The following is a 282,001-nucleotide window of genomic DNA, read 5'->3' as shown; positions in this document are numbered from 1 at the left end:
CTGTGATTCTGCTCTGGGGGCACTTGGTTCTCCTTGGAGTGACACTGGCTTCAGGCCAGGGGAGGGAGGGAGACGAGTTCTCTGGGACCTTTGACTTGAAGAGGGCAAATGGAGATGTGGAAAGCGTCTTGCCTGGAGCCAGAGCAGCCTGGGAAAAGCCCGACTCTGCACTGGGCAGTTGGGTGATCTTGGGCCCATTGCAGAACAGAGAGCACTGTCACTGTGGAGCCCCCATGGGGCCAGGCTCTGCGCCAAGGCTTGCCATGCATGATCCCAGTTAATCTCCCCGTCAGTCCCACTGAGAGTCAAGGAAACCAAGGCTCAGAGAGGCGAGGACATGCTGAAGATCACACTGCTATAGGGGAAGGGAGAGGGTGGGGATTTGAACCCGAGTCTTTCTGAGTTAGAGCCTGATCCACTGACCGGGAAACCTGTCTTGGCCCCAGCTGTGCGTGCTAGGGCAGGGCCAGACCTTGTCCTCCCCTGTACCTGGCACTACACCACCCGTCCCGCATCCTGGGGCCCATGTGAGGACAGCGTGATTGCAATATGACAGCTGTAGCTTGATGATGGCGGGTGTGGTTCTGAGGTTCGCTGAGTCCCTCACCCCAGGAAGGACAGTTCTTGGCCCCAGCATTGAGTGGTTGTGCATTCCAGGGTGGCCGTCAGCTCAAGGAGACCTGAACCCCTCCTCGTCTGCCCCAGTGTGGCTTCTGGAGAACCCAGGCATCACCCGGGACCAGCCATCAGCAGAGCGGACCCAGGAGTTGGCCGCTCAGGCCAGCCGGTTCGTGGCCAAGGTGAGGGGAAGCCCAGCTTTGCCCCGGGGAGACACAACTCACCTGGAGAAAGCAGAGCCTCTGCCTGCTTGAGTAAGAAGCTCTCCACAAGGCTCCCTTGTTCCTCCCCTGCTGGAGGTAACTTGGCCATCTCGAAAACGTGAGCCTCTGCCCTGGTTTAGAGACCATTCGGTCTAGAGCCTCCTTCTTGTCACTCAGCGCTGGGTTTCACTCCCTCTGTTGGCACCGTGTCTCATCAGACTCTCTCCAGCTGTGCTTGAAAGTATCTCCTGGGTCCCCCGCCAGGGGAGACTCTCAGCCCTTCCAGGATTCTGGAAGGATAACAGAACCTCCACTCTACCTGTTCCTCTTCAGGATAAATCAGCCCACTTTCTTAATTAATTCATTACAGACATCCATTCTCAGTCCCTTCTCAAAGGGCCTTTATATTTTCACCAAACAGTCCAAGTAACTATGAGTTGTTTGCAGGTCTATTTATAACTATACACTTGGCCTTCTGCCAAAAGGGCTTTAGAGCAGCTGAGAAAAAAACTTGCATTATAACCACCTTCTGAAGATGGAAGGAAGGAAACCAGGGGCAAAGGGGAAGTAAGGGTAGAAAACACCAGAGTGAACTTAGCGTAAAGTGAATAAACAAAATGTCCTGTTGGACCCTGAATGCTTTGAGCTTCCCAGCTGTCAATGCAAAAAGGGAAATGCAACAGTTACATATATTACCATGTCCATAAAAAAATTCCTTCAGAGAAATACCATTATTATTTATTTTTTTGGTAACAGTTTTACTGAGATAGAATTCACATATCACACAATTTTCTGTGTTAAAGTTAATGCTTCAGTGGGTTTTACTCTATTCACAGTCATGCAGCCATCCCCACAGTCGGCCTTAGAACATTTTCATCACCCAATAAGAGACTCCATGTCCATGAAGGGGTCGTTCCCCATTCCCCCTGTCCCGGCCCCCAGCGGCTGCTCACCTACTTTGTCTCCATGGGTTTGCCTCTTCTGGACATTTCATATAAATAGAGTCCTAGAATAGTCGTCCTTTTGTATCCAGCTTCTTTGGCTGATCCGAATGTCTTTACACATGTATCGTAGTAACATGAACAGGTACTTTATCCCGTGTAATCGTCACCATTCTGAGTCCCGTCGCTGGAGGGATGCGGCTTCTTGTCCTGTGTGTTCTAAAGCAAAGCCAAGGTCATCACACTGAACAGGAGCTGGGCCACCAGCTGACCCCTGATGATCTAGAGCTGTCTTGTTTGAATAGGAGCCACAGGTCATGTGGCTCCTGAGTACTTGATAGGTGGCCGGTCCAAACTGAGATGTTCTGTCAGTGGAAAACATACGCTGGATCTCAGAGACGTAATGTGACAAAAGAATATAAAATATCTCATTGGTAATTTTTTCATTGATTACATGTCAAAATAATAGTTTAGGGTCATAAAATGTATTATTAAAATTAATTCACTGGTTACTTCTTTACATTTTAAATATGGCTATTAGAAAATTTTATTTTATAGAAAATTTTAAATTGTATAAGTAGCTTGCATTACATTTCTATTTTATATATATGTTATGTAATATCATTGTATTATATAAATTTCTATATTATATTTTGGCACTAACCTAGAGCTTTCCTAGAAATCCCAGAAATTCCCAAATCACCTTTGCCCTTTTTTGCCTAGTTAACAATTTTTTTGTAAAGGTAATAGACGTACATGGTAAAGACCCTCACATAGTACAAAGGGCGTATTCAGTAAAAACCCTGTTTTCCCGTACTTGCCCTTCTGTTTTGTGCAAAAAAGTTCCACACACACACACACATGTGTTTATAGAAATGGTCACATTTGTATGCTATGCTGTACCCTGACTTTTTTAATATCCCGAAGTTGAATATTTCTGGGTAGGCAATGAATTCACTTTGTTCAAAGTTCAAAAGATGCGTATAGTAGAAACGCTTCCCCCCATCCCTGTCCCCCACCCTGCCCCTGCCACCCAGTTCTCTGCCCAGAAGCAGTGAATGTTTTAGTTTCTTGCATCCTTCTAGAGGTCGTTTATAATATACAGGCACATGTATTTATATTTTTCCTATTTTATTCTCTGGATATTTTATAAAGATGGTAGCGGATTATAAAGACTGGCCTGTCCCTTGATTTGACACCAAAAAGTAGGTCTCACTTTATACAGGAGCAGGTACACATAGCCCTTCCTCTTCTTGATGGCTGCATACTATTCCACGGACAGGCTTTTATATCGTTTCCCATTGCCCCCCAGTTATGCTGCAGTGAACATTCCTGGCTCATAGGCCTTCATGCACACGAGTGAGTGTGCTTTGCGATCGATAAATTCTGGGAGGCTCCACTTGGATTTTTTTCAAACGCTGCCAGGGCTGCGGCCCATGGTAGAGTCAGTGTCTGGCCTCCGCCTTTCCGTGCTTGGCAGAAAACCCACATCCTGAGGCGGGGCCCAGTTCCTGGTGCCAAAGCATGAATGCGACATCCCGCAGGGCCCATCTTCCAGGGTCTGGACTAATGGACCGTGTTTCCTTTCGTCCCAATGCCCAGGTGGAGGCCTTTGCAGGACTGATGCAAGCGGGACGGCTGACAGCCCAGGACCAACTCAAGGTACCGGCCACTGTGGGAGATGCCCTTGGAGCTGTCTCCCCCAGACGCGTCCCCGAAGCCTTGCCTGCCACAGGACAGGCCAGAGAATCGCAGACACACACTGCTTAGCTTGCCAGGACCACGATCAGGATAGCGCGGGATTACCGCTCCTTAGGCGACGATGACGGTGGGCCAGGCACCGTGGCGAGCCTCGGATGCCCATGGTTTCATTTCCTCGTAGAAAACCAGTAAGGCAGTTACAGTCATCCCCCCCTTTAACTGGAATGGAATGGGGCAGCCCAGACCCCAAGTCCAGCGTGGTCATCACTGGCCGGCACTGCTTCCCACTGACTATGCTGCTTCTCAGCCACCAGAAAAAGACTTTCTCTTTTCTTTACTTTTCTTTATTATAAAAGTAATTGCCCAATATTTGAAAACCAAGGGGAAAAGGGGAGGAGAGCCTTAATCTAACCATTATTGGCTTATTTCCTTTTGGACTTTGGTATTTCTAGATAAACTATAGTCATGTATAAAATCTAGATTTCTGCTGCATCAGCCAGGATCCTGGGAAGGAGCAGGTGGGGCTCTGGAAGCTGGGAGTGAGGGGGTCGAGGCAGGGGCGGTTAGCAGGGCTGTGGGCAGCATCCAGGAAGCCCAGGACTGACTGTTCCCAGCAGGTGGGGAGCTAGGTGTCAATGGAGGCACAGAGGAGGTGGGGAGAAGAGCCCAGGAGGGGTGGAGAGGGGCAAATGCAGCACACTTGGTTTGTAAAAACAATACTGTATTTCACTGTGTCATTACTATGTTCCTAATGACTGTGTTAGCATGTAGACATCATCCGTTTTTCCAACTGCAAAATGTGTGCTTTGTGTTATAGTATCTCATTGAGAGGGTGAGCAAGGACCTTGAACATCAAAAACCATTCCTTTTCTTCCCCTCTATCTTCATTCCCCCATATCCGGGGAGGTCAAGAGCTGTTGGAAGATCAAGCTTGCCCGGGAACTAGACTCTAGGTTGCCCTTGAATTCAGTCTGCCCTCTGTATAGAATGAGTAGGATGGGGATGATAATAAGTCAGGGATGATGATCCAACCTCCCACAGTCTTAGCCGTCTGCTAGCTCTCACCACATTTGCTACGGAGGCCTAGCGTCATTGCTAGGCCCATGAGCTCTGGAGCTAGAGGACCTGGGTTCAAATTCCGACTACAGCTTGCTTGCTCGCTCACTGTGTGACCTTCACCAACTTAAATAACCTCTCTGAGCCTCAGTTCCTCCTCTTTAAATGAAGATGATAAACTACCTCTCTCATTAGGATTATGTTGGTGAATATTAAATTAATTGAATTAATTAAATTCATTATTTAAATATTAAATTAATTGAATTAATTAACTGAATAATGAATAACACAAAGCACTTTAGCGTAGAGCCTCAGTGCTCAGTAGATGTTAGCTACTGTTATCCGTAGTATGGTGGTGATAAGATCATCGGTCATGCTAGTCTATAAGGATTTGGGAACAGAGGGACTCATGTGTCCAGATCCACAGTTTGGAAAAGAAGCATGAGGATCCGTGGTCTCTCAAGGACTAGGTCCTTATGGGGACAGAGTGATGGTGTAGTTGACACCAGGAGCACCATGGAACATCAGAGAACTTGCAGCTCTACCCACGAGAGACTGGTGCTCTCTGGAGCTGGTGCCAAGGCTCTAAGCTGTGCCTCTGCCGTGCTAGTCTGATGGCAGAGGCTAGACTGGGGCGGTAGGTTTTAGAGTCCGAACCCCAGCCTTCCAGCGACTTGGGGGCCCAGAGGATGGGTCTCCTGCCCCCCACACGCCCAACCGCCATGTATCTCAGCCACTGTATCTGCAGGGGCAGAGCCCCGGGGGGCTGGGTGCTCAGTCCTCTTGGCCTCGTCTGGTTGCAGGTCTTCCAGCGCCTAAAGGCTGTCCATACAGCCCTGGAGGAGGAGTACCTGAAGGCCTGCAGGGAGCAGCAACCGGCCCAGCAGCTTGCCGGCTCCCAGGGGACACCTGGAAAATTCGATCCTGGCAGGTATGTGCTGGGGAGGGAGGCCCCTGGTTCCCTTGGTCACCAGCAGGGGCACACTTCGTCCTCATACTCCAACCACTACAGGAACAGGGAGAAATCCTACCCTGATTAGCAACATATCCAGGTGGGGGAACGCCTGAAGGCTGAGATCGGTGTCCTTTTGGATTCACTGCAATGAGAAGTGACCTTGGAGATGAGACCCGAAAGCACTCATCAGAGTGGGGAACCGAGGCCAGAGGGGGGATTGACTCAAGGTCCCACAGCCTGCTGGTGGCAGAGGCCTCCTGGTTCCCAGTGGAGTCCCTTTTCCCCTTGTTTTGTCGAGTTCTCCACGTAATCCAAATTAGGACGTTGAATGCACCCTCCGTGGGCATTCTCTGGGGTTTGTGCTCGGAAGCTCGGCCTCCCAGCCCTGCCCGATGCGGCTGCTCTAACAGGCTCTGGGTGCTGGTGTCTCCCCGTTGCAGGGAGCTAGAGGAGAAGATATTCCAGCTGGGAATTCGCCTGGAAGAGCTGAAGGACCACATGGACCAGAACCAGCAGGAGCCTGAGCGAGTCGGGTCAGACTGCACTCCGGACAGCCTCCCAGCCTCGCCCTCCCCGCACCAGCCGGCGTGCCTGCCTTCTCCTTCAGGACAAGCCTCCACCCCCGCCATCCAGACCCTCTGCCCTCAGGTACCTCTCTGCCCAGCCACACTGGACCATCCCTTCCTTCTCTTCTCCATTAGTTGGCTTCTTCCCTACATACTTGGGAAGTAGGTGCCAAGTGCCAGTAGCGCTGGCCCATGGTGGAAATTCAGTGGGAAGCAGACAGAAACGGGTGGCCTCTACCCTCATGGTGTTTTCTGTCTAGCTGGACTAATTCTATTTTGCTCAGGGCTCCGAAGGAGAATTATGGGACTCTAGGAGAGTAGGTAACAGGGTAACATGACTGAAGTTAAAGGGCAGGAGAAATTTTCCTTGAGGAAGAAATGTTTTAATGGGATCTGAGGGTGAGTGGGACTTGCTTCATGCAGAAGAAGAGAAGCCATGCGGCAGGGGAAACAGTCTGTGCAAAGGCCCTGTGGTTAGAGTATGGACCGTGAGGGGGCAGTTGTCTGAGTGCTGGCTGGAGAGGAGGCAGGGGCCCCATGATGTTGGGGCTTGTGAGTCCTGGCAAGGGTTTGGCCTTAAACTCTGCAGCGTTTTTCAGCAGGGCGTGTTCAAAAAGGTCTGCAAGTAGATGGGGTGGGGCAGGGCAGATGGAGAGGTGTGGGTGGACCTGAGAGAGGTGTAGGAGGCCCGTCTGCCTGGATGTGCCCTGGGGGTGAGAAGAAAGGGGGAAGGGATGGCCTCCAGCATCCCAGGGGACTATTCAGTCCAGGGGACTAGTCACAGATCAGGAGACACTAGACAAGGGCCCTACGCAGAAGGGACTTTGTAGAAGGCTCTCTCCGGCCCACATCACAAGCCCCTGGGAGACGATCACTGTTTACGTGGCATATAGCTGAGCAGAGTGAGGGTGCAGCGGTCACACCAGGGACAGCAGGGGAGTCTCTAGACCTTGCTGCCCATGCTGTGTTGGGGACAGAGGAGGAGAAGGGGCCAGCATGGCAGGTGAGGTAGGGGCTGCCGGAGGGCTGGGCGCTGGTGAGATACCCCTGACGGCGGAGCCCTTGGAGGCCTCGGGATGTGGGGGAGGCTCTCGCACTGGGGAAACCTCCCCTGGGTGCTGCCTCATGCACCAGTGGGTGAAAACCCAAGTGCCTCATCTTGAGCGGCTCCCATGCTTCCTCAGGGAAGGTGTTTGGGGGGCTGGGTGTCCATATTTAATGGAGCAAGTGAGGAGAGATGCTTCTGGAAGGAAATCTGGGTTCAAATCTCAGCTCTGGCCCTCGCTTCTGTTGTAAGTTTGGGCAAATCATTTGAGCTTCAGTTTCCTGTCTGTAAGATGGGCTGTAATAGCCATCCCTGCTGGGCTTATCGGGAGGTGCTGTCTGAACCGTGCCTGGCGGGGAGTAGATGCTCAGTTAACGGCAGTCCGTGCTAAAGATCGCACCTTCCACTCCCTACGCTCTGCCCACGCATGAACGCGTGATAGGGTTCGTGAGTCTCACCTATTACTCTTCAGCACCCAGCATGAGCCTGGTATAAGGTAGGTCCCTAAAAAGTGATGTTTGGTTGTCTGCTGAATCTCTGTCCTTCTGCCTTTCTGGCCCCAGCCTGATGCCGCCAGCAGCGTGGGCCCCTGTGCATCGCTCGTGAACGTGGAGCTTAGCGCTGCCAGCAATGAGGGGGAGGACAGGCCCCTGGGCCTCCCAGCCCCACTCAGGCACAAGGACCTGCAGGTGGAGCAGGATCTCCATGGCCTCCTGGAGCGGTGAGTACCAGGAGGAAGGCCAGGGCATCCGGCCCAGTGACAGGACCTCGGCTGGCCTTCCTGGGCAGAAGTCATGCTCCTCTGCGTTCTGCAGGTACCTCAGCGTGAAGTCCCTCCCGGAAGCCGTGAAGATGGAAGAGGAGGAGGAAGACGGGCAAGGCCATGTAGTGGAAGTGGACGGGCCAGCTCCAGCTCCAGGAAACTCCGAGGCCACCAGGATCCCCATAAGGCAGCTCCCAGCACTGGCCAAAAGAAGTCACAGGGCCCCCCTCAAGTATGTCCATGAGGCCCCCCGATTTGTCCCCAGACCAACTCTGAAACCACAGGGGTGGTAATGGTCCTAGTGAGCGAGATGGCTCTTTGCCACTTAGCAATGGCTTTCGTGACCTGTTGCTCACGTCCCTCCAAGCCGTGGGACAAATACAGCACCGAGAGCACTTGCAGTGATTTGGGTGGGGTGGACATGGTCTTTGGTAGGACAGAGGCAGTGCTAGGTACTATTATTCTCCTTTTGAGTCTCAGACCTTCCAAGTACATCGAGGAGAAGGTTTCAGTGCCATTACGTCTTCAGTGCCTCTCTTGATCTTCCTTTAAGAACAAAGAGAGAAAGAAAGAGACAGAACACGTGAGCAGGCTTGGGCCCAGAGCCCAGATGACAGGATCTGTCGAGAACAGAATAATACTGTTTTCATGTGTCTTCTGTTTATGTCTAAAGTTAGTGTCTATTTGTCAGACAAAATACTGATCTTCTGTTTCTAATGATGACATAAGGCTTTGAGGAGATTAAAGTTTCTGGAAGGGGCTGAGGTAGGAGGGAGAGGACCCAAGTTCCCGAAGCCTGAGAAATGATACTGTAGCTCATTTGTTTCCACACTGTTGTCGCTGTGTTGTGTTGGGCGGGTTTTGTTGGCCACCCACATTTGACATATGAGGAAAGTAAAGTTCAGAGAGGGACGGTGCCTTGCCCAAGGTCACACAGCTAGAAGATGACAACACCAGGGTGGGCCGCCAGGGGCGTCTGGCTCCCAGGACAGGGCTGGGCAGCCCCCGCCAGGGCTCAGAGTCGGTGTGTCTGTCCTCCTCCCCGCCAGGGAGACTGTGGAGCAGACGGGGTCTGTAAAGCCAGCGGGCGTCCATGCCTCCGCGGCCAGAGATGGGTACCTCCAGGGCCTGCACAAAGCCAAGGCAGCCCCTCCAGGCCCGAGCAGGCCACCCCACCCTCGAGGCACCAGGACTGCGGGATCGCACCAGAGCAGTCTGACCAGCTTAGAGGGAAGTGGCATCTCTGAGCACCTTCCCCAGAAGTCTCTGCACCAAGTTGGGGGGCCCCACCTAGAGGTAAGCATCCACATGGGGTGTGGAGCTCCTGGAGATTTCTGCCCCTGGGCCTTTGCTCATACCCTTCCAGAATTCCTGCTGTTCCCAGTCCCTGCCAGTTCCAGTTCTGCCAAACATTCAGGGCTTATGCCCAGTGCTACCTCTTTGCTGTGGGTCCCCCTACCCCTGTCCCCCGCCAGGGGTTCTTGCTTGTCCTCTGAGAGCTTGGCCCATGTCTGTATTTCTCTGAGCCTGCTGAGCACAGACTGGAGGGGCAGTCCTTGACTGCATGGCGTGTTGGTGACTAGGGCGGCAATTTTTAAACTGTCGCAGGAGTCACAGGTCACCTTGGAAATGTCACTTATGCTATGGATCCTCCCATAGAACAATGCATATAGATGCACGTGGACACACACACGCACACGCACGCACGCGCGCGCGCGCGCGCGCGCGCCCCCCCCTGTAGTCCTAATGACACTGTCGTAAGAAATCTGCACCAGACCGTGAACTTGTTGAGGGCAGGCACCTGTGTCGCCTGTTTGTCTTCTTCGTGCCTTTCATGAGGAGGAGGGGTGCACGTCAGATGAATTTGATTCTCCCGATTCATTGGCCCGGGGCATTTCTGCGTCTGACAGGACCATGGCATTCCAGGCCCAAGCGGGAAGACGTGTGGAAGTATGAATCCCATCCCCACGAGGAGACGGCTTTCTCCTTCCTCTCCTTCCCCTCTTCCTCAGCTCAGGACATCTGCCACAGGATCTCTCCCGAGGGTCTCAGGGAAGCAGGACTTGCTCAGGCTCTGGGCATGGAGTCCCTGCTGTTGGCCTGGTGCTGGTCCCGAGCGCCTGAGGACCCTCACACCCGGGCCTGGCTGCTGGGAGCCGGGCCAGCCTCCCAGCCTGGGAGCCTCTGGAATGTGAGGCCCAGGCCAGGCCTGGAGAAGGGCTTCCCAGCCTGCCTCAGACACATTCCTCAGCCTTAAAGGGACACCGCCTCTTTCAGGAGCCCTGGATGGCGTCCCCGGAGACAGACAGTGGCTTTGTGGGCTCAGAAACCAGCAGAGTGTCGCCCCTCACCCAAACCCCAGAGCACCGGCTCTCCCACATCAGGTACTCCAGGACCCCCTGCCCCATCAGGGTCGCTCCCATGGAGGGGTAGCCTGGGAATCAGAGTGCCGTGAGCCCAGAGCAGGGGTCGATGGTCTGGGCATTCTCAGAGCCCTCACCTCATCCCCCAACCAGGGTTCCTTGCCTCCATCTTATCGATAGAGGGGCACCAAGGTTCAGAGAGGGAAAGTGACTAGCCCAGCATCACTCAGCCAGTCATCGACAGCCTGGGGAATAAGTATCTGTTGAGCAAATGAATGAGTGAATGGGGAACGAGATGGACAGGAGGGTGGTGCAAGGTGAGCAGAAGACAAGGATAAAGGGCAATCAGGGGGACTAACTGGGAAGAGACAGGGACAGAACCCCAAGGCAAGGTCTGAGGAGGGGATTTGGGTGAAGGGTGGACTGATGAGCCACCATGTAGAGTGACAGCCTCCAAAGCTGGTGCAGCCCCCCCGCCCCCCCCCCCCCAGGAGGCCTGCCTGGCAACTCAGGGCTGCGTGGGAAGAGAGGATTGGAAATTCTGTTTCTCTGTATATTTTCTTAAAAATGAACTTGAGCTTTATAATCTTGCACCTGTGGGTAGGCATGTGTACAGCTCAGCAGTTTATACGGAAATGCATGTATAATGGGGGTGCATCCTCAGAAACACTGCATGCAGGGGTGCCCAGTCCCAAAGGTCAGGAGCTCATTGGCTTAGCCTGTGGAAGGGTTCGGAGGCCAGGGTCTGTCTTACGATCTCAACACGTCTCTCCCTCCACGCTCCCCCAGCACTACAGGAACACTGGCCCAGCCATTCACTTCATCTGAGGCCCAGGATGCAGCCTCCCACCCCCAGACCAGGGGTCCTCCAGTCCCCAGAAGAGCCTCGGAGCCCAGCACACCCAGGAGCCGAGCCCAGAGGCGACCCTCGGGCAGGGCCAGTCCCTTGCAGCAAAGGGCACTGAGCCTCCGCGAGGAGCGGGCGCTGGTGGCCGAGATGGGTGAGTGGATGCATCTGGGTTGGCCAGAACCTGGGAGTGGCCGGACGGCGTGGACTGAAAAATCAAACCAACAAAAAAACTTGCGTTACCCTTTAAGATACAAAATATCCTACAGGTTCATGGCGGGAATATTTGAAACTCTAGGGAAAAGAGAAAAAAATATGCTGAAACCATCGCTGCCACATTTGGGTGTTGAACCCGTGGGCTGTCCTCTCTGCCAATGTGTGTGTGTTTATTTAGATACACTTAAAATGGAAATGGGATCAGAATATCTGTGTGTTTAATAACAGAATATCTGTTTGTTCACTAAACACTGTGTCATGAACATTCCGTGTCTTTAAATCCTGTGATTTCAGTTTTAAACCTTTAAAAAGATGCATGTTAGCTTTTTAGTGAAATAAAACAAACATACAGGAAAGAGCATAAATTGAATTTTCACAAAATGAACACAGACCAAACAAACAGCATGATCAGAACCCCAGCTCCTCCCAGTCACCCCTCATCCCTACAAAGGCTCTTTACAAGGCTCATATTGAAAACTTTTAAAATTAAACTTTAATTAAAAGTTGACCAATTATGGATTCACATGTAGTTGTAAGAAATAATCCAAGGAGATCCCATGTGCCCTTCACCCGGTTTCCCCCAGTGGTAACATCTTGCAAAACCATGGTGCAGATTTTGACCAGGACCCCTCATGTTGCCCCTTTATGGACATATCACGTCCACGCCCTCCTTAACTCCTGGTGACCTCCCCTCTGTCCTCTATATCTATAATTTTGTCATTCTAAGAATGTTCTACAAATGGAATGATCGATACGTTTTTGGGTTTGGCTTTTTCACTTAGCCTTTCTCTGGAGATTCATCTAGATGGTTCCCTGTATCAATAGTCTGTTCCTTTCTGTATTGTTGATTAGTGTTCCACGGGCTCCTTGTTTTTAATTCAGGGGCCAGGTGAGTGGTATTTAACCTCTGGTCGCTCATGCCTTTGAGAGCCTAAAGTTTTGAACACTTTCCCCAGAAGCATGCCGCAGGCAAAGGTGTGGCTGTAATTTTAGGGGGGCGTGGGGGCTCTGGAGTCAGACCCAGAACAACACGGTGATGCACGGCAGAGCTTGGGGGGGGTCCACATGAAGGAGCAATGAGCTCTTTACAGAGCAATATTCCTGAAGACCCACATCTGGTACTGAAATGGTGGATAGCACAGGAAACATAGGTAGAAACAGCTCTGCAGACCCAGCTTTGCACTCCAAGCTCCCAGGAAAAACCACATCTTTGGGTTCTGAGGTCAGTGGGCCAGTGACCTCATTGGAAAATTCAGTTATGACCTCAGCCAGCACTCTCACTTTGCTCATATCCTTCTACCCTCAGAAATTCGTGCTTCGAGGGTCCTCTCTGGGCAAACTCACCTTGGTGTCTTTCTGCCTCCTTAGCGGTCCCTGGCCCAGAGTTCGAGGGGCGAAAGCGGCTTTCCGAACAGCTCCCCCCCAGAGCGACAATCAGCCCCCCGCCCACCCTGACCCCCGCAGCCGCCACTCTGCCCCATGGAGCAGCAGAGAGCACCGGTACCTTCCTCCTCACCAGGACAGGGCGAGAGTAAGTCGGACCAGCACAGAGATGGGCGAGTGATGCCCGGGAGAGGCTGGGGCTTGCTCAGCAGTCACGGCCGGTGGTGGCCATGCGGGGGCCCTCGGACCCAGGTGTCCTGCCTCCCAACTCAGGGCCACTCCGTGGGACCTCACTGATGTGGACTTTGAGGACACTTCCCCGGCCAGTGGGAAATGACCTAGGGGTTCACCTTTCTGGTGCTGAGACCTGGCTCCCTGCCCCCACCCCCCTATTATTTCTCTTCCAAGGCTGGTGTACACTTCCCAGGGATGGATTTTCAGCAGTTGGTGCTGTCATTGTATGAACTGAGAAGGGACTGGTCTTCGATTCTCTTCTTTTTAACAAGCGCAACTGTTCTACTAAGAACGTTGCTCCTTGCTTGGTTGAACAGAAGTGGGAAAATAGGGTGGCCAGCCCTCTTACCTCTCCTTTGAGTTGCTTTTGGCCAATAATCAATCCCATGCCTTTGTTGGATTGGGGGTATCTGTCCCAGGTGTATGGGGAAGGCTGCTCTGCGGGACCCCATCCGAGGCCTCCGGGCCTGTGCCGTCATGGGCTGTTATGTTCCCTATTTGCAAGGGCGGGTGAAGGGCTGGCGTTTCCCTTCTGGGCCAGAGTTTAATGAGGGTACTGCTGCTGTCTCCTGTGACACCAGCGGAGGGATTCGAGCTTAGGGGTCAGCGATACGCTAGCTCCTGAGAATATGGTAGTGGACAAGACAGTCGTTGGCCTAGGAAGGCTCACCATCTTGTAGGATGCGCACAGAAACACACGGTAATGCTCCGCAGTCTGAATGCAGTGGCAGCAAGAGCCTCCAAAGACTGTGGGAACACAGACAAGGGACATCAGGCCCAGTCAGAGGCTTCAGGGAGGGCTTCCCGGAGGAAGGGGTATCTCAGCTGAGGCCAGAAGGAAGAGAGACAGAAGAGCTCCTGGCAGGGAAAACAGCATGTGCAAAGGCCTATGGGTGAGAGAGTGCCCGTCACCTTTGCAGAGCCAAACGTTCATTTTAGCTGGGTCCCCGAGCGTGGGTGCAGTGGTAAGTGCTGAGCAGTGGAGAAGGAGCCCGGGAGACCTGGGGGGGCCTCAGAGGGCTGTGAACACCATGGTGAGAGATTTGGATGGTAGCTCAGCTCAGAGAAATGAGTTCACTGAATATTCACGAATGTATACAGATGCAGCTGAGGCCTATGAGGGGGATTCTAAATGGGAGTGGCGAGGTCAGGTTCACGTTTTAGAAGGAGTTCTCTGGCCACTAGCTGGGTGAGAAAGGCAAGGCGGGCAGACTGCCAAGAAAGCCACACCCCCCCGCCCCGCCCAGGACAGACACCGTTGGGCCAGTCGGCGGGAATGGGGTGCGTTTGAAGAGACATTTAGGCATTGGGCCCCTAGGAATTGGGAGTTGGTTAACTTCTGGGGGCGTTCAGGGAGGGAGAAGGGTCTCGAATGAGTCAGACTTCTGGCTGGCCAACCAGTTGGATGCTGATACAGAGATGGGGAACTCAGCAGGGGAAACAGTTTACATCTTTACAAAGATGAACTTGAAATGCCACTTGGCTCTTGGTCACGAAAGAATTAAGTCAGCAAGACTGAGATCCTGACAGAAACACCCAGAGGGGACCAGTGACACCCCGGCGAGTGTTCTGAGTCCCGGGCCCTCAGTCCAGCACCTTCTGCTCCCAGAGGTGCCCTCCAGTCCTGCACGCAGGCGTGAACTGGTGGCGTGAGCTCTCGCTCTCCTGCAGACGCCCTGCTGTTTGCCTTGGAAACCCCAACAAATGTCTCCTTGGGGATTGCTAAGAGACCCGGCTGCCCTGGACATACACTGCCCAGGGCCTAGCTAGAGAGCTCTCGGCTCCCCAGACACAGGCTGAGAGCTGCATCACCCTCCAGTCCAGGGCCACCAAGCAAGAAGGAACGCTGAGGGGAGCCCCGCCGCAGAAGCTGGCCCAAGGAGGAGATGGAGCATCTGGGCTCGGCAGCCCAGGCCATGCCGAGCCCAGACGCTGACACTCTGTGTGTAGGGGGTTTTTGTGCAGGGTGTTGGGGGACAATTGTCTGCCGTGACGCCAGCATCCGAATGCCGGGCTCTCAGATGAGACTCTGAGATTCGGGTGCTGGGTGGAGAGAGATGCAAACAGTACTTACCCCATGGAATCTAGCAGCTCATTGAGATACTTGCCAATAGGAGGCTGGGCCAAGTTTGGGGGTCCCCCGGGCATGACAGCAGCCTTGCGGAAAGCGCCCTGCACTTGCAGCCTGCTCACATCCAAGCGTCTTCCGTCACCCGTGGACAGAGAGGCTTAGACAATGTGGGAAATGTTCAGGGGACGCTAGGAGGGACGGGCTGAGTAAGGGTGAGAAGGAACCAGGCCTAGACTGTTAGTTAGCATTTCTATAGACAGAGGTAAAAGAAGGGAGGACAGGGGGAGCCTGGGTGGCTCAGTCGGTTAAGCATCTGCCTTTGGCTAGGGTCCTGATCCCAGGGTCCTGGGATCAAGCCCCGCTATGGGCTCCTTGCTTCTCCCTTGACCTGCCACTGTCCCTGCTTGTGCTCTCTCTCTCTCGCTCTGTCAAATAAATAAATAAATAAATAAATATTTAAAAACAAACAAAAAAAGAATGGAGGGCAGCCCAGGCAGGTCAAAATGCAGATTTTAAAGTGGACCTTCAGCAATACCTTCTTGATTCTGCATCCTCCCCTCGATCTTGACAATGTGCCACTGGTTTTTCAGAGGCCCTGTATGGGGTGGGGGGGGTTGGGTGAACCTCGAAGGACGTACTGCTTTGCCCACTGAATGCACAGGGACGTGAACTCAGAGAGGAGTCAAGATAGGTAGCAAGGAAAATGGAGGCACAAGGAAGTTCCAGAATCAGTTGACGGCAGAGCTGGACTCGGGGCCCACTGGAAAGGGACAAGCCCCGGGCATCAGGGCGGCCCTCTGGGGGTGGCTGCCGCCCAGTGCATTGTATATCCTGTCTTTGTTTCTGTCCCACCCCCCACCCCAGCCAGGCCATCCGAGAGCTGCAAGAGGAGGTGTCTCGGCTCCGTCTACAGCTGGAAGACAGCCTGCACCAGCCAGCCCAGGGCAGCCCGACGCGCCCGGTGACCACCCTCAACCGCCCCCCCCCGGGCCCGGGCACGGCCAGCGGATGCCTCCACTTCCTGGGGCTCCCACTATGGCAGGTGGGCGACCCCAAAACGCTCGCCCTTGTGCCCTGGTGCCAGTTGCAGAAGGGAGACTGGGCTGCCTCTGGGGCTCTCCACACATGGGAACTCACATCCCTCTCCTGCTGACAGTTTCTTCCTACGTAAGATTTGATGCATAAAATATCTAATGCGTAACCTGAACTCAGCACCCAAGTGAAGAGCTAAACATTCCCACGATGTCCACCTGCTCGCTCCTTAGCTCGTCATTTGTGATGACTTCTAAAATCAGCGAGTGTTTTTTCCTAAGCGTTTCTGTGGGAGCGTCCAAGTTTAGGTTTTTATGGACATTGTCTCATTAATCCTTCCCGTAACCCTCTGAGGTAGTTGCTGTTATTATCCCCACTTGACAGATGAGGAAACTGAGGCTCACAGAGGCTCAGAGCCACTTTCTGTGACTCTGACTCAGAGTCTTTGATTTTGACTTCCATGCTTTCCTCCAGGTTGGCTTGCTTGCTGATCATCTTGAAAGTCTGCATAAAACCTCATCCACTGACATCATCCCTCTCTGTCTCCTTTTTGCTAGTAAATCCACAGAGAGATTGTCTGGTGAGCCTGGAGGTGGGGAGCGAGCGGAGCCCGCAGGAAGGCGGCGCGCCAGGTCTTCCTCAGTGCCTCGGGCGGTGCCCCAACTGTCCCTGAGTAAGTGACAACGGCCTGGACTGGTTCCTCGAGGCTACAGTCTGGGCCTGTTAGCCCATTGCTCAGGGACCGTAGCTATAGCCCTAGAACCTGGAGAAGGTTCTGTGTGTCTTTAGGCCATCATATTCTCTGAAGTACCGTGCACTTCCAGTGATAGCCACTGTGTGTCATGCGTGCGAGGGTTTCTAGAAGGGCCTTGTATGGGCCTCATCTCCATCTTCACTGCAAAGTGGGGCATATCACCCACGTTCTGCAGATGAGGACACCAGAGCCCGGAAGTGCAGGGAAATTGACTGAAGGAGAAGGGGTGGGGTTCAGCCCACCTCACTCCTTCCTGGCTGGGTGACCTTGACCAGGTGGTTTACCTGCTCTGTGCAGTTAAAGGGACAGCTGACTGTGCAGTGGTAAATAATAGTGTTCCCGGGATTGTCCTGGGATTGCCTTGAGGGTACATGCATGGCATCCACGGCCGGTCCAGCCAAGCGCTTAGCGCAAGGTCAGGGGTCCACATGTGTCGGCTGACGCTACTAAGGGACAGACGTAGGATTAAAACCTGAGCTCTGCCCCAGAGCCTGAACTTAGGATCGGCTAACTCCCTGAGCTCTGCGACACCTCCCCTGTCCCCCTTTGATGCCCCTCTTTTCCCCACCCAGGTTCTGAATCTGAGCCACCCTCCCCCCAGTGGTTCTCTGAGAAGAGCCGGACCACCGAGGACAGTGCACAGTCAGCTCGGGACGGAATGAGGGGAGTCGGCGGCCCCAGGCGGCCAGACAGGGTCACCTTCTGGGGCCAGTACACAGGTGGGCTGTGGGGTGTGGCCTGGCCCCCAGGGAGGACTCCTGTCCCGGAAGCCTTCCCCATTTCCCCAAAGGCAATTGAAATATTAGCATTTTCTGTGAATTCTGTGACACGGGGAGCAGCAAGGAGTGCTGCCTCTGTGAGTGCATTCATTCATCCAGCGAACAATCTCTGATGCCTCCCGGCACCGGGGCCCACGCTTGCTTCTGGGGGAGCCGCACCAGCTGGTCCGTCACAAAGAGGGTTATGAAGCACCTGCTGTGAGCGGGGTGGACACCCAATCACTTCCCCCTGGCCTCCCTTCAGGTCTGATTCCCCAGGGCATCAGCCCCTGTGTCTCATGAACTAGGCACCCAGCACATAGTAAGACTTCAGATGACACATAGTAGGATTTCAGAGTGCTTGACATGAAAACAAATATGGACATGGCTCCAACTTTCATGAATCTGACTGCAGAGCAGACAGTAACAAATAAGCAGTTACAGGAGGTGTGTAAATTACAGACGGGGCTCTCACCCATACCAGCCTGGGAGGGAGGGCGCTTCACCTCAGATCCGTAGGGCTGAGTGCAGGAGACAAGGCAGGAAGTGAGAGGTGTGTGTCCAGCCCCATGGAGCAGACAGAGCTGAGGGGTTAGAAGCGGGAACAGGGGGCTGGTCTGGGGGCCCCGAGGTCACACGCACAGAACAGGAAGTGGGAAGCCTACAAGGCAGGGGGAGAAACAGAGAAGCGATCAGGCCACATCCTGAAGGTCTTACTTGAGACTCAGGGAGGGACGAAGCAGCAGATGACAGGTCTGGGTAAAGAGCCAAGCATCTGTCCAACTTTCTAACAACCTGGAGCACTTTCCATCTGCCGGGCGCTGGGCAGAGCACCTCATGGACACGGCCTCGCTCCGCCCTTCCAACACACATATGAGACCCTTACTGTGACGGTCCGCATTTCACAGCTGCTCGGAACACAGGGATGAGACACAGCTGACCCCGTACCCATTCCAGGGCCCCCCCAGTGAGTGGGGGTCTGGGGGATAGCAGCACTGCTTGTCTTTGCTTATCCTGTTCTCCTGGCCTGCTTCCCGGCCGGCCAGGGCTTGGCTTTGTTGAATGCTTCTGTATGTCAGGGAGGGGAGAGCGAGCCTCCCCGATCCTCCCCAGTTCTCCAAACATGCAAAGAGCTGACTGTCTGGTTTCTTCCCCAGGCCAGGAGTACCGTGTTCTGACCCCCAAGACGGCCCCAAGAGGCAGCGGCTCAGTCTCCTGTCCGCACTGCCGACCTGCTGGGACCCAGGACTCGGGTGAGGGACGGTGCCTGGAGAAGTGGTCAGTGCGCAGAGGCTGCGGCTTCTCCCTTTAGGAAAGGGCGCAGGGGGCGCCTGGGTGGCTCAGTCGTTAAGCGTCTGCCTTCGGCTCAGGTCATGATCCCAGGGTCCTGGGATCGAGCCCCACATTGGGCTCCCTGCTCCGCGGGAAGCCTGCTTCTCCCTCTCCCACTCCCCCTGCTTGTGTTCCCTCTCTCGCTGTGTCTCCCTCTGTCAAATAAATAAATAAAAATCTTCAAAAAAAAAAAAAAGGAAAGGGCGCAGGATGTGGGCCAGCCCTGAGCTCAGTGGAGGGTCAAGGCACAGACAGGGGAGCGGGATTTAGGGGGGCTCCTCAGCCCTCCCAATGTGTCCTGCCTTCACACCTGCGTCTCCAGGTGCTGCTACCTGATGCCAGCCTCCTTGACCATGATATGGAGAAACCATGGATATGACTTAAGTCGTGATAAGGAGGTGGGGGGTGGCCAGGCCGTGATGATTATGTCCTGTCTCCCCTCCATCCTCCTTCCACTCTGCACCCTTCCCCCAGACCCAACAGGGAAGAGTGATGGGGAGAGCAGTGGCCAGAGAATATGGGCGCTGGATTCTAGTCCCAGTCCCGCCACTGACTTGCTGCGTGACCTTTGGCAAGTTCCTTAACTTCTCTGAGCCTCCAGCTTCACATCCTTAATGAAAGGATTAGAGATGGTCCTAAGGCCCTTCCAAGCAATGATGATGATGATGGAGCTGTCCCTTCTTAACCCCCCACTGTACACAGGGCCTCAAGCTAAGGGATTTACAAACAGTAATCCTCACCACCCTATGAAATAGGTTTTGTCCATTTTAGTATCATGTCTATTTTACAGGTGAGGAAACTGAGGCTCAGAGAATTTAAGTAACTTGCTCAAGGGCACACAGCTTATTAGTGGTAGAGCCAGGAGGTGAACCCAGGTGGTTGTGACTCCAGAACTCTGGCTCTTCACCATCATGTTGCTTTGCCTTTGCCCCAGTCCCAGCAGGCCTCCCTCTTCATTCGTTCGTTCATTCATGCATTCATTCATTCATTCATTCACTCACTCACTCATTGAGCACCTTCCCATACTGGGCCGTGGGCTAAGCAGACAATGACAAAACAGTGGTCTGAGCTGGGCTAGGAGAGCACAGGTGGGGCTGGGAGCCGGTAACTCAGCCCGGCGGGTGGGAGGCCTCCAGCTGAGTTGAGGCTTGCAGGAGAAGCGGGCCAACCCTGGAATTCCACCCAGGTGAGGTGTTGAAGGTATGCGAGGGAAGAGAACAAGGTGGCCCACCCTCCTCCTGCTCCCTTAGGCCTCCACTGACCCCCTGGTGCCTGAGCGGCCGCTGTGGGCCCCTCCCACCTGGACAATGGGCCTTGCTCAGTGTGGAGGAAGGACTGTAGGTTCAGGGGCCACATTCGGGACAGCCCGGGCTTGGGCTCAGACAGAGCACTGCCAATTTCCTACTCGGCGGACATTCTGGCAAATCATTCAAGCTCTTGGAGCCTCAGTTCTCCAGTCTGTAAAACGGGGGAATGATGTAGTAGCTAGCCCAGTGGCTTGTTGGATTTGATAAAAAGAATGCATGAAGGCCCTCAGCAGAAGGCCTGGTTCATTATATGCTGATCCTCGCTGTCAGGGTCCCCAGCAGAGGCAGCTTGTCACCTCCACAGTGGCCCCTGAGGGCAGCTCAGTGCTGACGGAGGTCTGCTTGGGGGCTCCAGGCCCAGTGATCCAGACGTAATCCTCTCCTGACATCTATTCCTCCTCTTCTAGGTGGTACTGTCACCAGGGACCCACCGGGACCGTCCCCCACTGATCCCCTGAGATGCGCCCTGTGCGGTCGAGTTGGGCCCCCCCCAGCGATGGATGGCCCAGACTCAGCCACCTCGGGTAGGGACAGACACTCTCTTCTCCCAGACAGACGCCCAGCTCTCCTTTATGGGGGCTCGGGGCCCCGGGGGCTGTTCCGCTGTGGTGGCGGCTCTCCCAGGCTGGGATGCAGCGAGCTGGGCAGAGGATTTGTTTCCCAAAGCCAGGCACCCCCAGCGTGGCCAGCCCAGCATCCAGGGGTCACAGGGCAGGGGCCAGGGGGACCTCCCCGTACTGGGCTAGATTTTCCCAAGTGATCAGACTGTCATCTCTGGTGTCCCTCCCTCCCAGGGCCAGACAAGGCTGCCAGCAGGAGAAACGCACGCACGTCCCCCAGCCCCACGCAGCGGAGCAAGCGTATGGGGTCACCGGCCCGGCCGCCCCCTGGACTGTGGTATCTGGCGGCGGCGCCCCCGGCACCAGCCCCTGCTGCCCTCACCTATATCTCCTCGGTTCCCATCATGCCTCATCCGTCAGCCACTGTGTAAGAACCTTCCTTTCCCTCCTTCCCTGCCTGTCTGGCTCGCTTCAGAATTCCCAGTCAGACCCGTGTCGGGCCGCTGAGAACCCGGGCACCTCGTACTCCTCTGTTTCCCCCCACGTGCATGATGTGCAGAATGGGCTGAACACTCGCGTAGTCACTCAACAAACCCCGAATCCTTCCTGCCTACCAGGGAGAGGCCTGGCTCTGGGGGGCCCAGCCATGAAGGAGCTCGCAGAGGGCCCTGTGCTCTAGGAGCTCACAGGGAGAGTGCATGGGAAGCTGCCCGGTTCCTTGTGGGTCTTCCTGGCAAGCAAGTAATTGCACGCTCACTGTATTATAATAGGCTTTATTTTTTAGAACAGTTTTAGATGTACAGAGAAATGGAGCAGATAGTATAGAGAGTTCCATATACCCCCTACACATGCGTGCACACACACACAGTTTCCCTCATTCTTACCATCTTACATTAATATGGCACATTTGACAGTGAGCCAATATTAATACATTATTATTAACTAAAGCCCACAGTTTATTCGGGTTTCTTCAGTTTTTACCGGAACTTCTTCTGTTCCGGGGTCCTGTCTAGGAGGTCACATAGATGCCGCTCTGTTGTCATGGGTCCTTAGGCCCCTCTTGGCTGTGACGGACTCCCAGACTTTCCTAGTGTCTGAGGGCCTTGAGCTTAGAGGAGAACTGGTCAGGTCTATGGCAGGAGGAGCACTTCCTTTTTCCGGGGATTTGGATAGAACACCTGCAAGAGAGAAAAGACTTGAGCCGTTGAGGCAGAAGTGGTTCAGGGTGTGGCCTCCGAGCTGCACTGGAATCCCGTCTGCCCTTCCTGCTGCCGCAGCCTCAGGAAAGCTACTGCCTCTCTGAGCCCCAGTTTCCCCATCTGGTAAATGGGGTAATAGTCTTGAGCAGGGCCGGTTCTGCACGGATTAAATGAGGCGCGTGGCCAGACGCACGGGAGATGCGTGAGGAATGCATAGGGCAGTGCCGGCACATGATCGGGCGGCCTTGTCCTCACAGCCCACAGGTCTATGGGGCAGTGCTGTCCTCAGGAAGAAGATAAATGAGTAAAGGTGGCTTCAACAGGACAGGATGGTGCAGGGGGAAAAAAACCCTGGACGCTGAAATTAGATCTGTCGTCTTGTCCCGACTATCACCAGCTAGTTCAATGCCTCAGTTTCCCTCAGTGGAAAATGAGTGTCGGGAGTTTTCTGGGTCAGAAGCCTGCGTCTGCGGCAGCAAGAGGCCAGAGTCGCTGTGGGGCTGGCGCTCGGTGGGATCAGAGGCCCCAGGTGCCATCCAGTCCCCGTGCCCCGTAAGGACTCTGGCCTGCAGTGTGGGGTCTTGCTGCCTTCAGCTGACTCTGGGAACATTCTGCTCCATCAGCTACGAGAGGCCGTACTGCGTGCTCAGGCCCCAGCAGAGGGGCTGGGGACACCTGCCTATGCTCACACTCACTGGGCAGGAGAGGTTTTGCCTGGAATTTGGTGGCCCCGGGATAAAGCTCTGAGTGCCCACGGTAGGCATGGGTCTCTCTGCTTCTGAGCCTGTTCCATATCCTTCCAGGCTCAGATCTGTGGACTGACCTAACCAGGTTGCTGTCCCCGGGCCTGGCCAGGCCATAGGGAAGGGGGTAAGCCCTGAGCTGTAATGCCCGGCAGACCTGGCTGGTGGGAGCCATATAACCTTGGGCAGGGGGCTCACTTTGTTCCCAGTCTATGCCTCATTTTTTTACTCTGCGAAATGGGTTGTGGTAAGGATTAAATAAACTAATGCATGGAAAGCCCACAATACCTAGAAGCTGGTCAGGAACCATAGTACTTGCAATGCTACTAGAGTTTGGGTTGATGATACCCTCAACTTTCTCCAGCAGCCATCAGCAGGACTGAGCATGCTCAATGGCAGGCCAGGGCGCCCTTGAGAAAGCTTATGGGCCTGTGCTGCCACCTGCTGGCCATCTGCCTTATAGCCCTGCCCCAAAGGCTTTGTAGCTAGAGAGGTTTTCTGGTTTGATTTGGTTTTGGTGGAGAGGGGGGATGTTCGTAGCTTCTGCCTTAGGGGGAATTCTGAATCACTTTGCGGCCAAGCTGGTCATCCAATTATTAGAAGGCAGGGGTGTGTGGCAACGCATAGTTAGACCAGATAGTCCCCGAAGGAGGGAATTGGATTCAAGAAGCCTATTCATTGGGTTCAGATGGTGTGTATTGGCATCTACTGGGTGCTAATTAATTAGCTCTGGGAGTGAACGCGGTGCCGCCCCTTGCAGATCTCTGACTCTGAGCTGACAGTTACAGATGCACTTCGAGTGGCCAGGCAGCGTACAGAGCTTTTTCCCTGAATGTTCCAATTGGATCTATCCTGGGAGTTGGCTAAGTGTGGCTCTTTTAGGTGGGGGGACAGTCCTTGAAGGGTGAAGTCCCTTGGCCAGGGTCGTTCGGCCGGCCCCACGGAATGGCTAGGATTTGGGGGCAGGCCTCCTGCATCACTTAGCCTCTCTGAGCTTCGCTTGCTCACCCCTAAAATAGGCGTTTACGGTACCCACCGAATAAGCTAAGTGCTGACGGAGAAAACACTTATCTCGGAGCCCGGCGCCCAGGACCCAGGATGTGGTGGCGGCTCTGGGCTAGGCACTGCGTTTAACTGTGTGAGGAGCTGCCGGACTGTTTCCCAAAGTGCTTGCACCATTGCACCTTCCCACCAGCGGTGTAGGAGCCTTCTGATTCTCCAGCTCCTCACCAACATCTGTCTTTGGACTTCAGTCATCCAGTGGTGGCCAAGTGCATGGCGCAGCATCCCACGTGGCTTTGATCTGCGGTTCCCTGATGGCCGATGACGTTGAGCCTCTTTTCATGTGCTTGTGGTCCATTTGTGGATCTTCTTTGGAGAGCCGTGTGTTCTGATCCTAGCAAAGCCTCCTTCCCTCCCCCTCCCCTCCCCCCCCCCCCCCCCCGCCCACTGTTCACTAATGTGGCTCAGAAGAAAGGGAGGATCAGGAATAAGATCAGAGTTAGAGTTTGCCAAGCAAGACGCCAATGACAGGCTCCGGCTGAGTCCTCCTAACGTTATCCCAGCTTCATTTAGGCCAAACCCTTTATCTCCCTCTCTTCTCCACTCACTTTCTTCCAGGACACAGGGGCCGCACCCTCTTCCTATCCCTTGCCGCTTGGTGACGCTGTAGTCACTCCTTGGAGAAATCCGTGCTTCAGCTCATGGCTCGTTTGCCATGCTCCCCAGCACTTTAAATGACCCCCCACATTCCTGTAGGGCCAGGCCAGGAAGGACACCTTCCCACCTGCCGCCCCGGATGAGTGAAACCAGACCCTCCCAGTCTTACAGAATCCTAATTACTATCCCGTGTCTCCACTGGGCCACACTTGGCCAATGGACCCTTTATTGCCTCTCCGGTGAAGGGGGTTTGCTATAGAGCCTGGGGTGGTCCTGGTCTCCCTGCGATCTGGCTCTCAGGTTAGAAGCTGCAAGAAGACAGCGGGTCAGCAATGTAACCCCAGGACCAGGGACAGGGGCTGGCACATTGTACAGGACAGAAAAATATTTACTGAGTGCACGGGGAGATTGAACTAACCATTTCTGAACACCTGCTCTGGGTCAGGCACTCCTGTTTCTCATCCTTCACCCTTCCACCGCATCCCTCGAAGTAGCTGTTTATTAGTCCCATTTTAGAGGTTGGGACACTAAGCCCCCAAGAGTAGGGGCCAGGGGCCCAGCTGGGGCTTAGAACGGGGTGCATTCCAGACCTGGTGCTCTGCTCAGGGCTCTCTGCGGTCCATGAACGCAGCTCCCTCTCTCCTCAGGTATTACGTGCCTCCAGGACCTACCTCCACTTCCTCGGCCCACCCGGCCCCCGCCGAGTGGCCCCCCACGGCCCCCACCCGACCAGCCAGGGGACACCGGCACTCCATCCAGCTGGACCTGGAGGACCTGGAGGAGCTCAACAAGGCCCTGACCCAAGCCGTGCAGGCTGCCGAGAGCATCCGCTCTACCACCAAGCACATGAGCCGCTCCCTGTCTGCCGACCTGCGCCAGGCCCGAGGCCTGCGGGGCTCCTGCCTCTTCTGACTTCACTGGAGACTCAGAGCCAGCTGGTGGGGGCAGGTGGGCAGGCAGCCTGCTGCTGTCCCCCGGGCCAGGAGTCGGCTGGAGCCACTCCTGAAGGCCCCATAGGCCCCTCCTGAGAGGTCTCCTTCTAGCACAGGGCCCACCTGCTCAGCGTCTTCAAAGCGCAAGGGCTGTTGGCCTGGTCATCAAGAGAAGGAACTTCCCAGGGGCCCAGCCTCTCAGGAAGTGCTGGGACCGAGGCCACCTTCTGCCCAGATGCAATCTCTGGGGGCCTCCTGGTCCTGCACTGTCCACCTCTGGCTAATAATATGTATTTCCTATACAGATAGACAGATTTTTGTTTTTTAAACAGAGTTTTCCTGGTTTTAGAGCCAACCTACAAGGCCAAATAAGAAGGGCTAGGGCCAGGGTCTCTGGTGCAAACGTGTCTCCTCACCTGGGACCCACCCCTCCGGAGGCGGCATCTCTGGGAAGGACACGGCTGGGCACTTTCCTCCTAGTCAATGGTGGTCAGTAGGGCACTTTGGGGCCACTGGAATGTCAAGATGTCGGGCCCCCAGGATGACGTGCGCCCAGCTTCTCCATGGTTGGAGAGGCCTTTCCCATGGGCCTGCTGGGAAGGGAGATGCCCCGGGGAGGGCCCAGGCAGCTGTCCACCATGGTCCCTCTCTGTACCTCATCCCGGCGCCCCCAGCTCTGTCCCTGGGATCCCTGTGGAATTTGGCTAGTGGCCAGCTACCTGCCAGGCCCTGCTCTGCAGCCGGGGGGGCCAGCCCATCTCCTGTTCCCCACCTCGTAGCAGCAAGTACCTCAGCTTTTCTGGAATGTGTATGCGTCCGTGATATTTGTATATTTGGTGTGTTTAAAAATCTATTTTCGTTATGAGGGCAAATGAAGAAGAATGAATATTGATCTTTTTAAAAAAGAAGAAAAGAAAAAAAAAAAGAAAACATTCCCAAAAGCTGCCCACATCTGTGGTGTGTGTCATGGACTTACGGTTTCTTAACTCAAGTTCGTGGGGGTGGAAAATTCAATGAGGAGCCGAACCCTGCCCACGGGGAACTTGCCCGTTTCCAGACTCTGCCTGCCTTCCTGTGGTGGCTTCTGTTTCTCCAACCTTCCCCCAGGCCTGTCTCAGGACCCTAGACCTTGTGACAAGCCCCTCCTTACCGAGGTCAGAGTCGTTAGGAGACACAGCAGATTTGTGTGTGCCAAAGCACGAGCCTGGACTCTTTCCAGGGCTCGGTTTAGTAGCGAACAGCCACGCCAGCCACCCTTTTCTGAGCACCCACTAGACGCCGATCCTTGAGCTCAGTATGCGGGACGGTGGGCTCCACAGGGCGCACACCAGCCCTCCAGGCCCCCTCCACGTGCCCCCTTCGTGGACGAGAGACGGAGGTTCCAGACGGCCATCTGCACCGCCTCACGACGTCTGACTCCCAAGTCTGTTTTCTTTGTTACTGTGCTTTCCTTCCCGAGCTTTCCCCCCCGCCGCCCTCTGGCCTGCCCTGGGCTTTTTCTCCAGCCCCCTCCCCGCGCCTCACGCTCGCTGCTCCCTGCCCACCAGGCCCCGTGGCGATTTCATTTTCCCGCGGGTCCTTCTCTGCGGAGTTGGAAATGGCAGTTCGCTGAGAAGCGGAGATTTCTTGTAGGCTCTGAGCGTCCGGGTCCACCCCCCCTGGGTGCCAGGATGAGGGCGGGAAGGGGGAGCCAAGGGCGCGGCGGTGGGGGCCCAGCGCCGTGTCCCCAGCCTCAGCGCCCTGGGCGCCGTGTGGCTCCCGCTGTGAGCCGAGGATGCTGCAGTCTGGGCTCCCTGCCGCCCGGCTCCTGGGGGGGTGGTGGCGCGGGAGCCGCGGGAGCCGCGCCAGGGGCCAGGGTTACGGCCCTGTCACTCTGGACGGCTAGGCCGCTCACGCACCGAATTGCCTGGACAACGTGGCCCCGACTCTTCTGGCACCTGAGTGGTGCCGCTTCCCTCCCGAGCCGGTGACTCTCGGAGCCGGCGGGCGTGTAAGGAAGCCGGCCTTCCCTGCTGGACTCCCGGGTTCGGGGGCTCGGTTGTCTTCGTGCCTCTACGTGGGCCTGCCTCCGACATGGCCCCATCTCCGGGGCCCCAAGCATATTTGCAAGGTGGCTGGTGTCTAGGGGCCAACCTCACCCCTCGGTTTATCCTTGTGGGCGTCAGATGGGCACCCCGAGGACACTCTGGAGACACACAGCCCCTCCGCCTCTCCCCGGCCTGCCCCTGCCCAGGCTCCCCCCGCTTGCCAGGATGCTCACAGCTGCCTCTGCCAGACTCTTTCTGCCCCCGGGCCGGCCCCCTCCCACCTCGCCTTCCCAGAGAGCCACGGTGATGTCTGAGGTGAGGGCCCTCATGCTTGGCACCACACGCCGGAGTCCTGCCCCCTCCCCCCGCCCCATTCACCGGAAGTCCTCCCAGGGCTCTTTGCCTCAGTGTTTCTCAAACACATCCTCTCAGATCCTTGGCTTGCAGCTGGAACAGCAGGTGTTATCAGCTCCAAATCTTTCTAGACTGGTTCAGATGCCCCTTCCAGGAAGCCTTCCCAGACTTGCACTGCAGAAGGAACCTCCCCCGTGCTGGGCTCCCACAGCACTGTGTGCCTACCATCATCCCAGCTGGGCTGGGTCTGACAGCGGGGGCTCTTCCCACCAGGGGCAGGGGCTTGGCCAGTGATCAGCCAGGGCTCCGCTCAGGGCAAGCTTCAACATGCACGAATGGGCGAGCGACGGAAGGAGCAAACGACCACCTGACTGCTGTTTCAAATGCAGAAGCTTTATTGATGGACCTGAGACAAAAACCTGATGTCCAAAGGGTGGGCGCAGGGCTGACGATGGGCCCCAAAGTCCCCAAGGTCCTAACCCAGTGCTGTGTCTCCCTCCTTCTCCTTCGGCCTTCCTTCCTTGTGCTCCTTCTCCAGTGGCCCACACAGATCCTAGAGGATGGGAGAGGAGAGCACGGTGATGGGAGGCGCTCTTGTGGGGGGCAGGGGGGGTGAGCTGCGGACTGTGGCGCCAGCTCAGGGACCTTGGGCCAGGCGTTTTCCCTCTCTGACCTCACTTCTCCACCTCCAGATGGGGGCTCGAGCCTTTACCAACAACTGGCGTTTACTGAGGACTTGCCAAGCCCCTAGGTCGATCTGATTCCTCACAGCCATTGTGCGGATGATGTAACTGAGGTTCGGGGCGGCCATGTGGCCTGTCCGCCATCCCCCAGCTACTAGATGGGGGGCCATCGGTGCTGTGTGCCCAGTCCTTGCCCGCGGCTCCCGGGACCGGGGCCGGGAGGGGGTTTAGGCTACTGGTAGTCACGGGACATGACCTCGAGTGGCCAACAGAGACCTTTTTATTTTAATAATAATAAAGTAATAAAAATAAAGCATTTCATGTATATCCAAAAAAGTGTAGCCCGCTCATCAGCCCTGTGATTTTAGATATTATTGCATAGGACACAGCCCTGAACAGGGGTTGAATGGAAAGCACTGGGGAGGTTATTATATAGGTAATTCCCAGGTATACAAAAATCGGGGTGGTGGTCCTGGACTTGGGGCAGTTTGGGTGATGCTAAAAAGCACAATAGCGACTCCTCATCCACGGGTGTCAGACGTCTGGGCGGTGGCCAGCAGGTGTCCACGGTAATTACTCTCGTGTGTTTCTCTGTCAAGTTCCCGCTGCCACCCTTTTTCCCCGCTGTTCCTCCTCCCTTCCAGTCCTCCCTGTTTCACAGGAACTTCTCCCTCTGGGGCCTCATCACCTGGGCCTCTAGGGAGCTCAGCTGTCCCTGCAGTGAGGCAGGTGCTTAAAAGTAGGACGTCCTGCCTCGCTGTGCAGCCATGGCCGGCAGCTCTCCCTCTCTGGGCCTCTGGGGCTGCCCCGGGCAGGATGGCCCTGACAGTGGCCACTGCCTAGTCCTCCCTGCCTTCACCTTTTTTGCATCGGTGTAACTGATCTCCGACTTCTGCATGCCTATGCACCCGATGGCTTCATGGAAAACTCTCATTTGCTCCTCGGTCACTTCCGGCTTGTCAGCTGCAGGACGGAGCAAGGGGGCTGGGTGAGCAGGCCCGGGGGCCTAGCTGGGACGCCGGGGAGGGCAGGGGCTCTGGGGGCCCAGCCGCAGGGGCAGGTGGTCTGCTGGGTGAGGCCTGGGTGGGCTGGATGTTGGAGGGGTGCTTACCGTAGAAGGACAGACCCTTGTTCTGCTTGTCTTTCAGGTAGAAGCCAAACATGAAGATCTTGGGATCCTTGGTGAGCAGGAGATCGGCAAATACCTCTTTGCCGGACTCTGGAGAAGACAACCTCTGGGTGAGACCACACAGCACAGTGGTCCCGATCTCAGGCGAGGAGATCGTGCGCCCATGGCCCCACAGCGGTCAGTGAAGGCCAGGAGGTCACCTGGGCCACACGACCCTCGCTCCTACTGTGTGCCAGGCCCTGCGCTGAGATGTGGAATCGGGGGAGCCTCACGTGGACTGTGGCTGTCAGGGCCTTTGTCCCCATTTTCCAGATGAGGAAAGTGAGGCCCAGACAGGAGCCTTAGGGCTGCCCAGGGCTATTGGTGTAATCCCACCATGCTCCTACCATGTGCCCTCTCCAGGGTGATGGTGGGGACAGCAGGGGACTCGTTGCCTACCTGACACAGACAGCCACCCTCAGATCCCAAAGGAGAAAGAGCAGTTGAGAGAGGCAGGACCGCTGCCAGCCATGGGCTTGATTCTAGTGCTAATTACAGGCTGTGTGACTTCAGGGAAACTACTTGACATCTCTGTTTCTCTGTTTCCTCAGCCGATCACCGTCATGTCCTCCTAAGGTTGTTTATGAGTCTTAAGTGAGTTAATTCTAGTGCTTCAAACAGTGCCTGGCACATAGAGCTCAAATCTGTGGGCAGTTATTACTCAGTACTGCAGTGTGCAGGCCCTGGGACCTCGGACACGTAGGAAGAGGGTCTGTCCTGGGTTCTCTGTGTCTTTGCCCCAGCACTGCCCCTTTCGGCTGGCCTACCCACATGTCCCCATGACACACCCCAGTCCTCCTGCCTGAGGGCTGGTCCTCACCCTCTTTGGATACGGTCCCATTCTTCCGCTGGACCTTCAGATAGCTGGAGTTATAGATGCACCGGTTCCCACTAAAGCCAGACAGAAGAGGGGAGAAAAAGAGGATGATCATCGAGAAGAAGTGGACAATCATTGGTCACTATCATCGAGGGGTAAGAGTTGGCGGCGACTAGTCTGCCCTTCCCATTCCATGGATGAAAAGGCTGAAGCCAGGAGGAAGGAGGGACTTGCTCAAGGTTTTCTAGAAGCTAGGAGCAGAAGCCTGGGGCTGGGGCTGAGCTAGCATGTGAGGGTCTTACATGCTTAGGTACTCTGCGAGCAGTATTGTGTCATCTGTATGGTTGAGAGCAAAGTAAAAGAAGGCCGAATGGATCGTTCTAGATGACTGGTTGAACTCCGGGTTGCGGAAGGCCGAGGCGATATAAAACCACTTGCCAGAGATCTGGGGAGAAGCCAAGAGCTGATGATAGAGGCCGGGAGCCGAATCCTCCTGCTAGCCAGCCAGGTAGATGCTCCCCTCCTTTTTGCACACAGGGAGACTGGGGCCCCAGGCGAGGAAGGGACATGCAGGAGCTCACTCTGAGGATCAGGCACCTCCCCCAGCCATTGGGTGGCCCCTTCTTGTCCAGGACAGAATGTCCCCTCTGAGGGACCTTGCGATGAGGCTTCTGAGTTTGGAAGTAGAAAAAAATGCCTCCAGAGGCTGGTCAGAATGTCACCCCAGGACCCAGGAGAGAAAAGGGCAGAATCAGGCAGAATCAGGCAAGGGGGCTGACCGCAAGCCAGCGGGAGAAAGGGAAGCCCAGGGAAGGAGGCCACTGTCCGTGGTGCTCAGGGGCCCAGGGACGCACCTGCTCCAGGGTGGCGTTGGTGATGGGCGTTGCTGTGAGGTTGGCACAGACTGGGCTCTGGGCGTCCAGCAGAGGAAGGAGGCTCAGGGCAGCGAGGGCCCAGGACAGCGCCATGCCTAGATGGAGGGCACGTGGAGTCAGGCCGAACTGTGACTGGAGGGTAGAGTGACCTTTATAAGGAGTTGTGGGAGGATCCCTGGAGCCCCCTTGTGACACAATCCGGCCAGCGCTTGCGAAATGCCAGCACAAATCCTTCCCTCCTTCCCCCAAAGCCGGCTGTAGCTAAAGCCTCCAAGCCTGGGTCTAATTCAGAACCCTGAGCTGAAGGGTTACTAGGGCCCCAAGGTCTCGCTGTCCAAAGCCAAGGTGGGTGTGCGCTGGAGCAGTGTTATTAAACATGTGTAGATTTCAACAGAGGGGCCTCTAAGCAAGCTCTGAGGGTTTTTTTTGTTTTGGAGGGTTTTTTTGTTTTGTTTTATTTTAAAGATTATTTATTTATTTGAGATAGAGCAAGAGAGAGCGAGAGCGGGTGGGAGGGGCAGAGGGAGAGGGAGAAGCAGGCTCTCCACTGAGCAGGGAGCCCCATGTGGGGCTCGATCCCAGGACGCTGAGATCATGACCTGAGCCCAAGGCAGACACTTAACTGACTGAACCACCCAGGCGCCCCTGTTTTGTTTTGTTTTATTTTAAAAGCTTTCATGTTTTTTTACACAATTCCTGTCCCACTGAGCACCCAGACTTGGGTGAGAGCCAACCATAAATCAAATGCTGAGGGCAATTTAGACGGTTCCCAGGCTAGGTGTAGTGGGGGTCGGGGATGGAGTGGAGGAGGGCTCTGGGGTCAGGGGGGGATTGGAAAACGTGGATTCTAGTCCAACTGAGTGTGGTAACAACCGTGGGAGAACAGAAGTCCACTGGGGGAGGGGGTGCCAACCCAGCCTCGGAGGCAGGGATGCTTCCAAACGGAAGAGGCGTCATCTATTTCCAGTAAATGCAGTATTACCTGAACTAGCTCCCAATGTCTAAAACAAGAAATTACACACGTGTGGTCTCCAGCCCCTGCCAGGGGAACAGGAAGGTGGTCTCTCCTCTCACCAGGAGGTGCCCAGCCCTGGACAGCACCCAGCACCGCAGATGAGGCTTCCACAGCCCGCCAGCATTTCTGCCAGACCGGGGCAGATCTTTAGCCCTATGAAGAAATACTTCCAAAAAGTCTTCTTATGTTATACTTACAGTTTTATATCTTTATTCATTTCATAGATTTTGAGTCATTTTTCACGTTTCCGTGTAGTTATGGTTGTAATTTTAATATGCGCATACCCCATCGTGCTCTTCTTAGATTCCAGCATACTTAATGATGTCTTCTCTTTATACCCATAGCATTTTATTTTATTTTTCCAGCTTTCTAGAGATACAATTGCCTATAGCATTTCATATTGTGATGTTTCCTTGGAATGCTAAGTTTCAGAAAGTGAACAAATCGCTTTCTAAAATTACCCTACCATTCAAGAGAAAGAAAAATATGTCATGGACAAGACTACAGTATTATTCAAAATAGTCAAAAACTAGAAACAGTTCAAATGGCCAGCATCAGGAAAAGGGAAAAACACATCGTAATGTTTTCATAAAGGGAATATTACTTAGCAATAAAAATGAACCAACTACTGGTATATGAGACAACATGAATGAATCTCCAAAACGTTCTGCTGAGCAAAAGAAGCCAGGCTAATCAAGCGCGTACTGTATGGTTCCATTTATAGAAAGTTCTAGAACGGCCAAAATGAATCTGGAATGGCAGAAATCAGACCGGTGGTTGCCTAGGGCAAGCAGGGCAGTCTGACTGCCAGAGGTTGTAAGAGCACTTTCTGAAGTCCATGGCAGTCCTCCACATTTCTGCTGCAGGGGTGGTTATGCGCATAATGTACATTTGTGAAAACTCATTGAACCGCAAACCTAAAATGTGTGCATTTTATTGTATGCCAATTATACCTCAATTAAGTCGATTTAAAAAAAGAAAAAACTCTCTCCCCAAACAAAGAAGACAAAACACGTGACAAATCAAAAAACACGAACGCTGTTTAATGTGGTGCCAATTTGGCGAGGTACAGATGAGTCTCCTTCTCCACATCCTTGTCAGACATGGAATTCCCTTTCTCTTTCTTTTTTTTGCCAGCTCACTTAGTGTTTTGGATTGGCATTGCTCTAATTTGAGTCTTGAGAAAAGAAGCGGAGCTCGTCAGCAGGGAAGAGTGGAGGGGAGAGAGTGCATGGCGCATGAAGGACCTGGGGTCCCTGGGGCTGGGAGTGGGATGGCGTGGGAGTGACGGGGGACTGACACTGGAGAGGTTGGCGGGAACTGAGCCTGCAGGGCATGGAAGCCGGGGTGGGGAGTTTGTAGTGGACCCTGCAGGTATTAAGGGAAATGGAAAGATTTTAAGTGGGGTGGGAGATGAATAGATTTGCTCTTTACAAAGATCCCTCTGTCTGCAGTGGGGAAGATGGGGGGGCAGTCAGGGTAGGGGACCGGCTTGGGAGAGGGGTCGGAGGCTGTCGCAGTGGTCCCGGTGCGAGACAATGGGACTGCGGACAGACTGGAGACATTGCTTAAAGCAAGGAGAAGCTGATGGTTACATGGATCTAACACCGCCATTACCCTGGGCCATCGGGGCTTCTGCCCAGAGCCCAGAGCTTTAGAGGATCTCACATATCACACACACACACACACACAGCTTATTAAGTAACAGAGAAGCACCTCTGTCACTTGGGATCTGGGGTCTGGTACTGGCACAAGAGTGACCCGTAGCCCTAACCCTCCTTCTTCACAACCAATGCTGGTCAGGTCCCAGGCAAACAATCCTTCCCTCTTCTACCCTGTCCTTGAATCGCATTTGGTGGCCCCATGTTTGGTGAGTAGCGTAGAGAGAAATGAATGCTTTCTCTTACAGCAAGTAAATGGAGCCCCTCTCCTCAGATGGAGTGAGGGGTCCTCACTGTCGCTCAGGTGCCCCTGGAGGTCTCCCTCTCCTCCCAGGAGGCTCTCCCAGTAGTTCCTTTAAGTGCACCCAGCACCCGCCCTGACACAGTACCATTTTCTCTGTCTTCTTACATTTCAAGGATGCTTTAGTACCTCTGTGGATCGAGCGTCTGCGCAGCCCTCCCTACCCGGCCCCTCCATCTGGTCCAGGCCCAATGTCAAGAGAAGTTCGACAGGAAATAGAATGAAAAGCAATCAGGGTCATGCAGGATGGTGAAGTAGCATCCTGGCTCGACCACTTGCTAGCTGTGTGACCCTGGGCAAGTTACTTAGCTTCTCTGTGCCTCGATTTCCCCATCTATAAAATGGGGATACGGAGAGTAGCTACTTTATCAGGTTATTAAGCAGATTAAATCAGTTCACATTTGTAACGTGCTCGTTAAAGGAGGCACACTTGTTTCTAAGAGTCCACCAGCCATAAGAACCATCACCGTCGGTTTAATGTCAAGCTGGGATAGGGAGAAAAAACAGACAGACTCCTGCGTTACATAAATATTTCCGGGATGGCAGGTTACATCCCACATCTAAAGACATCAAAATGCAAAAATATGTCGATAAGAGGTTCAAGAAAATAATATACTTTCCCCATTGGATGGATAAGGAAACAAATAGCTCAGAGCAGTCAGGTGAAAGGCGAGATTTAGATCATCAGGGGACTGCACCCATTGGAAAGGATCCGTCTTCTGAGAAAGCCACTTTATATGTGTTTCTCCATCGAGGCCAGGGCTGAGCTCTGTCTGACGACTGATTTGTGGTCTTCTGCATGAACAGCCACAAAGAATACGTCGGCAGAGCCAATGATCCTAATCAGGAACTTTGTGTCTGGGCTGAGGAAACACTCAAAAAGATTTGCTCATGTTCAAATCCTGTTTTGTGATCTTGGCCAACTTATGTAACCCCTTTGGACTCGGCTTCCCTCATCTGAAGAGCTGGCGTAGTAACACGTGTCTCAAGAGGGTTGTGCATGAGATGAAAACGTATCACACTCAGTAGGGCTCCTGCTCACAATAAGTGTGCAAGACACCGTAGCTATTATTTTGAAAGGTGCTGTGCTGAGTATTGGATTGAACCATATGAAACTGCATTTTTATAGAACAGTTGAATATCATTCAGTGTCAGATGATTCGCCCCGCTATTACAGAACAAGAGCTCGGTCTATGGTAGCCAGCAGGGACGGGCTTAGCTCCCCCGTTTTGCAGAGGGAGAAACTGAGGCCCAGAGAGAAGGAATGAGCCACCCAAGACCACGTCCCCGTCAGGAAGCTGGGACTGGAATCCACCTGCTGGCCTCTCCCCTTCTTGCTTGCCCCTCTGTCCTTTTCCCAGCACAGGGCGGCTGGTCATTGGTGGAATGTGACTGTCCGTGGTGGTGGCTTGATTCATTGTGGACAGAGCAAACACAGGATTGGCCCCACTGGGAAGTCCACTCTGGCTGGTTCCTGACAGTTGTGCAATGGGGGACTGGGAAGCACAGCCACTGCCAGCCCCCGAAGAGCTGCCTCCTGGCTCCCTGACAACCTGCTACCTGCCCCTGCTGGGAAGAAGTTGGCCCAGCGTCAGAGGCCTCACGGGCCAGCTCCCAGAGGCCCTCCTGGAATGCCGACTGAGAGTTGTGAGGGTCACGGTTTTCACATAACCATCCTTCTCTTCCCCTCTGGAACCTTCCTCCCGACTCTCTCACCCCCTCCCGGGTCCTCAGAGCCCCGCAGAGGCTCCTGACGCCTCCGCAGCTCCGACCGTGGCGCAGACCTCTCTGCTGCCCTCCAGCCCAGCTGGCTGCCTCCTGGACAGCTCCACGGGGCCCCGCTGCAGCTCGAACCCAGGCCGGCCAAGCGAGCCCAGCCCCACTCTCCTGTGCAACCTGCGGCTTGTCTAAGCCCAGCCCAGGACCCTGGGGCTCCCCACATCCTACCCCGAAGCATCATTTTGAACAGCGAGTATACTGTTCCCCAAATAGGCAGTGCTCCCTTTACTTCCCAGCCTTGGCAGGTGCTACCCCCTCCCCTCCCGGTGTCCTTCCTCACTGGGCAAACCGTCATTCAGCCTCTATCACTGATAGCCTCAGCTTGGGATGCTTAATTTCACGTGTCAAGTTAACTGGGCCATGGGGTACCCAGATATTTGGTCAAACATGCTGGGCGTGGCCGTGCATGTGTTTTTAGATGAGACTAACATTTGAATGGATAACCTGGGTAAAACAGATTGCCTCCTGCCTGCCAAGTGTGGGGTGGGCCTCATCCCATCTGTCCAAGGCCTGACTAGCATTGAAAGTCTGAGTAAGAGAGAATTCCTCCCGCCTGACTGGTGGAGATGGGCATCAGTCTTTTCCTGCCTTTAGGCATGAACTGAAACCTTGGTTCTTCCTGGCTCCCCAGCCTGCCAGGCTTTACACTGGAATGATACCATCCGCTCTCCTGGGTCTTGAATGGGCCAACTCCCTCTGCAAATCTTGGGACTTGCCGGCAATCACAATCATGTTAGCCAATTCCTTATAATAAATCTCTTTACACACACACACACACACACACACACACATCCTATTGGTTCCGTTTCTCTGGAGACCCTGGTTAATACAAGGTGTCACCCCCTGACTATCCTCCGCTGAGATTGCATCAGCCACGCTCTCCTTTTGCTCCCCGCACCCCCAGCCCACCCAGTCTGGCCTCCTGCTGCCGGCTTTCCTAACCCTTAGCCACACAAGGTCCAACTCCTCCAGGGGCCTCCACCGGACTCAGAGCCCCTCAGACACCCTTGTCAGTCCTGTCTCTGGAACTCCAGTGCCCACATAAGGCTTGGTGCAGGGAAGGGGCTGCTGAGGCATGCTCGTCAAGGCAACGTTCCAGTGAGCCTTGTTGAACAAGCTGAGTGCCTCCAACATGCCGTACTCCCTGACTACAGCAGAGGACAGATCCATCCCCTGCCGTCACAGAGCTTCCTGCGGGGACAGAGACGTCCGAGTGACTGGACCTTCCCCTCTGGAAGCGGGATCCAACAGCGGGGCAAACTCTCTGGGGGTGACAGTATAGGGTGGACCTCAGGAAATAATTCAGTTGAAGCAGGCCATTCTGTCTCAGTTTCATTTCTGATTCATTTTCAAAGAAATAAAAAGAACATTCTTATCTCATTTCCAAGGTTCCCCCCCCCCCAGTTTTGGAAACTGTTTTCCAGATTTAGGAAATAGCAGAGGGTCCCAATTCTTGGGACTTGAGCATGCACTAGAATCTCCAGGGAGGCTTAATAAAACGTCGATTGCTGGGCCCCAACCTGGGAGTCTGTGATTCGGTAGGTTTGGGTTGGGGCTGAAAATGTGCATTTGTACCCACCTCCCAGGGGCTGCTGGCTCTGCTAATCCCAGGGGGCCATAGTGAGCCCCACCTGTCAGCAGTCTTGGGTTTGAATCGAGGCTTCGCCCTGGCCTCGGCAGGTGAGCGCGGGCATTTCCCTGGGCTTTAGTTACCGTCTACGTAAAATGACAGGGTGTATCTGGGCTGTGGGAATCGCCAAGCCCTTCCAGACCATGAATTCTGGGCTCTGCGGACATGACTCTCCGAGTCCACCTGGTGCTCGCTGCCTGGGGCAGGTGCCAGGGTGCGGAGGGGAGGGGGGACCCGGCTGCATGTGCACTGGTGACCTGGAAAACCTGGAAACTTATAGCAAAGTTTTAAAACTAAAGAAAATTCCGGCTATGAATTCAACCGCTTATGATTTGTTCTTTCTCCTAGGGGAGAAGAGCAGAAAAGCTCTGGTTTATGCAAGGTCCCAGGGTGGGAGGACCAAGCTCAGAAAGGAAGAACTCCAAACCAAGGGCCAGGAGATACACATGCCAGGTCCAGCAGGTATAAATATGTCCTAACATGTCCCAGATATCGCATGGGGGCATACCTATGCTAAAATATTGCTATTATGTATCTGAAATTCACATTTATCTGGGTGGTCCTGTATACGTATTTGCTAAATCTGGCTAACGATCTCTCAGATTCTCCCTCCCTCCCAGGCAGGTGCTGTCCTGGCCTCTCTCAAGAATCTCATAGATAAGAAATGCTCACTTTGAAGCACTGGCCACAAGCTCCTCCAGATGGAAACAAGCCAAATGCCCATCAGTGGATGAATGGATAATCAAAACGTGGTACATCCATATAGTAGAACATTATCGAGTCATAAAACGGAATGAAGTACTGTATGGGTACATACCACAAGGATGAAGCTTGAAATCATGCTACCCGAAGAAGGTCATATATTGTGAGCTTTCTTGTGGCGGGGGGAGAGGGGGGGGGCAGTGCTGGGAACAGACGTTGAATTGACTGAACTTTCCCATCTGCAAAACAGGAATCTGTTGATCTGAAATAGGATTCTTTTTGATGTGAAATATCCACAGCAGGCAAAGTTGGAAAGCAGGTTAGTGCTTTTCCAGGGGCTTGGGCAGAGGGGAATGGGGAGTGACTGCTTCACAGGTATGGAGTTTCCCTTTGGGGCGTTGAGAATGCTCTGGAACTAGATGGTTGCACAGGTTGTACATGGTGAATATACTAAATGTCATGAATGGTAAGTCTTCTATGTTACTACGCTAAAAAAAAAAAGGGAATTGCTCATGTTAACCTCAATATACCTCCTCCCTGTGTGTCATGGGTTGTATTGTGTCCCCCCAAAAACATATGTCGAAGTCCTAAGCTTATTACCTGTGCATGTGGCCTTATATGGAAATAGGGTCTTTGCAGGTGTAATCAAGTCAAGATGGGCTTATTAGGGTGGGCCCTCATCCGATAGGACTGGTGTCCTTATAAAAAGATGGGAACACGGAGCCGCACGGGAGAAAGAAGGTCATGTGACTCCAGAGGCAGAGCGACTGCGTTGCTCCAGCTAGGAGCTGAGTAACGCCTGGGGCCACCAGAAGCTGACCGAGGTAAGGACTGTCTCCTAGAAGCACCAGAGGGATCATGGCGTGGCCACCACTTGGAGTTCAGACTTCCAGCTTCCAGAACTGGGAGAGAATGCATTTCTGCTGTTTTAAGCCTCCAGGTTTGTGGTACTGTTACCAGCAACCCTAAGAAACAGATACGCCATGGGACCTGGACCCCCTCACCTTTAGCACTCACTCCCCTCCCCCTGCTCTGGTGCCGTAGCTCCCCCTACCCACCTCCTTCGGGGGAAGCAGCATCCTCTGAGCATCTTTTCTCCCCAGCCCAGCCAGAAACCTCCCTCCGGGCTTTTTAAAAACACATGGCCAGGTGCCTGGGTGGCTCAGATGGTTAAGCGTCTGCCTTCGGCTCAGGTCATGATCCCAGGGTCCTGGGATTGAGTCCCGCATCGGGCTCCCTGCTCAGCGGAGAGTCTGCCTCTCTCTCTCTCTCTCTTATGTATAAATAAATAAAATCTTAAAACAAACAAACAAAAAAAATAAAAACACACGGCCACAGATGCATCATTCCATTGCCTCAGTTTTAAATATTTATTTAAAATCCAGAAGGGAAAAGGAGAAACAGAACCCACTGGGGTTTTAACACACTGACATGTGGACAGACATAAACGAGGACAGCAGAAAATTCCAAGAACGAGACAGAGGCCAGGTGGAGACTGGCCGGGGGGCGGGGCGGGGGGAGCGAGGGCTGAGATGAGGCCCGAGCTGCTACAACACACTTCCGCGGAGAGCGTCTTTGCTGGGGCGGGAGGGCGAGGCATACAGGAAGTGTCTGGTGGGGAAGGTGGGCCGGACTGAGGTATTAAATAATAAAAATCAAATCCAATTCCCAAAGAGACACAACTTTAGGTAAAAAAAAAAAAAAAACAAGACACAGATAGACGTTCACATAAAATTTCCCCTTCTAGAAAAATAATTCCATACTTAAAATAACCTCAAAATCCAACCTGGGCGCTGACTGGTTCTCTGATAGAGGACAACTCAGATGACACTGAATCTCCCCATCACACTGAACCCCGAGATCCCCATAATTATTCTTTCTCCTCAGCCCACATTTACACTTGGAGCTAATGACGCCAGGTTTCTAGAAAATTTAATGACGATGGAAAAGCAAGAGTGATGGCCACATCTTGGAAGGGACAAGCTCCTGGAAGGGAGGATCTTAGGGAATGGAATGGGGCCTCATAAGATGGCTCCAAATTGATATTCCACCTCCAAGGCCAGCACTGACCCAACACCGCTCTTACAACTGGTTTCTTCAAGGTCAAGTCTTCTCCCATGACTCTCCAGCCTAGATCCCACCTTCCAAGATAAGCCTAATTTCCCTCCAGGGCCATGAGAGGCCAAGGCCAAAATCCTTCATGCTTAGGCCTCCTCCTGCCTTAAGAGGACAAATATTTCAAAGTCCATAAATTAAAAGGTAAATCTTTCTGCTTCTGTTTCTGGCAGGTTTTTTTTTTTTCCTTCCTTTTTTTTTTTTTTTGGCTTTGCATTTTTTTTTCCTTTTTCCTTCCCCTCCCCCCACTTAGTCAATTACCTGATGAGCACAAGGGTGATACTAGGAACATTTTTAGATTCCCCCAACTTTGTCATTTGGAGGAGAGAGCAAAATGTGGATGATACCCCACATCAAAATGGTTCTTCAAAGTCTGTGGCAAAAATGGTAGCACCTTCAGAATCTTAAATAGGCTTTTTTTTTTTTTCCCTTAAAAAAATCACATACACTACGAGACAGTTGCGAGCACCAGCGATTTCACAGTGGGAGGTAGCTAGCACGGGCACCCCAGCCCCGAGGGTCGCGCCACCCCCTCCCGGCCTCCACCGCTTCCCACCCTCTGGCTGGTTCTTCTCCCACCTCTTTCCCGGGTGAAGAAATAGTAATGCACCTTCTTTGTGTTTGTTTAAATAAAATATATATACTTCTTTCCTTTTCTCCTTTTTCATGTCTCCTCTCTAATATTGCACATCAAAGCTCCCTGGCAGGGACCAGCTGGAGAGATGCCCCCTCCCCTCAAGCTGGCTGGAACATGGGGCTCTTTGGGCAGGAAGCTGGGGAGGACAGGGGTTGGCCGCGGGGCTGGGAGACAGGCCGCGGGGCTCAGGCAGCTTGCAGGCCCAGCTCGCTCTGGCTGGCTCTTTGGTTGGTCTTTGGGGCTGGGATCAGTTGGTCCCAAGGATACCCAGTTCCCTGCCCCCCCCCCCCCCCCCCCCGGCCACTTCTACCAGGCAGACAACAGCTGGGGCCTACCCAAGGATCCTTGGGCAGGTGAGCTGCCTCTCCTGGGCCCACCTGCCCCTAGGTCCCCTCCTTTTCCCTCCCCCTCGAGGCCTAGAGGAGCCAGGAGGTCAGAGGTCAGAGGAAGCACGCAGGTCCAACTTCGAGGCGGTACTGCTTCCCTGATGAGGCAGGAGGGAGGTTGTCCACGCTGATGATGGGCAGCTGCTGGGGGTCCTGGGTCCGGAAGGTGAAAAGCGTCTGATGCCAGCGCCCATCCTGGACCTGAGAGAAGGAAAGGGGTACACATGAAACCATCACAAACCTCATCATCAACGTGTGCATGTCCCCATCATCTTTCTCACCGTTTGTAAGGGATACATGGCATTTCACTGAAGCAAAGACCTGTATTGGTCCACTTCGATTGCTGCTACTATGTCTATTCTGGTAAGGAATGCTGTAACCAATGTCACCGTAGCTAAACTTCTGTGCACGCTCTTCTCCGCTTCTTGTTTCCCTAGAACAAATTCTAGAAGCAGCTGGATGGAAGGATACATACATTTCTGAGGCTGAGCGTATACGCTGGATATACGGGCATACCTCGTTTTATTGCACCACATTTCCTGACCTCCCCAGATGTTGTGTTTCTGATAAACTGACAGTCGGTGGCAGCCCTGCATCGAGCAAATCTGTCAGCGTCATTGTTCCAACAGCATTTGCTCACTTTGCGTCTCTGCGTCACATCTTGATAATTCTCACAACATTTCAAACTTTTTCAGCATTTTTACATTTGTTTTGGCGGCCTATGATCTGTGATTATGTGGCATATTTTTAAATTAAGATATGGACTTTTTTTTTAGGCATGATGCTATTACACCCTTAATAGACTACAGTATAATGTAAATATAACTCCTACATGCACTGGGAAACCAAAAAAATTAATTAGGCTTACTTTATTACAATATTCACGTTATTGCAGTGGTCCGGAACCAAACCCACAATATCTCTGAGGTATCCCTATATTTATACAGCTGCTGTCCTGAAAGCCTCTACCAATTTTTTCCCAAATAGCTTTGCGCAAGAGTGTTGGTTTCCCCATATCCTCACTAACATTGTGTATTACTAGTTTTGTTTAATCTTGCGAAGCTAGTTTTTTGGACAACTTTCTGACTCCCTCTCCACCAACAACCCACCCAATCTTAGGTATTTAAAAATAACCAAAAATGTTAACAGAAGAAATTAGCCTGGCCAGGATGGGGGCAGAGAGAATAGAAATACATTCTTTAACAAGTAGTCTCACAAGTAAGTAGAGTATCTATCAGCCTGTGGAATTTTTATGGCTGGATTTTCTCTCAGAAGTTTCCCAGAGAGAATAGTGAATAAAAAGGGTTTTATGAAACTGTTATAATAAAATTATTACACAAAGATAATAATGGTATGTATTTACTAATATTATACTAATACCACATACGATACTAATATACTAATGTAATATACTAGTATGTATTACACGAACTCTTATATACTATTTTATAATAAAAACACATCTTTTCAACTTGTCCATGCATGAGAGGCCTGTGAGGGGCCCCAAGGGTTACCTTGCAGCCATCCATTGATACTTCTGGCCGGAACTGACCCCCTGCTTCAAAGATCTGCCCATTCCAGGCCCGGAAGCGCACAGCCCGCTTGGCCGGGGTCTGGCCAGTGCCCTCCTGCCACACGGTCATGTTAAGGCAGTGAATGGTGATATGCTGTGTCACCTCAGAGCTTAGCAAGTGCAGAAAATTCATCTGGACCCGGCTGACAGCAAACTCGACCTGTGGCAGAGACGCAGCAGTGAGGTAGGGTCAGGCCGGCTGCCCAAGGCTCTCAGAAACCCTCCCCTCACTCTGGAGGGCACAGGGAGAAGCTCTTTCCTGGCAAGCATTTCCCAGCTTTGCTCCCAGACGTGTGCCCACTGGAGACACAGGGAAGTTGAGGTCTGTGTGAACCGGTCCACAGCCAAGGAGTAACAAGGAAGGGAAAGCACCAAGGCCAGCCTGAGTGCAGAGACGGATCTACGAGGGTCCTAAGTCACCTGATCCACCCCCCACTGCATGGGCACGCGGGAGTGGGGGTTTTCTCTGGAGCTGAGTTGGGAACCCAAAGCCCAGAGAGAAAGAGGAACTAGTGCAAGATCAAGAGGCTCTTCGAGTGCAGGAGAAATGAGAAGTGACCTCCCCAACCCTCAGAAAAGTTCCAAGACGCCAGAAACAGCAGTGACCTCAAACAAGGATGGGATTTATGGCTTCAGTGGGTGCCCTGAAAGCCCAGACGGTTGGTTTTTCTTTGTGTAATGCAAGCGCCTGATTGACGCTTTGATTGCCTAGGCATCCACTTCAAAAAGCTTGCGATCTCGAATAAATGAAAAGCCCGTCAGTGGCCTCCGCGCTGAGCCTCCTTTGTTTTAGACTTCAAGATTGCCAAAGCTGGCCATTTGGACCACCTGTTTTTTTTTTTTTTCCTCTTCCTGTGCTTTAAATCCCCGCTGTCATGTTTTAAATTCACCAATTAAGAGTGAGCCTGGGAAGCCCTAAGCCCCCCACCCTGGACCCCAACAAAAGCAGAATCCCAGGCTCGTGCACACTCATTCTCTCCCCCAGCAAGCTGGCTGGGTGGCCCCGGTGTGCTGTGTAATTTCCAGGTCCTGTAAGTAACAAACCTTTATTTTTTCAAAGTTTCTTGATCGTGAAGGACATCTTGCAATCATGGTAAGACCCACAAGGGCTGGTCCAGCCACCATGTTGGTAATTTATAGGCTGAGACCGGTACAAAATGGTGGCCATTGTTCGTGATGGGGATGGCCACCCATGCACGTGCCCACTCAGGCCTCCCCCCTCTGCCAGCTGGGTGTGGCTCAGAGTCAGAGTCAGAGGGGGAAAGGCCTGGCTGGAGGGTCACTGGTGAGGTTACTATGTTTCCTGCTGAATCCCAGTGCCTGATACAGTGTCTGGCACATGGTAGGGACCCAGCAAGACTTGCTGACCAGCTGGCCCACACAGAGATTCTCAAAACCTGGGTCTGACCCAGTCAGCCTAAGGCACCTCCTGGAGCCTCCCCAGGAGGGCTGATGGGATGGGATGGGTCTCTGGGTCCCTGCCTCCCCTACAGGCAGGTGGCTCCTCTCCCTGGAGCCTGAATCCTCCCATATGGAGGACTTGCCGCCCCTGCAGACCCGCAATCCACCATGGGGTACCCTGGGTGGGGGAGCGGTGGCACCCCACTGCCGCCACCCACCCTGGCTTGCTGCTGAGCTGCCCTGAGCTACCTCAAGCGCTCAGCCCAGAGACAGGCACTTGAAAGCAGACATCAAACATTAGCTAAACCCTGCATACATACCTTGGGCACCATGACTTAGCTTGTACTGATGGTCCCTGGTTCTCCAAGCCCGGCCAGCTTGGCCAACTACGCTGGTTTTTTTATAAAGATTTTATTTATTTATTTGACAGAGAGAGACACAGTGAGAAAGGGAACACAAGCAGGGGGAGTGGGAGAGGGAGAAGCAGGCTTCCCGCCGAGCAGGGAGCCCGATGCTTGATCCCAGGACCCTGAGATCATGACCTGAGCTGAAAGCAGACGCTTAACGACTGAGCCACCCAGGCGCCCCAACTATGCTGTTTTAGATATTGGCCGAAAGTTCTATTTGAAATAAAAACCATTAACATCATACATCTCGAAAGGGTGTAGAAACCACGGATTTAGAACAATTCATCCCCCGATTCGTAGATGAGAAAACCGAGGGTCACAAAGAAGCCTCGCAGCAGGACAGTCAAGGCTCAGACCAAAATTTGGGTGGGCGGTGGCCCAGGGCCTGGTGGGTGTAGAGGGGGCCAGTCGGCGGTGGATGGGGAGCAGACAGGTACCTTGGAGGCCGTGATGGGCTTGAGACACGTTTGTCCACCATGGGTGAAGTTGCAGGAAACTTCGATGGTGTCGGACGAGCAGCCAAGGTTTGGATCCACCCAGTAGGTACCTGCAGGCGGTGTGGAGGGGGGATGGTACAGGTATGTGAGGGGGAGGGAGCCCAGGGCCCGGTTCTGCAGGTGAACCCCAAACCTTGGGACCCACTGAGCCCCAGCTGGGCCTGAAGTCGGGAAAGGATTCCAGGAGCCACTGAGATGGAAGGACAGGCTGTGGGCAGAGTTCACAGCAGGCAGAGCCCCTGGGGGGGCCATGCGGCTGAGCTCTGGCCCACACTGCTACTGTGAAGGGGCCATTTTACAGAGGGGGCAGCTGAGGCCTGAGAGAGGCTGAATCACTAGCCCAAGGCATTTAGGGCTCATCTAGTTAAATGGGTTCTCCCCCAAGGCTAGTGATCCTCCTAGGGGCTTGCCTGGGGGAGGAGGGTAAATCAGGCCTCCACCCCACCCACTGGACACCTGTGCTGGCATCTGGTTTCCCCACTGGGCTTCCAAGGGATCCAAAGGCCCCACAGCCGAAAGAGTGGGACAACCAGCCACTGGTCCACCTTCTTGTCAGTGGAGGGAAGAGGTGTGGACAGAAAGGGGTGAAATCCTGGCTCTCAGGGCATCCATGACAGCCCCCTCCCCCAGCCCCCTGTCCCCTCCTGGCCCTTGGGGGCTTGTCCTGCCGAAGCTCTTGTCTCCTTGCACTGAAATGGTTGTCCCCAGGTTGTAGATCTGCAGGCTCTGAAAGGTAAAACCACTCACCTACACCCCAGGAGGCACGAGGTTGGCCATATGGTGTGGCTCAGTGACTGCTGAGCGGATAAGGGACTGCCTCATGTGCCTGCCTCCCCAAGGACAGAAACTTGGCCCCAGTGAGCCAAGACTTGAATGGTCCCTCTCCTCAGCCCCTCCTGGAACTCCCATGCACCGCCTGCTCCACCCCGGGGGCAAGAAGCCCTCTCTTCAGACCCCACAAGCCCTCATACCATCCACCATCTTCTGCTCACAATCCATGAGGTCCCGGCAGACCCGGGCGGGGTTCTCTTTGGTGCCCAGGGGCGTCTTAATGCTCTGGATGAGGTTGCTGAGGTAGTGTAAGGTTTTAAAGATCTCCCCTCCCTGGTCCAGCACCAGCCGGTCTGGATGGTTGTAACCCTGTCATGAAGAGAGAGGGGGTCTTGGCCTGGCCCAAGTTCCTAGGGGCATGATGGGGCTCCTTTCACTGGACAGATAAGGAAACTGGGGGCCAGGAACCGGGTGGGGGCTGCGAGGGTACAGGACACTCCGCAGTGGCCCCAAATCCCTCCAGAAGGGGTCAGTGGAGGTCTTTCCACTGACCACCCCCAGGCTGGAAGGAAGACAATGGGCTCTTCCAGGCTGCCCTTTCCCTGGACTGTGAATCCTGAGAGCCGACTTAGTATCAACTTTGCCCAGGCCCCAGCGCAGGAAACCAATGAGCTATGGAACTCTCGGGGCAGGCCACGTGGAGGGCACTGACTATATGCGAGCCGTCCCTTCTGTCTCCCCCGGGAAGGGATCCCATGTGGGCAGTGGTCTCGGGGTACCTCTGCTTTCAGTGCTCCATTTGTGTCCATCCATGTCTGGAAAGCTGCTCCCAGGTCATCTTGCTGCTGTGCAAAGAGAAGACAGGGTGTGTATCCTACCCCTCAACCCCAGGATCACCCAGACTCACCAAGAGAGAGAGAGCCCCAGGGTCTGAGGAGGAGCTCCCCAACCGCCTTCCTGGGCCAAGTCACCTGCCTTCTGTGTAACTCTCTGTCCTTCCCCCACTTACAAAGAGAGTCAGAGCTGACCTATCCACTCCCTTTCTCCAGGCACTTCCACAGTTCTTCATGACCCACAGTATTAAGTCCGAACTCCTCCATGTGGTGACAAGACCTGGCCTGAGTGCTGTGGCCTCTGGCCCAGCCTCTCTTCTGTTGCCCACATATGCTCGATGCACCAGACACACTATTGTACTGCTAAGTTGCTAAGCAGCATGCTCTGTCTGGCCACAGGGCCTTTGCACATGCTGTTCCCATAGCCTGGAACATTCTTCTTTCCCTCCAATGCTCCATCTGCCTATCTACTACTCCGGTGGTTCTCAATCAGGGGCAATGTTGCCCTGTAGGGGACATCTGGTTATATCTAGAGACTTGGCTGTCACAACTGGAGGACGGGGTGCTCCTGACATCTAGTGGGCAGAGGCCAGGGATGCTGCTAAACATCCTACAATCACTCGCAGCAAGGAACCACCTGGTCCCCAAGTGTCCATAAGTGCTGCAGTTGAGAAACCCTGCCCTATACTCATCCTACAGATGTCAGCTACCATGGGAACTCTCTCCTGGTGCTCTCGCCCCCAAGCTGGGTGCAGCCCCTTTCTCTGTGTAACTATCTCATACTTGCGCCTCCACCCCTAGCACAGGGCTTGCCAGAGGCGGTCTTGCTGTGAAAACAGTGACAGGGACACTCTGACATTGAGTAAAGCCCAAGAGGTCCAGAGCCCAGACACCAGAGGTATTTCTCAAGTTCAAATCTCAGCCTTGCTACTTGCTAACTGCAGGATCTGGGCAGGTTGCTTACCGTCTCTCCGCATCAGTATCCTCAGAATGGGCATGAGAGTAACACTCTCAGAACCTTGAGAGGAGTAAGTGAGCTAATCCAGGAGGAGCACGCCTAACAGTGTCCACCTATCACAAACACTCAGTATGTCCGCTACCATGCAAAAAATTCAAAATCCTCGAATTTTCCTTTTTTTGAGAGGAAAAGGGTTTTTTCTGGGTCTCTTCACTTTGCCCTAGCTGTCTGGCTTCCTTAGTGATGAGAAGGGCTAGGGAAGGTGTGGAGGGGAGGCCAGGGCCGACAGTTCGTTTTCGTGGACAATGCCTGGGGGCCGGATAGTGAGAAGCTGAGAGATTAGGAGAGCAGAGAATCCGAGTGGCTTGTGGCCTAAGGGCTCCTGCTCAGTTCCCCTCAGCCACTGCGGGGGGTGGGGGGGGAACGCTGTCAGGGCCCGACTGTAACCCTCAACCAGTGCAGTGGTAACACAGGGAGGGACCCCTGGGTGGGGGGGGGGGGGGGCTTGGGAGGGGCCATACTTTCAGGGACGTACCCACCAGGGAGGAAAACAGCCTCCCTCCTCCAGTCTGACCCTCTTTGGACTCAGAATCTGAGGACACCCTCTAGGATACTGTGATTTATAATAGCGATTTGGTCTCTGACCCTCTTCCTGGCACCGAGCTCCTAAAACCCCATAAAAGTATTGTCATGTTAATGAGGTGACTCTTGGAAAGTCCCTAGGTAACCAAAGGATAGGTGCCGGATTGCCCAGGGAAGCAACCTTGTGATAGGTGGCTTGGAAACTTCAGTCCCGACCCCTCACCTCCGGGAGGAAGGGAGCAGGGATGGAGGTTGAATCAATTACCAGTGGCCAGTGATTTCATCCATCATGCTTATGTAATGAAGCCTCCATGAAAACCCAAAAGGGTGGTATTCAGAGAGCTTCCCAGCTGGTGATCGCGTGGAGGTTTGGGGAGAGTGGCCACCTGGAGAGGGCCTGGGAGCTGTGAGCCCCTGCCTCATGCTTTGCCCTGTGCCTGTCTTCCATCGGGCTGTTCCTGAGTTATTATTATTATTTTTTTATAATAAACCAGTAAGCTAGTAAGTGATGTATCTCTCTGATCTAAGAGGCACTCTAGCACATTCACTGATGCCAGTGAGGGGCATGGGAACCTCAGTCGGTCAGAAGCACAGGTGACAAGCTGGCATCTGGGGTGGGCAGGATGGGGAAGGAGTCCTGTAGGATCGTGAATGCTTTGTCCTGGTGCACAGTGTCAGAACTGAGTCGAACTGTAGGACACCCAGCTGGTGTCCCACAAGTGTTCCTCGGTATGGGGAACACCCACCCCCCCCAAGCTTGAATTGACACCAGAACCTATTTAGACCTTCGGCAATCAGCCATTCTGTACCGAGGGTGCTGACAGGACCAGGAGCTCAGCCACTGGATCGGCTTCCTGGGTTCACAGTCAGGGGTGCATCCTGCCTAAAACCGGGAATCCCCACCCTCTTTCTGCTGCTGTAGAGTCCAGGGTCCGGGATGGAAGGACAAAAGCTCACGGGCATCCCTGGGCCTAGCTTAGGGTTCTAGCTATTGTGACCCAGAAAAGAGGTCAGCTGCCAACCGCCCCCCCACCCTCCCAGGCCTTACCCCAAATAGGCAAAAGAGAACATTCTCCAACTTACAAAGTGGATAGGGCTCCCTGGCGGACCCTGCAAAAGAAGAGACTCAGTCACTCTTTGAGAGGGACTGGGTGCGGGAGTCCCAGGGGCTGTCAGGAGCCTGGAGGGGCCATCCAGGCACGAGAGGATGTGTAAAACTGGTCTCTGCTCTTCTAGAGGCCTGGTCCAGCCAGGGCTGCTCTACGCTCTCCTAGAAGTCTGGGGAAGCTTGTGAGGTCAGGGCCAAGACAAGCACCTGCCAGCAAAGCCCTGGGTCTCATTCAAAGCTCCACCTCCTGCCCTGGAGTTCCAGGAGCCCTGAGCGCAAGTACCTACCGGTGGGCCAGGCCGCCCTCTGGGACCAGGAGGACCCTGGAGGAAGAGAAGAACAGTGAGGCCTTGGTCAAAGGCCTTCCATCTTCCCCACCCCAGGCCTCCTCGAGCTGATCCGAGACCCTGAGACAGTGGTGCCTCCAGCACAGAGGGGTACCGATGGATGACTGAGGTCCAGAGGGAAAGAACACGCCTGAGGACTTCGGTGGTCACGGGCAGGGGAACCCAGAGGGCCCACCCTGCCCCACTCCCCCAGCCCACCAGCCCCCGTACCGCAGCCCACTCACCCTCGGACCTTGCAATCCCTGGAGGAGGACAGAAGCAGAGAGAGACAGTCAGGGAATCAGGCTGAGCCTTGCCCTCCATCCCTCCGCCACCCCTCTCCCAGCCCTCCCCTCCCCTCCCCTCCCCCTCCCCCAACCACTGCAGCACCGCCTCAGCAGCCCATCAACTCACCCAGTCCCCTCGGCTGCCTTTGTCACCCTTTGGACCCTGCAATAAATCATGGCCCCATAACAGAGGACTCAGAGAGGAAGTTCTAGTTCCCAGATGGGGAAACTGAGGCTCAGGCTGGCCCTGGGTCACAGAGACAAGTTTGCCCCCATAGTCTTTCTGGCCAGCCCCCTACACATACCGGGCGTCCTGAAGGTCCCAGGATTCCGAGGGGCCCAATGATGCCTTCCTTTCCCTAAAGGAGAGAGAAAGGTTTGTGTGTCCTCATCCCAGGGCCTGGGAAACAGAGTCACGGAGACAGGAGAGGAGATGGCAGCCTGAGTGTCCCATGGTGATGGAAAGGAGACTTCCTCAAGCAGGGGCCAGGCCATGCACATTCTGGGTCCCGAGTGCCTTTGGGGGCCTATGGGAGGAGAAAGGGGGAGGGTGGCAGCCCAGCTAGCAGGACCAGCAGAAGCAAGGGGATGCCAACGGGGATGGAGGCCTTGGGCAGAGGGGGCTCAAGCCTGAAAGAGCAGGAGGAGCAGGGCAGGCATGCACCCAGCTGACGGCTGGCCAGCCTTGGGCCTGGGCGACTGTCCCCGCTAGGACAGACCAGGAGAGGACTCACCATCAAGCCAGGGGGCCCCCGAGGGCCCTGGATGCCTTTCAAGCCAATGTCTCCAGGGGGGCCCTGTGGGAGGCAGAGGAAGGGCTGTCTGTGTCTGGGTGGCCACTGGGTCGGGCCTCCAGCAGCTCCATGACCCCTGGGGGCTGGCCACACTTTGTCCTCCCTGTCAAGAGAGGCCTTACCTGAGAGGTTCCGGGAAGAGTAACAAATGTCCACAATTATTAAGCAGGTACCAGCGTGCTGGCTCTGTGCTATATGGTATAAGCTCTGCTCTTACTTCCTTGTTACAACCCTCTATAGTTATCCTACCCATTTTATAGCTGACAAAACTGAGGCTTGGAGATACAAAGTAATTTGCCTAATGCTCAGAGCAGGTAAACTGAGGAGCCGGGCTTAAAACCCAGGTCTGCTGGATTGTGGGTTCTGGGGACCGAGGATGTTCCTGCTTGATTCTGGCGGCTTTCCAGCCCCCACTGTAAGTGCTCAAGAAATCTTTGTTGAGTGAATACATGGATAAACGACCAAGGAGGTGGATGGATGGAACCCCAACAGGAACAGTGAGGAGTGGGAATTTGTACCTTGGGTCCGAAGAGGCCAGCCATTCCGGGGAAGCCCATCTCGCCAGAGTCACCCTGCGGGGAGAGCAGAATGAGATGGGGTGAGTGGGGCCAGGACAAGGACGCCCAGCCAATCACCCAGGATCCCTGGGCCTGCCTCCTCCCATGGATATTAGCGACTCCATCTCTAGGCAATCAGATGAGGGTGGACAGCTCACATACTAGACACCAGTCAGCCTGGGCTCAGAGAGGGCAGGGGCCTCTGCCCTCTGTCACATGAGACAGTGGAGGCCAGCTCAGGGATTCCATGAGGAAGGCTCTAGAACACTTAGGACCTCCTGTCCCAGGTCTTCAAGGAAGAGAAGGAAAGGACCTGCAGGCTCTTTCCCCCATCACAAAGGCTCTATCAAGGACTGTGTCCCTCAGAATAAGCCCATTAGCTGTGGGACTCTACGTACCAGGGGCTTTGCATGGACCACCACGCATGCGAGTTCCTACTTCCGCCCGGGGAGGCACAACACACCCCGTTCACAGATGAGAATACTGAGTCTCACAGAGAGCAGGAACTTGCTCATATCCACACAGATGCCATTGCGGGGAGTGACTGGGTGTGAACAATTCTGGAGGCCTGGATTCTATGGCAGGGGCATGCTTAACTTTTAACAAAACTGCCCAGCCCGTTTCCAATGCGGTTGTACCATCTTACATTCCTGTGAGCAGAGGAAGAGAGTTCCAGTTGCTCCACATCCTTGCCAACACTTGGTCTGTTCACTCTTTTAAAATCTTTACCATCCTGGGGCTCCTGGGTGGCTCAGTCAGTGACTCATCTGCCTTCGGCTCAGGTCATGATCTCGGGGTCCTGGGATCGAGCCCTGCATCGGGCTCCCTGCTCAGCCGGGAGTCTGTTTGTCTCCCTCTCCCTCTGCCCCTCTCCCTACTTGTGCTCTTTCTCTCTCTCTCAGATAAATAAAATCTCCAAAAACAATGAAATGTTTACCATTCTAACAGGTGTGCAGTAGCATCTCATTACGGTTTTAATGAGCATTTGCCTCATGACTAGTGATATTGAGCTTCTTTTATGTGCTTAGTTGTCATCTGAACAATCTTTTCAGAAGTGTCTGTTCAAGTCTTTTGCCTAATTTCTTTCTCTTTTTTTTTTTTTTGCCTAATTTCTTTATTGGGCTGCTTCTTTTCTCATTATTGGGTTTTGAGAGTTCTTTACATATTCCAGATACAAATCCTTTACTAGATCTATAATTTGCACCTTCTCCTAGTATGTAGCTTGTCTTGTCATCCTCTTAACAGCGTCTGTCCTTTGAGGAGCAAAAGCTTTAAATTTTGATAAAGCCCAATTTATCAATTTTTTTAACGGATCATGCTTTTGGTGTCATATCTAAGAAACGTTTGTATAACCCAAGGTCTCAAAGATTTTCTTCTCTGCTTCCTTCTAAAAGTCTCAGCATTTTGGGTTTTACCTTTAGGTGTATGATCCATGTTGAGTTTATTTTTGTACATGGTATAAGGTATCCAATTGTCACCGCACCACTTGCCAGAAAAGACTATTCTGTAACCACTGAGTTGTTTTTGCAACTTTGTCAAAAAGCGGTTATCCAAGGACGTGTGAATGTATTTCTGGACTCTCTATGCTGTTCCTTTGAACTATTATTAATATATTTATGGCAGTACCCTACCTTCTTGATTACTGTAGCTATATAATAAGCCTTGAAATCAACTACTGTGAGTCCCCCAACTTTACTCTTCTCTTTTCAACTTGCTTTGGTTATTCCAGGCCTTTCATATTTCCAAATAAAAATGTTAGACTCAGCTTGTTATTTTCCACGAGAAAGGCCTGATGGGATTTTGATTGGGATTGGGTTGAATCCACACACCAACTGGAGGAAACTGCCATCTGAACAATACTGAGTCTTTGACCAGGGAACACAGCATCTCCATTTATTTAAGTCGTCCCCATTTCAGAAATGCTTTGCAGTTTTTCAATGCACATGTCTTGTACACCTAGTGTCATATGTATCTCTAAGTATTTCCTACTTTTCTGCTATTATAAATAGCATTGCTTTTTAGATTTCAAGTTCTGACCGTGGCTAGTATATAGAGACACAGTTCCTTTGTGCATCTTGAGCTGGTGTCCCACCATCTTGCTGTATTCACCTGTTCTAGTCGATTTACCATGGATTCCATTGGATTTTCTCTCTAGACAATAATTTCATCTACAAATGAAAAGATTCACTTCTTCCTTTTCAATATGAATGCTTTTATGTATTTTTCATTCCTGATGACATTGGCTAGAATTGTCAGTACAATATTGAATAGAAGTAGTGAGAACAAGTATCTCCGACTCGTTCTACTTCTTGGAAAAAAAAAAAATCCAAACATTCAGCTTTTCACTATTAAGTATGATGCTAGCTGTCTGTTTTTCATGAATGCCCTCTTCCCAGTTGAGGAAGCTCCTTTTCCATACCAAGTTGGCTGAGTGCTTTTATCAGAAATGGAGTTGCATTTTTGCCAAGTGCTTTTCTTGCATCCACTGGGAGGATCAAATGGGTTTTCTTTCTCAGTTTGTTAGTATGGTGCATTATATTCATTTATTTTCAAATGTTATACCATCCTTGCATTCCTGGGATAAACCTCATTTGATCTTGATGTACTATCTTTTTAATATATTCTTAGATTGGTTTTTCTAAAATTGTGTTGAGAATTTCTGTATCTATATTTCTGAGGTATATTGGTCTAGACCTTTCTTGCAATGTCTTTTATCCAGCTTTGCTATCAGGGTAATGCCAGCCTCATAGAATATGCTGGCAAGTATTTCCCCCTCTTCAATTTTCTGGAAGAGTTGATACAGAATCGGTATGATTTCTTCCCTTAACTTTTACTAGAATTCTTCAGTGATGTCATCTGAGCCCAGAGTTTTCCTTGTGAGATGTTTTTTAAACCATAGGTTGAATTTCTTTACTAGATAGGAGGCTGTTTCGGGTTCAGGTCGTGATCCACCACCTGTCCTCATTCTGAAGGGACCACTCAGATCTCATGTCTCAGCCTCCTCCCTCCCCCCCCCACCCCACTCAGGGGAGGCGAAGGAGTATCTGGTGCTCAGAGAGGGTGTCACTCTGTCCTTGTCACAGAGCAGGCAGGAGGCTTCCGGACCCGTGTGCGCATGTGTTTGCATGCATGTGAGTGTGAGAACATCTGTATTCCCCGGGGCTCACTCACCAGCTGGCCTTTGGATCCAGGCTCCCCCTGGCTCCCAGGAAGCCCAGTTCCACCCGCTGTCCCTCGTTTGCCAGGAGGACCCAGCTGCCCAGGTAACCCACTTTCACCCTTAAAAAACAAAACCAAAAACACACACACACATACCAAAATGACCAAAGGGGAAAACGGTTCTAGGGGAGGGGAGGAGGGCCTGGGAGAGACAGAATAGTGATGCCACAGGGTCAGCTGACATCTCAGGATGCTGGGGCTCAGATGCAGGCCTGGTGGGGGCTCGGAATTTTAGTCTCCTTAAGAGGACAGCCTCTTTCCTTACTCTGGAATTCAAGCTCCAACTTCCCTTCCACTCTCCCACCCTGCCTCTCTTCTTCACTGTTTCCTCCCAGAAGACCATGAAGTTCCCACCCACCCCCACTTCTGCTCCAGCCCTTCCTCCTGTCTGGGATGCCCCCTCCCCTTCTCTCCACATTTAAATCCTCCCTGGGCCAAGGCCGCCCCTCCCCTCACTGGCTGTTCCTGCAGAGGGTTCCAGCCTCTCCCCAACTAAACCTTGCGCTTGGGGAGGGCCAGAGGAGCCATGTCTGATGCACCCACCTCAATCTTCCCTTCTGTGTGTAGCCCCAGACTCAGATTGACTCATGGCTGCCTCCCCCACCTCTCGGAAACTTTCTAAAAACATGCCTTTTGGAAGAGGGTCCTGGCTGCAAGCAACATCTATTGTTCCACAAAGGCCCACTAGAGGGCGCCCAAGGACAGCTCAATAACCAGTTGCCTGTTTCAAAGGCCTGGCAGGGCCCAGGATTTCTAGCTACCTGGATAAACTTTCCTGAAAGTCAGGCTCAAGCTTGGGACAGGGACCCCTGAGAAATGTCAGGGCCATGGACTCCATTTTCACACAGGCCTTGGGACATGGGTGCCCACGTCAGCGTTATAATCAGTGTCTTATAGTTAGTACCAAGGTTGAAAGGAGGGAAGGTGGCTAAGTGGACTAACAGGTGTCTGACCTTGAATCCTGGAGGCCCCTGTGCTCCAGGCAAGCCGGCCACACCTGGATTTCCTCTCTTCCCAGCAGGGCCCGTGGGGCCAGGGTCCCCATCGTCTCCCTGCTCCCCCTGTAAAAAAGAGGGCAAAGGAGGACCTCTCATGTTTCAGGAAACAGAGGCCGCCAAGGAGCAGGATGTCTCATAGTCTGGATGAGCTCTGGGTGGATCTGGAGGGAAGGAGGTCAGACCCCAGGACGGAGTTCATCCTGCCTGTGCGTGAGGGCAGGACCAGTGAACAGATCTGCAAGTGGGGAGGAGGAGGGACCTTACAACTAGAAGTGCCATCCCCTGGGCAGGGGAGGGCCTTCTGGGTACAGGCATGGCTGGTCAGAAGGGCCACATTCCCAGGTCCCGAGGGATGAGGTGACTGCCCATGCAGGAAACTTCCAGATATGTTGGTTCTGCCCCATCCAAGTTTCCGAACCTGCTCCTCCTGGCCCGTGGCCCAATGGCAGAACCATCCCTGCCCCCCAGACCCCAACACACACAACACACCTTGTCTCAAAGGGAGACACCATCTGTTAACCCCAAGTCCTGCTCACCTGCTGTCCTGCTTGCCCATCCCTGCCAGGAAACCCATCTGGTCCCGCGACACCCTCGGGGCCCTGTCTCCCCACCACGCCCCGAGGCCCTGGCAGCCCCTGCAGGCCCTGGGGATATAAAAGAAGTTGATGAGAGCCTCTGGAGGGGGGAGTAGGGAGGCAGGTGGGAGGGGCTGGCTGCGGGTCACTCACCTGAATCCCCCTTCGTCCTGGTGCCCCAGCCTTGCCTTGCTTTCCCTTTGGTCCCTGAAAAATCAAGGGGCACATGACAGAGGCCGCCTGGACGAGGGACAGAACCCTAGGAGATTTGGAAGCGGGACTGAAAGGAGCATGGGCTCCTATGCAGCCCAGCCTTGCCCTTCCACCCCTTGGGCCTCAGCATCTGAATCTGCAAATGGGTCCAAGCACCCTGGGCTTGGAGCCCAGGGGCAGGGCTGGCCTTGGAACCTGCCAGTGTTGTCCTCACCCCTGCTCTGGGTCCCGCGCCCCCATGGGCTCCCCTGCTGCAGAGGCTCTCGGCTGGCAGTTTCCTAGAGGGAGCCGGGGCCCGTGGCTGCCTGGGCTTCAAGATCCTTCCATCCTCAAGACTGTGGCTAAATCCCTGAGCAGGGTGGGGGCGGGGGCGGGGAGATGGTGTGTGGGTGAAGGAGACACACCTGCGGGGAGGTTGAGCGCATGAAGACAGCACTGGCCCAACCTCAGAGGAGGCAGACACAAGGGCTCAGGGTACAAGGTGGGAAAGTCCTCAACCGCCCCTCAGTTCCCACCACCAGCATCCCTGTCCACCCCTGCCCCCTTCCTCCGGACCCCTTGCTTCTCCAAATTTTCTTCCACAGCGTGGTGTGGCTGGCTGGCTCTGGCTCTCGACTGCCCTGGGTTCAAATCCCACTGCTGGCCCCACAGGTGGTCCCGTTCCTGGAGGCCCTGCCAGGGGGGCAGGTGATCCCCCCCTCCCTCAAGCCCTTGGAGGTGAAGAGATCTTGGCCTGGAAGCACCCTGCAGGGCGCCCGCCAGCCTACTTGCTGGGTGCCTGGGCAGGTGTCCGCCCTTCCCAGGGTCCCCTGTGGACTTCAGTCCTCTTACCTCTTCCCCTTTTGATCCTTTGGGTCCCGGCCGTCCCCGGGGTCCTGGATGCCCCTGCAAACCAAGGTGAGAGGATGCAAAGCAGCCCCAGGATTCTCTCCCGGGGAGGGTGGCCAGTGTCCGCCTAGAGGGGGAGGGGTGGGAGGGGTTTGGGGGTGTAGGCTCTGGGGGTGCCCCCAGCATCAGGGCAGGAAAAACCAGAGTGAACTGCCCCAGGCCCTCCAGTAGGGAGGGTCCCTTCCTTCCCCCACTGCCACCCACCCACCTGGGGCCAGAGGGGGATGGGACAGGGAGCACCACTCACTGGTAGGCCCTGCTGGCCTGGATCTCCACGGAGGCCTGGCACACCCTCCTGTCCCTGGAAGTCAAGGAGAGACCGGTGAGGGGGCCCATCCTGGAGGGGCTGGGGCAACTTCCAACCCGGAAGAGCCCCCCGAAGCCCTTGCTCTTCCTAGCCATGTGTCATTGTCCCCGTCTCAGCTTGCTCATCTGCAAAGCAGCGAAATGATGACCCTGCCAGCAAGGATGGAGTAGGGGAGGGGAGGGGAGGGGAGGGGAGTGGAGGGGAGGGGAGTGGAGGGGAGGAGAGCCTGGTGGGGGCCCCGTGCTCACTCAGCGGTCTGTCTCTTGCTTCTGCCGGGAGAGCTGTTTCCGGCCACAGGTGGGGAGACTGAGGCCCTGTGAGGAAGGGGTCTCTCTCCCTGACCTCATCCTCTCCCTCCAGCCCTCCCCCGGCCAGCATGAATTCTGGCCTGAGCCCTCCTTCAGGGGGTCTGTGCTTCAAGCTGGGCGCTAATGGTGGGAGGGAGGGCTTGTCTCCTGGCCAAGGCTGTTTCCCTGCCAGGGAGCCGGTAAGGACGGAGGACTGCCCTGACATGCCGTGCCTGACGCTGCCATTGGGTAGGAGCTCTGATACTTACGGGGTATCCAGGGTCCCCTGGCTCCCCGCGGTCCCCTCGATCGCCCACAGGGCCCTGAATGACAAGGACAGCAACAAAATATGGGCCACCAGGTCTCTTCCTGGCCACCCACTCGGATGCTTGCAGCGGCCTCACCCCTGCTCAGCCTCCCCCTCCCCCTCCCCCTCCCCATAGCAGGACGCTGGGGCTCCGCCTTGGCGGTGGCCCAGGGGACAGAAAAGGGGGCTTACCCGATCTCCCGGTGGCCCAGGGGGCCCCTCGGCCTTGCCATCCTCACCCTGCTCCCCCTGTGGACACAACCAGCTTTAAGACACACTTCTGGTTCCTGGAATTCCAGACACTCCACACAGAGTGGAAAGGGCCTTCATCAGCAATGAAGTCCAGTCTACTTAGGGCTACAGATGGAGAGACTGAGGCTAGAGAGGGAAGGGGCACACCAGGGCTGTGGAACCAGGGCTGTGGAACCTGGAGAGTGCTCTTTACTGCCCCCTGCTGGGCATCCCCCCCCCCAACAGGTACCCTGGGGCTGGGAGATCCAGGCAGCTCAGAGCAGAGACCTTGGTCACACCCAGCTTTGCACAGGACCAGCTGCTCAGACCCCCAACAGGTCCCTTCCTTCCCATCTTGGAGCTCTTTTTCTCAGCTGGGGAACGGGGGTGAGGTGGGGTGAAGGGACAATGGCGATACCCAGGAGGAAGTGGTGGGGATTCTGGGAAATGATGCAAAAAGTCCCTTCATGGTGGTCAGCACGGAGTGACAATAATTCCGACAGCTGGGGGGCAGAGGCACTCACTGAATACTTCCAACAACCCTACGAAACAGGTGATGGTATTCTCCCCATTTTACAGATGGGGATACTGAGGCACAGAGAAGCCACGTGGGCTGCTCCATTGTTCAGCCCTGAAAAAGAGTCCCTTTCTCCCATCTTTGCTAGAATAAAGTAGGCAGAGAGCCAGCTTTAACAGGAATCTTCTATCCTGGATGGCAGCCCCAGAAGCAGGCTGGGCTGCCCCGGGTTGAGCTCAGCTGTGGGCCAATTTGGGAGTTTTGTCCATAAGACAGATTCCTTTCTGCGAAACGGGATTGTGATGCCTTGCAGCGCTGTTCTGGGGACCCAGGGAGGAGAGTTCACTACTGGCCACATAGTAGGGGCTCAGGTGGCCATGAGCTTAGCTGTTGTTGACAATGGCAGCAGGGACGATGGGTGGCGTGGATGTAGTCAGAGGGATTGCAGGAGGAGTAGGGTTTAGGATGGAGGCCCTTGAGCCCTGGCAGGCCACCCTGGGCCCTGGGCCACCAGCAAGACAGGAGGCGGGAGGCCGTGTGCCAGCTACAGGGAAGGTGTGATCAGAGCAGCAAGAGGTAGAACCCCAGGGCTCAGAATGTTCCAGCCCGACAACTGGTGCCACCTCCCATGGGGGGGCGCATTCTGGGTAGGAGGCTCAAGCGGGGGCACCCCGGGCCCCCTGGCTATTGGCAGGGATGGAAGGGGAAGCCTGAGAGGCAGAAGAGGGAGCCATCCCTGGGGCTGGAGCCCGTCCCAGGCCCAGATCAGTCCTGAGGGCTGGCAGCTGTAGCGCCTTGGCTCAGAGCTTCTGTGGCTCCTGTGGGCAGAGACTGAAAGCGGGAGGGACTTGGCCCGAGGCTTAGAACCAGTTGTACCCAAGGGGGTGGCCCAGGGAGTGGGGATTCCCTCTCCTCCCTGACCTCTCTCTATGGCTCTTTCTCCCAAGTCTCGGTCCCACTGAGGAGGGAGGCAGCTGGACTGGGGCACTTTAGAGAAGGGGGCCGTGTTTACTGAGTGTACTCTGTGTGGCAGACCCTTCGGGAGGTGTTCCACAGAATCCATACCGCACTCCTACGCTGCTGTGACTATTGGCCCATTTTACAGATGAGGAAACTGAGGCCCGGGGAAAGAAAGGTCTTAGTTAAGGCCACACAGGAATCAAGTGGTGGTTAGAGCCAAAAACCAGCTATACAGATCTCCCCCGCTCTCCCCACATTGTGGCTGTAGTTCAGGGATGCATTTTTAGCAGCAGGAAGCCGGTGGAGCCCCCGTTCTTCCTTGTTCCCAGAGTCTCATGGCCAATCCCTCCAGATACCACCTTTGTAGACACATGCCCTCGGGGAATTCGCCAGGTGAGCAGCATCCTAACTCATCTAAGTGCCTGTTTCCGGTCAGGGAGGCACAGCCTGACATCAGAGTCTGCATCCTGGTCCTGCCACCTTTCCACTGGTCCTGAACTAGTCCTTAAGCATCCTGGAGACTCAGTTTCCCCATCTGTCATGTGGGACACTGACACCTCACGGTGAGGGCCATGGAGGAATCCCAGGGAAGAGCTTTGTACATGGCTGTGTGCTTCGGGGTCTCCCTTGGGAACCTGCTCCCCCTCCTCCCAGCACCCTCCAGCTCGTGCCTGGCTATTCACTGTTGCATCTAGTTTTACCCGAGTTCTTTAGGGCATCCTTCTGCAGCCCCCAGCTCAGGGCCGAGAAAACATTACATAATCATTATTCATCCATAAATACCTGTCGGATAGCTGAACGCATGAGTGAACTAACCTACTACCTCATCACTAAGAAAGTGCCTATGGCTGACATATATGTGATGTCCTGCTTAGCCTCACATTCCTGAGGTATGCACCCGCTTAACAGATGGGGCAATCAAGGCTCAGGGAACCCTGGGGCCCCACCCAAGGCCCCAGCAGACTTAGGGCAGGTTTAGGGTTAGGATCCCATTCTCAGCAGCCACAGGAACTGGGCCTGGGGCTGCAGGTGGCTCGGGTGGGGTGGGGGTGAGGGGGAGGCTTCCCCTTGTTTCAGGGTCCATGTTAACCCCTCCTGTGCCAGCTGTGGCCGACTCAGGGCCAAGGCTGGGGGACTCAGGGTACTGAACGCAGCTTCCTGTGGGATGTCGGGAGCCCACTGATTGCAGAGCTCTTCTTCTCCAAGCAGGAGGAAGGGGCCAGCTGGACAACAAGCCAGGCCGGGGTGATTCACACAGCAGCGGCAGTGGGATGTGGTTAGTGAGTAGCTGACTCAGCTCACAAAAGGAGGGCTGGGGAGGTGGGGGGGGGGGGGAGGAGACAGCAGGGGGGGGCCTGCTCGGAGGGATTCCCGAGGCGGAGCCATCAGGGGAGGAGGGAGGCCAGAACAGGGAGACTCGAGCTGCTAAGGTAGGACTCAAAGGCCTGGGCCCAGAGCCAGTTTGGTGCTGGCTCAGAAGGTTACCCGGGGCCACTGCCTTGGCCCCCTGGCCCCACATCCCCACCTGCACCGTGCGGCAGGGCACAACCATCAGCAAGCTTTCTTCTAGCAATTTCTCTCTTCCACTGAAGCTGGAGCCAAGTGGTGGGGTATGGGCGCGTTCTCCCTCTGCCTTAGTGGCTCCTTCCTGGCTGGGAAAGGTTGGTCTCACTCTCTGTCCTAAGCCCTGCGCTGGCTCTCACTGCGGGATCTCATTTCTGAGCAAGGCTTCAATGCCCACATTCACACAGATGATGGAATTGAAGTTCTGGTCAGGACATGATTGGCGTCCATCTCCCCTGCTCAACTGGAAACCCCGGGCTGGCAGGAACTGTGGTTTTGTTCCGGTGCCGGGCTCCGACCTGACACACAGGCCATCTGTGTTAAATGTAGGTCTAACGGCCCTGGCTCTGCGGTGTGAGCAGCGGGGAGCCGACTGTGAACTTCCGCATTACCCCAGCCACAGTGCCCCAGGGGCTGGCTCCTACCGGCCCACACGGGAGGGAGCACCTGCTTCCCAGGACTGAGCACCCACCTTTTCACCCTTTGGTCCAGGAGGTCCGAGGGGGCCCATGATGCCTTTGTGTCCCTGCAAGAAACAAGATGGCAAGAGGTGAGAGCATGGGGGAGTGACGGCTTGAGAGGCACAGTGATGAAGGCCAGGAACTCCTAGGTGGAGACCTTGAGCTGTGAGTCTGGGCCCTGGCTCTGCCCCAGCTCACTGTGTGACTCTGAGCCGGCCCATGCCTCTCAGGGGCCTGGCCTCCCAGTCAGTCCCTGACACACCTCTCAGGGGTGGGCCCGCTTGGATGGTCGGGGGCGTGGCTCACCCCAGCCTGGAGCAGACCTGGGGCCAGATCTCGGAGAGCCAGCTGTGTCCCTGGGGCAGGGGCAGGGGCAAAATGCTGGCCTCAGCCGACTTCCCCAGGCTATGGCGGGAAGCATATAGGCTCGTTCCTCCCTTGGGCTCCCAGTGCCCCCTCTCCGGTTCCCATGCCCTCTGCCCTGTCCCTCTTCTGTCCTCCTCTCCCTGCTGTGCCTCCTTCAGACACTGAATCCTACCTTCAAACTTAACAAGCTGTCATTAGCCTCCCTAAGCCTCAGTTTCCCTTTCTGAGCGGGCCCAGAGCCTCTCTGAGGACTAGTCACCCAACTCTATCACATAGGTTTGGCTCAGCCGCCTCTAAGAGGGGTGCCAGCTTGGATGCAAAAACGGGGTGAGGCTCTTCCCTTCCACAGACAGCTGGCATGATGCCGGGACAGGACGCATGTGTGGCTCCCACCGCGGGAAGGAAGGACTCAGCGAGGGCACGTGGAGGGGCAGGGTGTTTCTGTCTGCCCACCCCTGCTCTGGGGGCCCAGGGGCTCCCTGGGCCTGGGGAGACCAGAGATCTTCAGTGGCCCAAGGGCCACCCTCCGCGGGGAGGTGGTGGGGACAGAGGCCGAGGCCCGCCTGGAGGGGGGGGGCCAGATTTTCTTACATGGTAACCAGCCAGTCCGGGCTCTCCTTGGGCCCCCATCCGTCCGGGAGCACCCTAGGACAGGAGCAGATGCACATTGGTACAGGTGGTTCTCACAACAGTGACCTGGGCACTGGCTCCAGCCCAGTCCAGCCCCGCCGACAGGCACGTCTGTGGCCCAGAACCCAGGCTGCAGAGCTCCTCCCTGAGCTCCCCTCCTCCCTCCAGCCCTTCCTTCTCCCATCTCCAGGGGTTCACAAGACCCAGTGGCTAAACCATCTTCACTTTTGTGAGCCAATTTTAAACAGAAGCAGCTATAGGAAGTTAAATTATATAAGCTTACAGTTCAATCAATTCTTTTAAAAACGAAGATGACAAATATTCAAAACTCCTCCCTTCCAGTAATTTTGCTCCATTTTACTATTGCCTAGGCTCCAGCTTATTTCTGTCTATTGAGTGCGTGTGGTGGAACTAGCAGATGACAGACACTCCCGCGCATCTCCCTCCCAAGTTTGCGCTTGCGGACACCACGTGGGTGGCTTGGGATCAGCCACGGCGGGGGCATTCACACCAGGGATGCTGGGAGCTCAGAGATGCCTCACCGGCCTGCCTCCCCTCTGCTTCCTTCCTCTGCAGCCAGCAGACCCCCGGGGCCCTCCTTCTGGGCAGGCCAGCAAGAGGCTGGGACGGCCTCAGAGTCACCCAGGGATCTGCAGCCTGATCTTCATGAATCTATTTCCAGTGGGAAAACTTGTTCTGTAAAAACCCTCCAAAGGAGCTGGTCCCCTCTCCCCACCCTAGGATGCTTATTTGTCTGGGTCTGTAAAGTCCTTCAGAAGACCCACAGTGCCCTTCAAACAGAAACACATACTTGGCGTTGTGGGTACTTTTCCAGGGAGAGAGGCGGCAGCTTCTACAGGATCCCCAAGGGATCCATGATGCAAGAGAAGCAGCTAGGCCAAGGGACAGCCAAGGTTTGGCTGAGAGGTGGACAGGGCGATACCTCTCTTTCTCCCCTTGCCCCCCCCAGCTCTTTGCCTGCCCACCCCACCCCACCCCACCCTGAGTTCTCACCATTGGTCCTAGGCTGCCCCGGGACCCTTTAGGGCCTGGGGTGCCAGGGGGTCCAGGGTCTCCAGGGACGCCCATCTCACCCAGCTGTCCTTGGTAGCCCTTGGCACCCTGCAGCGGGAGGAGAGACAGGCTGTCATGGGGCCCCAGCAGGAGGTGGAGAGAGAGGTGGGGGAGGGGAGGGGGCCCCACCTTGGCTCCGGTCCGGCCCTTCTCGCCTTGCTTCCCCGGTTTTCCTTCAGGACCCTGAGAGGAGAAAGAGGGAAGGAGGAGGGTGAGAAAGGAGAGCAACTTGAGGCAGAGCGTCAGCACGGGAGCTCTGAGGGCGGACTGCCTGGGTTCCAAACCCACCCTGCACTCAGTGTCCCCTGGGACCTTGTGAGCTGGGAACTTCCTGACGGAAGGTGTTGTCTGCAAAGTGGGGACAGGGGTCCTGTTTGCCTCACGGGGCTGAGAAGTCAACCCGGGGATGGCCTCTCGTGCTCACCAGGCACCTGGCCCACAGTAAGTGCTGGACGCACCACTCTTTCATGAAGACTGCTAGGCGCCCAGGCTGTCCCAGTGGGAGCCGCTCTCTGCACCTGCCATGTGCCACACGCTGTTCCAGCCCCCCAGCCACCCTGAGCCTGAGGACCCATCAAGGCTTGCTCCCCGGGCTTCCCAAAGGTGAAACGACTTGGCCCAGAACGCTGATTCAACTGCGGATCTGTCTGATTCCATGCCTGGGGCTCCCGGTGCCCGCTGATGACATGAGGCAGGCAGGGAGGTCCTCCCTCATCTCTGAGATGCCGTGGGGCACTTCTGACCAGCCCGAGGCTGTGTCCCACTGACAGGGGCTCCCTCCTTTGGGGATGGGGGTTGGAGGGGCTCCTCCCAGTGGGGCATTGTGCCGGGAAGGTCAGCTGCCCTCCCCCACTCTCCCACTGGGGTACCCAGGCCACTCCCTCCCACAGGCTGCTCTGTCCCCTCCCTTGCAGGGCATACCTTTGCTCTCCTTTGCCCTGTTCTTGTCAGGGCCACTCAGTGGGGTGAATGAGTGCGTATAAGTGTGCATGTGTGAGCATAAGACAGATAAGGGAGAAAAGAAAAGGAGAGAAGAGAATCCCAACTCTGAGCCACACTGGGGTGGGTTGTAGGGGCTAAGACAGGCAGTGTTTCTGGTCTGGAAAAGACATCCTAATGGTCCCCAGAGGACAGTCCCCTCAAGATCCAAACCTCAAAGGGAGCTGGGAAGAACATCTACATTCTTGGCAAGCACTAAAGAGCTAGTTCAATTCAATCCCTTTGGCTGCATTAACAGAGGTACATGCTGTAGGATGAAGGAGGTGATGGCCCCACCTTGGAACAGGAGGAGGCACTAACTGTGATGGAGGAAAAGCAGGAAGATGGGATTTTAGAGGAGCCAGAAAACACATAGGCTAACCCAGAGGCACCTGATGCCCATCTGCTGATTTCTGCAGCTGCCCTGAGGCAGGGGTAGCTGTGTTCTCTGGGGTGGTCAGTGGACGGAAATTACAGGGAGGCCAGCTTTGATTCAGCACAAGGACAAAATGTGGCAAAAAAGGACTGGAGAAGATGATTCTCTGTCCCTAAGGGCAGTGCCAGTTAGACCATCCTGGAGCCCTCAGGAAGGAGAGAGTGGTGGTCTTGGAAGGACTAAGCGCAGACTACCCTGCATTCTGGTGCATAAGACCTCATGTGACCCTGGAAAAGTCCCTTCCCTCCTGTGTGCCTCGGTTTCCCTGCCTCTCATATATCGGTCTTAAACTAGCTTTGTCCTGTCTGTGGCCCCTTGCCACATAGGGCTACTGAGCACTTGAAAGGTGGTGACTGGGATGGAGGAACCAAATTCTTAATTCAACCTAATTTGAATTAACTTAAAATTAAATTTAAATACAGACAATTAAGTTATCGTTAAAACTTTTATGTGTATTTGGAACAACTTAGGGATATGAATCTACATTTTCAGCTATATATTTTATGAAATCTAAACACAGATCAAGTATTTCCAATGAAAATTTAGCATGCGGATTGAGATGTGCCATAAGAGTAAATTACACATCAGATTTCATAGATTTAGTACAAAAAAAAAAAAAAAAGAATGCAAAATACCTGATTAGTGATTTTTATATTGATTACATGTTGGAAATGTTCATATTTTGGCTATATTGAGCTAAATAAAATATATGGTTAAAATTTATTTCATCCACTTCTTTTTATATTTTGAAAATTCGAGTACTAAAAAATTTTAAATTACACAGGTAGCTTTTCTTCTGTCTCTATCGACAGTACTGAACTAGACCATGCCTGGATCTTTGGCTCCTCCAGGAATAAAGGAGTCAACCAACATGGCTTCAACCACGGGCCAGGAACTGTGTCTATGTTCTGTGTCATGCCTCCCCCAATTCTGGCCACAGGGCTGGGAGGAAGGGCTTATTTATTCCATTTGAGAGCCAAAGACACAGGCATGGGGAGACAAAGACACTACCTGCAGGTCACCTCGCTGGGTTCGAATGAGATGTGGGTCCTCAGTGTCTGGGGCACCCCCTGTCCCAGGCTGGTCGTATCTGGGCAACTGTACAATCCTGATACAGGGGCTAGTGGAATCTGTCAGTAGGCTGAGGGGATTGCTAGGGCTGATCCCTTGTCAGAAGGAGAAATGAGTCAGCGCTGAAGCATTCAGCACAGAGCCAGGATGCCGGGAGTCTCCCCCAGGACAGGGCGGCCGGCCACTTGTGCTGACAGGCCCTCTCCATCTGGGAGCATCCCTCATGGTGTGGGAAATCCTGAGTAAGGGCTGGAGCATCCAGTGGGGTGAGGCTGTGGGGCCAGAATGAAGACTTTTGCTGGGCCCCCATCCATGGAGATATATTTCTGGAAAGGCTCTGATGGCTCATAAAATTCTATTTTTAAATACTCCACTGTTTCCCAGCCAGAGTGGGAGATACTTGTCCTGTAGCCCTGATGCCAAAGAGACTCAAATACAAGCCTCTCACCCCTTCTGTCACCCGACACACACTCAGTCTGGCCCCAGTGAACTTCTTTACAGTTCCAGTATATGAAAATTGGCAGAGATGGCAAAATAGAGACATTAACTCTTCTACCACCACCACCACCACCACCACCACACCACTGCCCCCATCACCATGGCCACTGTCACCACCACTGCCACTGCCATCACCATCACTGCCACCATCATTCTCACCACCATCCTCACCACCATCTCCATTACCACCATCATCACCATCTGTACCACCACCTCTTCCACCACCACCATCACCTCCACCATTACCATCACCACCCTCACTAATACCATCACCTCCACCAACACCATCATCATCTCTACCACCATCACCTCCACCATCACCATCATCACCATCATCACCACCATCACCATCTCCACCACCATCTCCACCACAATCACCAGCATCACCATCATCATCACCATCACCATTTCCACCACCATCACCATCATCACCACCATCACAATCTCCACCACCATCACCACCATCACTAATACCATCACCTCCACCATCACCACCATCATCACCACCATCACCATCTCCACCACCATCACCTCCACCATCACCATCATCACCACCATCACTAATACCATCACCTCCACCATCACCATCATCACCATCGTCATCACCATCACCATCATCACCACCATCACAATCTCCACCACCATCACCACCATCAATAATACCATCACCTCCACCATCACCATCATCACTATCACCACTGTCATCACCACCATCTGCACCATCACCATTACAACCACCATCATCACCATCTCCTACCATCATCAATATCATCATCATCATCATCATCTCCACCTCCACCCAACCATCAACATTACTACCACCATCACCACTACCACCAGCTTCCAGTCATTTCCTCCTCCAGATTCATAAAGACAATATTTATTTTCTGGGACGTTGTAGAAAGCACTTTCTTTCCAAAGTTTCATTGACTCTTTAAAGATAAGAAAACCAAGGCTCACAGAGAGGCAGCAGTGATCTGCCTAAGGTCACACAGACCGTGGGTTCTCAAGCCAGAACTCAACCTTTGGACTCTAGGCCCAGGGCTATTTCTGCTGCACGTTGCCACCCATTCCATGGCCATGATACTCAAGAGCTTACTAAGAAAGAGCCCCTGGAATGTTGGAAGGCATTCCTTCCAAATCCTTCATCGTACCAAGAGCATGACCCAGAGAGGGTAGCGGCAAGTTCCTAGCGGAGAATCGCGGCCAGCGCCTCTCCTGCTAAACCCCCTGCTAAATTCAGTGTGGCTGAGTGTGGGACGAGGGCAGCAGGGCCAGGCTTGTGGAGGCCATGGCAGCCAGACTGAGGAGTGTGATGCTAGTCTGAGGGCAATTGGGAGCCATGAGAGGGTTAGGCGGGGAGGGACATGGGCAGACTGTTCTCTGGGAAACTCCCAGGTGGAGGAAGGACCACAGTGGAAGACCTTCAGGTAGCCGCCATCAAAAGACCTCCTGTCCAACTGCCCAAGCAGGCGTGGATGGTACGCATACCCAAACGCCCACAGTGCTGGCATGCAGCCGTGTACACTCACCCGGATGCCAGTGATGCCAGGGGGGCCGGGGGCCCCATCCTCGCCCATTAGTCCCTCTTGGCCTTTGTCACCACGTTCACCATCAGGCCCAGGGTCACCCCTGTCCCCCTAGGTTGGAAAGGCACAAGGAGGGGAGAGAGAGAGAGAATAAATTAGTCCCTCAGCCCATCAGAGGCGCTAAACCTCAGGGCTCCATTTGGATGTCCACACCAAGCAGCCCCTGGGTTGCCCCGATTGTTCCCTGAGCCACCAAAAGGGTCAGGGTGTCATGGCCTGGCTGGTGCAGGAAATACCCCCGACATGGTACTCGGGCCAGGGAGAAACTTGCTCAGAGGCAACGCAGAACCCTGACTACTCCCACCCCGTGGAGTTCACAGGAAGGGAGCAGCTTTGTGAGACTCAGGCTCTTTCTCCCCAACACTGATACCCGGGGAGGACAAAAGTCTTAAGACGCTGAAGGAAATTTTAAAAAAGGAAAACAATTCACCCAATCCTGCCTCTCAGAACCAACTCCATTTTTCTGAGTTGCATTTTCAACCCTTGCTTACATGAAAACAGCTTACAATAATAATAATAAGGCAGAGATCACAGTTTCTGTTGCCCTGTACCAGGCTCCGAGCAGTGGGACAGCCAATCCAAAGCAAAGAAGCTAGTTAGCAGTACAAGAAGCTTTAAAGACATAATCCAACTGTACTGCTTGGTTCCATCCTGCGGTCAGTCTCTATTGCCAACACCATCTCCATTGCTGTCTGCTCTGCATGGCTCTCATTCTCACCTGCGGCAGAGCACTTCCTCTGTCCAGTGGACGGCAGTTAACACTGACACAGCACCTGCCACATCCAGGCCACATCCTGGCAGGCTGGGCTGAGCCAGGCTGCGGGCAGAGCAGGGGTGAGGGGGGCGGCATGGGCAGTGGCCACAGAGGAACAGGGTGGCGCCTGTCAGAAGGTCACCTCCATCGGGGCTGGCGGGCCCGGCAGGGCTCGTGGCCAGTCTGCAAGTGGCTGAGCTGGGACCGTTCAGAGAGACCCGTGGGAAAGGGGATGAAGTCATGGACAGGAGGAAGGGCTGGGCAGGGGAGCAGGCTGGGAGAAGGGGAGCGTGTCTCTGCCAGTTCTGTTTCCCAGCACCACACTTTATAAGGAGTGCTGATAAACTGGTGTGGGTCCAGGAGAAAGATCAGGGTGCAGAGGGCATGAAGCTGGAGCCTGGGCTCTGGGCATAGGAGGCTGGTGCAGGGGCCTCTTGGGGTGGTTTCTAGCTCAGCTAGGGGGGGGGGAGACTCCCCAGTGAAGAGGGGTCCAGAGATGGTATGGATAAGAGAGGGACACTCCAAGCTGAGGTGTGGGCCAGCGCAGAGCAGATCTGGGCACCAGGAGAGGGTCAGACAGGTTGGTGTGTAAGATCCCTCCCCACTGAGATTCTCGGACGCCGAGCATAGCCTGGCAGGGAGATGGGGTGCTGCCCTGATGACCCTTCTGCATACCCCGGTCCAGGATCCCCCTTCCGCCTTGTCATCCCTGGCCACCTGCTTTCCTCCCTCCGAGGCAGGCAGCCTGTTCCAGGTGGCTGGGCTGGTTTTCAGAGAGAAGTCCCAGCCTGGCACCTCAGGGGCTCCGGCTCCAGGGACCACCCAGACCCCCCACAGCCTGGGGTAGTGAACTTGTGGATCCCCTACAGAACGGTCTCTGGTGGGTCCTGGAGAATCCTAGAGTCCCCCGGACATCTGCCAATGCTCAGAAGAGCCTTACAAGTTGTCTAGCTCAAACTTCTTGATCTATAGATGGGGAAACTGAGGCCCAGAGAGAGCAAGAGACTTCCCAACCACACATGGAAGTCAGTGGCAGAACATGCGTGAGACCCTAGGGTTCTGGTGCCTTTGGATTCCAAGGTTCTCTGTGCAGGGGACAATACCTCCCTTATTCCTGGGGTTATGTTGCTTAAATTCGAATCTTGCTGCCACCTCTCAATGGCTGCGTGACCCTCGGCAAGTTTCCTCATTTGTAAAATAAGCAGCAAAGGGTTACTATGGGGATTGGAAGAGCTAATCCATTTAAGTAGCTTAACAGCGTGTCTGGCACGTGAGTTCTGGATAAAGGTTAGTCTTCCTAGGAGTAACCACCACCATCACCACCACCATCTGCTGGGTGTCGGCAAACTCAACAGAGATCATCAGCAGAAAAGCACTCTAAAGACTATTACATGCTGTGTGTGTCCGAGAGGTGGTTTTCACCATGAAGGTGATTCTTGGACAAACACCATGAAGAAAGCGGACGGTCTCCTGGGATTCACGAGGACCAGAAAAGATGCTGGACATCTGCAGCAACTACTCTGGCCCAAGGTCTAGGGTAGAACTGGCTTTGAAGGGAGTGAAAGAGGAGGAAGCAGCCAGCACCAGGAGCCATGCTGAGAGAGCAGGAAAGACGGCATTGAGACACCCATGCCTCGAAGCCCCCGCTCCTGTCACACCTCAGCACGGTTTGGAGGAGAAGAAAGGTGGCTGACCAGAAATGGAAGAGGCCCCCACACCGTGACTCAGTTTCCCCATCTGTCCAGTGGGGACAGGAATGAATCTAGCTCACAGGGTGGCTGGGAGGATTACACGGGTTCATTCACATAAAGCTCTTAAGGCAGGTGGTGTGAGCGCATGGTGAGTATGCAGAGCATCTTAGCCAGAATGTTCTTCAGTGTCACTGCAGTTCAAGCAGGTGTTGGGCAAAGGGTGTGGAGGGTCTGTCAAATGCTCTGGGTCTCCCCAGCCAGGACCAGTTGTACCCTAGGATGCAGCCGAGCTGGAGAGGAGAGGAAGCAGATGGATGGCGACAGGGGGCGCTCACGGCCTTGCAAGAAAAACCCGGGGCAGATGGGGAGCCAGCCAGGAGCCTGTCCCGGAGGCATCCTGGTAGATGGGGAAACCCAGAACCCAGGGCAGCTATGGGGATGGGGCAGTGGGGGGGGGGGGCGGGGGGTTGGGGAATTGAGGGCTGCTTATCTGAGGTCACATGGAAAGTAAATGGGTGACAGAGGGAATTCTGGGATGTGGCCCTTGGGTCCCTGGGCTGAGGAGCTGACTCAGTGTGACAGGTCAGTCCTGGGGAGAGCCCACCTAGTACTGTGCCAGGGCTGGGCCCGGGCTGGCAGCCAGGGACAGGCCTGGGCTAGACGTGAAGCTAGTAAGTCGGAGAGCGACGCCCGCTGGCCCCAGGGTTCAGGGGAGCCCTGGCGCCCGTGGAAGGTGCCAGCATCTGTGGCTGACAGAGGACTCTACAGGATGCCACAGGGCAGAGTTAGGCCTACATGCTGCGGTGCCAGTGAGCCCTGGGTTTGAATTTTGGATTCTCCACTCACAGCCATAGACTCTGGATGAGTGCACCTCTGCCTCCTTCTGAGCCTCAGTCTCCCCACTTTAGGATGGGTGCCTGGTGTAGAGAGGCAGCCAAGGCTTGGGTCCTGGCTGTGCCAATTACTAGCTATGTGTCCTTGGGCAAGTTGCTTAACCTCTCTGTGTCTCGGTTTCCTCATTTAAGGATAGAACTTACCCCATAGCATTAATTGATGTGTTACATAACACAAAGGGCTTAGCATAGTACCTGATATATACATGACTAATGCACCATAAATAGTGGCTTACAGGTCATGGGTGGTGATTATTATTTTCCTGATCTTTTAGGATATTTGGAAGATAACAGATATCAAAGCTGCTGGCTCTGAGTCTAGCACAGAGCAGGGGTGTTCAGGTACTACCCTTAACCAAGAGAAGCTGTAGTTTTGAGGAGAAGGGTAGCAGTGAGGAGTGGAAGGTGGGATGGCTCCTAGTCCCATCTGAGCAGGGCAAGAGGCAGTGGCGGGCAGGGGGTGGGCGGTGGGGGGTGGGGCGGGTGCTGGACAGGCTACTTGCAATAGGAGCCAGAGGTCTGCTCTCGGAGCTTGATGGGAACACAGTGCTTCCAGGAGAAAGCTTAGGTCTTGGACAGGAGGGGAGTGGTGGCAGAGGTAGAAGGTAGTTCCAGAACATCCCCCTCCCCAGACCCTACAGCAGCAGGACACTTACCTTCAGCCCATCAGGCCCTGCAGGACCACTGTCACCCTCGAGGCCTGGCTCTCCCTGGAAAGGGTGGTGGGGAAAGATGAGGAGACATTCCCAGGGAAGGGGGTTGGGTGGGGGCCACATGAGATCACGAGTTACAAAGTGTCCAAGTTGGTTGGTTGGTTGGAAACACTGCTGCCCAGTGGTTGAGAAAGGCTCTGATATCATAGAGACCTCAGTTCCCACTCTGGGCTTCCTGTTCACGGGCAGTACGACCACAAGCAAACTACCTCGCCCCCACGGGCAGCTGTTTGCTCATCGGAAAATTGGGCTGATACCACTTCCTTTAAGGGTGCCTGGAAGGCACAGTGTAAGCACCCCACAGATGGCAGCCATTCGATGTATTATTTCTGGAACTGGAGTGAGCTCCCATGAAACTCCTTGTGGAATCCCATTTCTCAGATGAGGAAAGTGAGGCCAGCCTTAAGACTTTTTGGCCAGCAAGCTTGGGAATGATACCAAGACCCCGAATCCCCATCTGACCCTCAGCTAGGTTCTCTGCTTGCAGTCCCAGCTCCAGAGATGCCCCTGGATGTCTCCGTTCTCAAATTGGCCGTCAAATTAGTTTGTGACTCTCTTGGCTTTCAGAGTTCATGGCTGTCCAGCACCTGAGCCCAAAGGGGCCTCAGAGGTCATCAGAGGCAGGGGTGGCAAAGGCATGACAGGTGTGGAGACCCCACGCTTCTCGTGCCTGTGGCAGATGTCACTAACGTATCCACTAGAAGGTGGCTCCATACGAACAAGGCCTTCTGTTACTCACTGCTCTGTTCCCAGTGCTTTGAGAGAAGGGCCTGGCACAGAGTGGGCCTCAAGTGAGTGCTCGTCGTTCTCTCTCCTACTGTGCCTCAGAATCCTTCTTAATGCGGCACTCTAGAAAACTACGGATCAGTCTTCGTTGACACACAAGATTTACCATCTCAGGGGTTCGGGCTGCACACACATCCTGCCTTGCCCTGTGGTCTTTCTTGCAACTCTGGGCAGGGAAAGCACGAAGCATTGGAAAAACAGGACTGATAAGAAATGAAGGGCACTTGGGCTGTCCCTGGTGCCCCCAGGAACTGAGGCCCAGGCTAACTCCCCCTCCCCCTTAGACCCCACCTTCTGTACCTGGCAGGTGCTACAGGATGCCTGCTCTGTACTCCTCCCCAGGACGCCTGCAGGCCATATTCAGGCAGAGACTGTATAAACTGGGCACGGAGCATAGAGAGGTGGACAGAGAGGCATCCCAAAGCTTCTCAAAGACAAGCTTTGTGGGTTTCTTTTAGAAAAGGGGAAGATAACCTTCCATGGAACAGTTTCCCGGGATGATAACAGGCGTTTTTCAAAAGTCAAAGTGCATCCAAGTAAGTCAGGAACCACTGCCTTGGCTGCAGGCCTTCTCAGAGCCTTGAAAATGCTACTACTAATGTGGAAGAGGGAACACGGAGCATGCAGTGAGTCTCAAACACTTTGACCACAGGATCCTTTTCTTCCAAGAGTGCCTCTGCATTGTGGAAATGCTGGCTCACCCAGAGAGACAGGATGAGGCTGCAGGAATTCATAGTCTCTTTCTCCCTGAGGCTCAGGGAGGTTGAGTAAAGCCCTTCCCCCAGACCCAAGTGCCCCTCAGGTGGCTTTCCAGGAAGAATGAATTTGCTTCAACTTACCCGCTGCCCAATGAGGCCCTGCTCCCCAGGGGTGCCCAGAGGCCCAAGGTCACCCTAGGAGAAGCCAAACACAAGTCCATGGGGGTGGGTAAGGCCAGTCCCAGCCCTTGCCTCACCTTCCTGTCCTCACCAGCTCTGATTTGGGCGGAGAGCTGGGAAGCCCCTCCTTCCCAAGGACCAAAGCAACACTGTAAAATGCCAACCAGAGCCCCTGTTCCAGGCCAGCCCTGGCCGTGTCGGGGCCGCGCGAACGCCACCACCATCGAGCTCATGTTTACACGGCGCTGCTCTAAGGGCCTCTCGATTTCACACTGAAACCTCACAACAACCCTGCCAGAGAAGGGATCTTCTTTTACAAATGGAGAAACCAAGGGACCACGCACGGGGGTTACGTCACTAGCCCAAGCCCATGAGGCTAAGAAGGGACAGATTCAGGATCCAAACCTGGGTAGTTTGGCTCCAGGGAGGATCAGATGCAGGGATGGCAACTCTGTGGCTGACCACCTTCTTTACTCTCCCTGAGAGCCTTGGAGAGAAACCCAAAGGAGGAAGAGGCCCTAAATGAGCCAGAATAAATGTCATCTGCCCCCCAAAAGATCACCATGTGGGGGTTTCTAAACTAGTCTCCCTCTGTGCTGACGTCCAGGGCGGGGGGGGGGGGGGGGGTACTGGGAGGAGGAGGAGCGCTGAGCCCCCAGCCCTGCCCCAACCAGGAGGCTCCCATTTCTGTCTGTTTTATATATGGGGTAGTTTTCTGCATTGTTGGAGCAAAGGTTTCTGGATCTAAGCGAACAACTGAAGTCCCAGGGCTGGTCCAAGTCCCTCTGAATGGCAGGGAGGCTCATGCACTGCTGGGGAGGGGGTGTCTGCCTCTAGTCCCACAGACCCGGGCGGCTCCCCCAGGCCCTGCCTAGCAAGGCCATCAGGCTGCCAGTGTCGCTTGTCAGCTCCGGGGCCTACATAGGGAGCTGCATCCTCTTCCACAGCAGAGCGGGGGGGGGGGGGGGGGGGGGGGGGGGGGGGGGGGGGGGGGGGGGGGGGGGGGGGCTCTCCCCAGAACCCAGGCATCAATGGGCGCCTGTTTCCCCGCAGGTAATGAGGGGCTCGGGGGCTGAAATGCAGATGGTATCTCAGGAGGCCAGGAGATGTGGCTGCCCGGGCGTGGGGCAGGTGCCAGGGAAAACATCGCTGGGCAGGGGGCAGGGGCGAGGGGCGGGGGCTCCAGGCCGGCTGGGTCCGCCACTGTGGCCATAGCCAGGACCCGCTCCCCAGCCAGGAACACAGAGAACTCATTATCCCCACACAAGAAAGGCCCGTTTCTCTTCCGTGGGGAGGACGTGGCCGCCAGCTGGGAGCTGGTTTCAACAAGTCAATTTTCTCTTTCATCCTGCCTTACCTTCATCCCGGCTTCCCCAGGAAGACCCGGTTCTCCTACCGCACCGGGCGGTCCCTGCAAGAAAATGCCATTGGTCCCTCCTACAGCAAGAGCTGGCTTCGATTGTAAGGGAGGAGATAACAGGCAGGCCCAGAGAGGGCAAGGAATGTGCCTGAGGTCACACAGCAGGAGAGACACAGAGTTGGGAGCAGGCTACGGCCTTCTTGGAGCTTGGAGCTGGGACCACGGGGAGGGTGGTGGTTGGGCCCACGGTGCCGAGCCTTGGGGCTGCTCAGAGGCTGCTGGAGCCTTCTCCTTCCCCACGAGTGTGGTTTACCACATTAAGAGCCCCTTGGCCAGCACAGGGAGGAAAATAGCATGATTCACATAACAACAGGGGAGGAAGCCAACCAAGGCTGTATTCAGGGCAGACAGATCCCTGTGCTTTACTCCAAAGCTGAGCCAGGATGACAAGGGTGGGAAGGGGTTCGAGTTATCACCATCAGCATGGCTACAGCCCCTGCACAAACCCTGCAGCTCAGCTTTCTCCTCTGGATAAGGCAGAGGTGTCGGAGGTCCCTCTAGAGCTCCTCGCTGCACGCCCTCAAAAGGGCTGGTTCTGCAGTCAAACCTCGGTGCCGAGGGGAAGTCCCAGCAGGGGTTGTCGGTGGGGGCACTGCTGCTTCCCGTGGTCCCGCAAAAGAGGCACCGCCAACCCGCTTGAGGGTCCTGGCACCCCGGCGTGCCATGCGCTGCCCCTGGGACAGGGAACCCAGCTCCTCGCCCTATGCCATTAGGGTGGATCTGCCCTCCCACCAGGGGGGTCTACCCTTCGGTTTCTGCAGGACACAGGACACAGCACACAGCCAGGCCTGGGACCCCTGTGTGGAGGAGGGCTGCAAGGGGCTGATACCTCCCTGGCAACACCACGGGACAAACGAGGGGCCCTCAGTGCTCACCTTGGGTCCCATCTCTCCCGGAGGGCCAAGTGGCCCCTGGGGTCCCTGAGGGCCCTGTAAGACAGGCAGACACACACAGTTTTGAGAAGGCAGCCTGGGCCCTCTCTGGGGCCTGAGGCCCAATAATGCAGTCTGGAGGGGGCAGGTAAGGGAGAGGATCCCCAGAACCTAGAATTCTGCGGCCATGCCCCCCACCTGCCATGCCAAGGACCCGCTGTCTGCAGCTCCCTCCTCACCACCGGTCTCCTGCCACCCCCTCAAGCCATCTGCGCTCTCTCCTGTTCCTCTCCCTCAAACCTGGGGGGGCCCTTCCCCACTCAGAAACCTTCCAGCTCTTCTAAGAAGCCTCGATCACTCTTCTCCCTCAGTCTGAATGCCCTTCCACCTGGGATCCACCTCTGGAAACCCCCACCCGGCTCCTGGTCAATTCACTGTTCAAAACGGTGTCTCCTTGGGCCTAAAGATGTGGGACTCTAGCGCGGCCCCAGGGGGCAGGAGCCTCCTGTCCTCCCCCTGCCCCATGCAGGGATCCCTCCTCCTATACCCCTCGAGGCTGTCCTCTCCTGTCCCGCTCCAGCGGTACCACTCCACTGCCTCCTCAAGGGGCACCCTGACCCTTGGGCCGTCCCCCAAAACCATCCTTCCAGGGAGCCTCCTGAAGGGTTATCTTGGTCTCAAACCCCTCACTGGCTCCTGTCCAGACCCTGCAATTCCCATCCTCCCTCCCTTGGAGACCTGAATACTCTGTTCCCTCAGCTTATACATTTCCTCGTTTCATCTTTACAACAGGATAGCATGGTAAGGACAATTATTCCCATTTACTTGTAAGAAAACTAGGCTGGAGGGCAAGCAAGCTTAGACTCCAACCCAGAGCTCCCGAGCTCCCTGGCCAGTGCCCTCTCTACCCCCTCCCCCCAGGCCTGTCCCATTAGGGTAGCAGAGCCCTGGCCCTGTCCCTCTCCAACCTCCTTCTTGGCTGACCACGTGCCACACTCCCAGGCGGTGGCCCATCTGAGACCAGCCTGCCAGGAGCAAAGAGACAAAAGAGGGAGGAGAGCACTTACCGGTTCTCCTGGGAGGCCCTTGGTGCCTGGGGGGCCTGAGGGACCCGGGATGCCCTGCGGAGAAGAACAGAGGTGACCTTAGTCCCTCCATGGCCTCCTTCACCCTGCCCAGAAGACTTCGCAGTGTGTGAGGGTGTCACTCCCACCCTCTGCCATGTGACCGATGGGGAGACTGAGTCTCAGGGGAAAGAGGCAGGCTAGAGGGTCTTCAGTGCACAGAGTGGGCAGCCAGAACCTTTGTGGCTTCCACAGCAGGGTGGGAACCTGGTAACATGGCTCTTATCTCCCAGCAGAGCCCCACGGAATTCCCAGAACTGATGCTACTTACAGGGAAGCCTCGCATGCCTGAGTGCCCGCGCTCACCAGCTGCACCCTGCAAGCACATGTGGGCTCATTAGAGGCGCGTCTCGCCAAGCAGGGAGCAGGGAGGGGCTGGCAGCCTTGGCTGACATACCTGCTGCCCAGGCTGGCCCGGTCTGCCCTGCGGTCCTGAAGGGCCCTGCAGGAAGCAAAGCATGTGAGGGTGGGAGAGGGTGCTCAGGAGGACCCTTCACGGCACAGGATCCGCACTCCATGGGAGCTGGAAGGAACCTGTGTCATCACCAGACCCACCCCTCTCCCCATTGTGCAAGTGGGGAAACTGAGGCCTGGCAAGGGGAGTAGCTGGCCGTAGTCATCATCTGCTCTGGAGAACCAAGGACCCCTCGCTCCTGCTGGGAGTAGAAGCAATCTCGGCTCCCAGGGGCTCTGGAGGGGCTAGGGGCCCCAGGGGAGGGGCCAGAGGGCACCTGAGGTTCCCTCCCACCCTCTCTTACTCTTGCCTCCTCTGGCTCCCTCTTATTCACTGCTCCCTCTCTCTGTGCTCTTTCTCCCCTGCCCACAGGCTCAGGCTCCAGGGTCAGGAGGAATGGCCCATGAGCTCCCTGCTGCCACCAGGGGCTGGCACTGAGGAAGGTGTGAGCCTTGGTTCCCAGATTCCTGACCCAGCGTGGGAGGCGTGAGGAAGGGCAGGCCCTGGGGTTGGTACCTTCAGGCCCCTGGACCCCTGCTCCCCGGCTGGTCCATCTGGTCCTCGGGGGCCCTGGAATAGGAAAAAGGGACTAGCACAGTGGACAGCAGGGGTCTCCCTTGGGCTGGGAACCAGGAGGGCAGGGCTGCCCAGAGCCCAGGGCCTCTCCCAGCACAAGCCTGGGGCTCTCTTCTCCCACTGCCCGCACACCCCCACCCTGAGGCGGGTCACCCGTGCGCAGCATGCCTGCTGAGATGGCAAGGCACCGAGGGACTCCGCTAGAGGCCCTGTCGTTCTGGAATAGGGCTGGTGGTGCACGAACGACCCTGTTTAAAGAGACCTCAGAGGTCAGGCAGCCAATGCACTTCAGAGTTGTCGGGCAGGCTGAGGGCCGGACACATGTGGCCAGGTCCCCACAGTCAGCCCCTCAGACTCGGCTGCTGCATCCTCTTCCCCGAGCACATGTGGGTCAGAAACGGGTGTCTGAACCACAACCCTTGGGGGACACTGACAGCGAAGGACCCGGGAGGGTCTGCATATGGCTAGGTGTGCGGAGCAGCCTCCTCCAGCCAGATGTGCGAGTCAGTCTGGCCCTGCTCACAGAGGGAAGAGCTGACGTGTGGAGGGGCAAGAATGGGGCAGGGGTCAGGCAGCCGTTCCGTGGAGCCCTAGACAGCAGTCTTATTCCTTTGAAAGCTGGGAGCCCCACCCCTCCACCCCTTGAGGCAGGCCCTTCCCCCACTGCACAGATGGGAACACTAAGGCCCAGTCAAAGAAGTGACTTGTCTAAGGTCCCTTAGCACATTAGCAGGTGCATCCCCTCCAGGGTTCTACCCACTGGCCCATGTGACCCCCTTACGGGGACTCCCACAGAGACACAGATGAGATGGGGTCCTCTGGAAAAAGCCCCCTGTAGAGAACAGTGTGGTGTTTGTCCTGCAGGGGACCAGAGAGGTCATGTGGGGGAGACGAAGAAGGTCTTGTGCAGAAGGCTGGCCCACCCTGGCCTGGGAGTGTGGGGCCAGCCACAAAAGGGGACTGGGGAACGTATGTGCGGGTGGCAAGGAGTGGGATGAGGGACGAGAAAAACAGCATGAAGAAATCATTTAAAAATTAAGGAAACTTTCAATTAATAATTGAGCCAGAAAAAGCAACAATTCCTTTTATCAGCTACCTGGGGCTCCCACAGCCTTAAATAGTGCCTCATGGATTGAATAAGCCCAGGACAGGTGACCTTGCTGAGCCTCAGTTATCTTGTCTCTGAAATGGGGATGAGAACCTCTCCCTCAAGGCAGGAGGTATTGCACACAGGCAGTTCAGCACCTGGCCTCTAATAAGTGCTCAGGGATAGCTGGCTCTGCCAGAGGAGGCATCAGGCTCCCCAGGGCCAGGGACACAGAGGAATGGCCTGGAAGATCTGGATTCAGTCCCTTCCTCAGAACAGGCAGCTTAGAGCAAGCTACAGAGAACCAGCTGAGAGTTTCCAAAGATCCAATACAACATATGATTAGAAGCTGCAGGTGCTAGTCCTTGTTCTGCTGCTGGATTGCTGTGTGGCCCCAGGCAAGCCCCTTCCCCTCTCTGGGCCCCTCTCTCTCAGATGGACACTGTCAGACCATGTGTTAGACTTTCCGCCCCTGATTCATGGACAGGTGCCTGGTGGAGATGGAGCCAGACTGAGGTGGGGACATCCCAGGTCTTAGGAGCTGGGACAGAGACTGAGCTGATGGGTAGACATCTGGGCCCTCCTGAGAAATGGCTTCTGGCCCCTGGCCTCTGTCTCTAGCTGAGCCATAAACCTCCCTGGAAAGGGATTCCTCTGGGACTGCAGTGGAGGCCCAGAAGTGTTGACGGTTTGGTGTGAATCACACGGCACCCTATTCATCCCCGGAATCCAAGCCTTTCTGAGAGAAAGTTTATGTGATCTGTAATAATAGTAGTAGCAACGGCCGCAGCAGCAATGATACCAAAAGCTATTATCCTCATCTTGCCATAAGGAAACAGCCTATGGTCACACAGCTAGGAAGTGGAGAAGCCAGAATTTAAACCCAACTCAGCCAGATGCCCATTTCTTTCCACTACGACCTGTCACTGCCTATCAGTGTGGGAGTGAGCTCCCCATCATGAGGGTGTGCAAGTCAGGGCCCAGAGAAGCCCGCCATGAAGGCTCTGCCCTGGAGCAGGATGTTGGAGAAGACAATGTCTAAAGCCTCTAGTACCTGGGAGATTGTGATCCCTTGGGAGACCAGAGAGCTCAGGGGGAAGCCGGCACTGCTTAGGGGAAATTGGGCCACAGCCTTTGCTGTCTGGAGGGAGGAGTAGGCAACGGAGCCCCAGCCACCCTCGCTCCCTGGCTCCCCAGGGCAGGGACAGGAGCGGGGCAGCCGCACATGCTAACCCTTGCTCTGGGCCACTCTGCAGCTCGTCCTGTGTCCCGAGGGTCCCCCCGTCCTCTTCCTCCCTTCTCCAAGTGAACACAGGCCAGCCAGCCCTGCTGGAGGCAGGCCCGGGTTTCCATCAGAACCATATGTCTGTTCTCTAATAGCCAGTCCCCAGGAAGATGCTCGCGGTCAAAGCTGGGGCTACCTTTCAGCCAGGCTGGGACAGAAAATCTGGTCAATTGTAGCTCTTGTGACAAAGGGATGGATGATCAAAGGGAGGTGCTCACCATGTGCAAGGCACGTGCCAAGGGATTCAATCCCATGGCCAACCAGAGAAGTCAGTTCTGTGGCTCACCCTTTTTACAGAGGAAAACTAGAGGCCCAGAGAGATGCAGTCAGTTGCTCAAGGTCAAAGAGGAAGAGCCACGATTCGAGGCCAGGTCTGCTGAGCTCTTAGCCCCATTCATGGGAGCAGAGTCCAGTGTCAGGCACGTGTATCTCAGAATCCCCGCGACTCCTTCAAAGTGGTTGGTGGAGGGAGAGAGTGGAGTCTCCCAAGAAACGGGGCTTTTAGACATTGTCTCCTCCAACACCCTGTCCCAGGCCAGAGCCTTCATGGCAGGCTTCTCTAGTCCCTGACTTGCACACCCCCTCGGATGGGGCGCTCACTCCCACACTGATAAGCAGTGAATTGTGGTGGGGGTGAAAAAAAAAATGGGCATCCAGCTGATGTGAGTTCAACCTCCTCCTAATGTCATCCGCTAAGTCTTAGAGAAGTTAAGAAACTGGCCTGAGGTCCCAGAACTGGTAACTGGGAAGGCTGAGATTTGTCTCTGTCAGACCCCAGAGCCCCCCCCTCTTTCAACAGAGGCCTGTGGATCCAGACCCTGTCAGCAGTTCTACCAGGAGCCGAGGGCCTGAGGCCCCATCTTGTCCCCTCTTGCACATCGGCAGAGACGCAGGCAGGGCCCTGTACCTTACCCATGGCACATATGGGGAAACTGAGGCTCAGAGGGTGGCAAGGTCTTGCTAAGATCACTTGGCAAGCCAGTTGTTACATGGGGGCCTGCCCAGAATTGAGCTCTTTTGCAGGCATGATGGGTGCCCCTCTACGTAACCCCCCTGCGAAGTGGCCAATGGTGGACTATTAGGCCGGGGACCCAGGGCGCCGATCCCACAGGTTTTGCATTCCTGCCAAACCCAGCAGGGGGGAGGAGCTCATGTTCCCAACACTTCCCTCCCAGCCCTGGAGACTTTTGATGTGGTTGGGAGCCTGGGTTTCCTCAAGCAGGACATACATTCTTGGAGCCACCACTGGGAAGGGGTGCTAGAGACAGCTGGAGGAAGCTCGGTGAGTTGAGGACCTGAATCTCCAGCTAATCTGGCTTCCTGGGGCAGGAGGCCATGTGCACAGGGTCAAGATGGAACTGGCTGCCAATGGGCCTGGGTCCACTTGCAGAGACCCAGGACATGGCAGTGGGAGGGGCCTTGCTGGGCCAGAGGAATGCCTCCTAATCCCCCCCTCTCCCAGGCTGACTGCTAGCCATCTGGTTTGGGGAAAAATTTAAAACCACTTGAAATTCAGCCAAGAGGAGACTAATCACAGATTCCCTGTATGGAGCTTGGATATCAGGCCTGGGCTGTCGGCTCTACCTGTGCCATCGGGGTTCCCTTCTACAAGGCTGCCTATCCCAGCACCCATACATCAGCTGGGGGCAAAAAACCACTCCATCAGCCCTCCCTGCACGACTGAAAATGAGACTACATTCACTGTGCAAGAGAGACAGATTCCCTGGGTTCAAATCCCAGCTCTGCCACTTTCTAACTGTGCAACCTGAGACAACTGACTTAACCTCTCAGTGCCTTAGTTTCCTGGTGTGTAAAATGGAACGAAGCCTAGCACCTTCTTTATAGAGTAGTGTTGAAGACCGAATGAGTTAATATATGTGATAGCACCTGACACATAGTAAGTACCAGTGATCACCTCTGGCGCTTGTGCTCAGGCCAGCCCTTGTTTAAAATCCTCCATGGCTCCCCACTACCCTGGGAACACAGTCCATAGGCCTAATTGTGGTTTGCAGACTTGCCACCTGCTAATTCTTGGTCTCATCCCTCTCCCCTGCCCCTCTGGGGAGCCAGTGGAGACCCCTAAACATGCCACACCTTCTCTCACCTTAGGGCTTTCCCTTGCCTGGAACCTGGCACCAGCTCCAGTACCCTCCTCTCCCTGAAGCCCTGAAGCATGCTCTGATACCCTGTCCAGGCTCCCAAGCTGCTTGTGCTTCACCATCTATGTGCCTATGACCCGATACTATCTCTTTGACCTACTTGATTGAGCCATGAAGGCAGGCAGGGGTCATGCCTCTCCCACCCTCCCGTGGTATCTACAGAGACTCCTACAGTGGCCGGCACATAGTCTGTGCTAAATAAATGGTGGTGGAATGAATGAATGAACAAATGAATGGACAAAACGCTGGTACCACAGACCCTGTCTGTACCCATGGGATGGCAAAGCCTGGTGTTCAGAAATGGGCTGGAAAAGGGGGCGCCTGGGTGGCTCAGTCGTTAAGCGTCTGCCTTCGGCTCAGGTCATGATCCCAGGGTCCTGGGATCGAGCCCCGCATCGGGCTCCCTGCTCCGCGGGAAGCCTGTTTCTCCCTCTCCCTCTCCCCCTGCTTGTGATCCTGCTCTCACTGTGTCTCTCTCTGTCAAATAAATAAATAAAATCTTTAAAAAAAAAAAAGAAAAAGAAAAAAGAAATGGGCTGGAAAAGACGAGCTGGAAAGGGGGTGCCAGGCTGACAGCCAGGCCCGGCATGAGTCTGGAAACCCTGCCTGATGCCGTGAAAGTCACAGGTCTCAGGGTTGGGCAGGGGGCAAGGAGCAGGAGGTAGTCTCCCTGTCAGGTGGCCCCTGCCAGTGCCAGCCTCCCGGGGGCTGGGCCCCACTTACCCGGCGTCCCTTTGCTCCCCTCACACCTGGTAGGCCTCGAGATCCTGGAGGACCCTGTGGGGATGAGAAAGAGTTTGGAGAAGCCCCCTTTCTGGTAGCAAGGGCAACAGGGATGGCTAGGAGTGTGGGGGCGAAGCCTGGCTGCACATAGAAGGACTTGGCCCAGTGGGAAAAGCTGTCCCACTGGAAGAGGCAGCCCACAGGCTATAATCCTCAGCACAAGTCAGTTCAATGTGGTGGGCCTCCACCTCTCCCAGGAATCTGGTAGTGAGGAGAAGCCCCCCTGGATGGATGAGCCATTTCCTTCTGTATCTCAAAATCAACAACCAGAAGCTACCATGACACTCTTGGCCAAAAGTCTCCTCAAATGTCCATTTCCCCTTTTCTCCTTCCATTAGCAAGGAGAATATGGCTGCCCATGTTCTGTCCCCCACCCTGACCCTGAACATCACCTGACAGCTGTCCAAGAGGCTCTGACCAGGCAGAAAGAGCCCTGGGGTACGAGCGGGAAGAAGCAGACCACAGTCCCGAGGTGAGGGAGGGGGAGGCAGGGGAGAAGGGAGCAGGGCCTGGCCCAGGAAAGCCACCTCGTTATCTTGGTTTGATGCAGGAATGACAAGAGGCAAGGGAGCGACAGGGAGGGAGGGAAGGATGACACAGGATTGCCTTTGTTCTCTGAACTCGCAACACCGGCAGGGCACAGGCCTATGGCCAGAACTGAGGAATCTGTTGGGAGAAACTACGAACAATCTAACAATAGAAGAGGACAGAAGGTAGAAGGGAGAAGAGAGGAGGCCTCATGCCTGATCTCTCTTCCAGGTGCCGGCCCCAGCTGTACCCACCAAACAACACATTCACCCATGGCCGGCTGGCCAGGACCCCTCCAGGAGCCTCCCAGTTCAGCAGCAAGTCTCAGACTGGGCGTGCTACTTTTACAAGGAAGAGGCGGCTTCATCCCCCTCCAAATACCAGGGAGAGGCCCAGTTCCATTTGGGGCCTCAGGAAAAACTTGTTCCATTTTCTCCCTCCCCATGGCCTTGAGGGGTGCAGACCCTCAGTCAGCTGCTGCTGAAGGGCTGACGTGTGGGGCTGGGTTCTAACTTGCCCCTTGTCAGCAGAGCAAGCAGGGCGTGGACCCACACTTGGCCCAATAAGAAGGCAGAGCTGACTCCCGGATGGCGGATGACAGGAAGATTGGGTGAGAATGAGCCATTTTATAGCGGGATCTCGGACTGCAGAAGGCACGCAATGTGTCACTGGGAAATTTCAGGAGCCAAGTCTTAACTTTGAGGCAGTAGAAGAGTACTCAAAAGAACAGACTGCTTCCTCAGAGAACCGGTTCAAATCTTGGCTCTGCTGCTTCCTAATTCTGTGACCTTGGCAAGTGATTTCAACTTGTGGGCCTCAGTTTCCTCATCTATGAAATGGGGTAAGAAGAATCCCTAGCTCCTGGAGTTGCTGGGAAGACAAAATGACACGGAAAGTCCTCAGTAAAAGGTAGCTCTCAGCTCTCTCAATGTGGGAAGGGGTCAGAGATGGGAGTCTGACTGGTCCTCAGTCCCCCAGGCCATGAGGATAACGATCTCAGCTCACCTCAATGGGGCTGTAGGAGAACGTGGATGTTCACATGATTGGAAAAGTGGGAAACTGCTTATCAGACGTGAACAGTGTCATCAGAAATGTGACCTTAATGGTAGTAGTCTTAAAGGAATACTGGTAATTAACACAGCTACTAAATAGTAATTATTCCTACTGCCAGTCATTAAACGCTTAGTATATGCAGACCGTGTGCTAAGCATGACATCATACGCTGATATCATTGATTTCTCACAGTAATCTCATAATGAAGGGAGTTCTATGCTGGCTTGCAGATGGGGAAACGGAGGCGCAGAGCAGCTACGAATACTGCCAACAATCACCCAGCTGGTAAGTGGCCAGGACTTGACTCACACGTGTCTGATTCTGAAGTCAGATTTCTGGACCTTGGTGCTACACTGCGTCCCCCGCAGCACCAGGGCGGCTGGCTGGCTTAGAAGGAGCCCCAAGAGGTCCGAGCGACCAGCCGCATACTGCAGCAGTGGCAGGCCAACGGCAACCCTGGGGGCTGAAAGCAGCACGTGACTGAGTTCACCCGGTCTGAGCCAACCTCCAGAGCAGTGGGACGTGCGAGGACACAGAGCAGGGCGGAGGTCAGTGGAGCCCTGGAGGTAGGGGATTCAGAGGCAGCCAGGAGCTTCCTTCCATGTGCTGGCTTGGACGGCCCCACTGTTTTCCCGTCTTCTACTGGCCTTCCATTTTGTCCCAGCAACTCCATTCCAAGCTTTCCTCCTCCCACTGGACAAATGGAGAGACTGAGGCCCTGAGAGGTTGAGGTCCAGGGGCCCAAAAGCTACAGTTTGATGATGGACCCTTGCCTGGGCACCTCCCACACGGATGGTCCCCAATCACTGCCTCTCCAGGAGCATCTGCTGGGCCCTGGAACTTGGGTCCCATGAACCCTGGGGAGGGGGATGGGACAGCAGCCTTTAGGCTGGGTGGGCTAGGAAACCTCAGATCACAGGTTGGGCTCCTCAGCCCACCAACCAGCCCCTCCAGCCCCGGGCCAGAAATGGCTTCTCCTCCTCCTCATTAACAGGGGAAAATACACCATCAGGAGCCCGGAGTGCTGGCTCCCATCTCACCTCTGTACTTTGAGTTTTCTACCTCATCGAAAGGATTAGAGGAGACAGACAGAGCCACCTGCTGCTCAGCACCTCTGTCTGGGGATGATGGTTACTTGTGTCCAGGCTTCTCATCCCTGGCTAGTCCCTCCATATCTCTCCTCAGCGCCTAACACTGCCTGGCACGTAGTAGGTGCTCGGAAAAATTCTGTTAATGAGTGAGAGGACGTTTATACTTGGCACTCCCACTAGACAGGATCTTAAAAGCAGATGTATTTTTTTTTTTTTAAGATTTTATTTGAGACGGACAGAGAGAGAGACCATGAGCAGGGGGAGAGGGGCAGAGAGAGAGGAAGAGCAAGAAGCAGACTCCCCACTGAGCAGGGTGCCCGACGTGGGGCTCAATCCCAGGACCCTGAGATCATGACCTGAGCCGAAGGCAGATGCTTAACTGACTGAGCCACCCAAGCGCCCCAGCAGGTGTGATTCTTATCATTCCTGCACCTTCAGGGCTGAGCATAGGCCCAGTACACAGCCGATGCACAGAAAAGTTTGGGAACTGAGCTGGCTTTGCTTCCCTCATTGGCACAGAGAACTGGTATGTGCATGCTTCCCTTGGATTCAGACCCTCCAAGGCTCCCACTTCCTCCCTCATCAGACTCCAGGGAGTCTCTCAGTCTGGCCTTTGGAGGGACCTGGGCAGCCCAAACTCATCGTTCCCTAGTCCTGCCCTGGGATCCTGCCTGGGCTAGTCCCTTCCTCCATACCCTCTCCACCTGCCTGAAGCCCACCTCTCCACCTCCTCAGAGGGGCCTCCCAGCCCTGAGCCCAAGCCTTGGCTCCCAGTGAGAGCCCCTCCTGGGCTCCATCCTCCATCAGCAGAGACAGAGGGAGCAGAAGCTGCGAGGGCTCAGGATGAGAGCCACCCCTCCCTGCCCCCAATATCACCCTTGGGAAAGTAGATGGGGTCCCCCCACCCCAGCTACCCTGCCTCTCCCACCCCTCCCTGCCCTTGGGACCCTCAGGAATCTCCCTGGTTCCTCAGATATCACAAGAAGTCCAGGACCTCTGTGTCCTCACCCCTGTGCTCAGCCCCCGTGTCCCCAGCATTTCCCATCGTCTCCCCTACACTTCCTCCAGAGCAGGTGTCACTTATGTATTGGGTTGTCTCTCCCCCAAATGCCAGAATAGAAGCTCCTAAAGGGCAGTGGGAGTTTTCTGCCCTGCTGATGGCTGCACCCCCGGCTCCTGGAGCGGCTCCAGGCACACACGACAGGGTATGTCCCGAGTGAATGAACAAAGCAACGATTGCACCTTGACCAAGATGCTCCTGTGCCAGGAACATCACTGTGCAATGAACATGAGCTGCCTGAGTTCATCTGACCCATGGGATTATGCTATCACGACCACGATTATGTTCTCTGTGTTTCAGATGAGCAAAACTTAGGTTCTGAGAAGTTCAATGATCTTTCCTGGCAATACAGAGCTGGGATTCAAGCCCATGTTTGTCTGACTCTGAGACCTGGACTCCTCACTATTACTGGACACTGGGTTTGAGCTCAAGGGCTTGGCTTACCGGGGGTCCATGTTCTCCGGGGGTCCCCACAGCACCGGGAGTTCCAGGATGACCCTACCAAGAAAGAGATGAGAGAAGGAATCAGCTGAAGCAGGTGGCTCTTCCTCCTTCCGCCTCAGCTGGCTTGGCCCCGGCCCCAGTTTAGTGGTACAGGGCAGCCGCCAGGCCTCTTGGAGGGAGAAGGAGCCCGTCTTCCTGAATGCCTGGGGTATACGGCAGCAGGCAGAGGAGAGAGAGCTGTCACTACCCCTGTGACAGGAGGGAGGGCAAGTGGCACACACTTGCTCCTTACCATTGATCCCTTGGGTCCGGGTGCGCCTGGGGGTCCCATCATGCCCCGGTCACCCTGTGATAGAGACAGCAAGGCAGGGAGGTCATGGCTGTGGGGTGGCTCTGTTGGGGGGCGGGTACAGAGGCCTTCCACAGGCCAAAGAGGGAGGGGTAGGGACTTGTCCAAAGTCTACAGTCACATCACCCGGGGTGGTCAGGGGAAGGGGTGTTGGGATTTCACTCCACAGAAGCCAGGAACCCAGTAAGCCCTGGGAGGTCTCAGCATCCACTGTGGCATGCCCCGCAGTGGGCTGCCCTCAGGCAAGGATGGTCCTGATCAGGGATGCGCTAATGACACTGTCCCCTTTGATGGTGGCCCACGTCATGTGGTCCTCATTGGGCCTGGCATCCCCTGGGCTGGGCTTGCGGAGGTGGAGATGGCAAAAGAAGGCACTCTCGCTCTCCCCACCCGCTGCCCAAACAGAGATGAGATGCTGGAGCATCTGAGACACAACTCTTTTCCTCTTGATCAATCCAGATCGACCAGGGCAGAGATGGTGGGCGTAGGAGACAGAGACGGCTGGAGGAAGGGGCTCTGGGTTTGAATCCTGCCTCTGTTTTTGTGAGGCCCTATGTTTTGTATCCACAGACACAAATCACCAACACAGATGCAAACGAGTAAGTGCAGTGAGGGCGGAGGTCTCGGTGCCAAGGCCCTTCAGCAGGGGATCTGACCCACTGGGGAAGTGGGTGGGGAAGGCCTGCTTGACCCGAGAGAGCTGAAGGATAACTCATCTAGGCACAGAGGGAAGAGGGGTGGGAGGAGGAGGGGTACACCTGGCCAGGGCGGGGGGAGGACATGGAACATTTGAGCAATAAAGAAGGCCAGAGTTGGTTTGATATTGCACTATAGTTATGCAAGATGTGACCATCGGCGGCCACAGGGTGAAGGGTACATGGGACCTTTCTGTACTATTTTTTGCAACATCTTGTGACTGTATAATTACTTCCAATAAAAAGTTAAAAAGAGAAGAGGAAGAAGAGAAAATAGGGAAGGTGGAAGAGGAGGAGAAGGAAGGTTTTGGGATGTGGAGTGATGAGAAGTAAGGCACAGGAAGAGCCTGGAAAGGAAGGTGGGGCTGGATTAGCGCAGAGGCTTCCTCTCTCTGGCCCTCAGTTTCCCTGTCTATCCAGTGGGCATAATATTGGCTCCCCAGAAGGCCAGCTTGCCGATCAGATAAGCCCCTAAAAGGAAAGCAGGTCCCCTCCAGGGCCCATGGTGGGAAACTGGAAGCCACGGGGGGCTTGTGGTCCGGGAGCTAACATCAGGCAGGGCAGTTTAGCAGGGTGAAATGTAGCATCGGGCACTGAACCTGATTCACATCCCACCTCTGCCACTTCCTACCTGGGTGACCTGAATTAACTCACCTCTCCAATGTGAGGTCTGTAAAAGAGCTGCTGGGGGATTCCCAAGACAGCCTAAGGAACTGTGCCCGTTTAAAAACGATGGCTCTTTAGCTCCCTTCTGTTGCCCACCCCTGTGAGGTTCCAGTGCAGAGACAGGAGGGCCCACGCCACATGCGTGAGCTGGTTTTCACACAGGAGTCTGACTGCACGTGGTGGTGCTGACGGGAGGGCAGGGTGGAACCCCAGGGGACGATGGGAAAGGGGACCATGGCACTGTGAGGGTCTGGAATGCTAGGGAAGCAAGAAGCCAGGAGAAAGAAGGCTGAAATCTCCAGGGCAACTGGCCCCTTCATCTTCTTAAAATCTCCACCAGAAGTTCTATTTGCTGATATATTCTCCCCAACCTAACTTACCTTTTCTCCCATGATCCCTGGCTCCCCGACCAGACCAATGAATCCCAGAAGTCCCTAGAAGAAACATGCACAAAAAGCAAGAGAAAAAAAGAAGCCGCGTGAATTCGGGGATGTGCTGAGTTTCAAAGGCAAGGCGCCTACATCTCCCCGTCCCTGGAGCCCCTGGCCTGCGCCTCCTGCCCCGTGCCTCGTAATCCGGCAGGCCTGGGGTGCCACGGAGGAGGGCCGCCTCTCTCCAGGCACTGTCCTGACTTCCCTCACTCCACCAGATGGTTCTGATCTCGGAGCCAAGCGGTGGGGCCGCTGCCAGCATCCCTGGGAGCGCCACACATTCTTCCCGCGCCAGAAGCAGGCTGGGAGGCGGCCACGTTTGGGGGGGTAGGCTGGGAGGCGGCCACGTTCGGGGGGGCAGGCTGTGTGTGTGTTTTGGGGGGGAGCAGGGATGGCCCTTAAGCTGTGCTGGGAAGAGCCCTGCCTGTTAGAACTCTGTCCCCATCTCTCAGGGCTGTGGGGCTGCTTCAAAGAGAGAAACAAACGGGCTCGCCAGGATGGAAACAGTGTAACAGCCTCCGCCAAAAAGACTTGATTCAAACGTGGAAAGTGGAGGCCTTTATACTGTCTTGTGAAAAGCTTCCTCTCCTTTCTGAAGGGCGCGCGCACACACACACACTGCGGCTCCTGCTGCTCTTTTTAACTCCACTGGGTGATAACTTCCCTCTGTGTTCCAGGGCTCTCCCAGGCGGCTGCCGGCCTCGCTGGGCCCGACGAGGCACGCACGCACGCACGCACACATGCGCGCGCGCGGCGAAGCCAAACGGCTTGGAGGCGGCTGCCGGCGTCGCTGGGCCCGACGAGGCACGCACGCACGCACGCACGCGGCGAGGCTGAACGGCTTGGAGGCGGCTGCCGGCCTCACTGGGCCCGATGAGACACGCAAGCACACACGCACGCACGCACCCGCGCGGCGAGGCCGAACGGCTTGGAGGCGGCTGCCGGCCTCGCTGGGCCCGACGAGGCACGCACGCACGCACGCAGGCACCCGTGCGGCGAGGCCGACCGATCTGAATGAGCCCCTCCGTCCAGGCCCCACGCTCTTCCGGGCTAAGGAAGATCGGAGCAGACGGGGGTCTTGTGCAGTTCAGAGGTGCAACAATGGCTTTGGGAGAACTCGAGGTTGCAGCCAAGAGTTTCCGGGAGAATCGGGAAAGACTGAGAGAGGAGTGGATCGGTCCCATGCGATCTGCTCCTTGTCCCTTAACCGGGGCCAGAAAGGAATGAGACCTCGAAGCTGAGGGGACACAGGTCAGAGGTTGCAAGCCGTAGGCTCAGGCAGTGAAGCTGGCCGACCTGTCCATCAACTAGAGTAGAAACATGGTGCCCATTTCCAAAGGCTTAGCTCTGTGGGTCTCAGAGACCGTTTTAAAGTGGCAGCTCAGGCCACGACCGTGTGTGTCTTGCTGCTGTGGCTCCAAGGCCCATGCACCTGTCCCTCCACCCCGGGGTCTCCCCAGCGTGTGGCCGTGAGCAGGGCACAGATCCCCCGGCACACCCACACCCTCACCACACCATGGAGGTCCTGGTTCCCTGGGCTGAGACCCTTCAGGGTTGAAGTATGAGGTGAGAGGAGTAAGGTACAAGGTATGAGGTCACGGCCAGTAAGTCACAGACAATAACCAAGTATTTGACTTTTGCAACAACCTACTTTAAAAAACAATTAGAGCATTTTCAACGTGACAGCAACATTAATAACAAAAGCTGGCACTTACTGAGTGCCAAGCCCCGCACCTGACACTTTTTCTGGCATCATCATTCAGTCTTTAGGTTTGTAGACACTGGGCAAGTCACAGAGCCTCTCCGAGCCTCATCATCTGCAAAGGGCGGCACTTTCGAGAAAGGTCTCTCCCTATCTCCCCGGGGTTGTTCTGAGTCTTGAAGATAATGCATGGCTCATGTAGGCACTCAATAAATGTTAGCTGCCTCCCGTCCCGTTCTAATTTATTTTAAAAGGGCATAGGGTTAAGACAGAGGCCTGAGCGCCCCACAAGGGAGCACTCAGACATTTAGAGGATGCAAAGCAATGGGAATAAAAACGGCTCTGTTAAGAGGCCCCTGGCCGACTGGCCCAGAGAAACAGAAATTTCATAGCTACTTTAAATTTATGAGTTGTTGGGTCCTGGAAGGCAGGCGGGTCATAAACCTCAAACAAGAAGCCAAACAGGATCCTAATGAATAAGGGCCATACAACAAGTGCCCCATTTCCCCACCCCGGCTCCCAGGACACCTGTGGGGCGCTGTCCCAGAAGATCTTGGAAGGCCCGTCCTGCGGATAGAGATGAGGCTGGCCGGGAAGCCAGCCCCGGAGGCCCAGGGCTTCCACCTGGCTGGGGGGTGGGGGGAGAAGCAGCTCTGACCGCTGCGGACACAGCTGGCTTCTCTCAAGCCAGCACGAGGACACAGGGGAGGAGGCAGCTCTGTCACCTACAACGGGTCCTGCACAGGCAGGGTCTGATTTTGGGAAGAGGGCTGCCCTGGTCCTCACGCTGTCTACAGATAAAGGGCTGTTGTCTGCTTATGCCTGCTCTTCTCCCTCCTTCCTTCTCTTCCCTCGTATGCCATTCCGCGAGGCACTGGGAGTGCAACTGGGAACAAGACAGCTGTGGGTCCTCCATGAGAACAGGCATCTCGGGATAAATGTTTGCACGCCCGGCCTCTCCCTGGCTAGAGGGAGCTTCTTCCAGGCAAGGCCCGAGCCTGTGATCATCTCTGTGTCCCCAGCACCTAGGACAGGGCCTGCTGGCAAGCCCCCTGCGCTCTCACTAGCTGTTACAAAATGGCAAGGGCTCAGGAGGTCAAAGGATTTTCCAGTTCCTCCAAGGCAGATCTTGGGAATCCAGCAGCACCGAGTGTTCAACCTTGGCTCTGACACTTGTGTTGCTGTTCAGGAGATCTTGTCAAGTGACCTAACTTCCCAGAGCCTTCCTTTCCTCATTCGTGAAATGGGGACACTAACTACCACCCTGGGGTTGCTGAGGGAAGGGCAGGCAGGCACCAGAGCCTGGTACTTAATGGGGGTCCAATCAGTGGAGTTGATACTATCATCCTAGGGAGGACCTTATAACCTTTCCTGGAGACCCTCTGATTCTGCCGTGAACAAGAGACGCCTGCCCCTTCCCACATGGGGAGGGAGCCAAGGGCATAGCTGGTGTGGCATCCCTGTGTGCCTGTTGGCAGCCACGGGGCTCAGGCTCTGCCTCACTGTTCAGACAGGCGTTTCTTTCCAGCTGTGGTCCCAGCTAGCCAGGCAGCTGGCTGGGGGGCTCTGCCGACCGGGCGGGCCTGGGGCGGCCCTGGGCCAGCTGTCCGCTCCTCCTGGCCCCAGCTTTGCCACTACCTTACTCAGTCATCCTTGTTAATCAGATTGCCAATGTGGGCAAGGATCCAGGGGTCCTAAACTGGGGCTTCTGGAAAACCCCATGGATAGAACTCAGGGGCTCCCTGAACTTGAGGAAAAAAAAAAAATCACTTTTATTTTCACTGACCTCTAATTGAAATTTAGCATTTCCCTCAAATCTGAGTGTAGGCGACAAACCCACAGTACCTGTTACTATCCTAGTTACATGTCACTTTACAGTCATTGTCAAGGATATTTCAAAATGTGTCACTAAGGCTTGTCACTGCTTCAAAAGTGAGGTTGTTATTAGACCTGCTGCTGGATCTCATTATTTAATGCATTAATAAAGAAGCCTATATGAGTAGATCCCATTCAACATACTTTCATAATTGAATTGATTTCCTCTCTAATCCTTCATTGTGCATTTTATGCATTTAAAACTCTATTCTGAGAAGGGGTCTGTGGGCTTCACCAGCCTGCCAAAGGGTCCAAGGTACAGAAAAGGTTAGGACCCTGGGACAGAGCGCTTTGCAAGGATCCTTCGTGTCCCGACATTTTAGGATTCTGAGGATCTATTTCCCGAGGGCCCTTACCACCAGCATAACTATGAAGTTAAATTTGCTGATTGCATGGCCTTTTTTTCCAATCAGGAAATATATCCAGGCCGTGACAGCCCTTCCAAACTCCTGGGCTTCCCACAGAATGTGCTCGAATGACACTGGAAAGGTTTCAAAAATCCAGTCCACCCCCTGCTTTAATTCCTTTCTTCCCCCCAACAGATGTTGCAGGCCTGGTGAGGAAGCCCGTCGTGCACGACTCTCACGCCATTGATGGTGTTTCTCAGCCGAGCAGATTCTTCTGGGTCTCCAGGACAAGGCAGCCCCTTGCAGGGTTCAGGGGGCTTCATTAAGGGAGGGGAGGAGATTGCTACCTTTCAACCTGACCTCCAAGCCCAGAGGTTAAGGTTTCAAGTGGTGCCAGGCTGTCTGCACCCCCCAGCACTCACAGCTGTTTCTCGGTAGCACTGAGGGCCCTGGGCCTCAATAATGAAGGTCATGATTCTCAAACCTCCTTTTTAACGACGATTTGCAACCTCCTCTCCTGTTCAGACCTTGGCCTGACTTCCCAACTAGCCGGAGCCACTGGTTTGAATTTTGCTTTCCTTATATGTTAGGGTGGCCCAGACCAAGAGCCCCTGGCAGGTGGCTATGTTTCTCTGGTCTTCAGCTTCCCTATCTGTAGATGGAGCACAGTTGGTGATTCTTGAAGGATCTTCCAGTTGTAATATTCTGGGAGAAAAGTCATGTCACCCCTTTGGGCAAATGCTCCAAAAACATCCACAGAGCCAGGCCATGGGACTGTGATTCATAGCTTTCTCATTCAGTGACTTCACCTCCCTGAGAGTCAGTGACCATCTCAATGAAAGGGGGAGACGAGCTAACTGACCCTAGGAGCTAGCGTGGGAATGAAAGGGGGATGCGTGTGGAGACTTTTACCAAAGGGCTTGGCACAGAGTAAGTGCTCAATAAAGAGTCATTGTGTTCAGAGACTAGTATTGACTTACCTGCTCACCCACGGGCCCTGGCCGTCCAGGGTCTCCTGGCTCTCCCTGCAAAGAAAGGAGGAGGATCACTTGGGATGGGTGATGGTAGTCGAGGCCCCCCCAGGGAATACCCTCAGGTGACTGGCCTTAGTCCCCACCAGTAGGGAAGGACAGGAACCTCAACTCCAGAGTCTGGCCTTGTAGACCCCAAACAAATGGCAGAAATGATGGGACACCTGGACAGAACTTCTGGCCCCAGACATGGCCCTAGCCACGCATTCCCTCTGAGTGACCCTTGGCAGATGACTTGGTACCTTCCGGTCTGTATCTCATTTGGGCTGTTCATCAACCCATTGCATTTTGTGGAGGTGGTAACTAAAGCTCAGAGGGGCAAGGTGGTCTGCTCAAGGCTACACAGCAAGCTAGAGGCAGGGCTAGAATTGGAACTTTGGTCTGACTGATTGAAATCCCCATTCCTACTGGATCAGGCTGCCCCACCACAGGAAGATCAGGGAGCCAAGGCGTCAGGGCACTTAGATCCTAGACCCTAACCCACCAGACCTCTGCCACCGGCTCACAACATGACTGGTGAGCCTTGTCTCTGCTCTGGGCTCAGCCTCCCCAGCTATAAATAAGGGAAATCAGACTCATTTGTCTCATAGGCTATTTCCAGCCCTCACGCTTGGTGGCCTCTTGTATAGCCTTGTCTGCCAGCTTTATCCCATGCCAGGGTAGCTCCTGTTCCTTAGGCAGCTACAGCCGCCCTGGTCTCCCCACAGCGGGAGCTGGAGAGAGGCGAGCAGCCCCGTGGGATAAATCCACCCAGACTATGTCACCGCTCTCACCACAGAAACCCAGCTGGGATCTGAGGGAGTAAGACCGAGACCTCAGGGGGCAGGACAAGGGCTAAACTAGTCCAACTAGCCAGGAGCTTGGCTCACAAATGGACACGGCTCACCACAATCAGGGTCCGAGCCTCATCCTTCCCTCCAGCACCTCCCCCAGACCTCATGCTCAGGAGAACCAGAGGGGCCAGACAGACACATGGGCCATGTCTGCTGAGCGGAGAGGGACGTGGATATACTGGGCTACCCTGGCTCTGCCCTCACCCTCGTGTGTCTGCCCAGCTGTAAACGTGGCCCAACACACTCTGTCCGGGATGGCTTGGAAAATCCAACCCGCAAGAGGAGTCCTTGGAAAGCCACTAAGCGAGGCTGCCCATGTGCTGAGGACCATCACTCTCCTACCCGGGCCAGTTCTCTTTTGATAAGTTAAAAAACAAAAACAAACAAACAAAAACCACTGTTACCAAATGTAATACATATTGACTGCACATCATGGGGCAAAGCTAGAGGCCCACAAAAGAAAACGGAAATGTCCTCTACTCCCACCACCCAGAGAGAGGCCCCATCCACACTGCAGCCCCTGCTCTGAGCATGCAGGACCGTGGTGCAACGGGCCCCTGCGACAGGTTTGTCCAGTAACCCTCCATCTGGAACCTGCTTCCTACTACCACCACACCACCACCTCCACACACACGGGCCTTCTCCTGTCTTGTAAACTCTTCCACTACACCATCTTTGGTGGCTGCATTGCATCCCATTACTTGTTGGACATTGAGGTTCTTATTCATTTTTTCCTCTCTGTTACCAATATGTTGTGATAAATGGGGACTATTGATCCCCCTTTCCACAACTGCCTCTGGGATTGGGGTTCTTCCTGGGGCCCTCATTTGCTGGCTCCCCATTTCTTCTCTTTCCCAGATGTTCCGAACACCCTCCCCACCCCCAAGCCCAGTCACTTCCAGGTCCCCTCACCTTCATGCCATCCGGGCCGGGCCGGCCAGGAAACCCCTTCTTGCCAGGTTGGCCCTGCAACAGAGAGAGGTGAGTGAGGGGAGCTAGGAAGGGGATAGGGGGGCAGCGTTGCTGAGGTCCCAGCCCTGGCCCAGAGGAGGGCTGCAATGCCCCAGCGGGGAAAGGATGCAGAGCCTGGAGGGCCCCAGGTTGCCAGCTGGTCTGGAGATGCAGGGGTGGGGGGTAGGGGGGGTCTGCAGCTGTGTGACCTCAGGGAAGTCTCCCCCTCCTGTCTGTAAATGGAGATGTTGAAACCTGCTTTCAAGGAATGAGGAAGCGGAAGGAACTGGACAGAAGATACAGGGCCCAGCGGAATGGAAAGTTTATGCCCGTGGTTTTCAAAAGGTGGCCTGGGGACCCCTGTGATCCCTGGGGCCCTCTCAGGGGATGCATGATGTCACGACTAGGTTCCCAATAATGCCAAGACGTTTGCCTGTGTCTCTCTCATTCTCATGAGTGTATGCAGAGTTTTCCAGAGGCTACGTGACATGTGGTATCGTCAACAGATTGAATGCAGAAGCAGATGGGAGAATCCAGCTGACTTCTATTAAACCAGACATTAGAGATTTGCAAAAATGGTAAAACAATGCCACTCTTTTCATTAGATTATTTTGCTTTGGAAAATATAGCCAGTTGGTTGTTTTGTGTTGTTTTGTTGTAAAACTATTATTTTTGTGAACATGAAATGGGCTTATTATTATTTCAAATGAATTAATAAATACATTTAAAAGTTTTCAGTTTTAATTACTAATATCCATAGAGGGAACCCATACAAAGAAAAGCATTTTGGGTCCACAATCATTTTTTTTTTTAAAGAGATTAAACAGGCCCCAAGACCAAAATATTCGTGCACTGCTGGCTTATGCCCTCCCTGGCATGGGCCTTGTGGAAGGCCACTTGGAGCAGAGCAGTGGGGAGGACACAAGGTGAGGTTCCGGGCTGTGGGACACTGGGCTAAACCCCTTGCTCTCTGAGCCTAATGGCCGTGGGTGAAACTAAGACCAGCAATGGAACTCTCATGGAGAGTCAAATGCATGGGAGCAGATGCCAACCCCAGCATATGGCACGTGGGCAAGCACAGCTGGTCGGTTTCCCGACTCTTGTCTCTGTCCTTTGCGTCTGTTCTAGGCCCTTCTCTGACTGGCCCAAGGCTCCCGCTGATGACTTCTCGGCAGAGCGCCACCTGGGTGTTGCCTATCTGCACACAGGAATGACAAATGCCACCTCCCCGGGAGCCAGTGACACTCACCTCTAAGCCAGGGGCCCCAGGTGGCCCCATGGGTCCCTCATCTCCCTAGAGTTGGGAGACACAAGGGAGGAAAAAGGAGAAATTAATCCAGTGAGGGTGTTGGAGAACTTGACCTGTAAGGAGGGAAAGAGGTGGACAGGGGAGAGCTCTCCTGGACCAAAAGAAATGGTATGCCTGGTCCCCACCCCCACCCCCCCCCGGGCTTCCACCCAGGCCACATAGGGACTTCCACATGAAGGGGGCTCCCAGTGTCACCTGAATGTGACAGGCCCGGGGTTCGTGGTAGGGCTGGGCAGAAAGTCAAACCTCATCATACGCTGTGGGTACAGAGCCTCGACTGCAGCTCAGAGATACAAGCTCTATTCTGAGCTCCACCACTGATTCAGTGGCAGAGCTTAACCGCCCTGTGCCTCAGTGTCCCCATCTGTAAAATGGTGCCGAACGGAGAGGACCATCCTAAAGTACGACGACTAGCCTAAGTGGAGCTCCTAGAGGACAGTGATGAGGCCCCATCCCCTACTCTGTCACAAACATCATTCAGGATAGGTGTGCAGGTGGGGCCAAGGGGCATGAGAGAGGGAAGAGATGGAGTAGTGAACGAATGCAGGGGTGGATGAATGAATCAATGGGGACGTGAGCAAGTGGCAGGCTCTCGGGTGGTAATGTGGATGTAGACAGAGGCACGTGGCTGGCGCCATCCCTCCCTCCTCGCCCCTCCTTTCCCACTCTGGGTCCTCCCGCAGGCCAGGGCAGCCTCCAAACTGGCCCCTCTGGCATGCCAGGCCTAACCCAGAGGCCCCCTCTGGGGCTACCCCCCAACCCAGCTTCCAGGAAAGCAGCCCCACGTGGCCGCTCGCAGAGCCAGCACTGGGCCCCCGCCAGACCCAGAACCAGCCTGCAAAGAGATCCATGTCAGCTGGATGCCTGCCTGTGGTTGTGGTGAGTCCGGGCCTCCTGTGCCCTCAGCCGGGGCTGTCTGTGTGTCACGGGGGCCTTGGGGCCTGAGCCTAAGGGGGTGCTGGGGGGCCTCAGGCATAGGCAAAATCCGGGGCGAGCCCATGGGGTGCTCAACAGGCCCTCCCACAGAGAACTTCTCAATCCCCTTCAGCGTGAATAAGGAAATAAGCAAATCTCCACTCTGCCACTTATTGGCTCTGCAAGTCATGTCTTTCTCTGGGATGCCCCCCGGGCAGCTCCCAGGAGCACAGACTTAGTAGCATAGGGTCTTTGTCATGGGCTTTGGGCTCAAGCAGACATTTGAATCCACTAACCAGGGGACCCAACACAGTGTCTTCACCCCGAGTCTCAGGGCCTCACCTTCTACTCTCCCACACCCACACCCCGGGAAACTGTGCTATGGGCAGGGGCAGCGGCAGTGGCCTCCAGATAAAAAAGCCCTGGGCGATGGGGATGCAGCGAAGGCAGAAAGTCACCTGCCAGCCAGGCCAGGCCAGAGGATGAGGTAGGGCCGTAAAGGATGAACGGGAGGGTGAGCCTGGGGCAGCCCGGGGGTGGCGTCTGGGCTGAAGGGCCCTGGGCCCCCAGCAGAGGCCTCTAGGACCCCAGACGGAGCAGGCGGGGCTGCAGGGGACAGGCAGGGGACAGGCAGGGGACAGGGCCAGACGGTCTCACCTCGGGCCCCAGCTGCCCACGGGGTCCCGGCAGGCCTCGAGCTCCAGGCTTACCCTGGTGAGAAGGGAACAGAAAGAGGTCTCAGAGGCGGCACCTCCACGTCCATCAGAGGCTGGCAAGACCCCCAACAGTTCCAAGCCAGGTAGCCAGCCCCAGAGGCCTGTGGTTTCCTCCCGCAGAGCAGGGAGCTTTGACTGCAGCGACCCTGGGCAGGGACTCACCTTCGTGCCTTCTGGGCCGTTGTCCCCAGGGGGGCCAATGTCTCCGGGGAATCCCTGAGGGAAAGCAGAGAGCAGGGTCACCCATGGGTGAAGGGAAATGCTAAGAGTGTCGGTCTTGGAGGGAGACCTACCCAGGTTTCCGTCCCTTCCTGCGTGGGATGGGACCCCGGGCAGGTCCGTTAACCACCTGGACCCTGCAGTCCTCTGTTCTAGAACAGGGATCTTGGTAACAGCCCGTACATCTCGGAGAGTTGCTGAGAACATTAAATGAGATAATGCAAGAGAATACTTAACACTGCAACTAGCGCACGATACACACAAGGTTGTGTAACCCAGAATTTCCCACGTCCTGGGCCTGTGGCTGCCGGAGCCCCAAAGCCAGCCCTCCTCTGCTCCAAGAAATGGCAGCCTCTGATTGCAGTGATCCTGCAGATATGAAGATGTGCCGGGTTTGCTACAACTTTGAAGGGCTTGCGAGCACCTGGGTGGCTCAGTTGGTTAGGTCACTGCCTTCGGCTCAGGTCGTGATCCTGGGGTCCTGGGATCGAGTCCCGCATCAGGCTCCCCCTGCGCAGCAGGGAGCCTGCTTCTTCCTCTCCCTCTTCCTGCCACGCCCCCTGCTTGTGCTCTCCCTCTCTCTGTCAAATAAATAAATGAAATCTTTAAAAGAAAAAAAATGAAGGGCTTGCAAAATGCTGGTCTAATTAAGCTCAGCTCCTCTCCAAAGCTGAAATGGTCCCTGTGTCCTGGCTGGGTGTGTTGGACTCTGCCCCACAACACCAAGGAGGGCTCATTGCTCCCAGATCAAGCCTGTTCCCGATGGCTGGCCGTGCAGTGGAGGCTTCTTCCTGACATGGAACAGAACTCCCTCCCTTTCCCCTTGACAACCTCGTACTGCCCCGTACGACTGCACAAAGCACAGGGGGTGGGAGTCCTTTCCACAGTAGTCTTTGCACAATTTGGAGACCAGTTTTCCCCTCCCCAGAGGCCTGCCCTTTGCTGTCCCTTGAATGGCTTCTACTCTGAGGCCCAGGGCCCCTCAGTCTTGCCACCTCCAGTCGGTCAGCTTCCATTGTTGGCAATCACTAGGATGCTGGTGCTTCTCTGGGTGTGAACAGACCAGCAGAGGCCAGCACAGGAACATCCCCTTCCTTGTTGTAGGTGTAATACCTCTGTTAATTCATCCTAGCACCGCAGTCACTTTTAGGGCAGCCCCACTACTCCCTTAGTTTCCTGACAACTAGAAACCAAAATCTTCACATATGAATCCCTGAGACCAAAATGCCTCCTCCCACGTCCCTTCCATAAGTGGCTTTTTTCCTTCCTCTCTGATCTTTTGGTGACTCCCATTAAATTCCAGCTCAAACATCCTCTCACCCTTCTTACTAGCAAAGGCAAGAATGGGTCTGAATTTTGAGCTAACACAGAAAGCCAAAGCTACCACATCTTTTTCTTCAAATCAAGAGGCTCAAAGTCCTATTTTGCGACCGACGCACTGTGTGACCCCGGGCAGGTTCCCTGAGCATCTCTGGGCCTTGGCTTGCTCATCTGCAAAATGGTGACCACAACATCACCTTACAGGGCTGTTCTGAGGCTTGAAGGGAATAATGCAAGCAAAGTGCTTAGTTCAGCACCTGGCACCTGGTAAGTGCTCAGTAAAAATCTACATCCAAAAGGATGCAGAGCAGGAGCCACACGGCCCCGCCCCTCACACTGGGCATGTTCTCAGAAGGCGCAGAGACCCAGGAAGGTGCTGACATGCTCTTCAGCTTCTGTCTTCAGCTGAGCAGAACCATCTTCTGGACACGGAGTTAGCCAATCCAAACAGAACACAAATATGCAGGTGGAGAGGCAGACCCCAGATCTGTCCAGGGACCCAGGAGAGAACTTATTTGCTACAAGCAGCAGTGACCCCGAGGAAGTCACTTCACTGCTCTGTGACTCAGTTTCCTTACCTGTAACATGGTGGCCGTACTACCTCCCTCCCACGGTTCTGGCTGCGTTTCAACATGGTCTCATCCCTGGGCCACTACACAGCCCGCTGCCCCGAGGTGGTGCCTAATAAGTGGGAGGCAGCATGGGTCCCACCCTCAGTGGCCAGACTGCTGGGAAACCTGGACTGTTAAAAAAGTCTTCTGCAGCGGCCAGGGGAAGGAATCGAGGCCATGGAAGAGAGGCCAACTCCATTCGTCTAAAGATAGGACTGTGTCACGGCCAAAGTCAACACAGTGGGAAGTCAGAACTTGGAGCTTGCAGGAAACGATCCCTCATCTATCTGGGTGATACCAGGAGTGATCTTTGGAAGGGTCTGGAGAAGCCGGCAGAGTGAGACTTTTGTCTCTGAGACCTTGTGGAAGATGGGGAGGTGTGTGTACACAATGGGGACTGGCTGGGGTTGGCCTAGACCCCCAGAGAGCCTGGGTGCTGAGGATCCTGGGCAGATGGCAGGACCACCCCATTCTCCAGAGATGGTCCCCGTTGTGGGGGTGGGGGAAGGGAAGAGCTCAACTGGCCGCATCACGCCATTGTATCTATGTGAAGTGTGAATGCTAACCGAGAGGCACAGACCTGTGCTAACTCTCACGTGCATCAGAACCTCTCAGGCAAGTTACACTAAGTGCTAAATCATCCTTCATGATTTCTCATTCTCCATTCAAACACCAGAATTTTCATGTTTGTCTCTTGCTCCCCATTCCTCGGAACCCTGAGCCCTGAACTTTTTCCAGGGGGCGTTGGGTGTTTGGAAAATTTCCAGGGCTCAGGCTAGAGAAACAGGAGCTCCTGTCAAGGGTGCAGGCCCGAGTTCAGAGGGCTTTCCTGATGTTTTTTCTGGAAACTATAAAGGTGACCCCAAAGCTAGGGAGGGTCTCCAAAGCCAGCTTCTGTCCCACTGTCATTGAAAGCCACCAGGGGCACAGAGGCAGAAAATGAAAGATCTCTGATCTTGGAATTTTTATTCTCAGCCCCATCTCTCGTTTGCTGCATGGCCTCAGGTAAGTACCCCCTTCCCCCAGTCTCTGGATCTCGGTTTCCCAAGGATAACACCCAGTCCCAATTATAGCCGGACGCAGAAATATGGCCTCACATACCTCAGGTCCAGGAGGCCCAGGAAACCCAAGGGATCCCTTGTCTCCAACTTTGCCCTGGGGAAGAGAAGAGATGGCAGGGGAGGCAGGGGTAAGTGAGGGCCCACCTTCCACCATCCTTTGTATTAGCCCCCTGGCTGTGGATGGCTGAAAAAACTCAGGAGCATATGCATGAGATCTCCCTAGATAACCAGGAGCTACTGTTCAAACCCCGCCTCCTATATTTACAGCCATGGGATCCTTGGGCAAGACACTTCATCTTGTAGAAGCTCAGTTTCTCCATCTGTAAATGGGAGGGATAATAATACTCTAGCCCTTGGGGTGGTTGGCAGCCTTCAAAGAGGTATGGTATGGCAAGGATCCGATACATAGTCACACTCAAGAAATACACGTTATTAATGCTACTGCTATTTTCAAGGCTTTGGGAGCCCCAGATTCTGATTCTCCCCAGAACTCTGACAGTGACCGATCCCCGTCTCTGACACTGGGTGAGTTCCTGCCCCTCTGGGCCTCAGTGTCCTCCTCTGTAAAACGGGTGAATCTCATTCCTGTCCAGCTCTGCTTGGCAACCAGGGCGGCTGCAGGAGGAAATGCAGTCCAGGATGTGACCGTGTCCCTGGCCACATTTCATGACTGGAGAGTGTGAGGTTTGGGGGTGTCCGAGCCAAAGGTACTTACCAGAGGCCCCGGCTTCCCCCGTGCACCTGGGAACCCTGGCAATCCCTGGCTCCCCTGGAAAAGACCAAGAGCAGGCTGGGGTTAGTAAGGAACAGAAATGGCCAGGTGAACAGCTGCTCAGTCACCCTTGCCCACCTGCAGCTAGAGAACACCCACCTTTGGGGGAGATGAGCTCCCCCCTCACTTTCCCTGCCTGCAAGCTCCAGTGGGGCACCCCTGTGGGCGGGGCTCAGGGATGCAAAGGTGACACAGCAGGCCCTGTCCTCAGCAAGTCGTCCTGGAACCTGGGACCCCGGGGGGCTCCAAGCAAGCACTGCAGTGCCCTTTACGCCTGAGGAACTCTGGAGACGGGGGCCCAGGCAGGGAAGCAGCCAGGCCTGCGTGGCTTGCACTCCGGAGACACCGAGGCTGGGTCAGGACAGGCCAGCCAGGAGGGAGGGAAGAGGAAGAGGGAGAGCGGGCCAACATCTGGACCTTGTCGACTGGCTGGGCGAGGTCCAGATGTGGCCACATGGTGCCGGACACCGGCAAAGAGGAGCTGGCCTCGGCAAGCTGCCTCCGTTCATCCACCAGTCAGTAAGGCCGGTTACTCACTCACTTACTCAAACATGTCCTAAATGTTCACTGTTCTGTGCAGGACTCTGAGCTGAGCTCTGCCAGGGCAGTCTGGGGCAATATCCTTAGGGAGCTGGCTGTCTGGCACAGGGCTGAGCCCAAGTCGCCCTCAACCAGGTGCGGCCACAGATGACGGGCGGACAGGCTGCTCAGGGCATGCGGAGAGGAAAGTGGCCACTGTCCAAGCAGGTGGAGGAAATGGCATCTGAGCAGGGTTCTGAAGAATGGGGCCGTGCAGAGGCTGAGGGCACGGTGTGCCAGGCAAGGCAGCAGTGTGTGGGGCAGAGGGCACTTCGGTGGAGTTCGGGGCTGTAAGGGCGAGGGGCAGGAATGGGTCCAAGGGGCTCGCTCACTGGGACCCTGGGTGCTGGGGCGAGTAGCGAGCCAAGGATGGTTTGCGAGCACAGAGCAGAGCTTTGCAGCAGTGAGGAAGACAGACTGGGAGAGAAGGGGCGGGGGGCCTGACAATAAGTCAGGAGGCTGTTGTCAAGGCCAGGGAAGAGATGGTGATGGGGGCCTGAGGCTGGAGAAGATAGGGTTATGTGAAAGGAAGACATCTTGCAGGGGGGGTCCTGGCCCATGAGGGAGCCTGAGAAGGAAGCTGGGACCAGAGAAGGGGGGGGTAGAATCCGCTGCAATTACCTTGTCTCCTTGGAATCCAGTATCTCCTGACACACCTGGAACCCCTTGTTCACCCTAAATGCACACCAGCAAAGAATGTTACAATGGAGACCACGGTGGGTTCCGGAAGCCTCCCCACTTCCAGACCCACCAGCAAGGTACAGCTTGGCTGAGGCTGTTCCCAGAGTGGATCTGACCAGCAGCAGCCTTGTGAGAGTAAAGGGCAGGCCCCCCCGGGGAAGCTTGGCTGGGGAAGGCAGGCCCCGGGGGGGCAAGGAGCCAGCCTCGCTGCACACCAGCCTGGGGCTGCGCAGGTGGCTGAAAACACCACTAACAAAGCCAAACTGCCTGGCCTTTCCCGAACAACTGACACTTGGCAGATCAAAGGAACTGCTTCTTGATCCTTCAACGTCTTCATCATCAGCTTCATGTCACACAGGGCGGGTACCGTACAGTGCCTCCCCGCCGCCCCCCCCCATCACGGAGGGTTCTGAGGGTTCTGAGCGTTCGCATCTGTTGCTTGGCATTTTTCACCACCGGGCTGGGAGCTGTCACTCTTCCTCCTGTGGGAGTCTCTATGCCAGCCATCAGCGTGGGGCCACTTCTAATTAGCTGCCTGTAATCAGCTATAGCATGAGAAACCAGCTAGCCTGGCTGGCTAAGACTATGTGTAAACAGCGAGTAAACGGGTCTCGAGTTAGTTCTGAGTGTTTCCTTCCTAGGGTGACATGGATTCCGGCCTTCAGGGGTCTCTTCTGGTCCGTCCCTATTTTCAGCCACATCCTGGTAAACAAGCTATCAGAGAACCACACGGGAAGACGGTTCTTCTTACAGCCAGAGTCCCATCACACAGCCCTCATCATCTCCAGCTTGCCATGTTGGATGTTTCCAACGGCACCCCAGCCCCAGCACTCCAAAAACACTCACAGCCCTGGGAGCAATAGGAAGGATGGGGAGGAAACTGGGAAGAATGGAGACTCTTAGAGAGCCCACATCATGCAGCTAAGGCCATGAGCCCTCAAAAAAAACTTTGGTAAAACAAAACCCAAAATTAAAACAGATAAATAAATAAATAGCTTTAAAAAAAAAACTTACTTTGGTTTTTCCAATCTGGAAAACCCTGTATAATATTCCAGAGGTTTGGGAGCCAAGAAAGTTTTTGGGGTTTTTTTTTTTTTCGGTGTGTTTGTGTGTGTGTGTGTGTGTGTGTGTGTGTGTGTGTTTAATGTCCAAAGGAGGAACAGAGGGGATTTAAAAAAAAAGAAGTTTAAAAAGACACCTAAGAAATCAGGACAATGGATTTGGGCTGGAGCAGGAGTGTCGGTTCCAGAAGGCTCCTCCATGCAGGAAGACAGAGCCAAATGGTTGTAAGTGGGACCGCGGCCAGGCCGGGTCATGGAAAATCTGGGATTCGAGGCAGGACGGCCAGGGAACATGAAGGGATGGCTCCGTCATCCCAGGGGAGGGCCGGGGGGTGGGGGCCTTCTCAGCAATGTTAAGACCCCTCCCCAGCCAAAAGGGCAGAAAAGAAAGTCCTTTTTCTTTTCTTCTTTTTTTCAACCCCAAAGACTTATTTGATTTTCTTGAAAACTATGGGCAGGAAAACAATTTCCTCCACTTCTTTCTTTTTTTTTTTTTTTCCAGAGCTTTCACATCTCGAAATGAGCCAGGCACCAGCAGTCAGCAAGCCAGCCGAGTTCCATGTAACACACGTTTATTTCCATGTTCCTGAAGGACCAGTGAGCGGGAGGCCGGCTCTGCAGAGGGGCCTATAAAAAGCTTAATTCAATGCCTACACACCCCACACCCCCTCTTCCTTTCTCCCTTGTCCATGACTTCAACATTTCCAGAGCGCTGATGTCTCAAACCCCAGAGCAAACAGGTAGCTGTGGGGGAGACTCAAGGGGAGGGCCACAGAGGAGGGGGCTTAGAAGTCAGTGGGGCAGGGCCAGAGGTGGAGCGAGGGAGCCCCAGGGGGGGCTGCAGCTGGAGGCCCAGTGGCGGGGGGGGGGGGAACAGTGAGGAGGCAGAAGAGGTGGAAACAGATGGAGAAAGCACGGCACCCCTGGCTACCCATTGCAGCCCCCCACCTCCCCTTTTCTAAGAGCCCGAGGGCTGAGTTTCCTTTGATGCATCTCTTTGAACTCTTTGGGGCTGCTTCCCCAGCCGGGAAATGGAGGCACTGGAGGAGGTGACCTCCCAGGGCCTCATCAGCTCTGCCCTTCTGCCCTAGCTCTGCTTCGTGCTTGAGGTCCCTGGAGGCCCGAGCCCTCCCACACCCCCTTTGGGGTGCCTGGTTCGGGTGAGAGGCAAAGAGGGGAGGGCAGGAAGATAGCTACAGGACAGGGCTCAGGGAGTGCCGCCCCCAGCCCTTCAGGTCTCCGTCCCTCAGATACCGCGTGACGGGGCCAGGTGCTGCCCTGCTCTGAGCCCCGGGGTCCCACCGACCCCAGTCCAACTGTGGGCTGGCACAGGGTGGGTTCAGCAGCAGGACTATGGGGAGGACACGTGGCACGGGCGGCCTCCCCATGGCAACTGGGAGGAAAGCGGGTCAGGGGCTCAGAGGCCTGTGCCCGCTTTTCTGTTGCACAGTCAGACCACGTGCTCTCTGGGGGTGGGTTCCCAGTTCTTACTGCAGTGGCTTATGTGGATTCATTTCCTCCTGTGGCTGGGAGAGGTCTCCGGCCCCCACACCATACCTGCCTGCCACGGGGCCTGTCATCTCAGCAACGCTCCCCCCTCCACACCTCCCCCGCCCTGGCTTCGGCCTCCGAGTCTAGATGCTGGCCTCAGCTTTGCTCTCCGAATTCAGAGACCTGCCTTGCCTTACCCCCCACCTTTGCCTCAACAGCCCCCCATGCTCCATCTTCCAAGGTCTGCACGCCCCAGACCTCCTGCCTGAGCTCCACCTCAGGTACAAGGAAGAAGCCAGGGAACACATATTTAGGGGGGCCAGAGGGGAGGCAGGAGGCGTGCAGGGGGGGTGGACCTGGAGAGAAAGCAGCAGCAGCGTTGAGGCGGGGGTGAGGGGGTTGGTTCGCATGCAGATAAAACACAATGCAACAAGGGAGTATTCAGATCACCTTATCACCTTTCAGTCCGGGCTCCCCCATGTTCCCCATCAGTCCCTGCAAGACAAAGGCCAGATCCTGCTGTGAGGGGGGGTCTCAAAGCCACGGAAGGCAAGTGCCCCGCCTGACACCCACTGGGTTGCCATGCCCACCCGGGGCTCGATGCCCCACCCAGCGATCAGTTTTCTCACCCGTGAAAGGGGGCAATGACCCCCAGCTCGGAGGGCCATGATGTGGACTAAAGGAACACGAGAAGGGACAGCTGACTCCTGAGCCATGGCACTCCGAACAAATCCAGGGGAGAAGGCTGCTCATGGGGACAGATGGGTTCCACGAGCATTGCCCCCTGCACGTTGGCCACATGGGGTCGTCCCTGGAATGAGGTCCTAGCAGTTCTGGCCCATCTTTTTCCTGCATGCCCATCCCACCCAGGGACATACGAAGTTCACTGGTTTGCCACTATAGTTTCTATGCCCCTGGTGATGCCCTCCCCCCCTCCCCCATTGGCCTTTCAGTGCCCTGACGTCTGGAACCACATGAGACTCATGCTCAGCTCAAGGACTGCTGTCCAAGAGACATTTCAGCCATAACTGACATACAGAAGCTGACTGGCTCTCAGGCCCAGGAAGAACTGAGCTGCTGAGCTGCCAGCTCCCATCCCAGCACCCCTTGGAGCCCCCGTCCTCCCCTCCCCCCACACTGTGCCCAGGCACACTTCCCTCTGGGCTGCCATGGGTCAAGGTGGGGGGTGGCTGGAAGGGACGAGACCCGGATTCAGGGATGGCTCTTGTTTACCTTCACGCCCTTGGGTCCTGGATAGCCAATCGGACCCAGTGCTCCCATGTCGCCCTGGCAAGAGAAAGAGAAGAGAACATCGTGAGAGGTGGCTCCCAGGAGTCTGGCCTGGGAGGGATGATCCCCAACGTCTCCTAGCCTGGGCTTCTGAAGACACAACCCCACTGGCTCTGTCAGACCACCTGGTCTCATCTCTCCTCTGCTGCTTGCTTATCATGTGATTTGGGGTGGCTAACCTCTCCGTGCCTCAGTTTCCCCATCTAAAACGGGGATCAGTACTACGAGCCTCCTAGAGTCGTTTCAGGGAGAGCTGACTTACGCGTACAAAGTAGTGGGCACAGTCTGGAGGCATCTGGGGTTGTCCCAGCCGAAGGGGCTCTACCAGCATCTAGTGGGTGAAGGCCCCACAACACACAACGATCTGGCTCAAAATGCCCATAGTGCTGAGGTGAGGAGCCTGGTTGAGAATGAGGCGGTGGCTGGATCCTCTCTGCACAAGCCCACCCTCCTCCCCTCACGGGTCCTCAGCTCCAGCCCGCCCCTACCACTACTGCCTCCAGTCGCAGCCATAATGGTAAGCCCACACCCAGAAATAGGGAGCCCCTGAAAATGCTCTCTTCTCCCCCCTTTCCATCTGCTGTGACTCGTCAGAGTGTCTGGCTGCTATGCGTGCTCAAACAATGTGCTTGACCTCTCTGGGCCTCAGTTTCCCCCCTCCCTGCGTCAGGCTCTGTGGGGGTCCCTGGCAAGTGCGCGGATGCACGGGAGGAAGGCTAGGTGCCCCGGGCTTCCTGTGGGAACTGCCCCGAGAGGTCTCCATCGCATTCCTGCCCGACTTCCGCAGAAGGGCCGACGGGCCCGAGGAGAGAGACAGAGAGAAGGTGCGAGTTCACAGATGGTGGCGTGGTCTGCTGAGACACTGTCGGGTCCCACCCCACCCACCCGGCCCCTGCAATGGCTCAGATCAGCTGACACAGAGGCCGACCACCATCCGGCCACGGCCCTGCCAGGGACGGGCTGTGGGACCTTGAGCAAAACCCTTGCCCTCTGGACCTCAGGATCCCCACCTGATTAGGTCAAACCAAACCTTCTAGCTGAACCTCTGCCAAGAAATGGTGCTTTCAGCTCCATCAAGTTATGTTCTCCTGCAGGAAGTAAGGTCACAACAGGTGCCGAGACTAACACAAACAGCACTGTCTGCCAGGCATGGAGCTCAGCACCTTACCTGCCTCGACCTGAGGACTCCTCACAACAGCCCTTGGAGATTCACCCTCCTACCATCCCCATTTTACAGACGGGGAAACTGAGGCTCCATAGGGCTAGGACTGGATGGAGCTGGGATTCACACCAGGCAGTCCGTCTCCAGAGCTTCCAGGCAATTCTGAAGTCGTCTTGGGAGAGGAGGGAGAGAGGGGAGTGAAAAGGCCAGGATCACTGGCCAGGAGAGGCTGGGGTCCAAGGAAAAGCCAGCCCTTCAGAGAAGTGTACCTCCCTAGGCCTTGCTGGTTGCTGCTTCTCTCCCTCTCTTTTCCTGGATGAAGGGAGCCAGCGGTGGCCTGCCCAGAGTTCCCCATGATCCACAAATAAACAGACGAGGCTCTCCTGGCACAGTTGGCTCCAGCTGGGGCCCGGGCTGTGGGCAGGGGATCAGTCAGCAGCTCTGGGAACACAGGCTCCTTCTTCCCGCTGCAGGCCTGAGGGTGGCTTGTGTGGGGACTGAATTCAATACGGGCCTGACTGACACCTGGGGCCCTGGGGAGCCACAGCAACACCACACTCGCCGCCCCTGCAGGCCCTTCCAAGAAGGCCTGTGTGTGGTGGGGGGCAGGGACTTGCATGGGTATCCAACGCCAAGGGGAAAGGAATCCGTGGAAAAGGGACTCTGGCTGCAGGGCACATGGGGAGAAGGTGGCGGCTTGCTTAGGGCAGGCCTTTTCCTTGTTGGCAGGGCCGCAATGCTGGGCTCTGAAAGCACTCGGGGGAGGAACAGAGAAAATTCCAGGCCGCTTTCCCCCCGCGTACAGCCCGCAGAGCCCCAGTCGGCTCTGCACTAGACACCCTCGTGGGCAGCCTGACCGACCGACACGCAGCATGTCATGTCCTCACAAGAGAGAACAATGAGTAATGCCCTGAATTTGGATCCTGTTCCCACTTTTTTTTTTTTAAAGATTTTTTATTTATTTATTCATGAGAGAGAGAGAGAGGCAGAGGGAGAAGCAGGCTCCCCGCTGAGCAGGGAGCCCGATGCGGGACTCGATCCCAGGAGTCTGGGACCATGACCTGAGCCGAAGGCAGACGCTTAACCACCTGAGCCACCCAGGCGCCCCCTGTTCCCACTTTTGCCTAAGCTCCCAGACACCGCTCTACACATCTTGCCTTTCGTCTTGCTGACTCTCACCAAAACACAACCAACCACGTCTGCAACCATTTCCAGGACTCCTACTGTGTGCAGACACCACGCGTGAGACTTCAAGGTCCCGTCAACCGCCGTTAACGGGAGCTTACGCTGGGCTCCGGCCGGGACGTGCTGCTCGGGCCCTCGCCGGCTGTTCACCGTAACCCCATGAGGCCCATCTTACAGAGGAGAAATCGAGGCTTAGAGAGAGGCGAAGTCGCTCACCCAAGACTAAGCAACCAACAGGGGACATGGGCAGGACCAGAATCCAGGTCTGGCTGGCTGGCAGGGCCTCCCACCACCCCTCACACACGTCTTCCCTTCCTGCCCCGCCGTTCCTCTGCAGCTGTGGCATCCTTGGCCACGGGTTCCCAGACCCAGAATGCTCTACCCTGTGCTCATGTTGTTCACACGCACTCATCCTTCCGCCGAAGCACCAACATCCCTTCCCCGACCCCACAGGCCAGGCCAGGCCCCTGCGGTCAGGTCTCACAGCCCTTGCCACGCCAGTGACCATTTATATGGCGGAGGTGCTCGCTCAGAGTGGCTTAACAACTGGGTGAGAAAGAAACCTAATCACGCTCTCATTTACAAGCCCTCCAGGGGGAAATCTCGCCTCGGTGTTCCTAGAACTGCCTTTGAAGGCAATAAGGCCTCTTTCCAGAAACTCTGATAGGGATCAGTGGCTTGGGGACAGGGACATGGGGGCTATGGCCGGTCCTGGCTCCTGTGTGGTTTTAATAAGCACCATCTCTCACACAGAACAGCCCCTGGGGCGGTCCACACTCACACATCTGCTGTCTCCATTCTTCTGTCTCCAGAAGTCACACAGAGCTGAGTGCGGAATGCAGTGGTAAAGTCCGTGACCTACGGACACAGGCCCAGGTCCAGCTTGTTGCTGTGTGACCCAAAGCAGGTGTTTCAGCCTCTCTGTGCCTCGGTTCCCCTAAGTGTATCATGGGTAATCCCACTTCCTACCCTCAGAGGCTTGCCATGATCATTAAATACTTCGCACAAGGCCTGGCACACAAGGGCTTGGTTTAAGTGTCAGCTAGTGAGGCTCCTGATCTTGCTTCATCGCAAGGAAACAAAGCCAGATGATCATTTACTGACAGAATATGGGGGACTCGTCCACTATACCCCACACGCTGGGCTTTGGCCAGACCACATATTCTTTGGGTCTCATTAGACCCACGGAGGAGCCAAAATTCCCTCTCTGTCACTCAAAATAAAAAAGACAGAAATCTTCTTTGTTGGGCAGATTCTGGAATCAGGCACTCTTTTCTTGAGGGCCAGCCAAAGGGTTTCAGTTACTCAAACGGGGCTGTTCCGAGGGAGTCCCCCCTCGGAGGCTGCAGGGGGGCCGCCAGCAGCTTATTGGGATCCGGGTCACACAGACCCGGGTTGCAAGTCCTAGCTGGTGACCTCAGACCCCAGCCTCCCTACTGGGGTGACTGGGCTGAGGCCGCCCCCCTTCAACTATCTCAAGGCTTCCCCAGCCTAGTGCACACCAAGCATACACAAAATAGAAAGACGTTCCATAAATGTTAGTCTGTCTCCTCACGTTCTTCCTCCCGCCTGCAAGGACCTGGGGGTGGGGGGGCGGTGACAGGGGAAGTTTCAGCTTCAGTCTGCATGCAAATTGCTTCAGCTGACTAGACAGAAGGCATTGAATAAACCTGAATCTCCACTAAAATGATTATCAATATGTGGAATTCCCATTTGCTCAGCTAAAAACCCACATCCTCTGGAAAACCAGAGGTGACTCATGATCCCTCTTCCCCTTTAATTCCTGGTTAGAAAATTCCTTTCCTCTCCAACTCTCTGGGGAGGCCACTATTCTCCCTACCCGCCCTGCCCCCACCCTGGGGCACAGAAGCTGCTGTTTCCAAAAATCCAGGGCAGGAGGGGGTCCTTGGGTGAGAAAAGGCACTCGTTCGGGGAGTGCTGGTGATTTGGCAGGGTCTGGTCTGTGCTTGTGACCCCCCACCACCACCACCACAGGAGGAAGGGAACATCCCCGTGACAGCAGAGGGAATTTTAAAACAGGGGAAGTGAGGCTGAAAGTGGCAGAGAAAGACACAGAGCAAGAGGGAACCCTGAGGAGGCATAGATCAGCGATTTGGAAAGGGACATCATGAGGGGGTGCACAGTCTGAGGAACGCAGGAACACCCCAGCTCAGGCCCTTCAGAAGCGGGCAGCGGGAGGCAGATCCTGGACTAAGAGTTGGAGGACATGCCTTTCGGTCCTGACTCCATCTTCTCCTGCCTTATGGGTGATCTTGACCAGGGGCCTCAGTTTTCCCATCTGCCAAATGGGATTCTCTTAAGAGCTCCTTTGACTAGGGCTGCCAGATTGAGCGAATGAAAATACAGTCTGCCCAGCTACATTCAAATGTCAGATAAACACCGAATGATATTTTAGTATAAATGTGTTCTAAATATTGCATCTGAAATTCAAATTTTACTGGGCGTGCTGTATTTTATCTGGCAACCCTCATTGAGGAAAGCAAAGGGGAGCATAGGTGGGAAAGAGCTTTGTAAAGAGTCAGGAAGGCCAAGGGCATTGTCTGAGTCTCCAGAGCCTGCATTCATTCGGCCAAATGATATTCTTGTTCCTCTCAGGACCCAACCTAGTGGACACCAGGACAATGACAAAGAGAAACACGTGCCAACGATGAAAGCCAGGATATGTAAACATCCCTGCAGGAGAGCTTTGGGAACTGAGAGCATTTAGCCTGAAGAAGGAGCCTTGGTAAGGACAGAAAGCGACCATCTTTTCATCTCAAACAGTCTCTCCCAGGGGCAGGGGAATGACTGGGGCTCAGGATTCAGCAACACCACACATAGCAAGAGCTCTGTAGAATGGCCTGGGCTCCCCCAGGAAAGAGTGTCCAACACCAGGCTGTTCAAGCTGGAGTGTAATCACTGTGTGACCAGGATGTTCCAGAAGGCATCCCTGTGAGCTTAGAGGAGGCAGGACTACAAGACTTTGGGGGTCCTCATAAACTGGGGTTCTCTACCTCTCGTTGCAGATATTCCTTTTCCAAAGCATCTAGGCAGTGCCTTGTGCCAAAGAAGATGCCCAGCAAAGTCCTGCTGCATGGACATCGGGGATGACAAATGCATGACTCATAGGTGGACATTTCACTGCCCCAAGCCAAGGAGATGTCACTCATTGATCACAGCCCGTGTCTCCCACTAAGTTCCAATGTGACTTTGAAATCTTTCTCTACACAGCAATCCAGAGGGCTGCTACCATGCATAACATACATGTGTGTGGGTGAACTAACAATAACTATTATTATTATGACGAGCACTTCTTGAGTCCTTACTATGTGCGAAGCACTTTTTATGTACTAGTTTCTTTAAACCTTCACAACAAAAGTCTAAGTTAGGTACTACTATTATCCCCATTTTATAGACGAAGAAAGTGAGACACAGGGAGGTTAAGAAATTTGCTCAGCATCTGAATTCAACCAGTGGTAGAGCTAGGATCCGAACCCAGGTGGTCTGGTTGCAGGGACTGCCCCCTTAGCCACAGGACTGCACTGGACTGTGGGCATCTGTGGTGCTCAGACTCTTTACAAAGCCCTCCTGGCTCTTTACAAAGCTCTTGTGGGCACAAGGATCCCATCTTATGAAGGGGTTCCCTGGGGCCAGAGCTGAAGAGCACAGAACCAGGAGGCGAGCCTAGGGTGCAGACCTTCCGCCCCTACCCTGCCCAGGTTCTGCACTCACCCGTTGCCACTGGGAACCTCTGGGCCCTCTTGCCAGGACTGGCCACCCCTAAACAATGGGGCCCCTGAACTCCCCTGGGGCCTTCTCCAGCCTCCCTCTGAACAGAATTTCGTGGCATAGTTGCTGGGGTAGCCAAAGCCGGCAGCCCATTAGTCAAACTAGGGAACAGCCTACTTATATCCCTCCATGGCCCCCCAGACTCAAGCCCCATGAGGAATGACCAGAGGACAGAGCAAAGGGGCATGAGACCCTGGGGAAAGCTCCTAGAGTCATTTCCCAGGCCTGAACCTCTCAATGGTTCTTGTGGCCAGACCCAAGGTCAAGGTCCCACTCTGAGGGCCCAGCAGGAGGCCCTGGTTTTGGCTCATGGAACCACTCCACAAGGCCTACCCCAATCTGGATGGAGTCAGAGGTCAGCCTGCCTCCCACCTCCATGTGCACAGGCCTCTTTCAGTCCCAGGCATGTCAGGAGGTGATAGCAATGATTAATATAATGATATTTTCCTCTCAGGGCACACTTACTAAATGCTAGCCCCTGGACCAAGGCCTCAGTTAATCCTCACAACCACCCCCAGAGTACTCTATCATCATCCCCATCTTACAGATGAGAACTAAGGCTCAGAGAGGGTAAGCAACTTCACCCAGGTCACACAGTCATGATGGGGCAGATCTATGACTTGAACTCTGGGGGTCTGGCTCCAGAGTCAGTGCTGTGATGGAAAGGATGAGGAAGACGGCCTGACATGACCTCAGCTCCTCGGCCAGCCACTTCACCTGTGGATGGGCATGCTATCACCTACCTAGACCTCCCTGCGGTACGATGGGCAGGCAGCAGGTGTGAAAGCACATCCGCACTCTCATGCTCCAAGCACCTGCCTTCATTTAACTAATGAAGAAAGAGGCTCAGAGAAGGTGGGTGATCCACCTGAGGACACACAGCAGGGCTTTCGTCCCTCTGCGCCCTGGCCAGACTGATTATGTCCTGCTCCCCCAGCTCCTCCTGGGGTTTGATGAGAGAGGGACCTTTCCAGCAGGACTTGTCGCTTGCTCCCCACACCCCGCCACCCAGGCATCTGTGTACTTACAATGAGGCCGGGGACTCCTCGGGGCCCTGGCAGGCCCAATTCTCCCTGCAGATAGGAAGAGAGCAAAGCGGTTACTTGCCCTGTCTCCCTCCTGGGCCACTCCCTCCACGCTATCCCCCTGTGGGCACCTGGTGGGATCCTCTGGAGCTGACCATTCCTTGTGCCTGATTAGTGACTCTCGGAGCCTGGCCTGAAGTTTGGACAAGACCTTTCCCCCTTCTGCCCTCAGCTTTCCACATCGGTAAAACAGGGAGGCTGGATTTCCAGACCCAGTATTTTCCACTTGTAAGTTACGTGTGAAAGAAGAGGTGGAATCCTGATCCTGACAATAAAGATGGGCCAGGTGTCTGGCCCAGATCTCATTTCACCTTCACTTCATAGATGGTAACACTGGGGCTCGAGAGTTATGTGATGTGCCCAAGGTCAAGTGCAAGGAAATAACACAGTGGCTCAGCTCGAAGCTGAGAGCCACCGGGCCAGCCTCTCTCCCTCTCCCAGCCAGGAGGTGCTGGGGCCCTGAGAGAAGCCCGCCTTCACGAAGTAGGCTGTCAGGTCTCTGCCTCCCAGATGCTGGAGAGGGCTCTCGCCTGGGAGTCAGGGGATGCGGCTGTGTATGGCATGGGCAACTTTCCATCTCCTCGTCTCTAAAAATGGACCATCCATTGCTTGCACCAGAAAAGACAGGTAGAGGGGTCTGGATCAAGTTCAAGATGCAAGGCATGAATAAAAATGGGGGCTTCTAGAAATGCTGAATATCAGTGGGAATTGCCAGCACCCTCCAGGTGTTTGTCTTGCTTCGGGTGGGCCCAGACAGGAGGCTATCACTACAGCCACCAAGAAGAAGCGGAGGGGAGACGCCGCCTTGGCTTTAAAATGAGGGAAGCGAGGCCCAGGGAAGGGAAGTGACTTGTCCAAGGTCACTCAACAACTGCGTGGCCAAGCCGGGGCCATTCACCAGGCCCTCTTTCTGCTCCCCCAGGATCTGAGGATAAAGACACTGCTGCCCCTCCCCGAGGCGGCTTCGGGGATGACATCATGTATTATAATGCCTGACCCGATAACTGATATACCGAAGGAGAGGCTCCAATTTCTCACCTCCGTGCCTTCGCTGGTGACCTTTCCTCCACATGGAATGTCCCCTCACCTCTCTCCTCAACCCAATCCAACGTCACCTTCCCCAGGAGTCTCCCTGCTCCTCTATCCCTCTTCCACAGCACCCGGGGCCCTTGACCCCACACATCTCACTCTGCCTGGTGCGATGGACCGGACAGACAGCCGTGAGCTCCTCCAGGGCAGGCGATGTGCCCGCTGTGACCTACTGTTTACAACTGCCCCATCCAGGGACACCTGTTGTGAGCCGACCGCCTTCCCATCCCCTCTCACTTCACTCTTACACCAGCCCTCTGGGGCTGGCATTCCGACCCCCAGATTTACAGAGAGGGAAACTGAGAATCCGAGAGGGGAACCGATGTGTCCAAGTGATGCAGCAGGACTCAAACCCTGGTCCACCCGGCTCTGAGACCAGGGCTTAAGCCCCCATGGTTGCTGGGGTGAGCCCAAGCGGGGTCAGGCTCAGGGAGCATTTGTGGAATTGAAATCCCTACACCATCAGGGGCTGATCGTGGAGCCAGCAGTCACCTCTACAGAGAGCACAGCTGGCCACAGCTGCTTCGGTGGGAAGGCCCAAAGAGAGATGTGGGAACATGGCAGGTGTTCCAAAGAGCTTTGGACTTAGTCTGCTCCCCTGGGGCAGAGAACAACTTCCTCTCCCGCCTGAGCCTGAGCCTGGAACAGGAAGGGAAAGGCGGGCTCAGCACCTCAGGGCAGGCTGACCTGGCTCCTCGATGACAGGCCTCCGATTATTTACAAACTCTATAAACATGCCTATGTTGAAGATTTCTTTAGAACTCAGCTCTTCTCTCCACACAGGGCCTGCAAACCATCAGCTCCCCGAGGGCACTGCTGCCTCATAAACATTGTTGATGCTTTGTAAGACGGTAGTCGCCCTGGCTTCCCCGTGGGGAGTGACCCAGAACCTTCCTGAGTCCTTGGGGATGCGGCACGGTCTGGGGCTTTAGAACCAGGGGCTCAGTGCGCTGGGGGGGGTGCTTTCCTGGGGGGTACAGGATACCCACAGTGGATAGGAGCTTGGGGTTCAGAGGTGGCAGGGGTGGGATTTGACCCAACTTGTCTGACCCCAAAGCTTGGATTCCTCAAACCTGTTGTGTTTTGCTCTGGAATCTCTTTCCTGTTCCCCAAGACTTGAAATACTTACAGGGTTCCCATCCAGTCCAGGAGGACCTCTTTCCCCAAAGTCTCCAGGAAACCCCTGAAGGCACAAGAGAGAAGAAACATCTGCAGATTAGTGTTTATACCTGTGGGGCGGCTTCCATCCAAACCCCCGGGGGCACACAAGGACATGTCCATGCAGTCTCACTCTTTGGTTCTGGGATCTGGGCAGGCGGTGGGGTCCCCAGTCACGCGACGCCCTCAACAAACACCAAGACCCGGACCAAGGAGGCAGGACGGACAAGAACTGAGGTCAAGAATCAGAGGCTAGGCTTGAACCAGTAGCTGACTTGCCAAGCCTTCTAAGGACATCCCTTTCCCCAGTGGGCCTCAGTTTCCTGACTAGTTGAAGAAGGGAAGGCTTCTGCAGCATTTTCCAGCTCAGACCTTCTGAGGCTGTGACATGCTCTTCACAAGCTGCCCTATGCAATCACGATCCCCATTTTTACAGATAAAGACAGCAAGGCTCTGGAAGGGTAAATGTCAACGTTATGCAAGGTCACACGGTGGGTGACTATCAGCCCCACTGCCAGAAGTAAATTTCAGCAGCCCAGAGAGGGGCCAGGCCACCCAGCCCAGGCAGCTTTGGCCCTCTCATCCCATCCCTGACCCCAACTCCATACTCTCTGGGGAGACAGGCAGCTAGAAAAACATGGCTCTGGGGACACCTCTGGGGACCAGGGTAGGGGTAGGGGGCAATTCCATTTCGCTTCAAAGGGAAGAGAAAGTCCTCAAGGTTGGAATTTAGGGAAACCTGTTTTTCTCCCCTGCTTGAATTCAAATCATTGTTTTTCCAGGGAAATTTAATAAAAAACACAGCACATGTTTTTCTGACCAAATGGATGCCTGAGCTGTTCAGTAAAGATTCCTCACAGAGGACAATTTGTGTCTGGTTTCTAACACAGCTGGGGGAATCCAGGGAATAGATTAAACCTAAGGACAAACCCCAAACCACTGAAAACGTCTCTCCTGACTGAGCAAAGAGACCTTGAAATGTATGTGCATCCAGGCTTTTGTCCTTGCCCTGTTCAGCTGTCTTATTCTCCTGAGATCCCTCCTCTGTCAGGGAACCCTCTTGGACCAGAAGGGCAGGGGTTGGCCTTCATCCTTGAGGAGGTGTGGCTTCGTTCAGACACCCAAAGGAGGACGTGAGGACAGAATAATGAGATTCGGATCAAGCCAGTCACTTTGCAGGCAAAACCTCATTTGCCTTTGACATCTACCCTTAAAGGAAAGGTTATCAGTCCCATTTAACTGATGGGGAAACTGAGGCTCGGAGAGGCAAGGTCACTTGGCTAAGGCAAAGAAAAGCAAGTCTGTGGTAACAGCTGAGTCTAGGTCCCCACCTCTCTAAACTCCATCAAGTTTGTATGAGCTGCACACGGGCAGATCATGGCACATAGAAGCTGCTAGAATATGTATTCAGCTGGTTTCAGAGAGTGGCAAGGGTGTGTGCGTGTGTCTACAGGCCCATCTCCAGGTCAAGTCTTTGTGGGGGTACATCTGATCCTATCTAAGATTCCTCTCCCCACATACTTTGGGTCCCCCTGGCAAATTTCAGCCTCCCCCCAACCCGACCCTTCTTTGACAAGCTGTAAGGGAGAGCCGTCTCCCCTCTTGGGACTGGAGACATCAGCTGGGTGGGCTGTGGTGAGGGGAGACTTCTGAAGGCATTACGTTTCTGCCTTCACCTTTGGAGGCTGGGGTTAGGGGCCTGGCAGGAGAGGAGAACCATCTATCAGGGGACAAGGCCAATGCCATCCAGCCAGGCACCTGGCCAACTCCACATGGCCCATGAAGGGCAGAACTCAGGAAGTCTGTGCTCTGCTCGCCAAGTCCAGTGTCTGGAGACTAGCTCTGGCTGTATGACCTCGGGCAGATCCTCACTTGACCCACTGTCCTGCTCAGGCTGGGGTGCAGGGTGTATTCTCTAAGAACACTTGTCCCAACCCTTAGATGAGGCCTAGAAGGAAGGAGCCTCTTCCTCTACACACAGGAATGCCACCCAGCCTAGGGCAAGATGAAGCCCTTGACACCATCCCCCAGGCACACATCCTGGCTACAACGCCCACTATATTCACACCCATCGTTCTGCACTCAGAGGCCACTTCAGGCTGGCTCAGGGACTCCCCTCAGACCCAGCTGCCAGGCCAGCCTCCCCCATGAAGGTTTGGAAGCAGCGCAATCCCATGCCAGTCCTGGCTCCATCACCATGGGCCTCTCCAAGCCTCAGTTTGCTCTGCTGTACAATGGGGCATACAAACAGGATGAGCTAAGGTGTCCCTTGCTGGCAGCAGGAACGTGAAGGCACATCTCTGGGGTATAAGCAAGGGAGAGACCATCAGAAAGGTCAAAATCCCAAAGGAAGGCATTTCTGCAGACAAAAAGGGTCCAAAGCTAGCCAGTGGCTGATAACAGCAGAGTAAGAACAAAGACAGTAAGAGCAAACTCCAGCAGCCCAATAAGATGAGTAATTAAGAGCATAATGGTTGGGGGATAAAAGATAGGAGCTTTAAAAGCGCTGGAACAAATCTGCGATTGGAACAATCTCTAAGATAGAAAGACCCTAGCTGTTCTTGACAAGCTACACCTCATTGCACCAATGGGGAGACTGAGGCCCAGAGCATGCACAAGGGCCCATCACCCACCAGCCTGTGTCACCCCTCTGCCGCTGGAGACATATCTCATTTCCAGCACTTGCCCCGGGGCCCCGATGCTTGGCCCTTTTGGATCTCAGAGAGGCGGCCGCCAAGCTAGATGTGGGGCCCCACTTTCCTCCCACTCTGCTTCCCTCTGGCCATATCTCCTCGTGCATGGAGTGCAGTCCCAGCCGGGCCAGCAGCAGGACCTTCCTCCGCAGGCCTGAGCTCCCGGCTGCAGCAGGCTGGCCGGAGGCCCAAGGAATGAGCTCGGCACCCTGCCGGGGCCCCAGCCACGTGGTGTTACCACTTCCCCAGGTCGGGGCCCCCGGGGAACTGGACGCCTTGTACTTTGAGCAGAACAAGGCCCAGGAGGAGACAGAATCAGGCTCCAGGAAGGGACTCCAAATTCTATCTTAGCTACAGCAATGCAGAGGAATAGCTGTGAAGAGAGGGCGGTCCTTGTCACCACATCCACAGCAGGATGCCAAGGTCTGAGGAGGCCGCTGAGGGCCACCTCAGCCACTCCCCTGCCTCCAGGCAATGTCTACCCCATCCGTCTGCTCCAGAAGGTGGGCTGGAGAGGCAGGGGAGGCATGAAGTCTCCGGGATCAGAAGTCCCACTAATGCCTCGAAGGCTCAGCTCCCTGACCTACGAAATGGTCTGTCTTGCCAACTCCCCTAGCAGAGCTGGGCTGAGGAGGTGGGATGTCGTAATGCAGCCCCGGCATGCTCTACTGAGCCAGGGCACGCTAGCTCTGGTTTGCATCAACAGTGGGAGTACAGAATAACCTCTCGGAAGAGCCCCCAGAAGGATCTCAGGGCCCTCTTTATAGTGTTGAGATTCTCCACAGTCAGGATATTCCTGGGCAAGCTTAACCTGCATCCCTCCTGCTGCACTTGCAGCCTGCCGTAGTCCTTTCTAGAACACGTGCGCACTCCAAGTGTGCTGACATGGAAAGACACTTTGAGGTCACAATGCTGAGCATGTTTTCACCCTGCCCTTTTGGAATCCACTAAGGAGCCCATCTAAGAAGAGTCACCTCAGGGAACAAGTAGGAGATAGGTAGGTCAAGTTCTCGCCAGGATCCCAGGGTCACCAATAGCCCTGGGCAGCTCTAGCTCAAGTATGGGACACTGGGGACCAACCCGCACTCCCAGCATCACCACTGCGAAAAACTCTCATCCATCTTGGTCTCAGTTTCCCCACCTGGAAACACGAGACCTCTGTCACTTTGCTCCCTGCTCCCCACAGTCTGAGAATTGGAAAGGATCCCGAAACCAAATGCACCATAGCAGCAGCTCTTCCCACCCGCCATGGGCATGTGGCCTTGGGCAAGTCCCAGTTGTCCCTGACCCACACACTGATGGAGTGGAAGCCAGGGTTGGGCCTTTCCAGCTGTAAGCTTTAGGGTCTGCCAGCCTGACTCACTACATAAGACCAGCCTCGCAGGCCCGGCCAGAGGCCACGAGACACGCTGTGAGCAGTGGCCAGCCTCTGCCAGGCATTCCAGCAGGCTTGAAAGTGAGTTCACAGAGCGCCCGCCCAGCAAGAAGATTCACTGCAACGTCTTCCTAACTCCTGGGAGGGACCCTTGTCCCAGCTGCAAGTGTCGCTGTGCCATGCCCAGAACAAGCCAGGACAGCCCAGGAGAAACCCCTTCAGCTCCAACCAAGTCTGCAACATCTTATATCTGGACCCCTCCTCAGAAAACCACGACACACTTTCCATTCTAGCAGACGTGAGGAGATGAGAGCTTTAGCCTAAGCTTTCCTTTGGAGCTAAAGATAGGAGCGCAGAGAGAAGTGTAAGGTAGAAAGCAAGCAAAGGTCCTGGGGTCGAGTCCTGACCCTGCCATCAACTTGCTGTGTGACTTTGGCCAAATTACTGGGCTCTCTGAGCTCTGTCTGCTTATCTTTCTGACAGAGAGGTCAGGCCAGCTCATCACTGAAGTTCTTGCAGCTCTGATATGCTCTGACCTCTAGCGTCTCCTTTAGGGCTCTCATCAGCAAAAGATTCCCACACACCCTCCTTCCCGACCTGATGCTAAGGAGGCCGCGTGCCCGAGCCCAAAGTTCTGCTCGCTGGAGAGAGATGAACTACAGCAAAATCACCACCAGCCCTGCCAGAAATGAGGCCAGCTGCAATCTGGCATGAGGGAATTCAGCTCATTCTCCCAACATTTCCTTTTGTTGATACATGCCTAGAAATCGCCTGGCCCAAAGCTTTGACAAGAGGACATTTGCAGAAGGAGCGCCGCCCCCCACAGCTCCCCCCAGCCCACCAGCCAGATCAAGGGCTCAGGAGCACTGGCAACAGGGGAATGGCCATAAAGACCACTTAGGGAGCGTGCGGGCCGAGGGTATTTGCAGACTTAGGGGCCCGGCATGGGCAGAGACAAAGGCCGTAGGGACTCGGTGCCATGCAGTCCTGCTCCCTACACTATTAAATCATATCCAGTGCAGACCTTGCCCACTTGATAGCCATGGCAGCTGGGCCAGGGTCAAGGGGACTTTCACGGCCCTCAGGGGTATTGTGTGGCCCCCCTGTTGAAGAAGGGGGATTCCTCCCACCCATGCCTGACACTGTAGTGCCAAAGACCAGCCCATCATGAAGGACAGGGCACAATCTTAGGAAGTTAAAGGCAAGGAGCAAGGAAGCAGAACTGAATCATCAGTTCTGGGGCTTCGAGTCTGGTGAGGCCCCCAGAGGGTTTCTGAGCAAATGGCTTTGACTGAGTCTCGGCTGCCGAGGCTGGAAAACAGGTGCAGTCAATCTCACCTCGGAGAATCAGTGGGGGAATCATACGTAGTTCAGATGCCATGCAGGCAAAAGGGCCTTTTGGGGGCTATGTTTTGGTTTACAAGTGCTATCTCCAGCACCCGGCACCTGGTAGGTGTCCAGTAAATTTTTGTTGAACGAAAAATGAATGAGCGGTCTCCTCTCGCGCGCAGATGGCAAAATGGCGCTGAGCACCTCAGACCGAGAGGGCGCTGCCTTCCTGGCCACAAGCAGCTTGGCCTTCAGCTCCAAGGAGCAAACAAGTACATGGCGGGGAGTAGGCGGATGAAGAGGCCACTGGGAGGAGGAAAAAGGGGGAAGGGGAAGAGGGCAGCTGGCGCCTGGCGCATCCCTCCTCCATGCTCAGGAGACTCTGGAATGCATTCGCTCAACAGCTACACTCTGGGGCAAGAGGCAAAATCTCCGGCTGCTGCATTCCAACCCAGCAATGACCCCCCGAAGCCTCAAGACCTTGGCCATGTCATTCACCCCCCGAGGCTTCATCTCCTCATCTGTAAAGTGGCAGTGCCCGGCACTCTGGCAGCCTCCCAGGATAGAGTCTGAGCAAATCCCTCACGGGTGGCTCTGGAGGCAGACCTGAGTGAGGGCACGGGGCCCAGCTGAGAACATCTAAGGAAGTCAACTGTCCCTCCTCTGCAACTTAGACTTTGGGAAAACAGGTCCAGAGAGGTGAGGTCATTGGCTCAAAGTGACACAGCATAGACAGCCTCAGCCACCCATGAAGCTACAAACAAGAATAACAACTGCTACTATTTACGGAGCACTTCCTAGGTGACAAGCGGAATGACCCCATGAGCTAGAAGTTATTATCCCCATTTCCCACAGGGCAAAATTTCAATTCAAAGGCTTTGAGCCAATAATGCCCCAGGGCCTTTGCACCTACTATCTCCTCAACCTGAAAAGCTCTTCCCCAGATTGCCACAGGGCTCCCATTCTCACCTCAATAAGGTTTCACAAGAAGTGAGGAGGATTCCTGGATCAACTCACCTAACAGTCTATACCCCAAGCACTCACTGTCTCCCTAACCCACTCTATCTTAACACTCAGCATCATCTGACATTCATTCACTCATTGCTCATTCCCTCATTCGATCATTGTCTGTCCACCTGTCCGTGAAAATGGGAACTTTGTCTTGCTCATTGCTCAGCACTAAGCATAGGGCCTGGCCCACGATATACGCTCAATATTCACTGGATGGATGGCCAGATGGATGGATGGATGGATGGATGGATGGATGGATGGGTCTCCTTGCCCAAGGTCACCTGGCTTGAGGAGCAGATCCAGACACCAGCCCAGCCCTCACAGATGCCAGGTCTTGCCCTAAAGTGAGAAGCATTAGGTGCTACTCCTTGCCCAGATCCAGGTGTCAGGTATTAGACCCCCAGGCACAGAGCCGCTGTCGGCCACAGAAAGGTCTAGTCGGAGGATGAGGTGCCCCTCTGGTCCTTGAGACCAGGACCTGGATCTTGCTCTTCTTTGCATACCACACTCGGCCCCACAGGGCCCAGATCCATACACTATGGGTAAGATCCCGTGATCATGCATGTCAACCCCAGAGTCACAGACAAGCCCCTTTCTAGGCACCAATGAGTTCTCCTGGCCCCCTTCCAGCCATCTCTCAAGTTCCAACCTCCCCCACAGTCCCTTCTCCATCAGCCACCAGCAGAGGGAAGCCCAGACCCCAAGCTGATGATGCTTCCAAGTCTAGGGGTTAACCTGTGGGCAGCCACATGGGGCCTTAAGCCACCAATGGAGGTCAGGCCTGAAAGAAATATGCCTCCGTTATAGTCTGGGGTCTCCCTCCACTGGCAGCAAGGATGTGGGATATATCACTCCAGGGGGAGCCTCAGCTTCCCCTTGTGAGTAATGAGAGCATTGGAATTAATGCCTCGCCCACCAGGTGAAGATTCTGGGGCATCGGCTTCTACAACATTATTGTCGGCCAGTGAATCTGAGATCTTGACCCACCATTGAGATCAGAGGCCCTGGAGGCGAATGGCGGTGTTAGAATCCCGCTCCCTTATTGACCGTGAAGCTGTGGGCAAGTGACTCAACCTCTCTGTGCCCTGGCTTTCTCTTCCTGCCCTGGAGATACCCAAGCAGGAGGAAAGCAATTCCCGCCACACTGGAGGGTCCTGCGCAAAGCCGATGAACCAGGGCTTACGGGCAGCCCCTCTTGGGGTCACACCCACTGTAGGCCTGCTCACAAGCCCCACCGCCCTCTAGCCTAGCAGGTGCACATGTGACTCTGGCCACATCAAGACAACACGGAGACTGAGGGTGTTCTGAGATAGGAGCCCAGACCCGGGTCTAGCCATGATCCCCCAGTCCAAGCGGGCCCACAGACACCACTGACCCAGACAACAGAAACCCCCAGATGCAGGACCACACTGCAGAACAATTGTTGCACGCACACACACACACATACACACACACAGGAGCCATCCCAGAGGGGCCCAGAGCCACGGCAGGCCCCAGCTCCAGCCAGGCAGCCGCCGGTCAGGGTCCTGGCAGCAGGACACGAGACCCAGACAGCCCCGCATGCTGGCCCACACACTCAGAGCAGAGCGACGGCCGAGCGGACAGAAGAAGAGAACGCCCAGGCTGCAGGTGCACGAGGCGGTATGGCCCCCGGGACGTCAGATTCACCCATAGAGTCTGCATAATAGACACGGAAAATCTTTACCGGCCTACCCATCTTGCCCCTCTTGCCAGGAACACCAGGCAGGCCCTGTAGGGGAGAGACAGGGAAGAGGTCAGGACAGGATTCCACGGGGGACAACCAGTGCTGTCCCAAACCAGCCCCAGAGCCACCCACGAGAGGAAGTCGCAGAGGGCCTAGCGCACAGGTCACACACAGTACAAGCCAGTTATGTGCCCGTCACATGGAAGGGCTGGGGTGTGCGTGGACCTGAGCTGGGGAAATGCCTAGGAGAGTGCCCAGCATCCCTGGTATTCAGCAGGTGCTCCTGCTGCCCCCCCAAGGTCCTCTCTATCCAGCTTGTTGATGAGTCCCAAATATGGGCTCCGGCTGGGAGGTGACAGGGAGGAAGAGGCCCGCGGGCCACGTGGTCTTTTCTGTTGCACCACAAGTAAAAGTGGCCGTAGACAGCAGGTAACCAAATGAGCATGCTTGTGTTCAATCACACTTTTACAAAAACAGACAACTTGCAGACACTTGATCTGAAATACAAAGTGGGCCCATTTCTCATTTGCTGAAAGCCCTTCAGAAACTGCCCATGCTCTCAGAATCAAGTCCACTTCCTGACCCGGGCCCTGAGTGCCCGCGTCACTTTGCCCAGGTGCCCCCTCCAAGCTCGTCTCCTTACCATTTCCTGCCTCATGCTCAGAGCTTTGACAGTGTACACTGTTAAACTTGCCAAGTTACCATACCTCCCTGACTTTGCACCCGCTATCCCTTATGTCTGGAAGGGGTCTGCCTTGACCCCTTGGCAGGCTCCTGTTCAACTCAAGGGCACCTCCTCTAGGAGGGACTCCCGGACTTCTCCAGGCAGAAGGGGTGGGTAGGTGGGCAGGAGGTAAACAAAGAAAGCCTACTCACCCTCTCTCCATCGGACCCTGGCAGGCCGAAGAGCCCTGGGAGTCCAATGTAGCCCTAGGAAAGAGCACATAGGGGGTCAGAGGGACCGAGTGGTGGGGCGTGGCTGGCCCGACCCGTCCCAGCCCCCCTTGCTGCCCTCCCACACCCAGGCTCCTCTTCCTCGCTGGTGGCGGTGGCAGCTCCGGCAGCTCCTCGATGACACAGGCCTTGAGGCAAGTGTATATGCCCATGGACTGCATGGTGCTGGCTTCCACGATGTAGTCCAAAGGCACATACCCTCACGCCAGGGAAGGGCGCGGGCGCTCTTGGGGTGGGAGGGGGAGGCCCGCCCCACGCCGGGGCTCCCGGACCTGCAGAAAGGAAGCTCTCGGCTGGGTTAGATGCTAGAGGGGCACCAGGTTCCCCCCGCTCCGAGGGACCCTGCTGGGTGCCCGTGGCTTCCACGATGCTTCCTCCTAGGCTGGGGCTCACATCCACCCACGGCTGCCTTGAACGCCTGCAGGAAGAGCGGCTGCCCCTCGGGCACGCGTACGACACTGCCTTCGACCCACCGGGCGACACTGCGGCCTGGCCGTCCGCTCCCCCACCTCACAGACAAGGACACCCAGGCTCTGGAGATAAAGGGGCACAAGTAGTCGGGGCAGAGCTAGGGGTCCACTGCCCTCGGATGCACCTGACTTTCTGCCTCCAAGTTGTGCCCTCCCCACCCCAGCGACGGCAGTCATCCCTTCGAAGCCCGGCTCCAGTGCCCTCGCCTCTGGCAAGCAGAACCCATCTCTTCCCTCCACCCACGCACCATATTTGCTCCTCTGTTAATAGGATTTACCACTTTCTCCAATGTATCTTCCATTATCTGTGTTCATGTTTCATGTCCTCATTAGCCTGGGAACTTCTCAAAGGCAGGGACCTAGCCCAGAGCTCCTATCATTGTCTGCGCTCTCTAGATGTTTATGGAATGCTTTAATAATAACACTCCCCGAAGTGAACATTTACTGAGCACAAGCCACGTGCCAGGCCTGGCTCTCAGGGCTTCATGTGCATTCAAGCATCTACCGTGTCCTCACTACAGCCCAGGAAGCACGGTATTATCAGTCGGCCCCCTGTAAAGGTGAAAACATTTAGGCGCAGAAGTGAAGCGACTTGCCCAGGGTCACACGGCTGGAACATGATAAAACTGGTATTGGAATTCGGTCAACGGACTCCCAGGCAGGCCTCTTAACCCCTCGGCTATGCTGCGTCCCACAAACAAGCAACCGACGCAGGCTCACAACCATCTCTCCTTCCCTAGGAGGGCAAGAGGTCATTGAGCCTCCTCAGCATCCGCTGTGGTAAACAGTCATCCTTGTAACGAGGGACATTTATTGATCCTGCCAACCAGGGCTTATATCCCAGATTTACAGATGAGAAAAAATGGGCTCAGAGAGGTCCAGCAGCTTGCCCGCCATCCCACAGCTGGTTAAGGGCACAGCAGCTCTCAAAGCCTGTTGCCCTAATTCCAAAGGCTGCGTTCTAGCACTTTCCCAACAACAAGGCTGGTGGTGGCGGGGAGGGCGGCTCCAGCGGTCCCAGCTCCCCCGGGCTGCTCAGGGCCCTGTGACCCAGAGAGGAGGGTCCTGGGGCCAGACCAACTCTGGCCCACATGTGGTCTCAAGATGCCATCAGCATGGCAAACAGCAAGCAGCCCCAGATGTCAGCAGCATGCGTCTGGGGCCACAGCTCGTGGGAACAGCTGGATACAGGACAGGAGCCTCCCCAGCCCCTGCATGACATCACCACCATCATCACCAACATCATGGCATCCCAAGGAACTTGCCCACCCACCTCCGTGCCCACCTCCCACACGCTTTAACGGCCACATGTCAGCTGCAGGGATTAAGGCCCAGACTGTGGCCGTAAATAGCTTTGGCTCGGGAGTGGAGGACACGTCACCCTTGACCTGGCCTGACCGAGGGCTATGTGACCCACTTGCCGAGCATTCTTTGAGAGGCAGCAAGTCCGGCCCTCAGGACACCTGGGTCCCCATCCCAGCTCCACCTTAGGCGTGCAGAGCAAACCGCGGCTGTCCAATCCTCACCATGACCCCAGTTTTCTTGTGTGTAGACAAGGGGATTCCACCACGTTATCTCTTAGACTTTCAAACTCCATCGACCCCCATTCAGTGCATCCAGAATCTTCTCCACCACCCACAACCCACTTGGGAGCCCTTCTTCAGCAGTACTTGCTTCCAAATTCCTGGTATCCCCATAACCATGCTAGAGGTAGGAATGGACCTCACTCCCATTGTAAAGAAGGGCAAACTGAGGCTGCTGGCTACTCAGGGTCTGCTCCAGGAGAGGGAGAGCAGATGCTCCATCAGCCTCCGGGCCCGAGCAGTATCACCCATCAGCCACCCCTGCTCTCTAAAAAGGGCTGGGAAGGGAGCAGGAGAGAGACCTCTGAGGATTCTAACGGCAGACAAAGTAGCCCCAACTCAGGTCCCCTAGCACTTGGGATGTGCTGGGGGACACGGCAAGCAAGCGCCTGACCGTAGCAGCTGGGCCACGGCTGAGCACCCAACAGAACCTTCGCTGCCTAGTCCGCCTGGCATGGGCACCACGCCGGCTTACCTGGCTCAAGGATCCCCCATCACCTGCCCACCCTGCTGCCCCTTTGCTCTCCAGAGAGCACTCAGGTGGGAGGGCAGAGGTGCCAGCCCCCCTGCCAGACACTGTACACAGACCCTCACTTCCCATCAGGTCCACTGGGGGGACAGGTAATGACCACCCAGGGCCCCACCTGAGTGGTACTTGCCAAGGCCCACTTACCCGGCTGCCTTTGGGGCCAGGGTCTCCTACGGGTCCAGGTAACCCCTGAAACATAAGAGACAGAGGGGCAAGGACATAGGGAAACGTTCTCCCTGCTGCCAGCAACCCAGGGCAAGTCCTGCCTCCTTGGGGCCTCAGCTGCCCCCTCTATAGAAAGGGAGTGGGGTTAGACCTGCAGTCTTCACACTGAGGACCACACTCTGCCCCAGAGTCCCAGGGGAGTGGGGGGTGGGGTGGGGAGACTGAGTGGGAGGAGCCTCTGAAGCCCCACCCCCACAGCACCAGGTCCCTTTCTAAGCGTCCTGTGCCCTACTGCCTTCAAAGAGAGGGTTCCTTGGTCCAGCCCCCTGAATAGCCTTTTCTTCGAGGCCCACCCAGCAGGCACAGCTCCTCGGCCCCCAGCCTGCTGCCTCCCTCTGCCTGGGGGGCACCCGTGGCCATCTCCACACCACCATGGCCACCGAGCTTCCAGAAGCCATATACTGCACCTGCCTGCCAGGGTAACCTTTGGCCCCTGGGCTGCCCTCAGGTCCTGGCTGCCCCTGCAAAGGAATGAAGAGAAACATAAGGAAAGGAGAGACCTTGCCCCGCTCTGGGTCTGAGGGGTGGTGGGGGACTGGGGCTTATTCACAATGGACAAAGAGCAGGGCAGGAATGCGAGCTGAATGGGGAGGAAGGGGAAGCCACCCGGCTGCTGGGCCCCCAGCCCACCACTCTGTGAAACCGGTCAGACGAGCTCAGAAGGACAAACCCCCTGTGCTGGCCGCCCAGGACTGAGAGAGCTCTAAGGAGCCCTGGCTGGCTCTCCCACGCTGGCAGGGGCTGCTATTTGACTTGGGCCAGTGCAGCCCAAATTCCTGCAAACCCCGTGGCGGCGTGCATAATATCCCCTAACATCGTCCGGAACAGGCCAGCTATTCATGGCTCTGGCTGGAGTCGAGAGGCTCATGCCAACGCCAAGTCGGCGTGGACTCCGGCTCTTTCAGGCAGAGGTGGCTGCGGGAGAGGAGGGGGAGGCTCGTCCCCCCACCCCCCGCAGGATGGTTCTGGGGCTCACTCGTGGAACAGGGCCCAGGGAGGAGGCCAGGGGCAGACAGGGATGGAGCAGGGGGGCGGAGTGCAAGCAGGGCAGAGCTGAGGCCGCGGCCCTCACCTGTTCTCCGGGGTGCCCCGCCGGTCCAGGATAGCCCTTGTATCCCTGGGGGGGGGGGGGGGGGAGAAATGGCATCAGGCCAGGAAGGTGTCTGGGCCTGTGGATCAGATGGCAGAGGCCCAGCCGCCCTGCCCGCCTTTTCAGCACTGCATGCTCTGCGCACGGCAGGGCTGGAGTGTGTGTTCAGCGGCCACTCGCTGAATGGATGCATACAAGGTTGGCCACTTGCTATGCTGTCCTCTCCCACCAGTGGCACTCAGACAGATGCCATCAGGGGAGGTGTTCACCCCTCCCGCAGGGTTTGTGAACTGAACTGGGAGACAGCCCCCCATGGCGGAGTGACGCTGGATCCCAACTATTCCTTCCAAATCCAGACGGGGGTGAGCCCATCCGAAGCCAGGGTAGAGTGAGCTCTCAATGGATGGGTGGGCCAATTAGGACCTTTGGGTCTGGGATACGTTCAACCACCATGTGCTGCTGGGATCTGTGTCAAGACCTGCCCCTTCTCATAAACCCCCTATCAGAAAAGATCTCACACATACCGACCAAATATATTAACCACAGTAGGGGCCTCCCTTCCTCCCACCCGTCCCAGCTCCCATTCCAGGGAAGAAGAGGCCACCCAAATGCCTGATTGAGAAGGACTCTGCCAACAAGCCAGAACCAACCCTGACCCTCTGTCCCCACGGCCCAACCTCCAGGTCTCTAGGTCAAGAGAATCAAACCAGTGTGTGCTTACTCATGGCCCTAGGGACAACCACCAAAGCCATTTCCTAAGACTTAGGGGCTCTCCGAAGGGAAACCCGGGACTTCAAACTTCCATCACCTCAGGGCAGCTGTGAACTAAGACCAGGCAGGGGCCTTCCAGTCCAGACAAAGTAGTCACACAGATCTCCGTTAGACCCCCTGGCACAGAGAGCCCAGGGCTCGGCTCAGACACCGTCCCTCACCTACCGTGCAAGTCTGGTGGGTTTCCACCCTTCTCTGGACCTCAGCTGAAGGCATGAGAACTCTCAGTCCCCCTCGGCTCTGGTGTTTGGGAACTCCAAAGTTCTACAGCTCCCCCAGAGGGGGATAAACAAGATGATGCCTGTAGATTCCCTCCATGCACTGCTGTTCACCTAGACTACACCTGCATGACCCCCTCTAGCCCTTACACCAGCCAAACGAGGTGCAGTGTTGGGGGGGCGGATTATCACCTGCACTTTACAGAGGAGAAAACGGAGTGTCAGAGAACCACACCGAGAGCCTGGGCAACATCCCAGGCACAGTAACCGTTCACGCACGTCCACGAACACACACAGGCACACGCACTCAGCACCCCCACAGACCCCCAGGAAGCAGAAATCTTAATTATAAACAGCAACGTCGGTTGGATCCAAGAGGTTTGGGGAGTTTACAAGCATTCCTGCTGCACCTACTCATACCTCAGGACGGCTCAGCGATATGATTACAACTCACACGCGGGGCTCATGAGACTGATGCTTGTGAGCGGCTTCTACCTGGGGGTGGGGGGGATGGGGGGAGGCCGGGTTCTTTTCCCCAGGGAGCAAACTGAAGCCTAGGCCGCAGCCGGGGGCTCACATGCGGATGGCTAAGATCTCTTGCGTCAGGCTGATCTGGAACTACCCTGCTTTGCTACCGGATGGCTGTATGATCTGCAGCCACTGAGGTCACCTCACCGAGCCTTGGTTTCCTCTTTTGTAAATGGAAATATAAGGACAGGCTCATGGATCACGTGACATAACGTGCATAAAGCACCTAGGGCAGTACCCAGCATTGAACTCAGGCGCCCCGTAAAGACCCGCTGCTGTCACCGTCGTGACCTTCATATTTCATTCATTCATTCAACAAACACTCACTGAACTTCTATGTGCCAGCACCATTCCAGGCCTGGGGTGAATGAGAAGACAACATCCTTTAGCCTTAATGGAGTTGACAGTCTAATTAAGGAGATGTAAAAACAAATAAATATAAAAGATAATGTCCGGGGGAGGGGGAAATGGGGAGTTGTTGTTTTCGTGGGTGTAGAGTTTCAGTTTTGCAAGCTGGGGAAGTCCTGGAGATGCCTTTTGCACCACGACGTGGATGTGCTTGGCACTGGTGACCTGTACCTTTAAACACAGTTAAGATGGTAAATTTTATGTTGTGTGGTTTTTGCCGGAATTGAAAGTTAAAATTTTGAAAACGACTGTGCAGTAGTGACCGGCGCTATGAAGAAAAGTGAGCAGAGTCAGAGGACAGAGAGAGGCCGTGTTGGGGGGGCGGGGCGTGGTGGCTGTGGCTGGGCAGCTGGGCAGGTGCTCTGAGGGGACAAATAACGTGAGCCGGACACAGGGCTGGCCCCCTGGGGAAAGGCGTTCCCAGCAGTGGGAACATTAAGTACAGAAGCCCTGAGGCGAGAACCCTCTCGGGTGGGTTTGACGAAGACCAAGGCCTCCGTGATGGGAGCAGAATGAGTGAGGGGTGAGGCAGAGAGGGGCAGGTGGTTAAGAAGAAACCGGAAGCCAGGGGGAGAAGAACCATGAGAGACGATGGACTCTGAAAAACAAACTGAGGGTTCTAGAGGGGAGGGGGGTGGGGGATGGGTTAGCCTGGTGATGGGTATTGAGGAGGGCACGTTCTGCATGGAGCACTGGGTGTTATGCACAAACAATGAATCATGGAACACTATATCTAAAACTAATGATGTAATGTATGGGGATTAACATAACAATAAAAAATTTAAAAAAAAAAAGAAGAAGAAGAAGAAACCGGAAGCCAGCCCACACAAGGCATGAGTATGGTGGGAACCCACAAGAGGATTTTGAGCAGGGACGTGTCATGATAGGACACATGTAATCATCTTTCTTATCGTTTCTCCACTTGGAACTTGCACACGAGGAAGAACAGCAAAGCCTTTCCCACGAAGAGCGGAATCGAGCCTTGAGCTCAGGCTGTGTGACTCCGCTCAGGGAACTGCCCTCTCTGAGCCTCACTCTGCCATTCTCAGCCCGCCTCAGGTTGCTGCCAAAAGCCGATGCAATAATGGGGCGAGGGCGCCTGGGTGGCTCAGTTGGTTAAGCGACTGCCTTCGGCTCAGGTCATGATCCTGGAGTCCCTGGATCGAGTCCCGCATCGGGCTCCCTGCTCAGCAAGGAGCCTGCTTCTCCCTCTGACCCTCCCCCCTCTCATGTGCGCTCTCTCTCTCATTCTCTCTGTCTCAAATAAATAAATAAAATCTTTAAAAAAAAAAAAATAATGGGGCGAGAATCCCAAGAGAACCATGAAAGGGGACCAGGGAGCCCCTGAGCATCACCAGCTCCTTTGGCTTTGCCTGCAGCCAAGAAGAAATCTGCTGGAAACCAATGTTCCAGCAGAGAAGTGTTGCCAGGGAGATCCCAGAAGATTTTAAGAAAACCCTTTACTCAGGACACAGAAAAAAGGAAATGCATGATCTTCAGGGATAGGGACAATGGCCGGCCCTTTGCCTGGCCTGGTACTAGAGCCTTAAATAAATACATCAGCTCATCAACTCCTTGTGATCACCCCTTTAGCAGGTAGGAGTTACCATGCACACATGCCAGATGAGGAAACGGAGGCTCAGAGAGATAAAGAGACTTTCATGAGGCTACGCAGTTTCCCAGGGGAAAGGCCAGGGTGTGACTCCAATCCCTAAATCCTAACCACCCAATTGTGGGATAAGACATACTTATCGAGGCCCAAGGCCCACCTAGAAGAGCCACAGGGCCACACAGGGAAAGACCCCCTTAGAGGCCCTCCTCCCCGGGACAGAGCATATGGATCATTGCAGCAGAATCTCCCAGGGCAGAGGGCCGTCACGGAATCCTGGAGTATCTGAGTTGGAGGGGACCTGAGCCATCAATCTGACCACTTTTCTCACTGGACAGACTTACCAGGGGGAAGGGACTTGCCCAAGGTTACTTAGCAAGTTATGGCCAAGCCCAGACTGTTCTCCAGGACTCTAGACCCCCCGGGCTGCGCTTTGTCCAACAGGCCACAATTCCTAGGTCTGTCCCAATCAGTGGACCCTGAAGGGCCTTGCACGTTGCTGTGAACGACCCACTTCTCCTGGCTGAGAGCAGCAGAGGCTGAGCAAGGCCAAGGCGTGGGGGGAGGGTGGGGGGAGGTTCCTATGCTCCCTGGAAGTACCTTAACAGTGTTTACCAAGCCGGGGCCAGCCAAATAGCTTCAAATGACAGGGCCCCAGGACCTGGAAGAATCTAAACCATTATCTTCTCCTGGGCCCCAGCAATTACGGGGTGAGTACTAACCGCAAGGTGGACCCACGGGCAGTGATTTTCCCCTGTGTGATCGGTGCCCGACTGGTACTAGGGGAGAGCAGATGCTTCAGGGGAGCTCCAGGGACCATGGAGTCTGTAAGGGGCCTCTGGCTGCCCAGCAGGCGTGTCTCCACAGGACCCGTGTTTATAATAGAACTCGGTCTATATTTTGGTTTGGGAGCCAGATTAATCATTGCTTACAGGGCACAAGGAGAAACCAGACATCACCTCACTGTTGCAGCAGACAGTCTCCCTGTCGGCCGGGATGCTGTTTGGGCTTTGGGCACGGAGCGTGGGGGTGGGGGGTCCTGTTCTTACCTGGGGGTCCTGGGGAGCAATGTGTGCCTAGACCTCAGCTGTCTACCTGGCTCCAACTCAGTGTGCAAGGCCCCAGCTTCTCCTGCAGTAAAACGGAACTCACCATGCTTGCTGAGCACTCCATGAGACCCCCTAAACTTCTCGACCACCTCCACAGCCCATCGGGGGCAGGCAGCGGGGCAGAGAGCCCCATTCGACAGAAAGGATCGGCGAGGAAGAAATGTGCCAGGAGGCAGAAGGACTCATTACATGATACTGACCAAGTCCCTGCTCCTCTCTGGACCTCAGTTTCCCCCCCTGGCCTCTCAAAGCCTTGTGTCGGCTCAGAAACTCTATGATTCAAAAACATGTGGTTTGTCCAAAAGCGCAATCCATCATGACACAGCCAGGCACCTGACATCGAACTCCGCTCAATGGGTACCTGAGACAGGTCAGGCAGGAACACACCATTTCTGTCTGGCTCATCCATTCGACCAATTGTTCATTCATTCAACTAAGGTGTGCTGAGCCTCAAACATGACCCTGTGTTAGGCACAGAGAATACACCGGTGAACAAAACAAACTCACTCCCTACCTTCTAGAAGGTAACACATATTAAGTGGAATGAAGGAGAAGCGCTGCGTGCTAAAACAGTGTAGACAGCCAACCAGCAGGGGCGGCATTGTAAACAGGCCAGGGGCCAGGTTGGATAGCAGAGCAGGAGTAGAGCTCAGAAATGGCAGTGGGCATGGGCCCCAGAAGCCCAGGGCAGCCCAGCAATAGGGGAGCCTGGAGAAGGTTCTCAGTAGGGGCTCGGCATGGAAGTGGCCAACTCAGGCGGCACAAGGAGGGCCCGTGCGCAGGGTGAGGGTTGCAAGAGGGAGCCGGGAGGAAGTTTCAACTGGAGTCCTAATTTCATTCCATTAGTCATGTCTACGTGGGGCAATGTGTTAAGGATTCTGAGGTCGCATCAGGGCTTGATAGGAAAGATCAATGAGTGATGTCTGCCATAGGCAGGGGTGGAGGGAGGTATGGAACAGGGCAGATGCATGTGTCCAGAACTGTGCTAAGCCCCTCCTAAGGAAACAAGGGTGGACAGGGACTCTGTGCACTTGCTTCAGCTGACAAATACGCCTAGGACACCAGAGTCTCCTGCCAGCTGAACGCGCAGAGTCCCAAAGAGGCTGAGAAGGTGGGCTGGATGATCAGAGGAAGGAGGCGTGACTTCTGCCTGGGGAGTGCTGGGGGGGGTGCTCTTGGAGAAGATGGTGTTGGAGAACAGAATCAAGGGACAGAGGTGTGAAGATGAGCGTGGAAGATCGTGCCAGGGGAGGGCACAGCATAAGCAGGCGCAGGGAGGCAGGATGGCCCAGGATGGTGGGGGGCTTCCGTACAGCAGTTTCTCAGCCCCGGGGCTCTGCTGACACTATGGGCCGGGTAAGTCTTTGCTGGGGTGGGATATTTAACAGCATCTCTGGCTTCTACCTGTTAGAAGCTAGTAGCTTCCCTCTCCCAGCTGTGATGGCCAAAGATGTCTCCAGATATTACTAACTGTTCCCTGGGGGAACAAAATCACCCCCAGCTGGGAAGCACTGCTCTAAAGAGAGAAGGCGGACAGTTGGGCTAGGGACAGCACAGGACTCCACCCTCCCAACGTGCAAATAGAATTCTGGTAGCCTTCTTGGCTAGTGGAGGGTGGTTACCTGGTAACTAGGCAAGATGACCAATGGTACCAGATGGGCAAGACCTTCAGCACTTTGCTTCATGACAGTGATCATTCATTCATTCAACAAACATGCACGCAGTGACTACGAGTACCAGCCACATGCTAGTGCTGGGGCTAGAACATCTCATCTCACCCACCCTCTCCCCGAATCCCAACCTCCTCTTGATCCCAACTGAGGCTCAGTGAGGTGAGGCCACTTGCCCAAGCTCACATGGTCGGAGAGGGGACAGAGCTGGGTTCCATCCAGGCCTCTCCGGCCTGGTCTGTGTGCCCGCCCGGCCCTCGGGAGTTGGCTTGGCAAAGGCCCTCAGCAGACATCGCAGGCGGATGGCAGACAAACCAACCTTCTCAGCCGGAGAGGCTCTTTTTCACTTAATGGGCCCTCTTTTACTTGAAAAGCTGTCTCAGTCAGCGTTGTGCAGAGAGAAAGGTCAGAGACCTGGGTTCAAATCCCAGCCCTGCGGCATAGCAACGCTGGAAGGTATTTCCATGAAACCAGTGGCTCTCAGTCTCAGCTGCAGAATCTTGTACCTGAGTCCCACTCACACCAACGGGACCAGAGTCCCCGCCCACAGCCCCCAGCTGGTTCTAATGCACAGTGGGGTGGTGGGGGGCACTGCCACAGAATTCCCTCTGCATGAGGCCCTCGATGAACTCGTTTGCATCTAACACCAGTGTCAGCACCAGTGACCTGGGTGAGTCTGGGACCTAGGTGCATATTTGCTGAACGACTGGAAGAATGAATGAATGAGGTCAATTTGAGCCTCAGTTTTCTCAGCTGTAAAATGGGCATAATAATGCTTTAACTCTCGGAGGCTATTGTGAGGACATAGTGTGACAAAGGACAGTCACTCCTTGCGCCACCTCTAACTTGGGAACCCTCCCAACCAAAACTCCCTTTCTCCTGCCTATTTTTGTCCATTTTCCATTTGTCCTTCCATTTTTACTGTTTTTCTTTTTATTTTCTGCTGCCCCACCACGCACACAAGAATGCCAGCTCTGGGGGGACAGGGAATTTTGTCTATTTACTCAGCTCCACGCCTCGCATCCTGCCTGGCACATAATAAGCATTCAATCACTTCTGTTGAATACATGAATAAATAGGATTATTGGTGTCGCACTGAGGTGAAACCCCAATTCGATGGGCTGGTGAGCAAAGAGGATGCTTCACCTCTCACCCACTGATGTCCCCTCTCCCCCAAGGCTCCCCACATGAGACGACGCAGAGAAGCCACATAAGAGCATCAGGACAAAGTGGCCGCTGTTGTCACTGAAGACACTCATGGGAGGAGAGAGTGCTTACAAACAGTGATGATTCCAGGTACCGTTCTACCCCATCGGTCCTCCTCCCCAGCCCCCACGACTGGTCAGGGGTCCCTGCCTTGGGCCCCGAACCCCCCCAGGCTCTGCCCACCGGCCTGCCACCACCCAGCTCCTGCAGGCTTGCCTGAGCCGGGACCCGGGGGCCTCCGTGTAAATGGCTTTGCCAGTTTCCCAACCGCACAGAGGCTCTTCCTTGGTTGAGAAAAGATGCTTCTCCCTGCTCAGGTGAGCTGGTCCCTCTTGGATGGAGACTCTTGGGCCTCCCTGGACATCTGCTGAGAGCAGCGAGCCCTGGAGCCCCGGCAGGAGCGGGTCAGGTCTGCTTTGCCCATCTCCTGCCACCTCTGCTAGGCTCCCACCCCCAAGCAGAGCAAGACCACCATGGGCTGCTTTATGAGCCGGCACTGGAAAGAGACTTTTCCACTCACACCTCATCCATCAGAAAGTGCTGGAGCATGGAGGGGAAGTGAGTGGGGAGAGGGAGTCCCTGTGTTCTCTGAGCCAGAAAATACCATGTTTCCCCAGCTCACAGACAGCCACAGACTCCTGTCTGGGTCTGGCCTCTTCAGATTTATGCTCTGGCCTGCTCTGGCCATGGAGGGTGGAGAAGGAGATGGAGGAGACGTGATGCTCCAAGTGCCACAGGGACCCTCAGAGCAAGGACAAGATGGAGCCAGGAGACACCACATCTGTCCAGACAAGAGCCAGATGGCCCAGAGAGCGGGTACCTGCAGCCACAGCGGGGAGCCAGGGCGGAAGCCGACGACATGGCCCTAGGCCGATAGACCTCCTGGAATCCCCATCAGCCATCCTGCAAAACGTAGTCGACCCTTGGCCTGCATTGTCCTCCCCATCCCCCAACCCCATTTCCTGAACACCTACTATGCACAGGCCCTGTGCTAGGCTCCATAGGGAGAGGGCCAAACCAGATTCGTACGCCCTGGTCGGTGAGGCTAGACTTCCTTGAGCAGAGCAGAGGCTGTTGGACTGAAGGCTGGGGTTCCAGGAGGACTGTCTGGAATAGGCACAAGCATGCTTGAGACCTGAAGGATGACAGACCTAGGCCAGGAAGCTAGACAGAAAGCCCACTGGACAAGGCAAAGCACTGAAAGGAAGGTGTACCTTTCGTCCAAGAGGTCCTGGATTCCCAGAGAGCCCAGGCAAGCCCACGTCGCCCTGCAAAACACAGACAAAGGGGTGAGGCGGGGGGAAAAGGAGCAGAGACACTCGTGAAATGGCAAGCGTGTCCTCGCATGGCCAATTGTCTGCAAACAGAACTCCTGGAGGCCCAGAGGCCTCCGAGGGGGGTGAGGGCAGCCAAGTGGGCAGGTACCCAGCCCCTCCCCGATAACCCAGACCCTCCCTTTGATCTATTTTATACCCTGGATATTGGCGCAGGATACCATTTAGAGCATGGGGTCTGCTGCTAAAACTGTTTGAAAACCACTGCCCCAGGGGACACACAACTTATCTGTCCCATTCCAATTCGCTCTCTCTCTGCATTCCTGAGACTCCCTTCCCTTCTGCCCATTCCTCCTCCAGCTGGGCATGGTGGGTAGTAGGGGGCATTTCTGCCTTAAGACCTGAGAACGGACAACTCAGGAGCAAGAGAGAAGCCCGGGCCTCTGGACTTTGTCAGACCTGGATACAAATCCTGCTCTGTACCCAACCAGCTCTGTGACCTCCAGCAATCACCTGCCTCTGAGGTCTCTCTGTTTTCTCATCTGCAAGCTGGGCCTGTCTGTCCTGCATTATAAGGTTTCGATGAGGAGCACATGGGCGTGCATGTGGATGTTTACACCTAGTAAATGTTTGCTGCATGAAAAAATGATCCCGTGAGGATATGAAGGAATGAGCCACCTAGGTCTTGGCGAAATCAAAGGGACCTGCGTCTTCTACGTGCCTAAGCACAGGAGGCTGGGTTGAGAAGCAGTGTTCTGTCTGTCAGGAGGGCTCTTTGGCTCGTGTCCAGAATGAGCCAGACAGACTCGAGTATTCCTTCCAGGATATGTATGTCTGAGTGCTGGGGGTCTTACTTAGAGTCTGGGTTCCCCTGTTCCTACTGTCCTGTGCTCCTTCCAGGCCCCTTAATCAGTGTTGGGGAGTTGCTTCAGGGATGGATGAAGTCCTCTGGCCTAAGTGTTCTCTTTTCCACGAGAAACTTCTGGTCCTATAGCCCTTCAGTTAGGGAGCCTTGAATCTCTGGCCCGATCCCTTCCCACCTCCTAGAAATCCACAGACCTGTCCGCTCAAATTAACCTCAGAGGGGCTTTTGAATGTTTTTGGAAGCTTCCTGGGTGTATGCTAGCAAAAAGCTTCTGGATGCCAAGGGTCACCTAGAGGGTCCTACAGAAATGCAGGACATTACACAAAAGGTCACTCACCAAGGGTGTGTCCACAGGCAAAACCTTTTGTCAGTCTGATTGGTTGCACCCCCAAAGAAAATACAGGGAATGACTTTGGGTTTGGCACAGGGAGAGCTGAAGGACCTCAAGGAAAGCACCAAACCACACTCTTGCCTGGCTACTTGGCCCCCTCCTGCCTCTGACACACGGCGGCCTCTGCCGGGGCACGGCGGTTTCCCTACTGTCCACCCCTCCATTTCCTTTGATGCTGGGGTCCCTGGAAACCTACCTTCGCCCCATCGAGGGCCTTTCCTGGTGAGAGCCCTGGGTCCCCTTTCTGTCCCTGAAAGAAAAACAATTCTTTCTAGAGTCGTCTAGAGAGGCTATCTCCCACAACCTCTGCTCAAAGTCCTGTCCCCTACTAAATGCCCTCCCATCCATCCCCCCAGTCACACACCTCCGAGGGGGGGGGGTCTTCTCCAGTTCCGTTCCTCCCTGCACTAACACCCTCCATAGTTCCCACTGACTGCACGATGACACCTCCAAACTCCTCCTTTGGCGTCCCGTGTCTTCTATCATCTGGTCCCACCCATCCTCTGCAAATCTGGCTCTCTTTCCAGTTGGCAAACCCACAGACAGGATCCCTCTGCTCCTTGCCAGACCACAGCCCATCATCAGCCACGCCCTGCACTTCTCTGCTGCCAGGTCCTGGCTCAAGCCATCACCCCCACCTAGAAAACCATTCCTCAAGTAGCATTCACCAAACCATAGACATTCTTCAAGATGCAGCTGGAATGTGTCCTCCCAACCAGCCAGTAGATCTCTGGTAACCAGTCCTTGCATGTGTGTTTCTACGACTGCCTCCTGACTTGTTCCCCTGGGCTCTCAGAGTGCTTCTGAGAGATGCATCAAAGAAGCATGCCCGATTCTTCTTGGATTTCTAGTACGCTCACCTCACTGTTCTCTATTTACCGAAGGTCAGTGCGGTAACACCCACTTACGTCTGTGCACAGCCCCTCACCGTGTGCAGCACCCTGGTCTCACGAGATTCTCACAATAGCCTCATGAAGCGGGCAAGAGAAGTGTTATTAACCCCCCCATACATTTGGGGAAACTGAGGCTAGGCGGAGGAAAGGGACTGTCTAAGGCCCCAAGTTGAGGCCCTGGCAGAGCTAAGACAGACCCCTGAGGTCTGTGTTCTGGGATGTCCTGGGACCCGATGAGTTAGAATAGGCAGTAAATCGGGGAGAAACCAATAAGCAGCGGGTTCCCAGTCAGAGACAAGCACGCTTTGCGCTTAGCATATGGGAGGGTCCCCGTCACGAGGCTCAGGGAAAGGACCTGAGGGGTACACCAGCTGAGTCTCTTACAGGGCTGCAGAGTGGTCCTGGCTGCCAGCCTGCTCCTCTGGCCCAACATGGCTCAGTTACTCAGAAAACAGTCCTTTGGAGAGTCGGTCCACCCTGATGTCACCTTCCAAGAACCCCTGATCTCTATCCCTCACACTCACTCCCACGCTCCTTCCCCAAGCTGGGCCCTGAGCCAGAAGTCCTGGGGTGAAGGCAGGGAATCCCAGAGGGACCTCGGGCAAGTCACTTCACTTCTCTGAGCCTCCGTTTCCTAGCCTTAAAATGGGGGCTGCACAGCACGCACACACAGACACAGGCACACACGTGCATGAGGGCACACGCACACCTCCTCACACCTGCACGCAGGTGCACGCACATATATGCACATATTCACACGTAGGTATGTGCATACACATTCTCTCACACATAGGTGCACACACATGGGCACACTCACACATACACAGGGGTGCATGCTCACATAGACACATGCACACGGGTGCATGCTCTCACACACACACACACGCATACACATCCACCAGCGTCTTAGGTTTCTTGGCAAGGAGCCAGTGAGATAATGGATGTGACACATGGGACAGGTGGTTTGGCCAACTTTAATTAGTTCCCATTTGGTTCCTTTCTTCATCAGAACCCAGCCCTTCCAAATCCTGGCTCAGCCGCTCTCCACGAGAAGTCATTACATTCGAACTGGACAGAGCCTTAAAGAGGGCAGGTCTTCCAGAGCCACCTACTCCGTGCCCAACACCGTGTCCATTCATCCTCTTAACACCTGCCGGTTGCAACTCAGGACCAAGCCGCAGGTACAGAGAGGCTGGGTCACTGCCTGGGCTGACACACAGATAAGAGGTAAGGTCTTCCCAGGTCTGGCTAGTGCCCGCTCGCTCTGACTTCGAAGCACTCATTTACTCGTTTATGAATGAGAAGGCTGGATGCTTCTCCAGCACTCCAGAATGACCAGATGACGGCTGCCCCAGGTGGGAAACCAGCCCCTCCTTGTTGGAACGCCAACTGCCGGTCCACCTGGGCCCCTCCAGGTCACTTCCGCAGAAACCACCCTCTGGGATCTACCACCTCGCCCTGGCCGCCCCTCACACACATCTCACACCGTTGGCTCCTCACAAGCCCCGCTCCGATGCCTTTTATGTCCATAGTGCAAGTGCAAAGCCGGGCTCAGGGCTACCAAGGATTCCAATGGCCAAAAAAGGATGGCAGCTTCTCCCCACCCCGCCCTTGCCCACTTCGGTCTGCAGCTGGTAGAGCAGCTGGGCTTGAAACGGGGTGGGCCTTTGTGTATCCTGTTCTGTCATTTTATAAAAGGGGAAGCTGAGACCCCCAGAGATGATGGACTTGCTCCCTTGCCTGGGTTCCTTACCTGAGCCATTTTCATTATTTATGGATTTCTCTCTGCATTCTCAGCAGCCAGCACAGTGCTTGGGATGTAATCCCTGCCCAAGGACAATAGCCACAAATATAGGTACATATTGAACATCTACTCTGAGCCAAGCTTCGGGGTGAATACAGAGAATACCGCAGGGGGAACCGTTCATGCTCATGGGGGACTCTCAAAGGAGAAACCAGAGACCAGTAATGATAATCAGCGCTAGCATTTACTGGGTGCTCTTCTGAGCCCCGTACACATAAATCTGTGAGGTAGCAACAATCACCATCCCATTTCACAGATGAGGAAACTAAGGCACAAAGAGGCTAAGTCACTTATCCAAGGTCATACAATTTGTAAATGGGACTTAGACTCCAGCAGTCTGGTTTCAGAGCCATTTCAGTACACTACAGATCAAAAACTACCATCCAATGATAAGTGGAGTAAGGAGGACATCAGGGAGAACTTGACCCAGACTGAGGGGAAATCCCTGAAGGGAGTTCTAGCTAAGCTCAGGCTGGAGGAAGACAAGGAGGGAGGCAGATGAACTTTCAACTCCAGGGATGCCTGAGGCACCCCTAGTCAGGTGAAGGTGTGACTTCTGGAATGGAGAAGACTATATGTCTTCCCAGCCAGACTCCTACAGATTCCCCAGTGAGAGATAGAAGGAATATATAAAGTCTAATTAATTGCTCACACATTGGTTAGAATGAGAACCTGGTTGCCAACCCAGCTCTCCAGTCAACGAGCCTGTGTGATCCTGGGCAAGCCCCTTTCCCTGTCTGCATGGGGAATGGTACGCCCTCTGGACTAGTTAACAAAGTCTCTGTGAACTAGAAGGCAGATGGGAAGGTATATCCTTAACAATAAATGCTACAAATATAGTGGGAGTGGGGACTATGTTAAGCTCCTTTTCTGCAGGTAGGATTGGGGAACAGAGGAATAGAGGGCTCTGAATGGCTGAGGTCTAGAGAGGGACTGACACAAAGGAGGAACACATCACAAAGGATTGGGAAATTCTGGGCCAGAAGTCCCCTGTGTAAGTCATCTCCAATCCAAGTACCCAGCACAGGGCCTGGCCCAGAGGAGGCATCATAAAATATTTCACAAATGAGCAAATGAATGAATAGACTCTCAAGAGACAACTCTAAGGCTGGGATTGGCTCAGACTGGCTTCCTCTGAAGATAATCTGGGCCTCCCACTATCACTATGTCATGTGTTTAGAAGTTCTGGCCAATGCAATAGGGCAAGAAAAACAAATGAGACAACTAGCCTTTGAAGAAAAGGAGACAAAAATATGTGTTTTTTGCAAACAATACGAGGACCTGTCTAGAAAGTACAGGAGAACTAACTGAAATACTGTTAAAATCAATAAAATCATACAGTACAGGGTGTGGTTATAAAATAAACACAAAAAGTACAAAAATACAAAAGTCAACAGTCCTCATCACTAGCTGACAGCCAGCTAGAAAATGGGATGGGGAAAATATTTCACTCATAACAGCAACAAAAATATAAAATTTCTAAGCATAAACAAGAGCTGTGCAGGCCTTATGCAGTAAAAGCTATAAAAGTTTACTAAGAGATGTTTACAATTAGCAATAATCGCGCCTCGGATAAACCTCATTGGCTACGATACTGCCACTGCGCAAAGCTACTAAGAGATGTTTAAAAACTCAACCAAATGAGAAGACATGCCATGGTTTTCGATAGGAAAATGTAGTATTTTAAAGCTGTCAATTCTTCACAAATTAATATACACATCTAATACAATTCCAATAAAAATCCCAAGGCTGTTTTTAAGGAAATTATTAAGATGGGCATAAAGATCATCTTACAGAATAAATAGCCAGAAATATTTTAAAAGAACAAGGGGAGAAGACATATAAAGATCGTAGATGTCATATAAAACAGTATTTTAGCACAAAATATACAAACAGAGCAATGAAATATATTCGAATGGCCAGGAACAGACCCTGGTCTATCATACAATAATCAGTAGAGTCAAGGTTTTTAATAAATGGTTAACTATTGGGAAAAAAAATAAAGTTACAGCCCCATCTCATACCCACCCCCCATGAAGATTAATACCAGATGGTTTAAAATCTTTAAGAATACAAATGAAACTATGAAATAACTAGGAATATAAATGAATACCTATCTGATCATGTGGTGGGAAAGAAATGTCTAAGTATAAAAATGAAGAACAATAAATTTTATATGTGGGTGGAACTCTCTCCAAACTATCTGACATAAGTTCCTAATAAGTAAGTGTTAGCTGTTATTGTCAGTCCAAAAAAAATACATAAAACTTTTATTTGTGAATATCATCATGAATACTCTTAATAAGCAAACAGCCAAACTGGAATATATTCATAAGATGGATGAAGCCTGCATAATCTTAATATTTAAATATCAATAACTGTACAAATACATAACAAAAGACAGCATCCCAACCCCCCAGATAAACAAATTCATAAATGATAAAATACAAATGGAAAACAGATGTAAGAAAAGCATTCTTCTTCTGGATGATCAATGAACTGAAGTGAAAACAATAAATTGTCTTTTTAAAATATCCTCCTCTGATGCTAGCAACAGCGTGAATTGGTTCAATCTTTCTAGAAGGCAACTGCTAATAAAACAAGTAAACCCATAAAGCACTTACGTGCAGGGCATATTTTAAATTATTCATATTTATGTATGTGTGCCTGTACGTGTACACACATCTGTATCTTTGTGTCTGTATGCATGCATTTTGATTAATATATGTCATATATGTATGGGTTAACATATATATTATGTTACATGTATATTAACATATATAAAATATGTTAAGAAACAAAAATTCTGATTGATTAAAAATATATAACGTTACTTATATACAACTCATATATATAATATATACATACTCAAACATATGTATAATATACATGTTACTTAATCTACAGAGGAAGGCGATAGAGCTATGGAACAAAATTGCGTTGTAGCTAGAAGTACATACAGGCTTTGGAGTTAGGCAGTAGAGGGTTCAAATCCTGTCTCTGCCACTTATCAGAAATGTGACCCTGGGCCAGTTACTTAGCCACTTAGACCTTAGTTTTTTCATCTGTAAAATGGGGGTGATAACATCTACCCTACAAAGTATGTAAAGCTCTTGGCCAGTCCCTGGCCCAGTCCTCAAAAGGCACTCAGTGCTTATCACTGGGCAGGGCCATTGCAGGCAGCTTACTTTCTTCTTGATACTTTCTAGACTATTCCACATTTTCCTTAATAAGCATGCCCTACCTCTGTCATCAGAAGAAGGGGAAGGGGAGGCTAGGGCCTGAGAACCCTGTAGGCTTTCTCCACCTCACGAGTTCTGCTAGCAGCCACCTGGCTCACCAAGTCTGCTCCTTCCTGCCCACCTATCTCCCCCCACCACACCCCCCCGGCCCAGGTGCCTGAGGGCCCATAATAATCCTGGGTAATTCACTGCACACTGAGCAAAGCCACACCGGGATGGAGCGGCCGCCTGCCAAGAAGAGTGGGGCCGGGCGCCTTCTCCTCTGGCATGGGCAGCACTGGTTTTCCTGCACAGCTGGAGCCCCGCCGCCTCTGGCCCAGAGCCCCTCACCTGCCCACGGCCCTGCATCCCACCTGCCTGCACCACGGTGCCGCATCAGCATCCCCAGCAGGGCAGCTCTGGACCTCCCCGCTGGCTGCCGGCCAGGCCCTGCTTCTCAAGCTGCCTGAGTGGCCTCTGCAGACCTCATCTGATCGTGTCACCTCTGCTAAAATCCTTTGCGTGTCTTCCTGTCGCTGCTTGGATGAAGTCCAAAAGCCTTACCACCGCCTACCAGGCCTGCTGCCCGACCCGGCCTCCTCCTGCCCCTGTACCTTGTCACCTGCTCTACTTCAGACCTTAGTTTAACCCATCTGCCCTCTGGGAAGGTGCAGCTCACCCCCTAGACCAGCCCAGTCCCCACCGTGTTAGGCACCCCACGCCTCTCATGTAGACCCATGATCATGGCATAATTCTGCATTTATCAGTGTGATTAGCTTGTTTCCACAAGGGCAGGCACTGTCCTTGGTGAGGCGCTGGGGCCCCAATACAGGGCCAACACCTTGCCCGTGCTGACAGATGACCCTTCCACAGGCCAGTGCTGCTCTAAGTGACTCGGTTACTCCTCGTGACAACTCAAGGGGGCAGCGACTCTTCCCCGCCATTTTCTAGATAAGGAAACTGAGGCACAGAAAGCTGAAATAACGTACCCAGAGTCACAGAACTAGGAGGTGACAGAGCTGGGGTTTGAACTTGGATCGTCTGGCTCCAGAGTCTGCGCTCTTAACCTCTGCCCTTTCCTACAGCAGCAAGTATGGGTCGGTTGGCAACATGAATCAATCCAATGACTCAACATTGGGCCTCCGAGGTCAGCCAGTGCTGTCCTCCCAGGGGGCTGGTTTCTCTGCCTCATTCTCAAAGTCCTTGATCTCGATCCCATGTGGGAGCTGGCCCTCCCTCTTCCTGATGGAGCTGAACATGGGGTGTACCGGCCTATGGCACGTGGATAAGGCCTTGGGGTCTAGGGGAGGCAGGCTGCCCTGTAACAAGTATCTTCCAGCAGGCAAACCCAAGGATCCCGAAGACAGTCCTGCCATGCTGGTCACCACCAGTGATCCTTGGCGTCTTTGTGACCTCAAGTCCTTCATTTGATCCTCCTCCCTTTCTTGATCCTCCTTAATCCACTGGTCTCTCCCACCCCTCAGTCTTTATCCCACAAGGCCACAAGCTCCTGAGGGCTCCATAAGCTCACTGAAGCAATGAGTGCACAGTGACCCATCCAGACGAGGTGCAGGCTCCCTGCCACCTGGGCACACCCTCCTGTTTGGCTGATTTCTCCATCAACAGCACGTAGTAGGTGCTCAATAAACATCTGCTGACTGAAGGAGATGACTGGATGGGAGGCCCCACGAGCGGCTCTAGAAGCCAACATCATGTACAAGAAGGAGAAGCTAGCACAGGGCCTGGGGGAGGCCAGCCCTCCAATCCCACCAGGTCACCTCCCAGGCCCAAGGGGGATCTGGGACACAGGGAGGACCCTCTCCCCAGAATCACACCCCCGGGTGTAGATACACAACATTCTCTTCCAACCTCAGCTCTGTCAGGAAATTCCATCCCAGGACAGCGTCTGCTTTAACCTTGTCCTGGCCACGCCCCAGATCAAGGGCAGCCCAGGACCCAAGCCCAGCAAACTGGGGTCTCCCACCCAACTGGCCGGTCCTGGGGCCACCTCTGCTCACCCCTGGGCTGCAGGCCAGGTGTCAGGCAAAGGGCATGGCTTTTCCCCTTGGAGTCTTATGCAAGCGCTACTGGAAGAAGCAGCCTCCCATTGCAATGTATTTTCTGGAACCCACAAGCTGATCTGTTATACCCAGAAGCAGGAGGGCGTCCTGTCCAGGAGACCCCACGTCCACACGCTCCAGCTACATGTGGCCGCAGGAGGAGGAATCACCTGCTAGGTACAAGCCTCACTCACCACCCCCAGAGCTGCTTCTCAAAATGGAGGGAGAAGCGGCTGAGGGGCCCCCCTCCTGCCTCAGCACGTCTGTTGGCAGGATGGGAGTGGGCTGCAGGCCAGACTGGGGCTGCTGTGGGCCTGGGGCTGGGGCCCTGCCGTGTGGGGCCAGCATGGAGCCACTGGAGCATCTCCTGCCACAGAAGCAAGGGATCAATCTGGAAGCTGGAGGGGGTGGAAAAGAACAGGCAGGAGCGGGAGGGAACAGAAGGACTGGACGGTCCCCCGGCAGACCAAGAAAGGCGTGTTCCTGAGCAAACCTGGCAATTCAGAACAGCTGCGGACCTCAGCATCGTGATGTACCTTGGGGCCTGGGAGGCCTGAGGCCTGTGCTGAGCAGAAGTCCCCAAGGGGGCTCCCTCTCTCCGCCTGGGCCCCAGGGGGGCAGGTCCTGCAGTTATTTCCTAGACGGCACCTTAATGTGCCCGAGCCTTAATTTCCCTATCTGTTTATGGGTACGGTGTCTCCACCCGTCTCTTTAGGTCTTTGTGGGGATTGAATGAAGACAAGCTACATCAAGTGCACGCACAGGGCATAGTACCCACAGTAAGGCCCCATATATGGGCGATTATTATTGTCCGTGTTTGCCCAGGAAGACAGCTCTGCTATCTTCGCCTTGTTAAAACCAGAGCACTTCCAGGCACTTGCTGGCCACGGGGCACCCAAGGCCTCTGTGCTTGTTCTGCAAGTAAGGACCCCAGCCCAGCCCTGGCCGTGTGTCCCAAACTCCCAGACAAGCTGGTGGGCGCCAGAGCTGGTCTTTGGAGGCTGCATGACCTGGGGACCAGTCGGTTCCCTTAAGCCACTGCATCTGCACAACGGGCTGAGCAAAGAATGACCTTGGGCCTGGCCATCCTGGCTACCCCACAGAGGACAGGCTGGGCGGGGCAGTGTCCTAGCCAGGAGCCCCTCTGGCCTCCCTCCGGGCCTGCTTCACACTCCTTCGGCACAGTCCCTGCGCTCTTGGCTTCCCTGACCTTGCAACTTCTTTCCCTTCCTCCCGTTTCTCCAGCCATTCCTGGAGACTTCTCCCCATGACCTAAATGTTGCTGGCCTGGCACGCTTTTTGGCGCTCTGGCGGCTCGCTGCAAGCACAGCCCTGGACAGCCCTGTTCACTGCTGGAGCGCCAGGAACAGACCGGGGCACTCCGGGGCTGGGGCTCCCAGCATGCATCAGGGCACCGTTCTCTCCGGTCTCTGGGGTCTCATCGTAAAGTTAACCGGAGCGTTCCAAGAGCGCTCCCTGCGGCGGGTGGCATCTCTGTGCCGTAGTCTCCACCCCCCAAGGCTCATCTCCAGCTCAGCGCTCTGCAGAGAGCTTTGGAATTGCTGTGTCCATGCATCGTCTCCACCTGGCAGGGCTCCCAGTTCCCAAATGAACATCCTCGCCTTCCTTCCCCGGGTGGCCCAGTTGGGTCACCAAGGCTAACACCACCGTGTCACTGGTCTCTTATCGCTCACCCATAGCCGCGTCCTCTCTCCCCCCCGGCTCCACATCGTGAATGCATTCGCTTCCCCTCCTGCCCCTCCTCCCACACCTCTAAGCTGGCTGGGCTAGCCTCATCCCTCCTCTGCCCCCACCCTCGGGGTCTCCCTGCCTCTGCTCTGGTCCCCGCCTCCCGTCCACGTCCACATGACATCCAGCCATCGTTCCCAAATAGGACCATGTCCCTCCTCAGCTCAAAAGATGACACACCTCCCGGGATAAGTCTGGCCCAGTAAAATTTCCATCCCTAGTCCGACATTCAAGGCCTTCCCTATTTAGCAGCAAATGACCCTTCTTCCTGCTCTCCTTTGAGGGCTCTAGGTTCCAACTGCCCTTCTCTCCCTAATCCCCCCAAACCAGAAGCTCCGCTCCCAAGTCCTAAGTCCTCACTGTGTCACCACCTGGCACTTAGAAGGCGTTCAGGGGGTGTCTGTGGCACAGAGGCCCTCCCACCAGGGGCCCCCTAGGAAGCACCCCAAACGTAGCCCCAACACCAGCACCCACTCCATGGCCCTACCCCCAGACCCCACAGCAAATACTCACTTTGGCTCCAGGAGGACCGGGGAGGCCTGGATTTCCATAAGGCCCAGGAGGACCCTGAAAGGGAAAAGAAACAAAGAGGTGAGGGAAAAATGGGGATCACCCCACTTACACAGCAATGCCTTCCACCCACTGGGTCTTCTCAGCTAGCCATGTCTTAGCAGGACTGTCCTGGCGGCCTACCTTTAGGGAGGGCCCCCTCGATGCCTGCCCTGCACTAAACACCTGCCATGCATTCCCTCATTTTACTCTACTAACCCACCAGGCGGGGGCTATCGTTATTCCTATTTTGAAGATAGAGCCGGTGCTCAGAGAGGTTGAGAACTTTCTCAGGTCGCTCAGCTGTTCGGGGGCAGAGCTAGAGGTCAACCTCAGATGTGTGACTTCGGAGCACAAGGCCTCGACCTCTGAATTTTACTTTACTCCCTCCCGGCTCTCTGCCCCTGGCCCAGCAGCTCTTCCCAGGCTAGCTCCCCGGGGCTCAAAGCGCACTTAGCGACCTGCTTCCCTCCACCACTGCTCATCACTTTGGCCTGTGCCATTCTCATCATGTGTGCCTTTCCCACCCATCCCCACCAGCTGCCACCCGCCCCGTCCTTCGAGGCCTGGCTCACATGCCACCTCCTCGAGGGGATCTTCTAGGACTTCTGCCTAAAGACACCGCTCCCTTTTGACTCCAGCGGGACTGTGGTGTGAGCCTTTGGAGTTGAGAGCCCAGTGAAGGGAGGACTTGGCGTCTTCTGAGCAAAGGTGCTTCCCTCCTGAGGCCACAGCCCAGCCAGAGAGCTCTCCCTTAGGTTCCTACGAGCTCTGAGCCGACAGGTCCTCTGGGGGCCTTGGAGCAGCTAGGAAGACTAGGCCCAGAGAGTCCAAGAGTCTTGGCCAAGTCACACAGCAGAGAGGTGGCCAAGGGAGGGCTGGGACCCAGGCCTGTTGGCTTAGGGTCCAGGGCTTATTCATGGCACTCGATCTTCCCAGGTCCTATCTGAATCCTATAGAACAGCTAGAGCCTGCTATGTCCACTTTTCTCCAGCAAGGGCCCTGGGGTAGAGTCTTACAGCCAGTAATATAAACAGAACCTGAAGAGCCGGGTCATTCCCGAGAGTCTTTGTCCAGCAGGAATAATCTGGGGCGTTGGGGGTGGGGAGAGGTGCCTCGAGAAGCCCAGTGGTGCCCCACCACACCAGCTTCTAGACACACTGCCCTTGTCCCTGGCCCCTCTTGACTCATCTGGCTAGCTGTGTATGAACTTGCTTCCTTCCTCCCTCTCTGAGGCCAACTTTCCAGCTGCAGCCTGTCACATTCCAACCAAGGCACCTCCCTCTTCCTCGATGCCTGAACAGGGACCCTCCCCTTCTCCAAACCCGTCAAAAAGGAACAGTGTTCAGAAGCTCGCTCGGCCTGGGGAATTGAGAACGGTGTCACTGGTGACCCTCCCTCTAAAATAACCCGCTCTCCGGCCCTCTCCAGCATTCCACCGAACATGGTCAACCCGGCACATGGATGTGACCTGGAACCAGCTGTGAGCACCCCCCTTCCCCAGCCTCCCTCTCCCCAACAGTCTTATGAGTAACTAGGACCCCCAGTGGTCTCTAAGGAATCTGGAAGACCTGAGATGCTCACCCCAGCCCAGGCTCCTGGGGTCTAACCTCAGAGCTCAGACGGAATCGGGCATGTTTGAGGAGGGGCCCCCGACCAGCACTCCAGAAACAGTCATGGGCTGTGGGAGGCCAAGGGTGGCTATCTTCTCCCCAGTTGTGCCCCCAGCTGCCCCAAAGATGGAGGGCTGGAGCGCTCGGCTACCCCGTCTGCAGTGTGTGGAAGTGGGGGCTTCCTGCTTCCCCACCCCCACCTCCCCACCCCTCTCCAGCCACTGCCTTGCAAAGAAACAGAGCACATAGTTGACTGGGAGCCAAGCAGACCAATTCTATAAATGCTGCAGCCCAGAAAGCCGGGTATGGGGAGGGCCCAGGGATTCCCCAACAGCCTTCCACGGGCTGGGGAAGTATGTGGAGGTGGAAAGGGGCACACCACTGAGCTTTGGGCGACCTCAGGTAAGGCCCTGCCGCTCCCTAAGCCCCAGAGCCGTCATTCGTGCAGAGAGGAGCTGGATGGTCTACTTTTCGCATTCTACTATCTCTGGAATTTTATGATCTATGGAATTTCCAGCCTAGAAACAGAATGACGGTGGGGAGCGGGGGGAGGGAGAGCACACAGAAAGCCTGAGAAGGATGTCGGGAGAGTCATTCCCTCACTCATGGAATTTCACAGCTGGGAGGAACCTTGGAAATATGGTTCCAAGGAAATGCCTTGGAAAATCCTGAGCGGACCCCATGCTTTATAGATGGGAAACTGAGGCCCAGAGAAGGGAAGGGATTTGTCTAAGATCACACAGCTTCTGGGGGGAAAATGTTGTTGACTCCCAGACTAGAACTCTTCAGCAAACCATTTGCCCGGCACCTGCTGCATGCATCGTGTGAGAAAGAGAAACAGGGCCTGGCTCTGGCCCAGAGGGGCTTGTTTGGGTAGACAGATAAATCAGCACAATAGATGGTTAAGATCATAGGTTCTGGGGTCAGACTGTCTGGGTCCAATCCTAGCTCCAGCATTGACTCTCTGGTTGACCTTCTCCAAAGTAACCAAACCTTTCTGAGCCTCAGTTTCCTCGTCTGTAACACGGGGACAACATCAGAACCTATTTCTCGGGACGGCTGGGCTGGTGGGATGAGATCACGCATAGGCCGCTCCGCCAACAGAGTTCAGCGGTCTGTGCGAGCTTTAGGAAAGTGATCCATGGCATCCAGAGCAGCAGATAAACTGCTGCAGGAACTCGGAGAAGGGGGCTGTCATCAGAAAATGAGGTGGCATTTGATCTCAGCAGGGGATGGAGGAGGAGCTTCAAAGAAGGGCACACCAGGTCAGGTCAAGAGGCCGACCCGAGTAAAGGTGCAGAGGAGGCGTTTGGATGGACAAACTGCCTAATAGTCAAAGGGCCTCATCCTGGTCCCAGACTGCAAGGTCCTGTGGCCAGCAGTAGCCCTGATACCTCTGTGGTCCCCAGCTCTGGGTATGTGCTCCATGGAGACTCTGGAGCCAGGAGGAAATGCCGCATCAGACAACAGATTCCAGAGCCCTGGGCCCAGAGAGCACAGGGCCAGGTCTGGAGTAATTGCATAACCAGAACCATCCGCTGGGCTCTGAACTAAAAATATGCCCCAGGCAGCTGTCTCTGCCAGAGCCTTGCCAGGCACCCAGCGTGGGAAAGGCTGATTCAGCCTGGGCACAGGTGCCAGGCATCATGGGTCTGAGCCCTCTTGGGAAAAGGACAGATTTTTCTCCAAGAGGACCCCCAGGGGTGCCAGCATACGGTTCAGGGCCTGGGTTCCCATCCTGGCTCTTCCATTTCCTATATGTTCGGCTTCCTCATTCCCAAAATGAGAATGATTATCCTGGCCCACAAGGGTCCTGGGGGGAGAGGGGCTCAAACAAGGCAGCATTACATGTGTGCAAGGCATAACACATAGGAGTTCTTTTTCACACCAAGACTCAGGCTAGCTCATCTTAGGCCCTGCGGCCCTGCGAAGCCATCCTCCCGCCTCTGATCAAACCTCTCAGCATGGGGAGCTCCCCCCCACCTTGCTCGTGTCGGGATCCCCACCCCAGGATGGCCCTGCAGAGATGGGAAGATGGATGCAAAGGTCGTGTCCTCCCAAGCCAGCTTTTTTTCCTGGGCAGACACTGAAACCTAAGAGCTCAGGAGATGTGGTCTGCAGAAACCCTTTCTCCACTCCAGGTTGCCAAGGGTGATACCCACCATGAATACCTGAAACCCTGTAAGAGGTCGTTGCTGTCCCCATGCCATGCCCGTCCACACAGTGCCCCCGAAGAGCCCTAAGTCCACTCCAACGGACAAAGTGGAAAATGGGCACCCGCGAGGGGCAGGAAACAGCCTGAGGACACACAGCAAGGTAGCGGGGGAGCTCCCTTTAGGGGTAGGGGGACACAGGCCAAAGAGCCAACCGGAGCCCCAAAGGACAACGTGTGATCACTTACCCGAGGCCCCCGTGCACCAGGGGGTCCAGGGAGCCCAGGCAGCCCAGGGGGACCCTGAAGAAAAAAGCAAGAAGACAGCGTCAGTCCCAAGGGGCAGCAGGGAATGGGTTCAAGCAGTCGTTCCACAAGCCTGTCTAGAGCTCTGGGCATGGACACTCCGTGGCTGAGAAGAGGGGTTCTCTGAGGTCCCTGCATAAGGAACTCATGCTCTTTGGGGTTTTCAGGCCTTTGCAGCTGCTGTTTCGTGGTCTTTGAAGTTTTCACCTTTTATTACTCAGCGAACTTACCCAGGGTGCTACCTCCTCCAGGAAGCCTTCCCTGATCCCTCCCCCAGGTTGAGTCAAGTCCCCTCTTTCCATTTTTTATTTATATATTATTTGGGGAATTGTCTGCCCCGGAGCCTGTCTCTCCCACTAGACCATGATCTCCTCAAAAGAACTAATTCTCTCTCCCCAGGGCTCAGCTAAATGTTTGATAAAATAAAGCAGCAAGAGATCTCAGAGCTCAGCCAACTTCTCCGCAGAGCCAGAGCCGAGAAGGGATTTGTCCAAGGTCACGCCAAGTATCTTTGCACCGAGGAGAGGCAGTGCCGCATAGAGGGTGTAGGCAAAGGCTTCTGCATCAGACAGGCCTGGGTTCAAACCCCACGCTGCCACCCACTAGCTGGGTTTGGGCAAGTTCTCTAGCCAGCCTGTGCCTATAAAATGGAGGCAATAATACCCTCTTCACAGGACTGTCACAGGATGAAATGAGAGACGGTAAACATTTAACACAGTGACTGGGGTCTAATCATCACTCAAATGTTCCATCTATTCCAGTGGTCACAGCCTGGTCCAACTTTCATCACTGCTCCCTGAGAACCTGCAACAGCCCCCTCATTGGTCTCCCTACCTCCACCCTCTCTCCTCTCCTGTCCTCCTCCCCACAGCCTTGTTCATCTTCCCAAGGCACTCCCCTACTCAACGACATTCAATGGCTCCCTATTTCCCACAAGAGAAAGGCCTAACCCTGTAGCATGGAAGGGAGGCAGCCAAGCAGACTTACTAAATGGAGGGCTGACCTTTGTTCAAATCCCAGTTTTGCCACTTAATAGCTAGAGACTGTGCAAACCCTTCAGTCTGAGTGTCCACTGCTCCCCATCCCCATGGGTTCAAGGGCCACGGCCCCGTCTACCCTGAAGGCATAAATGAGGATTAACTAAGTGCCTGATGTGAAGAACTGAACACGGAGCCTTCGAAGGAAGCCTGGCTTTCGAGGATGTGTGAGGCCTGGGGAATTCATTTGTTTCAAATAACCATCAACAAGATTCCAGGTTTCCTGCCCAGAGTTAAAATCAGTGTTGAAAACCCAGTACGGTTTGGCTGGTAATTAATCCAGATCTCACGCTGGGCAGCCTCGGTTCACAGTTCTGGCCTATGAACACCATGTGCTTGCTCGTCCATGAATAAAACTCAGAAGAGAGATCCAGACAGGCCGATATGGGCACCAAGGCCCCAGGGGCACTGGGAAGAGCCCGGGGTGGAGGGAGGGGGGTGGCTGCGTGGCCTCAGGCAAGTCCCAGACACCTCTGAGCCTCCAGGGACCTCTGGCCAAATTAGCAGCCGTCTTCCTTCCATCCAGAACCCCGGGGGCTGGGTGGATGTTTCTACTCTTCTATCTCGTTCTGCAGGTTTCCCTGCAGGGATTCAGGGCCAGGCTCCTCTCTGCTCCTCCCCAGGGGATCTGGGTGCACACTGGGCACCCCCACTTACGAGCTGTGTGGCTCTGGGCACGCTACTTCTGTTCTCCAAGCCTTCATTCTCGAAGTGTAAAATGAGGATATGACGGCCCCTAGCTGACAGATAATCTATAAAAAGTGCTAATCCTGGTGCCTGGCACACAGTTAATGCCCAAAAAGTTAGCTGTTGTTTCTGTTAAGCAAGCTGCTGGAAGCTCCCCAACTCAAAACTTTAAACCACCCTCCTTGGCATCTGTTTTGCAGGAAGAGCAAAGATTTCCCTTTCCAGAAGGCCCTCCCTGGCTCTGTTCTTCCAGGTGACCCAGAATTAAAGGGAAATGCAGGGGCTCAGGCTAAGCATGACTACAGGCCGTATCATCACCCAGCCCTTTTAATAGATGAGAAACCGAAGAGAGCCTCAGAGCAACAAAACGACTTGCCCAAGGCCACATGGCTAATAGGCAGAATCTGGATTCAATCCAGGACATTTGATTTGTTCTCCTATTCTGGGCAGCTTCCACGCAGAGAATCTTGGCTAAGTATGTCCTGACTCGGTGTGCAACCTTGGCTAAGGCCCTTCCCTTCTGTAGGCCTCTATGGAATGAGCATCCCAGAACCTTCCCAATCCGGGGCCCTTCCTGCGTTGCAGGGCGGCGGTGACTTCCTCCTCCAGTTATCTGGCAGGGGAGGAAAGGAGGACACCGTGCCCATCTCACAGAGAGGAAGTCCAAGGCCCAGCAAGGCAGGGCTCGTGCCAGGCTCCAGGGAGGGACAGTCCCCGGGAGGGATAGCTCCCTCAGGGACCCCGGTAGGGCAGCCGCTGTGGAGGCCTGGACACTCCCTCTTGACATTTCTTCTGCCCCAGAAACAGGGGCATCCAGGCTGGGAGTCTGACCTCACCCACAACATCTGCCGAGCAGACTCGAAGTGCCAGTTGGGACCCACGGCCCAGCCTGGTGATGTCAGGCCCCAGCCCGGCTCCGTGTCATAGCAGCCCAGCCCCCAGCTGCAGGCCTGGCCAGGCTCTCCTCTACCCAACCCCGGCCCGGGGCCTCCCCCAGCGGCCCAGCTGCGGCCGTAAGCCCAACCCTTCCCCATTCAGGACTTACTTTGTCCGTGGGTAAGTGAGGGTGGGCGCCCCCTGCCCCCTCTCGCCTGATCCGGGACCCTGCCTGTTCTCCACGCAGTGGAAAAACGCTGCCATTTCTTTCCAGGGCCTGAAGCCTGAGCGGGTGACTCTGGGATGATTCACGAGGGCCGGGGTGGGATTTTCCACTCCACGCCGCAAACAACGGGGCCTCTGAGAGGGCCCAGAGCAGAGGGGGAGGGGAGCGGGGGCCACGGGCCTGCCTGGGGGAGGTGAAGGAGGCCTGGGCTCCGGGGCTCGCACAAGCAGAGCCCTGGAAACAAACAAGCAGCGGCTCTGGGCTTCCCCCAGGGGTCGTGGCCTCTGACAGCCGGACCTAGGGGAACCCCATCCCACGGAACAAGTCCACCCTTGTGTCCAGCTGCAACAGCCCGCCTGCCAAGCCTTGCAGAAAGAAGTAAGTCCCGGCTGGCATGGCCCCGGGCAGCAAGCAGAGAGGTTCCACAGGCCGAGGATCTGGGAGACCTGAGTCCCGGCCCGCGTGTGCTGCTAACCGCCGGTGACCCTGTGCTAGGACTCTTCAGTCTCTGGGCCTCTGCTGGGTGCCTGTGGCTTGATGGGGAGAGGCAGGGGACCTCAAAGGGCCCTCCCACTTCTGACCATCTGAGCATACCGCTATTCCCAAGAATAGCCCTCGGGGCTCGGAGGCTTTTTCCCCAGTCTCTGTCCTAGGGAAGGGCCTCCTGGGCCAGGGCTTCTCCATGTGGTCTTACACAGATTACTTCATCTCCCCATGCCTCCAGGCCTCAGTTTGTCCAGCTGCAAAATGGGGATATAACACCCAGCTTCCAAAGAGACCGAAGAGTGCACAGAGTGAGTGGGCAGGGTATTTCTCTCCCTGCCCGGTCGGGGTGTGGGGGGGCGGACACTACAGACTACCTACTGTTCACACTTTAACTCTCACTGGGTTCTGGTCACACGTTCCCTCCCCTTGTACCTTCAGGTCAGACCTGTGTGCTTTGCTAGCTGCTGTCGGTTCCTTTGATAACTGCCCACACCTCTGCAAATAGCCCCTGCCTCGAACTCCCCTCAGTTACCCTGTTCCCCACGTGCAGCTGCGGGATACAGCATGCCAACTGCTTAGCTCAGAGCCGGGCACATAGTAGGAGCTCAAAAAACAGTATGCTAAAGACAAAGCAAAACAGCCCTCGTTCCCCTGGGTTCTAGATGATAACTGGGGTAAAGGGTGCATTTCTCAAGATCTAGCCCCAATTCCTAACCACCAACAGTATGAAGGCCCTCCTGGGTCCAGATACTCCCAGTCATCTTAATGCAGCGATACCCCCATCTCAACCATCAGCACATCAGTAAACAGCCACAACCAACCACTGGGACCAGGTTCTAGTGCTGGGCGCTTTATGTCCCTCATCTCGATCCACACAACAACTCTGGAAACGTAGGTAGTACCGTATCCCCATTTTACAAAGGTGGAAACGGAGGCTCAGAGAGGTTAAGTGACTTGCCAAAGGTCACACAGCACCTGGCCCCTACAAGGCACTCAATCCATATTTGCTGACAGAACGAAAGAATGGCTGGATAAGGGAGTGGTTCAAACCCAGGTCACTCCAAATGCAAAGTCTGTGCACTGTTACCCTCCACGCGGCCTCCTGACCCACCAGCAGCAGAGATCTGTGTAACCTCAAGGAGCCTGGCCTGGGAATCAAGACAACCTTTTTTTCTGCAAGGATCACATTCCTTCGTTCGTTTCACAGATAGTCATGGAGCATCTGCTGCAGGCCAGGCCCTCATCCGGGTCTCCCTGAGGTGACGCTTGCAAAAAGTGCAAGCGAGTGCAGAGGCCAGCAGCCTGATCATGAATAATTAAGGCCTTGACCCGCCTCCTCCCAGGCGTGGGGCTTCTGTGCAGCTTCTGTGCAGTCTCTGTGAACCACAGCCTCCCCGCCCCTCCTCACCCGGGGCCCAGCTCAGCTTTTCCATGCTCCCCCGGCTGCTGGGGCTCCCACAGAGCTCCCTCCCTCCGTGGTTATAACTGCTGACAGGCCCGGGGCCCAGAGCTGTCTCGGCCTCTGCCAGTCTGTCTCCTGCCCCTGGGGACCACGCAGAACCCAACAGACCCAGCCGCGGCACCCCTCTCTGGCTCCCAAATAAGGTCCCACTTATTTCTGGGAAGGGAGCTCTTCCAAAGCTGTCAGAGAGGGGAGACAGCCCTAGGGAGAGGAAAGAAGTTCCCCAAGTCACCCAGCAAAAACAGATCTCCAAGGGGCCCTGGAGATCACCCAACTCGCTTCCTCACAGGAGATGGGAGCTATTCTTAACTTACATTCTGCAGAAACCAGGGCTTAGCGTGGCTCAGGGCCACAGAGCCAGTAAGGGGTGGAGTGAGAATTGGAACCCAGGTCTGCACGTCCCCAGACGGGGGACAATTAAGCCCCCGACCCAGAGCAGCACAGCTTCTGCTCGGCTGGGACTAAATCCCAGATGTGTATGGCGGTCGGAGGCAGGGACGAGGGGACAGACAGAGCAGGAGTCCTTGCCACTGATGCTCAGAGAAGCCACTTTGGTGATGGGGCTTCTGGGCTCTGCCAAGATAGAAATGTCCAGTTTGCCACCTGCCACATGGTGGGCTGGACAAGGCTTCTCAAAGTTTTTTGGGTTCCTATTAGAGTGAGGCTAGGTTCCAAGCTGAGGGAGGGTGGGATTAGGGGACGGGGTAGGGCAAGAGGCAGGATGCTACCCAAGCAGACTGAGAGAGAGGGAGAGTCAGTGGCCTCTCTGGACATCAGGGACCCAGCGTCGTATCCCAGTCCCTGCAAGAACATGTGAGGTGCCCTTGGCCAAGTCTTTTGTCCCTCTAGCCACTGTCCCCTGATCTATAGAGCAGGGGTCAGCATACCCATCCTGCCCTCCTGGACCAGGTCCCGTGAGGTTCTAAAGGAAGGTACCACTCCTGTTACTCATACGTCTGAGAGGTATAGAAACGACAGATTCTCTAGACATTATCTTCCTTTGAGGCCAAGGACAGGGCCTGACACATCTTTGAAGCCCCCCAGCCTCCGGGCCCTGAGTCTCAGAGTCTCAGAGTGGACACTCAGGGGAGTGGGATGGAATGTGCCAGTCTTAGCGTCTGGCACTGGGGCATCAACTTCAACTCTGCTGTGTGCCCTTGGGCAAGTCCTGGCCCTTTCTGGGCATAGTCTCTAAGCTCCTCACCTGCCCAGTGAAGAGGGTTGAATGGAATGATCCCTAAGCGCCCATCGACTGAACAGGTTGACCCCTTTGATCACAGGGAAGCTCAGGAAGATCTGGAGTGAGACCTCACCCCTGCTGATTCACATCACCGAACCCCGAGGGGAAAGTATGCAGCCCGGGCATCCGACAGGCTCAAAGGCAGATTCTCTACCCTAAAAATCACTCCTGTTCCAGTTGTGCTGGCTTGGACATGGCTGTCCTCTCTCTACCCCAAACGCAGCCTCGGGAGGCAGGGTTGACCTCCTCCACTGGATGGGGTGGAGACCCTGAGCCTCACACCCTCTCTCAGGGGAGGACAATTCACCCCCTTTTGATCTCACGGCCAGTGAGCCCAGCACCCACACAGCTTGGGAAGCCGAGCTGGCAGGGCTCAGAGGCACCCGGTGCCTGAGTCAGGCTGGGCAGCCTGGAGGGGTGAGAAGCGGTCCTTTTCTCAGCTCCCAACCTCCTGCCCTAACAGTCTCAGAGCACAGGACTTGAGCAGAGCGTTGACATAATTGCAGAGCAATGCATACAATTTCCATAAGTTCTACAATATGGTTATAATAAAAGCAGGCTCTCAGTCCCCTTGGAGACAGGCTGAATAAATATTATTCCTAATGATTATTAAAACTCATTAAGTGTGTTTGTAAGGCCTGGGAATTCCCAGCATCTGCCACCATCTCCACATTGTAGGGAGCCTAACCTCAAACACAGAGCCTGGTGGGAAACCCGGCCTCAGGGAGGAGAAAACTACACGGTGGACATCTCCAAGGCAGGAGAACAGAGCTGAGGCCTGAGCTTTCTGGAAACTCCATCCCCTCCACTCCCCGCCCGGAGGAATTGGCCTCCAGCTGCAGAAAGGTCGTTGCCCCTGGAGACAGTCCCAGGCATTCTGGAGGCACCGGGCCTGAGAACATCTCCCGCACGTGGAATGTTCTTTCTCCTTTCCTTGACTCTTCAGGCCCACCCTGATCCTCCTCACCCCAAACTCCTCTACGGGGGCCACAAATCAAACATCTATAGGAACCAGGCAGGTAAAATACACAGGGGAAAGGACTGGGTTGGAAGCCCCACATCGGGAGATGTGGGGACACACAGGAGCGGGCCTGTCCTGTCTAAAGGGGCAGCTCTGAGTGGGCCGCAAGCCAGGGGCTACTGCATCTGTCCCCCTTCCAAGAGAAGCTGGTCACCAGGTCTTTTATAAGAAATCTCCCACATTTTTAAAATGTTAGTAACTTATTAAATATTTTTAAACAATGCTGCATGTGCCAAACAAAACATGTTCAGGGCTACCTGTGTGTGACCTTTGTCCAATGCCCCCAGACGAGCTGGTGGGCTGGAGGAGCTCTCCTCCAGGAGTCAGGAGAGCTGAACTCTGGAGACTGCATGACCTGGGGGCCAGTCAGCTAGTAGTTTTCCTTAAGCCACTTGACCTTCACAGTTGGGTTAGCAAAGAATGACCCGGGGCCTGGGCCCGCCCAAGCACAGGGGTGCTCTTCACCCGGCGCTGGCCACCAAACCCAAGGCTGCCCCAGTGGACCATGGATCACAGCAGAGCGGGCAAATCACGAGCACAATGGAGATAGAGGAACAAGGGACCTGCGTGTCAGCTGAGGCCCTGCCCATAACCACCTCCCTGCTCTAAGCTGCTTCTCCAGCTCTGCCCTAATGCCAGGAGTAGCCACTTGCCCTGACTGCCCCTGCCACCCCCTTGAGCTCCAAGCAACATGCACACCTCACCCCGTCTTACCGGCAAACCACAGTCTCCCTTGGGCCCTGGAGGTCCCATCAGCAACGGGAAAGGCGTGGGTCCCGCCAGGTGGAAGAGTGAATAGCTATGACTCGTGGGCCAGGGACTGGAGGACAGGAATTGCGCTGGGGCCAATGCCGGGGCCGGGGTGGTGGGCCAGCGGGGCTGGGACTGTCTGGGGCTGGGCCTGGTTGTCAGATCATTCAACAGAACATCCCTGGCCGCCTTCCCAGGTCTGAGGGGGACGGGCTTCCGGGGGTTGCTCTTGGGTCTGGCTTTCTTTGTGGCTTCTGATCCAGAGGGTTTCTTGCTTCTGGTGGGGGCCGAGCCAGAAGCAAGGGTGGGAGGCATCGTTGTGGCTGGTGGAGCAATCCTGGGAGAGCCAGGACGGGTGACAGGTGGCCGGGGCAACACAGTGGGTCGGGGAGGTTTGTGGGTGCCGGTGCGGGCAGGGGCTGGCTCACCGGCATGACTACTCATCTTGGCCTCGGTCGGGCCTGCTGGGGGAAAAGGCTTTTTGGGGGAGCCACTGGCCAGAGGTAGAGGCCGAGCACTGGGTAGCGGAGGTCTGGGCATCACAGGGGTCCTCTGGATCGGCTTCACTGAGGGGCGGGAGGCTTTGGCAGGAAGTGGGTGGGAAGTGGGGGGCACTGGCTTCCTGGTGGGTGGGGCTGATTTGGGGAAGGAAGGCTGAGCTGCCTTCTGGGTGGGGCAGGGCTTTTTGACAGGGCCTACTGAAGGAGAAGGGACCGAAAGCCTGGCTGGATGACTTTTGGGGATCCTGGTGGCTGCGTTCTTCCGCAATGGCTGGACAGGTGTGGTGGAGCTAGCCAGAGAGGCTGGGGGCACGGGAGGGAGCACTCCCCCGGCTGACAGTTTGGCAGGTGGCAGCGGGATCCGGGCTGGGCCCCCTGCGGCCGCACGCCGGCCCGGCTCTGTGGCGCTAGTCCTCAGGGGCTTGGCGGGGGTGGCGGGCACCACAATCCCCCTGGGATCCCTGCTTGCTGGCCGTGACCCCAGGGCTGGCGCGGCAGTGGTCAGGTTCTCCAGGCCTCGCAGGGCAAGGTCGGTCTGGAAGGTGAAGGTTGTGCCAGAGTCTCGGGGCAGGAGGGGTCCCAGCTGGGGCCGGTGTGTGTCGGCCTGGCCGCACTGCTTCCTCAGGTGGGTACAGTAATTGTGAGCGACCTGCGTCACAGGGTAGATGCTGAACTGGCACAGGGCACCTTCAAACTGGACCGCGTGCGGGTTCATCTTCCCAAAGAGGAAGGAGCCCTCGGGGTCGAGGGCTGGGTCCTTGGGGAAAGGCAGCGGGACAGACACCCGGCGCTGCCCACACGCCGTCACCAGGGTGACAGTGCGGCCACGGAGCTCCAGGGCGAGGTGATGCCAGCGCCCGTCGTGCACGTCGAGGTCCAAGGCCACAGAGCGCCGAGGCCCCAGGTGGAGGACCGTCTTGCCGGGGAGGAACTGCAGGCCCAGCTGCAGCTTGCGCTTCCGGCTGCGGACGGCAAAAAGGAAGGCATGGTTCACCCGGTGGGAGCAGAGGCTCAGCACCAGCGCCAGCTCTGTGCCCAGGGCGGCAGGAATGACGGCAGCCGTGGGGGCCTGGAGCCGGGTCCGCTGCGTAAAGATGAAGCCCGATGGGAACGGAATGACCCCCGGGGGCGGCGGGCTCCGGCCACCCCCTGCCTTCGTCCAGCTGAGGCCCAGCCGCTGGAGGACATCCACATCTGCAGAGGGAGGGCAGAGGGGGAGAGGGCGCGGTCAGGGCCAGACCCCCTCCAGGTGCCCAGACGTGGAGGACAGTCCACCCACTGCCCCGCCCCCCCTTCCCCCGGGGCCCCACGCTCGCGGCTGGGAGTGCGGAGTCGGAACCAGTCCCCTGTCTGGCCGAAGGACCCTGCCTGTACTCATTTACGACACAGACCCTGGAGCCGGACTTCCCTGAGTTCACGTGTGACTTTAGTGCCTCAGTTTCCTCATCTCTTAACTGGGATGACGGTACTGCCACACTCCGAAGTCCGTCGTGAGGGATAAATGAGCTAGCACTCTTGAAATAAGTGCCTGGCACCCAATAATCGCTTGCAAAGGATAGCTGTTTGTGCCAGAAATAATGACCCTCACCGAGTGTTCAGGATGTTTCCCCTTCTCTGTCTCAAAAGCCCGTCTCCTCCAGGAAGCAGTCCCATGAGTGAGGGAGCAGGGTGACAGGAGTGGACGGGTCACAGGAGCTCGGTAAGGATGTCCGGCGGGCCTGATTGGTTTGACCCCCTTTAGGAACTTCCCCAGCCCCCGCCCCACCCCCTAGGTCTCTCTGTGGCCGGAGCTGCTGTCTGCACAAAAGAGGACACGTCCAATGACTGCCCCTCGCCCTGTGCAGCTTTGGACAGAGCAGAGGAAGTGATCGAGGCATCCCTGCAACCTCTGTCCTCTGGCGAAGCGTTTGGAGGTCGACAGCAGCCTGGCCAGGTCACATCCACCCAGTAATTACATCGGTGGGGCTCGCCAGAGCCAAAGGAGGGCTTCCAGCGTGTTTATGGAAAGGCTTCCTGACCTTGCCTCTCACCGGGTCATTCGACCTCCTTCAGTTGGCTCAGCTGCCCGTGTCTGCAGAAGCCAGCTCCGGAGCTCCGACTCGGAAAGGAGAGGCTGCCTCTGGAACTGGGGTCTGGCTTGGGTCCTCAGCTCCCTCCCACCCCCCAACTCCCCCCCGCTCCGCCCCGAGCTCAGCAACCTAGGCCCCGAGCGTGGTATGTGGGGTCTGCGTGGGGCTGGATGCCACGCTTAGCACTTGGCCCTCAGCCGGCAGCTGTGAGATGGATGGACAGATGGATGGATGGACAGATAGATGGGCTGGGAGAAAATGAGTGCCATACATAGCAGGCTCTGGAGTCAGAAGGGCGGACTTGAGAGCCAGACAAAGACACCTGGGAGTCTGGACTCTGAGCCTCAGTTCCCTCTGCTGTAAAACGAGGTGGTGAAGAACGCCTACATCATAGGGTTGTTGGCTGTCCTCACCATCCATGTCCAGACACCTCTGGGCAAGTCTCTTCCTGACCCCTGAGCCTCAGTTTCCCTGCCTGTAAGACAAGGGAAACCAGACCTGGAGGCGGCCACAAAGTGCTGACGATGTTCTAAGAACGCTATAGTCGCAGGCTGCTTTTTCGGGCTGGTTTGGCTTGAAGACCTGTCTTCCTCCCTAAGGATCTGCTGGCCTTCATTTCACTTCAAATTCCTCCCTTCTCCCACCTCCGTCTGTCCTGAGCTCCTAAGCTAAAATAAACCGCGGCTCGAGGATTCTCCGGGTAGTGGTGTATCTCACACGTTGTCATCACAGAAACGCTCCTATTAGCACAAACTACTACTCACTACGAACAATTTCGAAGGGAGGAGGCACTTGCTGGAAAGGGGGAGGGCAGGAAGCCACCTCTCCATCCCCTCGTCCCACCTCGGCGGCCCCCGGAGCGCCGCCTCCTCCCCGCCCCCCGCACTACGTGTCCCCACACACTGCATCTTTGGTTGCTTCCACTTGCCTGACCAGCACCACCGATGAGGCCCCCCTGACCGTCCCCTCCAGGTGGGTTTCAAAGCTGACACCAGCCAGTCTCCAGGCCTCCCCCACCCCAGAGACGGTCTGCAGGGCAGGGGCAAAGCCCCACACTCTGACACCCGAGCTGGCGGAGGCCTCTGACCACCGTGGGCTCCACAGGGGATGGACAAGGACTGTTCTTGCCCAAGTGTTCAGGTAAATAATATAATTAACAGCAAAAATAAACCCCAGGATTTATTGAGCACTTCCTATGAGCCAAGTGCTTCACGTGCTCTATCTCGCTCGATTCTCTCCCATCATCTATAAAGAAGATACTGTTTATCATCCCCCCCCCCCACCTCTTTACAGAGGAGGGTCAGAAAAGTTCGCTACAGGAACTAGCCCAAGGTCACACAGCCTATAATAAAAGGCACAGCCGGGACTTGAATCCAGATCACCTGGCTCCAGGGTCTCTGTTCTTAACACTATGCTATCCTGAGCTGGAGCCCCTCAACCTCATTGGTAAGTGGGGTGGAGAGACATCCAGAATCCAGGGGCGAGGAGCTAGGGGCCAGGGGAACGAATGCAGCCCAAGGCCAAGCTGGAAGGACCCTGCCAGCTGGCCGCCGCGAGATCCCTTTATTACATAAACCTGGCTCCACGCAGCTCCGGCCTCTCCCCAACACCCCCCACCCCCCGTTGCCTGACTCAGGACTCTGGACAGCTGTTCACCTACTTTGTGGGGGAAACAGCAAGCTCGGAAAATATGACATTTGCACAAAATGTTGCCGGGCAGCCGGAGTCTCTTCCGGGCATGGCCCTCCCCTCCCGGGGACCCAATCCCTGCCGGCGGCCAGGTCAGGCCACAGGGGCTCTGGGAGTGCCCTGCTGCCCGCCCCGGCACACGGGCATGCATGGAGGAGGGGAAGAGCCGCTATTTTAGGAGGCCTTGTGGCTGTTTGACAAACAGATGTGGGAGAGGTTTCAGTTTCCCCGGACAGCTGTGTACCCAGGCCACCGCCGCTCTGGCCCCCTGGCCGGGTCCTCGGGGAGGGCAGGGAAGAACAGGATCTCACGGCAAGGGGGGGAAGCCGTGGCCTTCATGCCTCCTCTCAACAGATCTTGGTATAACCACTGTACAAATCAGGACGACTGAGGCTTACTGAACCAACGTGATTCATTCCAATTCTGCCCCCCGCCCCCGTGGGAGACAAAGGGTCACCGTCCCACATTCCTGCCTCTGAGCCCTTCCTGACCCTTACAAAACTTCAAATGTCAGTCTTCCCAGCCTGGAGAGAATTTGCCAATGATGGGCTCCATTCTACTGAGAGGAAAACTGAGGCACTGAGTTCCAATTAGGGGCATGGCTGAGTTCTCAGGTCTCTTCTGCCCTTCCTTGTCCCCCCACCCCCACCCCCCACCGCCCGCACAAAGAGAAGAGAGGATTACCTTCAGGAGCTCCTTGGGTGGAAGCCAGGTGACAGGCAAATGAGACTAAGATCCAGGTGAAGAGAAACCCCCTAGAGACGGGAAGACACAAGCAGAGGCGGTTATCAGCTTCTACCCTGGGGCCCAGATCTGCCTGGGCACTGGGAGGGGACCACCCAGTCCCCCCCACCCCTGCCCCGGCCAGGCTCGCCCGCAGAAGGCGGGGGCCAGGGGCAGGCTCTAGGACCCCAAAGGGTAGCCCACGCTCCTGGGGTTTCCAGGTGCAACCTCTAGGGGCAGGACCTGCTCAGGCGGCACAAGTCACAAGTACAAACGCTGCTTTTTACAGATCGATAAACCAAGGTCACAGGGCAGGGAACAGTGGGCAGAATGCCCTGGGCATCAGGAGACCTGGGGTCCAGCTTCAAATCGGCCGCTGACTCACTGGTCAACAAGGGGCCAGGCCCTCCCCATCTCTGGGCCTCAGCCCCCATCTGTACTATGGGCTAACGATCCTGAGGCCCAGTGGGCAGCAGAGCCAGGACTGAAAGGTCAGTGGGCAGACCACACTGGTCCGCGCGGATGACGGACATCCTCAAAGGACAGAAGCGATGAGAACTCCCTCTCTAGGCACAAGGTGGAGGGGGAGAAGACCCCTTAACCAGGACCAGTGCGTGCTAAGGAAGCTGCCTACTGGGCTTCATGCTGCCAGAGAAAGGGAGTAGAGAAAACAGAGAACACAATGGGGTGTCAGGCAGACCCAGGCACAAACCCGGCCCTGTTGCCTACCAGCTGTGTGACCCTGGATGAGTCACTCAGCCTCCCTGAGCCTGCCTCAGGCTCTGCAGCGCGGCCGACACTCCCTATCTTACCGGCCAGGCGTGAGGATTAAATGAGCTCATGCCTGTCAAGGGCTCGGCCTGGTGCCAGCCCCAGAAGTGCTCCTTCGGCATCAGGGCTGCCCGTGAACTCTGGGGCCTGGAAGGGTTAATGCTCTGCTCCACGGCTCCTGCCAAGATGGGCAGAGGCAGTGATCCGATTTCACCTTCCTGTGGGAGCAGCCACCGGCGACATCCGAAGCCACCCGGGGCATCTGATCCCCAAGCGGGCAGAGGGGAGGGCGGCACGTGGCCAAAGCCGGCCGGCCAGGATGCAGGCAGAGAAAACCGAGACCGGCGGGCGGTGCGGGCTAAGGCTGGGACACACAGGCCCAGGATCCATTTCCAAGAGGAAAGCTAGAATGGTGTGCTTCTGGGGAATCACGTAATCCAGGAAACCCGTCTGTTGTAATTGATGTCTGGCGCCCCACGTTCTTCCCAGCTCCCTAGGCGCCCTAGAAAACCAGCTCACACCCTCTGATTTAATGGCAATTACTCCAACTTAATTGCAATTATAATCAATAGTGATCCTGACTGGGCACCGTGGAAGACACTGGTGGTTACCTACCCACAGCCATCCCCCTGCCCTTCTTGTTCAGGGAGGCACAGACTTCAGAGGATGCTGGATGAATCTGGATAAGCCTAAGCCAATCTTGGGGATTTCATCTGCCATGCCAGTGACCGGTTTAGGCATGCATACATGACCCAAACATGGTCAGTAAGATGTAAGGGATGCCTCTTAGGGCCCCTGGGAAAGTATTTCAAAGGGACAGAGAGAAGGTTTTCTTCTAGCCTTTGTATGTTATTGAGCGAGGATGTGTTGCTGCTGCAGCCATTTTGTGCCCATGAGGTTAACAAGCTCCATGAGCACGTGAGGGTGACAGAATGGAAAAACAGTGCATATTTGATGACACTTGAGATGCTGAATTAGCAAACCCTATCACTGCCTTTCCTTCAGACCTCTTGATATGGGAGATAATAACTCCCTTTGTGTAAGCCACGTCGAATTGGGTCTTCAGTTACCCGCAGCATAAGGCAAACTAGCTGCAAAAGCACTCAGATGCTGAGGGTGGTCCCTTGAAAGCCTTCTCCAGAATCTGGGCCCTCGCACATGCTGCTCCCAAGTGCTCCTGACACCACTCTTTTGCCTGCTCAGTTCCCACACACACGTTAGATTCCAGCTTGGGCGTCACCTCCCACAGCCCACTGCGAGTACCTCACCACAGCAGGTTTCCCACGTGAGCCCACTGCCTATTTTCCTATTTCCCTTTCTAGAACAAGTCCCTGAAGGGTAGGAAACACATCTGTCTTGTTCACGTGTATTCCCAGCACCTGGCACACACGTTGTAAATGTTCAGTGTATCTTTGTAGAAGAAATAAATGGTACCTGGTATTACAGGACTCTGGACTTTAAAAGCATCTCCCCAAAGGCCCTCTCTACCTCTGACTTTTTTCCAGGGTTGCTCCTGGATAATCCTCAGCTCCCCCTCATCCTCTCCAATCTGCTGCCACTGCTGTGAAAATGTCCTTTTTCACGGGGCCAGTCCTCCCTGCCGCCACGGGCCTCGCCTCCAGCTCACCGCTAGCAATGACTAAAGGTCAGAGCGCCTAGCTGGCCCGGCGTTGCCTGGGGAGAAGAGCAGAAGTTGACCCTTCTGGCATGACCTGCCCACTTGAAGCCATGGCAGCCTCATCAGCCCTGAAAAGAAACGACAGGAGGCTTTGTTTGATGTGACAAAAACTGAGGCTTAGGGAGGGCAGGTACCTCCTCAAGGTCACCCTGGGTAGGCTCTGGGGTCATAACTCTTCAGTACTATTTCCCATGTGCACCAGGTAGACACTCCAGGAAACTGGAGCCAGACCAACTGGGGAAGAGCTATCCCAGTCGTGACAATTCCCAAAGCACAACTAAACAACTAACTGCCTAACAAAGGGTCTGAGAAGTCCTGCAATGAAGACATGGACAGGGCTTTCTGTCTACCGGCAGTCCCCAGACTTAGAGGACCAGTGAACTCCTTTTCCCTGAGAACGCCTGCTCTGAAGACACTGCGCCTCACTTCCCAGTGTCCCAACAACCTCGTTTCTGTCCCATCTCTTCCATCCTCTCTTCCCGGCCCCTTCCAGGCACAAGCCCTCACTCCTTGAATGTCTCGCTGTATGATGTCACATCCACGCTGCTGAGGATGCTTCCCAAGCTGATAGAGAGACAGCAGGTGGAGAGAAGGTGTAAGAACCATACGTGTCCTTAGTCGATTTTTCTGGCTGCGGTTAGGCCAAGGTGACCACTCTGGAGAGAATAAGGATACACTTGGGGGAAATATTTTTAATCCCTGAAGGTCAGGAGAAAGAAGACTCACAGGACGATGGGCTCAGAATCTTTGCTTCAATTAAGTTTCCCAACACCATGGCTTCCAACTCAAGAATTTCAGCCCTGAAGGCCTGTTAACAATGTATTTGCCCCTCCATTCATTCACCTTGACACCTTCTCAGACCTGAATTCTGTGTGCACTTGACTCATATCGTGCCAAAGCAAAGAGTGGGAATATACAGCGGGAGAAGGTCCTCTGAGATCAGCTAGAGGCCAGATTCCAGTCCCAACCCCTCATTGTGGAGATGGACAACTGAGGCCCAGAGAGGGGAAGTGACTTGTCTAAAGCCACACAGCATGTCAGTGACCCACATCATCCGACTCCACTACTTAGCAAACAGTCCTTTCCACTTGACTTGTCTCTCGTGGAGAAGAAATTGGACACTTACAGGGGCTTCCTATTTGCCAGAGACGGGAGTCCAGCCTTTACCAACAGGAAGAGAGAGACGCGGCCTAGGGAGCCAACAAGCCATCTAAGTGAGCTCCAGGCCTGGAAAGTTGGCTCCCGGAGGGAGGCCCTGCTGACTCTTTTGCCCCCGTTCCAACGCTGTTTAGGCTACTGCTAATAACGTTTAGTGCCTGTGTTGGCTCAGACCTTTGTTCTTCCCGACTCCTGTTTTCACCACTGACTCGTGGGCTTTGGCTCAGGGAACCCAGGGCTCCAGAATGTCGGGAAGACCAGAGCAGACAGGAGGCAGCTGAGATGGCAGCTACCTAAGCGTTAGGGAACCTGACCTTGGGGGCACAGCCTGGCCACACAGCCCTCCAGGAAGGGAACCCAGGTGTTCCTACCTCTGCAAAGGGCCCTCTGCCCGCACACCAAATGTGGCTACTCTGGGACCACCAGAACCTACAGCTGCTATGCTTGGTGGGAACACACAGGATCATAAGAGACCCATACCAACTTGAACGTCCACCAAGAGCTCAGAGCTGAGACCCAGGGCACCATAAAACACACAGGAAAGCAACCCTGTGGACTCCCGGCTTGGCTGTACGCTCAAGGGACAAGCTGGGCAGGCAGCTGGCCTCAGGACCGCAGAACAGCAAAAGGGGGACGGACCTGTCCCATCTGCCTCCGTGGACCGGCCAGGCCACCTTGTGCCCGGACAGCTGCACCCAGGCTCCTCTCTTCACACCTGATACCTCTTCCATGGGAACACAGACAGGTCATCTGTCCAGACAGGATGCAGCCCAGAATTTTCCAGTTGACTCACACATCCATTCAAGATGAAGTGAATAATAATACAAATAATGGTGGCCATTTATTGACCATTTACTACATGCCAGGCACTGTTCTAAGCCCTTTACGAGCATGGTCCTCCATTAAACCTCACTAAACCTTGTGAGCTGAGAATTAAGCTGCCCATTTTTCGGATCAGAAAGAAGGGAGCACAGAGGCGGGGGGCCTGCCCAAGCTCCCACGGCAGTCAGGATTCACACTATCTGATCCCAGGGCTCCCTCCGCCCTGCAACCTGCCACCCACCGGGCCAGGCTGCGGGATACCAAGAGGGTCCCCTGGACACAGAGCGGGGAAAGGAGAATATGCCACCAAAGTAACAGGCAGAATGTGCTCAGACAGAGACAGGGAGTGGGTGACATAGGGAGGGCAGGCCCCCAGCCAGTGCACCCCACCAGGGGAGCTGATGGCCACTGAGGTGAGACCTGAGGGGCAGCAGGGCATGTGAAAGCCCCAGGACGGGGAGCGTTCCAAGTACAAGGAGGAGAGGGAAGGAGAGACGAGACCAGCGATGTGCTCCATAGTGTCATGGAGCCTGGTCTGGGAGAGGTAAAGAGGAGCAAGGCTGCAAGGCACGCCAGGACCAGAGGGCACAGGATCTGGGGCACTGCTGTGGTGAGGGAGGCAGCAAGACTGGGCAAGGCAGAGGCCGGGCCTCAAAGCAGCATGACTGCCCATTTGCCCAAAGCTCGGGCCCCACTATGGGGTGCTCTCCTGGCACCACTTCTCTGCCCAACCACTGGCATCTGCCTTGGCACAGGGTCTTCTGGAGAAAATGAGTCAGCAGTGTGCTTACTGGTGCTGTGTGTGTGTGTGTGTGTGTGTGTGTGTGTGTGTTGTGGTGGGGGGTGGGGGAAATCTCAGCCAGCCAGCTTTTTCCAAGACATGGGAAAGGGGGGGGGGGGGCATCGTCCCCCTGATTCCAGCTCAGAGGGGGCAGGGCATGGTGGAGCAGGGCGGAGCTACAGCCCTGACCAGCCTCTTGGGAATGTCCTCTGATTCTGGGGGCAGGATGGAAAAGGAGCAAGTCCTGCGCTTCTCTGGGCAGCATGAGCCACAGTGCACAGGGCCCTGAGGGCTGCTCCCATCCTTGCTCACTCCCACACACACCCACACTCAGTGACTCGCTCTTGCACACGCTCACTCTTTACAACTACCCCACCAGCCCCTGGGTCCCAGCTCCGCCGCAGTCCCTCCTTGGAGATTCCCTGCCCCTCCCTGGCCCCCAGTCTCTGCCTCTGTGCAATGACTCGGTTGTCTTCAGGGCCCTTTCTATTCTGACATGCTGGCTCTCACTTTTTCTCTCTCACACACGAAAAATGACAGGAACTGAGACACACACACACACCCCCAGCCCCCAGAGAAGCGGGGAAACACTGAGACGTGCAGACCCAAACAGACTGACACACACGAGGAGACTTCCAGAAGCAGGGGACGTGCAAAGCCACACAGACGCTGAGACAGGAGAAGCCGAGACCCGGAGACCTAGACGCTTGGGGATAGTTTCACGAGAACACACTGACTTACAAGCTCGGGACCTGTAGACACCGACACCGGAACACACCGAGACAGCCAGAAACGGACACCCTTCCTCCCCCAAGCGTCCCCAAAGCCCCCTCCGCCCGCAGCCCGCCGCCCCAGGCGCCACCACCCACCCCCAATCCCGACCCCCAGGGCTGGCTCCGCACGGACCCTCCCCAGCACGGCCCCCGCCCCAACGCGATCGCGGAGCCGGGCCAGCGGGGCAGGGCAGGCAGCGCTCGCCAAGCCTCGCCGGGCCGGGGGCGCAGCCCGCGTTAACCCTTGGCGGCCCGCCTCAGAGGGGCGCGGGAAGGGGCAGGAAGCCGACGTTCCGGGGAAGCGTCCGGCGCGGCGGGGAACCCCAGCCCTCCCCCCAACCCGGGCTGGAGCAGCAGGAAGCTGGGGAGGGGGCGTCCCCGAGCTCGTACTCACCCCCCGCGCGCCGCCGCCGCCGCCGCCGCTGTGCCTCGGGCCCCCCGCGCCGATCCCGCTCCCATGGCGGGCCCCTACTTCATGCTCCCGAGCCCGGGGGGCAAGTGTGGGCGCGCCCCATGGGGCCGCCAGCCCCCCGCCCCGCCGCGCCAGGCCGGCTCAGAGCGCGCGGCCCCCGCGCCCCCAGCGCAGCCCCGCGCCCAGGGGCGCCGGAGCAGGCAGGCAGCGCGGCCGGGGCCCCGCGGGCGCCCGCGCCAGGCCCATGGTCCCAGGAGTCCCGGCGCCGCGCTCGCCCCTGCCTCGCTCTTTTTCTGCTTCCACCGAAAAGGAAGAAGAAGCAGGCAAAAAAAAGAGAGATCAAACTTTTGGAGGCGGGCTGCTGGCGGTCCCCGGAGGCAGAGCGAGGCCGGGCGAGGGCGCGCGGAGGGCGGTGGAAGCTGCCTCCCCGCCGGCCTGGGGGAGGAGAGGAAAAGGAAGGATTTGGGGGAAATGAAGGCGATTTAAAGTCTCGGCCCGCGGTGGCTCTCCACCTTCTCTCCTCCCCGCGCCGAGCCGCCCTCTGCTGCCCCATGCTGCCCCCTGCCGGCCGCAGCCGGTCACACAGCCTCGGCCGGCCCACTGCAGCCCGGCAGAGACACCCCCACCTCTGGGCCCCCCCAGTAAAAATGGGGAAACTGAGATTCACAAAGAGGAAAGAGACGGCCAAAGCTGCACAGCAGGGCGACCACAGTTCGGAGATTTGGGACTTCTGGTTTGTGAGACTGGGGGGTGCGGGGTGGGGGAAGGTCCCCGAGTTGGGGGGCCGAGATAGAAGGAGAAAGGGGACAGATACTACTGCTGAAAGGAACCCAGTGTTCCGGGGACAGATCTGGGACCAGCTCTCAGTATCTAGACTCCCACAACAGCGACAACCAAGTGTCCTACGGCCCATACACACACATACACACCCCTCTCCCCAGATTCAGAGCGCCTGGGAGAACAGACTTCCCCAGGCACATAGTGGGTGGGCTTGTTAAACGTTGGTCACCCTCTTCCCTTCCCTGTCCATTTGGTAAGAAATAGGAGCTGAACACCCCCCCCACACACACACACACACACCCTCAGGAGGCGACCAAAGACTCCCTCAGATCCCCCGCTGGAGCGCACAACTGCACACACCATGACCCTGCCTCAAACGCCCAGCAAATTCGCACAACCACAACCCCAGTCCGAGCCCAGGCATCAGAAGTCCCCTCCACCTCCAGATTTGTTCACCGGTGCGTACGCACTCCCACACACATCCACGCTTACCCCAAACTCAGACACACACTCACACTCATTCACACGCAAGCTCGGCCACGCACTCCTGGGCTCACCCAAACACACCCTGGGGTTTCTGGACTCGAACCCAACCCGTACTCGATACAAGCAGACGCATGCACACTAGTACTTACACGCACACAAATGCACACTAGCCTATCCATATCCCCCCCAACACACACTCCCGCGCACACACCTCACACACCTTCACGGGCACACACACCCCACATACACACCCCAAGTGCGCACACGCGCGCACACCCCCACTTGCACACAGCTCTCCGCTAGTGCCCACCGCAAGCGTGCACAAACGCATTCGCTCCCCACACGTGCATCCCCCCCCACCCCGGCCCGTACGCGCGCAACTTTACGCGCACACACGCACCGCTACCCCCAGAGCTCCAGGAGCCCCGGGGCACTTACTGGGTCCCTAGCTGCGAGGCTGGACGGTCGGTCCTTCCTCGGGCGCCTAACGGCATTTGTATTCATGGGTCCCCGCAGCCCCGGGCGCGGGCGCGGGGGCGGGGGTGCGGGGTCCCCTTCCCTAAACTGGGCGCGGGCGCTCGGAGCGCAGCGGCACCGGGAGGGGCATGGGCGCGCGGGGCTGCGCCGCCCGCCCGGTCCGCCTGCGCTCGAACTTCGTCCGCTCTGCGTCCTCGGACTCCGGCGCGGGTTCCGGGCGCTGGGGGCGGCTCATAGGTGCTGGGGCCGCGGCGCCCGCCGGGCCTTTTGAAGTCTCCGCTGGGGGCGGGGAGGGGGCGCTGAAGGCGGCCTTTTAAACGGTGGCTGCACGCGGGCTCGGTGGAGCAAGGTGTCTGGTTTCAGCAAACTTTAGGAAAAGTCCCAAGCCGAAGGGGGGGCGGGTAGTGGAGGTGGGGGGCGAGCCAAGCCAGAAAGAAAAAGAAGCTGCATAGCTATGCGCTGCTTCCTGCAGGGGGCAGAGCACCCATGGCTGCCAGAAGGGCCGCCCGGCCTGGTACCGGGGAACCCACAGATGGATGGGTGGCGCGTGGAACCAGCCCCCCACTCCCGCACCCCCACGTGGAACTGGAGTTCTTAACCTCCACGTGGACGAGCCCCAGGGGGTGCAGGAACACCCCCAAACTGCACAGAGGATGCGCGTTTGAGCATTCTTCTGGCTGAGAGGGACCACGGGTTTTCCTCAGGTTTTCGGAAGTCCCTTGCCCTGGAAGGTTGAGAACTCCCAGGTTCAATCCCAGCTGGCGGTTTTTAAGCTGCATGCCTTGTGTAAGGCGGATCCTGTCCTTAATGATATTTTTTTGATACATTGCTCATCATGGATTTTTTTTTTTTGCATTAGTTTTGACATTTTAAAAGTATTGCTTTAAAATATTATGTATCTTGATAAGTTAGGGGTCTTTTGGCACCCCTTTAATTCTAAAACTCCACTACTGAGAGTTGTTTGGGGTCGCCAGATCCCAAGAGGATTTTGCATCCTTTCTCACCTCCCCCTAGCCAGGTGCAGCACTGTGCTAAGTGTCACCGTTTATGGTAGGCCTGCTGTGAACATTTAGAGAGGAGAAAGCTGAGATTCTGAAAGATTAAGTCACCTTCCTGACATCACCAAGCTGGTAGGTAGTGGAGGTGGGATTTGAACCAAGGTGGTCTGATTCCTGTCTTCTGCAGCTGAGCATAATCATCCAAACATTAGCCTTTAAGGGGTTCTGAGCAGACCCTTGTCAGCCTCCCCACCTTCGTGGTCTGCCCCAAAGCACCAATCTCTCTGATGCCTGGACCCAGGCTCTGGACAAGCTGGGCTACTTCAAGGCCTTGTCGGGGCTGCTTCCTCCCAGGTTCCCTCCCACCCCCCCTTTGCTGCCTGTCCTTCCAGTGCAGCTCAAGCTCTGCCCCACACCCAAGTTATAGCGCACATCACATGGTGTTGTCATTGTCAGATCCATCTCTGTGTCCCCACACCCAGCATGGAGCCTGGGACACAATAGAGGCTCAAACCATTAATAATTTAAATGAGTTTCTTTAACTCCTACAGTGTGCAAACCCCTGTACAAAACTGAGGGAAGAGGGTCTGCCGCTATGGGAAGGAAGACAAAGAACTTGGCACATGGTCCTGCTTTCTGGGTGCACACCCATTTGTAACGTGGACAGAAGGCATGCTCAGCAGCTTGGGCCAGAGAAGAGAGCCTGCACGGGACACATCAGACACCACCATGCAATCACATGAAGATAACACAAGGAGAATGTGATAAATGCTACCGATGAATTGAATTGTCAAACAGAACTAAGGGATGGAGGGAAACCAGAGAATGCTCCCAGGAGGAGGTGGCCTTTGGCTCCTGAAGGCTGTGTTGAATTATCATCGAGCCATGGGGGAAGACAATTCAAGTGGAAGAGTCGCCAAAAGGCCAGGAGTGTGGGAGTGGATTTCAGGCAGGTTTTGAAGGGGGGGGGGGGCGCGCATAGTGGAGAAGCTATCCAACTACCCCCACCCTGCATTCTGTGGGTGATGCCCCGTGACTCACTGGCCACAAAGCCGTTTCCAGGCAAGGGGATGCATTTCCTCAAAGGTCAGGCAGGGGGTCAGTGGCTGAGCACCAAGGCCTTTCCAAATCTCACTTGCAAATCAGAATAGGCAATGTTGAGCCCGAGGAACCCCTGCTCCTTGAAGGGCTGCTGAAAAGACCCATGGGAAACCCCTCAGAGCCCATAAAGATCGATGGTATCTTCTTCCAAAGCCTCACTCCCTCCATGTGTAAACTAGGTGCATCACACATGATCATCTGCGTGAGTCCTTGAGCTTGTGAGTGTGAGAGTGTTGTTCAACAATAATTCAATTCAGTAGATAATTCTTGAGGGCTGTGTTTTGCTAGGTTAGGAGGGAAATGAGACTCATGGTCTTCCAGGAGCTCATGGTCAGCTGGAAAGAGAAGTCATGGACACTGATAAGAATTCTTGGGAAGGGACCCTGCTTCCTGTCTCTGCTGCCACGTCACACCCAATCTTTCTGCCAAGTAGGTTCCTGGCAGCACACCAGTGACTGGGGAAACAGTTCTGGTGGAGGCGGGGTCCGGAAGACACTGACCCATTGCCTATTCTGTGAACAGGAAGGGGCACTCACCAGCCAGCCCCAGCTGGGCCCTCTCTGTGCGGCAGAAGACAATGAGACTAGGAACTGGGTGGACAGTGACTGCCAGGCCCAGGTGACATTTCAGGCACAAGGTAGAGGAATAGGAATTCCTGGCCTGATGGGGACCCAGGGGCCACATAGTTTACCCCCTGCCCAAGCAGATCAGCCATCGACCCATTGCTCTCCGAGGCACATCTGCCTTGGGACAAATTGTTCATCTGAAAAGCCTTACTGAAGGACACATAGTAGGTACTCAATAAACGGTCATGAATGAATCACTAGTGAAGCCTTAGCCTGCAGAACAGTGGCCGCACACTGCCCAGGTATCAAACCTCATCGATCTAGCCACCCAGCTTTTTCTGGGAACCCACTTTGCGCCAGCCGGTGCTTCCTGCTCTCCAGTGGGTCTGGCGGAGGAGACCAGCAAGGAGAGTCCCAAGCTGCAAGAAAGTCTTGCCTCAAGTCATACTTGCTTAACTGGCCTGCAGAACCGGGAGGAGAACTCAGATCCCACTTTCCCCAATGCCCTGCCCTGCCCTGCGGGGCTTTCATATTTGGGCCCCACACAGCACATAGCATAGGATGTGTGCACACAATACACATCTACTAAGAGAATCATTCAAAAGAGTCATTCATTCCCAGGTCACTCAGCCAATCCGGAGATGCTGCCATGCATCAAGCCCTGCGCGGGACACTGGTCACAGCAACTAGGCGTCGTGGTCCTTGCGGGGAGCAGATCCCAGTGCCTTGTTGACTTCCTGATACCAGTGTGGAGCGCAGTGCCTGATCCATGGGAGGTATTCCAAAAATGCTAAGTGAAAGATGGAACGAATGAAGAAATGACTACATGAGAGTAAAGTTTGCCAGATTACGCCTGAGATTAACTTTCCTGCCACCTGTGTCCTCTCCTGCCTCGGTGACACTTGTCCATCAGCACATATTTGTAGGGCCTGTGCCGTGCGTGACTTTAGGCGTGTTGACACACTGATCCCGCTCTGCCTCACACACGCCTGTTTCGCCAGCAGCTAGGATAAAGCGTTTCACTGAAGGGAATTGAATGGAACACCAGGCTGGAGAGACAAATTTCAATAGTGTCCCCTCCCTCCAGCCCGGTCCCTCTCCCCACAGGAGGTGGCTGGAGCCAATGCTGGCTGTTATCATGGCCCTCCTGTCTCCCAGGGCTTGGGGACTCCGCCTGTGGGGCCACATCTCTCTGGCCCGGTGACTGGCAAGACCCCCAAAACAATCATTCCGCCACAAGGAATGAAGGCTGAAGCCAGGGAAGCTCCTGGGCCGCCATCCAGGAGGGCACATCCTCTGGGCGTGTGATCCCATTGTCTGGGCAGCTCAGAACATCTCTGGGGCCTTTCTTTCCTCACCTCAGTCTGACTTTACTTCCTCAGGCCGGGGCCATTGGGGGAGGCCAGTGAGCTACCCAAATTCCACTTTGCAGTGCTGATACTGACCCGCGTGTAGGGGCCCCAAAAGAAATTCAAGCCTGGTAGAGGCCCTAGAGCTGCCTAGCCTAAATTCCTCACTTTACAGGTTGGGGAAACTGAGGCTCACATACAGGTTGTGCGACTTTCTTGAGGTCGCACAGCGTCCATGGGGGAGCTGGGGTGAGAAGTCAGGCCTCCCATGTCGAAGTCCAACCGTAGAGAGTCAAACCTGTCTCCTCCTTCAATCCATTCAGCCAACCTTGAAAGAATTAGACCCATTTTCCAGATGTGAGAGCTATGGCAAGCTAAGATCTCTGGACTCTCCCTGAGGATGTGTCTGGAACCACCGGCTTTACCGAACAGGCTACGAGTGACAGGTTCTGGGCCACTCCCGTAGCTGAGAGTGAAAACAGAGCAGCTGACGAGTTCAGAGACTCTGGGCCTTCCCTCCTGTGACATTCTCTCCCTGGAATGTCCTCTTCACTGCCTCCCTTGTCTCCCCACAGCTGTATCCCGGCCTTCCCCTCCTCCTGCCTGGTACTTAGAACGCCAGGTCCCATCAGGATATATATATCTGCCTTATACGCCTACTCACCTGGACTTCCTCAAGGTCACGGCTGTATCTTATCTTTGTAGAATCCCCAGGGGTGTACAGAGTGCTCACCCACGGTAGGCTCTCAGTAAGTGTGGGATGAATGAGGAAGGAAAAGAGGGAGGGCCAAGGGAAGGAGGGAAGAAGGGAGGGTGTAGAGGCAGAGCTGAGGGCTAGCTGACCCTCATCCCAGGACATCCCCACAATGTGGCAGACATTGTTGTTTCATCCTTGCTAGCAGAATTCCATCTTCAGCCACCATCCAAGCAGCCTCATCCCTGAGTGAAGACTGTGTCCTCCCAAGCCTCAAGGACTGACTCCTGCTTAGACTAAGCCTACCGTGAGGGTCTCCTTCCCCTGGCCAGGGAGTGGTTTGGGTGTGGACATAAGATATAAGCCAGCCACTGAGACGTGAGAGGAATTAGATATGCTTGGGCCTTCCTAGAAAATTTTGCTCACTTTTATAAGTAGACACACTCCAGTAATATACGCCATTTTTCTTTCTGAACATTGTGGAGAGAGGATGTGTTGTTGGAGAGGCTGCAGTCATCTTGCCACAATGAGGTGACAATGAGGTCCATGGCCAATGGACTGAGGATGACAGAGAGAGAAGGAACCGGGGCCTTCAAGACATTATTGAGATGCTCAATCACTTGGGAATCCCCCCTTTCTCAAAACGAGAATGTCTCTCATTGGCAATGCCATGTTTAGGCCCTGAAAGTGTCCCAGCTGATGTAGCAGAGGAACAGGAATTCTGGTCTGTACCAGACAAACCAGGAGATGGCAATGACAACGACAGTAATAACCCCCTCCCCCAGACAACCCCAAACAACTTCATTGTCAGTTTCCACACAACAGCCCCATGAGATAGGGCAGATATCTGCATCTCTAGTTTGGAGACGAAGAACCAAATCCCAAAAGGGAAGGGACTTGACCAAGCTCACCCAGCAGTAAGGACAGAACTGGGGCTACTGTGGGGGGGTGGGGGACGGAGTCAGGGGAAGGTCCCTTCACAGCCCAGGGAGTGGCCAGTCAGAACCAGCTAGTGAGGGGAACACCCCCCAATACCCCCACGCCCCCCACCCTACCAAGTAAATTTCAAAAAGTTGGAAATGTGTCCAGTCCAACACCGGGGTGCACGATGTCTTCAGGCAGCTCACCAGCTATCAGACACAGTGGAGAGACAGCTGTGATGGAGAGTCATCATTTCCCCGCCACCAGCTAAAATCTGCACTCTGGGAGCCTAGCTGTCTTGGTACCCCATGCCCAGACCATGTGATATGATACATTCCTGCTTCTGTGTAGTTCCAGGGAAAGTGGGCTAATGCAATGTCTTTGGATGCTTGTCCTTGTCACAAAGTGAGGACAGAGGAGCAGCACACACACCACTCCCCAGTCCAAAAACCAGTTCTGTAAAGAGCTCTTTACATGTGTCTCCAAGGATCATCACGCCAAAGCCCCTTTTATAATGGCTATTGAGGACAGCAAGTCTGAAGTCAGCTAAAGCCTGATGCTATGGCTGAAATCACTCTGAAAGGAACAGCCCCACCCCCTACAGCACCCTTTCTCCAGACCCAGCCATCTTATTTCCTCTAGCCACTGCTCATCTGGTACCTATTTCATATCTTCCAGCATTGTCTCCTCCAAAAGCACTGAGTTTTTCAGTTATCTGACTGCTGCCAGTGACCATAGCGAAGCTCAAGGGTTCTGGTGGCATCTGACTAGCACAGAGTTGAGCAGAACTATCACCTCCCTCTGTATATATTCTATGCTCCTGTTAATACAACCTGTGTGCATATTCGCTTTTTTGGCAATTATACCACAACGTTCACACTAAGCTGATGACCATCAAGGACCTCTAGGATTTTCTCATGTGCCTTCTCTGGGGCAATAAAGTTGTTTTCCTACTGAGTGGAGCCCTGGGTAAGTATGGTCCATTTTTTCAGCTTATCTGAATTGTTGCTTGTTAGATATGCTTCTCTTGTCTTTGATTAAGGACCTGTGACTGCAGGACATTGACCTCTAGTCATGCTGATAGCCATAATGATTCATGGTGTTGCTCTGTACCCATGGGTCTAAGGCATTTCAGTGTGGTTAGTACCAAATTGTCAGCATTGTTTATGGATAACAGCGAGTCTAATGATTATACCTGGTCTTGGTGAGACCCCCACAAGGCCCTGCCATTGGCACTGGTTTTGCAGCGGGAATATGCCTATGTAACCAACCAGGGATAAGAAACCCCAGCTGAGTCTCCATTTTGAGCTCCCTGGCTTTGAGTTGTTCTGTGGTTGGTCCCTGATCTGAGGGCGGAAATGCAGCCTGATGTCACCCTTGAAAGAGATGACAGTTGGAGTTCATAGCTGGCCTCTCCAGATCCCTTGCTTTGAGGCAGCCTTGGGCTGAGAACATTCTTACCTTAGCGAGTTTGCTAAATAACCCTGGAATGAACTACGGACGTGAAAGCACTGTCATTTCGAGTCCTGTAATCTTCTTTAGCGATCAAACCCTGTCTAACTGCTGTCATTCGTGCAGGACCCTGCCGTAGGCACAGACCTTTGCTCAGGGACAAGGAATGCAGTGCTAATTGTTCTGGTAGGTCATCAGAGATGGGTAATTACCAGTCTTCTCTTCTGGGGACGGGCAACTTATTCATGGAGGGCTTTTTTCCCATATTTTCTGTAGTTTTTCAACCAGATTCTTATTTGGGGGTCTTGCCTACCTAGATATCTGGGGATGGTTGTGATTTGATATGAACCCCAAGCCTGCCCAGCCCTGGAAGCTGGCTGCACATCGTGGCCATGTTCATACCCTGGGGCTTGTGTCAGAGAGATGCCTTATGGTAGCACTGTGGGACCTCGTGGACTCTCTTTTCCCTTCTGTGAACTCATCTGTGAACTTGGGGGTGATTAGCATGTGCCTCTGTGGTGATGCCCTTCCTCCAACCTCATCAGTCCTTGTGAGGTGAGCCATCTGGTGAAATCCAGCTGGTCTTGGCATTGGGCTGCACGAGCCCGCTCCTTTTCTCTTGCTGCCCTTGCTCATAGCAAATCCCAGTTCATATCCCTAGCTGGGTGGTTTGGGGTATACTATTTACCCTCTTTGTACCCACTTTTCTCCATCTTTGGCATTGTAATAACAATAGCATCTTCATCCTTTATGTTGGTACAATACTATTACCTACCTTGTGCTTCTGATCTGAGAATTGAATGAATTTATATATATAAAGCACTTAAGACAGTGTCTGGCACACGGTAAAAGTACAAGAAATATAAGTTGCATTTATTACTATAATTATTTTTTTTACGTTCTCAGGTAGTTTAGGTGCCAAGGACTTTGTAATAAAACAGCACTCTTGAAATGAGGAGGATGTAGAAACTTGGCCTTGGGCTTTTCTTTTCCCAGCGCAAAAATCGCTCTGAGAATCTTGTTTGCTTTTGATGCTCTCGTGTCCCAGCGAAAGCTGCCTTATTCCGGGAAGTCACCCAGAGGCTTGGATCCATGTCCCTGCACACAGAGGATCAGGGCAAAGGGCACCTCATGATAAGCGGGTCCGGTCTCTCAAGTTGGGAAAGCGAGACTCAGGGAATCAGGCAGCCCCCATCCCCAGTGAACATGCAGCAAGTCAGGACCAAAATCTCTTCTCCCAGGGGCACGCTGGAGCGGCTCATACCTGCTCCTAGTGGCTCATGAGAGCAGATGGTTCAATTTTCAGGAAACTTTGTGTGCTGCCATTAAGCCATTATTAAGAATTAAATTGCATAAACTTATAATTGAATACATTATATGAAAATAGAAGTAATAAATACTCAAAACTCATCTCTTTCTAGTTATCTTACTACATTTTACTATTATCTGTGCTCTTGAGGTTGTTTATTTCTATTTTAAGTCGATGGTAGAGGTGACATACAATGGTGTGCGATGGAGCATCTCTCCTCGATTCCACATTCATCACATCACATAAGTAGCTTGAAATTGGCCATGGTGCTTTGCAATGATGTGGATGGAACTAGAGGGCATTATGCTAAGCGAAATAAGTCAATCAGAGGAAGAACAATTATCCTATGATCTCACTCCTTAAAGTGTAATTTAAGAAACAACACATAGAAGCATAGGGGAAGGGAGGGAAAAATAAAACAAGATGAAATCAGAGAGGGAGACAAACCATAAGAGACTCTAAATCATAGGAAACAAACTGAGGGCTGCTGGAGGGGAGGAAGGTGGGGGATGGGGTAACTGGGCGATGGGCATTAAGGAGGGCATGTGATGTAATGAGCACTGGGTGTTATATAAGACTGATGAATCCCTGAACTCTACCTCTGAAACTAATAATACACTATATGTTAATTAACTGAATTTAAAGAAATTAAAAAAAAAAGAAATTGGCTATGGTGGGAATATTTGGCAAATGTTGTAAATCAGAGCTCTTTTGGCTTAGAGATCCTGTTAGGAAACATTTACTAGCTCACCACTGCCTCTCTTGCCTGGTCTGGTAGTCAGGACACTGCAGAAGTAGGGATCACCATCCTCCTATAGATCTATAATCCGGTCCCGGAGCAGAGACCCCGATCTGGCTCAATCTCAGGACAGCACTTGGTACTGCAACTTTCTCTGCCTTCTTGAAACTTCCCTCTTCTGCAACATCACACATTCCAACGACACTCAGCTCCTTGCAGCTCCTTAAAAACAATGCACCTTTTCCCCCCTCATTCTTCCGGTGCTTTGCATACTGACTTTCTTATTTGCAGGGACGTTCTTTCTTTCCTTTTCTAGATTCTTATTCTGCAAAATGCAGAAGGGGTCTCCTCTGCGAAACCTTTCCTAAAGGCCCTCCCACCCCAGTGCAGGCTGGATATAATGATGCGTTGATAAATATTTAACAAGCAGCTCTCCAGAAAGGGTGGTGGGGGCGGGGGAGCCCTGATTTTTAGCACCTGCCAGTTACCTCGGTGTAAATATTCCCATCATGACCAATTTCAGCCTACCGACAGGCAGTCCCGAGCGAGAAGCTGGGAAGAGCTGTGCGAGCCGGTATGAGTCCATGTCAGCATACCACTGGCTGGGTGAGATGCTTGCCTTTTCTGTCCCACGGCAGCCCACACACATCCCCCAGAACACGGTGCCATGTCAAGCCATATCGGAGTCCGAGGCGAAAGGAAAAATCACTATTATTGATCCTGTCTTCACTGAAAAGTTTTACCTTTTGTTCATCCATGCTTTTCTGGCACTAATCTTGAGTTATGAAAAGTATCGCAATACATTACTATGTATTTTGTTCCCACAATGTGTACCTGGCTCACCTCACCCTGCTTCTGGCCCTGACGTAATAACCCATATCACACTGCTATAATTACCGTGGACATAGATGTCTCCTCTACCAGACTGTGAGCCTGGGGCACAGGAATTCATTTCTGTGTTCCTAAAACTTGGCACACAGTAGTGCTCAGTAACTATGGTCCAGCAAAACTGTGGATGGATAGATGGATAGATCCATCTCTTGGTTCCTTTGCCCACAAAATAAGCCAAGTGGATGAAAGACACTTTCTGCTCTTCCCTAGGGGCAGGTTTTGAGTTTTTAAGTTTCTGTTCTCCCCACTCAATAAAGATGAACCCTGCCCTTGACTTGGTGAGCCAGTCTCTGGGCTCCGCATTTCCACCAGGACCAATCTGCGGATGCCTCCAGCCTGGGGCAGCAAGGGAAGGAAGTTGGATCTGAAAAGCAGAGACTGTACTGGGACCAAGGGCGGGAAGTCACAGAGAGGCAGCTGTCTTAGATCCCAGGAGGGACTTTCTATTGGTTTGTGTCAGCTCCAGGGTTCCTGCCTCTGGACGCATTCCAGAAGACTGTCATTTGGCCGGGTCAACAGAAAGGAGATCCAAGCTGTAAATACTTCAGGATGACTTCCAGCTCTACAATTTGATGGGTCATCTGTCATTTGAGGGCCCCAGGGCTTATTCCCATGCCTAGTCCCTTCCTTACCCTGAGGACCACCGGAAAAGGTCTTCCAGACATACCCCCGCGTTGGCTTCTCAGGGCATCTCACTGGACCCCAGTCCGGGTGGAGCTGGGGGTTAAATGGTTCTATTTTTGTAAGACTGGCCATGGCCTTCCATTTTTTAAGCACTTTCTATGTGCTTAAAAGGGCTTAAAGCCCACTGCAAAGGACTTTACGCACATCAACGCATTGATGACCCACAAAGACCCAGAGGCAGACATTATTCCACCCATTTTACAGATGCAAAGCAGAGAGGTTGGCAACTTGCCCAAGGAGACACAATTGGTAAGTGATGGAGCTGAAATTTTAACCTAGAACCATCTGATTCTAAGAGTTCATGATCTTAACCACATCCAGGCAAAGAAAGGGAGTTTCTAAGACAGACCCCTTTTGAGCACTGGTACCTATGAAAGTAAAAAGGTGGGATGTAGGGGTGGGAATGGGCAGTTGTAGCCAGTTTCATCCTTCTTCTGACTTGGCCTTGTTATGCTTCAGACATGCTCCCTGATCTTCCAGCCCACCCATCACAGAGGCCCCCATGCCTTTCTACCCACCTCCACAACCCCCCTTTCCTCCAGTCTCCCAAGAGGAGCTGTGTATTCCCAAAGGAGGACTCTTCAGCTCAAGGACTCATATATCCACATTTCTAGGGGACAGGAGAGGGGGAGGAATTGAACAAGGGGTGAGCATCTCTCCTCAGGCTCCATACACACATCATCCATCCTTCCCACCCCATGTCAAGGGGCAGGTGCGTTCCCATCTTCATTTTTAAAGGCCCGCATTGTCCAATATGGCAGTCACTGGCCATGTGACTCTTCAATAAATTGAAGGTCCGTAAAAATAAAAGATTTGTATTCAATTCCTCGGTCACACGAGCCAAAGCTCAAGTGTTCACGGCCACACGCGCCTGGTGGCTACTGTATTGGACAGGGTGGATATAGAACATTTCCATCCTCAGAGAAAGTTCTATCGGACCGCACTGTATCGAGGGAAATGGGGACTCTGAGAATGACTTGCCGAAGCCACACAGCGAGTTGTAAACAGAACTGGGATGGGACCCATATTTCTTGCTTCCCAAGCCTCTACTCCCAGAGCCTGGAATATATTTGCCACCGCCTGGCCCCAGAACAAGGAGGATTGTTTGCCTGGGATGGTAGGTCGGCTTGGGAAACCAAATAAGAGATCAGAAGACTGTGGGTGAATACCAAAGTGGAGAAAAGGAGCCAGCTGTTCTTGAGGGTTATTTTTATCCTGCCCAGATATCCTGGGGAGCTGCCCCCCTCCCCTTAAAGCTATTTTTATCTCGAGAACTGGAATCAGAAGGCTGTCTCTCTTGGTTGGATGGAGGCATCCACAGACACATCATAATTCTAGCATCAGGACTTCCCTCTTGCTTGACAATTTCCAAGCGGGGCCATACCCCTTCTCTAATGCCATTCTCCTACCAGTTTGGGAGGCCCACACAGTAGATGGTGAGTGCAAGCCCCAAATCACAGATGTGGATAACCGAGGCCTGGATGTGCACAGTGAGCCGGGATTTAAACTCAGGCAGAGACAAGTCCCTCCTTTTGAGTGGGTGGTGGATTTTACACCAGGGACATCTGCCGAGTGATGGAAAAACAGCCCAAATTTGTTGCTGAAGCCCACAACACCTCTTGCTGGATGAATGGGCAAGTTGCTCAACATCTTTGAGCTTCTCTTCCCTGGTCCGTGATACAGGGAATTCTAATCTTTTTCTTGCCTTCTCCATGGTCTTGCTGGGAATCTGGCCAGTGAGAAAGCTTTTGTTAAATTGGAAAACACCCAATGCCCAGAAAAGATGATTTATTATCATTATCATCACCAGCAGTAGCAGCTGCAGCAATGAAATCTGTAATTGTGTGCAGCCTCCTTCCCTTCCCCCTCTTTGGGCCTCAGTTTCCCTGCCCTGAAACCTGAGCAGTTTGGCCCGGAGGATGTCCATGGGGCCTTCCTTCCAGCTCCGGCTTGCCATTTCTATGACCCATTCATTCAGTCAACAAGTGTTTATTGAGTTCGAGCAGCCTGACACGGTGGGGAAATGAAGGGACTGGCTTCTCTAGAAGGCTCTCTGCCCAGGCTGTGTCAGCCTCATACGCAAATTTCCTTGTGTTTTCAAAAGGCAAATTATGGGAAACATGTTATTCACCCTAACACACTCACCCCATCTCTCAGAGGAAAAAAAAAATCCCTCCAACCCCACCAGGAACTAAGCTAACAGAGGACAGAAACCCACCCTTGTTCCTCTGGGCAACTTTCCAGAAGCTCACGTCCCTGTTGAGAAAGGGGAAACTGTATGCGGCCGTGTCTCTCTGGGGCTGCTGTAGGCCTTGTAAACAACCTGTGTTTGCCCCAGCTCCCTCCATCCTGAGAGCGTAGCCGTAGCCAAGGAAAAAAACAGCCCTGTTCTGTGCCTGGCTGTCCCCAGAGTGAGGAAAACTGTCCATAAATATTTTTATCTTCATGCTCACCAAGGGAGCTGAGAGGAAAGCTTTGATTCTCCAAGCCCCTGGACCACTCCCTTCCTCTAGGGACCCCGTGGTCAAAACTGACCTGGGTGTCCAGTCTCCCACCCCCAAATTACAGGCTGCTGCCCATGCCGCCTGCCCCAAGGAGGTGGTGGGATTAGAAGCGGGACCACACTGGACACCATGGCCAGCCCCGGGGCTGCTGGAACTGCCTCTCCCAGCCAGCTGGTTTCCTGCCAGGAGCTGGGTGGTCAAGGCACAGGAAGGCATGGAGGGTGGGGAGAGGTCCCAGGGCTGGGGCAGAGAGAGGCCTGAGGTTGACATCTGGATCTTGAGTGGCCTTGCTCGTCACAGGGCTCTTATAGAGGAGGCCCCACGAGCACTACTGACCTGGGAACTAGTTTACAGCAAAGTAGATCCTTGGAGTTCAGGGGAATTTCATGACCCAAAGAAAGAATGGCTAATGGTAGAATTTCAAACTCTGATAGCCACTGACAGAAGACATTCAGGGTCAGGAAGTACAACCCAGAACTCCTAAAAGCATCCCACGTAGAAACCTCCTGTGTTCTCCTTCCTCACTCTAAAACTCCTTGCCTATCTGAAGAAGAATGCTACCTTCTGGAACTTTCTAAAAGGGAACACTGTATCAGGGAGTACATCAGATTCCCTAAGGGTCTGAGGGTCATCCAAGTGCAAGGTTCTAGGATTCGGTGGTTCTAGATCACTTGAGACATTAAATGTTGTGCCCAAAGCACCAGACTTCTAATGCCTTTTGATGCCAGGGCTTGAGGCTCCAAAATCCTGGAATCCTACCTGGCACTGACTTTCAGCTTCTATGATTCTGTGCTTCTGAGGCTATTTTTTCTGTGATCCTTCAATTCTGTGACCTACTTCAGGACAGAAAAGGACCTCACACAAGGGGGCATTCATTTCCAACAGTGATGCCCTGTGGGGTGAGCTGACCATTCCTCCATCTGGGAAGGGCAGCATTCCATGGCCGGAGCCTCCTGGAGCCTAGCTTGCCTTCTGACCTTTTCCTGACCATATGCTCACTTGGACCCCTCTCAATCCGACCCAGCCCCGCCCAGTTGCTCTCGGTCCACGTCACCAGGTGTGGGCAAGGATGCTGGGGCAGGGGTGCCCGTACCCTGCTTCCCCATCGGCACCCACTCCCATAGGTCGAGAGAAAGGGAGGCAGTAAATATGTTCGCTCAGGCAGTATGATCCCCAGGGACTCAGAATTGGAGAAACCAGAGGTGGGCTTGTCCCTGGACCCAGTGCTAACTTGATTCATCCTGATTTATCCAGCCAGCCCCGGAGTGGCCATATCTGGGTGACTGAAAGTTCTCATGGGCCTCAGCTTATGGCCTGCCATGGTTTTCCTTTGCTGGAAATCACATCTGTTGGAGATGCTCCTTTAGCATGAAGGACTCCAGAGAGACTGTGTTACCTGGAGGGAGAGGGGGGCCCCTTGGCTCCTCTCTCATTGTCCCACTCATTCATTCAACATGCACGAAGGCTAAATCTCAGTCCACAACTCAGAGCATAAGAAAGAGGACCTTCCTTGGTTTGAATAAACTAAAATCCAACTTCGAGTCCACGTGCCACCATGCTGGCAGGAAATTCAGTGTTTGTCATTACTGAGGCTCCCTTACATCCCTGATCCATGGTTCTGGTCATGCAAAGGTCTTGGGGTCCTATGAAGAATAACACATTCTGGGAGGTCCCTCTGTCCTGCTCTATCTGTGGCCGCTCGGGTACTCATTGTCTCAAAGTGCCAGATGTCCCTTTACATCCAATGATCTGGTGTCATGCTTTGGACGTATGAAGCTGAGACACCAATGTGTTGGGCCCAGCCTCCCTAGAGACACCCTGGAGCATCCCTCTTGGGGCTTTATCTGTCTCCCACCAACCTGAGGCCTCACTAATACCATTTTCACCTCCTCCTTGCCTTCAGAGGTGCTCGCCTCTTCCCTTCCCCTCCGGGACCCACAGCCTCGTCCCCCCTTGAAGCTTACATGGGACTTAACATCAAGCAACCCTAGCTTTCAGCTCTGCCAAAACTCCGGCGACCAGAACGTCTTGAGAGCTGACCACCTCCTTGAACTGGGGATGAAGGAAGAAGCACACAGACCATAGTGCAGATTAATACCTCACACACTCATTGTCTCACACACATTTATTTGCCCCAATCTTGGAAGATTTATTGGCTGACTCTTCACCGACAAAGACAAGTAACACCCTGGAGGGACAGGACACGGCATGGGTATGGTTGTGGGGTCAGTGAGGAAGTTCCCTGTGGGAAGTCAAAGCTGGGTGTGGCATATTGGGACGGAGGGGTTCAAAAAGGAGTACTTGGGGAGGACAGTGCTCCCTTGGTCCTGGGAAGGGTCCTGAGAACCTCTGGGGAGAGAGAACAGCCACGCCTTATGAGGAGGCATCTGGGAGCTGTGTAAAAAGCAGCCGGCTTGGAATCTGGAGCCCTGACCTCTGGCCCTGGATCTTATGAGACTTTGAACGAGTCTGTCCACCACCCCTCAACCCACACCTTGGCTCTCCATCTGAAAATATGAGCATTGATCTTCCCCTCCTATAGGGCTGGGTCCCGAGTAGCTTATGCTGATGACTGCATATCTACAATTGGGGGTCTAGAAGCATCCTTGACTTTGGTCTCCATTGAGCCCGTCCTGCCATCTTGAATACAGTTGGCCAAGGGCTGCTATCTAAATGGAATCTGGTCTGGAATCACAGCTCAAGGATGGTAGGGCATGGCGTGGGGCATAAGCCCATTAGAAGTGGCTGCATCTCTGTTTACACAACAGAATATTCCTCAACCATGAGAAAGAAGGAAATCCTGCCATTTGTGACAACGTGAGTGAATCTGGAGGGCATTGTGCTAAGTGAAATAAGTCAGGGAAAAACAGTACTGTATTATCCCAATTATATGTAGAATCCAGCACTCAGAGCTCATAGAAAGAGAGAACAGATTGGTGGTTGCCAGAGGTGAAGGGGAGAGGGTGGTGGAAATGGGTGTAGTTGGTCAAAAGGTATAACCTTCTAGCTAGAAGATGAGTAAGTTCTGGGCAGGTCATGCACAGTGGGGAGACTGTAGTGAACAATGCTCTATTATATATTTGAAAGTTGAAAAGAGTAAATCTTAAAAGTTCTCATCACACACACACAAATTGTAGCTGTGGGAGGTGACGAATATGTTAACTGAACTTATTGTGGTCATTCTGCAATATATACATATAGCAAATCATGACTCTCTAGCCCTTAAACTTGTAGAATGCTATGTGTCGATTATATCTCAATAAGGATGAGGAAGAAAGAAGTGGTTGCATCTCCTGGCTCCTTTTTCCCCACAGCAGGAGCCAGGCAGTACTCCCCGCTCTCCGAGCACACACCCACACGCACACATAGCCTGGCCCTCTGGGGGAGAATGTGCACTGCCTAGCAAGGACGTCAGCGAAGGAGGGGATGCTCCAGAGCCCAGAAGACCAGCGTCAAGGCGTCCTGCTCCCCTATAGGCAGCAAGCCCTTGGGAGCCCGATCACCAGTCCCTGCCTGCGCTCCTAGCGGCCCAGCCCCGTGGGGTCAGGGCCAGCTGGGGGCACTAATGGGAAAAGAGAGAAAGAGGGAGAGAGACCGAGAGATGGAGGTAGAACAAGACAGAGAGAGGCAGAATTCGAGAGATTCAGACGAGAGGAAACTGGAAGCAAAAAGAGAGGCAGAGAGAAGCCAGAGTCATACGGAAGAAGAGAGAGGAAAACGGACAGAGAGAATGCGAGCAAGACAGATGGCGCTGAGAGAAAGATGTGCTGTAAGGGGACGAGAGGGAGAGAGCACAAGAGGAGAGCAGACGGGGGGCGGAGAAACCGGGACACAGGCAGAGAGACTGGAAGGGAAAGGGAGAGAGAGGTGGACCAAGGAGAGGCAGGAGGACCCAGTCACAGATGCACACGTACGTGCACATACAGGCACACGCATGCACACAGTCCCATGTATGTGCTCACACGTGCACGCGATCACGCACACCCGGCCACAGGCACACCCAGTCACGCACACACACACACGCACGCACACAGAGCCACCCACACCCAGTCACACACGTACAGTCACACACACACCAAGGACAGGACAGGAGAGGAGCTAGAAGACACGGGGACTGAATCTCTAGCCAGGAGGGCGCTTCACACTCACCAGGCCCCCGATGGCTCCCAGAAGCCCCTCAGAAGGCCCCCGATGCTGCAGACCCAGTAGGCCCAGACCACTTCACCGCAGTGGGGCTCCCCTTACCTGCTGTGCACCCATCTCAACGTCACGCAAGTCTGCTGGCCTGCTCCAGAGTATTGCCCTCGGAGGCCAAGGTCTGAGACACGGGTCCCCAAGGCTGCAGGGGCTTACCGTGCATCCGAGCCGCAGAGCCCCCAGCCTCCCGCTTCACCTTCCCTCTCCCGCTGCCCTCTCGGCCCCACTCCCCTCCAGGCTTCCTCAGTAAGCCACACACATCTGAATCTCTCTCTCTCTCTCTCTCTCTCTCTCTCTCTCTTCCTCAGGCTTTGTTTCTAGGGACCCTGGCCAAAGACACTCACCTCTCAGCTTCAGCTCTTTCTGAAAATAGGGATAATCAGACTTATTCCCAAGGTTTGTTCTGATAAGCAAATGAGAGATGATACGCGAATCACTTGATATTTGCCTGCAGGGGCCTGCCCTGCGTGAGCTGGTGGTAAAGGCTGTCTTGTTATCACCATCATGGGAGTCACCACCAACATCGCCACCACGCAGGGGTGTGGGGACGTGGGGGGACAGGCCAGGCAGGTCCCTCTGGCTCCAGCTGTCCCCCACCAACTTCCTGCCTGTCTCTCCAACTCCCTGTAGGTCTTCCCAGCTGTCCCAAGGACACCACTCATTCAAGCTGTCCAAAACTCAACTGTCACCTCCCTTACTCCAACTTGCTCCCCTGCCAGTGCTCTTCTCCGACCTCCTACCCCCACAGAGGAGAAACACTTTGTCCTTTATTGATATTTCCGATGACAAGGACAGGGCCTGGAGTAGAGGTGAGTCCGTGCATGTGTGCTGAATGAATGAATGAATGAATGAACGAATGAAGTGCGTACATGGGAAACGTCAACAAGGAAGGACATAACCTGCCCAAGAACACACCAAACATGGTGAAAAGGAGCCCAGATCCAGGCCTCCTTTTCCCCCAGCCTTCCACAGGTGAAGCAGGCAGGAGGAGGGCCTGTGGGTCAGCCTGAGGCAGTGTTTGCCCCATCTCAGGCCCTTCGAGTCTCTTCCCGCCAAACGCCCAGCCTCCCAATGATGGAAATAGTGAGCCGCCCCAGCAGAGGCCAGAGGATGCTCACGGGCTCTCCTAGGAAGCTGGTGGGGCGCTTCCAGCCCCCGCTGCATAGTCTGCCGGGCACTGAAGGCGTAGGGAGGCTCCCTGCAGGAGGGGAGGCAGCTCCTGTGGTCCTCGGGGCCCACTGCTGCTGGACCTCACCCTGCCGGGTTCCAGGACTGGACGGCTCTGGGCCACTTCCCATGGCGCAGGCGGGAAGACGGAGGCCCATGGGCTCTCCCGAGGTCACCCCATGGGTTGGCGCGGTGCTTGGTCAACCACATGTCCTAAAGTCAAAAACAACAGGGGCTGCAGTAGCTGCGAATATTCACTCAGCCCCTTCTCCACCCCCAGCACCGTGCTCTGGCCTTGCAGAGGTCTTATGACCGCGATTTTAAATACAGGGGCAATGGGGCCTAGCCAGGCTGCGTGACTCACTCAAGGTCACACGGATTCAAGTTCAGGCTGCAGCACTGCAGGGTTCTGGCAGCTCGCGGAGTCAGCTGGGACGCAGGCCCTGTTCCCTGTGGATCTGGCCCTTGCCCTGGGGGGCCCCCGGGCACAGGTACCCAGCTGGTGCTGGGTGCAGAGGCTCCCCCTGCCACAGCCCTCACCCACCGGCCCTCAAAGCCCCTTTCATGGGCCTGCTCCACACCCCACCGGGGAGGCCAGACAAAACCGCTAGTGTTGGGATTATTTTTCTATTTCCAGATGGATCTGTTTGCTGGCTCCATCCAGGGCCTCCCATCACTGCGTGGGGGCTGGGGGCCCAGCGCCAGGTTAATATTAGGAGGCAGCAGGAAGAAAGGCAACCCAATACAGCTCCTCACAGAGTTCTGGGCTCTTGTACCAGGCGCAGCCTCTGAGGAATATTCCTGGGGCATTTAAGGGGGCCTGGCAGTCAGGCGGGCCACGAGGAAAAAAGAATTTTTTTAAAAAAATTTTTTTCAAGGAAGCTCCTAAATGTCTCATTTTGGGCTGGGGGCCAGCACGGAGTCTCCAGGTGATCTGCGGGGCTGAGCTGGGCTCTCTCTACTCCCGCTGAGCTGAGGACAATATTTTAAAATTCAAAACCAGGCAGTCATTCATTTAACCCACGTTTTCTGAGCTCCTACTATTGTCAGATTGTGCACCGCACCCAGAGGAAACAAATGTTTCGACCCTGACGGAGCCCGCGGTCTAGCGGAGAGAAGGGTGTTAGTCAGATAATCACACATGTGAACGGAAATTTACGGCCGTGACAAAGTGCTTCGGAAAAGAAGGCCCAGCTACAGACCATGTCAAGCTCTGGCTTTTTTTTTTCTTTTTAAATCACCCAATCTAAGCTAGCTCATTTTTCAAAAGAAGAAAAACCGTTCCAGAGAGGGACAGAGATTTTTGGGTACCCAGAAAAGCTCCCAGAGCCAGAACTGTAGCCATCTCCTTTGGCTGGGTCATGGCAGAACAGTATGGATGACAATGACATTCTGGCAGCCTTGTCCCTGATCTTGGGGCGCTCCATGGAGAAGATCTGGGAATGAGGGAACTCACTGAACACCATGATCAAAACCAAGTGTATGAGAAAGTTATCACCAAAGCTCATTAAGTCTGTCTGTTAATGGTAACGTGACTCATTGCTGTTACAAGAAAATCCCAGCCCCATCCCCCTCTTGGTCTCCAATGCTCAGACGTGGACAAACTGGTATATGGCTGGGTGGGATGTTGGGGTAGGGAGACTGAGTAACAGCCCATGTGGTCTGGGTGGCCTCAGGGGAAACTCCCGAGGGAGACTTCAGCCCAGGCCCAAACGGAGGTTGTCCAGGCTCAAAGAGCCAAAGGGTAAAAGCAGCTGGTGGTAAAGGACCAGTCCTGGGGCAGAGGGCACGGGGGAGGGGAGAGGAGCAGTACAGGCAGCAATCAATGACTCCTTGGCAGAGGCTTGTGGGGAAACTTCTTGGCCCGGTCAGCGGACTGGATCAGAATCCAGGGCCAAATGAGATCTACAGATGTTGTGACACTCAGGATCCTGGCAGGAGACTGCACACGCTAAAGGGGTCAACTGAGAGAGCATTTACTGCCCGAGGCAAAAAAAGCCCAAGTAGCTTATAAATAATGATACTGTGACTACTGATAATAATCAAGAAGATTGGAACCAAACTTCTCAGTGGAAATGTTCAAAGCAAGGCATCCCCAGAGGAGTGGGCAGGGTTTTGGGAACCAGGCAGAGTTGGAGAAGTCCCTGGGGCTGGGGACAGGAAGAAGCCTCCGCCATCCCAGCCTCAAGGGGCTGCGGGAAGGAATGAGTTAGTGGAGCCAGGCAGGGGCCTCAGCCTTCAGAAAGCAACCATCGCCAAAGTTACAGCAAAGCAGGGCGGAAAGGGAGAGAACACCCCCACTTTTTCTCCCCTCCTGCCCTCCCATCGGCCGGTGCCTCCCACAGACCAAACCCATTCAGAAGTTAGGGGGCAAGGGAGCCAAGGTGGAGCCGTCCAGCCTGTAGGGGTCAGCTGCCTAGGGCAAACAGCAGGGACAAGGAAGGGCAGAGAGTGGATGGAGGACCCAAGATGGCGGAGAGGATAACAAGAGTACCTATCTTTTGATTGGTTGTCCAAAGGTGTCCACCTTTTTAAAAAAAAAAAGCCTAAGGTGGTAAAACATGCAATTTCCTCTTGGCCCTGCCCAACTGCCGTACAGTTCAATTGGCTCAGTTTCTACATACGTCCCCAGCTGACTCCTATGAGCATTTGAGTATGTGACCCCCGAAAAGAGAAGCTCAGACGTGCCTTCCAAGCGCCCTCTGACTTCTCTTTCCTCAGAAGAGAGTCACTTGTTCAACATGTCCTGAGCCCCAGTTCTGTGTTGGGGCCCTGCTGGGGTCCTGGAGACCCAGTGATTGTCAACACAGACCCGTTTTTAACCTCAGGGAGCTTACCGTCTGATGGGGAGATGTGAATTTCTGCGTTGAATAAATATCTGAGAGGCACGGTTAGGTGTTGGGGATCCAGCAACGAGCCTCTATTCTCCTGACCTTATACTCCAGTTGGAAGAGACAGAAAACAAACAAGGAAACCCATAAATGTATAATATGATTTTATAAGCACTGTGAAGAAAAGCAAAGCAGGTGAAGTGGTTTGGAGATGATGAGAAAGATGGGGCTCGTTAAAGGTATCCGCTGCTGTATGAAAAACAGCTACGAACTTCGTGGCACAGCATGGCAGCCATTTCTATGCTGGGAGATGCTGTGGGTAAGGAATTTGGGCAGAACACAGTGGGGAGAGCTTGTCTCAGCTCCATGAGGGCCTCAGCTGGGAAAACTCAAATGACTGCAGGTGACTCGAACAGCTGGGGGCTAGAATCATCTAGAAGTATCTCCCTTCACGTGTGGTAGGCAAAAGATGGCCTCATCCTGGTCCCCCCCACCCCGAACCTGTCTGTTCTGAAGATGCCACCTTGCCTAGTAAAAAGGATTTGCAAGTGTGATTAAATTAAGGATTTTGAAGTGAGGAGAGAATCTTGGATGATCCAGATGGGGCCGATGTCATCATGGGAGTCTTTATAAGGGAAGAAGGGAGGCAGGGAAGTCAGAGAAAGAGTTATGACAAAGGAAGCAAGGGTCGTAGGGAGAGATTAAAAGATGCTACTCTGCTGGCTTTGAAGATTGAAGAAGGTCAAGGAAGTGGATGCCTCCCCAGAGCCCCCACAAAGAAGGCCAGCCAGCGCCTTGATTTTAGCCCCATGAGTCTGGGGTAATGTGTTACCTCAGCAATAGGAAGCTCCTATGACATGTCTGGTGTCTTGGCTGAGGTAACTGGAAAATGGGCTCAGCCTGGACAGCTGACCGGAGCACCCACACATGGCCTCTCTCTCCATGTGGAGTGGGCTTCCTCACAGCACAGCAGCCTCCGAGTGGCCGGACTCTCCACAGGGCAGCAGGACTCCAAGAACAGAAAAGGCAGAGGCTCCATGGCCCCTTACAACCCGCCTCAGAAGCCCCACAGTGTCGCTACCACCCTACGCCATTGGTCAACGCAGCCGCAAACCCGCCCAGATTCAGGGGGAAGGGACAGAGGCACCACCTCTTGCTAGGAGGAGGGCCAGGTAATTCGCAACCCGGTTAGAGAGGGTGGTCCGGGAAGGCCCCTCTGAGGAGATAACATTTGAAGAGAGCTGGGAGGAGGTGAGGAAGCCGAGCAAACCCGGGGGCAGAAAGTCCCAAGGAGAGGAAACAGAAGGGCCAAAGCCCAGAGGTGAGCATGAGGCAGGCAGACACAGGCAGTTCCGGTCTGTGTAACAAGTGATCAATAGGGGTTCAAGGGGCTGTGGAACCCAGGCCCTGGACCCAGCCTGAGAAGGTTCCAGAAGGAAGGTGACTGGGGCTGATATGGCCCACGATGGAGGACTTGACAGCCCTTCTCCTGTAACTCCCACCTCATGGGGGATTGAGGTCTAGGCCCTGTGCTTCCCATTCTGGCCCCGCTGGCCTGGGGACCCCCATGGGCCCAAGCAGATCTTGGCAAAGGCCTCTACTTCCTGGGCCTCTGGTGGGCTCTCTTTTTGTGACCCGTGGCCCACACTTTCCTCACAGACGTCCGTTCCCTGGCTCCACGAAGTAAGGTCTTACCGAGGCCTGGACAAGTACACTTTCTCATGAGGGTAAATAGAGTCAGTGGGGAACAGGGTGCCACGTGTTCCCGGGGTGCCTGCCTCTGGATACCCCCCAGGCCTGCCCAGCCACCCACCTTTTGGGGCCCAATCAAAGCTTTCTTCCCTTTGCCACTGCAGCCGGGGAAGTGGGAGCAGCCCCAGGTCCTGCAGTCAGGAAGGAGCAGGAGAAAATTTGTCTCTGTGCCCCAGGGTCAGCGCCAGGATTCCAGCACCTGGCACGGGACCTGGCACCTAGCAGATGCTCAATAAATAACCCCCGAGTGAAGGAAAGAAAGAAAGAGTTTCCTCTGTGACGCACAACAAAGATGATTAAAAACACAGGCTCTTCTTTCCACAGCCTTGCTTTTAAATCTTAGTTTGGCCTTTTACTGATTTACTGCAAGTCATTGTAGCTTTCTGAGCCTCAGCTTCCTCATCTGTAAAATGGGGATCATCGAACCAAGTTCTAGATTAGCGGGAGAGTTAAACAGGATGGTCTCCAGAGAGGACTGACGAAGAAGAGGAAGCTGACGATGACGGTGATGAAGGTGATGGTGGCTGGCATGTCTAAGCCCCCGGCACATGCCAGGCATAGCTTCCGAGACCCCTCTAAGAATCCATGTGTTCTGTCCTCACAACTCTAGGGAGCTATTACAGGTGAGGGTACTGAGGCACAGAGAGGTTAAGTAACTTGCCCAAGGTCACACAGTTGATAGGCCGAGCAGTGGGTAATGTGGGGCCTTGCCTGCCCCTGAGCTGCACAGGCAGAGCCCAGCACACAGGAAGAGCTCATCAACTGGCCAGGGCTCTGCCTGCTGGTCTTCTCTCCCCCACTGGGCACTCAGCACCCCAAGGATGGGGCTGCTGGTTTCTGCCTCTCAGTTCCCAGCACGGGGCCAGGCCCATAGGGGTGTTGCCTGGGGGGGGGGTGGTACCCATAATACTGTCACTCTTGTCCTGCCCTTTATTTATTTATTTTTTTAAGATTTATTTATTTGAGAGAAACAGCAGAGCTAGAGAGAGAGAGAGGGAGTGCACACGCATGAGCAGGGGTGGAGGGGCAGAAGGAGAAAGAGAAGCAGACTCCCCACCGAGCCTGATGCGGGGCTCGATCTCAGGACCCTGGGATCATGTCCCAAGCCAAAGGCAGACGCCCAACCGACTAAGCCACCCAGGCGCCCCTTGTTCTGCCCTTTAATGGGAAAAGAGTGCTCTCAAGTCAGGCTGCCTGGGGTTGAATCCTGGCGCCACCATTTACGGGTCCTGAGCCTCAGTTTCCCTGACTGTCGGTGGGGAGAATCAGGCTGCACAATGCAGAGTAGAGCAGTAGCTGAGAGCTCAGGGATATTAGCCAGCCTTGTCATCCTCCAGCCAGGTTTCCGAATGGGCCCCTGGTTCTGCAGGCACCAGGCCACCCTCCTGGGCAAAGAACAGTTAACCAAGCTCTTTCTAGTGACAGGCAACTTAACTCCCATCTCAGATGCAGAGGTGGACGCCACTGTAGAGGTAAGGCTGGAATGCGAGATGGGCCCCGGGCCACGTGCTCTCCAGCGAAGTGGCCAGAGCTTCCCGCAAATTCTTTCTTCTCCTGCCTTCCAGAGCAGTGGCCATGGATACAGTGAAACAAGATCAGCCTCCGGTGGGACTGGGGTTGGGAGCGCATGGGTTGAGGGGGGTATAATACAACCCCTCTCGATATCCATCCCAGACAACACTGAATCTGCCCTTTGACCTCCCCAGAGGCCCAGAGAGGTTAAGGTCCCAGGCTGGTATCACACAGCTAATCTGGCAGCCAGCTGGACTTTCTGAACTTGGAGGTCCCTAATTCTAAAATTCTGTGACACCCCCAAACCCAGCCCAGCCTGAGGTCACCTCCTGGGGGGAGGGGAGGCAACGATGGGAGTTCCTGGAGCTTTTCACATGAGTCTTGGACAGGGGGCCAAGCCAGAGCCTCCAGTGTGGGAAGGGTGGGGGGGCATCAGAAAGCAGGATCGAGTACCAGGCCCTGCTTCTTTTGCTCCCCTGGGAAGATCAATCGCTCAGAGGAGGGGAGGAGGGCTGGGATTCCAGAGGTGGAAGGCACTGGAAAGCCATTTCTCTAGTGCAGGCCGAGGGCTCTCTTTCCCTTTTGCTCTCTCTACCCTGCTTCTTGTTCTGGCCCTCTGTGTCTCTGTCCTCGTCTCTGCCTGCCTTGCTCTGCATCGCTCTGTCTCTGTTTCTCTCTCTCTCTCGTTTCCTGTGTCTCTGTACTTGTCTCCCTGATTCACCCCCTTTCTTTTCTTTCAGCCTCTCTCCATGTATCTTTCAGCGTCTGCCCCTCCTTTGCTCCGACTCTGCCTCTCTCTTATTATGTAAGTTCCCATGCCCCTGTACTGTTTCTCTCTTATTTCTCTCTCTCCTCCTCTCCCTCCCCTTCTGCCTTCGCTGTCTCCCCTCTGCCCTGTCATCCAGCTCACGTGGGTGGAGGTAACAGACCTGGAGGAGGAGAGTGTTGTGGCAGGGCTGGCCCTGGGGAGGGGAGGGCAGGGCAATGGACAAGAGGCTACTGCAAAGGTCCAGGCAAGAGTCTGCAAGGTCCAAGCCCCGTGAAAGCTACAGCGTGAGGAGGACAGGATGGCTGTGAGAAAAATGGCAAAGGAGGGGCCACAGTGACGTTGTAAGGTCTGGAACAGGGCCAGAGTCCAGGAAAACTTCCAGAAGGGAGATGAAAAAGGGTACCTCAGAATGAACACTTGCAAGGGGGCTATTTAGACTGAACTTCAGGCCTGTCCAGGGGAGGCGGACTGGGGGTGGACAAGAAGGGGCAGATGCTGAGACCTGGAGTTTCAGCCGGGGCCACCTTGGGGAGAGCCTAGAATGCCGACCAAGAACCTGGACGTCAGCCCACGGGGTGTTGGCTTTTTATGTGAATGTAATGAAACTCTGGAACTCTCCCCAGACAAATGTATATGCCCAATGTTTGGCACCCAGGTCAAGGCTCCTGGGGCTCTCCGAAGTTCCTCCATGAATCACAGACACCCCAGGATAAGAAGCCGGTTCCAGGCCCCAGGGAGCCATTGAGGGTTTTTGAGCTGAAGAGATGGCAGACTTGGAGCTACGGAGGTGTGGCCTTAATTATCAGGCATAGAGGCCTCTGGCAGCCTGGCCCCCAGGGCCCGACGCTTCTAAGTATCCTCTGTTTCCTGGAGACCTTGCAGAGCAGCTTGGACCGAATGCAAAGGAGCCAGTCTGAGCCCTGAGCCAGGGTGGTTGAGGTTCTGGATACCCAGCCTCAGAGGGAGGCGCTGAGGCCCTTTCCTCACCATTCCGAAGGATCTGGTCCCGAGTGCCTGGGCCTGACCCGAGAGGACAAGCTAGGGCTTCATGGCCTTTTGGACGATCAGCCTGGGGGCCTGAGACGGTGGTACCCCTGCCCCGCCAGGCCCAGCCCAGCCTAACCCTTTCCCTCCCCCCCACCCACTCCCCCCCCTCCTGCCCTGTGTGCCCCGTGTCGAGTCTCTACCTCCTCAGTATCTAGCGAGGTGGGGAGCAGCCCCAGTGTGGGTGCTGTCCTTGCCCTCTAGCTGAGCCCGCCTGGGGTTTGCTGCAGTAACCCCAGTCCCCCGGTCCCACACCCACCGTGCAGACGGGGAACCTGAGTCCTGGAGAGTGCCAAGACTTGCCCAATTATTCTCCAGCAAGCTGGTGACCTGGGAAGGCCCCCTGGCTTCCGGCCTTAGGCTTCTTCTGCCTGTGCTCCAAGGCTGGTCTTCCAGCTCCTGGCCCTCAGCCTTGTGCCCACTGACTCTAAAGCCTAGGTCCTGCCCCAGCCATGCCCTCCCCTCAGGCTGTCCTAGCCCACTGGAGCAGAAATCACCACCACGCTGTAGCTGCCATTTATTGGGTGCCGGACCCTGGGTATCATGTCATGCCGCCGGCGACCCGCCATGTAGGGGATAATGTTATCTCGTTGTACAGATCGGGACGTTGAGGCTCGGAGAGGTTAAGTAACTGACCTGTGATCATCTGGATAGTTAACTGACAGAGCCAAGATGGGGACCCAGGTGTACCCAACTGCAAAACCCCGGCCTTTCTCCTGTACTCCATCCCTTTCTCTTCCTGTCACCCAAAAGGGGCATCGGACCGGCTGGCCTAGAAGCCCGGGAGACCCAGGAATCTGCCCCAAAAGTTAGATGTGCAGGCACAAACCCGGGTCCCAGAAGGCCAGCCAGGGCTCAGCTTGAGCAGCTGTTCCCTTTCCATTAGCCGAAGGACCAGAGGGGAGCATGAGACGTCCGTGAACCTGGTCTCCAGGATTTTAGTTCTGCCATTGACTGGGGTCTCCTCGGCATACCCAGACAGGCTGTGCCTGTCTCCCCTCTCCACGGGGGGGCGTTGGGCTCAAGGCTCCCAGAGGGCCATGCCAGCCCGAGTGCCTGCGATTCCTTGGCTGAAGGGAGATGTCTTGGTGCCCTCTGGGCAGAAGCCTTGCCAAGCGAAGGGTTTGGCATACCATCTTTGCCTGCTCTGTTCGAGGGTGACTGTCTTATTCCAACAAGGAGCCACCCCCAGGGTGGCCCACTCCAAACCCCAGTGAGTCACTTACAGAGTGAGGGGCAGGCAGGCGGGAGCTGTCTCTGTGGCTCTTGGCGTCGGGCTGAGCCCACGGGCCCACGAGCCCACGCCGGGCGGGAACTTGTGTCAACCGCTGGCTCCTATAAATCGCAGGGCGAGGACAAGGTGGGACTGTAGGCGGCCCTCGGAGAGAAAGCTCAGCCTGTGTGCTCTGGGGAGGTGACCCGGGGGGACCCTGGGCCACTGCTCGGGGGCGTTAATGAGAGCTCCATCTGGTACCATCCTCAACCACTAGCTGACGCTGACACAGCATTTCGGCGGGGAGAGAGAGAGTGCGTGTGTTCCAAGGCTAGCAAAGGCTCAGTTTTTCCGATCCGGAAAAATCCGTTCGAAGAGAGGAAAATTAAGGATGAGGAGCCGAAGATAGCCCGATTCATGTTTCCTCGGGCTGTGCCTTGAATGGTTCACAGAAGATTATCTCCCTCGACGTCTAACTGGGGAGACCCAGGCTCAAAGAAGGCCGGGGCCCGTGGGCCAGAATAGAAATGTGACCTCTCATCTCCCGGCCCAAAAGTCTGACCATTCTGCTGTCCTACCTCCCTCAGCCAGAAGCCAGCTCCGCCTTTGGCCCCAGTGGCATGTGCGCCCTGACTCTCTGACCTGGATTTGGGCTCAAGGTCTTCCTATCTCTGAGACCACAGCATTAACAGATATTTTTACCAGGAGGCACCCCAGATAGGCCACACACAGCCCTGCCTTCAGTGGGCTTATCATCCTTTTCGGAAGACAGGGCAGTTTGGAAGTGAATCCAGGAAAATGGTGCTTCCTTGGTATCTAAGATGCACAGTCCTGTTCGAAGGGCTTTTCATGGATTAACTCATTTAATTCTCACAACAACCTATAAAATACTGTCTGGGACTTATTTTACAAATGAGGAAACTGAGGCACCCAGAGGTTAAATAACTTCCCCTCAGTCATGTAGCTAGAGAGTTGTGTAGAAAGGCAGCCTGGTTTTTGAGTCCACACCACCAAAGAAGACGTTGTGTGGCAAGTGTTGGTACCTTCTCTGTGCCAGAACAATCTTCAGTATCAGGGGACCCAGTGATGGAAAGAATAGACATGGGGCTGCCCTCAAGAAACTTGTCATTCTTCCTTCATTTACTCACCCATCCATCCATCCATCCATCCATTCATCCATCCAACCAACCATCATCCATCCAACCATCCATCCATCCATCCATCCATCATCCATCCATCCATCCATCCATCCATCACCCATCCATCCATCCATCCATCCATCATCCATCCATCCATCATCCATCCATCCATCCAACCATCCATCCATCCATCCATCCATCCATCATCCACCCACTCCTCCATCATCCAGCAATTGATCAATCATCCATCCATCCATCCATCCATCATCCATCCATCCATCATCCATCCATCCATCATCCATCCATCCATCCATCCATCATCCATCCATCCATCCATCATCCATCCATCATCCATCCATCCATCATCCATCCATCCATCCATCCATCATCCACCCACTCCTCCATCATCCATCAATTGATCAATCATCCATCCTTCCATCCATCATCCATCTGTGTCTGTTTTTACTCACTACTGTATTCCCCATGATCAGCACAGTGCCTGGCACATAACAAACCCTGAACCAATATTTGTTGAAGGAGTGAAGAAATGGAGACAGATTTGGGCCCTAAGAGCTCTGGGTTCAAATCCTTTACCCTCTCCCAGTCTTGGTGCCATGGGTACTAAACACTGTCCTGGTCACCTCACGGGATTCTTGAGAGGCCCCAGGGGTGAGCAGGCAAGTGCTCTGCAGAGGCTCGAGGCTGAGCGGACACAGTGGGCCATCAAGTTGCTGAGCAGCTAAGCAGACGCCAAGGCCTGCAGATCTGTGTCTCTCGGGTCTGGCTGGTGAGACCTGTCAGACACTTCCCCTCAGCCTGCCAAGAGGCCCAAAAAGGAAAGGAAATTGACATTTAATGAGCATCCACGATGTGCCAGGGCATCCATACACTTTAACTCTCTCTTCTCTTTTTTTGGACAGATCAAAGAAATGGAAGCCCAGAGAGGACGGTCATTTGCCCAAGGTCACACAGCCAGCAAGGAGCGGAGCCTAGGTTTGAACCCTGGTCTGTGAGCCCCAAAGACTGTGCTTGTGACCATCCCCAACACCACCTTCCCTTAAAGGGATGCTGCCGACTTCCTCTTTCCAAATCTCCTAAAGTCCCCACTGCTCGAAGTCACACAGCAGGCTCCTGGCAGAGCCCTTTAAAAAATGTTTCCATCTAGTTTCTGCATTGATTATTTCCTTTCTGCTTTATAGGAATTTTCCCCCCTTTTTATTTGCAAAGAAAAGCCAATGTAAATGTTCTCCCCACACACGGGTTAACCCTTGTCTGACAGAGGCGGATTCTGAGCAGCCATCTGGGGAGCGAATGGACGGTCAGCCGCTTGCCACAGCTTCCTGCAGGCCCTTCTCACGGACCCTTGCCATAGTTCGCACACACGTGTGGCTGTGCCATCTAATGCCATCTGTGGCAAAAGCCCCTGACTCCCAATTTACCAGCTTCCTACGACCCTCAGCACAGGCCAGACTTCTAGGACCCAAGTGGAAACCACCCTCTAATACCAAGAGCCCAGGGAATAGTCTTCCTGGAGACCCGTCCCCTGTGCCACAGGCTGGGATGGAAAAAGAAATCCCATAGCTGCTGTTCCCGGGCCACCCACTGAGGGCTTGGCGCAGTGCTGGGCACCTTACCAACATCCTCTCTTTGAGTCTTCTCAGTGGGAGGTGCTGGTCTTGATGACCCCATTTTACAATGGAAAGAGAAGATGTGGCTCCGGGAGTCAAAGCCACCTGCCCCAGGCCACATAGCTGGCCAGGGGCAAACTGGCTTAAGGCAGGACCCTCGCTTATAAGTTGCTTTCGATCCAGGGCTAAAAATAAGACATGGTGAATGTGAAATGGACAGGGTGCCTCGGTCCTGGGGCCCTGACCCAACAAGAAACCGGTGGAAGCAAGTCCTGATTCTGCTGAAGTCTTGCTGAGTGACCTTGGGTGGGTCACTCTCCTTCTTGGAGAACAGAGTTTGCCTTATGTGAAATGAGTGGGTTGACCATCTGTCTCTTGTGCTCTTTCTCAGATGTGCTTTGGGTAACAACTCGCAAAACAGAACTTAACAGCTGAGGGGAGGCTGAGCTTTGGGGAACAGCTCTGCGTGCCTCCTCCTGCGACAGAGACCCCATTACCAGCACCGCAAAGGGCCAAATTCCCGGAGGAGTTAGGGTACGCCGGGACTAACCGGCCCTGCAGCCTCGCTCTGCTCCTGACCCCCACCACCGAGTTGGGGGCCAAATGGAGGCATCGCAAGCCCTGGGCCAGACACCAAAGGAGGAAGGGAGGGCACCAGGCCTCCCGCACTGATGGACGGGGCTCTCGCTGAGCTCCCCTCCTGGGTGGCTCCTCTCCCCTGCCCTTCTCCCTGAGCAGCCCCCTGCCCCATGCCCCAGCACCCTGTGCCCCCAGCCCCAGCCCCCTCCACGCAGGCTCCTCCTGGACTGGGCTCCAGCTCCAGCAGGCTGGCCATTTATAAGGCCCCACCTCACCCCTTTAAATTCTATTTTTTCAAACCACATTCTTGAACTTGGCAGATAACGTGGCAGCCCGACAAGAGCCCTATTTACTCGGAGAGCCGTGAATGGGCCCTTTATAACAAGCTTCATTAATATTTCTACCTATTGGCCAACTCTGCGTTTCCTCCCCCTATACAAACAGATTCTCCACACAGAAAGACTTTTCAAACGCTCTTGTTGACTTTCCCCAAACAGGGAGGGCAGCCGGGCCAGCCGGGGTGTGTGAGTGTGTGTGAGTGTGTGTGCAGGGGAGGGGGCGGCCGTGGGTGTGCGCCCGCCCGGCCCGGCCGGGAGCAGGAAGGAAAGAGGCCCGCTATTCACGGGCCGGGGCGGGCAGCCCGGGTGAGCTCAGGTATGCTGGGCCTCACAAAGGCACACTGAGCCCGGCCTGCATCGTGAATTCCAGAGCCCTGGCCCAGGGAGTTGGACGTTTCCTTCTCAGCCCCTGCTGCCTGGCTGGGTGACCCTGGGCAAGTCCCTTATTCACTCTGGGCCTCCTTGGCCTCCCTTGTCCCTCGGGTCTACACTTCACCGCTCAAAGTGTGGTCCATGCACCAGCCACAGCAGCAGCATCCCCCGAGAGCTGGTGAGAAGGGCAGACTCTCTGCCCAGATCTGCTGTCCTTGAATCTGCATCTGAGGATCCCGGGGGTGATGCGTGCGCACAAGAAGGTTTCAGAAGCATCCCATGTGCATCCCGTGCTCCTCCACCACCATCGGGGCCTGTCACAAGCCTTAACCATCCTCAAGCAGGCAAAACAAGGCTGTGTGGCCCTGTGCTTTGTGACCCCAGGCGTGGCCCACGGGGGGTGCTCAGGAAATAAGTGAATGAACAGAAAAGTACATTGTCCGAGTCTGCAGGCTCGTGCTAATGACAGAAATTCGTCCTCTTCGGCCTATGAGACATTGTGAAGAACAGTCCATTCCGTTGTTCAGAAGGTCAGAGGGCTTCGGAAGGGAGCTTCTAATGTCACAGTGGGTGGGGTGAGCGTCTTGTCCTCTGGAGATAGGCAAGCAGAAACAGGAGGACGTGTGAGGGCAGTTGGAGCAGGCTCTGAGTGCGTGTGTGAGGGACATGCCTCTGGGCCGAGGAAGAAACTGGAGGGAGCGTGACATCACAACCGAGCATGCTCACAGCAGGCATGCTGACTTCCAATGCCGTCCATGCAGTGGGGATGCGGGCGAGTGCCTTCCTTTCCCTTTCATTTGTTTGTGGGATAAACCTTTATTCTAGGTGTCAGACCCTCTGCTGGAGCTCGGGACATCGTGGTCAATAAAATAGACTTTGCCTTGACCTCATAGGGAGGAGACACAATCAACAAATACATTTCTAAAAAACACAAAATGCTGGAAAGGAAATAGAGGAGGGTGACAGAGACAAGGTGTATGTACGGGGGTGGGGGAAAACCTATGAGTCAGGGGAGTCAGGAAAGACATCACTGAAAGGTGACTTTTTAAATTGAAACCTGAAGACAGAGGAGCCAGCCATGTGAGGAGCTGAAGGAAGGGCACTCCCAGCAGTGGGAACAGCATGTGCAAAGGTCCTGAGGCAGAAAATATTCGATGCTTGGAAAGGAGGTCAGCGTGGCAATAGCATTCCTCATACGAGAGGGAGAGGAGCCTGTGGGGGTGGTAATTTCCCCCTTGCAGACTTGCTGGGCGGGAGGATGGCACAAAGTAGGTGCTCGGAGCATAACTTGTTTGCTCTTACCTGATTTTCAGCCCCCTGTGGCTGCATCAGGCCCCTATCGAGACAGCGGCCTACTCTTTCTATCTCTCGGGAGCAGCAGGAGTAGTGCCTCAGCCCGGGCCATGGCGGAGGACAGGGTCAGCTGAGCTGGAGGGGCTTGAATGAGCTGCCTGTGTACATCTTGGCTACCCACATCATACCTTTTTTGGGAGGGGGTGGCCTGCCCTCTCCTGGGACACTCTCCTGGCTTTGGCTAGCCTAGGTGGCTTGGACAGATCTCTGACCCCCTGCCTAGCTCTCAGCAGCCAAAGGCCAGACCCTTTTGGGAGCACAGAGTCCTCTGGCCAGCCCACAGCCCACTCCTGGGCCAGCCCTTAAGTACCAGGCTGGAAATAACCAGTGCTCTCCGCCCCTGGGGGCTGTGGACTCGCCCACCACAGGGGCCGAGGTGGCTGGGCAGAGTGGGGCAGGAGGGCTGTCCCAGAGAGGTCTTTTGGATTCCTCCAGCTGGGAGGCCCCTTCTCTCAGTCTGTGGCTGGGGAGGGGGATGACAAATTGGTTCAAATACTAGATTTGCCACTGACTCGCCAGGAGCCCTTCAAAATTATATATAAATAGCAATTTGAGCCTCAGTTTTTTTATCTATAAAATGGAGTTGGGGTCCCTGGGTGGTCCAGTCGGTTAAGCATCTGACTATTGATTTCGGCTCAAGTCATGATCCCAGTCAGGGTCATGAGATCGAGCCCCGCGTCGGGCTCTTTGCTCAGGGGGGAGCCTGCTTAAGATTCTCTCTCTGCCTCTCCCTCTGTCCCTCCCTCTGCTCGCACTCTCTCTCTCAAATAAATAAATAAAATCTTTAACAAAATAAAATAAAATGGAGTTGATCACCCTCTCCAAGGGTTGTTGAGAGAATTAAATAAACCGTAACTGTAAATTGTAAAGTGTAAAGTACAATGCACATGGAAGAGTTCATGTTTGGGGGAGGGCGGTTCATGTTGTATTCAAGGTCATGAAAAGACAGTTCTGGTGGCTGCTCCCTGCTCTACCTCTGGATAGACCACAGCACTTCTGAGAGCCTCAGTTTCCCCAGTTGTAATCTGGGTCCTTGTCCCTACCTCAAAAGGTTGTTAGGATCTAATTGATTCAAACAACATATGTATTGAGCACCTACTGTGTACATTGCTCATGGCATTCGAGACATCTCGCACGGGTTAGGTCTTCTTTCCTTCTTCGACTTCAGGGAATCTTTTCCTGAGGACTCAAGATAAGCCAAGGATGTACTCAGAAAACCAGACAAAGGACGGAGCGGGAGAAGGATTCTGGGTCTCAGACATGGGCCCCATGGTCAGGTTGCTGGTCAAAAACCTGCTTCAGTCTCTTACTGTCCCAAGTTACTTAGCCTTTGCAAGCCTCAGTTTCTCCATCCATAAAACAGGGAGAATATGACTACCACAGAAGTCTACTGCGATGATTAAACTACATCAGTGGGAGGAGAGAGCTCAGTCCTTGGCCCGCTGTAATTCGTAACGTCTGCTGCTATTAGAAGGGTGAGCCAGTAAATACTCATTCATTGTCGTTGGCCGAGTGGTAGTGTAACAGTAATAGGATAAATACTAGTAGTAGCCGTAGTAGTGATGGCGGGAGGAGAAGCACTAGGAGGAATCGCAGTAGAAGGACTACTAGCAGAAGTACTGGTGGTAGTGGTAGTTAGAGGTGCTAGTACTAGTAGTAGTAACAGGAGTAACGGTACAACAAATACTGGTGGTGACGACGGTAAGAAGAAGTAATAGCAGTAACAGTAGTGATAGAAGTTCCGGTGGTGTCACTAGTAGTAGAAGGACTAGTTGTACTAGTAAACGGTGATAGCAATAGTAGTAGAAGGACTAGTAGTAGACATACTAGTAGGACAGTAGTACTAGTATTGCCCAAGTGGGCACAGGCGCCAGGGGTGAGGTAGGAAAGCCAGGAGAATCCGGCCCCTTTAAATGCTGGGAAGCAGGGACGGGGTCCCGTTCACGGAGAGGGGTCCGCAAATATGGAGCTGGAAAGAAGAAAGGAAGGGGTGCAAAGCCTTAGAAACTGGTATGAATCAAATCCTTCCGGTCTCAGTGACAACGTGACTCTGTCTCTGGGGCAGTCTTGGGGTTACAGGGGCTGCATGCCCCACCCCCAGCTTCCTCCAGGGAGGCAGGGACAGTGTTTGCTCCCAGCTATCCCAGAGCCCCGGAGCAAGCAGGGTCTTGGGTGCCTCGGGTCCCCCATCCTCCTCACTGACACACGGGGACACTGAGGCTCTGGGGGTGTGAGTGTGGTGGCGGGAGGGGTACTGTTCTCCCTGGGTAACAGAACAGGGATGATGCTGTACACTTGGGAACGTGTTTCTGTTGCTCCAGTGGGACCAGCTTTGAGGGCTTGGCTTATGCGGAAGCCCCAGCTCCGTGGCCTAGCTTCTCGGCTGCCAGAGGGGCGAGTCAGCAGTGGGGCCTGGCACCCACCCAGGCCTTGGGAACTCAGTGTCCACTCTGCTGATACAGTGGGTGGGGCTTCCTAGGAAGAGCCTGAAGTATCCCAAGCAGGGGGCAACAGGGCATCCCCAGGCCCTGCTCATCCAGAAGAGTGAGTAAAGATAAGTTCTTAGCCAGGACTGTTGCCCAGACTTCCAAGGAAGCTTCTATCTTCTGGCAGTTTGGAGGATAATCCCATCGATTCTAGTAAGCAAGAGTTTGCTCTTCAACTTGCTCCACCCCTGGGCCTTTGCTCAGGCCATTCCTGTGGCCTGACATGCTCTGCTTCTCCCTTCTTTCTGCCCCAATTTCTACCCATCTTTTAAAGCCTGTCCCAACACCACCTCCTCCAGGAAGCCTTCCCAGATTCCCCAGCCCTTGTTTTCTGGTCAGGATTCACTTTCCTCGCCTGTGTTCCCATGCCATTTGGTCCCAGCTGCCGTGAGTGTTCCGTTTAACAGGCATGCCCTGAGCACCTACTCAGATTCACTGATCAGTCCCTGCCCTCAGAGCTTAAAGTTCTCTGAGGCAGACAGATGTTGACACCCCAACTCCACCTTAGCCAAATGGGTAAAGGTCATGGGGTTGGTAGGCCTGGGAGGCTGTAGGTCCTCAGAGGAGTCCTTCCGATCCAGGAGGGCTTCCTGAGAGAGGACACAGCCACTGTGTTCATTACCAAATGACATAGTGGATTGTTAGCACCTCGTTTGTGATCCAGCACATAGTAGGTGCTTTGGGCATGCTTAATTAACATTCAAATTGAATATGCAGCTGCTCACACATTGGATAGCTCCCTGCCACCTGTATGGAAGAAACCTAGGAGGGAGGAAAAGTCTGGAAAACTCTTAATGGATCCCCATAGGCCTTGCAGGTAGGGCCTGTGGGTAGTTCTGCTCTGTTTGGCCTAGAAATTCTCAATGGATTCCAAGCTAGAAATGAAAAAGAGGGAATCTGAGGACGGCAGTGACACGGCTCATCAGGAAGTTTGGTCCCAGGAGAAAGGGTATACTAGAAAAAGCTAACACAAGGTCTCTAAATGTCCATCACAACCCGAGAAATCACTCTCAGTATATAGGGCCCAACACACACGCTAGATGGAATGACTTTGGTCATTACGAAAAATCGAAAGCAAAGCTGTTGACCCTGCGGTGCATTAGAATAATCTGGGGTGCTCTGAAACCACTGATGTTCGGGCCCCACTTGCAAACCAATTAATTAGAATTTCTGGGGGTTGGGCATTCTGACTCCAGGGGTGGAGCTCCGCTGCCTTAGAGTAGCACGGGACATTCCCCAGGAAAGAAGGCAGGGCAGTGGGAAAGCCAATATGGGAGCATGTTTCCGCAGAGATGGTTGGACTAAGGCAAGTTATGTTCTTAAAAGATCAACTTCAGTTATCCAAGTTCAGCTTTGCAGAACAGCTTACAGAAGGAAGCTGCAGAGAGCAGAGGACAGAACACAGGCTCTGGAGACAGACAGATCCGCACTACACCACTTAGTGGATGTGTGACCTTGGCATGTTATTGAACATCCCCAAGCCTCAGTTTTATCACCTGTAAAATGAGAACACTCCCAGTCCCAGTCCCAGAGGGTTGCTTTAAATTTCAATTATAAAATGAAGTAGAAAAAGTGCCCAGTGTTCAATAAATATTAACTCCCAATCCTCTGACCCAGAAGGTTCCAGACACAATGAGGCATCATTGTGCAACAGATGGTACTTAACACCCTTTCACACTCTTACGTAGCAACATTACTCTTTTTAGATGAAAACATCCAGCTCATAGGTAAGTCATTCCTGGCTGAAGCTGACTCAGGGCAAACTGTTTACATTTTTAGGGAGAAGAGCCGAGATCCTGAAAACAGCAGGGAATTTCAGCCACCCTGGGTCCTTGGATTTCACAACTATCCCTAGAGGCTCATCTTCACCAAAAGACAAAGCTTGGCTTCAGGATGCTTCATTTCCTCTTGCTGGACCCTCATGTCTTCATCAGACAGACAGACAGCGGGTATGTGTCTGTGCCAGGCCTTGTGCTGGGCGTTGGGATGGGCCCCCTACCCTCACCAAACTCCTTGTCTAGTGGGAAGCTGGGCACAGCTGCCAATACCCACCATATGCAGCGAGAGAAGCCATGTGAGGTTTCGGAGGAGCGGAGGCACGTATTTAAGGGGAGAGAGTGGTGGCCTGGGGGTGACAGGAGTGTTTCTATGACTCTCTGTACCTCGATCTAAAATCACTGTTCCTCACCACGCCTGTACTGGCCCCCCTTCGGTTTTCCCATCTGCAGATGGGGCAGGGGACCAGATAGAAGTCAATGCAATAATCCCTTAAGGTTCCTGCTTTGGACAATTTTGTGGAATGAGTCCCATAGCCCACATTCACGTTTTAATTAAAGATTACATCAAGCTCTGTTTGGAAAATTTCACAACAAGCCTTGGACCCATCTGGCTTTTCCTCCACTGGGGGGTGGGGGTTACAAGAGGAACAATGAAAGATGAGTGTCATGTGATAAAAGGAGAACTTTCTTCCTCACCATCTTCTTCTCATCTCTGTCCCACCTCCATCCTATGTGAGGCCGTCCTGCAGGGTGTGAGCCCCAGACTGGGCTCAGCCTCTTCCCACCAGGGCCTCAGTCTCTGCACCTGACAAATGGGGACGAGCACTCCGTGAAAAATGTGTTGGACAGAGCAGAGGGCGTGACACTTGGGTTTCCAGGGGCCCAGCGGAGCCTGTCCCCCACCCTCTGGGAATTCTAAATTTGTAGCAGATGGTTGGGTCCGAGAGGCCAGCTTGGCTGGAGCTGAAAGAATGTCACCCAGCTTCTGGGCACATCTGAGAGCAGCTTTGTGGCAGGAGCTGATGATCTCCATGATAAATGAGCCCTAAATGAATCCTTACATCATAAGGTTGAGTGTTTGTGGTTAGCCTTGTGAGGAAGGGAGAGACGGAGGTTAGGGAGGGATGCAAGGATGCACCCAGCAGCCTGCCCACGAGGCTCCCTTCCTCCTTCCCGGTTCCTTCCCTTCCTTCCACCAACATTTGCTGAGCCCCTGCTGTGTGCAGGGCCCTGTGCTGGCTCAGAGATCACAGGGATGAAGCCGACATAGTCCCTGCCCCCCAAAAGACAGGAGGCACAATCCAATGTGATCAGTCCTGTAACAGAGGGAAGTCCAGGAGGCTGTGGGGACAGGGTGACTCCAGGCTGACCTGGGGGGTAGGGGCCCGGGGAAGGCTTTCTACAATACAGCTTGCGGGACAAGCCCACCAGGTAGAAGTGAGCATTCCTGGCAGAGGGAATGGCAGGGGCAAAGGCTTAGAGGAGTCAAAGGGAAGCCTAGGGAAGCTTTGGGCGGGAAGTGCAGGACGCAGGGGTGGAGGGTGGGGGGTAGAGGAGAGGGACAGCCAAAGGGGTCAATAGGAGATAGAGCCTGAATGGCCTTAAGTCCCAGCCTAGGTAGCTCAGACTTTATTCTGAGGCCCTAGGGAGTCAGGGTAGGGCTTTCTCAAGGGGGATTAGACCAGGGTGTGTGGAGGAGAGTCCCTGATGGTTCAACATGGCTTTTATTCACTCCCCCAGGAAGTGCTTCTTGAGGGCCTGCTCACCCTTCTCCGTAGCACCAGGCTGGCTAGCCCCTTCACAGGGCACAGGCTAGGGGAAAACGTATGCAAAGAGCCTGGCCTCGCTTGACAAAACTCCTTTGTGACAAGCCCTCGGGCCATGGTGGCACAGTGCTCTGCTGCCCCCTAGTGAGGTCTGGAGATGCACCCCTGCGGGGTCCGCCAGCTTCTCAAATACTCTGAGTTTCCTCCGCTGACTTTCTTCCCTCTGCCCCTCCCTGGACCACGGGAGTCCCACTCCTGCCGGGGCACTGGTGCAGTTGGGGAATAGAGGACAGGCCCAGGACAGGGGGAGGAAGGGAGGAGGACACAGAGGGATTCAGCCCCAGCTGTGGACGGGGGCCCAGGGGTTGTGTCCTTTAACTTTCTCAAATGAATAGAGATGGTGTTGACTCCTATCACTATCGCGATGGTCATAGTCATGACGATGGCGGTACGGTGGCGGGGGAGGGGGGCAGGGACTGCTATTTCTGTAGCTACTGGTGGTGATGGTAGAATTGGGGTGATGGTAGAATTGGGGTGATGGTGGTGATGGGATTACAATGATGGTAATGAGGACAAGGATGGAAGTAGGGACAGTGGTAGTGGGGATAGAAGTGGTGGCTCATATGGCTGGATTTCCTTGTCCCTGTCCTTGAAGCATACATTCAGCTCTCTCAGGCACACACCTAGGAAGGGGGACTTCTGGATCACGGGATAGGCACACGTTAAGCTTTACTAGATAAAGCCAAATAGTTTTCAGAACACGGTTGTCTTTACACTCCCAGCTGCCATGTGTGGGGGTTCCAGACGCCCCACATCCGCACAATACACTTAGCATTGTCTGTTTGGTTCACTCGTGTAGCTCTCACGCGCCTGGAAGCCTGGCACATAGAGGAGGCTTAATGAAAAACTCTGCTGAAAGAATTCACAATTTAAGAGGAGCAGATGTTCTTACTCGCTGTTAGAGAACAGAACCAGAACTTTGCTCTCGCTTGCAGACATCCAGCCAAGTACACGTTCTGACCCAGGTTGTCAAAGTCACGCCAAACAGCCCATCACACCCCATCACGCACATATCCCTTGTCTTGGCATTTTTCTCAAAATCCCTTCCGTGTGGCTCATCTCGGTCCAGTTTGAAGAGGGACAGCAATTTGGTTAAACCAAAGCACACAAAGATGCGCATGAGTCCTTAACCCTTTTAGGGACATTTAAAGGAGCAACCTGCTCTCTTGCTGGGTCTACAACTGAAAGAGGCAAGCTGCCATCACAGACAGCACCCAGACCATCAGCTGTTCATAGCTCCGGGTTTTATTCAGTTCCGCCACTCATGGCTGCTTTCCCTTCAGACAACCTCCCCTGTCTGCCTCTCTTTTCTTCCATTTTTTTTTTCATCTGCGAAACAGGAATAGTAATTCTTGTCCTCTCCACCTCAAGGATTTAAAAAAAAAAAAAATGTAACAGATTAAGGACCTTCCCAGTTGAAAGAAATCTTGGAGATCATCTAGGGACTTTTATTTTTGCTCTTAGATAATTCTTTACAATTTATGAATCCCTTTCAATTACACGGTCTCATCGAAAGCTCAGGACAACTAGATGACATCATTCATCTCTTTTCATAGGAAGGAAACAGGTTAAGAAAGGGAGAATGACTTGCCCAAGTGGCAGGGCTGGGGGCAGTGACTCTTTGCTCTACCTAACTCTCCCTATAGATCCAGCTAGAAGGCCCTATGACCAAAAGGTTAACCGGCTCTTGCTTGTACTCCTCCAGTGCATGGGGAGCTCACAGCCACCCAAGTTAAACCGGTCCCTAGTTGGGTGGCTCCGATAGTTGGCTATCATTTGTGGTGGTAGAGAGCACATTGCATTGAAGGCGGGGGGTGATCATTAAGGCTTTCATCCTAATGTGTGTCAGGGAGAGGAGGAGTTTATGGAAATATTCAGAGAATATACAGAGACAGCCAGCATGGCAATAATAATAGCAATACCTCTCTGATAGTGTCACTTCCCTGTTTGTAACCGTTCAATGGCTTCCGGGTTCCCTGAAGAGGGAGTCCAGACAGACTCCTTCACGTGCCCTCCATGAGCTTGGTCCAGTCTCAAACCACCTCTACATGTCTCACACATTTCCCCACCCCACCCAGCCTTCCTGCAAGGTGTTCCGTCTGCTAAGAACACCCTCACCTACCATCCTCACCTCCCTGCTCCTACAGGGCTCTGAACTACCCTCTGCCCAAATCCCTGCACACTAGACTGTTCTTACTTGTGTCCCAAACTAAGACTATCGGATTCCTTTGCCCTGGTGCCCAGCATGGAGACTGTCCCCGAATGGGTGATTGCCCCACCCCAGCACCGGCGCAGATAGCTCTGCTGCTCCTGACAGCCAGACCAGGAGAGGGTTAAACAACTGCCCTGGCCTTAGATCAGCCTTGGCTTTGGAGAGGCAGGTGGCCCAGTGTTTAACAAGAGTCTTCCTGGGCCTTTTGTCAGCTGGGCTCAGGAACTCAATCCAGCCAGGTCTTCTGAGAGCTGAAACCTGGGCCCCTCTCACTCCTTTAGGCGCCCCCACCCCTTCCTGGGCCCTGGGGTACCAAGTAGCTGGAGCTGCCAGGGTGGGGAAGCGAGAGAGGAAGATTACAAAGCTGGAGGAGGTGTAGGTGGAGAGTAGGAAGGGCCTGGTCCATGCTCTGCCCAGCCTTGCTGTATGGCCCTGGTTGAGCCCTTCCCACCCCTGCCTCCCTATCCCCATCTGTGTACAGAGGAGTCTGGTCTGGGTGGTCCCTCCTGATAGGAATGGACAAGAGCAAGGGACCCTCAGACTCCAGAACCCCCTAGCTAGGGGTCCCTTTGCTGGAGACTTTTTCCACCAGAGGTGGGGGTGGGTAAATCTTTAACTAGCTAGCGCTGGGGAGGCTGGAGCCTTTCCGGATGGATGGCTGCCCGAGAAGGGGGAAAGGGGGTGGGCGGTGTAAGGTGTGTATAGCCAGTCCCAGTGTGGTGGAAAAGGGAGGGTGGTGGAGAGAGAAAGGAACCAGACTCGGGCGGAGCTGACTCCGTGTGCAAAGCAGGACATGGAGGAACGCGGGTCTCCCGACGGGTAAGCACAGATTCTGGGAGGTTCGAGGAGCCTCTGGGCTCAGGGATGGTAACTCCCGTTGCTGCCACAGGGACCTCGCGCGGAGCCTGGAGCAGGGGCCGGAGGGTCCAGAAACACCCATCCAGGTGGTGCTCAGGTAGGTATAGGTTGGTTGGGGGGTGGGGGAGGCGAGCGAGGACAGGACCGATGGCGACAACGGGATGGACCATCCGCCTCCCCAACGGACCCCAGGGTGCGTCCCATGAGCGCCGCCGAGTTGCGTCGAGGGGAACAGAGCGCGCTGCACTGCTCGGGAACCCGGACTCTGCAAGTGAGGAACCCCTCGCCCCCTCCCACACCCCCCCCAAACCTACCCGAAGGCCCCTCCACCCCTTCCCCGGGGCAACTTTGTCCCAGGCCCCAGCCTCCCCCGACAACCCCGTGAGCTCCGCCCTCCCAGGCCCCGCCCCCAGCGTGCCCCGCCCCCTGCCGCCCCCTCCCCCAGGTGAGCCCCCCGGGCGGCGGCCCGGACGTGGCGTTCCGCTTCGGCGCCGTGCTGGACGCGGCGCGCACGCAGGAGGACGTGTTCCGGGCGTGCGGCGTGCGGCGCCTGGGCGAGCTGGCGCTGCGCGGGTGAGTGAGGCCCCGCTGACGGCCCGCGCCCGGGGACAGCGCCCCGGCCCCCAGCCCGCCCCCGCCCCCCAGCCGGCCGCCGCCTGCGTCCAGCCGCGCCCCTGCCGCCCGCAGCTTCTCCTGCACTGTCTTCACCTTCGGCCAGACGGGCTCCGGGAAGACCTACACCCTGAGCGGGCCTCCTCCGCAGGTGGGCCGAGCGCAGGTGCAGCGGGGAGGCAACGGGAGACTCGAAGCCCTGGGGAGCCGCAGGTGGCGCGCCCTTCCGGGGGGAAGGGCCTGCGTGCCGCCCAGCCGCGTTTATTTGCGGACGGGGAAACTGAGGACCGGAGAGGTGAAGGTGCCTGCCCAATATGGAGCCACTTTTATCCGCTTTACTCAGTAGCTCTGAGTTTTTTCATCTGTAAACGGAAGTGACGGTTCTGACTGAGGATTGCCGGCGATGTTCTACGGGAGCTTGGCCCAGTTCCTGGCGCATACTGGGGCAGTCCTCTACAGAGGGTAGTTATGACTGCTGCTTTGTGCTCGGATGATCATGATCCAGTCTCTGGCTCCGCTGTTTCTGCCCCCAGGGCGAGGGTGTGCCCGTACCCCCCAACCTAGCTGGCATCATGCAGAGGACCTTCGCCTGGCTCTTAGACCGGGTGCAGCACCTGGGCGCGCCTGTTACCCTCCGTGCCTCCTATTTGGAGATCTACAATGAGCAGGTGGGGGACTGAGATGAATAGACAGCCCTCAGGAAAAGGAGGCATTTCTCTCTAAGGAGCATGGGTCAAGGGACAGAAGAGGCTGGGGGACTGTTGTTGGTAAGGGCTGGGGGTGGATGGAACGTGGGCTCGGGGCCCCTTCCCTCACCTACCACCCTTATCTCAGGTTCGAGACCTTCTGAGCGTGGGATCTCCCCGGCCCCTCCCTGTTCGCTGGAGCAAGACCCGGGGCTTCTATGTGGAGCAGCTGCGGGTGGTGGAGTTTGGGAGTCTGGGGGCCCTGATGGAACTTCTGCAAATGGGTGCGTGCTACTTCAGGGGTGCTTTGGGGTACGGGGATGCCCGTTCCTCAGCTGTTCACTGACTGCACCCCAAGCCCCTGGCTGGAGCTGTGGATTGTGATGATCCGCGTGGGAGAAAAGGGCCAGCAAACCAACAATTCAGACACAGCCCAGAGATGTTCACCCCACCCCACACCAGGCTCGCAGATTCTGCTGTCCAGACTCTTGGAATCCTGATGATGGACTCATGATTGGGTAGAGTGGAGTCAGGGTCATGGTCTCTCCAGCCCAGGGCCTCTGCCTTGGTCAGGCCCCATCTTTGCCCCCTGAGGAGGTCTCTGCACATCAAGGCTCTCCCCTTCCAGTCTGTTCCCCTACATGCAGCAAACTACATCCCTCTTCCTCTCCAGACCCCCAGACCCTTCCAGTTTCTTAAAGGTAAAGGTCATACCTCTTAGGCTAGCCTGTGCCGTCCTTCTCTTCCAGCCTCATTCATTCATCAAATATTTATTGAGCACCCACCCTGTAGCAGGCATTGGGGACACTGGGAATCTGGGTTCTGGCCCCAAAGTTGTGCCCAGAGCTGAGCTTTCTGTCTGAGTCTCTCTCTCTCTCTCTCCATAAGGCAACGGGAGAGATGTCCATAAAATGTGAATTCAGCGGACGTTCCTCTGCTCAGTACTCTTCATCTTCCTTACACATGTCCGTGCTAGAGGCAGACCTGGCAGCCCCTCATTCCCCTTTCCTGCCTCCGTGCCTTTGCACAGGCTGGCCCCTCTCCCAGAATGCCCTCGCTTCTTTTTCTTCATCAGTGACGACCTGCTCTTCCTACCAGGTCCATCTCCTGCCATTTTCCCCCTCTAGGTCTTAGCCGCCGACGGAGCTCAGCTCACACCCTGAACCAGGCCTCCAGCCGAAGCCATGCCCTGCTCACGCTCTACATCAGCCGCCAAACTGTGAGTGTCCCCACGTGGGGAAGGAGCTGGCCCAGGGCCGCCCAGCAAGGGTCTGCCTCTGGATGTAGAAAGCTACTTGGGCATGCGCCGGAGGTAATAGTGGAAATCGTTGGCTTTGTGACTTCGGTGGGGATGGCTCCTCCCGAATCCCTGTCGAGCCCTGATCCCCCTGCCCCACAGATGCCTCCAGGGGCCCCTGGGGAGCCCCCCGTGGGGGGGAAGCTGTGCTTTGTAGACCTGGCTGGCAGTGAGAAGGTGGCGGCCACAGGATCCCGTGGGGAGCTGATGCTTGAGGCGAACAGCATCAACCGCAGCCTGCTGGCCCTAGGTGAGACGTGGGGCCAGCTGGGCGGACTTCCTGTGTCCCTCCCCTGAGCCTGGCCCAGAGCTGTCCCCAGTGGGGGAAACCAGAGGAGATGTAGTGTGGGGAGTCAAGAGCTGTGACCCAGGAGCCACCCGCCGCCTCCTGGTCTCACCGCGCTATTGACTGGTACCTCCCCTCTTAGAACTTTACGGGTCTATGAACACTGAGGGTTTATAAAGGTACATGTTCATTTGAGAGGTAGAAACACTCAAGTGCAGAGGATGAGCCCTCAGACATTCAGCCTGTCCCATGTGCAGTTGGGAAGACTGCGGTCCCATGAGGAGAAGGGAAGTGACTTTCTTCCCACCCCCACCCCAGGTCACTGGGCCTTGAGGTCCCTTACTCTGTGGTATGCGTGGGGAGGTTTTCAGGGAACTCTTCTTCATTTCCTGAGCCCCTGCTGAGTGCGAGGTTCAGGGGTGGTCGGCTTCTTTGGCGGCACTGGGGATCAGGGGTTGGACAGGGCCATCTCTGCCCTCAGGAGCCCCAGTCGGGTGGCAGAGACTGGTCTGACCGAGTAACGAGATCTTGTAGAAAGACAGATCTTCGAGTCACACAGGCCTGGGTGGAGATCCCAGCTCTGCATGTACCAGCTGGGTGGCCTTGAGCAAGAGCTGTAACCTTGCTAGCCTTGTTGTCCCCACCCAGGTCACTGCATCTCCCTGTTGCTGGACCCACAGAGGAAGCAGAGCCACATCCCCTTCCGGGACAGCAAGCTCACCAAGCTGCTGGCAGACTCGCTGGGGGGACGCGGGGTCACCCTCATGGTACCCAAGAGGGGCTGGCAGAGGAATAGCTCCTGAGGGAGGGGGTCCCAGAGAGGAACACTCAGGGGCAGTCCTCCCCAGGTGGCCTGCGTGTCCCCTTCAGCCCAGTGCCTTCCTGAGACTCTCAGCACCCTGCGATATGCAAGCCGAGCCCAGCGCGTCACCACTCGGCCACAGGCCCCCAAGGTGAATGGAGGGAGACACAGGCAGAGGAGATGGCTGGGGGTCAGGCAGGAGCTGGAGCCTGAGTCGGTGTCATGAGAAGTCTGGGACTGAGTTAGAGTTGGAATTAGAGTCAGAATCCTGGTGATGAGGTCATGATTGGGTAGGGTGGGGTCAGGGTCATGGTCAGGGTTAGGGCATGTCTGGGAGTCTGGTCTGATTTGGGATGTGATTCAGGGGATAGCCAGGGTCCCAGTTGGTACCATGATTAAGTCTGAGTTGAGTTCGGGTCTGACGTAGTGTCTCGTTTGGGGTCAGAATCTGGGCCAAGGTTTGAACAGACCTGAGTTTAAGGTCGGACTTGGAGTGGGTCCAGCTTAGAGTAGGCCCTCCAGGCATACAGCTTTGATACCAATAGGACAAAGTGCCTCCTCCAGGCGGATGTAGCCTTGTACTGGGATGCGGGCTGGCCAGTGAAGCGTGGGCTGGATTTGAGGCTCTACTCACCCACCCCCGGAAGCCCTTGTGCAGTGCACAGCTTGTACAGCCATAAGCAGCAGCTCTGGGCCTCTTTCTCTGCAGTCGCCTAAGCAACCCCAGCGTTTGGAGATTGAGATACTGCAGCTCCAGGAGGAGAACCGTTGCCTGCGGTCCCAACTGGGGCAAATAGACCCCAAGGGTATAAGCTGCCTGGACGCAGGGGTGGGGTGAGGGTAGGGTCTGGGGCTCCTGTGGATCCAGCCGTCTTCCCCTTCCCTGCAGCCTCAAGGCTCAGTAGGGCGCGGGTGGCCTGGGCCCAGCGGAACCTCTATGGGATGCTGCAGGAGTTCATGCTGGAGAATGAGAGGCTCAGGTAGGGCCCGCCTCAGCCAGGGGGACTCTGTGCCCCACCGCTCCCCTCTGGGCTGCTCTACCAAGCTGCGCCGCTCCCTCGTCCGTGCTACCCTGCTGTCCCCCCTTGCCTCCTGGGGCTCGTACTCCCCCGCAAAGAGGAGGGCTAACTGATACCCCTCCTGGTAGCTCTGCCTCCCGTCACCTTCCTGGGGCCCGTTCTTCCCAGGAAAGAAAACAGCCAGCTGCAGAGTAGCCGGGACCGGGCCCGGGATGAGCAGCGCATCCTGGCCCAACAGGTGCAGGAGCTGGAGCGGTGAGCACGGCTGCCAGCCCGGACACAGGCCTTGGGACAGAGGGCAGGTGGGAAAGGGTGGCTCAGTGAAATGGGCAAGAGTCTGGACCCAGACTCCCTGGGTTCGAATTTCAGTTCTGCCACCTACTAGCTGTGTGCCCTTGGGGGAGTCATTTTACCTCTGCCTGCCTGGGCTGCTTCTTTTATAAAATGGGGGTAATACAGTGCCTACTTTATAGGGTGGTTGTAAAGTTAGGATTGAATGAGCTCATATGTCAAGCCTTGAGAACGGTACCTGGCATGGAGTAAGTGCTCCCTGAGTGTGTGTTAAAAGGGGGGACGTGGCGGCCAGCCTGGTGTTGGTTTTCAGGCTGTAGGCACAGACCCCCCTGTTCTCCCCAGGCGCCTCCTCTGTACCTGCTCTGATCACCAGCCCCACCCCGGCCCAGCCCCGTGTCCCTGTGTGATGGCGCCGGCTCCCCCATGCCACGTGAGTCTCTGCCCGGCCGGGAGGGGTGGGGAGCAGGACCGGCGCAAAGCTTCTGACATGCCCTCTTGCAGGCCCTGCCACCCCTCTGCTCCTGCCTCTGCCTCTGCCCCCTGTGCCGAGCACCGCTGGCCCACTGGGCCTGCGCACGGGGGGAGCACCACCTGCCCCAGGTAGGACAGGCGGAGGGGAGGGGAGTGAATGGGGGAGAGCTGGAGACTTTGATCCAGGGGGTCAGCAGCCCGGGAGGCTCCGGAGTTGCAGGGTCCCAGGCTGGATCACGTGATGAGGGGCTAGGCTTGGGCTCCCGCCCAGGGTTCGGAAAGGCTGGTTTGCTTGCCTCGGCCTCCTCCCCATCCTGCCTTCTTTCAGGAACTCATGGAGCCTCACTCGCTCATTCCCTCGTCCACTCACACATTACTCATTTACGTCTTCACTCACGTGTTCATTCACTCGCTCGGTAACTCTCCCCGGAGCTCCCAGCTTTGTGCCAGCCCTGGTTCTGGGCACCGGGAATCCCGACAGACACCAGACACGGTTCCTGCCCTCAGGGAGTTCCTGTCTCCAGAGAGGACATTCCAAGGGCTACCCACTGCCCACAGAAAAAGGGACCAAGACCCTGCGCCTTTATGTGCACCTGATATTCTTGGCGTCCCGTGGGGGCAGGCGTGGCAGAGATGGTGGTGGCACCAGGAAGGTGGGGCACGTAGAGGCAGGGTCACCCAGTGTGGGCTCTGGTCTTTCCTGCAGGTGTTTGGCCCTAAGGCCCCAGGTGGCATGCCCCTCGCTGCCCAGCCCCCACCCTGGGCACCCCCATGCAACCCTGGCTCTGCCAAGTGTCTGAGAGAGAGGTGGGCCAGCCCTGGGGCACTGGGACACGGGAGGAGGGGACCGGGCCTGGGAACTCGAGGGCTCACCTCCTACCACCCAACCCACCCTGGCCCAGGAGTCCTAGCGACTGGACTGAGACCCGAGTCCTGGCAGAGATGCTGACGGAGGAGGAGGTGGTGCCCTCTGCACCCCCCTTGCCCACGGGGCCCCCGAACACGTCACCGGTGCTGAGAGGTGAAGAAGAGAGAGAGGGAGGGGCCCTCCGTGGGGTTTTTTTTTTGTGATCTTGGGCCAGAACCCACCCTTTCCAGACCTTAGTCTTCCCATCTCTGAAACAGGGTGTGTGTTGAGACACGATTTGTAAGATCTTTCCAGTTCCCAAACTTGGAATTCTCCTCCCGGGGCCACCTGTATGTCCAGATGTGTGCAGGAGCCCGTGGTGTATGTTGAGGGGGAGGGGAACCACCCGAGGCTTCCCCAGAGGGTGTTGGGACACTGATAGGTCCGGGTGGGGAGGGGCCCAAGGGGGCGCAGGCCTCGGGTCTCACCGTGTGCTCCTCAGGTGGGGCTGCAGTGCCAAACCTGGCCCGGAGACTGGAGGCCCTCAGAGACCAAATTGGCAGCTCCCTCCGTCGCGGCCGGAGCCAGCCACCGCCCAGCGAGGCTACACGGAGCCCCGGCCGAGTCCTCCCTCCCTGCTGAGGGCAAAGCAGAAACCCGGGAGACCACTGCGTGACCTTGGTCTGGGCTCTGCACTCCCGGGCTCAGTCCCCCCATCTGCTCAGTGGGGATGGCAGCCGCCGCGCCGGGCAGAGGGGAGTTCCTGAGGGCCGCGGGTAGGGGCTGGTGGGCAGTTTGGGGGAGCAGAGGGAGGGTGCCGCCCCGGACTGTGAGAGATGAGACTGGATTTGGGAGAAGCCAGGCAGCAGGTGATGAAATAGACAAATAAAGAGAGGTGTCAGCTCCGAGTGTGGCGGGTTCTGTCTCGGGACGTCAGGCACTTGTGCGCCGTGACATCCCAGAGAGGAGGGACTCTCAGGGGAGCCCGAGGAGGAGGAAAGGACTCTCGGCAGAGGTGCGTGCCCCTGCTGATCAGGAATAGTCCAGGTTGCCATCTCCTTTGTATATGATACAAGTTTTAATTGAGCAACTGCTACATGTCCCAGGGCAGACGTGGGGAAATCAAATGGTGAGCGTCTCCACGCGGGAGCATGAGGGAGCCCAGTTCCAGCTGACCTTTGTGCGGGCTGCCTGCGTGCTGGTGTTGGAGGGGCCATGAGGTCTGAGTTCTGATGCCACAGGCTTGCTGGGACCTTGGACAGGCCTTGAACCCTCCCTGGATCACTTTATGGTATTCAGCCAATTAGATGGGGGGTGAGGTTCCTTGTCTGTGGAGTTCAAGTGAGGGTCAGGAGGTGAAGAATATCAGGATCCCAGTAGGATGCAATGGGTCTACAATTAGGGGGAAGTCCAGATGTGACATGAGAAATTGGAGGTGCTAGTGGGAGGACCTCATTAGAGGAGTCACGGGACTAATGTAACTCTTCCATTTTATAGTTAGGGAAACTGAGACCCACAGGGCTCATTCCTACCTTTGTTCGCTCATGCATTCATTCAACACTCCTGGCATTGACGCAAACCAGGGTCGTGAACAGGACTGACAAGGGACACGCTGGCTTTGCCCAGGAAGCTCACAGCGGCCAGGTATTGAAAGGCAAGATGTGTGACTGGGCATTCGGGTTGTCCAACAGTGGAGACTTAGTGGAAGGCCAGTGGAAGGAGGCGGAGCCCAGGACGTGGGGTGACGACCAGAGGCCACAGGCCACTGGGCCCCGCAGAGTGGGCTTGGTTAAGTCCGCAGACTGAACCACACGGGCACATCTCGCCTCCTCACTTAACCACGAGTGATCCTGGGCAAATGACTTCACTGCTCCGAACCTGAGTCCTCTCATCTGCAGGATGGCTACAATCGTAATACCCCCTCACTGGACAGTTGCCGGGATTAAATCCGCTTGTGGATGGAAAGAGTACGGCACGAGGCTTTGCTTATTGCAGACAGTTTAGCCAAAAGCAGCTTTCAGTCAGTATGACCGTTTGATGAAATCGATGATCTGGGTTCCACAAATCCCTATGGAGAACCCACTTTGGGCCAGCATTGAACAAAGCCTAAGAACCCTTACCGTCACCGAACACAGAAAACAAGAAAAAGGGCGGAATAGAGGGAACTTGGTGATAAATGCCATGGAGCAAAATCTAGCAGAGAGGTCCCTCTGCCAGGGTGGGTGCACTTTTAAATAGGGGGGCGCAGGTGACATTCATGCAGAGACCTGAAGGAGGGGAGGAGGGTGAACCTGGTTAGTGCCATTTCTACTCTAAGTAATTGTGCTGCCACCTGAGCTCCAGGGGCTCAGCAGGCTCGAGCCTGGGCTCCTCCCCTCCCCAGAGCCCTTCTTTCTCTCCGGTCACTGTATGGGGGCCCTGCTTGCTGGGAGGTCTCCAGCCCCCCGGCGGGGAAGGTCCCTGGCACCGAGTGTGAGAGCTTTCCTCAGCTGCCTCGGGAGGGTGGACAGGGACCACCCAGGGGGACCCTGGCTATTGCGGGTTCATTTCGTGTTTGGATGACTCCTTCTTCCGCTGGAGCCAGCCACGATTTTCCAGTTTCCTAGTTCCAGCTCGGCAAAACCCCCACTTACTTTCCCACAGATAGACTCAAGGAGACCAGTTTCCAGCACCCCATCTCCTAGGCCATGTGTCCATCTCCAGGTCAGCATCCTTGCTCTAGAACTGCCCCTTGTCCAGAATCCTGAAACCCTGGAGGAATTCCAGAGGACCCCAGTAATGTATCAAGACTCTTCAAGTCCAGTGGTCCTTACTGAGCGCTTGAGGACTCCAGAGGGCACTTCTGGAGCCCTGAAAGCTATAGGGCTTCCCCGGGATGCTGGAATCTGAGGTCGGTTTTCCAGCCCCATGAAATAGGGTAGTCGTCCTCCAGAACTATAAGCTTAGAAGGTTTCTGGTACATTAGAATTGAGGGACACTCTAGGAAATCCTGAAGCACTGTAGGCATTTTCCAGAATCCCAGATCCTTAAATGATTTCTCAGAAATTTTAAAACTATGTGTAGAATTTGGGAGGGATTCTCTGAACTCTCTAGCTGGGGAGGAGGATGTTCAGCAGAGCTTGGAAGGCCATCCATGAGTTTCTAAGAATGCTGGCAAATCTAGAGATGAACCTAGATGTCTAGAGCCCTGGCTAAATCCTCCAGATCCTTGGGGACCCTCCCTCTCAGCCAGTGCAGGAACAGGAGTTTGGCTGGAAGCATCACTGTAGGACTTAAGGTTAGGAAGAGCACACCTGTGAGTCCGTGTGCAGCTTTTGAGGTCTCCTCTGGGCGATCAACCCCAAGATAGACCCCAGCGGGTGCAGATAACGTGAGACAGTGTGCAGACCCCCACTGCCAAGAACGTCTCACTCCCATCTCTGCTCTGGCCGCACCAGCCTCCTTTCACCTCCCAGACGTGTCCTGCCTTCTCTCGGGGTCTTTCTTCCCTTTGTCTAGTGACACATTTGCCCCAAATTCATATTCAGGTTTGTACCCAACAGGTTGATTTCAGCCCCTCTGAGGGATGTTTTGTGTTCTCTTAGGTGACTTCTGTTGTGCCCTTGTTGAGCTTCCAAAGATCCCCCTTCCTTCATTTTAATGGTGGGAGGCAGTGTGGTGCAGGTTGGGGGAGGGGGTCTTGCTATGAAGCCCAGCGTAGCAGCCAGCGGAAGCTGTAAGCAGGTGGCTCGGGGCTCGAAGCCTGCCTGCAGCAGACGGCCTGTGGGAGCCACACGAGCCCCGCCCTGGCCGGCCAGCAAGGAAGACCTTTGAAAGTTGGCCAGAGTGTCGTCCTCAGGAGCTTCCATGCTGCCCACGGCTGTGATCACCTGGCCTCTCATTCATCACATCTTACTAGGTCCCTCTTGAAGGCCGGGCCTGCTCTCCTGGCTGTCAGGCTGGAGGTCTGGGTAGTCTCTAGGCATCGGAACGTTGGCCAGACGCAGCCCCTCTTCCGGCCTCAGTCTGTCCGACTTACGGCTGTGAGAGCCTGGGCAGGGTAGTTAACCTCTCTGAACCTCAGGCTTCTCCTCTGTAAGGTGGGGATAAGATAGGTTTATCCTGTGAGAAGTTACTAAGTGCTCATAGAGGATAGGAGATGAGGATCAAAAGCAACTCCATATAAACTGCTGAGGACAGAGCCTGGCACCAGTCAGTGCTGCATAAATGCTGATCGTTATTACTGTTGTTATTGATAACAGATGCTCTCAGTACATGCGTGCAGCGTTCCTGTCCTTGCAGGAGAGGAATTGTCACGATCTGCTCCCTGGTCATTTCAGACTCATGAACTGGTTGCTAGCCACTCTGCCGGCTCCTTCCTACGAGGTGACTCTTCGAACGTGGATTCTTGCGGGGAGAGAGTGGTCATCCAGGACTGTCGCCCCGTGCAAGAGCCAGGGAAGAGGCCCCGCTGCTCTGCCGGGGCTAATTGAAAGACATTCATTTGTCTTCACTGAAGGAGGGCCAGGGGGACTTTCCAGAAAGTCCAGCTTGCCTCGAGATTTTGGGAAAGAGCTGTTTTAGTCCATCTGATATCAGCTTGGTCAGCCAAGAGTCAGGGCAGGTCCCTGGAGGTCCTGCTTTAATGGACAGATAAGACCAGCCTGCAAAGAGCAGGAAAATGCCTGTGTCCTCTTCCTGGACACAGGCCGGTCTTTGGACATTTACTCCTTTAGGAAAACTGTTTCTTCAGTGGCGCAAAGGGAGCCGGACAGCGGGCCACAAGCTCTGTCCCCTGGGTCTCAAGGGCACTCAGCTCCAGAGTGTCTCACTTTGCGAGCTGCTTCTCCAGGCTAAGCCTTCCTCTCCCACAGTCAGGAAGCTAGACTGACAACATCCAAGGGCACTCTTCACTCTGCTCTCTTCAAGGAGCGAGAACATGACCTGTCCTTCATCATTTCATTCCTCTACGCCCCATGGGCTCCTCTTAACCCCATTTAATGGAGGGAAAAACTCAGATCCTGAAAGGTGAAGTCACTTAGGATCACATAGGCAGGAAGGGGGCACAGCCGTGACTGGGACCCAGGTCTGTCTGGAAGCCAAGTTCAACCGCCTGACCATCACTCTGCTAAACGAAGCTTGGGAGTCCTCCCAGCCATGGCACACAGACTAATTCAAAACTGGGGACACAAGGAAATGCCACCACCGAGCAAGGCTCTTTGCCTTTTGGACTGTGTCCTTGAGCTTTCCAATCATTCGCTGATCATGATTTAAGGACTTGGAGTAGTGATTCCAATCTTCTAGCCTCCCTCAGCTGCCTTGTAGTTGGGTGGTCCTTGGGGTCTGACCTACATTCTCCTTCACAGCTCTAAGGAAGTCAGTTGGTATGTGTTCACTGAGCACCTACTAAGTGCCCGGCATACTGCTCAGCCCCAGGGAGGAAGGGATGGGTCAGGTCTTGGTGTGGCAGGCCCGGAGCATGCTCTTGGCTGGGGAAAGGAGAAGCAGGCACATGTAAGCCTGACTCCTGCAGTGAGGAGTCCAGTGGAGGGAGATGACCCACCCCTCTGCTCCAGGTGTCTGAAAGAACAGGGCCCCAGGTCCTGTTCAGGAGGGGACAGGGTCTGGGAGGTAAGCAGAGTGATGCAGGTGTCAGGGAGACAGATCTGAGTTCGAATCACCACTCATTAGCTGGGTGGCCTTAGCACTTGTTCACCTGAGCCCTTAGCCTCAGTTTCCCTATCTGTAAAATAGAGCAACCATTGTAGTAAAGTGATGGAGCCTTAATGGGAGGATTCAGTAAGATGTGCTTGTGGGGCGCCTGGCCTGGGGCCTGGCACATGGTAGGGATTGAATCTGCCTTTGTGGCACCCAAGTCTGTTTCACCGGGAGAACCTTCCAGGAAACTGTTTCTAAAAGGGCCCCATCTGAGCATCCAACTCTGTAGCTAGGCGGGGTATGGCAAGGTAGAGGCTGAATGCCCTACACTCCCCAGGGGATTTGAAGCAGTCCCGGGGCAAGGAAGGCCGGGTTCTAGCGCTGGTTCTACCACTTCTGTGGGCCTTTGCTCTAGGCCTCTGGCTCCTGGTCTGTGTGGAGCCATCAGAGCAAACCTGGGTGGTCTTTCTAGAAGTTCTCTGCTGCCCTCTAGTGGACATGGGGCGCTCTCACCTCTCGGCAGTGTAATTCCTGCATTTCTGGGGCCCTTACCTGGTACCCCACGCTGTGCTAAGTGCCTGTGAGGATGCACGCCCCTCCAGTGTGTACACTTGGGGAGCAGGGAGGACGCTCACAAATGTCCCTCACTGAGCTCTTATATCAGCCACGTCCAGTGAGCTACTTGAGCCTCGTTTGCAGGTCTGGATAAGAAAGGTGGGCTCAGGGAAGGAAAAGCCTGCCCCCCCACGGTCACCCAGCAAATCACAAGGGCTGGGACTCAAAGTTGTAGATGGCCTAGCTCTTTGGGATGGGTGGGGAAGAAGTAAAGCGTAGAAACAGCTGAGCAGTGGAAGGTCCCCTCTCCTGACGCTATTTATGGAGTCCGGGTGCTGCCCACCTCCAATTTCCCCATGAGTGGGCAGGCCACACTCTGAGTCCAGGGGAACTGTGCAGAGTCAGGTGTCTGGGGCAAGGCCTGGGGCTGGATACCTCCTCGTGGGGAAGGAAGGACCCCGCTATCCCCTTCCACCAAGGCCCGAACTCTGACCACGCCCTCTGGTCTGAGTCCTACCCTGTGGCCTTGATGTCCCTGTTGGTCCTTCCTCCTTTCTGGAGAACCTCGTAGGGAGTTGCTTTCTTTTTTTTTTTTTTTTTTTTTTGGTGGGCCGCAAAGCAAAGTTTATTGAGCGATAATACAAAGCTCCCGGAGACGGAGGGGACCTGAGAGGGTTGCCATCGGAGTTTCTAAGTCTAGGGGTCAGGGAGTTGCTTTCTGGCCCTCACTTCCACTCCCTCTTCATGGGTCTCTCCCGATTACAGATCTGATGGGCCATTCCCTTCTGAAAACCCGCCGGCACTCCCCACCCATTCCAGATTCATGAGCAGACCTTTGGGCTGGCATCGCAGTCCTACGTGCTGGGCCTCAACCCCCTCCCCAGCCTCGCTCTCGCTACTTGCCTCCCCCCGCACCCCCCGCCCAAGCTCCAGCTCCGTGGTTTGGATGGTTGGTTGGTTGGCTGGCTGGTTTTGCTTTCCAGATGCATCATTGTCTCACCATCTGCCTCCTCTTCGGCTCCGATGGTGCTGTCCCTCGGTCTGGAGCACCCTGTCCTCCCTCCACGGGCCCCCTTGCACTTTTGTCTGGCGAACTCCCCAGCAGGTTAGACCCCCCTCCCCTCCCTCTGCTCCCCCATCACTGCAGTGACCATCTGTCTTACCGTCTTCTCCTCCCCACCCTGCCCCCCATGGGGAGTGAGCTCTAGGAGGCCCTTCATGTGCTCCATCGTACCCCCAGCACCAAGCACCCCAGCTCAGCCGTAAGCTGGGTGACCTTGAACAAGTCCTGTTCCCTCCCTGAGCCCCCATGTGTTCATCTGAAAATGACCCTCCGTTCCAGCCGTACCTCCTGGATGGGTAGGCCCTCCCCCTCCACTTGGGCTGGTTCTGGAGGTGGCCCCAGAGCCTCCACCCTCCCGCCCTGATGGCCAGAGGGGGAAGAGGGGTCAGCATCCCCAGACCACTAATGACCTTGCATCCTGCGGTCCAGGGTTAATTTTTTAAAAAACAGCTCAAAGTCCAGGTGGGCTTTGGAAGAGTTTGCTCTCTCTGTTTGCTCTGGTTAATCATCTCAGGATAGCAAACATCCCTGGAGGCAGGCAAGGAGATCAACATCCAGGCCTCTGCCCTCCCCCCAGGAGAGGCCATGTGGCTGAATGAACAGTTCTGTCCTAAAGAGGCCAGTATTTGTCTTTACCCCTATGTGCCCCAGCCTTCCCACGGGGCCAGTGGTGTTGACAATCCTAATGCAGACCTGCTGGGAGGAGCAGAGGAGCCGTCGTGGGGCTGTGGGCAAGCTTCAGAGAGGGCTCTATTCCTTCTGATTGATTGTTAGTGTTTTCACTCTCATACCAGCTCAGTTTCCCCCCACACAGAAAGCTGGAGTTCATCACCAGGTAGGACAGTGGACAGTTTACAGAGCACTCTGACCCACTGCTTCACTTGACCTCTTGGCAGACAGAACAAGGACTGTTACCTTCAATTTATAGATGAGGAAAGTGGGCTTCAGAGAGGGAAAGTCCTCTGCAAAGTTAGTGGAAAAGACGTCAGGGCTTCTGGCTCCCAGTTCTCTGAATGCCTCTTACAGCAGACTGCCTTCCTCCTACCACCACTAACCAAACCATGAAAGATTGAGGAACCTTGTGAACAAGAGGGAAGGTAATTGTCCCAGAAATCTAAGCTGAGATGGTTGGTGTGATTAAACTTGTAACATGGCTTTGAGCTTCCTGGCAGCCAAAGCAAAAAGGAAATGCCGTCAGTAGCCAAGCTGTTGGTGATGGAGCAAAGGAAACACTCACTTAGGAATAGAGACATATTTGTACCTGGTACTGGTGAGAGATGAAGGTATTGGGTGGCTCTTACAGAGGGACATGACACACCATTTACTGGTGCCACTGGGGGGAGGGGGGTCTCCTGGATTCTCACATGAACATGGCTCTTGCTTTTGAACCCCCTATCTGAAGGGGGCATGCCCAGCCGTAACAGGGGCCTTCTGTGAGCATGGAATGTTCCATGTCAAGAACAGGGAGGAAGTAAGGACAGCGACTCTGACTGCTGGAAAACAGAGCTTCACCAAGAGGGCCCACAGTAGCACTGGCAAGAGTTTGAGCTTTGGAGACAAACAGACCTAGGTTTTGAAAAATTCTCTTTGAAATTGTTTAATGAACAGTATACAGTTTCCTAAGGCTGCCGTTAACAAAGTATCACAACCGGGTGGGTTACAACAACAGAAATGTATTCTCTCCCAGTTCTGGAGGCTGGAAGCCCGACACCAGACTGTCAGTGGGCCCACAGTCTTCCTGAAGTTTCTAGAAGAGAATCCTTGCTTGCCTCTTCCTAGCTTCTGGTGAGTCCCAGCAGTCCTTGGCGTTCCCTGACTTATATGTAGCTGGTTCCCGTCCCTGTCCTGGGCTTCACATGGCCGTCTTCCCTGTTCATCCCTCGGCGTCCCTCTGCATCTGAGTCTCCCTCCCCTTCCTCTTAAGACACCAGGTGTTAGATGTAGGGCCCACCCTTATCCAGTATCACCTCATCTTAACTAATTGCCTCTGCAGATGAGGTCACATTGAGGTCCCAGGTGCACACGAATTTTGCGGGGGACACTGTGTTCAACGTGCTACAAACACATTCACCATTTACCACGTGCCAGACGCTGCCCTAGGGCTTTTGCAAAGCTTCGTGCCCCTGACCTCACAACAGTACTGTGAACCAGCAGCTGGCGTCCCCATTCACTGATGAGGAAGCCCAGGCACTGGGAGGACATGTCACTCGCCCAAGGCCAGCACGGGATGCAGGCTGGCTCCTGAGTTCGTGCTCTCAGCTGCCACCTGCTGCCGCCTGTCCCAGCAGCTCTGCTTCCCAGCAGGGAGCCCCGGGGCAAGGCACCCTACCTCTCAGAGCCTCAAGTCCTCTGTCTTTATTCTGTTTTTCTTAACGATTTTACTTATTTGAGAGAGAGAGAAAGAGAGCGTGTACCAATCGCACGTGCCCGAGTTGGGGGGAGGGGCAGAGGCAGAGGGAGAAGCAAACTCCCTGCTGAGCAAGGAGCCGGACACTGGACTCGACCCCAGGACCCTGGGATCATGACCTGAGCCGAAGGCAGCCGCTTCACCGACTGAGGCACCCCTCAATTGAGTCCCTTGTCTTTAAAGGGGGCAAAACAGCACCTACTTTCTAGGGTTGTTGTAGGGATTGAATTCCATTCTGTGGCACATGTAAAGTGTTGCTACAAAGCTGGTTTGGAGCAGGTGCTCAGGGAACGGAAGCTGCTGTGGAAATCATCATTATTATTCCTACTATTATTTGCTAGGACTCCAGGAAGCCAGGGGTCAGAGAGGGAACTCTGGGGACAGGATGCCTGAGTTCTCATCGAGGCTGTGCCTTTAGACCCCCCCACACACACACACCGCTGTGGTCTCTGCTACATCGTTTCTTCTCCCTGGGCCTCCTGTTTTCTCGTGTGAGGAAGGGGCCTGATGAGCTCACTCTGCTGGCTCCCGCTGGAGTGGGAGGTCCAGGCGGATGACCCAGCGGGAAAGGCGACAGGCTGCTCATCTCCTCTCTGCGGGGAGCCTGGGCTGCACCCGGGCCAGGTTATGTTTGGCCAGTGCCTCCCCTGAAACAGCCGCCCTGGCCCCTTGGGACCACTGACCCCGGGCAGGACACTGCAAGGGATCGATCAGACCTGGCCTTGGGGCCCTGATTGGTTCCGGCTGAGCAGGGCAAATACCAAGGCCACCTACAAGCTGCTGGCCCCCTCCCCAGCCTCAGTCCGAAGCTGCCGTGGGCAGAGAGGCAGTGGCTCTTGTCCCCAGACCGAGCCTGTGAGCGACACCCGAGGCAGAAGAGCCCAGAACCATGTGGAGTCTCAGGGCTGTGTTTCTGTTGCTGACTGCCTGCCTGGCCATGAGTGCCAGTCCCGTGCTGACGCCGCCCGACGCCATCCAAGTGCAAGAGAACTTCGACATCTCTCGGGTAAGGCTGGCCTCTCTGGCAGCGACGGCTGGCTGGCTCAGCAGCTGGGCCTTGCGGGGGAGGGGGGTTGCAAATCTCCCAATCTGGAACTCAGGGCTGGGTTCCTCAGGGCCCTTCCTGCTCAGACCGTCTGGGGTTCGCTGCGACACTACGCACCTGCCATTCTGCAGGCCTGTTGTCTGATGATCTCACAGTCTCACGTGTGAACCTGCCCTCCTGGGCCTTCCATTACACATTACAGCCCACCCTGGGGAAGGCTCCTGCAGCCCCCTCACAGTGCTTAGCTTCTTGTGACTTCCTGCCCCCCTCCCCAGCCCTTCAGCTTTCGGCCACTCGCCTCTCCCCACAACCTGTTACCATCCCGGGTGCACTGCCCTCGCAGGCCTGGCTGTGGACGGAGATCCCGGGTGACACAGGGCAGACGTGGGATAATGGGGAGAAGAGAAGCAGGACAGAGATCGAGCTGGTGGGGTTCAGAGGGCTGGGCAGGCGCTGTGTGCGGGAGCCCCAGGACCACCTTCCAGCTCCCGCTGTGGGCCCAGTCACTGGGTGACCTTGAGGGGCTCTCAGCCCCTTCTAGCTGTGGATTTTGTTTATGCTCGGAGACAAGCAGGGGTTGTGGGTGGAGGGGCACGCGGTGGGGCGGTGGGGGGGTGCTGCGGTGGTGTGGCTCATTCCTCAGGATGTGAGGGCTTTTTCAACTCTATGCTTTGTGGCCAGGAGAAGGAGGTAGCAGGCTTGTCCTGAGTTAGTTCAAGGAGGGGAGATCCTTTCTAGCCCGGAGCTATGGGCTGCCTGCCAGGTACTGAGCTCCCTGTCCTTGGAGGAGCGAAAGACAGCTGGGGGAGCAGTGGTTGAAGAGGACCTTCAGCCTTGGGGCTCTGGGCCTCATCCAAGTGAGCAGCACAGATCCTATACCTAAGCAGAGTAGGGCCTTCCACTGAGCGGGGTGGGACCCCATCTGCACCCCCCCTTCCTAGGCTTGCCATGAGGACGGAAGTTCCGCCATTAGGCTCCGTCCTTCCTTGAAGCTGCGTGGTCTCCGATTAGCTGTCGGACATTACAGCTTCTCGTTGACAGGAGGGAGGGGAGCAGGTGTCTGGCAAGTCGTCTTTGCGGTCTGAGGCAAACCCAGATCCTCAGCGCTTGTGGCTGCCTCCTAGATCTACGGGAAGTGGTTTCACGTGGCCATGGGCTCCACCTGCCCGTGGCTGAAGAAGTTCATGGACAGGATGTCCATGAGCACGCTGGTGCTGGGCGAGGGGGCGACGGATGGGGAGATCAGCATGACCAGCACACGTTGGCGGTGAGTGAGGGGATGGGGTGGGAGGGGCGAGAGAGGCCAGGGCCCACCTGCCACCCCCGCCCAGCTTCAGTCACCACCCTGTCCTGGAGAGTTGAGCTCTCTTCTCCCAGCCGGAACCTTGCCTCTGAGCTCCAGGTCCCTCTGCCGCCCTCCCCCAGGGCACACCTTCTGAACTGTCCCATCAGCACCTGGGGGCCAGCGCCCAACACATGCCTATTTCAAAACCTGCTCTTGATCCTTGGGAGTCCCTTAGCTCAGTCAGGGCCCTTCCGACCCCCAGGACCCAACCTGGAAACCTGGGTGGGAGGCAGGTGCTGAGACCCCTCTCTCTGCTGCCACAGGCCGCACGGTCCACCATCAGGCCCTGTCCTTTCTCTTCCTAAATCCCTCCACACTGTCCGCTTCTCCCTTCTGTACCATCCCCGCCCTGGCCCAGGCCACCTGCCTTTCTTTCCTGGCTGTCTACACTTCTCCCCATCTCTAATCTCAAAGCTTTTACCCAGCAAACAAAAGGCCTCTTGAAAACTCAAGTCTGCTTAAACCTTTCCATGATCCCTATGGCCCTTGGGAATAAAATTCAGCTCCTTTGATGTGGCCTGGGCCTCTCCCAGCACTCACCAGGTATTCTGTGACCAACCCAAGTAGACCTTCTTTCAGTTCTTGGAACCTTCCACCATTTCGCATCTGATGTTCCTTCTACTGGGAAAACCTCTCCCCATCTCCCTGGGCTAATTCCTGTGGACCATTTAGGACTCAGGTTCTGTGTCATATCCTTTAGGAAGCCCTCCCTGACCGCCCCCAAGGTTCAGGTTACATGCCTGCCTTTGTGCTCTTGGAGCACCTCAAGCTTCTCTCCGCATGGCACCGCACTGACTGCGTCAGTCTCTGGCCTGCCCCTGGGCCCCACTCAGTTCTAGGGTCCGTGAGCAGACAGAGTCCATCTTGCCCTCCTCCGTATCCTCCGCATGTAGCACAGTGCCCAGCAGTCATTGTAACAACAGCTGGTGTGTTCATAGTGCTTACTGTAAGCTGTTTAATAGTATCTCATTGGACCCTCATGACCGCCACGTAAGGCTTCATGATCCCCATTTCACAGATGAGGGAACTGGGGCCAGAGAGACGCAGGGTAATAAACACATCAAAGCATTCACTCATCACCCTCCCCGCCCCATGCGTCAGTGTGATGTGCACCTTTGGGGAAGGAAGCTGATGTTTAGTGCTGGCTTGGCCAAGAGGGTGGCATGGACTGGTCCCTTTTGTCTCTGTCCCTCTGTTCCTTCATACGTGAACGGGTCCCCTAGGACTGGTGTGAGGCTTAAACAAGACATTTGGGAGTGTTACTTTCCAAATTACAAAAAGAAAAAAAAAAGTGGAAAGGACCCTGTGGGAGAGTGGGTGTCGGGACCTCGGTCTCTACCAGCGGTTACCTTTCTTCTGGTTTGTACATCTCCAGGAGAGGCACCTGTGAGGAGATCTCCGGGGCTTATGAGAAAACCAGCACCAACGGAAAGTTCCTCTATCATAAACCCAGTAAGTTGAGTTGGAGGCGTCTTCCCCAGTTCTGCCCTTTGCTGAAAAAATCTTGATGTGTCTGAAGCTCTCTTTCTTTCTGTCTCGGCACTCTCTGCCCCCAAAGCCATTTTTCTGAGATGCTTCCTGTATATTCCTCCTCATCCTTTGCCTCGTCGTCCTACTTCCCCCTCTCTCTCCTTCTCTCTCGTGCACTTATGGGCATCCAGAATGAAAGGGATGTTGCTGAATTCTGAGGATAACATCAGGATTTCATCAGCCCTCATGGTAGGCATCCGCAATCAGCTGATAAGAATTTGCTAAGCATCTACCATGCACAATATGCATGGTACTAAGTGACAGAGGGACTTGGACATGAATTTATCCACTCATCGAGCAGATGTTTATTGAATATGCTCTATGTGTCAAATAATTGTATTAGTGGTTGAATATATGAATGTTTGGGTAGATGGATGGTTGGAAAGAAAAGATGAGTGAGAGAAGAAGCAAATGATTGGTAAACGAATGTAGATATGGATGGCAGGTGAGTGAGTTAATCGGTCATCTGATAGATCAATTGATAGATTAATGGATGGAGGGAGGAAGGAAGGAGGGAGAGAAGGTAAGGGAGGAGGAAAGGAAGGAAGTGGATGGATTTATGGTTTGATGTATGGAGAGGATGGATGGATGGAATGATGGTGGATGAATTAATGATAAATATATGGAGGAGACGGATGGATAGACAGAAGGATGGATGAATAGATGATGTGGGGGGGAATAGGTGAAGGACCTCAGGCTAGAAGAGCCTTCTGACCACTGATCCCTTTGGCTTCCTGCATCTCCCATACAGAATGGAACATCACCATGGAGTCCTATGTGGTCCACACCAACTATGATGAGTACGCCATCTTTCTGACCAAGAAATTCAGCCGCCACCATGGGCCCACCATTACTGCCAAGCTCTATGGTAAAGGCCTGGAGCTAGATTAGCCCACAGGAGTTGGGGGTGGGAGGAGGTCCATGATTTAGGGACAGTGGAATGGGGAGGAGTCAGGAGTTTTGCTTTATCCTTCTGAGAAAACTCCAGTTATGGGAAAGGTGGAAACATTTACTCTCCCTGGAGGAGGTAGAGCTCAGTCTTCCATCTGAGGTAGAATCCTCTTTTTTTGGTCTTTAAAATTCTAGGCCCAGAGAATTCCAGAGCTTCCAGGCCCTTAACCAGTGGAAAGAGCCATGTGTGGGGATTTGGGGGACCTGGGTGGGAGCCTGGGCGGGACATCTCTTTCTCTTATGTGAGCCAATCTTTCCATAAGTGTTTTGAAGAGATCACATTGGGCTGATAGTTCTCAACTTCTAAATGAAAATCCCTGGGCAGAATAATCCCAGGCCTTGCCAGCCCAGGCACCCGTGGTTCTAGGCATCTTCTCTGCTTCCCATTGCAGGGCGACAGCCACAGCTTCGAGAAAGCCTGCTGGAGGAGTTCAGGGAGGTTGCCTTGGGTGTGGGAATCCCCGAGGACTCCATCTTCACTATGGCCGACAAAGGTAAATGCAGCCCCACCCCACCTCACCTTTCTGTGCCCTCCTCATTCTTCACAGCCCTCAGAGAACATCTTCCCAGCCCCTGGATATTTCCAGCAACCGTCTGAGCTAAGTAGGGTTATAGTCCCCCCTCACCCCTCTTTACAGAGAAGGCAGCTGGGGCCCCCGTGTTTGCTCCAGGTCACACAGCGTACACACCTGGCACCAATTCAGCGCTCACCCCAGCGCCACCTGTTTAAGTGAGGTTAGATCCAGAATCTGTAGGTACCTCTTAGGAGGCCATTCAGTGTTGGTGTTGAGAGGATGGGCTCCAGAGTTAGAGGACGGAAGTTCAGGTGGAGCTGTGTGACTTCTGGCTAGTGCACCTTCCAGAGCCTTACTTTCCTCATCTGTAAAATGGGGGGTAATAATACCTCCCTTGTAAGTTGTGTGAGGGGTCAGTGAAGTAAAGCCTTTAAATAGCGCTGGGCCTGGTGTCAGTAAGTGCTCGGCAGATGGTAGCCACTGCTGTTCTTGTGACGGAGCCGAGGGCAGGGACGCTGCGGCCACCAGCCTGTCGCTCTTCCAGTGAATGACCTTCAGCGAGCCACATGAGCGGAGCCGTCCCTGAAGGGGGCCAGGGCCCAGGACCGTTCCCGGCGCAGTGCCCCCCGGCACGCATAACTAGCATTGTGAAAGAAACTAAGCGCTTGTACTCACCCCTCTCTCCTGTCCTGACCTAGGTGAGTGTGTCCCTGGGGAGCAGGAACCAGAGCCCTCTCCACACATGGTAAGCACCTCTTCTTCCCACTTGATCCCCACCCGCCTGCTTCATTTTTGCTGCCCTTGCTTAGGTCCTGCTGTGGTGGGTGGGTGGGGTCACTGAGAGAGGTCGAGAGAAGGCAGGGACGGGCATGGGGCCTTGAAGTCAGACCCCCAGGGTTCAATCCCAGATCTACCATCTGGGCCACTTGCTGTCCCATCCAGACTTGACTTTCCTCCTCTCTGAAATGGGGTACTTACCCTTACCTTCCACGTGCTAGAATTCAGTGACATGTTGGGAAAGTTCTTAGCACCGTACCGCCTACAACCAGGAGAACACTCAACGATGAAATGACGATGGTACTCAATAAATAACACATGAAGTCAGGTGATCTCTAAAAGAGCGGTAAACCTGAGAGCAAGCTGCTTCTCAACCAACTCGCCTCTCCCTGTTCTGCCATTTGATTTTTTTAGGCTTCCTTATTCTTCTGGTTTATTTTCCTGCCTTTACCATATTGATTAAGCCGTCTTCATTTTTTTCTGTGATTATTTGGAAATTATATATCCCAATTTATCCTACTGTTGTGTGTATATATATGGATGTAGGTGTGTATATTTGTATGTGTATTATATATATATAAATATACACACACATTTTCAAGGCTATGTTTCTAAGCAAATACATATTCTAAATATATTAGAAACATAGGTTTGAAAATTAAAAAAAAAAATACCAAAGTAAAAAAAAAGAGAACACTGTCTTTATTCCTACATAGAATCAATACTGTTAACTTATTTGTCTGGGCCTGTATTTTTAAAGAAAAATTACCATTGATTTTATAAAACTAACATGTGCTCATTATAAAGAACTAAAATTAAAAAATAAAAATAAAAAATATTTAGAAATAACAAAGAAAAGTATATAAAATAAGAGTTTAAAAAAATGCCACCACCCAAAAGCTACCAGCATTCGCATTATCCCAGGGATGGTGACATGCCCACATGTGGAGAGGAGGGTAGATAGAGGGAACGTTAGATGGAGAGTTGCCCAGATTTGGGCATAGTGTTTTGAAATGGTATTGTATCAGAGATGCTATTTCCGGGTCTTAGAAGCATTAAGTGTAGTTTCATTTGAATTAAAAGAAAAAAAAAAAAAAGTGGGCTTCTGGAAGTTCAAATAAGCATCTGCCGCCATGTCCCGGTCATGGAGTTAGAGTTCTGTAGTTTAATGGATTCCACACTCACTCCTAGTGAATGTAAGCACACAGCTTCTCCATTCCCGACTCACTGATTTCTCTTGTGGCATTTCTTTACCAAGTGGTGTTTTCAGGGAGGGTTCTGCGTGTTTTAATTCCTGAATTCTTCCCTGTTGGAGAAAGCCTGCCCCTTTCCTTCACGCTTGAATGGCATTTTGCTTGGGCGTCAGATTCTTGGGTCATGTTGCCTTTCCCTCAGAACGTTGTCTGCACTCCTCTGTTGTTCTTAAGCACTAATTATGGCTCTGGGAAAGCCAGAGGCCAGTCTGGTATTTTTCTCCTTGTAAGCAATTTGTTTCTTGTGCCCAGATGCCTGGACAAACTATCCTTGAAGGTGTGTACATCTTTTTGTTTTCTTTCTTTTTTTAAGTAGGCTCTAAGCCCAACATGGGGCTTGAACTCACGACCCTGAGATCAAGAGTAGCAATGCTCTGCCGACTGAGCCAGCCAGGTGCTCTGCACTCAGCATCCTAACTAGGCTATGTCTTGGTGTTGAGAATTCTATATCAAAGTTTTCTGGGATACAGTGTGCTCTTCCCATCCACAGGTTACCTTCTTTCTGTTTCAGGGGACTCTCTTGCACTATATGGAATTCATCTTCTGTTCCCTTTTTGGGTTTTGCTACCTCAGGAACACTTGCTCTCTCATCCTGGAGCATCTTTGTCTTCCTCACATACTAGGCGTTCTCACATTGCTTTCGCCTGTATTCACTGGGATTGTCACTTATCTTTCTTGTAGGACCGTCATTCCATTTAGCAGCATCTATTCTGTTCCTTGCTATTTCTGACTTACTAGCTCTGAATGTATGTTGTCTTGGTTCTCAATTTGTTTATCTAGGCCTGAGTTCTCTCTTTTCATCTTATTCTGTTGTTTACCATTTTGTCTTTGAGTCTTGTTTTAATAAATACCTGTTTTTGTTAAGTAATTCTATACCTTGAGGCCCCTGAGGAATTTCCTTCTGCTTGTTGAGTTATATTTTCTCCTAAGTTGATGTCATAGGTGGGGTTTCCTAGATCCACACCTGTGGAAGGGAAGGGATGGAGGGAGGATTGAGCAGAAGAAGCAGAGCTTCACAATGCCCCAGCCAACCCTGTGGGCACTCTAGAACTGGGAGGGCCTTTGGAGTTGTCCCATGAGGGCGCTGAGGAGTTGGGGCCTTAACACCCTTATGTTGATCAGTCTGGAGAGGAAGCATGACCTCGAGTGAGAGGGGTCCCGTTCGCTGAGGCAGTCTCCAACAGGGGCTGATGGCTCAGGCTCGGAATGTAAGTCCATTCCTGAGGGGATATCTAGGCAGTTCATGACAGGGGCCACCACAGTCAGGCTCAGTCTCTGGTTCAGGCTATTTACTCGAGTACTTCATTTCAGACATGGGTCTGGATAGTCCCTGTACCATTTCTTTTTCTCTTGCTCCTGCTTAGTCAGTTTTAGCCTGTCTGTTCTGATGTGGTGGTGGTGGTGTGTGTGTGGGGGGGGGGGGGGGGTTCATTTACTCCTTGACCCTTTCCCTGCTAAAATTGAGCCAAGTGCCCTCCTACCCAAATGTAGTCTAAGGTCTGGGTATTTTGTGTTCCATCTACTTTTCTAAAGTCCAAGGAAAGGGTGGGAAGGGGCAGGGGTGGAAGAGCTTTCCTCAGGTGCGCCATCTTGGTTGGAATACGCTTGCTTGCTTTCTCTTTTGAAGAACTTCTAAATGTCCTATGTGGGGTTCGGTTGGGGCAGTGATGTCCATCTGTCAACACCCCCGGTGCATTAGACCACGTAGCCCCAGAACCTTCACCTAAAAAGATCTAGTCTGTTTTCCTCTTCCAGAAGTCATCTTCACTACTCCTCTGTCAGAAGAGGAAAAAGATAGGGTCCCTTAATTTCCTTCTCTCAGGATTTGGGAGTCTAAGGGACAATTATCAGAAATTTGATGACTTGGTAGTTAGAGGGCAGAGTTAGGAGCTGACCATCCTGTTCAGCTCCAAAATACCTGATTTCTTTCCTTCATCAACAGTTTTACTTTTTGCTTTAAACTATGCCCCTTGCCATGACTGAGTGATGCTAATGAACATTTGGAGATTGGTATTCTGAATTCATTTTTCCCTGTTAGGTATTGGAGAAGGCAATTTGAAATGAAATTTCAATCTGACATCTTAATCCAGATCCCGACGGATCTGTATTTCTTTATCAGGATCAAGAATGAAACCATAACTAGTGACTCCCCTTGCAAAAAAGAGAAATGGAGCACACTTCCATTTCTTCCCTTCAGACCTCCCACATCTCTGCCTTTGTGGGTGTAATCTGAGATCGACGTTTGTATTTTCCACCTTTTGTTTTGAGAATGACTTTTAACACTTACAGTTAAGTTGTACGAGCGTTGTAACAACTCCCTATTTGATTGGCTGTATAGTTTTTGTCATCTTTTCTTTGCTATCACATCACCCATTTTCTTGCACTTAGATTCCTGTCTCAATCAGTGGGAATATATATATTTTTAAGATTTTAAGTAATCTCTACACCCCACGGGGGGCTGAAACTCACAACCCCAAGATCAAGAGTTGCATGTTCTACCGACTGAGCCCCCAGCCAGGTGCCCTGGAATATTTCTAAAAGTTTTCTTCTGGATAAACACATGGGTGGAGAACTACTGGATCCTCGCATGTGTGAAAATGCCTGTGTTTATATCACATGGTCAACAGCTTGGATGAGTATAGAATCCCAGGGTTACCACCTTTCCCCTCTTGTAACCCTCATATGCTACTCTGCAGCCTGTCATTTAATGCTGCTATTTACTCCAAGGGCCGCTGGGCTCTGTATCCTTGTCTCTAGGGAATGTCTAGGTGGGGCTCTTCACTAATTTTGCCTCATTCCTTTTGATCCCTATTTATAATTGGACAATTCAAGTCTTCAGTGCAGAAAAGCTGTCTTCTATTATTTCTATATCGATCACCTCTCCTTCTAGAATTCCTACTATGTGAATTTATTTCTTATAGTCACTAACCTACAGTTTATTATCTCTACTGTGTGGTTAAATTCAACAAAATCCTTTCCACGCCCAGTAACTCTCTACTTCTTTCATTCTGTTCATTTCCATAAGTGTCGGCCCCTGTGATATCGATGCGGTGTCATCTTGAATTTCACTGATGGTTTTTCTCCTCGTTCTTACTGTCATCCTGTGTGTAGTGGAGATATTCCCCGGCGGAACCAGACTCTTCTGAGCAGCTGCATTATTTAAATTGTTCCATGATTTTTCTCTTTTCCTTTGCCCTCACCAAGGAAGGCCTGTGTGCAGCCAGCTTGACAGTGGGAGTCCCCGATCATAGCTTTTACTTGCACCTTAAAAGGAGAAGGGCAACGTCGAAGGTTACTACAGATGTACTTTTTCAGATTCCGGGTCTCTCCCCCGGGCAGGAAGGCTGCCTGTTGGCCGGCGGTCTCCCTGCTCATCCCACCTCGCATGGCCCCGGGAGCCTGCACTCAGTGGGCTGTATGCCCCTAGAGACTTCTGCCAGCTTTGGCGTCCTGCCCTGCTCTTCAGCCCCGACCTCCACAGCCAGAAGTGTCAGGGGGCAGTCTTGAGGCCCCTTCTCCATCCTCTCTGGGTGGCTTTTCCTTTTTGCAAGCAGCTCACGATGATGGTCTGGTCAGCCCTTCCTGCACATCAGTCACACCCGTCCCTCGCCCCGTAGAAGGGCCTTCCAAGTTTCCAGCACGGCCGTACTGCCGTTCTCTGGTTGCCAATTCAGGTAGACTTTCCCCTCCATATTTTTATCGCTACGGACATTTCAACTATTTTTGGACACAGGGGTATTGTTATACTTCACGGTTCTGAGTTTCCTTTCAGCCTAGAAACCTCTCCCATGATGCCCATTCTGGGATTCAGGTTGATGCTTTGGGGAAAACAGTCCATGAACCAGGGTAGTTCCTGTGCGTCTGTCTGCACCCGGATTCCTCAAGCAAATGGTTTGTTTATATGCTCCGGGGGTACAGGTGAGCAGTGGTGGCGAGGTCCCCACAACAGCTTCTCTCTCTCTTCCCCGCAGAGGGCCCGGCGGGCCGTGCTGGCCCGGGAGGAGGAAGGATCAGGGACTGGGCAACCAGTAACTGATTACAACAAGAAGGAAGGTAACGGCCACTCACCTTTCCACCCTCTTCTAGCATACTCCAGAGAGGAAGGGCTGCCCTCACCACCACAAAGTCTCTTTCTTATTTGTCTGCTAGGCAAGGACTGGGAACTAGAAAAGACAAATCAGGGGCTCTGTGTGGTGCTGGAGGTTGTCAGGGTGGCCCCTGGGCTCAGGAACCCATCGCTCCAGGAGAAGCGAGTTCTGGCCCGGTCTGTACCACTGTGTGGCCTCCCAGCCTTGGTTTCTCCCTCTGTAGTGGGGACAGCTGCCTGCCGCGCTCACCGTCAGGGCTTTTGTGGGAGCAGGCTGGAGGACGTGAGGATGCTCTGTGTAGTTGACTGTGTTCACGACTGACTCGCTCCCTAGCTTGCTCAGCAAACACTGAGCCTGCTCCACCCTGTGGAGGGTGCTGGGGTCACGGAGACAAACCCCTTCGTTTTGGAGCTTGTGGTCTAGTAGGGGAGACAGGCAGGGAAGAAACTGATGGACCCAAAAGGGAGGGTTAGCTGCAGGGCTGGGGGAGCTCAGGATGGAGGGGGAAGGGGATCAAGGAGTTCTTCTAGATGAAGGGGAGTCATGCTTTGTCCAGGTGTCTGAGTAGGGCTCTCTCTCTGGAGGACGGCATTTCAGGGGCAGGAACGGGGAGCAAAGGCACGGGAGCAGGGCTTCGGTGACGCGGTCAGGCTGGCCGGCACGCGTGCGGGGGGCGGCATCGTCGGTTGCTGTTACCAGGGCCTGTGGACGCACTAGACCAGCACGGGGGTGCGTCTGTGGGTTGCTGGGGTACAGAGCGGAACAGGCACTGATTTTGGAGTCCAGCAGAGAGATCATGGTTTTGACTCTCTGGGCTGTGTGATCCCCGGGCAAGTCACGTGACCTCATCTAAGAAATGAGGTGACCATCGTTCCTCGTAGCGCAGAGGGGAAAACTAAACGGGATGGCGCACGGTAGGCATCCAGCCTGCCGACAGGACGCTCGCCCCCCCCCCCCCCAGATTCCTGCCAGCTGGGCCACGCAGAAGGCCCTTGCCTGGGGATGGTCACGAGGTTTTTCTACAACGGCTCCTCCATGGCCTGCGAGACCTTCCGGTACGGCGGCTGCCTGGGCAACGGGAACAACTTCGCCTCGGAGAAGGAGTGTCTGCAGACCTGCCGGACCGTGGGTGAGTGCGGGCCCCTCGCCTCTGCGCACGCTGCACCCCTGCCGGAGGGACAGGGAGCTGAGGGAGGACGTGCCAGGGGCGGAATTCCAGGGCAGGTTTCCTGAAGTCACAAGAACTGCACACTTGCGACGAGGGTGACCCAGGCCGGTGGTTGGTCTCCATGGGCCCCAGGTTCCCAGCGCCGGAGGAGCTAGGTGTTCTAGACGAGCAGGGTGCCCTGGTTCGGGCCCTGTGCTGGGTGTCTCGAGGGTCATCCCAAGTGTAAGGGCCACTCATATTCCGCACCTGCCCCCCACCCCGCAGCGGCCTGCAGTCTCTCCATCGTCCCCGGCCCCTGCCGAGGCTACCACAAGCTCTGGGCATTTGACGCTGCCCAGGGGAAGTGTGTCCCCTTCGTCTACGGGGGCTGCCAAGGCAATGGCAACAAGTTCTACTCGGAGAAGGAGTGCAAGGAGTACTGCGGGGTCCCTGGCAACGGTAGGCAGCCCCGCGGGGTGCCCTGGGATCCGGGCGGGAGAGTCCCGGGAGGAGGTGCGGGTCTGCAGAGGGCAGTTCTAGACCCTACCGGGTGACCAGCCCACCCACTCTCCGGGCCTGTTGCCCATCTGTAAAATGGGCTAAACTCCGGACCTTGCCCCAGCTGGGATGCTGTCGCATGGGGGCTGGTCCCGTTGGGCGAGTGCCAGCTTGAGCCTCAGTTTTTACTTTTGTAAAATGGGATAGAGTACCCACTTGGCACACTCCCCAGCGCCCCGCGCGCTTCGGACCCGGCTGACGGCCGCAGCCGTGACTAGCACTGAGGGTGAGGCAGTGAGGCTAACAGTAATGGCATTCCAGGGACCAGCGGCCATCTGATCCCTGGGCCTTATCTCCCCCCTCTGGGAAAAGGCACTTGGGAGTCAATCAGGAGAGGCTAAAACCCAGATCGTTCTGTGGAATGTGTTTTGGAGATACCAAGCCATTCCGCAAGCGCAGGGCCCAAGTCAGCCCAAGCTGCCTTCCCTCGTTCACGAGGCACCCCCATCCCTGGGCCCCTGGGCGTGCCCCACACCTACTCCCTGAGCGTCTCTGTGTCCGCAGGGGACGAGGAGCTGCTGCACGTACTCAGCTGACAGGGCCACAGGCCAGAAGACCATAGGCCGCAGGGTGGCAGGGAGGCTGTGGGCCGTTGCCTGTCCCGGGGGCCAGGTTCAAAATAAACACCCGGTTGTAGACTCCTGAAATTCCATGTCGTGACTGTTCATTGTCATATGTGTAACGAGGTAGCCGGGGGGGGGGGGGGGGGAGGGGGCCGGGGGGGGGGGGGGGGGGTAGTAACCCCAGCTCCCCCCAAAATGAAAAATGTGCTGAAAATGTTAATAGAACGGTCTTCGGTACCTGAAATTGGCTATGCAAATTATGAGACATAAATCACAGTTCTATTTACTCCACAATAGTATAAAATGGGACTGTCTTATTAAAGCCAGAAGACGTGAAAAACTTCTGGGTACTTTTTTCTGGCAGAGGTTTGACCCGGGTCATCAGCTACCCAGGGTCGGAAGAGAGGACTGTGCCCTCGTGTGCCCAGGCCCCGGGCCGGTCAGGGCCAGTGACCCACAGTGCCTGAAGCAATTCACATCCTTTGCCGCACCAATGCCCACGCCAGCATTTTACTGTGGTCACAGCCATGTCCCAGCACCAGCTGCCAGGGGATGCAAAGCCTCAGGGTGTTTCCCTACGAGGCCCTTGAGATCCCATCTCCTGGGATCCTCACTCTGGCCCTTTGCCCCCGAAGGAGAATGTTCACTGACCTTCACACGGTGTCTGGGACCAGCAAGGCACTGGAGCAGGGCTGGGAGCCCTCAGCCTGGCCTGGCTTGTCCTGCCTTGAGGAAGAGAATAGGCAGACTGTCCTCGGTGGCTCGGTCACCAACTTACCTCAGAACAGGACTCCAGGAGCTTCCGAGACACACAGCATTTACAAACAGCTAATTTATAAACCCCTCTTGCTGGGTCCACCCACCCAGAAGCCTGAAAGGTGCCGCTGCAGGATTAAGCCCCCCAGCTTTGGGTCTTCTGGGGCGGCAAGCCGGGCTGGCGGGGTGGCCAGTGCACTAAGGGCTGGTGCCTAATTCAGTCAAGGGTCCCTCTCAGGCCATTAGCCCATTTGCTTAAGAGACACATCAGGAAGGAAGAAGAGAGGGGGATGAATCCAGAGGCAAGGACCTGGGCTCTAGAAAGCTCTGCAGCCCCCTTGGCCAGAACACATAAAGAGCCCCCGCTTCTCCCCGAAGTCCCAAGCTTGGAGCTTCCAGGTTCTAACAGAGAGGACCGTTCTGGGGGACAGTGTGTGGTCGGGCGGGAGTGGGTGGGTCAGGGGCAGGGACACAGGCAACTGTTCGGGGAGAAGAGACGCTCTCCAGCCTGAACTAACAAAGGTCACTGTGTCCCACACCCGTACCTTGCTTCCCGCGCACGCGTGCCTCTCATACCGGGGCTGGCCACTTACCGTGCTCTGTAGAAGAACATTCTGAAGTGACCCGGAGGACAAATGCCTCAGGTGGGAAGCAGCTGCAGCTGGGAGATGGGACGTTGGCTCATAAGGTCTTTTTTGTATATAGTTCCAAACTCACCATTTAAACACGGGCCGTCCATAAAACCCTAAGTTTCTTGAGTCTCTTGAAGCAACACGCCGGCCGCCGTGGGACTGCACCCTGCAGGGCACGGGGCAGGAGCTGAGGCGAGACAGGCCCTCCAGCCAGGGCCTCCCCTGCGGCTCCCCAGCTGGCCTGTCGCCTGGTCAGGTCCTAGAGACAGACGTGGGGTTGAAGCACATCCGTGACCCGGAGTCCGGAGCCCAGGACGCTCATCCCAGATAGCACCACCATCACCCTTGTCAAGAGGCTGCCCTGAGGACTCAAGGTGGCTCGTAAGTATTCGCACCTTAAATTTGCTCTTAGAGATACTGGTCACGTTTGTTATAAAATCGATGTGGCTGCTTAGGAACGACACATACTTTTTAAAAACTTTAAAAACCCAGAGACTGGCCCTTCAGCTCTATGAAGGCTCTGGGCCATGCCCTTGGCCTTCTTCCGGGACGGCGACGTTCCAGGCTCGGGGAAGGACTCTTCAGCTGCAGCGGCCTCCTGACGACTTGCTCTACGGCATGGAAACTCCTCGATGAAACGTCAGTCAACCGCTCTTGGCAATGTCCCGGGGCACGCGTCACAGCAAACACCCACAGGATGGTCCTGAGGGACGGGGATCCAGCTCGGCAGCCTGCTGGTGATGCTCCACGTGCGACTTGGTGCCATTTGTCTGGCCAACGGCCGTAACACGTCCTCTTCGGGGACAGCGCCCCGTCGTCTGGTTGAGGCCAGGAGAAAGCACGACGGCGTCGGCCTTTGAGCAGAGCGGCCCCACAGCAGCGCACTCACCCTCCTGGCCGCCTCGGGCTGCTGCCCACCTTCTGGGGGCATCAGCTCTCCTTCGACTTGCCCTCAGCTTGACTCGAAGCCCTGATGTGCGTGTGTCGGGGTGTGAGGCTCCGGGTGAGACCTGCCCAAGTCCAGCCAGGCTGGTACCCCAAAGCTCACCGTGGAGGGCACAGATTCTTAACCTGTTTGGAGCCACAGACACCATCGGGAATCCGGCAGAGCCGCACACTCCTCCCCAGACGGAGGAGGACACAACACACAGGCCCACGTCCCCCAAGGCTGCTGGGTGCCGGGTCACCAGAGGCAAGAGGCACACCAGTGACCACTGGACACAGTAAACTTGGATGTGTCCCTGAGACACTGGACATGCAGGACTCAGATTAAGTTCCTCCTCCTTCCAGGGGACGATGGTCCGTGAGCAAGGCCCACAGGGGCCCTATCACTGATCACACGGGGGCTGAGCTGGCTCTGGCGCCGGACGCGTCAACTCAGCTGAGATGACGTCCCCTCTGTCAAGCCCAGGGATCCTGCCTCTCCTCCATCTCCATTCACCGGTGGCCCCGCTCCTCACCAGATGACGGGGCCCAACGCCAAACCCGAGAAATAACACCACACACCACCATCTTCCTAAAGGTTGTTTTATTGTAAAACCATAAATACAACACTGACATGAAATCATTTAAGTAACTGATCCTCTCTAACCATTAAAAGGATGTCTTTTTGCCTTGGCATCAACCAACTGGGAAATAATGTTGCAAGAATTCGGGGGGTGGGGGGTGAATTCTGGGCTAGGGCTTTTGGCGATTTAAGGAACCAAGTGGAACCTTCCTCTTCTTCCTGGGAATGTCCCACTTTTGGACAAGAACAGACAGGTAAAAACAGCAACATTTAAACAGCTCAGTTTTAAATTTTATTACTCTGTAAAAATCTTTTTTTTTTTTTCTGTTCCTTTCCTCCATTTGACATCAGAAAAAGTTTTTAAACATCACGAAACTGATTTGGCTGTTAAATGGAGATACGGTACCAAAACAAAGTGAAACGAAAAAACCCAAAGGACAAACAGAAAACCCTAAATAAACCCTCGTTTGGTCTCGGGGGTTTACAGATCACAAGAACCGTCAACTCAACCCCCATGCAACGTGACTCCTTGGAGAGCTGTTGGATCCACACCAACGACACAGGAGACCGCAAACGTCTTTTGTTAATTAACACAGCAAGGGTGACACTAGGTAACTTTTTAAATACAGTACATGGTACACAGGGCCCCAAGATGGCCGCTGCATAAACCCCTCGTGGAGACTGGAGCCAAGCACTGGCTGTTTATAAAAATATTGTGTTGCTACAAAAGTATAAATTAATGCTACCGGTATTAAGAAATATTAAACACATAAAACTTATAAGGATTAAGAAAAATATTCATTAATACCTGTAGAAAACTCTGGCCTAAAAAAGATATTTTTTTTGTGTTTGTTTTTTTTGTAAATTTTTTTTGTGTTTTTTTTTTTTTTTTTAAGATGACTTGAGTTTCTTGCACTCGGAGAGAGAGACACAGTCAGATGTGCCTACGGTATTGCCTAGAACGTCTTAACTACGGAGACAGGATGGGGGTGCACGCACGTGGGTACTGAGCAGGGCGCGGGAGGGAGGGGTACCAAGGCTTTCTCAAGATTTACCTGATGTGAAAGAATCACTGATGTGAAGTTTGTGGGGGAGGGGGGGGAGAAAAAGGTAGGATCAGAAAACAACTGAAAATAATTTACGCTTTTTAAAAAATATCTCTGCTTCAGGTGGTTGTACAAAATGATTTCCTGATGCTTGGGATCTGAATGGCCCCGGACGCGCTGACCGGCGGGTCCTGTCTCTCCTGGCTGGCGAGTCCCAGCCCCACGCCAGTCCACGAGCTGGCTCGCCGCCTGGGAACCCGGCCACCCTGGCGGGGCGGGAGCGAGGGCCCCAGGCGGGGACCGGCTGGCACCTGGGTTGTGGGAGGAGGCTTCCTTCCGGCTGGGCTCAGACCCCACGGTCTCTGCCAACCTGGACATCAGGAAGCGCCACAGGGATCCCAGGCCCCTGAGGTTGCGGACAAGGCTGGGCTGTGCCCCTTTAAGGAACTTTGGTTCGAAGAGTCAAGGTGCCCGGTGGGGACGCGGCGGGTGGGGAGGACCCTCGCGGGTCCTGACGCTGACGCCCAACTGCAGACCTAGCAAATCCTTCTCTGTACAGGAGCTGGATCTTGAAAGCGACACCCGTGGTGGTGGCGGGGACGTGCGTCCTCACAGAGAAACCACAGGGCCCCTGCAGGGAAAGGCAGGCCTCTACTGACCACGATCCTCAAACCCAAATGAGAGAGGAAGAAAAACAAGACGACGACGACAAAACCTGCAGAAAGCCCTGAAGAGGGGACCCAGGAGGGAAACTACGAGGAAAACAACACTGTATCATTGGTTCACCATAACTGGCCTAGCAAACATGAGCCACAGTGAAGAGAGGGGCAGGCCCAGCTGGACACGGGGGCCGGGCTGGCGCTGGCTGGGCTGAGACAGGAGCCCCCCGCCCCCCGCCTCCCGTCTCCAGGGCACAGCCCGAGCCGTACTCGGCCTCTCTGTTCTAAGCCAGCAGCCTTTCTAGCAGCTCCCCATCAGGTACATCCAGGCAAACGTGCGCAGCCACGTTCTCAGGGCCAAGGGCAAAACTATGAACTCACCCCAGCTCAACGGGGCAGGAGGTGGCTGCCCGCCATGCTCGTGCACCTCCTCTTCCCGTCCCTGCGAGCACGTCCACCGTGACCGCAGCATCCAGGCACCGTCCCCTTCGGGGCTGCCGTCCACAGGGCCTCCCTCCTCCATCCGCAACCCAGCTTCATTTCAACCTTTCCTGGGAACGGGTGGGCCCCAGGAGCGCGTGCTGTACCCGACGGCTCTCCGGGTGCCCCCTCGCCGGGGAGTCGAGTCCGAGTCCGGACCGAAGCAGGTGGCCTCGGGCGAGCACAGGGGACTCCCAAAGGCAGAGGTTTGGCTTCACAGTGGAAAACACGCCTCGCAGAGTTCTTCCCTGGTGTTTCTTCAAAGTGCAGGAGATAAAGGAGGGAACTCAAGGGGAGAACACTCGCCGGCTTACGGACCACGTGTAAAAACAAAGTCCTTCCTCAGACCGTTCTCTCCTCACCAGGAAACCTTTGTACCCTTTTCCCACCGACAGCCATTCCCCGAACGCCAAGCCTGAGGCTGTCAGGTGGGTTGGTGGCACCTGCTCGGGGATCCGGCAGCAGCTTTGCTCGGGTGGCCCTTCCATTTTGTTTTGGTTTCTAACCACCATCTGAGGCCTGGCCGGTGGGTCCAGGCACAGGGAGGGAGACCGGTGTTGGGACAAGAGCATCCATGCCCAGGCTACTTAGATCGACCACTCACGAGGCTGCAGTCCTTGGCCTGGGCGTCCGATGAGGGAGAACACCCTGCAGGATGGAGGTGTGCTCTCTCCGTCTCCCCTCTGGGGTCCACGTATGTCAAACAAGACCACCTCTGTCCTGGGAATCACATGGCTTGAGGCAAGGTGCGTCCAAGTCAGCAGAAGACCGCACTGAGCTGCCGAGAACATGACAAAAATGGCCCTATTTCCTGGCCTGCCAGCAACCGAGGGCCTGTGGTGGAGAGTCCCATAGTGGTCACAGACCGGGGGGGAGCAGAAGACAGAATCCTTCTCAAGGTCAGTGCCAGGGGAGGTCCGGGGAGATGAACTGGAAGAGTCTACCTCAATCCTTTGGCTAAACTAGAATTTGGATAAGGTGGATATTGCTGGAAATGACGGGCCAGTGGCTGGATCTGTCAGATCTTTGGGTTTTCCTAAGCTGTTCGCTGCAGCAAGATTTGCAGTACGGACCTGCCTGTGGGAGGAAGCAGACCAAAGGGGCACCCTGATGCAGCCTTTCCTGTCGGTGACACCAGTTTCGGGGGAAGCCAGCGACTGCGAGAGACAAAGGACTAGCTGCCACCTTGTTACCGGACCTGGATGAGGCAACCCCAAGGAGACAGCTTTCAGGGCGCCTAGCGGCATCTGTCTTAACCCTGCAGAGCGAGCCAAGCCCGAAGCGTTGAACGGAGGCGGGAAGGAAGAACAGAACGGGGGTGACACGTACAACATCTAGAATGTAGTTAACTAGACTTACGCAGACTTTCATTCCGGGAGGGCAGCCCCGGGTTCCAAAGAGAACGCGGAGCTGGGCTTGGTCTCTGATGGCTTCCCGACAAAGTGAAATGTCTGGCCCGAAAATGGGGCAACGCAAAACAGCTCTGCTCTCAGTAGAGGGACGACAGACTCCAAGGCTCTGCTCCCACCAGCCACACGAGGTGGGCAGCTCTGGTCCCCCCCTATGTGGTGCAAAGTGCCAAGTCGTGGACCCTTGCCCAGCAGCAAAGCACAGCTGGACGGGCCTTCTGCCGCGGGCCCCTGTCCCAGCAGCCCTGCAGCCTTCCGGAATTTCCCCGAAGTTCGGATCAAAATGTTCGTTGATGCTCCCACGCTCTCTAGAAAGTGACATGAGGTGACTGTCCAGTGCAGATGGAGGCTCTTCTGGTGGTGTGACCCCGGCTGGAAATGTGGGGGAAGTACCTAGAACCTCTCCAGGAGGCCACGGCACTGGTTCCTGAGACCACCGCTTGCTGGAGCGCCGGGGCGAACGGCCCGTTCCGATGCATCTCAGTATGTCCAAGACTCGGAGGAAAAAGCTGCGTTAGTGCTCGTGAGGTGACGGGAGCAGGCTCGGCCCCCAGGGACACCGCTCTGGTCTACGATCCTAAGCCTTCTCGGGTTTTTGAACCAACGTGACTTCCCGATGTGCTACGGACCCGGGGAGGGGCTGCTCTACAGTGCTTTGTGGAATCGAGGTATCTCACTAAGTAATGCTTTATTACCAGGAAGGGATGGAGCGGACCTAGTCAACCTCAAGACGGTGAAACGTGCCTCTGCCGAGAGCCCTCCGTGGTGGCGGTCATTCTTAGCCTGAAGCCCTCGGTGCAGCCATCTATCCCACAGCCACGGCCACCGAGGGGCCAGGAGGCCAGCGGCACATGACCCATGGGGACGTGGGGGTGGAGCGCTGACCCTGACAGAACCACCTCTGGGGAGGGCAAAGGGGCCACGCTCTTGGCATTTGGACTGGGCACGTGCAACCTAAGCTGCTCAGGAGAGAAAAGCCAGTTTTCACAGCCTCAAGTTAAATGTGGCCTGATGCCACTCCACCCTCAAGACGGCCACCGTTTGGCCCCCAAGGCACCACGCTCAACTGCCGTCCTGGAAGGAGGCCCGAGGCTCACGTGGGGACCCCCAGGGCCGTGGGCAATGGCACCAGCGGGACCCCTGGGGCCCCGGGGAGGGGGGAGGGGCCGTGGGGCTGAGGTGCGACGGACGTGAACGCGGGTGGACTCGGGAGTCCCCGCTGAGCTGGAAGTGTCAGTGACGTGGCGAGTAGTGTAACGCACTCTGGGCAGAGAGCCAGACATTCGCGGTGCCGGACACAGGGAGCCGGGAGGGCGCGTCTCCCGCGCACATTCAGGACTCCTAAGCCACACGCTTCCCTACGGCTTCCGCCGAACCCACATCTGCGAAACCCGGTCTCCAACCCCACTCCTGGTTTCCAAACAGCGAAGCCAAGTCTGTGGTCTCGGCTGTTCGAATACGTGAACATGGGACTGTACAGGGAGGGCTAATAAAAACCTTAGCATTACTGAAGATACCACTGAGATGAGCTAGTTTACAGTGTGATTTGAGGAACAAAAAGGGTAACTGGAAAAAACAAACAAACAAAAAAAAAACAAAACCTCCAAAACATAAGTTACAGACATTCAGTGCCTCCTAGCAGTCTAAAATCAAATTTGGAAAAAAAAAAAAAAAAAAAAAAGTAAAAACTGCTAAAATGTTAGGAAAAAAAATTATTAAGGAGTGGAGACAATATCTATACTTCTTTAAAAAATGTCTTTTTTTTCTATCTTATATTAAAAAGCAAAAAGTCAGCTTTATATTCTTAAAGTCTCCTTTCCTGATTTGGGGAGATAGATAGGTGTGTTTCTAAGGCGGCTGCCCCGGGACCCCCCAAGGGTATCTCGGAGGCAACAGCTCAATGCCCTGAAGGTGAACGAGAACAAAGTCCAGTGCAGACACGGTCCATCTGATGCAGTCTGGAGAATCCATGGCAGAGCAGCCGGGGAGAGGGGGGTGCAGGAGGGTCAGGAGGGCTTGGGGGAGGGGCATGGAGGGGGCAGAAGGGGGGGACGGCCACAGGGTCAAGGACAGAGAGCGTCAAGTCACTTCAGATCTCAGCTGCCTGAACGTTTTACAACATCAGCTTCCTACCAATCTGCACACCTGAAAACGGAGTCTTCTAAGCCCCCTCACTGAGAAAAGGAGGTGAAGTGTCTTCCCTCTTCCCCACTCAGCTCTCCTGACACACCCAGTTCAACGCACAGGCGCCCACGAGCAGGCGCGTGCGCACGCACCAGGGTTGCGTGTGTGTGTGTGCATGCGTGCACGGGGGGGGGCACGCGGGCGAGCACGGGGTCCCCGCGCTGCACACCACGGCACACGCGCCTGGACGCGTCCGCACGCCACATGCACACACACACTGAAAAAGCACTTAAGTTTCCGGGGGGGCGTTTATAATGAGGTCCACAGTGTTTAGAACTTAAATTCCTTTTTCTTTGTTTGCGACAGTGTTGTGTGTGTGTGTGTGTGTGGTTTTTTTTTCCTAATGTTTCTCTTCTCTTTTTCTTTTCTTCCTTCTTACCATTCCAAAGTCTTAAAGCATGTTGGATTTCAGAAACATGAGTTTGTTCATATCTTCTGGACTGAGCAGCCGCCTCCTTTTGATTAGAAGGGCTTGCTCACACATATTTACACACCCGCTCCTGGCCCCCACGGCCGGAACCGCGAGCAGCCAGAAGGCCAGCTTGGCGAGTTTCGTGTGCTTTTGGGTAACGCACGACCAGTACTGGAAGAGATCAGGGGTGGCCTGGAAGAGGGGCTCCTGCAGGTAATCGTACACTTCGTTCTTCCCAAGCCGATCGTCTTCCTGAGCTGCGGGGTGCTCGCCCGTGGCGGAGCGGGGCTTCTTGGCGGCGGGCTCGAAGTCGGCCTCCTCGGTCCAGGACTCCTTCACCTCGTTGATGAGCTCACACACCTTGCCGATGATCTCCTCGTGCTGGTAGGGCGGCACGGGCCGCAGCTTCTGCTGCGGGTCCAGGATCATGGCCACCTTATGCGCCGGGTGCACCTTGAAGTTCTCCTTGAGGGCCTCCAGGAAAAGGTGGCACAGCTTGCTGACGGTGCCCGCGTCGTTGGCCTTGGCCGTGAACAGCTTCTCCAGCCTGACGTAGGTGGGCAGCACCAGCTGCAGCGTGGGCTGACTCTCGTTGCTCAGCTCGATGACCGCCTGCTTGACCGGCGTCAGGATGGCCGCCAGGTTGCTGAGCAGGTGCTTGTTGAGGCTCTGGATGAGGTTCATCTTCTTGGCGCGGCTGTAGAACTCGCAGATCTGCTCGTAGCGCTCGTGCACCAGCAGCAGCGAGTCCGTGACCGAGTTCCAGCAGGGCGGCGGCGAGGTCTCCTCCAGCGAGCCGAAGGTCTCCTTGGCCAGGCCCGTGGAGCCCGCCAGGTCCTCGCACACGTTGAGCAGCTCGATGACCTCGTGCATGCTGCGGGCCTGCAGCGTCCGCTTGCTCAGCACGCTCTGCACCACCGAGTTCAAGGCACAGGCTGAGCAGCGAAGGCACATGCCGGCCTTGGAGAAGGCGGACGCGCTCACCCGGCAGTCTGTCACGTACACTGTCCTGATCTCCGACATCACGAACTCCGACAGCACGTTCTGCACCCAGTGGTGCACCAGGTCGCCGCTGTCGCGGATGTCCGCGCCCTTCACGCCCAGCACGTAGCTCTTGATGTGGTTGCCCTCGGCCTGGTAGGCCGTGAGGATGTAGCACGAGTCGGGGCCGACGCTCTGCGAGTGGCAGGTGACACCGATGCCCAGACAGGCGTTGCTGCCCAAGGCACACGTCACCTTGACCTTCACCTGGTTGTACATGCGCGGCAGGTGCTTCAGGGCCAGCGTGTTGAAGTTGCCCAGGATCTCCGTGACGGAGAAGGCCCCGTAGCGGGCGCCGCTGTCCACCAGCGTCTGGGCCAGTTTCAGGAACTCCTTCCCACTCACCACGCTCAGCGCGCCCAGGTCGGCGCACATGACCCTCAGCAGCCGCTCTGCGATATTCTGCCGCTCCTTCTCGGGGATCATGCTGTTGGGCGTTAAACCACTGGTCATGGCTGGCGGAGGACACAGAGACAGAGGTCATTAAAGCTGCCATCGGAGGTTCCTCCGTCTGGCGGCAGCCTACTACTCTCTAAGCACCTAGTATTAGGAACTATGAGGTTTCATCTTGCACACGAACTGGTGGTGCTGGTGGTCTTTAACATGTGACTCTCACCGGAATAACGTTCTAGGGTTGATCGGTAATGCCTGCCGTGAGCACGGGAGGAGAATACAGCGGGACGTACGCAACATACTCGCTGCACGTGTCACTCCCCTAGCCTGCTGAAGCCAACTGGTCTGACTTCTTCCTCAACATAGCAATTGCCTCTGAGAAAGGAATCTCTAGTGAATAAAATAAATGAGGCCACAGCACCAGGAAAGATCAGCCACCAGAAAGTGTGGAGAGGGGACTCCAGTTCCGACTCTATCACTAAGTATGTGCTTTCTGAGCACACGAAGATCCCCTCCTCTCCCCGGGCTTCCTTCTGCCCGTCCAGTGAGGTCACAACTCCCACAGACGAGGTCTTAGGTGTGTAAGAGCTTCGGAGGCGGTCTTGCATCACCACGAGAGGTACACGTGGTGGAATGGGGGGCTGAGGGGAGTGGCCAGAGCCGGGCTAGTGGTGCACGGGACGGACCTCTGGCCCGGGAGAGACCTACTGTTGTTGGCGCTGTTCCTCTGGGCCTGGGGTTTCCACTTCTCTTCTACAACAGCAGGCGGCGATCGGGACTGGTTGGAGGCGATGTTGTTCTCGTTGTCCGCTGCGGGCACAAAGGGGACAGCGTGTGACCCTGAGGTGCAAGAGGGCTGCCAACTCACAGGATGAGAACGACAGCATGGCGGGTGAAGTCCAAACAAGGCTTCCAGGACTCAGGCCTGGGTCCAAACCCCGGCTCCTGCTCAGACAACATGTGATGCTTGCAAAGCCTCGATTTGGTCACTTGAAGAAATGAAGACTGAGCACGTGGATGGGACACACGTGCTGAAAGGACCAACAAGAGAAAATGCAGGGAAAGACCGGAGCACGGGGCCAGGTGCAGAGTAAGCGCTCGGTGGGAACCGCTGACCCGCGCTGATCTGGGGGGCCCCGCACCCACACACGACCCCATGTTCTGGCTCAGAAATGGGCAAGGGGTGCCAGGTACTGCGGGTGGCCTAAGGGACCTCACATTCTCTCACTTCTCTCAAGTGTGCTTTTCTCATCTTCTCAGCTTATTTACTAAAAATTGAATTACCAAGGAACAAAACCAAACCACAGCCCTATGTGGTACTAAGTTCTCAACCTCCCTCCCTGTCAGATGTGAAAACTGAAGCCCAGATACAGGAAACGATTTGCCCGGAATCACACAAAAAAAACAAAGGCAGGGCTGGGACAGACATCCCAGGTCCCCTGATGCCTAATGCCTGCTCCATGCATTTCCCTGACCTTTGTTTACTTGTACATACGCAACCGTATCAAAATGGTACATGCCGGGCACCTGGATGGCTCAGTCAGCTGAGCTTGAGCATCAGACTCTCGATTTTGGCTCAGGGCACGATCTCAGGGTCGTGGGATGGAGCCCTGTGTCGGGCTCCGTGCTGGGCGTGGAGCCTGCTTGAGATTCTCTCTCCCCCTCTGCCCCTCCCCACCCCCAGCCCACACTGTCTCTCAAATAGACAGATAAAATGGCATATGCTTATTCTCCTTCCTTCACCGCTACCTCTTTGCCATTTTTATAGAATCATTTGAGTAGAAATGGTCTGAGTACCATGCTTGTCATTATAAATGACCACACAGTCTCCCATCGAATGATCCACCACGGACTGCTGAACCACACACTGAGTGCAGTTTCTGGGCTGTTCCCAAAATTACTGTTCTGCTATGAACCAACTTGCCTAATATTCTACTATCATTTCTCCCTGCTTTTGTTGTTGTTGTGGGTTTATTTCCCCACGACATCATCTTACAGGTAGAATCACAAATGCAAGATGAATGGGCCACAGTGACCCCTGCTCAGGAAGCCAGCATTTTCCATTCTTCTCAGTTCAAGGCATCAGGCCTTGGAGGCCAAGCCACAATTTTCATAGCAAAAGAGGCTTCCCCAGTATCTACATGTTCAGCCCTGCAAGGCTAATTAAGAAACCCAGGAAAAAACAAAAACAACCCCCCCCCCACCAAAACAAACTGAGGACAACAAAAGAAACTCCAGGACATCCACTCCAAGGAACATAGCACAATCACTAGGAAATGTGGTTGCGTAGACTATAACAACACAGGAAAATGCATGATGAAAAGATCTCATCACAATTTTACACGTATTATTTATACTTGTATTTTAGACTTAAAAGTCAAATAACAAATCCATGCATCAAAAATAGACGGGGGCGGGGGGAGACTTTCACTTCCACCCGTGAAGCAGGACCTGCCATGGGAATTGCTCTCCTGTTGGAATCAACTGTGAATCATGATTCCACTGCTTTCAGACAGGTAACCCCGGGTCTGACCCCAGAAAAAGGGGGACAAATGCGGTAAGTAATACGACTGACCCAGCTGGTCCGAAAGCAGTTTGCAGGCTGCAGCACAGGGATAGGGAAGGGGAACAGAGCCCAGTGGTCCTGTTGATTTGAAGAGGCAGAAGCCAATATTTAGGGAGGCCAAAGGGAGCTAGAATTTACAGGGAAAGGAGTTACATAAAGAAAAGAGCTCTGGAGACCTTCAGTATGGTTCCCTGAAGTCGGCTGAATACTCACCTGCCCAAGCACAGGGTCAAATTCCACAAGACCAGGTAAAGAATCACTAGAAAGCAGCAAGCGGAGGGTGGGGGGCTGGGGAGGAAATAATTTGTATTCCCTCAACCAGAAAAGAGAGGCCACAATGCATAAGGAATTGGGTAGGGTCCCTTCACTATGGGGCAAAATTAACCATAGATTAAGGACTGCACTAGACCTGCCCTAATACTTTTTTTTTAAGATTTTATTTATTTGAGAGAGAGAACGAGTGGGGGGGGAGCAGCAGACTCCCTGCTGAGCAGGGAGCCCAAGGCAGGGCCCAATTCCCAGGACCCTGAGATCATGACCTGAGCCAAAGGCAGAGGCTTAACTGACTGAGCCACCCAGGAGCCCCCCTCTGCCGTAATAGATCTTAAGAGTAAGCCTGCAAAGTATGAGGTGGTCCTACATAACTAAACTGTAAACCAGAACAAAGTTCAATGTTTTTTCAAAATCTAGCACCTAACAATATAAAAATTCACAATGTCAATTATGCAATAAAAAGGTTATCAGGCATTCCAAATAGTAGGAAAATATGACCTATCAATCAGGAGAAAAACCAATCAACAGAAACAGAGCCACAAAGGACAGAGATAATGGAATTATCCAATAAGCAGCTTACAGCAACGGTTATAAAAATACCCATAAATGTGCTCAAAGACATGAAGGGAAACATGAATACCATCAAGAAGGAAATGGAAGATATGAAAAATCCACAACTAAAACTAACCAACTCAAGTAGAACTTGTAGATATAAAAATAAATTGTCTAGGGAAACAACACACTTGTATGGGGTAAAAGATCAGATGCCACAGAAGAAAAAATCAGTGAAGAAAGCGCAAGAGAACTACCCAACATGAAAAACGAAAAGGGTAAAAGGCTGAAGATAATGAACAGAGCATGGACACTGTCAGACAGACAATTTCATATACATACAACTGCAGTCCCAGGAAAAGGGGGTGAGGCAGAAAAAAATATCTGAAAAAATGGCCACAATTTTCCCAAACTGGATTAAAAGTGTAAGTCCAGATTCAAAAAGCTCAACTGACTCTAAGCAGAATAAACATAAAGAAAATACCACCAAGGCAGAGCACCATGACAAAATTGTTGAAAACCAGTGAAAAGAGAAACTCTTAAAAGGAGCCAGAGAGGGGGAGAAATTAACGCACAAATGAACAACAGTAAGAATGACAACAGACCCGGAGGCAACGGAACAGAAGTATCAACAGAAAGTATCAACCTAAAAAAAAATTTTTTTTAATCAACCTAAAATTCTAAATCCAATGGCCGTATCTTTCACAAATAAAGATGGAATAAGTATTTTTGAGATAAAAAATTTTCAAAAAGGTCAGACCTGCACTTATGTAAGAAATGTTAAAGGAATTTCTTTGGGTCTTAGCAAAAACGACATCAAATAAAAATCTGAATCTACAAAAGAAATGAAGAGTGCTGGAAACTACACCTGCGGGTAAATATATATATATATATAATATTACATTACATTATATTATATTATTATATATATATACAAAACGTTCTCTCACTTTTATACTCTTCAAGAGGTAAATGACTTCTCATTAGAAAATAATAACAAATTGTAGTAATAATATGTACGGTAAACTGTAGGACAAGAATATCACAAAGAAGGGCGCCTTGGTGGCTCAGTTGATTGGGTGACTGCCTTCGGCTCAGGTCATGATCCCAGGGTCCTGGAATCAAGCCCTGCATCCGGCTCTCTGCCCAGCGGGGAGCCTGCTTCTCTCTCTGCCCCTGCTTGCCGTTCCCCATACTTATGCTAATAAATAAATAAAATCTTTAAAAAAAAAATAATAAAAGAGTTGGCTTGATGAATCAATGGAAATAAAAATGGAATCATAAAAAAATTCTCAATCCAAAATGAGGCAGAAAAATGAGAGAAAGAGCAACAAGGAAGAAATGAGATGATTAGGAAACAAACAGCAAGATGGTAGATTTAAACCCAATAATATTAAAATTACATTAAATATAAATGGTCTCCACATTCCAAATATAAGTCAGAGATTGTCATACTTAGTAAAAAGGCAAGACTCTACTATATGTTATCTATAAGGAACCTATTTAAATATGAAGACAGGGTAAAAGGCGGGATAAAGGTACACCATACAAATAGTAGTGAAGGAAACTAGTGATGTTTTGTGATGGTATTACAGAAAAAATAGACCTCAGGACAAGAAATATTACCAGGGATAACAAGAGACCCTACACCATGACAACAGGGTCAAAATACCAAGAATAACATAATAATCCTAAACGTGTATATATCCAAACGCATGAAGCAAAACCTGAAACAAGAAGTACACAAACCCACAATTATAACTCGGGATTTCAACTCTCTTCTCTGAGTAACTGTGAGTTAGAAATGAAAGAAAAGGACTGAACATAAATGAAGAGAGAGTGGACAAGATCAAGCAGCCTAATACACATATAATTGGGTTCCCAAGAAAGGAGGAGGTAGGCAGAAATATAGTGAAATCACATAAGTGGTCTCTGACCATAACTGAATGAAAAATTAGAAATCAGTAAGAAATAGGTCTTTGGAAAAATTGCAACTATTTGAATAATAAACATCACACTTCTAAAACCACATGGAACAAAAAATATAATAAGGGAAATTAGAAAATGATTTAAACTTAACATTAAAACATAACCTTTCAAAATCTGTGGGATCCATCTAAAGCGGGGCATATTTATAGCATCAAATAATTACATTACAAAAGAATAAAGGTTTAAAATCAGTGTTATAAGCTTCCACCATTAGAAAGATATAAAGAGGAAGAGTAAATTGATTCTAAAGAAGAAAGGAATTCAGATAGCTAAAAGCAGAATGAATAAAGAAAATAAATACAATAGAGAAAAATAATGAAACTAAAAGCTGATTCTTTGTAGAAATGAAGAAAAATGATAAACCTTTAGCCAAAAAGATTAAAAAAAGAAAAAGGACACCAATTATCAGTATCAGAAATGACAGAAAGTGACATCACTACATATGCTACAGATACAAGAGGGATTAAAAATGATACAAGTGAGGCAAACAAATACCCTAAAACATACAAAGTACCAAAGTCCACTCCAGAAGAAACAGATAACCTGAAATAGTCCCGTATCTATTACAGAAATTGAGTTCATAGTTAAATAACCAATCACAAAGAAAAATCCCATATGGGTTCACTGGAGAATGTGATCAAATATTTAAGGAAGAAGTAATACAAATTCTACACAAATTACTCCAGAAAATAGATGAGGGAAGAACATCTCTCATTTTATGAGGCCGGCATTACTCTGATCCAAAACTAGAGAAAAACACTGCAGGAGAAGAAACTACAAACCCATATTCCTCATAAACATACATATAAACATCCTTAACCAAATATTAACAAACTAAATACAGCAATATATTAAAAAAACAATACATTGTCACTAGGTGGAATTTACCCCAGAGATATAAGTTGAGGTTAAAAACAGAAATCCAATCAGTGCAATTCCCTATACTAAGAGAAAATAAGAAGAAAAATGATCTCTATGAATATAAGTACACATTAAAATGTGAGAAAATTCAGAGGTGCCTGGGAGACTCAGTCAGTTTGGTGTCCGACTCGATTTCGGCTAGGGTCATGATCTCAGGGTCATGGGATTGACTCTGTGCTCGGTGGGGAGCCTGCTTGAGATTCTCTCACCTTAGCCCCCACCCCACGTGCTCTCGCTCTCTCTAAAAATAAATAAGTCTTTTTAAAATATGTGATAAAATTCAATAGCCACTCATGACAAACTAGGAAGAGAAGGAAACTTCCTGGACCTGATAAAGGAAATCTAAAAAAAACTTAAGTCTGCTGACTTGATAGAAACCAAAAAGATTCTAAGGAAATACTATGAACAATAGTATTCCAACAACTCACATAACCTGGATGAAATAAATTCTTAGAAAAACATAAACTACCAAAAACCAATTTGAGAAATAAAAAATCTGAACAGACCTATAGAAGATTGAATTAGTGTTCAAAATATTTTCCACTAAAAGAAAAAAAAGCAAAGTCCAGATTCCGATAGCTTCATTAGTGAATTCTAATCATATGTTGAAGGAACTCTTCACAAATTCTTCCCAAAAACAGAAGAGGAGGGAACATTTCACAATTTATTTCACAAGATGAACATTATTCTGATACCCAAATCAGACAAAGAAATTACAAGAAAAGAAGCCACAGGCCACTATCTCTTAGGACTACAGACACAAACATCTTCAATAAAACAGAGCAGCCAAACCGAGCTATAACAAGTGGGATTTACTCCAGGAATACAAAGTTGGTTCAACATACAAATATAACATATTAATCGAACAAAAAACAAAAACCACATGATCCCAATAGATGCAGAAAAGGCATTTGACAAAATCTAATACCTTTTCATGATAAAAACAATCAGCAAACCAGGAACTGAAGGGACCTTTTTCAACCTGACAAAGGGCATCTATGAAAAACCCACTGCTAACATCACACTTAATGGTTAAATCCTGAAAGCTTTCCCCCTAAGATCAGGAACAAGACAAGAATATCCATTCTCATCTCTTTTATTCAATGTGTGTTAGTGATTCTAGCCAGGGCAAGGAGGAAAAAATAATAATTTCAAAAATCATCCAGATTGGAATGGAAAAAGTAAAATGATCTCTATTTGCAGATGACATGGTTGTGTACATAAACAATCTTACGGAATCCGCGCGCACACACAAAACTCTTAGAACTGGTAAGTAAGTTTAGCAAGGTTGCAGGAAACAAGATCAACATATATGAAAAAGAAATCGATTGTATTTCTTTATACTAACAAATGAACACCCCAAAATTAAATTAAGAAAGTAATTCCATTTTATAATAGCATCCAAAAGAATAAAATAGTTAGGAATAAATTTACAAATGAAGTGCAAGATTTGTACACTGTAAACTAAAAACATGGTTGAAAGAACTCAAAGACGACTTCAATAAATGGAAAGACATTCTATGTTCATAGACTGGAGGATTTAATATTGTCAAAATGGCAATACTGCCCAAATTAACCTAGATTCAACACAATCCCTATCAAAATTTTTGCTGGCTTTTTAACAGAAATTGACAAGCTGAGCCTAAAATTCATGTGGAAATGCAAGAGATGCAAATTAGCCAAGACGATCTTCAAAAAGAACAAAGTTGGAAGTCTCACACTTCCTGATTTCAAAACTACTGCAAAGCCACATATTAATCAAGTTAGTGTGGTACTAGCACGAGGACATACAGATTAATGGAACAGAATTCAGATTTCAGAAATAAACCCTCACACTTACAGACAATTGATTTTTGACAAGGATGCAAGGACAATTTAATGGGCGAAAGGATAATCTATTCAAAACCTGGTGGTGGGAAAACTGGATAGCTGCATGCAAAGAATAAAGCAGGACCCCTCCCCTTGATAACTCATACAAAAATTAACTCGGAAAATAGTCATAAAAGTAAAAGCTAAAACTGGTTTCTTAGATAAGACACCAATAGCACACATGATGAAAGAAAAAAATAAACGAACTTCACCAAAATTTAAAACTTCTGTGTTTCAAAGGCCAGCATCAAGAAAGTAGAAAGACAACCCACAATATGGGAGAAAATATTTGCAAGTCATATATCTATAGAGGTCTTTCTACCTAGAATATGTAAAGAATACTTACAATTCAACAATAAAAAGACAAAAAAAATTAAAAATGGGCAAAGGATCTGAACAGACATTTCTCCAAAGGAGATATTCAAATGGCCACTAAGCACAAGACAACATCTTCGATGTCATTAGTCATCAGGAATATGCAAATGAAAATCATAATGAAATACCACTTCGCACATACTAGGATGGCTAAAACAAAAAGTCAAATCATAGCAAGTACCTTGAACGGGTGTGGAGAAATCACACCCCTCATACACTGTTCGTGGGAATGGAAAACAATCTGGTAATTCCCAATTAAACATGAGTTATCATGTAACCCAGAATTTCCACTCCCAGGTGTACACCCCGTATAGAGTTAAAAACATATGTCCACACAAAAACGTGTACTTGAACGTTCACAGCAGGTGTGTTCCCATAATAGCCCCAAATTGGAGATAACTTAAATGCCTATCAACTGGTCACAAGATAAACAAATTGTGGCATATCCAAACAATGGTGTACTACTCAGAAATAAAAAGTAGTGATAGTAGTTACTGATAACACAGAACATGGATTCATCTCGAAAGTATGCTAAGTGAGAGAAGCCAGACACAAAAAATTAAATGCCATGTAATTCCATTTATATAAAATTCCAGTAAAAGCAAAACTAGAGCAAAATGAAGCAGAGGGTGGTTGCCAGGGCTGGGCTCGGGGAGGGGACTGGCCACTAAGAGGCAGGAGAGAACTTTTGGGGTGGATGGTCATGTTATACATCTTGACTGCGATGTTGATCAGATGACTCTCAGTTGTCAAAATGGTCAGAATGCACTCTTCAAATTAGTGGATTCCGTGAACGTAAAATTCTATCTTTGTAAGTCCAATTTTAAAAAATGAATGAAAAGAAGCCCATTCAAAGAGTAACAACAGTGGTTAGCTCTGAGTAGTGAGATCATGGCTGATGCTTCATTTCCTAACTTCTCTGCAAGTTCCCGATCTCTTTTAACGAGCAGATAGTACATTTAAAATGGGGAAACACACGTTCCTAAAATGGAAACCAGTAGCCATTCTTATCAACTTTCTCCACCAGTGTACAGGGGTTTGAAGGCCCGGGGCTCAAACCCAGCTCTGCCCTGGTTGTGGGGTATGAGCTTAAGCTAGCCGTTCAACTTTATGGGCCTCAGTTTCCCCTCCTTAACCAAAATGCTAGGGTGGGGCGAGCTGCCAGGGTGATTCCCTCATCCTCTACCTTTCTGCAGGACCTGGAATGGAGAGGACTCAACCTAGCGGTGGGGAACAATGTCTACTATCAGTTGACTCAAACGACTTTTTTCTCCAGATCCCACTGATACCGCTCCCGACATGGGTGAGGTACTTGGTAAATGCCCTGTGAAAAGGCTTGATTTATAGCTTGAGCTGAAAATAAAGTTTATTCAGTGTGGCTATCCCCTAAGTACCAGAGGTGTACATGTCCAGCCACATCTGCAAAGGGCCGGATGCAAAGTTGGGAGTCAAGGCTATCTCCTGGGGAGGGACCACTGCAGGAAGGAGAAAGCAGCTGTTCGGATAGAGGACTGGAAAAGAGGTACCTGTTGTTCAGTATCTGAGACTGACTGTACTACGACCCTCAATGTGTGACATATCCAGACCCCTCACCCAGCCTGTGAGAGCGATGACCGGCCCACTTCACAGATGCGAAGCTTGAGGCCCAGAGAGGTGAGCTGCTCCAAGGGAAGGCCTGGCACCGTGCGAGAGCTCAAATGATGTTAGATATTTTTTACAAGCTCTGCAACTTTGGGCCAGTGATTATGTTCTGTGAGCCTCGGTTTCTTCATCTATGTAATGGGGATGAGAACGTCAGCTTGTTCAGATCTAACGACATAGCCTCGTCTGACCCGTAGTAATTGCTCACTAAATGTTAGCGATCTCCGGTATTATTACTGCCAAAACATACCCTGGAACTGTCACCAGGGGCAAGACAAATTTTCCTACAGCACAGAAAAGAAGTTTATTAGGGGGAATTACCTTGTGCCATTCAGCAGCCTCTTAATGAGATTGGTGTTATTCAAGGCTGATCCCCCTTATCAGCGACACTGTGAACTGCACAGATCATGACGCTTAATTTTTCTCTATGGAGTCAATCCTTTAATCCAGACTCAGCCTGGCTGGGATTCAGGCTGGCTTTGCACTGGATTGCCCGCAAGGCATTCTCTGCCAGCAGTGGACCAGAACAAAGCGGCCCAAAGCTCTCCCTACAAAACAAGTCGGGAGGCTTGGGAGCCATGGGGCCACCACCGGCCCAGCCTTGATTTGCATTTTAATGGCCTCCACCCAACTGCCTGAGGGATGGGGAAGCACAGGCACCCAGACTCTTCCCTAATTAGCCTCAGCAGCCAGAAGCCGGCAGGGGGGCAGGTGGAGGGTCCGGGTTCCAGAGGAGGAGGAGTCAGCAGAGCCGGAGTGGGAGGTTCAGGTCCAAGAGGTGTGCCTGTCACTGGTTCCCACAGGGTCCAGTCGGAACGCCTTCAGCGGGCATCCGAGGCCTTCCGTGGCGGGGGCCGGTTCCCAGCCAAGGCAAGCAAGAAGGGTGAGGCATGTGAATACTTTAGCAGGAGGGCAGCCGGAGAGCACAGGTTTTTGAGATGGAGAAGGAGGCGGGGGGAGACGACACGGACGGACGGATACGAGACACACACACACACACACACACACACACACACACACACACGTACGTTTCCTGCCCGGGTCACGTGGCCTGGAGGCACACCAGAACTTGGAGCTCACAGCCTCGGCTGCCAATCTGGCTCGGCTCTGATTTTAGTGAGTTCATTAGAAATAAATAATAGCTCCCCCCACCGAAGAGCACGTGACTGAGCGCCCAGAGGACAGCACCCACCCAATGACTGCGTGCAAGGGACCAGACGGACACAATGAACGAAGAGGGGTCCCGCTCGCAGAAGAGAACAGCCCCCCGCCTAAATGAGAGGCTAGCCCTGCGCTACTCTGGGGGGGTCAGGCCTGCCCTAAGAGGGGCACGAGCAGCAACAGTCGCCATCACAGACCACCGTTCCTGCACCGCCCTGCAAGTCAGGCACTTTCCTCCCACCACGTCCAATGCCCCCGCCCCAGGCCCCAAGGAGGCCTCGGAGGGAGGGGCGGCAAGGACCGCTAGCTGAACCCCCAGGTTCCCGTTTCTCTTGGCAGTGTGTCGGGCTGTCCCTGGACAGTGGCGCTGGGCGTGCTCCCGCCCCTGGAATGTGGGCACATAGGTCACGTGTCACTTGTGATCCAAAGTGGTGAAGGAGGCAGTGTGTTTCTCTCCCCGCCGCCCAGTCCCAGAGAGGGAGGCTCTGAGGAGCCAACGGGGAGGACGGAGCTTCGGTCACCGTGCTCAGGGCCAGCCAGCCCGGCCACCTGCATTAAGCTGTGCTGTGACCGCAGAAGTGATTATGTCAAACCACTAGAGAATTTGGGGTTTATCTGCCATCGCACATAGCGTCTGCCTGACTGAAACAGAAACTGGACCAGAAGTGGGGTGCTACTGTGAAAAAACCCTAAAAACGGGAGGCATGGCTCCGAAGGCAGGACAGTTGAGAGGAGAACGCTAATACTACAAGCCTGGAAGGTGGCAGAACAGCTGACAGAAAGGTCACCTAGGTGGTAAGCCACCAGCCGGCAGGCAGCTGGTCACCGGGGACTTGCCTCAGGCTACAGACCCCAGTGTCAGGGTGGGGCCTGGGGCACGCTCCAGTTTGAGGACCGCTGCTGTCACGTTTGGGACGGTGTTACAGCGAACGTACCTGCTCGGAGACGGGGCTTGGGCCCAGGCTGCCCTGGGAGGATGGCTCGCCCCTCCCAGCCCCTGCCTCGGCTCACCGAGATCTCAAACCACACTCCCTCGCCCCCTCGACACCCTTCCTGGTCAGCTACCATGGGGCCTTCAGGCTCAGCGCCAGAGCCCCAACCTTCAGGAAGCCTTCTTCAGCTTGTCCCCCTAACGGTGCTCCCACCACCCTCCCCAGCACAGACCTGCCCTGGGCGGCCGCAGGGCTCCCTGAGGACAGCTCCCAGGCCCTGTGCCCATTTCCTGAGGAAGCGTGGCCTCCGGGCAGGCTCCCTTACCTGCGTGGGACTGCATGTGCTCCAGCAGATTGTTGTAGAACTGGAACTGGATCCCACAGGCGCCGCACGTGTACGGTTCTGGGGCGGGAGGGGGAGAAACGAGGCAGCTGTGTTAGGGTCAGAATGACCCCGGATGCCCGGGAGCTGGCTGGGGCTCTGCGCTTGGGGCTCTGGGCCCAGCCTGTCCGCCCCTGTCACTAACTGCTGAGGGAGAAGCTTGGGGGGAGGGAGGAAGACCTGCAGATGAAGAGGCCGTCTGATTCAATCAAGCAGACATTTATTGAGTGCTTACTGTGTGCCAGGCACTGTTGTGGGCACTGGGGAGGGGAGGGGGGCAACGCTGACGGACCAGGTGCTCTCCTGGGGCAGGGCCACGTCCCACATGCTCCGCAGACATCCGCGCCGAGGAAACAGCTACATGAGTGTATGAACGAAACGAAAACCAGGTGAAGAGTACAGAGCACAGTAAAGGGAGCGGGAAATAAACGAGAGAGAAGGGTAGAAAGTAGAGAAGGCCGTAGAAAGGCGAGAGGACACAGGACAGGTGAGGACAGGGAAGACAGAGCGGGCGGGATGGGGCCGTGTGCGCAGGTGGACCTTCCACCTCTGTGTCCCCGGCACTCAAGCCAGTGCCCGGCACGGGGAAAAGCGGAAGGAAGAGGAAAGAAGGGGGCCAAAGAGGAGTAACGAAGAGACGCAAAGGGCGGTTGAGATGGGCTTGGAGGAGGTGTGTCCTGAGGCTGCCCCCGCGAGTAGCAACGGGAAGGCCTGGGTTCCTGCCAGGGCCGGGGAGGGCGGAGGGAGGCCGCCTGTGGTCAGGGCTCTGCCTCGTCCCCTGTCCAGACTCCCCCTCCCACCTGGGGCCAGGCCCTCCTCCTGCCTCGGCTGGCTGCCAGGTCTGCCTAGGGGGTGCCCAAGGGCAGGCGCTCTGGGGAGGTCCTGAGCAGGTGGCCGGCTGAGTTCACTCCCTGCCCTGCCTTGCCCTCTCCAGCCCCCCATGGGACCGTCACTTACTCTGTAGGAGAGGGAAAGGATTGGAAATCAGGGGACTTGCAGTTTCTGCAAAAGAGAAACAGTTTAGCTAAGTCTCTTCCCGATCTGGTGTTCTGAGATGACTGTCATTACTTCCGTCCTCAGGAAGCAGTGAGCCATCGGGGCTCGAGGAGGATCTGAGAGCCAGGCTCACATTCTGGGCTAGTGCCGGAGCACCAGGCAGGGCAAGGTCAGCCAGGGCCATGCCTCCAGGACACCCTCAACTCTCAGAGAGTGAGCCCACAGAGCTCTAATGAGGAAATGTCCACGTGTGGCTGCCGCTTCAGGAGAGGGAGCTGGGGGCTGCTTCTAGATCCTGGCGCCGGACACCAGAGCAGCCTCGGGGAGGGGTTCTGCTCGCTGGCGTTGTCGGGTGAGCCTCAAAGGCAGAAGGCAGCAGGGAGGACCAGAGGGACTGGGCCCAGGGTCCTGGCCCCATCCCTTACAGGCTGGGGACCTGGACCCATGACTGACCTCTCCTGGGCCTCAGTTTCCTCGTCCAGAAAATGGGGCTAACAATAACACTGACAGCCCACCCCCGCCCCGGGGCTGTGGTGAGGATGAAAACAGGTGAGACACGTACAGCTCTGAACACAGGCCAGGCACGCAGTAAGCGCTCAATAAATGGTGGCTGCCAGCACTTCACACCGTCCTCCCCAGTCCCCCAGTCCGAGGGGCAGCTCTGCAGGACCCAGAGGCGGGGGGGGAGACACGGCCTGGCTGCTGAGGCGAAGGCTCCCCGGGAGGGGGTGCCTCCTGTGTGGCCTTGGGCAAGTCACCCATCGCTCTTAGTGCCGCCTCGGGGAGGCTGGGTTACATTTCTCAAAAGGGTGAGCTGCTTGGAAAAGCCCCACGCGCTCTACGGTTCCCGGGGCTACGCTGACATTCCCAGCCCCCCCCCCCCCCCCCCGGCGCACCTCACTCGCTTCCCCTCGGGGCACTCCACGTATCACTTGGTTTCCTTAAAACCACCACCGCCGCCACAACAGCCCGCACGGGAGTGTGTCACCTCCACGGGCCTCGCTGACTGCCCACCGCCACAGGGACGTGTGCGGGAGCCCCGCTTCCCCGCGCAGGAGACCGCGAGGCTGGCCCCAGTCCCCAGCGCGCAGGCGCTGCAGCCGGGGCTCACGCTTCGGCTAGGGACCAAAGCCGGAGCTCAGCGTACTGGGCAGAAGCTCCACGGCCGAGTCCGTGCTCCCGGCTGTGTCATGAAGACCCTGACTGATGGACCCCCGTCTGTGCCTGGGCGGCGGCCAGCACCTCGTCTGCTGAGCTCGGCTGCAGCTGCACAAGAAAGCGAGGAGGTACCCTACCTTACCGTAACCCAAGTATCAGAACTTCTTCCCATCCTGCCCTGGTTGCCCCTGTGCAGACCGGCTTGCGGGGCCTCTTTCGGACAGGCCCCCAGGGCCCGGCTAGGCTAGCTGAGGTCGGTCCGGGGAGAGGCCTTCGGCGGCCCGGCTTCAGGGTGCGCTAGGACAGCCGCCAGGGGGCGCCAAAACACCACCGGTCACGGCGGCCAACCCGAAGAGGACCTTTGGACGGCCTCTGGTCCAAAGTGGGGCCAGAGCTTGGGGTCTCTGGCTCTTACGCTATAGTTCTCTCTACAACACCCCCTTTGCCTGTCCTGGAAAGAAACTGGCTGCAACGTTTACTGTAAACACCTAGCACGAGCTCTCTTAATCCCCTCCACCCCGACCCCCCCCCCCCCCCCCCGGCCCGGGGCCATCTGAGTCAATGCTGCAGGCTATGGGGAGGTCGAGTTCCTCTCTCCACGGGGACGGGGAAGAGACAAGAGCAGCGGTCCCTGAGATGCCCCTGAGGCCCAGACGCAGGTCCCTGGAAGAAAACACCCTTCCCATTTCTGCCTGGCCCTGGCCCCCTCCCTAATTCCCTGCCCGCCGTGTCCTCCCAGGAACACCATCATGTACCAAGAAGAGCCCAGCCCAGAGCACCTGCCGCCACCACGGGAAGGAGTGCGTGGAGGCCACAGCACAGGATGGTTGTCACAGGGCACACTCACCGCTGGAGTTTTGGGAACTGCTATTTGTCTCCTCAAAGTGGTTTTGTGCTTTGCCTTCTACTCTCCGACTGAAAGCGCTTTCTGCTGGGTGGCGACAGGAGAGAGCAAGAAAACACTGGTGACTGGTTAGCACTACAAGGGCCCAGGGGAAGGGCATGCCACAGGGGACTCTGAGGCCAGGGTACCCCGGAACTGCCCGTCCGGGGGCTGGGAGCGTCCAGGGCTTTATGCTGGGGAACCTGCACTGCGAAGGGCTCTAGGACCCCGAACCAGACCCCCAGCTCCTCGGGCTCACCTGACTTGCCTGATACCTCGTCAGGGCCCCAAGAGATCGCCCGCACAGTGCCCAGCGTGGGTGGAGGGCCAGGCACGGGGGCACGCGTGTGTGACCTGAATGCGCAGATGAAACCCAGCTGAGTGGGCGACGGCAAATGGGCCTGGGTCTCCCATCTTTGGCTCCTAAGGAGCCACATTTGTGAGACTAAGTCATCTGGACCTGCCACCCACTACTTCCTCGGCCAGAATCTGCCGCCACAGGCCCCACACCAAGGAGCAGGGAGGGTGACAGACTGCTTCCTGCTGGTGGCTCTGGCGGAACAGGAGGGCCAGACAGCGGATTCCAGCGCCACAAGCCGAGTGCTCCCTGGGTGGCAGGGAGGGCATCCTGGGAGAGACAGTGTGACTGGCAGAGCTGGGGCAGCCCCACACCCTGGGAGCCCAAAGACCAGATGAAGTCTGCTCAGAGTTCATCTGGGGGGAAGGGACTGGCTCCTTAAGGGATTCTGGGGCATCTCCACCTGGAGGTGGCACCTTCCTGGCGCTGATTGGAAACCTGGAGCGAAGAGATGGGGTCCGACCAGGAGGAAACTGACCGGTTTAGTTCCGACCCCTGCCCCCACCTGCAGAAGGTTCTGAGACAGAATATCGGCGCTTGAAGGCAGCTTTGCTCTTGGCACAACGGGGCTGTGGGCCGCTCTAGTAGATAAAGCCTTCTGAGAGCAAGTCCAATGGGGATGAGCAGCTGACCCAGTCCCTTGTAAGGGCAGACAACTCTCACAAGGACATCAAAGGCTCTGAGAAGCTCAACCCGAAAGAGACCCACTTCGCTTGTGTGACCCAGCCTTCCCAAATATATTTAGCCACCGAAGCCCATTTTAAAAATTCCTTAGTATCCCTCAAAATTGGTGATTGCCCGGAACCCACTTTGGGGGAAATGCCACCATCACCCAGCCCACCCTACGTCAGAAGGGCAAGTGCTCAGACCGTGGGGGCCAGGGTTCCAAACGAGGATGGGGCAATGGGGAAACAAGGATGGGGCAACAGGGAAACGAGGACGGGGCAACGGGGAAACGAGGACGGGGCAACGGGGCAAGAAGCCGCAGGTGGCTCCTACAGGCCCTGCTCTAAGCCCAGGCTCCCGACCCCAATGACGCCTACCGACGCCGAGGCCGTTGATAACATCGCAAGACCCGCTCTTCAAAATGTGTCTATGAAAACACCTGGGCTGACGGCTACACATTGGCCCACCTCACGAAGAGTTGAGGGGCTCTCTTTGCCGATTTACAGAGAGCCCCTCAATTCTTCATCTGGGGTTGGGGGGTGGGGGGTGTGGGCTCTCATTTATGGAGCACCTACTATGCACCAGGCATGGTCACACACCTTACACCCATGGTCGCCCCCAGTCCTCCCGATAGAGCTCTGAGATCCACACTGTCATCCCCACTCTACAGGCAAAAAGACAGGGAAGTGAGGTTGCCCAGTTCCGGAGCTGGGCGTACTCCTAACCCATCGGATGGCAAAGTAAGGAGAGTTCGTTCCTGGGGCAGATGCAGTCTCTTGAAAAAGGTCTGGGGTAGGGAAGCGATTCCTTTCTCCATCTTAATCCCTGTGCGTTCCTTCAACACTTACCCGTCTGTGGTGTTCCACGCAGCCTAACCAACATCTCAGTATGCAGCACGGAGCTTACAGACCCCTACCATCAGTCCCCTATTGCTCAGCTGACGGTGCACATTCGGAACAGCTCTCCAGGCACCAACACCTCGGGCCGAAAACCAAGGGGGTGGGGGGTGCCGTGTGCAAGCAGGCTTGTACCCACGGAGCATGGCCTGCTAGCAGGACAGGGGCAAGGACAACTTCTGGCTCTGACGGGTAAGGCCCTGCTCACCCCCTGCTCTCCTCCGCCCTGTGAGCCCCACAAGCCTTCCAGGCCACACGGCGGCAGCCAGAGGCACGTCCCATAGCTCGCTGGATGCGCGGAGGTCCGAGGGCCGCCACAGACCACACGGCCCTTGCAGGCGGTTTTCTGCACAAAACTGTCAATGTACAAGCTCCCAGCCACAAGGTCAAGAGTAAAAGCAAGATGTGACAGCCAGGATCCCCTTATTTAGTTGAGCCAACATCCACCATCAAAGAGCCCACGATGACCAGTCTGTCTCCAACCAATTTATGACTACTGTTGCAAAAATACAACCGCTATTGGCTTTTCTCAGCGCAGTACCTGAAAAATCATTACCTTCAAGGTTGACTGACCACTTACTCCTCTTTTGGAAGACCTAAGCACAATAAACTTATCCTCAAACATTTTTAAGAACCAAATCTTTGGGGCACCTGGGTGGCTCAGTTGGTTAAGCCTCTGCCTTTGGCTCAGGTCATGATCCTGGAGTCCTGGGATTGAGTCCCACATCGGGCTCCCGGCTCAGCGGGGAGCCTGCTTCTCCCTCCGACCCTCTCCCCTCTCGTGCTGTTTCTCTCTCTCTCTCTCAAATAAATAAATGTCTTAAGAAAAAAAAAAAAGAGAACCAAACCTTTGTCCCAGATTAGCCTCCTGAACCACAGAGTAAAGGTAAACACAACCATCTCATGGCTATGTGGTTGGTCCAATCTACTGGTTCACTTAACTCAGGTCTCAGGTCTGAGTTTGAACGCTTATGTATTTCTCTGATGGCTTTGGGCCTCCTGAGGGCAAGGAAAGGCCCACGGTCCAAGGACAACGTCATGACTCTTTCTTTACCCCACACCCCGGCGGCAGGCAGCCCAAGGCTCAGTCCACCCAGATATGAATGAGGATTCCTGACAGCCGCTACTCAGCATTGGGGCCGTCGTAGGGTGTGTCTCATCAGTTTTCCGGGGCGCGGGGCTGCTGAGTACCTTTCACGGCCTGATACCCTCCTGCAGCCACAGCCCCTTCCTGCACGAACTCAGAACACACTGGAGCTGGCGCCCACTGCTTTCCTGCTGGGCTAGGGGAGGGGCTTCACAGGTAGTACCAGGCAGGGGGAGGCTAAGAGAACAGAGCTCTGCTTCATGGGGAGCAGCTCTTTCTAGAAATGTGTTTTTAGACTGGGTTTTTCAGGAAGATGGGGGATGCAAACTCATGCCAAGAAGGTCCAGGCAGGTGATGGAAATGGATGAACGGGACTGGATGCAAGACAGACAACAGCGTGATCACAATGAGACATGACACCTGCCACGTGGCCACTGTGTTGGGGAGGCAGGAGGGAGTGATGAGGACCACGGAATACTGGGCAGTATGTGCTCTATTCAAGAGGGCCGCCGTGGCTCAGCCCCAAGCTAACTGCTACCTTCCAGGAAAGTGGGCCCACCACTGCCAGATATGATTTTTCAACGTCAGTAAGAAATCAAACGTCTTACACAAAATCTCCTGATGCTCAAATGTTGGCAGTTAATTAAAAAAAATTTTTTTTAATTCCTTAGGCCATGACTTGGGAAAAAAATACTCTCCTGCTTAAAAAAAAAAAAAAAGAAAAAGTTTGCAAACCATCAAGCACAAACCCTCTGATTTAGGGTACGAAAACCTAGGCTCAGAGAGGCTACGTGGCTCGCCACGGTGAGGCACAGTGAGAGGCACCCAGATCTGTCCCAGAGGGCCACGGGACCTCCACTCGCTCTTGCAAGGGAACAGGGACCCCAGGCACAGCTGTGGCAGGTGGGAGCGGGGTGGGGAGTGGTGAAGTGTGAGCATAACATAGGCCATCGGTACCTGCGGTCGCCTTGCTTGCCGGAGATCCCGAGTTTGGAGTGCGGAACGTCTGGGTTTGGGTGGCTGGAGGGGTGCGGTGTAAGAGGGTGGCGCATCGGACCACGGAGGCCGGAGCCTTTTTCCCCGACTGGTTCGTCTGGGTCTTCGCTGCCACGAAGCGTGGAGACGGGGAGACCTCCGGATGCGAACACTCAGAGCCCGTGTCTGGATCGTCCGGTGGCTCCCACCCGGGGGCAGTACCTGAGAGGGTCACGCTCTCAGTCCCCGTGGGCCCTCGGAGCAGGCCGAGTGAGTGGTCTCTTGGGCCACAGAACCCCATGCTCAAGGGTCAAAACCTCTTCTCGGTCCACAGAGAGCAAAGGCTCTCGCTCTCACTCAGAGCCTAAGAAAGTCCAGGATTCTAGAACCTTCCCCAGCTTCTCCTCGAGGGAAGCCTGATCGTCAACTAACACTCAGTTTCCCAGAGGCCACTGGCCAGCTCACTGGGAGGATCACCCATAACCCTCAACCAACCCAGGCTCTCGGTGTCTAAGAATGCAGCCTATGACCTGTGCTTGGGGCACCTGAATTGTCAACCCAGGCCCAAGAGCATTTTCTAGAACATTGGCTCTGAAGCCTCTTTTCCTTCCAAGGCAGGCTGGCTCAGAAGTAATGACAGAAAGCAGACAGACAGGGACGTGCCAGGGTTGACTGGTGGCGGTGAGGAAAAGCAGAGGGGCTCCATGTAGCCCCGGGGTTTTAGGGGAAGGGGCTCTGATGGACTTGCCACTTTCGGGGACAGCACTTAAGTCCACATGCTGCTTGCACCCAAGTCAGTGCAGCAGTCCCCTGGTGGTGTCTGGGGAAGCCTGGGTCACCCATTTCCCAGACCCCCGCCTCCCTCCCGAGTCCTCTGCAGAAGCTGGAGTCGCTGAGAACTGGGGGCTGACCCCCAGGTGGTCTTCACCTCTGGCTGTCCCGGGCGGGCAGCAGTCCAGCTCCTTCATGCCGCCCGGGGCCCTAAACTACTAGGCCACACTCCCACATTCAACACAGAACAGGAGGGGGGCAGTGGTCTTCTGGCTCAACTGCAACCCTCCCCCCGAAGGCAAGAAGGGGACCAGGCAGCATGGGAAGGGGCCCCTTCGGTGCCGCTGCCCCCCTGCCTCTGGGGGTGGAAGAGGGGCCTCGTTATACCCCTGGCCCCAGGACAGTGTCCATCCTCAGCATCAGACACTCCACCCACTGCTTTCAGGGCCAAAAAATAAAAAGGCACTTCCTGACCCTCCACCTTGGGCCATTCCTGGCACCAGTGAAGAAGCCCAGGCCTAGAGAAGTGGGAAGCAGGGCTTCACCCAAGGTCACACAGGAGAACACACTCTTCGGTGCTTTGTTCACCAGCCTGAGACACTGAGATGGGCTCCGAGGACTCGGCTGCCCTCCTGTCCTCTGGGAGGGTACCCCCTCCTCCATTCACAGCGGTGGCCAGATGCCAGGAGCGAGGGCACACTCCGGTCACAGCCCCCTTAAGCAAGCCCTCACCCGCCCCACCCCAGCCCCAGGAGGAGTCCCCAAGGCCACCATCCACAGAGGATACAGGTGGCCCTCGCTGTCTCAACTCCCATTCTCTGGATTCTGGCTTTCTTAATCAGAAACCAGAGAGGCTTGGGTGGGGAAGGACACATCCCTATGTTCCCTCCCTATCTCTTTCTCTCCCTTTTGGAGCCAAGGACCATGGAGGCCCCTGGAGGCCAATCAAAAGGGCGGCTTGTCTCACAATTTCCAAATGTTTTTAGCCACAGAACCTACACGTCAAAGTCCATGGTATGTGTCCAGGGTTCTGTCTCTGAGCTCCCCACTGCCTCCCTAAAGCACAGTCTGGGGACTGAGTGCAGAGCAAGCTGAACCCACCTCTGAATGCCAGGTCCCTCCCCTTCGGTCTCTGTGGCCGTAGCCTTAACTTCCCTCTCTTAACCTTAGCTCCCCCCCACTCATGCCCCTTTTATTCACCAAGAAAACTGGTGCGGACCAGCCTCTCACGGGGATTCTGTGAGAACCCAAGAACACACAAGATCCCAGGGTACACGGCTCTTCACATGTAAGCAGCTATTACTGGTACTTTTGACGGATAAGGAAACTGAGGCCCAGAACGTTCAGTCACTTTAAGGGCCGTGTCAGGATAAGACAGGAGTCAAGCTTGCCAGCTACCTGAGGGGGCCTCTGCACAAGGCCATGTGGTCTCCTTTGGCCTCAACCCACACATCCCAGGAACCTGGGCACAAGGGACAGAGAATTTCTGAGCAATACACTGAGCACGTGGCTTTCATTCTTAAGCCCCAGTCTCTACCCTGAAGGATGGTTTCTAGAAGACCCTCCGGATCAGTTCTTCCCAAGGTCTACAATTCCTGATGTCAAAATCCTGGCCCCCTCCTCCCCTGTGGCAGGGAGCTCAGGGACACCCACGAAGCACATGATGTAAGAAATCTTCAGGCACCTGGCCTGGGACCGGCTCACCTCTTGCCTTTCCCATTCTCTAATACCCTCTCTCTCTTCCAAGCCTTGTGGCCTTTGCACATGTTATTTCTTCTGCTGGAATGATCTTCCCTCCAGTTTTTGCCTGGGTAACTCATGCTGGTCCAACACACCTCCACTTAAGCATCACTTCCTCTAGTACCCCTCCCTGACACCTCACCTGATCATGTATCTTTCAGTCTTTCTGTCCCCTCCCCTCGCCCCTTCCAAGCACTGATCACCACCCATACCGATACACGGTGTGATCTTTTGATTGGGGTCTCTTTTCCCCAGTAGCCTGAATGCTCTGTGAGGGCAGACTGCCAGCTAGGCCCAATCACGCACTCAGGACCTGGCACATTCCCTGCCACACGGAAGTGCT

At 54.5% G+C, this 282,001-nt stretch overlaps 6 protein-coding genes and 1 pseudogene across 7 annotated transcripts in view; 3 read left to right on the top strand and 4 right to left on the bottom strand.

Moving 5' to 3' along the window:
* Positions 1-26,102, top strand: part of AKNA (AT-hook transcription factor) — a 43,087-nt gene extending 16,985 nt beyond the window's left edge. Inside the window, 18 exon segments of the mRNA XM_032418850.1 lie at positions 658-800; positions 3,365-3,424; positions 5,323-5,450; positions 5,915-6,122; positions 7,649-7,806; positions 7,901-8,080; positions 8,898-9,144; positions 10,126-10,232; positions 11,001-11,212; positions 12,643-12,805; positions 15,827-15,941; positions 15,943-16,004; positions 16,552-16,667; positions 17,321-17,467; positions 18,664-18,759; positions 20,553-20,669; positions 20,940-21,132; positions 24,954-26,102. Of these exon segments, the coding sequence (XP_032274741.1) occupies positions 658-800; positions 3,365-3,424; positions 5,323-5,450; positions 5,915-6,122; positions 7,649-7,806; positions 7,901-8,080; positions 8,898-9,144; positions 10,126-10,232; positions 11,001-11,212; positions 12,643-12,805; positions 15,827-15,941; positions 15,943-16,004; positions 16,552-16,667; positions 17,321-17,467; positions 18,664-18,759; positions 20,553-20,669; positions 20,940-21,132; positions 24,954-25,218 (2,717 nt within the window). The 3' untranslated portion in view covers positions 25,219-26,102.
* Positions 26,103-27,991: 1,889 nt separating this feature from the next.
* On the bottom strand, positions 27,992-31,289 carry LOC116641279 (alpha-1-acid glycoprotein 2-like). The gene is made up of 6 exons (XM_032418940.1): positions 31,142-31,289; positions 30,590-30,732; positions 30,291-30,361; positions 29,414-29,521; positions 29,162-29,265; positions 27,992-28,172 (listed from the first exon to the last, which is right to left on the bottom strand). The coding sequence occupies exons 1-6, from the start codon at positions 31,253-31,255 to the stop codon at positions 28,095-28,097; spliced, it is 618 nt and encodes a 205-aa protein (XP_032274831.1). The 5' UTR covers positions 31,256-31,289; the 3' UTR covers positions 27,992-28,094.
* An 8,322-nt stretch (positions 31,290-39,611) lies between these two features.
* On the bottom strand, positions 39,612-169,444 carry COL27A1 (collagen type XXVII alpha 1 chain). Its single transcript, XM_032418988.1, has 61 exons — positions 169,435-169,444; positions 168,762-169,043; positions 163,784-165,513; positions 155,978-156,031; positions 151,928-151,981; positions 141,884-141,937; positions 140,372-140,425; positions 131,621-131,665; positions 130,956-131,009; positions 130,468-130,512; positions 127,664-127,717; positions 126,788-126,832; positions 118,646-118,699; positions 116,371-116,415; positions 109,150-109,203; positions 108,367-108,411; positions 105,305-105,358; positions 104,048-104,101; positions 103,373-103,426; positions 100,284-100,337; positions 100,063-100,116; positions 98,431-98,475; positions 97,143-97,196; positions 95,347-95,391; positions 90,392-90,445; positions 88,594-88,647; positions 88,302-88,355; positions 84,066-84,119; positions 78,752-78,805; positions 78,179-78,223; positions 78,053-78,097; positions 77,725-77,778; positions 76,661-76,714; positions 75,723-75,776; positions 74,327-74,380; positions 72,645-72,698; positions 68,594-68,701; positions 64,208-64,261; positions 64,019-64,126; positions 62,966-63,019; positions 62,020-62,073; positions 58,469-58,525; positions 58,239-58,292; positions 57,623-57,676; positions 57,319-57,372; positions 56,428-56,481; positions 56,236-56,343; positions 55,655-55,762; positions 54,654-54,761; positions 51,444-51,497; positions 50,866-50,928; positions 50,437-50,490; positions 50,259-50,294; positions 50,090-50,107; positions 49,806-49,841; positions 49,494-49,520; positions 46,817-46,882; positions 46,238-46,406; positions 45,207-45,316; positions 42,903-43,121; positions 39,612-41,589 (listed from the first exon to the last, which is right to left on the bottom strand). The coding sequence occupies exons 1-61, from the start codon at positions 169,442-169,444 to the stop codon at positions 41,443-41,445; spliced, it is 5,697 nt and encodes a 1,898-aa protein (XP_032274879.1). The 3' UTR covers positions 39,612-41,442.
* Positions 145,829-145,996, bottom strand: LOC116641445 (annotated as a pseudogene).
* A 49,673-nt stretch (positions 169,445-219,117) lies between the features above and the next one.
* On the top strand, positions 219,118-232,324 carry KIF12 (kinesin family member 12). The gene is made up of 19 exons (XM_032418142.1): positions 219,118-219,161; positions 219,232-219,297; positions 219,393-219,471; positions 219,646-219,773; positions 219,888-219,963; positions 220,346-220,480; positions 220,647-220,782; positions 221,626-221,717; positions 221,898-222,045; positions 222,730-222,848; positions 222,930-223,034; positions 223,593-223,689; positions 223,773-223,863; positions 224,071-224,157; positions 224,539-224,626; positions 224,698-224,796; positions 225,374-225,474; positions 225,570-225,688; positions 226,017-232,324. The coding sequence occupies exons 1-19, from the start codon at positions 219,136-219,138 to the stop codon at positions 226,154-226,156; spliced, it is 1,932 nt and encodes a 643-aa protein (XP_032274033.1). The 5' UTR covers positions 219,118-219,135; the 3' UTR covers positions 226,157-232,324.
* A 3,268-nt stretch (positions 232,325-235,592) lies between these two features.
* On the top strand, positions 235,593-249,032 carry AMBP (alpha-1-microglobulin/bikunin precursor). Its single transcript, XM_032418143.1, has 10 exons — positions 235,593-236,182; positions 237,346-237,488; positions 238,942-239,018; positions 239,848-239,964; positions 240,440-240,541; positions 241,261-241,307; positions 246,564-246,645; positions 247,642-247,809; positions 248,113-248,286; positions 248,890-249,032. The coding sequence occupies exons 1-10, from the start codon at positions 236,066-236,068 to the stop codon at positions 248,919-248,921; spliced, it is 1,059 nt and encodes a 352-aa protein (XP_032274034.1). The 5' UTR covers positions 235,593-236,065; the 3' UTR covers positions 248,922-249,032.
* Positions 249,033-257,168: 8,136 nt separating this feature from the next.
* The window catches only part of ZNF618 (zinc finger protein 618), a 178,697-nt gene continuing 153,864 nt past the window's right edge, over positions 257,169-282,001 (bottom strand). Inside the window, exons 11-15 of one of the 2 annotated variants that reach the window (XM_032418139.1) lie at positions 279,130-279,369; positions 275,130-275,213; positions 272,072-272,149; positions 260,176-260,277; positions 257,169-259,529 (exon numbers count right to left, since the gene is read on the bottom strand). In XM_032418139.1, the coding sequence (XP_032274030.1) occupies positions 258,013-259,529; positions 260,176-260,277; positions 272,072-272,149; positions 275,130-275,213; positions 279,130-279,369 (2,021 nt within the window). In that variant the 3' untranslated portion in view covers positions 257,169-258,012. The remainder of the gene's footprint in view (positions 259,530-260,175; positions 260,278-272,071; positions 272,150-275,129; positions 275,214-279,129; positions 279,370-282,001) is intronic. The other variant, XM_032418141.1, reaches the window with a different exon arrangement.

Source organism: Phoca vitulina, unplaced genomic scaffold (genome assembly GCF_004348235.1).
Source record: "Phoca vitulina isolate PV1807 unplaced genomic scaffold, GSC_HSeal_1.0 scaffold21, whole genome shotgun sequence".
Classification (NCBI taxonomy): Eukaryota; Metazoa; Chordata; class Mammalia; order Carnivora; family Phocidae; genus Phoca; species Phoca vitulina.
This window is presented reverse-complemented; position numbering and strand designations above follow the sequence as displayed.

Coding starts and splice junctions, on each gene's coding strand:
- KIF12 (XM_032418142.1), top strand. CDS start 219,136: ATGGAGGAACGCGGGTCTCCCGACGG. Junction 220,481..220,646: donor TGGAGATCTACAATGAGCAG/GTGGGGGACTGA, acceptor CCCTTATCTCAG/GTTCGAGACCTTCTGAGCGT. Junction 222,849..222,929: donor GACGCGGGGTCACCCTCATG/GTACCCAAGAGG, acceptor AGTCCTCCCCAG/GTGGCCTGCGTGTCCCCTTC.
- COL27A1 (XM_032418988.1), bottom strand. Junction 165,514..168,761: donor CACCCAAGGAGCTCCTGAAG/GTAATCCTCTCT, acceptor CTCCCTCTGCAG/ATGTGGATGTCCTCCAGCGG. Junction 64,127..64,207: donor AGGGCCGGACCGGAGCCAAG/GTGGGGCCCCCT, acceptor CTCCCGCTGCAG/GGTGCCAAGGGCTACCAAGG.
- AMBP (XM_032418143.1), top strand. CDS start 236,066: ATGTGGAGTCTCAGGGCTGTGTTTCTGTTGCTGACTGCCTGCCTGGCC. Junction 237,489..238,941: donor ATGACCAGCACACGTTGGCG/GTGAGTGAGGGG, acceptor GTACATCTCCAG/GAGAGGCACCTGTGAGGAGA. Junction 241,308..246,563: donor CAGAGCCCTCTCCACACATG/GTAAGCACCTCT, acceptor TCTTCCCCGCAG/AGGGCCCGGCGGGCCGTGCT.
- LOC116641279 (XM_032418940.1), bottom strand. CDS start 31,255: ATGGCGCTGTCCTGGGCCCTCGCTGCCCTGAGCCTCCTTCCTCTGCTG. Junction 30,733..31,141: donor CCAACGCCACCCTGGAGCAG/GTGCGTCCCTGG, acceptor GCTTCTCCCCAG/ATCTCTGGCAAGTGGTTTTA. Junction 29,522..30,290: donor TGGGACCGTATCCAAAGAGG/GTGAGGACCAGC, acceptor TGTCTTCTCCAG/AGTCCGGCAAAGAGGTATTT.